This window comes from Octopus bimaculoides, chromosome 2, assembly GCF_046866305.1.
Source record: "Octopus bimaculoides isolate indiv1 chromosome 2, ASM4686630v1, whole genome shotgun sequence".
In the NCBI taxonomy this organism is placed as follows: domain Eukaryota; kingdom Metazoa; phylum Mollusca; class Cephalopoda; order Octopoda; family Octopodidae; genus Octopus; species Octopus bimaculoides.
The window spans coordinates 135731615-135974114 of NC_142929.1; the positions used below are offsets into that span (position 1 = coordinate 135731615).

Below are 242500 nucleotides of genomic sequence, written 5' to 3' on the forward strand. Positions count from 1 at the left end.
TATATATTATATATATATATATATATCAATATATATATATATACAATATATATATATATATATATATACATATTATATACATATATATATATATACTATAATATATATACTATATATATCTATATATATATATATACAATATATATATATATATATATACAATATATATATATATATATATATACAATATATATATATATATATACAATATATATATATATATATACAATATATATATATATATATATACAATATATATATTATATATATACAATATATATATATACAATATATATATATATATATATACAATATATATATATATATATACAATATATATATATATATACAATATATATATATATATATACAATATATATATATATATATACAATATATATATATATATATATACAATATATATATATATATATATACAATATATATATATATATATATATACAATATATATATATATATATATACAATATATATATATATATATATATATATATATATATATATATATATATATATATACACACACACACAAACAGAGTGAGTTGTAGAATATATGTATAATGCAAACATTATGATATAGACCACAAAACTGGGATCTATCTATCTATTTATCTACCTTATATATATAATATATATATATATATATATATATACATTATATATATATACATATATATATATTGTATGTATGTATGTATGTATACTGGTATCTGTTCGAGAAAAAATGGTAATTTTACGCAATGTTATTGTTAAAGTCATACCTGATGTCGAGCAGACATATGGTGAAAGGTATTCCAACCGTGACTCACCCAACTTTTTCATATCAAGGACTACATTGACCAAGTCGTCCTTCCTTTTCAGACAGTCGGAGTGTGAATGGTGAAAAATTTGACTGCTATTTCAAGTGCATCGAACAACCAGGCAGAGGCTATGGTTAATTAGTACCACATAAATGTGTATTTTAAAAAAAAAAACGGCGATTTAGAGATTTAAGAAAGTAACGACGTCCTATTCAGCTTTCTTCTCGATTGATCGTCACCATCACCACCTTTACAAGTTAATAAATATTAGAAGAACGGAGGGCAGAAATCAAGAAATATGATGAACATTTCAGATAACATAAAATTAACAGTTATTTAATTTGGTCGTAATTATTTCGATCGAAGATATAATTACGAGGATGAGTTATGTAAAGTTTTGCCGTGTTTAGATAACAAGTGGTTGGTGAGGTATGTCAAAGTGGCAAGACGGAAGTTTAATCATATCAGATCAAGTTGGAAATACAGGTTAAATAAAATGATTAAAACTAGTTAAATCTACTTCCTAAGAAGATGTTGCTAATTAGATGTACATATTGTTCATCATTTGTTTACCTGATAATATTTTCCCAACACGGAAATCACAATTTCACCTTTCCTTTTTTTTTTTATCGCCTGTCGCCCAGACGATAATTACAAGACAAAGTAAAAAATGTTACCGTACAATATTTCGTATTTGATCAAGACGTTTAATTGATTTTCAGTCAAATATAATATTATCAATAATAAATTACTAATAAAAAAGATAACTTTTATCGAAATTTTTATCACAACAATTTGATTTTTCCTAGTGTTTTTAGTCCATAGTGTTATAAACTTTACTGGGTCGACAACAGTTATTTTGGTCAGATTAAATAAAAATCAAAACTTATTAATAATAAAAGTATGATTTGATTATAAAGTATATTCTATGGATTTATGATATACTTTAAAATTCTAAGTGTTGGTTGATTAATAAGAAAAAAGTACGAAATAATAAAGAAGCAGACTTACCTGTGTTATGTATCCGTGATCAGCAACTTCGATACAACGGTTGGGTTAAGACGTGTACACACTGCAAATATGCGAATGGGTCACAATAAACAAATCGTCTTCTTACTCCCTTATGACCGGAAGAGACGTGGACACACCTTATGACTCACTTTAATTTGGCGAAGTTTTTATTTTCTTTAAGAACAATTAGATAATTGAACTTTCCGTGGAATTTAATTCATATACACGTTTATTTGTTGTGATTCTTTAAAATACTTTCCGTATTTATGTAATGGATTGGCTAGTTAGAAGATATAATTACTGTTTGAAATATCTGAATAGTATTTTTCTAATCTTGTAAAATTTCCGCTTAGCTACCAGGAAATGAATAGATAAAAAAATAATATTAGGTAGTGTTGAACTGATAATTTTTCAATAAGTAGGGTAAAGTTAACTCTTTCCCCAGAGGCGGGCTTTTAGCGCTAAAGTACGTCTGCCACTACGTATTTTCAGTGGGGAAATGACAAATGTCCAATAGTAAGTTAATCCGAATTTCCGACCCTTTAGATTTCAGTTTTTGGAATCGAATAATTAAAGCTTGTCCATTTACACCTTGTGGCTGACAAAATATTACAAACAGCGAGTTACACGACCATATATTCTAAAGCAGATTTTACTCTCAAAATGGAAAAGATAGAAATTCTTACGATTTTCGTTAAAATTACCGAAAAGATTAGAATATTAAAGACAAGAGAGATGACTCCAACTGGTTTATAAAGTTACTTCTGAACCATTACTATATCTGTTGGATATCTATAGCAGACAGAGCAGGCAAAAGCCCTTCATACTGTTCTGTTGCTAGTTGTACTCTGTTATCAACTTCAGTGTTTGTGTGAAATAATGACAGTTAAGTGTGTCGGTTACGAAAACAATTTAGCCCGTTAAGTAACTCTTATTCTTTTGATTAATAGTTCAACATTTATTTAAAGCCAAACAGCTCTGACCTTTAAAAACAAAAGATTTTGTTTAAAAATAAAGGAATGCACTCCTAGGTGTAAATGTGCGGTAAGAAGTTTGCTTCCCAAAAGCATGGTTCCAGGTTCAGTCCGACTGAACCCTGGGCCAATCGAAGTCTTGTGAGTGGATTTAGAAGACAGAAACTGAAAGACGCCGGGCATATATATATATATATATATATATATATATATATATATATATATATATATATATATATATATATATATATACATTATATTATTTTAGGATTGTAAATAAAACATGAAAATCCGACAAAGTTGGATTTTCTTTGAGTAATATATTCTATACACAACTATACACACCTGTGTGTATATATATATATCATCATCATCATCATCATCGTTTAACGTCCACTTTCCATGCTAGCATGGGTTGGACGATTTGACTGAGGACTGGCGAACCAGATGGCTGCACCAGGCTCCAGTCTGATCTGGCAGAGTTTCTACAGCTGGATGCCCTTCCTAACGCCAAACACTCTGAGAGTATAGTGGGTGCTTTTATGTGCCACCGGCGTAAGGGCCAGTCTGGTACTGGCAACAGCTATGCTCAAATGGTGTTTTTTACGTGCTACCTGCACAGGAGTCAGTCCAGTGACACTGGCAACGACCTTGCTCGAATGTTTTGTTCACATGCCACCAGCACAAGTGCCAGTAAGGCGACACTGGTAACGATCACGCTCAGATGGTGCTTTTTACGTGCCACCAGCATGGAAGCCAGACAGCTGCTCTGGCAGTGATCCCGCTTGGATGGTGCTGTTAGCACTCCACTGGCACGAGTGCCAGTCATCAAATTTGGTTCAGTTTCGATTTCACTTGCCCCAACAGGTCTTTGCAAGCAGAGTTTAGTGTCCAATGAAGGAAAGGTATGCATAAGTGGGCTGGCTACACTCCTGGTAAAGGCTACGGATTATGGTCTCACTTATCTTGCTGGTTCTTCTCACGTACAGCATATTTCCAAAGGTCTCGGTCACTAGTCATTTCCTCGATGAGGCCTAATGTTCGAAGTTCGTGCTTCACCACCTCGTCCCAGGTCTTCCTGGGTCTACCTCTTCCACAGGTACCCTCAACCGCTAGAGTGTGGCACTTTTTCACAGCTATCCTTATCCATTCTCGCCAAATGACCATACCAGTGCAATCGTCTTTCTTGCACACCACAACTGATGCTTCTTAGGTCCAACTTTTCTCTCAAGATACTAACACTCTGTTGAGTATGCACACATCAATCGGAGCATACTGGCGTCATTCCTTGTGAGCTTATGTATGTCCTCAGCAGTCACAACCCATGTTTCACTGCGATGTAACATGGCTGTTCGTACACATGCATCATACAGTCTGCCTTTTACTCTGAGCGAGAGGCCCTTTGTCACCAGCAGAGGTAAGAGCTCTCTGAACTTTGCCCAGGCTATTCTTATTCTAGCAGCTACTCTTTCAGTGCACCCTCCCCCACTACTGACTTGGTCACCTAGGTAACGTAAGCTATAATTGTTTATTACTGACAGCAAGTTGGTCATCTTCACTTACAGGTATTAGCAGATAACAGCTAACCTTTGGCTGCTATTTGGACCCCATTGTGTCTACTACTCTGATTGGTTGGTATTGGTGCAATTTGCCTCTCACTCTGTCGTGCCAATATGCAGCGTATAACCAATCGGAGCCCCTAAATAAGATCACGTGAGACAGCCATTTTTCAACCCCGTTTGAGCCACCTGTTCATTACAAAAACCCAGCTACTCTTCGTCTCGAAGTCTTTGGTTCCAGACCTTCTAAGGTCTAGCCACTGACCACACAAGACACAGCCAGCAACAATGCCAATACCAACTAATCAGAGTAGTAGACACAATGGGGTCCAAATAGCGGCCAAAGGTTAGTTGTTATCTGCTATGTTCAAATGTATGCATATATGATAAAGGGGAGAGGAATTTCACTAGAGTGTCCCGCTACAAAAGAAGCAAAATTTAAGTGCATGCATCCACCTCTCAGCTCTCTAATCACGCTTCTTTGGCAATGTCCTGCTACTTACATTATGATCTTTGAACTTCAAGGGTATGCCCTGGCATTTGCTACCATCTACATCTCTCTCTCTTCTTTTACTCGACCATCCCATGTTTATTCTGATCTCTGTCCCTTGTGAGTATGCCTGGCACTTTGCCACCATCATTATCCTGCTGTCTCCCACTCTCTCTCTCTTTCTCCTGCACTTCCCTCAGGTTGGCTAACCGTGTATCTCCTTTATGGCAGCACACCTGTTTCTGTCTTCATTCCTGATCTCTCCCCACTTCCTTGGCCGGGTAACCTTGTACCTTCTCTACAGCAAGACACCTGTTTCTGTTTCTGTCTCACTATAACCTTTCATCATCTGACACAAGATCACCTCCTCCAATGCCCCCTCCCTTCTCAAATGATCTTTGTCTTGCAAGTTACTTGGTAACCCTGTCAGTGCAGGTGCCAGTTAAAAAGCATCCAGTCCACACTGTAAAGGGGATGATGTTTGAAAGGGCATCCTGTTGTAAGAACCTTGTCAAAACTGACCTCACCTGTGCATGTGCTACATGAAAAGCACTCAGTTCACTCTGCCGGGTGGTTGGCATTTGGAAGGGCATCCAGCTGTAAAAATCCTACCAAAACAGACACAGAAGTCAGGTGCAGGCTTCTGTCTGGCTGACTCCTGTCAAACTGTCCCACCCATGCCAGCATGGAAGGTAGATGTTAAACAATGATGATGCATTTGTATTTCTAAAATAACCACCCCAAGTTACAACAATATCTATTTTACCATTTCATATGCAGAATCTGGCAAACAAATATCAAAATGGAAAACAAAACTTACATTCATTTTTTCTGTCAAAACATGTTCCTCACCTCACCAACTAAAACAGGGGACCAAAACTTAACAGAACTAAATTAGCTCTTTTGATAACAATCTACATTCAGATCACACCAGGTTTTCTCATACAAATTTCCTATTTTAAAATTATCTAAATTTCAATTAAAGTTTCATGTTAATTTGTGATCCAATCAACAGCTTTGATAATGACAGTTATTTTACTAAATTTTTCATTACTTACAAACTTAACAGAAACATGGGCAATGTCTTCCAACAGAGGTGTAGTAACAAATGAGTTAAAAGTGATCCTACTACATCACCATCTGGTAAAGAGGTCTAACCCTTTTCATACCATTCCACTTGAGACTGCCCTCTGGTTCTATGGCACAACCTCTCTGTTGCAAAGTGATCTAAGCTAAAAGTTTACCTCAAAATTCTGTGTTAATTTCATCATTATCATTATCATCATCATCATCATTTAACGTTCACTTTCCATGTTAGTATGGGTTGGATGATTTGACTGGGGACTGGCGAACCAGATGGCTGCACCAGGCTCCAATCTGATCTGGCAGAGTTTCTACAGCTGGATGCCCTTCCTAATGCCAACCACTCTGAGAGTGTAGTGGATACTTTTTACGTGCCACCGGCATGAGGGCCAGTCTGGGGGTACTGGTAACGGCCACACTCAAATGGTGTTTTTACGTGCCACCTGCACAGGAGTCAGTCCAATGTTTTGTTCACATGCCACCGGCACAAGTGCCAGTAAGGCGAAGCTGGAAACGATCACACTCAAATGGTGCTTTTTACGTGCCACAGGCACGGAAGCCAGACTGCTGCTCTGGCAGTGATCCCGCTCGGAGGGTGCTGTTAGCGCTCCACTGGCATGGGTGCCAGTCATCGAATTTGGTTCAGTTTCAATCTCACTTGCTCCAACAGGTCTTCGCAAACTGAGTTTAGTGTCCAATGAAGGAAGGTTGGCATGGGTGCCAGTCATCAAATTTGGTTCAATTTCGATTGTGAGTTCCAAAAACCAACTTAATAATGACAAAATTATTTGATTAAACCATTCATTATTTTCAAAATTAGTTGATACCAAAACAATGTACTTTAAACAAATATATAGTAACAAAAGGGGTTAAAGCTGATTTCATCAATCAAGGAACTAATAATAGAATTGGTTAGCATTTTCTTTTAATTGTTTCAGTCATTTGACTGCGGCCATGCTGGAGTGACACCTTTAATCAAACAAATCAACCCCAGGACTTATTCTTTGTAAGCCTAGTATTTATTCTACTTGTTTCTTTTGCCAAATCATTAAGTTACAGGGACATAAACACTTCAGCATCAGTTGTCAAGCGATGATGGGGGGACAAACTCAGACACACAAATACATACATATACATAAATATATATACGATGGACTTCTTTCAGCTTCATTTACTAAGTCCACTCACAAGGCTTTGGTTAGCCCGAGGCTATAGTAGAAGACATTTGCACAAGGTACCATGTTATGGGATTGAATACGGAACCATGTGATTGGGAAGCAAGCTTCTTACCACACAGCCACCCCTGTGCCCTTTAATATTCTGATAAGAAAATACTGTCTCAAATCCGAGAGCTCATAGGGCCAGTTATCTGGTTTTCATGGCATATAAGTGACTGAGAACACAATATCCCCGCTGAATGGGACACCAGTCTCTCACAGGATTACTCATAACTGTGAACAATGTGAAATGAAGCGTTTTGCTCAAGAACACAATGCACCACCCATTCTGGGAATCAAAACCTTGGTCTTGCAGTTGTGGGTGCAACATCCTAATCACAAGGCCATGCACCTTTTAAACTTTACTTCTTTCCATCACTAGATCGTGGCCATGCTTGAGCAGTGCCTTGAAGAACTTTTAGTTGAATGAATCAATGCCAGTACTTATTTTTTTAAGACTAGTACTCTATTGGTCTCTTTTGCCAAACTGCTAGGTTACAGGAACGTAAGCACACCAACACCAGTTGTCAAGTGGTGGTGGGGCACAAACACAGACACAGAAATGTGCACACACACATGTGCTCACCTGCATGCACATGCACATGCATAAACACTCTCACATGCACACACAAACACAAACACACATATACATACAACAGACTTCTTTCAGTTTCTTATTTCTTTATTGCCCACAAGGGGCTAAACATAGAGGGGACAAACAAGGACAGCCAAATGGATTAAGTCGATTACATCGACTCCAGTGCGTAACTGGTACTTAATTTATCAACTCTGAAAGGATGAAAGGCAAATTTGACCTCGGCGGAATTTGAACTCAGAACGTAGTGGCAGACGAAATATGGCTAAGCATTTCGCCCGGCATGCTAACGTTTCTGCCAGCTCACCGCCTTCAGTTTCTGTCTATCAAATCCATTCACAAGACTTTGATCAGTCCATGGCACTTGCCCAAGTTGCCATGCAGTGAGACTGAATCCAGGGCCATGTGATTGAGAAGCAAGCTTCTTACCACACACCAAGGTGGTGCCTGTGCCTGTTCCTTTATTGATATTCTGATGAAGAACCAAAATCAGAATGAGGCATTGATACAGGAATTAAAGTTATTTCATGTCCCTTCACACTGCACTTGAGGAAAACAAAATATAGTAATGTTCAACCCCAGATCAGTCCTGTAGAGCAGAGGCACAATGAAAAGCATACCAACCGTGGCTACTTTCACTTTAATTTTTCAAGCTTACCATATCTCAGATTAACTCGTGCAATATCTCTTTATATTTTAAGATGTTAAGATTGGGGCTTGAGTGAGATTTGGATACGTTTACTAACAGAACAGGTAGACATTCAACAAATTAAAAGATATTGAAGATTAAAAGATTTCATGCAAGATATATAGGTTGCTATCTGTTCTAGAGGGCTTCCGTTGTCCAGCAAATATCAGCATATTTGAAATTTTACAATATATTACATGCACAGACACACACTTACATGTGACCTTGCTTTTATGCCAGTTTGATTTAAATCATTTGACAATAATGCTTTGCATTTGAGTGTGTGTGTTTCCAGGATGTGCTCTGTAAATAAGCAACATAATATGCAGTCATCATCATCATCATCGTTTAACGTCCGCTTTCCATGCTAGCATGGGTTGGACGATTTGACTGAGGACTGGTGAAACCGGATGGCAACACCAGGCTCCAATCTGATTTGGCAGAGTTTCTACAGCTGGATGCCCTTCCTAACGCCAACCACTCAGAGAGTGTAGTGGGTGCTTTTACGTGTCACCCGCATGAAGGCCAGTCAGGCGGTACTGGCAACGGCCATGCTCAAAATGGTGTATTTTATGTGCCACCCGCACAAGAGCCAGTCCAGGGGCACTGGCAACGGCACAGTATAATTATATATTTATATAAATATCTATATCTATCTATCTTTCTCTCTCTCTCTCTCTCTATATATATATATATATATATATATATATATGAAGCAATTAAGAGTATGAAGACAGGGAAAGCCCCGGCCCATCAGGAATCACTTCAGAAATGCTCAAAATATCTGGCAGTGTTGGCTATAGCCTAGTCACCCGTATTACGAACCAGGTGATACACGAAGGAGTCATACCCAATGACTGGTGTAGCAGCACCATAGTCAACTGCTACAAAGGTAAAGGTGACGCTTTAGATACAAATAATTAGAGGCATCAAGCTGTTAGATCAGGTTATGAAAGTTACGGAGAGGGTCATAGCCCAACTAATTAGGGAGCGAATCAATTTAGATGAGATGCAGTTTGGGTTTGTGCCAGGAAAAAGCACCACTGATGCCATATTTCTAGTAAGACAGCTGCAGGAAAAATACCTAGCCAAGGATAAACCTCTGTACCTAGCTTTCGTTGACATGGAGAAAGCCTTTGACAGGGTACCCGATCCCTTATCTGGTGGTCAATGAGGAAACTTGGGATAGAAGAATGGTTAGTGAGAGCTGTGCGAGCCATGTACAAAGATGCTGTCAGTAAGGTGAGGGTTGGAAATGAGTACAGTAATGAATTCCGGGTAGAGGTAGGGGTCCACCAAGGTTCTGTCCTCAGCCCCCTCCTATTTATCATAGTTCTCCAGGCGATCACAGAGGAATTGAAAACAGGATGCCCCTGGGAGCTCCTCTATGCTGATGACCTTGCACTAATTGCGGAGTCACTATCAGAACTAGAGGAGAAGTTTCAGGTGTGGCAGCAAGGACTAGAATCGAAGGGCCTTAGAGTCAACCTAGCTAAAACCAAAATCCTAATAAGTAGGAAGGCAGATAAAACACAAACCCCTTCAGGTAGATGGCCCTGCTCAGTATGTAGAAAAGGAGTAGGTAGTAACTCTATAAGATGTACCCAGTGCAAGCTATGGACGCATAAGAGGTGCAGCAATATCAAAGGCAGGTTAACTAGGAAGTTAGTTTTTGTATGTGGCAGATGTTCAGGTGCAATAAACACTGTAAACAAACAGGAAACAACTTCTGTCTCATTCCAGGGAAAAAAACTAGAGGTAGTTGATTGCTTCCGCTATCTTGGTGACCAAGTTAGTTGTGGGGGTGGGTGCACTGAAAGTGTAGCTGCTAGAATAAGAATAGCTTGGGCAAAGTTCAGAGAGCTCTTACCTCTGCTGGCGACAAAGGGACTCTCACTCAGTGTAAAAGGCAGACTGTATGACGCATGTGTACGAACAGCCATGCTACATGGCAGTGAAACATGGGTTGTGACTGCTAAGGACATGCATAAGCTCGCAAAGAATGAAGCCAGTATGCTCCGCTGGATGTGTAATGTCAGTGTGAATACCCGACAGAGGGTAAGTATCTTGAGAGAAAAGCTGAACATAAGAAGCATCAGTTGTGGTGTGCAAGAGAGGCGATTGCGCTGGTATGGACATGTGGTGAGAATGGACGAGGATAGCTGCGTGAAAAAGTGCCACACCCTAACAGTTGAGGGAACCCGTGGAAGAGGTAGGCCCAGGAAGACCTGGGCTGAGGTGGTGAGGCAAGACCTTCGAACATTGGGCCTCACCGAGGCGATGACTTCTGACTGAGACCTTTGGAAATGTGCTGTGCGTGAGAAGACCTGGCAAGCCAAGTAAGACCTAAATCCAAGGCCTCTGCCAGGGGTGTAGCCAGCCCACTCATTCGTACCTTTCCTACATTGGACACTAAACTCTGCTTGCGAAGACTTGTTGAGGCAAGTGAAATCGAACTAAATTCGATGACTGGCACCCGTGCCAATGTCGTCTCCTTCATTGGACACGAAACTCAGCTTGTGAAGACTTGTTGGGGCAAGCGAATAGCAAAATCGGGATAGCACCTGTGCCCAGCATCGCCTTTCTGGCACTTGTGCCCGTGACATGTGTAAGGATTTTCAAGCGAGACCGTTGCCAGTGCCCCTGGACTGGCTCTTGTGTGGGTGGCACATAAAATACACCATTTTTAGCGTGGCCATTGCCAGTACCGCTTGACTGGCCTTCGTAGGATTTTCGAGCAAGATCGTTGCCAGTGCCCCTGGACTGGCTCTTGTGTGGGTGGCACATAAAATACACCATTTTGAGCGTGGCCGTTGCCAGTACCGCCTGACTGGTCTTCGTGCGGGTGACACGTAAAAGCACCCACTACACTCTCTGAGTGGTTGGCGTTAGGAAGGGCATCCAGCCGTAGAAACTCTGCCAAATCAGATTGTTGGCTGGTGTTGCCATCCGATTTCACCAGTCCTCAGTCAAATCGTCCAACCCATGCTAGCATGGAAAGCGGACATTAAACGATGATGATGATCAAAATAATGATCAAGAACAGCAGCAGCAGTAGCAACAAAAGAGAAAACATAGGTGAGAGGTGGGTCAACATACCAAGTACACTAAGAACAATGATGTTAATGGTAGCAACAGTATAAAGGACACAGATACAATAAGTGCTGTGGATAAGTCCGTATACACACACATAAGCACACATGTGAAATGCATAGACATGCATACACACAAGCATACACACGCACACACACAGAGATACAGATGCAAACACATGCACAGATAAGGAAACACACTATAGAAAGATAGAATGGACAAAGCAGAACAGATAAATACATGAGGATGGGAAGTGTTGCTGAAGAGGTCATAGATGTGTGACAAAAGATTTGTGTACAATGGGCATAAGATAAAATAAGAACAGTAATAAATGAGTGAAGAATGAATATATAGTGTGTGTTTATTTTGACATATATATATGTATATATATATATATATATATATATATATATATATATATATATATATATATATATATATATATATATATATATATACATATATACATATATTTATATACATTCTCTTTCTGCTTATTTTCTCTTATTCCTTTCTGTTGAAAAGTGTTGGCTCAAAACGTAAAAGAATTTTTCATTTTCCCGAGTGTCAAACTAATACACCTGCTTGTTGCCCATACACCTGCCTTCGTCTTTTGTTTTTAAATAAATTTCAACTATATATATATATATATATATATATTCTTTTATGCGTTTATTCATTTACTTGTTTCAGACATTTGACTTCAGCCATGCTGGAACACCGCCTTTAGCCAAAGAAATTGATTTCCATGACAGTAGATAAATTTTTTATTCCACAACCTGGAACCATGTGGTTGGGAAGCAAGCTTCTTACCACACACCCACACTGCCCCTATTTATATATACATGTATATCTACTACATTCTTATTCTTTGTAGGCCTAGTACTTTTATTCTATCAGTCTGCTTGGCTGAACTGCTAAGTGACAGGGATGTAGACACATCAGCATCGGTTGTCAGGCAATGATTGAGGGACAAGCACAGACATGCACACACACACACACACACACACACACACACACACACACACACACACACACACACACACACACACACATTTCTCTCTATAATCATATGCCTTCTGATCAGAATGTCCCCAGACATGTGTGACAACACAGCGAATCTCCTCAGCAGAATCAGTGAATGAAACCATGTCTATGATCTGAAGGGATGCGTAATAGGCAGTATGGATGCAGTATCCTTATACCCATCCATTGATGTTGATTTTTGCCACAGAGAAATGTGTGGAAATGATCAGTAAGAGTGACATGGAGTTTTGCAGTATTGACACAGGAGAACTGAGACTTACAAGGATTACTTAGATCAGAGGTTCTCAAACTTTTGGGGCTACCGCTCCACTCATGGCCACATAATACCCTCAGTGTCCCCACCCCTATTTTTATGCTTAAATAAATATTTCATATTTTACTAATTTATATATATTATGAATCATTTGATATTTAATATGATATTATATAATTTGTTAACAATACTATAATAATATTATAATAAATTCACAGCATCCCCCAATTCACTGCCTTCCACCCAACGCCTCCTTTTTCTCTACCGTCCCCACTCCGACACACACTGCTCCCTTAGGCACCAGTGCCCATCTCAACGCCCACCTGGGAGCAGTAGTGCCCACTTTGAGAACCTATGATTTAGATGTTAGTTGCTTAGACTTAGTTGTTTCTACCCCACTAGATTGATAAGAAGTGACCCCCTACTATAATCTCAATGGTGAAGACACCTAGAGAGGGATGGAATGGTTAGACCAGAGCTATACAAGCCTCTGAAAACTATGACCAGGTTCAAAAAATGGTCACACATGTTTTGGGTGTGAGTATCAGAGTCTCACTTAAGGACCACATATCCAGGTTTAATAGCAATACATATGCTCAAAAGGAAGGTGCAGCCATTGGTGTTAGTGTTGCTGGCAATGTGGCTAACCTATTTATGGAATGGTGCAATAGGAGACTCAAAGAGAGATTAGCAGAGAACTCCATAACCCTAAACATGTACCCTTACTATGTGGATGGTATCAACATAGTAACCAAAGCATCTACACAAGACACTATCAATGAACTAGAAACTAGCATAACAGAGAGCATCCAACAGAATTGGAAAGACACATACAACACTTCATCCACCACATGCAATTCCTTGGCTACAATCAAAGGGACAGGATTAGAGTGCACAAAGGAGCCAGGGCTAGTACAAGGCTATCATAGAGAGTGATGCAAATGGGATCTGCCTGTTATACGGAAATAAATTCTGGCTAAGGACGAGGAAAAAGACAGATAAGTCCAACTCATGGTATGACCAAAAAATACCAGAGTGTCATGTTCATTGATGCTACCCCTGGTGGTGAACTAGTATACCTTTTTAGAAAAGCTTTAGATAAGGTAAATCTACAGATTAAAGTAATAGAAAGGACAGGAACCTCCATAAAATATCTGATCTATAGAACTTACCCCTTCAATAGGTCCCCATGTACAGAGAATCCAGAGTTTAGTCTAAATTAACTCTTTTAAACAAATATCAATTTTTTAAGCAAGCAGACAATAAATAATTGCATATATGCATATGTGGTGGGGAGGACTCGGAATTTTTGTCAAGGTTTTGTTGCAGTTTCAAAGAAAGAAAATATTAAGACACAAATGAAATTTAAATGTTGCAGTGAAACTAACAGGTTTTATTTTGTGTGTGTATGTGTGTGTGTGTGTGTGTGTGTGTGTGTGTTCTTGAATGGCTTACAAACATATACACTGCAATTGTTTCTGCTAATACCATTATGCAGAAGACAGAATCGAAAAAATCTTGTGTGCAAATTTTTGTTTTCATCTTCGTTTATAGCATAGATAATTTTTCCTCTAAAATGCCATCTTCAGCCTCCAGGACACATTGGTTGGCCCAAGGCTATAATTGAAGGCACTTGCTGGCGAACAGGGGAGAGGGAGAACCAGGAAACTTCACACAATCAGATTTTTTCCTTCAAGAAAATGGATATTCTTCCCAACCACATGGTTTTGGGTTCAGTCCCACTGCATGGCACCTTGGGCAAGTGAACTTTCCATGTCCTCTCTCCTCACTTCGTTTGCCAGTGCACATTTTTTTTCATATTCATTTACTACATGCTGTTTTACACCTATTACACTATTTTTTTTTTCATTTTTGTGACCGAGTATTAACATTGAGTTTTCAGATCCTGTGAGTTTGAGTGTGTGAATTTTCCGAGTCCTCTCTCCACTCCACCCCCGTTTGCCAGCTCACATTTTTTTTTCATATTCGTTTACTACATGTTGTTTTACACCTATTGCACTTTTTCATTTTTTTTTGGTGGCCGGGTGTTGAAATTGGGTTACTGGATTGTATGAATTATTCGAGATCGCACCCCACCCACCCCTTCATAAAATTTTTTTTAAATGTAGTATACTAGGTATGAAATAATGTGTAGTAAATGAATATGAACAAAAAAATTGCACCAATAAATGGGAAAGAGGTGAGAGGACTCGGAACACTCCCGATGTGAATTTTCCGAGTCATCTTCCCCTCCCGCCTCCCATTCGCCAGCACACATTTTTTTTTTCATATTCATTTACTACACGTTGTTTTATACCTATTACACTATTTTTTTTTTCATTTTTGTGATCAGGTGTTAACGTTGAATTTCTGGATCCTGTGAATTTTCCGAGTCTTCTCTAACCGCCCACCCACCCACCTTTTGCCAGCACACATTATTTTATCATATTTGTTTACTACATGTCATTTTACATCTATTATACTGTATTTTTTTCATTTTTGCAACTGGGTGTTAACATTGAGTTTTTGGATCCTGTGAGTTTGATCGTGTGAATTTTCCGAGTCCTGTCCTCAACCACCCCCCACCCTGTTTACCAGCACGCATTTTTTTTTTCATAATCATTTAGTACACATTATTTTACAACTGTTGCACCTTTTCTCTTTTTTTTTTTTTTGGTGGCCAGGTGTCAAAGTCGGATTACTGGATCGTATGAATCATCTGAGTCCACGCCCCACCCACCCCATGTCACAAAAATTTTTTTTTAAAATAGTGTACTAGGTGTAAAATAATGTGTAGTAAATGAATATGAAAAAAAAATTGCGCCAACAAATGGGGAAGTGGTGAGAGGACTCGGAACACTCCTAATGTGAATTTTCTGAGTCATTTTCCCCACTCCTGTTCGTCAGTGCGCATTTGTTTTTCATATTCATTTGCTACAAGTTGTTTTACATCTATTACACTATTTTTTTCCTATTTTTTTGCTCGGATCAAACACTGGAAGTTAAACATAAATGTTTAATACCGTATACTTTGATTAGTATACACACTTTATTGACAAATATTTGAATGTGGATATTTTCTGGCTTATGGATTCTTAGTTGACTTAGGTTTTGTTAGTAAATGCTTAAAGGAAAATCTGGATAAACTGGGATTTTCAGAAAGAGAAACTGATTGGCTGATTTGTACATTACAAGTCCAATCTGTGAGTGGAACAGTAAAAATATACAAGACTTTTCTCAAGTTCCAAATGTGAATTTGTCTGTGTTAACTACATCCCAAAGACAGAGCCTTGTATCTTTGTTGGAAACCAGCTCACTCCTCAGTGGAAGATTTATAATTAAAAAATAGAAGAGATATACATACATACAATCATACATACATATATAATAATACTCAATTTTTCTGCTGTTTTAACAGCAATACTGCATTCAAAATATCAGTTTATTGTCTATGTAGCACAGTACCTATTCAATGCTTCTTAAAATCAAATGTAAGTTTGTTTATATACACAGGTGGTCGTCATACATATATATATGTATGGTAAAACCCAATTTTCGGATTGCAAATATCATTGAAGATCAGTAAACAATTCCTTGCAGTGTTGGATAGGTGCTTCCCTAAAACACATAAATACCATCATATCTTCAACAAGAACACAGTGAAAGTATTATATGCCCCACCCAACAACATGGAGTACTACATACACAAATACAACAATGAAAATATATACATGCAAGCAATGACCACAGACAAGGAACAAACAAACCAAAAGAACACAGGATATAAGAACAGTAACAGAAATAAACACAATAAGGATACATAGTGACCCTGACAGTTATAATAGGATTCAAACAAAATCTTTAAAAAAATCAACAAAACAGGCTATAACATCAAAAACACTTCAGACACTGCTAATCAACTGGAGCATTACAAAACAAAAACAAAAGGTCACCAGATAACTACAAAAATAACAATAGTACAATTAATTGCAGCTGTAATCGGAAATCTGCATGTCTGCTCAGGAACCAATGCATGCAAAAAACATCATATACAAATGTACAATCACCACACCACAATACAAGTATGCATACATAGGAGCTCCTAAAAACCAATTTAAGATACATTATCACAAACATATCCCCTCATTCCGAAAGGTAAGTTGGCGGCATGCAACATCACTAGCAAACCTAATATGGAGATTAAAGGAAGGTAAAATAAACTATGAAACAGAATGGTCAATAATAAAAAATGAACACCCATATAATACCGATAGATTAAATACTAGGCTTACAAAGAATAGGTCTTGGGGTTGATTTGCTCGACTAAAGGCGGTGCTCCAGCATGGCCACAGTCAAATGACTGAAACAAGTAAAAGAGTAAAAGAGAATATGCATATGCAGTACTCAAGCATTTTTCCCACATACATATATTAACTTCAAGCTCTGACACTGATATCGAGATTAATATTGTAAACCAAGTAATACTCATATGTTCAATAAACATATTTATAGCGCTGCTGGGAAAATAGATCCTTGGTTAAGCCACTAGGTTCTCTGCAAGGAGAAACAGTAGTAGTAATTGGTATGTGGATAATGTAAATGTAATCAGGCTGACCTCATTTAGATAATAATGAAAGGTTAGGCATAAGTATTAATTAACTAGTGGTCTGACACAGCATATATCAGATTAATATTATAATGTGGTTTAATTAGGGAGGTATTTATAGAATTTCATGTCACAAGTAATTATTTTTCCATAAGATCACTGAATGAAATACAATAATAGCATTAGAAAAGTTTCTTCAACCACATCACATTGGTGGAATATCATTAGCTCCAAACATAGAGTCTGCCTTGAGCCTACAGACTCATTAGGCCACAGTTTATTGGGATGTTCAAGACTAAGAGTACCAGACTCCCAACTGAATGAGACACCAGACTATCAAAGTTATCCCTAAGTACCCCTGGGATTAACTTATTTTACTACTATATTTGTTTCATGAGATGGGTGTAAAAGTAAAAGAATACCAGAAAAGGGTACAAAATTGAGGGGTAAAGATGTAAAAATTAAATTTTGGGACAAAAAATTTCTTTCACAAAAGGGAACAATCCCCCAATTCCTAGCCCTTTTCCTTTTCCATGAAGTAGTGATAGCTAATCCAAATGTTTGGTTATCTTTTATTGTTTACTTCTTTCAATCATTGGACTGTGGCCATACTGGGGCACTGCCTTGAAGAATTTTAGTCAAATGAATCGATACCAGGACTTATTTTTTAAAACCTGGTACTTATTCTACCAATCTTTTTTGCCGAGGGACTAAGTTATGGGGACATAAACACACCAACACTGGTTATCAAGTGATGGGGAGGACGAACAAATTCAAAGACGTACACACACACACAAAAATTTGTAAAACTTTCCTGAAGTTTATCATTTAAATGTATGTGACTATGTCTAGATATGCAAATATATGCATGAGAATACATACATAAAGCAAAGCATACAAATCTGCACATATACATACATAAATACATACATACATACATGCATACATACATACATGCATGCACACAGACAAAAATACCCTGGTGCTGATGTTAAAATTCCAATGACGGAGCCTTGAATCTAGGTTAGAAACCAGTCCTTTCTCTATTGGCAAGAAATCTTGAAATAAAACTGAACAATGACATACATACATACTTACATCATCATCATCGTTTAATGTCCACTTTCCATGCTAGCATGGGTTGGACGATTTGACTGAGGATTGGTGAAACCAGATGGCTACACCAGGCTCCAATCTGATCTGGCAGAGTTTCTACAGCTGGATGCCCTTCCTAACGCCAACCACTCCAAGAGTGTAGTGGGTGCTTTTACGTGCCACTGGCACGAAGGCCAGTCAGGTGGTACTGGCAACAGCCATGCTCAAAATGGTGTTTTTTACGTGCCTCCTACACAGGAGCCAGTCCAGCAGCACTGGCAACAACCTCGCTCAAATGTTTCTTCACGTGCCATTAGCACAAGTGCCAGTAAGGCGACGCTAGTAATGATCACGCTCGAATGGTACCATTTAGGTGTCACTGGCACGGAAGCCAGATAGCTGCTCTTAGCAATGGTCATGCTCAGACGGTGCTCTTAGCGCTCCACTGGCACAGGTGCCAGTCATCGAATTTGGTTCAATCACGATTTCAATTTCACTTGCCCCAATAGGTCTTCGCAAGCCGAGTTTAGTGTCCAATGAAGGAGAGGTTGGTACATACACATATAAATATGTGTGTGCATATGTGTATATATATGTATATGTGCATTAGAATACCAAATACTATAGTATTCACCTAAAGAGAAATTGAAAAAAAATGTGTGTATCAAGAGGTTAAGTCACTTGCCAAACATGCACAGCTCTGAAATATAAATGGCTGTGTGGTAAGAAGTTTGCTTCCCAACTAAATGGTTCTAGACAGTCTCACTGTGTGGCACCTTGGGCAAATGTCTTCTAATATAGCCTCAGGCTGATGAAAGTTTTGTGAGAAGATACATTGTCCCTACCACCACTTGACAACTGGTGTCTGTGTGTTTAAGTCTTCATAACTAAGTGGTCCTTCAAAAGAGACCAATAGAATAACTACCATGCTTAAAAAAAAGTACTGTGGTCAATTCATTCAACTAGAATTCCTCAACAGCACTCCAGCATGACTGCAGTCTAACAGCTGAAACAAGTAAATACATACACACAAACATACATGCATACATACATATATCTATACACATAAAAAGCCATCTAAGAATACATAAGTTAGAAAAAATAGGCACTCATATATTTATCAATAGAGGAAATATATCAATATTTAAACAATACAGTGTTATAGATCCATTTCAGCTGGTTTTACAAATTGTTTTTGTACACAAGGGTTTTAGGAAAACCATACTCTTTGTATCAGTAATTTTGATGACTGAGTGTAAAACCGGTTGGTATAATTAGCTGAACTGGATCTATTGTACTGCCTCATATAAATATTACTATACCCATTTCGTTGACAAATGTATGAGTGCATATTTTTTTCTGACATATAGATTCTTAGAAGACTTTACATATGTATGTATGTATGTTTGCATGCATGAAAGCAGCTATGTATTTATATTTCAGAGTTTTACTTGTTTGGCAAGTGACCTGATCTGGGATAATGTGTGTTGTAACCTTATAAGTGGAGCAATCGTATTATGAAAGACTTTGTCATTTTAAGATCACACGAAAATCTCTTACTTTTAGTTATATTCAGTTCTTAGCAGTATCACCTTATACATGTTCAGCTTGGTTGCTGATGTTTAATTTCATAATTCAACAACTGTATGAAAGTGTATCAATGATTAAGTTGCAGAAGCACAACAAAACATTTTGATACTTCACTAAAGATGTTATTATTAATAAATGAGGAGTCAGGAATCATCTAGTTTAATGGTCAGAACACTTAGTTAGTATCTGAGAGATACAGGGTTTGTAGCCACTTTTTGGCAACATTTGAAAAAAAAAAAAGGCGGTGAGCTGGCAGAATCGTTAGCACTCTGGGCAAAATGCTTAGTGGTTTTCTGTCTGTCTTTACGTTCTGAGTTCAAATTCTGCCAAGGTTGACTTTGCCTTTCATCCTTCCAGAGTCAACAAAATAAATATCAGTTACGCACGGGAGTCAATGTGATCGACTTCTTTCCTCCCCTCAAATTTCAGGTTTTGTACCTATAGTAGAGAGCATCATTAATAAATGAATAAAAGTGAATGTAAGTGTTTTCATGCATCTTTTTTGTTTATATTTAATGAACTAACAGAACTTTTTAATGGTGTAATTGTTTCATGCATCTCTGTCTATGTAAGTGTCTGTCACTGAGTTTGTTTGTTGGCTCCATGAGACTGTACATATATTATATTCACATACACAAATATCTGCATGCATACCTACACACCTATATAGCATAAAAGTATTTGTTCGAAGTGATAAAAGCAGTATTAGTAAAAATATCATGTTCTGTATATCTTACTTTGTGTGAATATATTTTAGAAAGACACAAAACTGCAGTATTTGTCTCAAGAAAGCATCTCATAAAGACATGAAGTGTTAAAAAGAAGTTTTGTGGCTTTCTACAGTGTATCTGCATTAAGTAAGATATACAGAATGCTGACCAAATCGGCAGTGGAGTAGGATGCTCTGAGAGCTACTAGAATAAGAATGGGCAGGACAAAGTTCAAAGAGCTACTACTTTTGTTAGTAACGAAAGGCCTCTCCCTCAGAGTGAAAGGCAGATTGTATGATGCCTGTGTGTAAGCAGCCATGCTACAATGGCAGTGAAACATGGGCTGTAACTGCAGAGGAGATGTGAAGGCTTGAAAGAAATGAAGCTTGTAATGGATATGCAATGTCAGTGTGCATGTACAACAGACTATAAGTGTCTTAAAAGAAAAATTGGGCATAAGAAGCATCAGATGTAGTGTGCAATAGAGAAGACAGCTCATGTGATGCATATGGATGAGGACAGTTGTATAAAGGAATACCAGTCTCTAACTGTGGGGGGAACCCGTGAAAAGGAAGACCCAGGAAGATATGGGATAAGGTGTTGAAATATGATCTTCAAATATTGAATCCCATGGAGGAGATGACAAGTGACTGAGACATTTGGTGACTTGATGTGCTTCTGGAGACATGTTCAGCTAAGTGCCATTGATATATAAAAGGCACCCACACTGGTGACAAGTAAAAGGCACCCGTGCCAGTGACACATTAAAGGCACCTGTGCCACTGACACATAAGAGGTACTCACTACACTCTGTGGAGTGGTTGGCATTAGGAAGGGCATCCGGCCATAGAAACCAAGTCAAAACAGACTGGAACCTGGTGCAGCTCTCTAGCTTACCAGTTCCAGTCAAGCTGTTCAACCCATGCCAGCATGGAAAACAGATGCTAAATGATGATGATGATAATGGCATGGATATACATATGCATGCACATATACAGGTTTAGCCAAAAGTCACCCAACAGTAAATCAAAATTCTATAAATACTATCTTTAATTCTGTATTGACTAGAATGGAAAAATGTGTTGCTTAAAAAGGACTTCAGTTTGAACAATTCCCATGATGTTTCATATTTAGATGCTTTTAGTAAATTCATTCAGTTGTTAAACATAAATAAATCTCGGAATTAAATGGTTTTGATTTACTGTCAGGTGACTTTTGGCCAACCCTGTACATATATACATGCATACATACATGCTGTCTTTTGACTTGTTAGTGAATATAATCACCTCTTCCCTAAAATTACAGATGTAGTTCCTCCATGATGACTCTAATTCTGTTAAAGATATTCAACAGTATAGCTAGACCAAGACTCTCCCAGACTCCAATGGCATTTCAATACATAAGTGTGTGTGTGCGTAGACACACACACACACACACACACACACACACAAGACTTTGTACATAATAAATCTGGTGATAAAGTGAAATTACACTCATCTGATTATGTTTTAAAATTGATACTTAAGTAGATAGATATTTATTAGTTTTTTCATGGCAAAATTAAACATGCACTCTACTGAGTAATCCTTCATTTTCAAGTTAAATTGTTTTTATATATAACTTGACTCAAAAGCAGACATTAATATAGATAGATAGACAGACAGATAGATAGATAGATAGATAGATAGATAGATAGATAGATAGATAGATAGATAGATAGATAGATAGATAGATAGATAGATATTAAACAGGCGATAAACATGCTTCAAATTTATCTCATGAGCCAAAGTACTGCCTCTAAATAAGTAATAAAAGTTGCCTAGAAACCAAACATTTTCAGCTGTTTTCCTCTCTCTTTCTGTAACTCATACTTTATCAGTACCTGTTCAACTCTTTCACACATTATATATTTGCATAAATTATAACAAATACAAATATATTTCATCATATTTTATGGGTATGCTTGTATACATACATACATACATACATACATGCATGCATGCATGCATACATGCCTACATACATACGTACATACATACATACAAATGCAGGCATGCACACATGTGCACGTGTATACACACACGCACACACACACACAAACTTATGTATGTTTTGCAAGATTCTTGATGTGAAATTGTGTGTTGAAACGGATATTGTTATATTTGGCGGGTGGTCATTTTGCCAATAAATACATCATCCATGCCCATACTAAAGGCATAAACATACACACGGATGCAAATGCAGATGTAAATACGGTAAATATTTCATAAAAGACCTGTTCATAACCTCGGTGTGAAATAGTTTTTTTCCATAGGTTTCTTTCAAGTGCATTCAACATATCTCACCTCCAAAGATTTAGCTGCTATTTCTAGCACACTCTGCTACCACATAACAGCTATTTGTAATAAAGGATCCGAAATACTTATTACATGGTAGCAAGAAATAATAGACAAATCTTTCCTTTTCTCAGGATAGAAGCCGTTTACGCGTGATTTTAATGTCACATTCGTTGAAAGCATGTGAAATAACCTGGAAACGAAAAAAACCCATGAAACAAAACTCCATTGCTGGGAAAGTCAGACTTTCCTGGTACGTTGAATTATTAGAGACCCAATGGATCACAGGTAGTCTAGTGTATGTATATATATATATATATATATATATATATATATATATATATATATATATATGCTTATGTATATGAATATTTATGTGTGTGTGTGTGTGTGTGTGTACTTATAAAACTTCTAGTTTTCACTAGATTCACTTTGAAGCTTCTGTATTCAAGGCTTTGCGTCCATATTTGGAAATCATTCTGACATCTTCAACAGATTCAACTATGAGAAATAGGTTATCAGTGCAAAGGAGTTCCCAAGGAGAACCGGTCTTAAACCACTTCTCTTATGACATGGACAACAATAAACAGGAGGGAGCATATTTGCACTCACATGCACACTCACACAAGCACACACACACACACACACGTGTGTGTGTGTGTATTTATAGATACACACACACACATACATACATACATACATACATACATACATACATACATATATACATACATACGTGGCGTAGCTGTGTGGTAAGTAGTTTGCTTCCCAACCACATGGTTCTAGATTCAGTCCCACTGCGTGACACCCTGGGCAAGTGTCTTCTACTATAGCTTCAGTCCAACCAAAGCCTAGTGAGTGGATTTGGTAGACGGAAACTGAAAGAAGCCCATCATATATATGTATATATGCGTATATCTGTGTGTGTGAATGTGTGTGTGTCTTTGTGTCTTGTTTGACCCCCACTACCACTTGACAACCGACATTGGTGTGTTTTGCCCCTATAACTTAGCAGTTCAGCAAAGGGACTAATGCAAAAAGTACTAGGTTTTAAAAAAAGAAAAAAGGTCCTGGGGTTGATTTGCTCAACTAACATCCTTCACAGCAGTGCTCCAGCATGGCTGCAATTGAGTGACTGAAACAAGTTAAAAGTAAAAAAAGTACATACATGGATGTTCTTTTCGACTCTTGGCTCAAGGCCCGAAATTTTGAGGGAGGGTGCCAGTCGATTAGATCGACCCTAGTATGCTTCTGGTACTTAATTTATCGACCCCAAAAGGATGAAAGGCAAAGTCGACGTTAGTGGAATTTGAACTCAGAACGTGAAGAATGACGAAATATCGCTAAGCATTTTGCCCGGCATGCTAACATTTCTGCCAGCTTGCTGCCTGTATGCTGTGTGTGTGCTATTTCTTTACTGCCCACAAGGGACTACACACAGAGGGGACAAACAAGGACAGGCAAACAGATTAACTCAATTATATCGACCCTAGTGCGTAACTAGTACTTATTTAATCGACCCTGAAAGGATGAAAGGCAGAGTCCACCTTGGCGGAATTTGAACTCAGAACATAGTGGCAGACGAAATACCGCTAAGCATTTCGCCCGGCGTGCTAACATTTCTGCCAGCTCGCCTTGTGTGTGTGTGTGTGTGTGTGTGTGTGTGTGTGTGTGTGTGTGTGTGTGTGTGTGTGTGTGTGTGTGTTGTGTGTCTGTGTGTGTGTAATGTATGTGTGTGTGTGAGAAAAGGTTGAATTCTATTTCATTCTTTACTTTATATTTCATTGGTAGCTTACTGGTGTAAGAATTTTGCAAATATGAAAATCCTATAAGTATAAGGTGTGTTATGAGAATTTATAGAACAAGTATCCTATAGAAACTCAACAAACAGTTAAAGATGAAGAAGAGAAGACGTTAAAAGTATGTTGAGTTTCTATAGGATACTTGTTCTATAAATTCTCATAACACACCTTTATATAGGGCTTTCCTATAAGTAGGTTATCTCCCTTGGTTAGGCGGCGCTCCATGTAGATAATTAAACTTCCGGAGGCTACCCACGCCATTGTTATTGTTTTACGTCTTATCATGGATATAAAGCAGCTTGATGATTCAGCTATCGAAGTACTTACTGTGCCTGAGTTAAAGAAATATTTAAGATTATATGGACAGTATGTTACTGGAAGAAAGGCGGACTTGACTGAAAGGTTGAAAGGAATAAAAATTCTGTCGATGAAGAATGTCAACAAAGTAAATTCATCGGACGATAAGTCTGAAGTATCGGACGATAAGTCTGAAGTATCGGACGATAAGTCTGAAGTATCGGACGATACTTCAGACAGGAATAAGCAGAAGCTTATATCTCCTCTCGGTGAAGTATTACCTGATCTAAAGATCTTTGTAAGTTGCCGAATTTCACAGATAATGACATAATTACCTCGTGCTACGGATGAAAGCAAAGCAACAGTTAAGGAGTGGCATATTTTATCACGACAGACACGTACACAGCATCGAATACCACAATGTGAGTGAAAGCTGCTCTCACTGTATTGTCCGGTGTCTGGTAATCCCTTTGATACCGACATCAAACCAAAAAAAAGAATCCTGACCACAGAGTGTGGGTAATTATGTCAAATGTCACTGGCAATGTGCATTCAGCTGATTGCAACTGTTAAAGCAAGTCACTGAGCATGCGTACATGTCATACGGGAGAGTTCCAATCAGGGGTGGATAACACCTTATAGGAAAGCCCTATATATATATATATATATATATATATATATATATATATATATATATATATATATATATACATATATATATACACTCTTTTACTCTTTTACTTATTTCAGTCATTTGAGTGTGGCCATGCTGGAGCACCGCCTTTAGTCGAGCAAATCAACTCCAGGACTTATTCTTTGTAAACCTAGTGCTTATTCTATCGGTCTCTTTTGCCGAACCACTAAGTTCCGGGGATGTAAACACACCAGCATCGGTTGTCAAGCGATGTTGGGAGGGGGGACAAACACAGACACACAAACATACACACACACACACACATATATGCATATATACAACGGGCTTCTTTCAGTTTTCATCTACCAAATCCACTCACAAAGCTTTGGTCGGCCCGAGGCTATAGTTGAAGACACTTGCCTAAGGTGTCACACAATGGGACTGAACCTGGAACCATGTGGTTGGTAAGCAAACTACTTACCACACAGCCATTCCTATGCCTATATATATTATTTACATTATTTACATTATTTACATTTGATGGATATTTGTCCTCATCTTGTTTGTTGTTAACACAATGTTTCAGCTGATATACTCTCCAGCCTTCATCAGGTGTCTTGGGGAAATTTCTTATTCCTAAGGTATTTTTTTATGATGTTGTTGTTATTATTATCATTATTATTATTATTATTATTATGGTCAGTGCCTGGAATTGAACTCGGAATCTTGGGTTTAGTAGCCCATGCTCTTAACCACTACGCCATATGCCCGTGGGCATATGTAAGTATATGAGGGGTTGCTGAAAAGTTCCTGGGCTTGAGTAAAAAAATCTGCAGGAGGATCATTTAATTATAATTTTATTCAACATATTCTCTTCTCAGATTCATACACGTATTGCAGCAGCCCGTCACTTTTTCTAAGACCTGTAAAAGAACTCACAAGGTAGGGCTTACAACCAAGCCTTTCATGATAACCTTAACCCTTCAGCATTTAAATTTCTTTGACAACTTTATTGCTTATTTATTCAGATCGTTTTGATATAAACAAGTATTATTATCTTGTAGCTTCAATATCACAATGATATGATTGTATAAATTTGTTTATGCATTTATTATATCAGATATAAAGCAACAAATACAGTCATCACTAAAGTGACAGAGGGTATTAGTGAGCAGCAGTAAGAGTCAAAACAACTCTTAGCCACATGAGAGCACTTTTCTAATGACTGACATGGGAGACATATAATATATCATCATCATCATCATCATTGTTTAACGTCCGCTTTCCATGCTAGCATGGGTTGGACGATTTGACTGAGGACTGGCGAACAAGATGGCTGCACCAGGCTCCAATCTGATCTTGCAGAGTTTTTACAGCCGGATGCCTTTCCTAACACCAACCACTCTGAGAGTGTAGTGGGTGCTTTTACGTGCCACCTGCACGAGGGCCAGTCAGGCGGTACTAGCAACGGCCACGCTCAAATGGTGTTTTTATGTGCCACCTACGCAAGAGTCAGTCCAGCGGCACTGGCAACGACCTCGTTTGAATGTTTTGTTCATGTGCCACCGGCACAAGTTCCAGTAAGGCGACGCTGGTAACAATCACATTCAAATGGTGCTTTTTACATGCCACCGACACAGAAGCCAGACCGCTGCTCTGGCAGTGATCCCGCTCGGATGGTGCTGTTAGTGCGCCACTGGCATGGGTGCCAGTCATCGAATTTGGTTCAGTTTCGATTTCACTTGCCCCAACAGGTCTTCACAAGCAGAATTTAGTATCCAATGAAGGAAGGTTGGCATGGGTGCCAGTCGTTGAATTTGGTTCGATTTCAATTTCACTTGCCTCAACAGACACACACACACATGTGAATTGGTATATGAGTATGTATGTTTGTGTGTGCATAATGTACTCTTCTGTTGATGGTGCAGAAGGAGCATCCAGTTTTCAACTCAAGGATCTATTTATTGAATTAACTTGTAATTCTACAGACTTGTGTTTCACATAGCCTTAATATTTCAGGATGAAATAATGTATGACAATGCAGAACCTATGAATTGGTAGACACAGGATTACAGACCTGTGTCTACCAGACAAGCTTCTCAAAGTTGCTGAAAGTGTGTATACATACATATATGATGGAAGTCAATTCATGGTCAACTAAGACCACTTCCTAAACTTAGTAAGTCCTTGTAAACATTTCTAAGGGTCCAAAAACTTCTTGTGCTTAAATTTGCTTTGAGCGGATAAAGCCTTGCACATCATTGAACCCACTTTTCAGTGAATCAGCTTTAAAACCAATGGCAACAACAGTTTGAGTTAATCAGAAACCAACTGCACTTTCAGTTTTTATACAAGTTTACCTACTTCTTGAAGGAAGTTCAAATGAGAACGAGAGGTCCTTCACTCCAAGTGGCTCATATGCTTCTGAGATGGTGGGTATAACTTAAAGGAACAGGAAAACAAAACCAAAGCAGGACAAGCTTATCAGATCATTTAAAATATATTAATTAATGTTTTAATTAATGTAGAAGTGAATCAAAGTAACAAAAAGTAAAAGTAAGCATAAATCAATTCACCTCTAATTAAAACATTAATTCCCCTCCGTAATTAATAAAAATATTTTAAATGGTCTGATAAGCTTGTCGGCCGTTGCCAGTACTGCCTGACTGGTCTTTGTAGGATTTTCGAGCGAGATTGTTGCCAGTGCCCCTGGACTGGCTCTTGTGCGGGTGGCACATAAAATACACCATTTTGAGCGTGGCCGTTGCCAGTACCGCCTGACTGGCCTTCGTGCAGGTGACACGTAAAAGCACCTACTACACTCTCTGAGTGGTTAGCGTTAGGAAGGGCATCCAGCTGTAGAAACTCTGCCAAATCAGATTGGAGCCTGGTGTTGCCATCCGGTTTCACCAGTCCTTAGTCAAATCGTCCAAACCATGCTAGCATGGAAAGCAGACGTTAAACGATGATGATGATGTTGATATATATATATATATATATATATATATATATATATATATATATATATATCATCAACATCATCATCAACATAATCGTTTAATGTCCACCTTCCACGATGGCATGGGTTGGATGGTTTGACAGGAGCTTGCTAAGCAGGACCCTACACCAGACTTCCATGTCTGCTTTGGCACAGTTTTTACAGTTGGATGCCTTTCCTGACTCCAACCACCCATAGACGTGGTTATTGGGTAAAAAGTTTACTTCCCAATTTCATAGTTTGAGTTCAATCCGCTATGTGTCATCTTGGGTAAGTGTCTTCAACAGTAGTTTTAGGTTGACCAAAGACACATAGAAGATGGAACTTTGAACTATTTAAAATTTAGTTTAAAATGAAGATTGTGTGTGTGTGTGTGTGTGTCTGTGTTACTGTCTCCTTGTCTTGACATTGTGTGATAGTTGTAAAAGAATGTCATTGCCATGCAAGTGATGTGTTTCATTTCCAATCTTCCATGAAAACATGTCTGGTCATGGGGATATATTACCTTACTCAGAAACAGGTGAGGGTTAATGACAGGAAAGGCATCTAGCCATAAAAAAAATCTATCTCCAACAAATTCTGTCTCAATCATGCTGACATGAAAAAGTTGACTTTAAAACAATGATAATGATATATATATATATACATACATACATACATACATATATATATATATATATATATATATATATATGTGTGTGTGTGTGTGCGTGTGCATGTGTGTGTTGTATGTGTGCATATGTATGTGTGCATGTGTGTGTTGTATGTGTGCATGTGTATGTGTGCGTGTGTGTGTGTGCATGTGTGTACAGAGATATATAAACAGTGTAGAAGTTTGACAGGCAGACTATGGACCATATTTATACTTCAAAGGTCTGGCTTTGTTACATTGTGTGATACTGATTCTATTTAAAACATCACTTTGGACACATGATACACGGTACACATGGCTGACAAATTCTCAGCCTCTCCACATAATAATTCAGTGAAGATCATTCACAATAGCTGAGTCCATCACACACATGCACATGTGCATACACACACATGCACATGTGCATACACACACACAAACACAGACATACACAAATATACATACATACAAACATACATACATACATACATATATGCATGCAATTATATATATATATATATATATATATTTTGATCATATCAAAGGAGTTTAAGACCAGTTCTTCCTGGGAACTCCTTTGCGCTGATGGCCTAGTTCTCATAGTTGAATCTCTTGATTTATAAATAATTTCAAAATAGGGAAGCAAAGGCAAGAGTACAGAGGTCTCAAAGTTAATACATGTACTTATTTTTAAGCCTTTGCTCCCTATGGAGCTGTTATTGCATCTAGGCTGTCTTTTCAGGATACTCCCTTAGTATGGGAAACACCATATGTTTCCCCAAGGGAAGGCCTTCCTCTCCCAGCTTTTGTTGATTTTAGATTGTCGTTGATGCTTTCTAGGTAGGGGTGTTAGCCTGACACAAACACATTTTTACCTCTGGGAAAAGGTGGTCAATATTAATCTGGCTTCTACTCTTTGGCCTGTCCAGTGTGGAAGGCCCTACCACATAAGATCATCATCATTATCATTGTTTAATGTCCAGCTGCTCTTCTCACATGGGTTGGATGTTTCGACAGAATCTGAGAGCCTGGAAGACTGTGCTTGGCTTGAATGTCTACTTTAGCAAGATTTTTATGACTGGATACCATTCTTAGAGTATGTGGAGGTGGATGGCTTAGTGGTTAGAGTGTTGGACTCATGATCATAAGGATGTGATTTCAATTCCTGGAGTTGCTCCATCCACTCAGATGGTAAAAAAACGAGTAATCCTGCAATGGACCAGCGTCCTGTCCAGGGAGGAATTTAGGATCTAGTGTGTTTTTTCATTTGCAAAATGTGCATTTTTTTTAAAAGGAAGTAAAAAATTTGAAAATCAGCAATAATAATGTAGTTTTCCAGTTTCATTGTTATAAAGGTATGATGTTGTGGAGAAAAAAAAATTGGAGGAAAGAGTTACAGAGGTTTAAAGATTGGAAAAACTCTGTGTTTTTAGCCAATAGTGAGACAGAATCTCATAGTGTGAAGAACCAAGTGTGAAAAATCAACATAGACAACAGCAGCACAGACAACAGTGAACCACAACACAGCGTGCCCACTACTGGGGCACTGCACACATCCTACGCAAAACACTTTTAATACAGTGACCATAAGAGCATCACAGCAAACCACAGCACATATCCAAGGCACACAGAGCTGCGCTCGGTAGTGAAGTGAAAGCACGTTATAAAAATAAAACTACTGAATAATAATAATAATAATAATGATAATAATAATAATAATAATAATAATAATAATAATAGACCAGACTGGGATATGCCAATACACACAGATAGAGAAATCAAGGCTTATAGACCAGATATAGTTGCCAAAGAACACCAAAAAAAAAAAACGCCTTCTAATCGATGTATCAATACAAACAGATGACAATGTATCTCTAAAAGAAATGGAGAAACTCTCAAAATACAAAGATCTGGAAATATGGGTAACCTGAATGTGGAGCCTAAAACCAGAAACAATCCCTATGATAATAGGTGCATTAGATATGATTAAAAAACACTCAGACAAATACATAGCCAAAACACCAGGACTTATGAATGTATATAACATACAGAAAATAGCACTACTAGGTACCATGCTCATCCTGTGTAAAGCTCTTTCAATACAGTGAAAATAAGAGCACCGCAACAAAACACAGCACATACCCAAGGCACTCAGAGCTTCACTCAGTAGTGCAGTGAAAGCACAAGATGAAAATAAGACAACTGAATAATAGTAATAATGGTTTCAAGTTTTGGCACAAAGCCAGCAATTTTGAGGGAGGAGATAAGTTGACTGCATTCAACTGGTACTTATTGACCTCTTAAAGATGAAAGGCAAAGTCAACCTAAACAGAATTTGAACTCAGATCACAACAATGGACGAAATGCCACTATGGATTTCGCCTGGCTTGCTAATGATTCACCTTTTTTGAAATTTTGTATGAGAGGGCAAGTCAGTTATATTGACCCCAGTACTTGACTGGTACTTTATTTCATCAACCCTGAAAGGATGAAAGGCAAAGTCAACCTCAGTGGAAAATGAACTCAAACAACTAATAAAGTAAGTTAGAAAACACTGACTTACAAAAGCTGGAGCTATAATTTATTTACAAATACCATAGAAAATGATCAATGCTTACAGAGGTAACAGGTATTATTATATGATTCAAAGGTGGCAAACTGGCAGAAATGTTAGCACACTGGGTGAAATGCTTAGCAGTATTTCATCTGTCTTTACGTTCTGAGTTCAACTTTGCCTTTCATCCTATCGGGGTTGATAAATTAAGTACCAGTTGCGTACCGGGGTCGATCTACACCAGGCTCCAATCTGATCTGGCAGAGTTTCTACAGCTGGATGCTCTTCCTAACGCCAATCCCTCCAAGAGTGTAGTGGGTGCTTTTACATGCTACCGGCACAAAGGCCAGTCAGGCGGTACTGGCAATGGCCACACTCATATATGTTAAGTAGCACATGTTTAGGGAAATAATTTTCTCTCTAAGATTCAAACAATACTGGGAATTCACACACAGGTTAACCCTTTAGCATTCAGATTACTTTATCAAATGAAATGCTTATTAATTCACAATATTTAGAATTAATCATACACAATTTCATAGCTTCAAGATGTCAATGATGTGATTATTTATTTTTAGAATGATATTGTAGGGTTGGTGTGAGATCCCAAATCTGGCTTGTTTGAACATAGATAGAGGAAATAGAAGATTTTGGCTGGATTAAATACTGAATGGTCAAATCAATATATGGTTTCTACTTAAGATTCTTATTGACAAAGATTTCTGGCAATTTTAAATAATCAGCATTTTCTTTTATGCTATTGTGAAATTCAAACTTTCTCATTGAGCTCAAAGGCGTGTGTTTTATCATAAAGATGACTAAGCATATGAATTTCAATTTTGAGATATGAGAAAGAAAGCTTATTTCCTGTTTAAAAGTTCATTATTTATACTTTTTGCATTTGCTTTATTTAGTTCTAAAAGCATAGCAGAATTAATCAGTGATGTGTTTATATTATTGCTATTATTACTGAGCTGGCAGAATCATTAGCATGTCAGGCGAAACGCTTAGCAATATTTCGTCTGCCACTACATTCTGACTTCAAATTCTGTCGAGGTCAACTTTGCCTTTCATCCTTTTGGGGTCAATAAATTAAGTACCAGTTGAATATGGAGGTCAATGTAGTCGACACATCCCCTCCCCCAAAATGGTTGCACTTGTGGTAAAATTTGAAGCCATTACTAAAATTTGAAGCCATGACTGTTCATGGCTTTGGTATGATTTGATAAGCTTTCTCCATACTGATGAGTTTTTGCTGGTGTTTGCCTTTTATTATGATCAATTCCTTTCCTTCATTTTCCTTTTAGCAGTATCTTTGAATCACAATTGTCCACAGTTCCTTTTCCCCTTTCATTATTTGGAGTAAAGGAGTTGTCTGCTGTTGTCTATCCTATGTTTGTGTCCCAACCAATGTAAACTTTTTAGTTGAATGTTGGTTATACATCTTTAGATGTATACCTGACTTTCCTACTATAAAATTATAGAAATATAACGGAACGCTGAACTCCAGACTATCAACTTAAACAACACTTTATTCAGGTGGTAAATATATACATCTTTAATTCTTGTTGTTACAGCTTCCGTGTGTATGTATGAGCATAGTTGTTGGGACGTTGTTCTGTAGTTGTAAGCGAGCTGTCGAGTGTAAGTCCGAAAGATGTAGAGAGACAGCTTAACACGTAAAGAGACTGTCTCCAGGTTGGAGTATTAGAGACACTCTTGACACGTCCGTGCTCATGGTCGGCCGACCACAAAAGAGAAAGATTAAAGCGGGAACGCTTGCTTGTTTAATTCCACGCATGCGTGAGACTACGCATGCGCACGGCGTTACTACAGAGCTCCCTTGCCAGTGCGAGAAACGCACGATAAATGAAATCTGTTAGAACGCCTGAGGCAGGATGGCCACTGAAAAACCACCCACAAGATGTGGTACAAACACACACAAAGAAAATTCAAAGAAATGAAATGTACACTTGTGAAATACATGCATGTAACGTATAAATGAAATGACAATGACAAAACAACCGTGATGACAACTGTCCAGGAAACTGGAATCACGCGATGTAAAAGTCTGAGTGTTTGTTTTCCCTGAAAGGAAAGAAAATGTATGAGTGCACAAGTGTGTGTGTGAGAAAAAAAACACAGAACAAGTGAAAGTGTCTGTAGTATAGACTGCGAAAAGTCCCAAAACACCGAGATAGAGTACATTGATGAACACGTCGGCGCAGGAACTGCTATAGCTGTGTTCTGTATGTGTGGTGGTAATGATCTGTTGAAACTGGGCGACGTCGGGGGGAATGCTTGTAGTTGGTAGTAGTAATTGTTGTCGTCACGGTGGTAATCTTGGTTGGCGCACGACGCTGGTGGCGAAAAGGCTGTTTGGTGATGAGTGTTTGAAGAGGTACGCTTTTACAGAACGATCGACAGACAAATCTCTGTATGACCATTAGCGAAAACCTCGAAGAAAAATTTTCTTACCCCAAGATGAAAAAACGACCGTGCGAACTCAAAAAGGAGAAATGGTGACGAATGGAATAACAGAGGACTCCTTTTATTTAAACGTGTCACACGGTCGAAACCAAAATATATATCAAAGATGATATACAAGTAATTACGTTATACTACGAACATTAGTGAATTCGTAAATACCAGTAATGAGACGATAGAAAAAAAAAAACAACCGTATGAAATGAATAACAAGAGTTATTGTGTGGCATAAAATATGTATGTATATGTGAGAGTGTGAATGCGACATATAAGAACATAATAAAAAGCAGGCCGTAATTCCTGTCTGTTTTTCGTGAGTGGAAAAATCCACTCTAACAGAGGCGAGAATAAAAACCACTCTTGTTGAGTCGTGTTGACTATGGTTGGAGATGTTGGTAATACGTAGTTCGGTCTCCATGGCTGTATTTGTTCTTTAGTCGGGTTCACCAGTTATAAGTTGGTAGTCCAGAATTCATGCTGCGTTTTTTCTTCGTCGGGGTCACCACTTTAGTAGAAAGTGGGTTATACATCTTTAGATGTATACCTGACTTTCCTACTATAAAATTATAGAAATATAACGGAACGCTGAACTCCAGACTATCAACTTAAACAACACTTTATTCAGGTGGTAAATATATACATCTTTAATTCTTGTTGTTACAGCTTCTGTGTGTATGTATGAGCATAGTTGTTGGGACGTTGTTCTGTAGTTGTAAGCGAGCTGTCGAGTGTAAGTCCGAAAGATGTAGAGAGACAGCTTAACACGTAAAGAGACTGTCTCCAGGTTGGAGTATTAGAGACACTCTTGACACGTCCGTGCTCATGGTCGGCCGACCACAAAAGAGAAAGATTAAAGCGGGAACGCTTGCTTGTTTAATTCCACGCATGCGTGAGACTACGCATGCGCACGGCGTTACTACAACTTCAATCAATGAGGATATCCATCATAGCAAGCAGACCAGCATGCTAGTGGATCTCTTCATTTCTAATTTTGTCAAACAGTGATGTTCATATTCTCTCAAGGCTGTCTCATTGTGTATGCATGTAACTTGTCGACTTGAGCTTTATAGACTGTTCAGCACTATGCAGCAGAGAAGAAAGCATTGTAGCACGGTGCATGGTATACTCTACATTTGATCTGTGTCATATATATATATAGAATAAAATCAAATAATTTTGAGGTCATGGACATGTAGCTTATATAACTATTAAACAAAAGGATCCTAGAATGTATTCTTTGAGAACATTAGTGTTGGGAAGTAGATGAGGGGATATTTTACAGTTATATACCAGAAATTGATACCAGTTAGGGATGTAAAAGTAGAAAATTTGATGAGTCTGATGTTTTTTTCTGTAATCAGGCAGATTAGTGCTAAAGTTAGCTTTATTTCTCCTTTGCCATACTACTAAGTTACTGGGATGTAAACAAACCAACACTGGTTGTCAAGGTGGAGGTGATAAAAGCAAACAAAAAGTCATGCACAACACACACACACACACACATATACATTCATCCGTCTGTATGTATATACATATATGCATATCAACATTTGTACATACATGCATACATCTATACATACATACATACATACATACATATGTACGTACGTACATACATACATACGTATGTACGTACGTACATACATACATACATACATATATACATACATGCATGCATGCAGTTACAAAGTGCACTTCTTAACCACATAACAATGCCTGCATCTAATGGTGATTATTTAATTTCATTTGAATTGTCACAGTTTTTATTTGTTCCGACTTATCAAATTTTAAAAAAACCAAAAAACATTGTGAAATAAATCATGTGACCAACAAAATATTTGAGTGAAATTCCTAAAATAAGCAATTTAATAGACTGGAAATTTTATAAGAAAATCAGTTAGTAACAATATTTTGAGAACACAAACTATTATTCATTAAATGTAACAGTAATCAGTCACAAATTCATTGTTCTCAATCTGAAGTTGATCGCTGTCAAAATCACCCGTGCATACAAGCTCACTACCTTCTCACTTTATATTTTCATTAAATAATTATGAAGCAATTCATGCATACCTTGTGGATCATATGGTGGACAACAAAAATTACTTTGAGCTACTGCTTTCTCTTTTCTCCTTTTCTTTTTTCAGAATGTTAGTTGTGATTTCACAAATGTATCATTCAGAATGAGAGCATTTAAGCTTCAGGTCCTCAACATTAAAACTGTTCTTAATATAGAAAATTAGGCTACCATGTTTGTTTTGGTTTCTAACAGCTTGACTGTGGGAAACAGCTATAGCTGTCTATTTTTAGATTATTATCCTCAAAATCTTCAGGTATGTAGCATTCCAGAGAGTACATTAAAATTTATTTTAAAACAAAAAATTGATGTGTGTGTGTGTGTGTGTGTGTGTGTGTGTGTGTGTGTGTGTGTGTGTGTGTGTGTGTGTGTGTGTGTGTGTGTGTGTGTGTGTGTGTGTGTGTGTGTGTGTGTGTGTGTGTGTGTGTGTGTGTGTGTGTGTGTGTGTGTGTGTGTGTGTGTGTGTGTGTGTGTGTGTGTGTGTGTTGCTCAATACCACACAGATGAGAAAGCAATGCTCAATACATTAAAATTGAAGCTGAGGGTTTGTCTCAGGACTTGAGTTTCATATTACTGCAACCCTCAGGTAAAACAATCCTCTGAGTTTTACCTGAAGATCACAGTGGCATGAAACTTAAGTTGCAAGACAAACTTTCTGCTTAATTACATATATGTATATATATTTCGCTTTTATATTATACTATGGAAGACAGCAGGGAATATGATTTTTGTATGACTTAATGGATTGGTCACTGTTTATTTATTGGTTGTAATTTACTTATTGAATTTATTTACTGATATGGTTGAACATAGGGTAAATGTGTTTAAAAGTTGTGGTTTCTTTGATACGTTTGTTCCCAAACAACACTTATTTTAGTGCTGTTGACACCACCAGATTGAATGGTATTGCCCAGGTGTCGAAACCATAATGATATCCATGGGGCAGCTGATGATGAAAGATTGTTGGATTGTTGGTTTGGCTAATTTTGTATATGTGGAACAGTATTAGAACACATCCTTTTGATTATCATCATCATCATCATCATCATCATCATCATCATCATCGTTTAACGTCCGCTTTCCATGCTAGCATGGGTTGGATGATTTGACTGAGGACTGGCAAGCCAGAAGGCTGCACCAGGTTCCAATCTGATCTGGCAGAGTTTTTACAGCTCAAAGCCCTTCCTAACATCAACCACTCCGAGAGTGTAGTGGGTGCTTTTACGTGCCACAAGCACGAGGGCCAGTCACATGGTACTGGCAATGGCCACACTCAAAAAGGTGTTTTTTACGTGCCACCTGCACGGAAGCCAGTCCAGCGGCACTGGCAACGACCTCGCTCAAATGATTTTCTAATGTGCCACCAGCACAAGTGCCAGAAGGCGACCCTGGTCACCCAGGGATCTAAGTGTAGGAAGTTTGTAAGCTTCAAGCAGTCCATGGTAAGTACAAGAAACAACGTTCAAGAACAATGATAATTTCTTAATGTCAAAGGTTGTAAGCTTTTCTCAAATCGAAGTTTGATAAGCTGAAAAAACTTTTTATACCACAAGGTTAGCAACTTGAGTTGCCATGATCACGAATAAAAATCCAAGTTGAAGGAGTGGAACAGGTAAAATCGAGGCTACATATGTTTCCTAGGTAGCAGATCCTCTGATGAAATAATTACTCATTGAGGGGTGTTAAGCTAGGTTCTAACCAGGTCAAAGATACTTAATTATATGAAGGTTACATTATCATGAAGGAATCCCAAGTTAACTCACTGAAGACATCTTCATATAATTAAAGTATCTTTGGCCTGCTGAGTGGATATCTGAGAACCCCTCATTGAGTATTACTTCAAAGGATTTGCTTGCTAGGAAACATATGTAGCCTGAATTTCACCTGCTCCACTCCCTCAATTTGGATTTATATATATATATATATATATATATATATATATATATATATATATATATATATAACCATTTAAGCATGGTTGATGTCAGTACCGCCTGACTGGCCTTCGTGCCAGTGGCACGTAAAATGCACCCACTGCACTCTCAGAGTGGTTGGCATTAGAAAGGGCATCCAGCTGTAGAAACTTTGCCTGATGCAGCCTCCTGGCTTGTCAGTCCTCAGTCAAATCGTCCAACCCATGCCAGCATGGAAAACAGACGTTAAACGATGATGATGATGATGATGATGATTTATACACATATATATATATATATATATATATATATATATATCCTCGTGATACCGCAATTTATTTTTAAAGGTGGTGCTCCAACATGGCCGCAGTCTAATGACTGAAACAAATAAAAAAATATATAAATATATATATACACTATGAGGATATTTAAACCTCTTATAGGGGATAGTTTTATCCAAGACACCCTGGTTTGATATGTTTTATTTTGAAGAGATATTTCTGTTGGGGTACTTCAATTGATCAAAATGTAAACTTTGTAATGTCCATTTTGCTCTGAATATCCTACACCCAGGGCTCTCAAAATGTAAACTTATATCATAATATATGTTTTGTAATTTAAATTGGGTGTGAAATGAAATAATTGTAGGCAATATTAAATAATAAATTAATTTATATCCATTGAATTTCTCCATTTTAAAACTTATTAACACTCTGTTTAACCCCAAATGTAAAACCAATTGGTAAGATCAGCCATGATGGATATATAATACTGTGCACCTGGATTAATATACTCACTCTACTGACAGATGTACAAATCCATATTTTCCTGACTCAAGGACTCTTAGATGGTTAACACACACACACACACATGCACACACACATGAGTATGTACATGTACTTATGTATGTATATATGTATGTATGTAGGTATGTATGTACATATGTATCTATGTACATATGTATCTATGTACATATGTATGTATGCACAAGGTATCCCAAGAAAAATGTATCTATTCTTTAACCCCTGATAGCTCATTTAATTTTCAAGTTTTCGTTTCTTATAGATGAAACTTATTAGAAATAATGAAGGGAGCCAAACTAAATTTGAATAAAGGAAATTTATCTCAAAGCTTTATTGGAAGTTTGAAAATGTAGTCAAAAGTGCAAGTACACTTCAGGGAGTTTTAAACAGATCCACCAACACCACTCACATCAGAGATAAGTTTAAAACAGATAGAACTGTTCAGAATGTCCACAAGAGACATTCCAGAACACCATGTTACATTGACAAACCTCACAAAGCAAGAAAGGGCACTAGAAATGTATTGCCAGTGTTCAAGAAAATGTGTGACAAGTAAGTCATAAGATAGGGATTTCAAAATTAAGCACCCATTGAATTTTGAAAAGCTGTTATTGGAAAAATTACACTCCAAGAACAAGCTGAGTTTTCAATGATGATGATCCAGACTGAAGAGTGTAATTTTGAGGGGTGTACTAGGCAAGATGTATTGAAGAGATGTGTAGAAGATGCATTATTTCCAACAAATACGGCTACATTTAAATTAAATGGCTAGATTAACTGTCACAATTGCACCTACCATAGACCTGACACTCTACATATATTGGAGGAGGAACATCATGTTAATTTACCAGGACTTAGAGTATGGTGTGACTTATAACCAAAAGGATTAATTGGACTGCTCTTTTTCAGCAGTTTTGTGACCGTTTCCATTTACATGAATTTGCTGAAACCACCTGACATGCCGAGGATTCCAGAAGAGTTTGTTGATGTGGAATCTTATATATTCCAGCAAGATGAGGCACCCTTGTAGCATCATAGTAATGTAAGGGCCTACCTTGACAAGTTCATTGGACCTCACAGCACAAAGCTTTTTTATTTGGGGGTACTTAAAAGATAAAATTTACTGTACAAAGTTGGCAACAGTTGACAAATTTTGGTTTGCCATTCAGTGAGGAAAGCTCACAAATACCAAACAAAATGTTTCTTGATGTTTACAATTCCCTTGCTTTGTGATATCAGCTGTACCTGGAGCAGAATGGACATCAATTTGAAACAGGCAATAATAATAGAAATTAAATTCTGTCTGTAGATTCAATTAAATTTTGAAAATGAAATGCATTTGATAAACATTGACTTTATGAATATACATTTTTGGGGGGAGATTCTGATTACATATTCATTTTTTGCCCAAAGGTTTTTTTTTTTAATCTCAATACCCTATGACTGGTGTAGCAGCATCATAGTCAACTGCTACAAAGGTAAAGGGGACGCTTTAGATACAAATAATTACAGAGGCATCAAGCTGTTAGATCAGGTTATGAAAGTTACAGAGAGGGTCATAGCCCAACTAATTAGGGAGCGAATCAATTTAGATGAGATGCAGTTTGGGTTCGTGCCAGGTAAAAGCACTACTGATGCCTTATTTCTAGTGAGACAGTTGCAAGAGAAATACCTAGCCAAGGATAAACCTCTGTACCTGGCTTTCGTTGACATGGAGAAAGCCTTTGACAGGGTCCCCCGATCCCTTATCTGGTGGTCAATGAGGAAACTTGGGATAGAAGAATGGCTAGTGAGAGCTGTGCGAGCCATGTACAGAGATGCGGCCAGTAAGGTGAGGGTTGGAAATGAGTACAGCAATGAATTCCGGGTAGAGGTAGGGGTCCACCAAGGTTCCGTCCTCAGCCCCCTATTATTTACCATAGTCCTCCAGGCAATCACAGAGGAGTTCAAGACAGGTTGCCCCTGGGAGCTCCTCTATGCTGATGACCTTGCCCTAATTGCGGAGTCACTATCAGAACTAGAGGAGAAGTTTCAGGTGTGGAAGCAAGGTCTAGAATTGAAGGGCCTTAGAGTCAACCTAGCTAAAACCAAAATCCTAATAAGTAGGAAGGTAGATAAAACACAAACCCCTTCAGGTAGATGGCCCTGCTCAGTATGTAGAAAAGGAGTAGGTAGTAACTCTATAAGATGTACCCGGTGCAAGCTATGGACACATAAGAGGTGCAGCAACATCAAAGGCAGGTTAACTAGCAAGTTAGTTTTTGTTTGTGGCAGATGTTCAGGTGCAATAAAGACTGCAAACAAACAGGAAACAACTTCTATCTCATTCCAGGGTGAAAAACTAGAGGTAGTCGATAGCTTCCGCTATCTGGGCGACCAAGTTAGTAGTGGGGGTGGGTGCGCTGAAAGTGTAGCTGCTAGAATAAGAATAGCCTGGGCAAAGTTTAGAGAGCTCTTACCCCTGCTGGCGACAAAGGGACTCTCACTCAGAGTAAAAGGCAGACTGTATGACGCATGCGTACGAACAACCATGCTACATGGCAGTGAAACATGGGCTGTAACTGCTGAGGACATACGTAAGCTCGCAAGGAATGAAGCCAGTATGCTCCGTTGGATGTGTAATGTCAATGTGAATACCCGTCAGAGTGTAAGTATCTTGAGAGAAAAGCTGAACATTAGAAGCATCAGTTGTGGCGTGCAAGAGAGACGATTGCGCTGGTATGGACATGTGGTGAGAATGGAGGAGGATAGCTGCGTGAAAAAGTGCCACACCCTAACAGTTGAGGGAACCCGTGGAAGAGGTAGGCCCAGGAAGACCTGGGCTGAGGTGGTGAGGCAAGACCTTCGTACATTGGGCCTCACCGAGGCGATGACTACGGACCGAGACCTTTGGAAATGGGCTGTGCGTGAGAAGACCCGGCAAGCCAAGTAAGATCGTTGCCAGTGCCCCTGGACTGGTTCTTGTGCGGGTGGCACATGAGATGCACCATTTTGAGCGTGGCCGTTGCCAGTACCGCCTGACTGGCTCCTGTAGGATTTTCGAGCGAGATCGTTGCCAGTGCCCCTGGACTGGCTTGTGCGGGTGGCACATAAAAGACACCATTTCGAGCGTGGCCGTTTTCGTGCGGGTGACACGTAAAAGCACCCACTACACTCTCTGAGTGGTTGGCGTTAGGAAGGGCATCCAGCTGTAGAAACTCTGCCAAATCAGACTGGAGCCTGGTGTTGCCATCCGGTTTCACCAGTCCTCAGTCAAATCGTCCAACCCATGCTAGCATGGAAAGCGGACGTTAAACGATGATGATGATGATGATGATTTACATGCTGTTATTTATAGCTTTATCTGCTATGAGCTCAACAATTAAAAACAAATTATTTCACATTCTCTCAAAGTTTCTAAATTCTTACACACACACACACACACACACACACACACACACACACACACACACACACACACACACACACACACACACACATGTATGCATGTCTGTATGTATGTATCTATGTATGTATGTACATTGGTGATGAAAATGGAGTCATAATTACTTTCTGACTTACAGCTTTTACAAATTAGTAAGGCTGAAGTTTAGACTGCTTTGTGATTTGAAGAGGAGCTTTCATTATTTTCATGTTGAGAATTAAGAATTTCTGTCAGAGAAGTTTTGCTAAGAACCCCCTAAATATATTTCAGAATTTCACCCTGATGTTTCAAGGACAGTGTGTTATAGTTGTTGTTTTTTAGTGACAGTACTGGAAGGTATGTAACAATTACTTGACTGTTGTTACTATAAACATGCATACATACACACACGGATTTTCTAAAATATTTATCATAGCTATGCCTTTTGTACAGAATATCTCCAGTTTCACCAGTCATGTAGCATATCTACATTCAAATTTAAACATCCTGTCATACAATATAATTTACAGCTGAAAATTTTAGGTGTGTCATGTCACCTAAAGACATTATTATCTAATACGAGTATGCTATATACTAAACTGTCTTTCCTGTCAAATTTAGTTCTACATTACAAGCAAAAATCACAAATAGCTGTGAGCCTGTTCTGCCTTATGACTAGAAGTGTTTAACTACATTGACTGGAAGATCCTTTATAAAACCAGAACTTAATATTAACTGATCAAAAAGATGCTCCATATCTCACTTGAAAATCTTTATCTTTTAAAAAGCCTAAGAACCTTCAGTGACTGTATAAATCCCAAGAGTGAAACTTTCTCATCATGTCCGCATTTTACAAAGTATATTTTAGAAGGAACTAAAGGTAAACCACCAGGTAGACTATAACCCAATCCTCTCATAATAGCTTGCCTATATTTGCTATATTTGTATGTGTTTAATAACGTACGTAATACAGAAACACACACAGTCAGAGAGACGTACACACTCATACACCTACAAACATACACTCAGAGACACATACACACTCATATATGTGATGTCCTCGTCGTTGTGGTATAAAACGTCCTTTACTATCTCATATGTATCGAACGCATGCACACACACACATAAAGTGAAACAATATTATAGTCTTATCACATTAGAATTGAAAGTGAAAGAATAAAAGTGAAACAATATTATATCACACAAGGAAATCAATTTGTAGACTGAAATTACAAACCCCATTTCAGTGCATAAAGCCATAGAAGAAAAGAGGCTATGTGAGCCACTTTAGGATATCTTTTTTCTAACGCATAAATGCTCAGTGGCATGTTTGAATTCTCATTGGTTAGTAATGAAGGCTTATTGGCTGTATCACAATAGTTTTTGATAGAGGAAGAAATTTAAATAGTGTACTTAAATAGATGGAGTGCAAAAAATTTTTAATAAATAAAGTAATGTTCTAGGGAGAACACACAAATAGCATGAAGTCAAAGATATTTATGCACGACTGAGAGAGAGTGAGAGAGAAAGAGAGAAAGAAATAGACAAAGACAATAATGAGAAAATGTTAAAAGCATTTTACAAGAAAGTATTTATGATAGTATTCAGAACGGGACTACAAAAAGTATTATGATTCAATAAAAATCATGTTTGTTTGGTAGTATATATATACACAGAAGGCAGGATCATTAGCACGCTGGGTGAAATGCTTAGCGATATTTCGTCTGCCATTACGCTCTGAGTTCAAATTCTGTCAAGGTTGACTTTGCCTTTCTTCCTTTCGGGGTCAATTAAATAAGTACCAGTTACACACAGTTGCCTTCTCCTGGTGATGATGTTTCTTGTGCCTTTCCTGTTAAAGGGTGTGAGTAAGTGTTTCAAGCACCCTCTCATGGTACCATAAAGACTATAGTTGTCATTCACAAGTGAGCATGACCTGATAGCATGTACTATGGCTTTGCAATAAAACTTCTTGCCTAAGACAAAACAATGCATCAACTGGTCCAGAAATCACATCCATAACATTATGATAGCAAGTCCAACATCTGCATTGAGAATATAATGCAAGGAGCTTTATTGGACTTTCAGATCTATCAGTGGAAGGCCACTCTGCAAGTTTTATTTGTAAATGAAATCAATCTGAAAGATTGTAATGAAGGAGAATTTCAAAGCTTAATCTCCGGACTAGACAAAAAAATGTTAATCATCTTCATAATGGAGGTTGAAAAAAGTAAGATCATATGAACAGTGTTAATAAATAGCATTGCGTTCAGTTACAGAAGGCTGGAAGTGGGGAATAGCATCAAATAATCTGGATCTATTCTACCCCTTGATGGGGCTTTAAACAAATTACTACAAACAAGACATTTTTTTTTTTTTTTACTTGAAGGGTCTGGAGGAAAAGGTAATGCCCATGGCCTTCACACATCCTCTGAGACTGGTGAGAGTCGCATCTTTAAACTGGTGCAAATCAACACTTGCAGGAAAAAATATGAGTAGGGAAGGAATTCCAGAAGGTCAATATTCAGGGTACAAATTTTTAGGTTTATTTATATTGTTGATCCATTACATTCTTTCAATACCAATACAAAAATAACCTGAATATAAACCAATGAATATCTTATCTCTAAATTCATCATCATCGACGTTATCATCATTATCATCATCATTAATGCTCACTTACCCTTATTTTCATGGATCAGACAGAATTTATTGGGGCAGATATTTTCTACAACCAGTTGCCCTTCCTGTCACCAGCCCTCACCTGTTTCCCAGCAAATTATTATTTCTTCATGGCCAGACATGTTTCCACAGGATATTGGAAATAAATGACACTACATGAATAACAGTGACACTTATTTGCAATTATCATGCAATTTCAAAGGTATCACACAGTGGGACTGAACTCAGAACCATGTGATTGGGAAACAAACTTCACAAGCAAATTACACAGCCACAATTCTTTCTGTTAGAATCATTAACTTTTTAGCTTTCAGATTTCTTTGTCAAATGTAATGCTTATTTATTCAAATTGTTTTAAATTAATCATGCATTGTCTTGTAGCTTCAATGATGTGTTTGTATACTTTTAGAATGACACAGCAGGGTAGGTGTGAGAGATTGGATCTGGTAAGTTTTAACAGAAAACAGGTAGAATATTTGTGCCAAATATGGCCTGATTAAATGCTAAAGGGTTAAGGATAATAGAGTGATATCTTTCCTAAGATGGTTGAAATAAACATCAGAGATACTTTACCCCCGACAAAAACTACAGAAGCTACTCACAGCTATTGCAAGCTCTTCTGGTGGTGACTAAAGACATTGTAAAGCTGGAAACTCTTCAGTATCATCAGCAGGAATTTCAGGGTTACAAGGATTTCAACTCCTACCTTGCACATTTCATCTGAGTGAGGCTATGAGGACTGAATTAGTCATCACCAGTGGAAGGGTTCTATATGTATTCTTATGCTACTCGTAGCAATTTTGAGCTGGTTTCAGGTACCGTGCTTGTTTCCTTGGTAGCTTTCTTTAAATTGAATAGGAGCACTGACCCAGTTGACTCCAAAGGTTTGTGATATGCTAGAAGCTTTGTATTTATAAGATATTATAAATACTCATACTGTTTTCATAACTGAGCTAAAATATCAAAGCTCACATTTGCTCCATTGTCACCAGTAGAATGTACTCTGAAAAATTTCTTTTGTTGCCACTGAAATATCTGTTTAAGTGAACCAGACCCCTCTTCCTGAGTGACACACTGCTAGGAAGATAAAATTTACTGAATTAAAGAGAAAGAGAGAGAGAGAGAGAGAGAGAGAGTGTGTGTGTATGTGTGGTAGACAGACGTATCTGGAGGCAGCCACCATTTAAAGTATTCAATACATTGAGTATAGATATACTTATCTATAATAATAACAATGTGTTTATTATATTCAGTGCTCAGGTGTACCACACTAATAAGTTGATAAATAACTTTGACAAGACGGCCAGTGTTTCTTCTGTAACCCATCAGAGTAAGAGACGAATACTTAATGAAAAAGAAAAAACAAAAAAAAAACAAAAAACAAAAGTACTCCAACGAGTCATTTATTGATTAAATAAATAAATACATGTTCTCTGTTTTGTGTATTGAGTACTTTACTGAAACTGGGTTTATCTGTTTCAACAACCACGTATATACACACACATCAGTGAGTATCAGAGAAAAGAATACGGTGGCACATATTTGACATTGAAAGAAGGAAAACTTAAGTAGCACACGAAAGCGGATATGAATGAATCAGATCATTCTGTGAAACTCTTTTTTTCTCCTGTTGTTGTTTTCCCTCTGAACATAAATCCTCTGAAGATCAATACTACTGTGAAAATAACACTGATCTGTCAATATTCTTTTATATATAGATTAATGCAAGAGCTATGGTATGTAAGCCTTTGGATAATAAAGTTGATAAATTAGGGTAAGCATATATCCCTAGTTTCCAGAATATGTCCCGGATTCAGGCGTCAAAATTTGAGTTTGGGAAGAACTTCTCCTAAAGTCCAGAATTTCAGCTTCCATCACTTAAATGTGTGTGTGTGTGTATGTGTGTGTGTGTGTGTGTGTGTGTGTGTGTGTCTGTGTGTGTGTGTACATGGATACACCTTTTGTCTTTTACTTGTTTCAGCCATTAGATTGAGGCCATGCTGGAGCACTGCTTTAAAGAATTTTTAGTTGAATGAATCTACTCCAGCACTTATTTTTGTGAAATCCGGTACTTACTCTATCAGTCTCTTTTGCTGGACCACTAGATTACAGGAACATGAGCATACCAGCACCCGTTGTCAAGCGGTGGTGGGGGACAAAACACTCACGACAGGCTTCTTTCAGCTTCCGTCAACAAGATCCACTCACAACGCTTGGGCTGGCCCGATTCTATTGCAGAAGATACTTGCCCAAGGTGCTAGGCACTTGCCTGGAACCATGTGCCTGGAACCACACAGCCACGCCTGCGCATACATATCGGTAACAAATCTTGAAATAAACTGAATAATCGCATACATACGTAGTATTGAAAGTTGCCATAGTCAGAATTGAAACAAGAGCTGAATATTATTATTAAGGTAATCTTCCAGTTTCGAGGGGTAAAAGAAATATTCAAGGGAAATAACTTCAGTCTTATATGTATAGAAATATATATCGTCCTATTAAGTTGCTGTATGTATGTAAATTTACGTGTGCAGTATATATATATGGTAATCTTCCAGTTTCGAGGAGTAAAAGAAACATACATACACAAGCATATATATATATATATATATATATATATATATATATATATATATATATATACACATATACACACAAATCCATACACAATATGAGAATTGTGTCCCATGTGGAGGGACAACGGTTTGGACACAAAGACGGGACATATAGTGTATATATATATATATATATATATATATATACTGCACACGTAGATTTACATACATACACCAACTTAATAGGACGATATATATTTCTATACATATAAGACTGAAGTTATTTCCCTTGAATATTTCTTTTACCCCTCGAAACTGGAAGATTACCTATTATTAATATAGTCTACCGACTAAGTTAGGGATTCCTAAGATTTCGAAGTCCGTATTTGTGGTTTGTGATTGTTCAGGTATGACAACTTAATGATAAATCAATAACTTTATGAGTCGGATAAATATAGTGTTTAAAGGGAAGCAATCCTAAAACTGTTTTCTAAAGTTATTTCCCTTTACCTTTGTTTTTAAATTACGGAGATGTACTTGCATAGCAAGTGACCTGATCTGAGATCGTGTGCTGGAACGAAAACAACTGCAGCGTGGAAGGTATTTATAAGCCATTTAAAATAACACACAAAATCCGTTAGATTGAATTCAACATTTAAATTTAATTTGTCAAAATATTTTCGTCGCTTTGAGACCACGACCTGTTCACTGACAAAATTCTCTGCTGGTTTGACGAATGTGTTCTAAGCATATATTTGTCGCTTTTCGCAGCTCCTACTGATCATTCTCCTCCGTGCTTTCAAAGTATGAGTAGTCATGTAGCTTTTCTACAAGAACCTGTTCTGCCTCCTCCTTTCTTTCATACTTAAACCCCTCACGCCTAGCATAAGGCTGTCATCCTTATTTCTCAGGTTTTATAGTCTTGCAAATTGCATGGCAACCTAGTAATGGTGCCATGAAAAAAGCACTTAGTACACACTGTAAAGTGGTCAGCGTTAGGAAGAGCATCCAGCCATAGAAACCGTGTTGAAGTAGACACTAGTGTGCGATGCAGTCTTCGAATTCTTGATACTACTTAAATACAGACGTCTCGACACATCTACGTAACCCTAAGCCTAACCCTAAACTTAACTAACCCTAACCCTAACGAGGGTGCACTGTAAAAACATATCGTTACGTAGATGCATCAGGACCTCTGTATTTAAGTTATGCCAGATTCTTTGGGTCCTGTCAAATCATACAACCCTTGCCAGTGTGTAACATAGACTTTAAATGATGATTATCATGATGATCATGATGATATACATCATCGTTTAACATCCGCTTTCCATGCTAGCATGGGTTGGACGATTTGACTGAGGACTGGTGAAACCAGTTGGCTACACCAGGCTCCAATCTGATTTGGCAGAGCTTCTACAGCTGGATGCCCTTCCTAACGCCAACCACTCAGAGAGTGTAGTGGGTGCTTTTACGTGTCACCCGCACGAAGGCCAGTCAGGTGGTACTGGCAACAGCCACGCTCAAAATGGTGTTCTTTATGTGCCACCCGCACAAGAGCCAGTCCAGGAACACTGGCAACGATCTCGCTCGAAAATCCTTACACATGTCATAGGCACAAGTGCCAGAAAGGCGACGCTGGGCAAAGGTGCCATCCCGATTTCGCTTTCGCTTGCCCCAATAAGTCTTCGCAAGCTGAGTTTTGTGTCCAATGAAGGAGACAACGTTGGCATGGGTGCCAGTCGTCGAATTTAGTTCGATTTCAATTTCACTTGCCTCAAAAAGTCTTCGCAAGCAGAGTTTAGTGTCCAATGAAGGAAAGGTATAGATATATACACACATGATGGCCATTTACCCTGTAATAATGGAGTAAAGCAGTTGATCCAACCCATATTATCCAGGTTATGATCCAATACCATTATTTCAATGCATTAGCAAATTACCTCTAAACTACTCACTTCTGAGGACTTCCTTAATTGCTTATTACTTTCTTCATTCTAAAGCGGCGAGCTGGCAGAAATGTTCGCATGCCGGGCGAAATGCTTAGCGGTATTTCGTCTGTCTTTATGTTCTGAGTTCTAATCTCGCGGAGGTCGACTTTGCCTTTCATCCTTTTGGGGTCGATAAATTAAGTACTAGTTACGCACTGAGGTTGATCTAATCGACTTAATCCCTTTCTCTGTCCATGTTTGTCCTCTCTATGTTTAGCCCTTTGTGGGCAATAAAGAAATAAGAAACGTTTGCACGCAGGGTGAAATGCTTAGCGGTATTTTGTCTGTCTGAGTTCTGAGTTCAAATTCTGTCGAGGTTGACTTTGCCTTTCAACCTTTCGGGGTAGATAAATTAAGTACCTTGTGCCTAGTGTAGAAAAGATTATTTTCCTTATTAAAACACAAAACTGATCTTTGAATAGAATAAATTGTTTGAATATATACCTTTATGTTTAATAAAATATTAAGGCCCAGGAACAAACATTTGACTCATATATTCACAAACAGTGTTTGATGTTTTACTGTGGCCATTTGACACCAAACGAAGTAGAGATCCTGCCTTTGATGTCAAAACCATGTTAACATCTGTTAGGCAGCTGACGAAGACATTTCCCCAGTTGTGTTATACTGGATTTCATTCGATAATTCTGTTTGTTGTTATTGTCTGCTAGTTTGCTTTCTTGTTGTTTACTTATATTTTGTCATGATGTACTTCAGTAGGATTATAGCAGTCCTTAGGGGGAAGAGAGAGAGAGAGAGAGAGAGAGAGAGAGAGAGAGAGAGAGAGAGAAAGAGAGAGTGAGTGTGAGCAGTGTTTCTACATTTAATTTTACTTTATCACATTTTCCTTATAATCCTAAAGAGTTGATTGATAGTGAATTATATGATAACAGTCTTTAATTCATAGTAGAATTAAATGGTAAACAGGAAATATATTTACTGGAACACTTGAAGAAATTATGTTAGCATACTGATTATAAAGTTTGGCAGCTTTCCAGAATTGAGTCACAAAATGTAATGTACCTTTATGTGGATTCAGTGCAAAATATATTAATAAACAACACTGATCATCAGTTAAATCTGAAATATTATCAAAATTTCACGATGATGATGATGATGATGATGATGATGAAGATGATGGCGACGACGACGACGATGATAATAATAATAATAATAATTACACAAGAAGGGTCTACACAATCAATTTCCATGTAGCCACAGCAGAAATTGCTGGAAAAAATAGGTGGGATCGGCTGATGAAAGGAACCCTAAAAAAAGAGACCAAGGGCACTATACTGGCAGTGCAGAACCAACCTTTTGTCACGAACTGGAGGGTCAACCTTAGGAATGAGCAAGTGCCTCCGCTGTGCCACATCTGCAATAGGGTGGATGAAACCATTGCCCATATCACAAACAAATGCCCTAGACTTGCCCCAAACCTCTACAAGTTGTGGTGACATGACCAGGTAGTGAGAGTGCTACATTGGAAACTGTGCGAAAAGTGGGAGCTAGAGAGAGGTAGGACATGGTATGAGCACAAACCACAGAGAGTGGCAGAGTTGGAGACTAGCAAAATCCTCTGAGATTTCCCAATCCAAACAGATCAGGTGCTAGAGCATAACAGACTGGACCTAGTGGTGGTGGACAAGGTGCACCACATGCTGGGGCACTGCCTTTAGTCAAGCAAACTGACCCTAGGACTTATTCATTGTAAGTCTAGTACTTATTCTGTCCATCTCTTTTGTCGAAGTTATGGGGATGTAAACACACCAGCATCGGTTGTCAAGCAATGTTGTAGGGACAAACACAGACTCACAAATATACACACACACACACACACACATATATATATATATATATATATATATATATATATATATATATACACACGACAGGCTTCTTTCAGTTTCCGTCTACCAAATCCACTCACAAGGCTTTGGATGGCCTGAGGGTATAGTAGAAGGCACTTGCCCAAGATGCCATGCAGTGGGACTGAACCCAGAACCATGTGGTTGGTAAGCAAGCTACTTACCACACAGCCACTCCTGCACCTAATGTCTAATTTTGTATATACTTCCACTTTATTTATATTTGAAAAGTTTTCTACTTGTTTTAAATTGCAAAGTCTTTCATCAGATCCTCGCTATGACACAACAAACACTTTGAAATTATATTTCCGATCATATAAACTGCTTTGAATATTACTTTAGCAAGTTTAAAGTAATTTCTTTTGTGCCATAAACCATTTACCATATCTGTAGTAACCCCCCCCCCCCCCCCACTGATGCCCTAAGCATGTACTTATTTTACTTATTGGTTAATCTAGCACTGGCACTTCTGCCACATACACTGACATCTTGGATTGCAATCAAGGACAGGTTACCCAGCTGACTGGCATCCAGTCACTAATGGACACATTCCAGCATCTAGCTGTCTCTTACCTTTGTCTTTTTTTATCTCTACCACAATGGTCTCTACTCTTTGAAGCTGGCTGGTCTTATACCTCCATCACTTAGTCACCCATGTCTCAATCATCTCTTCGCCTCTTAGCATCCTTGGTGCATCTAAATACTTTTTCGTTACACTAGCCATTATGCCCAGTCCTTCATCCCTGAAACATTTCCCACTGGAATCCACCCACTACACTCTTGGAGTGGTTGGCGTTAGGAAGGGCATCCAGCTGTAGAAACTCTGCCAGATCAGATTGGAGCCTGGTGCAGCCATCCAGTTCACCAATCCTCAGTCAAATCGTCCGACCCATGCTAGCATGGACGGCGGACGTTAAACGATGATGATGACGAATCTCTTCCCTGCTTACATCTTTCATGCAGGTGTTGGCTTGTAGCAGTTTAAACCAGACATTAATGGCATCACTCACATTAGTCTCAGAAGGCCTGCAAGGGTCACAGCATCTGTCCCTTTCCTCAAATTCAACAAGTAAACATATGAACACACAGACACACACACACACGCACACACTGTTCCCATAACATCTTTTGCTATATTTTTTTGCAATATACATTGAGCACCATACTTTAAATATTCAAAATAGAGTGAAAATAGTAGGATAGACAGGTAAAAATCATCATCATCATCGTTTAACGTCCGTATTCCATGCTAGCATGGGTTGGACAATTTGACCGGGGTCTGGGAAGCCAGGAGGCTGCACCAGGCTCCAATCTGATCTGGCAATGTTTCTACAGCTGGATGCCCTTCCTAATGCCAACCACTCCGTGAGTGTAGTAGGTGCTTTTTACATGCCACCGGCACAGGGGCCAGGTGAGGCTGGCAATGGCCACAATTGGATGGTGCTTTTTACGTGCTACCGGCATGGGTATCACAACTACAATTTCCTTTTGATGTTGATGTACTTGACTCAGTAGGTCTCCTCAAGCACAGCAGGTTGCCCTACGATCCAAGGTACTTTTGAATGGGCTGGGGCTGGTTATACAAAACTGGTGTAGGATACAGCTGTGAACTCACTTTATTTGCCGGGTCTTTGCAGTCACAACATATATCCAGAGGTTTCGGTCTTTTGTCATTGCCTCTCTGAGGCCCAACGTTCGAAGGTCATGCTTCACCGTGCTTATCCCAGTATCATTCCTCAGATATACAGACATATGCAAGTATACTCACATATACAAACATATATTCATCATATTTCTAACCAGCAGAAAGTCACAAAAATGACTCAATGGCCAAAACTTTTGTGCATACACCACTTGCTAAACTGAGTTTGTAAATAGAATGAATGAAACTCTTACCCTTCGAGTCACTATTGTAACTTTCTGTCACTCCAAAAGAATACAAGGCAGTGACAGGACCAAAAATGAACCAAGGTAAGTCAGTGGGCCTGCAGCACCATGCCATCCAACAACATTGTGGGATGCTGAATAGAGGAATGAGCTAAATTGCTTGGGGTCTGGTTTGGTCCAGATGTACAGTTAGAGACTTACTGGGATGAGGTGATGACCATGGTGACCAATCTCACCCAGAAATGGACTGAGAGAAAGCTGTTCCTGAAAAGTTGGACAGAGGTAGCGAATGCTTACATTGCATCCATCATATATTACCACCTGAACATCATATACCTTGCCCTAGTTTATGTCTGACCAAACTGTTCATTAGGCTTGCCTGAAAGTGATGAAACAGTTCTGTACACTCTTGTCTAGTGCCTGAACATTGCTGACTTGTGAGTTTATGTCGAACACCTACTGTCACATGTAGGATAGATTCAGCTATTGGCTGAGTTCATTGCGAAGATTGTTCCACTGCCTTCGATTTGGCTGGGAAGGGCAGATAGTGTTGCTTTGTCTGGTGGCTTTAGTGAAAGAGGTTGTGTAGTAAAGCAGCGAGCTGACAGAAACGTTAGCACGCCGGGCAAAATGCTTAGCGATATTTTGTCTGTCTTTACGTTTTGTGTTCAAATTCCGCTGAGGTTGACTTTGCCCTTCATCCTTTCGGGGTCGATAAATTAAGTACCAGTTATACACTGGAGTCGATGTAATTGACTTAATCCTTTTGTCTGTCCTTGTTTGTCCCCTCTATGTTTAGTCCCTTGTGGGCAGTAAAGAAATAAGAAACATTAGCACGCTGGGCAAAATGCTTAGCGGTATTTCGTCTGTCTTTACATTCTGAGTTCAAATTCCGCCGAGGTCGACTTTGCCTTTCATCCTTTCGGGGTCGATAAATTAAGTACCAATTGCATACTGGGGTTGATCTAGTTGACTGGCCCCCTAGAGTAGAAAAGAAAGAGGTTGTGTGGTGAACCAGATTGAAAGGGCTGAAGACAGATACTTTCCTCATTGGCTTAGCTCTCATCAACTTTTTCAAGTTTTACTTGAAAAGGAAAGTGAGGGCAGAGAGAGAGAAGTACTGACCCCACCCCCACCAGCAATTTTGTTGCAAGGTGGGTGAGTGTGGCAAGAATGGTATGAGTGAACAGGTCTACTCTAAACATGCGCCAGTAGACAATGTGTAGAGGTTACTTGTCCTAGTGGTCAAGGTTTTGGAGGGTTTCCATGAGCAGCCCTAGGTAGTCTCCTTCTTTTGAGGTATCATTCTTTGTTAAAATTTATATATTTGTAAATTTTACTTTTTTATACACCTTTCATGTAACCCCACATTGTATTGTCCTGTACTGGCCCCAACGTTTTTTATGAACCTCTAGTGATTAATAAAGAAAACATTATTAATTCCATTTATTCAATCATATATTGAGTTCTCTTTATCCTATTTGTTCCATCCATCCATCCATCCATCCATCCATCTAGATAGATAGATAGATACATTTCTTTTATTAGCCACACAGGGCTCAACAAAAATGGGACGAATACAATGTAGAGCTTTTCTTTTTGGGAGGGGGAATGAAAAAAAAAGTAGGGGTGGGTGTCGATCAAAAGGGATCGAGAAAAAGAAAAAAAAAAGGCGATCAATAGGGATCGTGTATCACAGTAATGTTCTCGTGTAAAAAGAGGGGAGGAAGATAGATAAATAGAGACAGAGAGAGAAAGAGATAAATAGATAGATAAAATAGTATTTTGCGCTATCTTTTTGGTATTCTAGTAGTCTTTTTCCTTTTTGTTTTGCATCTATGTTTGCTTTTGTTTGTATGTGTGTGTACAAGACACGCGTATTAATTAATATTGAAATTTAATGTATCTATTGTTTGATTGTTTTTTTTTTCCTTTCCTTATTTTCTTTTGCTTGTTTAAATGTATAAAAATTTTTTATCTGAGCGTCAAAAAACTTCTAAAAACAATAAGATAATAGACATGTTAAGTGATATATCTTAAAACTAATGACTTGCTGCATACTTGAATAAAAGTTGGTCGGTTCGTGTGCATAAACGATATGCAACAACAGCAACCAGCTGATTTAATTCTCAGTTCGTTGTCTTCCCGACAAGATCTCTATTTTTTTTCGGCCAGCCGCTCGTCCCTCTGGAGTGATTTCAATAAGAATCTTCTCCCCTACATAACGTGTGCGTATATTTTCGTCGTCAGCCACTGAGAGGAAACACGATTTACTTCTGCAGCTTACTTTTTTTCTTCTTCTTTTCTTTCTGTATTTAACTCTCAACTGCGTTAGCAAGTAGTTTTACCTCAACCTTTATTTCTTTATTCTCTTTCGTATCTGGCAGCAGTAAAATTTTTTTTTCATCCTCACTAAGTTATTTAGTTCCCTATAACAACCAACTAACTTTATCTGGCGTACTCGGCCTTTTATAATAATTCCAAGTTCAGAACAAAAACAAAGGAAAAAAAAAGAAGAAAACCATTGACCTTTTAGATAAGAAATTTAAAGCTACCGTACCGCAAAAAGCAAAAACAAAGGAAGAAAGAAAGAAACCAAAAAAGGAAAACGAAAATTAATGAAATATTTCAAAATCGCTACTCATAATATATATATAAAAAAAACAATAACCATGATAAAGTCATACAACTCATTGTGAGAGGAAATTTTGTTTTGGAGCCTCCAATGTGATAATTTACCGTACATTGTTCTGCTAGGATTACTGAAAAAAACCTTACATCTTTTTTGAAGGGGACGACTAACAGAAAACGAGGATTGAGCAGCAAAATTTTTATCAGTGAGGATACTTAGCTACCTGATGTAAAACTTATAATGTCTGATCTCTAGGGAAACCCTGGAAAACAAAATAAGGTAAATATGATATTTGTTTCGGAAGATTTATTTTTTTATTCTCCTTTACGTTTTATCATACTTCAGGCACCTCGCAAATTCGTCTGAGAAATTGTGTTCGCACTTGCATTTTATTTATTTTTTGCGCCTTTTAAGAACTTTGATAATTAATTTTTTTTTGTTATTTTCATATGAAGTTCTGTGATCAAAGTAAGGAAATTTTAAAGTTTATTCGACAAAGTTTAGGGAAGAAAAACGGGAGTGGGAGGGGAATACCTTTTTACGAGCTTCTTTCAATGTAAATAAGTTTTTAATGTTCAACAAGTATTTTTGTTGTCATTTCATTGCTTTGTTAGTTTTTTTTTTTTAGTGTTAAGGAATCCTTAAGTTTATTCTACGCAATTTAGTGAGGAAAAAGGGGATATTCCTCTTTTGCGAACCTGTTTGAATGTAGATAAGTTTTTAACTTAGCAAGAATTTAAAAAGTATTTTTTAAGAAATGTTTCAATCCTTAACATAATTTTCGCACAAGGAGTTTTAAATAATAATAATAATAATAAAAACTTTATGATGCAAAAAAGAGAATTAATCCTTTATTAATTCCCTACATATTTCTGGTTCTCCCATCTACACTGGCGAATTGACGAATTAATCTATTACAAACCAAAATTTAAAGATTATCTGCATTGCTTGGAAGTGAATGAGTTCCGGTTTCGATACCTGTGGGGGTAGTTATATCACTTTTAATGTCCTCGAGAAACTATGTAAAAAGAAAAACATTTTTAGTTTTTATCAAATTTCTTTGTCACCTTTTCGTTTTTCTTCTCTTACAGTAAATGCATGCGCTATTTAAGCTTTCTAATATTGACTCTCAAAATATGTAATTCGTAATAACGAAACAAAATAAACGGAGAAATATTTGTTTAAATGTCTTATCAAATCGATAGATAACAGATGTCTTACTCGGTATTAAGTGTGTGTGTGTGAGAGAGAGATAGATAGATAGAGAGAGAGAGAGAGAGAGAGCGTGTTTGTCTGTGAGAACGAGTTTGTGTGTGTGTGTGTGTGAGAGAGAGAGAGAGAGATACTTTCACAGACAGAACTCGTATTTTCCGCTTGATAAATCTTGTTAATTGCTGTATATACTTAAACATACACTGAGTCATTCTATCTCTGTTTTTCGGTGTCGTTTAGAAGATTTTGTTGTCGAGACAAAAGATTTCAACGAAATAAAAGTTTAAACAATACAACTCTACGAAAAAAAAGAAGACTCCGATATTTTTCAATCGTTGAAGTTAATTTTCCATACAATGATTCAATATTTGTTGCCGGCTAAAAACAGGGAACAGCTGTGATTCCTAAAACTAGACAAGTTATAATAAAGCAACTTATGGAAATTGATTTGAGAGAGAAAAAGATTTGTATGGAGGAAATGGTTTTCAAACACTTTAATATCTTCATTGTATATTTTTCCTACTCAAGTTATTAAAGTTGCTATTTGGGCGATAGCAGTGAACTAAATCGGAACAGCGGTAGACAAAATGCTTTAGGAGTATTTCGTTAGATCTCTTGACTTCTAGTTCAAACCCCACCGGGATTAACTTCGTTTTGTTTTTTCTTCTCTCTTATCTTTCCAGGACCGGCAAAATATATACCTGTTTATATATAATTAACTACTGCACTCGCCCAAAGTGGGTGGCTTTTACGCCAAGGAGTTTGGAATAGCTTCCTCACTATCTCTGTGGGAAAGAAAAGGGCACGGAATTGGGTGGGTGGGGTGGGGTGGGATGTATAAAAGACTGAATTTGAAAAAAAAATCACAATCGTTCTTCTCGTTGCATGAAACACAAGGAACACTTAGATGAGACAGAGAGAGTGGGAGTGAGGAAACGATCACCCAATTCCTTTTCTTTTCTTTGAGGTCGTGAAGGCTATTCCGAAAGTCCGCCGAAATCACTATTTTACTATTTTCTTCGATTCAACAGCGTAATCTAGAAAGCAAAGAAAATAAGTATTTATCATGCTTTGTTAAACGAGAACACGAATTTACATGTAGCAAAGGTGGTGGGGTTTGGAAATAAATGTCCCATACCTCAAGGGAAAGGAAATCTGTTTTTTTTTTTATCTTCCCTACCGTTTTCTCTCTCCCCCTCCCCGTATTTCGTACAACGGTTATTATGGTTCTGAAAAAGTTTCTTTCAAAAATTTCAGCTTGTTTCCATTTTGTCTTCCCCTCTATTTCCGTAACTTTTTCTTCCCCACGAAGGACATCCATTCCGAAACTCTGTCCGTCGTATAAAGTATATATTTCCAAATTTTAAAACAGAATATTTAACATTCTTTTATCACAAAGTTAGTTCCAAAGTAAATATAGACTTTGATAGATAAGGTAAAATTTCACGAAGGATTGAAACAAAATTTAAAATTCATCTGGAGATGAGGGCTCGATTCTAGAGGGAAGTCTGTTCTCGTTAGAATCTGTAGGTTATGGTTTAAATTATATCCAGTCTTCCCCACCCTCTGATCAGATTATTGCTGCATATTACAATTCAATTTTGAATGTTCGTGCGGGGGGGGGGGAGGGGGACACGATTTTCTGTCCTCCATAGAGACTGTATAGACTGATGGTGTGGGTTGGCCACATTGATAAGAGTAGCAGACGACAGTCGAAAGGTCGGCGGCTTGTATTCTGCCATTGGCTCTGCTTTGTGTTCGTGACCAAAACAATTGACATAGAGTCTAATGTTTCTCAAACTGATAAATACTAGCTTATTACCACTACTCCAAATAGGTCGAAAATTTTGCCATTTCTCCACTGCTCAGCATCGAGAAGACAAAGTAGTTTGCATCAATATCTGTTCTTCAGGCATTGGAGTTGCGTGGATTTTAGTCGCTCTGTACAGTAGTAATATTAACCCACCCCACCCCTTTTCCTTAAATATAACATACCTTCGACTACAGCAAGCACACGTTTATAAAGCATCTGCCCTGAGCACTCTGCACACCCAACGCTATGCCACTGGACACTGGGGAAGTTTGAAATCATTTGAATTTTATTAAATAGAGTAATTTGTGTTTTCAATCCGGTCAGCATTCCACTTGAGTGAAGTGCACTGGACTCGTTCGCCCGACTTCAAACAGAATATCGTATAATAGTCACAAATCACCACTCCGAAGCAGCACTGTGGAGTAAATAAACATGCAGTTCGCTGGTTTGACTCCATTTATGTTGGCGCAATTTGTTTTTCCCGGGCACTCATGAAAGTGAAAGTATTTACTTGATCAAAAGTAGATATTTTCCAGCGCAAAAAGTAGGAGTGTGTTCTTACAAAATGAAACTATTAAGGGATGAAAGTAAAATAGTGAATTGTTGAATGCTGGCTAAATACCATTAAGCATCCAGCGTGATTATCATTCACTGTTGATGTTGAATCCATCGTATGTATTAAATTCCTAATTAGTGTGTGCAAAGAATCGCTATTAATTAATGTATCAAATGATAATAGATTAGAGAACGACGAACAGCAAATACAAGAGGAACATTCCTGCAAAACTATGGCTTTCTCCATCACAGTTATTGTTGTGGTGATAGCGAAGCCATTTTAATAGTATTATAGGCCACAAGCAAGTCAATGCACTGAGCTCTATATTAGTTATTTACTGGTCTCAAATTTTGGCACAAGGCCAGCAAGTTCGGGGGAGGGGATAAGTCAATTACATTGGTCCCCAGGGCTCGACTTCCGAAAGCATGAAAGGTAAAGTCGACCTCAGCAGAAGACGGATGAAATGCCGCTACGCATTTTGTCCGGTGTGATAGTAATTTAGTCATTTATTAACAGCGAGCTTCAGTCTGATTAAGTCAAATAGGGCACCTGTATCTGTGCGCCCCTACCATCCCGGGGAAACGGCCCAGTGTGTTCATATCTTAAGACGTCATTGATAGTTGTACTGAAAGTGTCGTAAGAGTCATTGCGAATACATTTTCTTCGAGGAAATTTGTCTCTTATGCAAGTCATTGAGCTCTTGTATTGTTTGGAAGAGTGACATAGCTAGCATCAAAATAACTCTCTAAAGCAAATATTTTTATTTTCCCCTTAAATAACTGACTTTTTTTGACAAAGGTAAAAGGAAAAAAAAAAACATTCACGTCTTGATGTGGAAAACGTCTACTTTCGACGAGGTGAATGGTTTAAAATTCATGGAGCTCGAGAAACTAAGAATCGATGATTTTTTTTTTTTTTCTTTTCTATTTCCTTTTGTTGGTCTGTGTGCTCCACAACCAATTTGAGTCGAAGGACTCTTTTAGAATTATTAATGTTGATACAAGGACATATATTTGCAGAGCCTGAACATAGCAGTTTGAATCGAATAATACATGACTAAGGCGATCCTTGAGCTTAGCCCATGGACAGGGGTGGTGGTATCTAGTTTCATTTTATCAACCTCAGCCTTTCGGACCTTAGCGTACCCCTAATTCCTAATATCAATTTCCATTGCGCTTAAGGTATCACTTAGTTTTATCAATCAATAATGACAAAAACGATAGTCACTCTTAAGCTCAACGGTCATCAATGACCGATTCTTTTTATTTCATCAACTCCAGAAGAATGAAAGGTAAAACTAACATCGGCGAAATTTGAACCAGGAATTTCATTTAAAAATTACGATTTCTTAGATGCCTCAAGATCACTACTTTTGGAGGATCGTATAGTCGGTTATAACAGCTCTAGTTTAATTTATTTTATAGATAAAAGACGGAAATTAACCTCTAACGGGATTTGAAGTAAATACTGTCAGTTTTACTAGTACTCTACGGATTCTGCCATCCATTGCTATCATCGCCAGTGAACAACTTTTGGCTGATGTTAAAATGGTTTCTGAGTGTTCTTCTAATTTTCCAATTGACTGAGCTGATTTATTCTATTTCTCGTTCGAATATTTGCCATTACCACAGAGATCTGCACTCGTGATCGGCTTCACCCATGTTCTATGATACAAAGTTACTGTTTTAAAAGTGATCTAAATTAAAGCCTTCCATCAAAAATTTCATTTTAAATTATTCCAAGCATCAACTTAACTGTGACAGTCATTTTAATAAATTGTTTATTCTGAAAATTAATTGAATCAAAAGCGTCTTTCAAGAGAAATATGGTAAACAAGACGAAATATCTCAACAGCTCGATTCTCATCACCAACGCTGCGGTGTATCCATGGAAGGAAATATCTTAGTAATTCTGAATTGTCTCAACTTCCTAAGTGATAAACAAGTACAATAGAGACCAACAGTTCCGTACTGCAAACAGCGGATATAGTATCAGAGAGTGAGGGGAGAGGAGATGGAAAGAGTGTTCACTACAGCAAATAGCAAACATATTTTTTTTGTTTGTCATTTGACTGCGGCCATGCTGGAGCACCGCCTTTTAGTCGAACAAATCGACCCCAGGACTTATTCTTTGTAAGCCTAATACTTATTCTATCTGTCTCTTTTACCGAACCGTTAAGTTACGGGAACGTTGACACGCCAACATCGGTTATCAAATGATGGTGGGAGGACACACACACACACACACATATATACCAGAGTAAGCACATAAATGCGAAACAAGGTTGAAAAAATAGTACTCGAATACCAGAGGTAGAGTAATATACTTTATTGAAAAGTAGCAAAAATATATCACAAAAACTGTTTACTCAGTTTCACGTTCTCGTTCGTCGGGAAAATTAAACACTGTCCGACGAACGGTGACGTGAAACTCCGAGTAACAGATTTTGTGATATATTTCTGCTGCTTTTCAACAAAGTGTGTGTATATATATATATATTATATACGACGGGCTTCTTTCAGTTTCCGTCTACCAAATCCACTCGGTCCAAGGCTATAGTAGACACTTGACCAAGGTGCCATGCAGTGGGACTGAACCCGGAATCATGTGGTTAGTAAGCAAGCTGCTTACCACACAGCCACGAATATTTTAGTCTGCTGCATTGAGTTCGTTTTAGAAAAGAAACGCCTCCGAAAAATTGTCATTGACGGAATTTGGCAATCTGCAAAACTATTATTGCAGTCCGTTGCCTTATTCCTGTTAAAAATTCAAGAGACACCATGTTTATTATAGGCTCAGACGTGGCTGTGTGGTAAGAATCGTTAACTCGCCGGGCGAAATGCTTAGCGGTATTCCGTCTGTCGTTACGTTCTGAGTTCAAATTCCGCCGAGGTCGACTTTGCCTTTCCTCCTTCCGGGGTCGATAAATTAAGTACAAGTTACGCACTGGGGTCGATGTAATCGACTTAATCTTTTTGTCTGTCCCTGTTTGTCCCCTCCATGTTTAGCCCCTTGTGGGCAAAAAAAAAAAAAAAAAAAGTTTGCTTCCCAAACTTTCCGGGTTCAGTCCCACTGCGTGGCACCTCGAGCAAGTGTCTGTTACAATAGCCTCGAATCGACCAAAGCCTTGTGAGTAGATGTGGTTAGAAGTACTCCGTCGGTTACGACGACGAGGGTCGCAGCTGATATGATCAACGGAACAGTTTGCTCGTGAAATTAACGTGCAAGTGACTGAGCACTCCACAGACACGTGTACTATTAACGTATTTCTCAGGGAGATTCAACGTGACACAGAGGGTGATAAGACCGGCCCTTTGAAATACGGGTACTACTCATTTTTGCCAGCTGAGTGGACTGGAGCAACGTGAAATAGTGTCTTGCTCAAGCACACGACGCGTCGCCGAGAATTGAACTTACGATCGTGAGCCAAATGTCCTAACCACTAAGCCACGCGCCTTTACAGTGGATGTGGGCCATGGAAACTGAAAGAAGTTTGTCATATATATCTGTGTTTGTTCCTAACCACCACTTGACAAGTGTGAGTTTGTTTACACCCTCGTAACTGAGCGGCTCAATAAAAAGAAACCGATAGAATAAGTACCAGGCTTTAAAAAATGTATTGGATTCGATCTGTTCGACTAAACCCTTAAAGGCGATTCCCCAGCATGACCGCAGTCTGAAACGAGCAAAAGATCCTGTATATTCAGATTGTCTTAAAGAAAATTCTTTTGAGTGGTTTTGTTTCCAGGTTCATAGGAAGCTTTTGAACACAACACAGAAAACGTAGCAAAACACAGTGTTTGTGTTGCTTGCCTTCACTAGACAGTTTGTTAAAGATTAAAATCAGAATGTTTATCTGGGCTGGATTAAATCGTTTAAGAAGTTCAAAACTATTGCATGAGATGTTTAGTAGAATATATATTTTTTATTGATACTATTGGTAAAGAGATGGCTGTGTGTAGTTCTGGGTTTGATTCCACTGTACAACACCTTGATAATGTGTCTTCTGCCATAGCTTCGGATCAACCCCAAACCAATTGAGTGAAATGGGATAGATTGAAACTGCCACACCGGAAACAGACTTACCTAACGCTCATTTTAACAGCTAGTCCTTGGGTGTCTTTTAGCAGATTCCATTCTGCTAATTTCCTGTGCTTTTCTCATGAAGGTCTTGACACAGCACGGAAACATTTCAAAACGTTTTTGGATGGTTAACCTGCTTTCTCTGACTAAGCCACGTGAAAAAAGAAATATCCTTAATTCCAACCTTTATTTTAATGTAGTACGGAATAAAGTTTTTACTGACTTTCAAATCACCGAAATTTTGTTTTGTCGGCAATCTTTCGTAATGTGATCCACAAAGTGAAACGATTGAAGTCGACAAAGATCGGCACAATAAAAATGAAAGTTAAATAACGTTCGGCAATACTCGACTAAATTCGGCAATGCAATTAAAGCGGAAGAATGTATTTCTTTGAAACTGAATGCTAAGCTGACTGAAAGGAATTATGTCGTACAGGATATTTGTGTTAAACAATGAACATTGAAAGTACAAATAATTTTCTTGTATTGTTGGGATTAATTCATAATTCAGCTGTGTATTGTAATGAATCAATGCATTTGGTGACTCACCCCACATGTTCAGATAGAAAAGCTGTGAGGTGTTGTATGCATAGGCGTTTATCAAAGTATTAGGTATATTTTTATCTGGGCCTCGTATCTCTTTGTCTCACCTCGTAAAACTTATGGACAGCCATTAACTGTAAACTTTTATAGAGCAGGTCCATGTCGGTGGAGAGGCAATAGTTAATTGCTATAGATATTCAAGATATATACGTGTGCTATATGGTTTATCGACAAGCCTGTGTAGATTGGCAGAAACAGTTTACACAGTTTGTTAAATGTCTTCGACAGTATTATCCTGTCCAATTCTTATAGTTTAGTTTATTATTGAGCAAATCATAAAAGAAATCAAAAACATTTTGCAAAAAAATAAAAATCAGATTTTACAATTATCCTTTTGTTACATCAGGTTCATATCACTTATTTTCTTTCAAAGAGAACTATTCCTTCGCATTCCCTGCTGAGTTTCCGGTAAATAACGATCTCTGCGATTGCAATGGTTTCACGTTCTCGTTCTTAAAGCGAACCTTGTCGTTTTGACTCGTTTTCCAGCTTTTAAATTGTTTAGACTAAAGTAATAATAAAGTGAATATATCTGAAATACTTTAATCAAACATAGGTTTGGTCAATAACCAGCTGCTACTGGGTGGGTTCGATAATGATATACCAATGGTATATTAATGTTTGCAGAATTTGGGCACAAATCCAAGGAAAAGTTATGAATGTTGTTAAAAGAAATAGAAAAAAAACCCCAGCGAACCTGTTACGGTAAATGTAGAATTTGAAGATGACTCTCCGTTACCCCACCTATGTATGAAACATATATAGGATTGTCAAGGGAATTCTACCTCCCCAACTTCTTCCCAGCATCTGGGTGAACTCTATGTGGAGTTGGCATGCCCCAAACAAAACTAATATATTTAAGCTAACAGCAGCGCACTAACTGCTGAATCGGCAGGGTACGGCAGTCAGCCGTTCATATCCTATATCCAGTTGTGGTGAGATTGTAAATTTGTATTACAAAACGGGAACCCTTCTGTTGCTACATTCATATTGAAGTACACAGCCTTTGTATCGCCTGGCATGAGGAAGAATTTACTAAAATGATTGGTACTACTAAAGGAGAGTGGTCCCAACTCGCACCCGCGCAAGCTAGTCGTGAGTAGTCGATCCTACAACAATTGCTGGTCATATCCCTCATATATTGATGCCATTGAATAACAGTAGTATGTGATAGGCCGGTCATCTCAGATGATGTGTATACGGATGGGTTATGGGACCATAAATATGTAACAAGAATGCCAACAAATCCTAGTAAACTTTTTAGCACAAGGCTCTCTTGTAGGATCGACTACTCACGACTAACTAGTGCGGATGCGCGTTGGGGACCACTCTTCTTTAGTAGTACTAAAATGATTTTGTCACTATTTAGTTGATATTTGGGACATATCGAACATGAAATTTTGGAAGATTTTAATTTTGATCACTTTAAAGTTTATATTATAGAACCAGGAGTGGTCGCAAGCGGATTGGTATCAAAACAAACCACTTTCCGTTTATACTATTTCGTGGGTAAACTAACTTTTTAATGTATATGAATAAAAAGAAATAGTTTTCTTAAGAACCCGAGTTGAATCGCAACATGGTTTCGATTCCCGCTTCTCATGTTAGGAAGAGACCTGAATGACACGACTTGATTCGAGACGAATATAGAGATGAGCTCTTGACCGCCATAGAATGTAGCCATTATACTTATCCACCCTTTAGTTTTTAAAAGCTCAAAGTCGTCAAAACTTCAGATTATATTTTCTGTATTTGTTACGTACTATTTGTGTTAAAGTGACTATCATCCTTGTAAATCGAACTACTTTGACCCATAATGTGTCATTAAGAATCAAATATGTCTTTTGTAAGACTATTTGTTAATTTCGTTTTCGTTACTAATAAAATATGACGTATTTACTCAAATAGATTTTAATGATAAATTTCTTGTCTGCGGTAAAAAAAAAAAATATGGCGACGTATTTACGGTAAACTATTCAGTTTTCACGTGTACTCCTATTTACAACTGTACTTTTTATATTCACCTTTGCTGCTTTAATGCTGAGCCTCAGGACAGCACCATTGGAGTCGATCCAGGATTAAAGGCCTTCTAACCGTGACCATCCTGTCACTTTACGAACTCAAGTGATGAGGTGAGTTGGGTTATTAGACCAATAAAAGACAACAATGTGTACAAGATATTAAAATTCTAATTCCATTAATGCAGCCTACCACTGAATCCTATTTATATTGTTCTTGTAAAAGTTTAATCATAAGATAGTCATGTTAAGCGAATCGACTGACTGGTGGACCTTGCTTTGAAATTAGTGGCTTTTTCCCCCTCTCGTTCTCCCTCTTACCGTCCGTTTGTTCGCTAAAACAACATGATGCTGTCATAATACTTTTCTGAACATAACTACCATGTTAGTCACGTTAATTTATTTTAGTATGAATAAAAGACAAAAACTGCAAGCAAAAAACCCTCTGAACGTTAGCGATAATTTGACAAGTGTACATGTACGAGTCTACACAATATATGACGTTAGAAGACTTTTATTTCGTTTATTTTTTTGTAATTCTCTCTCCAACTATTTATATCTGTATGTCTGTTTTTCTTTCTTCCATTCATCTCAATTCTACATTTTATTGTCTGCTTTTTTTTAAACCACACTTTCTCACTCTTCTATTTATTTTTATACAACGTTTTGATGTTAACTCTCACAACTAGTCTAACCGTCTTAAGGCATAGGCACACAGTGTTGTTGCCCACGGGCGCAAGCACGAATCAAGTAGCCCAATGCTAATCTATAACTTCTCGATAAATACACTGGGGCCTAGATGTTCCCCAATCGTTTTGAAAGATAAATATTTTAATCAAATAGAAAATAATTTTGATCAGTGGTTTATCCATAGTTTCTGCGCGGTTCTGAGACAGCTGTCCTTTAGAGTCCTACACTTGATGAGAAAGAGACGGGTAGTTCTTACCCTTAATCCTTTTTTTTTTTTTTTTTTTTGTAGTATTCTTGTGCTTAATACATTGTTCTTTTGTATATTGTCTAAACTTTTACAGACTTCATTAAAAAAAAAAATCACTAGATGCCGATTGGAAACTTCTGCATATCGTTTTTGACCTAACTTTCTCTGGGTTCAAGGATGAGGATTTTTCACTTCCTTTACGGATGAAATTTTGTCTGCTTTTAAAATCGAAAATAATTGTTAGTGAAAAAGAAGCTTAAAGTTTTTAAACCAGCACAGTAATTTAGATTTGCTTAATTAATGAATGTATAAAATTTAGGATCCGTTTGTTTTCTCGACACTGATGCCCTCTCCACGGGTTCTTTTTCAATTTGCTTGTGGTTCCTAAAAGGAACCTCACTTTCGGTTTACACAAACTAAAGCTGGCCGCTTACAATGTCTTTTCCTTTTCTGTATTTTCCTTTTTCTTTATTTCCTTTATCACATAAGCTATATACGGTATATCTGCTTTTAAAAGGACCTTCCAAGATAAGAATTAAAATCTTAGAAGGAACATGATACAAAATTATTCAAAGCCTCCAGCCCTTAATGACGACTGCCAATAAAGATTTCTTACACAGGCGCAAATTTGAAGATTCATAACTGACGGAATTAGTTCTAAATCGTGCCTAGTTAGCGCCGATCGGAGAGGATATCATCGGGTGGTGGTGCTGAATTCATCCTATTGTTACCATATTTCTGTTGAAATACACGGCTTTTATTCCAATTTAGTTAGAACATGAAACATTTAGTACAATTTTCATCGTTAAAATGGAGTTTGAAAAATAAAACATGAAATTTTGATGAAAGGTTTTAGCTCTGATCACTTAAAAATTTCCGTATCAGGTAACATGGTCACAGCATTCGACGCTCAACACACATAGTGTGATACTACAGCTCAGCTCCTTGGCCACAACTTCCTGCGTATAAACATTCTATCTCTTTGTGTAACTCTTATACGAACTGGTTTTCCCTATTCTCAGTGTTTGAGACTTTTTACTGTCTATGTTACAGACACTCTTTCTATGTTCTGTGTTGCTCTCACTCACACACACTTGTACACTCACACATTGTACACACACTATTGCTTATTCGACTGTCCGTCACTTCACATTGTTGTATACCTTCTCTTGTACAAGAAGGCCTGATTTATCTACTGTGTTAATTTTATATGTCGCATGCACGCGCGCACAGACACAAACAGTTTCACTTTGTTAATAAATTTATTCTCATTATATATATAACGGTTGAGTTTGTCCTAAGTTCTTTTAGTGACACAATGGCTCGTATCTCTCACGACGAGCCTTCTATCTTATATATATCTTATTTTTGTGTTCGACCGTGCGACATGGTAAAAAGGAGCCTTTTCCCGTCTACGTCGCCATCTCTTTTGGTTCGCACGGTCGAAGTATTACAACTATATTTACTTGTTATTGTTACTATTGTTTAAAAAACCATAATCTTCATTTTGAAAATAGGAACCGAATTAAAATAAAATTTTTAAAAATGGTGGCCGCGAATAGTGCCATATTCCTATTTTCAATTTGAGGTCACCAATCTTAAGGATGTTGTGTTGTCTAGTACACATAGCAATGAGATAACAGATCTGCATTTAAGGAGTTTCGTGATATTTGATGAGACTAATATTTTTACGTATAGCCTAGTTGGCCGAAACTTCAAAGTCACTGTCAGTAATGTTCTTGTTTAAGAATAACAAACAAATATATAATATAATGTGTGTGTGTACACATGATGTGCTGTTGAACAGTTTTCCTTGTACCGAATGCCACTTAGAAGGCATTGATCTGCCCAGGGTTGACCCAGTGTAAAAGACACGGCCAAACCTGTCCTATGTTCCCTGGCTTTAAAGTTGTTGACTTTAAGTCAAAAACCTTTTGGATACATCACATCACTAACTGCACCAAGCACTTCTTTTCCTCTTCCTACTGCTCTTCGTCTCTCTGATTTTTTCCAATGCAGAGCAAACTCTGCGTTTGTGCATCTTTATGAACACCTGGGTTACTGTACATCATTCTGTGCACATATGTAAGTCTTTCGTGGAGTTTAACATTTTGTTCTTAAGTATATGTCTTTTATATTGTATTATATTACCTGGTTGGGTAGACAAAATGGCTATCCACGTCTGTGTTACCTGGTACATATCTCAGCAACTCGTGGGGTGTGGTGTGAGAGAAATGTAAATAAACCCTGCCGCATACAAAACTAAATATTGTAAATATTTTGTGTGGTGCTCTGATTCTGCTTTTCCTATCATACACTGTAAAGAATGATGGTTTCTTATTTTACCATGAAGAGAATGAAATATGTCGAGCAGGTGAAGGTGTGCTAAAACAATGTGACAATGTGATTCCAGGATGAGAGCCAAATAATTGTCGTTCATTCTTTTGAAAAAGTACCAAGCATATATTAGGGGAAGGCCAATCGATTTCTTCCTGTATATTTTTTTCTTATTCACCATTCTGTGATGCACTTGGGCACTTCATCAGTGATAATTCCTGGAGTTCGATGACTCCAGGTTTCGAGTCTTTCAACAATGACGCTCAGCGCTGGATTAACCATTAAGGAAAATAAGCACATGCTTAGAGCATCAAGGGATACTACAAATATGGTAAATGGTTTACGGCATTCTATATTCGGCCCCTGCTATAACAGCATCTGCTCTTATGAACTTCTTAGTTGCCTACCACTTCCGTCAAGGCTCACTTGACATAGTCTTTTCTTAACCTCCTAGTTTGTCCAATATTTCCACTGTAGAGCGTTAACCTATTGAAATTCCCTTCTCATCTGTTTTACCTACAGACATTGTTTGATTTATATACGTTCAAGGTGAACATACCAACTTTATAGGTCTCAACGATCTCAGAGGGCTTACAAAGGTCATGGGCACAGCTCCACCTTCAGACGAAGTTGAAAAAAAAACTTAAGTCTGTTAGTAATAAATGCATAAAGAGTGCATTGGAATGTCTGGCAGACTTACAGGAAACCAGAATCTAAGATACACTACATGCACTTGAGTAACAAGAGTACCAGACAGAATTCAGTGGTGTCGGCCGTGAACTGTCGACCATACACTGTTCAGATGGCTCATGGAAGTAGGATATCTTCTTACCTGTCTGACATGATGTGTTGGATGCCAAGTGATAAAACATAGTGACTAGGGTTAAGAAAAAAAAAAGTTTTAACGAATCTTATCTCTCTCCCTCTCGCCATACGTTCTTATATACCTCATTCTTTCTACATATTCTTTCTCTCTTCATCCTTCCTCCTTTTCTTTCTCTCTATCCTCTACTCTCTTTTTCTTTATATGTATTCTTCCTTACGGCAAGTTGATTCAGAAATCTCTCCAGCATCGAGAAAATAAATTTTTTTAATATTTTGTTACAATTTTGTTTTATATATTTTAGAAAAATGTTACAGTATGTCCGTAGTTTCCTGTCTCTGTTGTAAGATGTCCGTCACTTTTAGTCCTTGCTTGTCCACCACCTCCGTGATATTGCCTCCTATCACTTACACAACCAGAGGAGAAGTATCATGGATTTAAAGTCCTTGCGTTTTAAACGCACTGATATCTCGCTGAGTTTGGTCTCCATGGCTGATGAGAGGATTTCTGTCTTTGTCCTTTTCCGTATCTATACACCCACACTCGCTCGCTCACTCGCTCACTCGCTCGCTCGCTCGCTGTTACTTGGAATCGAAAATGACTTAGTAACATGTAGTAGGCTTTCGCTGATTGCTTTAGGTCTGTATGTAGTCACGTTCAGACATAGACATTGTCTTGGCCCAGTAGAACATCCAGGATGTGACAGCTTGCAGGACAGGGAGTTCCAACAGCATGATTGATGCTCGGTTTCAAGTGACTCGACTGGGGCGACGTGAAACAAAAGTGCTCGCTCAAGGGCGTAACGAGTCACTTGGTCCAGGGATTGCGCTCTATATTGTGTGTTTGTGTGTGTGTGTAACTGATTATTGCATTTAACTCTGACCGGCTATATGCAATAACTAGTAATATTGTTCTCCAATAATAATATTTTTCTAATTTTGTCATGGGTAATTTTGAGGGGAGGGCCAAGTCGATAACATTGACTTCAGTACTTGACTGGTACTTTATTTTATAAACCCTGAAAGGATTAAAAGCAAAGTCGGCAATTGTGATATATGAACTCGGAACGTAAAGTCGGAAGAAATGCAGCTAAGCATTTTGTCCGCGTTCATATTAATAATAATGATGATGATAATAATAATAATAATAATAATAATTATTATTATTATTTCTTTATAACCATGAGAATTGACAAAAAGATGAAGGACGATACATTGTGAAATTACGTAAAAGCATGTAACCATGGGAAATAAGACCAAAAACGAAATTCAAGAAGAAAAATCCCCTCAACAGAAGACCTCCGAGGGCTACTCGTGGTAGTGTCACAAAAAACTGTGACCCTGGCCTTCTCTCAGCCGTCCTCTCCTCTATCTTTCAATAAATTAAGAGGCAACACTTCCTTCTCCATTCTCATTTTTCTTTACAAGTGTAATTTGAAAAAGTTGAAGGCTTTTGACTAAATAGAGAGGTGTCTGTCTATAGTCCTCTCCGTCTCGTCCACTACACAACTTCTGCCTTTTCTTTTTTTTATATACCAAATATATAAAGCTGACAATGTATATACAGAAACACTCATTAGAAATGTTTTTTGAACCAATATATAAACCGTTTTTGTCTAGCAATAATCATTCTCGTACTTTGTTTTCTGCCTGACTTTCACTTCACTTCGTCTCGCTTTGTTTCTTTTGATGTTAATCTAGCAATCTCTTGACATACCAATTTTTTTTTTGTTTTTGTTTTCTTTCTACATGTTTATTTATATTTTTTGGCGCAGCCCGCCAACCGTCTTGTTTGCTCTGTTTTGTCTCTCTCTCTCTCCGTCTGTCTTATTTTCTGCATCTCTCTCTCCTTCTCTCTTATTCTCTTACTCTCTGTCTACCTCTGAAATCAAATCCCTCTTTTAGCAGCTGAAGGTCTCTGGCGAGGAGACAGGAATTAATATGATACCACTTGAAAGTTTCATCTACCAACTCGGTTGCAATTTAGAACTGGTTTGCTTGGAGAGAGAGACTTGGAAAATGAAAATAAAGATAATATTGTATTTACTAAGTTTGTGTATATATGTTTGTGTTAGGAGTGAGGTACAGCAACAAGGGATTTCTTTATATGTTGAAGGAAGGATTGGCTGATCCCACACAGTGGAAGTCGTTCCGCTGACGTCACGTTTTGGCAACCTTCTTTAGCAAAATGGTAAATAAAACCGAGACACAAAGACGGTTTTATTTTATTAAGAGCTGACGCTAACTTCCAAACGTTATGGAATACTGTGAAGACACGATATCGCTATTTTGAAGGTTAAATTTTTTCTTCCTAGATTAAATCCTTGCTGTTTTCATTAATGGTTAAACTAGAGTGATGATCTAAACGAAACCCTAAGAATTCGATCAGTCTAGTAATGGGAGTTTGTATTGACGAGAATCAGTTCGGATATATACAAAAGGGAGCAAATATCAGCTTCATATCCCACATGTAAAAAAGAAAAAAAAAATCAACTTTAACATACTTTTCAAAGATTTGATATTTTTCTGAGCCCCCACCCCGACCCCAATGTAGTTTGCTTTGTGATACATTTCATATCATGGAAATGAAAAAGAACGTTATTTCCAGAAAAAAATAGGAAGGAAATTTAAATTTGATAGTTCAAATGTATAGTCTGACTCAACTAAACATTAAATATTTCTTCAGAAAAAGAAAAATTATTTTTTTTCTCCAGTTGAAAGGCGTTAAGGCAGATCATTAATTCCTCCACCCACCCCACCCCTAAGAAACATCAACATATACTCTGTTTATATCCTGCATCTTTTTATCCCATGGAAATTTCAATGTTTAAGTCTCTTGCTTCAATATTATTTGAATAAGTCTAATGATTTATTCGTAAGCAACTCGGATAATATATTCTTTTAGCCCTATCTTATGGCTGTGTGATTAGAGGCAGAAACAATGTGAATTTGGTTTCAGTTCCAATGCTTGGCTCCTACTGTTACTTGTGTTTACATGACTATGCTGTGAGGCCATGTATTTTTTTATACAAATTTACATACTTGTACTCCTCAATATAGGGCCAGTGGACAGAAAAAATATGAAGGTACCTGAGCTTAACATTGTACATGAGTGTCTTCCCTATAGGAAAAGGTAGGGATCATCGTTTAACGTCCACCTTCCATGCTAGCATGGGTTGGACGATTTGACTGAGGACTGGCGAACCAGATGGCTGCACCAGGCTCCAATCTGATCTGGCAGAGTTTCTACAGCTGGATGCCCTTCCTAACGCCAACCACTCCGAGAGTGATCAAGAGAGTATGATCAATAAAAGCTTCCCTGTTGTGGGCTGTGAATTTGGTGTCAGTGAATCTACCATTTGTTCCATTTGCGAAATGCACAGAGACTATTCATTTATCAATGTTTTTTGGAACTAAACCCCTGTTACAAACGAGGATATATATATATATAATATATACACGCATACACACGAGAGGAAGTCAAAAATTATCATCTTTATTGTCACACTGCCTTCTGCACATGCATGCTTATAGTTGGTACTATTGTAGTCAAGTGATCAAAGTTTGAGCCTGATTGCACCATATTTCTTTTCTAGCTTTGCAGTGTAAGCATGGATGCTCCACTAGCAATGTGCACCAAAGAAGAACAAAGAGCAGTGATCTGAGAGATGGTAATGGTGAACTGCTTCACCATCACCATCTCTCAAGCTTGCTGAATCTTCTCGTCAGTGGTAGAGGTCGATAGATGTCCTGCTCTCTCTTCATGCATCATGCTTGTCCATCTACTTTTAAACTTCTTGATCCACTCGTACACACTTCTACACAGTAGTGTACTGTCCCCTGTATTGTACTAAAAGCCTCCAAAGAATTTCAGCACCTGACACACCGACCAGAGAAATCGGATCACATTTCTTTGTTCTTCTTTGGTGCACATTGCTAGTAGAGCAGCCATGCTTACACTGTAAAGCCAGAAAGAAAAATGGCGCAATCAGGCTCAAACTTTGATCACTTGACCACAATAGTAACAACTATAAGCCCGCATGCACAGAAGGCAGTGTGATAATAATAAAGATATGTTATGGTAAAAGTGCGAATAATTTTTGACTTTCTCTTGTGTGTGTGTGTGTCTCACAATATATGGATTCAGGTAATCCAGTAGTACTTACAAAAACAGTTCTTTAATCTATCATTCTACAAAACAAAGAATATATAACCAAATACAAAATGAACATTGTGAAAGTGGTTGTGCTTTATCAATGAACTACCAGATATAAACCATTCATCTTACTATCTAATAACATATATGTATGCATGCATGCATTGTAATGGTTCACTGGTGTTCAGAGAAACTGTCAATGGTGGAGTTTTTCTGCACGTAGTCTGCCATTTGCAATCCCTTAGAAATGCATTTCCTAATCTTTTTAATTCTTGAGGAATCCTTGAAATACATTCCATGCCTCAAGGACAGTATACTTTCATGAGGGAATGTGTTGTTTTTCAAAAGGTTCACTGCGTATTTTGAAAATAGAATTTGAGATTAGACAAGCTATGTTAATACTTGAGTCTTAAAAAAAACAGGTTTATTCATAATTTTGTTTTACACAAGTATACTTAAACCAAAGTGAACGACAGTAGTATATTTTTTTGTTCTAAATTTTTAATTTAAAAATTTTATTTTTTGTCTTTGTCATGAAATCTTCAAGATTTGTGAAGCACTACTTTGTGATCAAGCGACCTTCTAGAAATAGCAGCCCAATCTTCTTCATATCACATCCTACTGTTTTAAAAAAAGGGAATGATGCTTTAAATATGGTTGGCTCAGATACATTATCTAGAGAAAAATAAAAACTGATAATCTCTGTTTGAAGGTGGTTATTAGTTGGCAATGGTTAACCCAAAGTTAAACTACACATCACTACTGAAGGAAAACGAATTTATTCTCTATTCTAACATTGCATTTAGAGGAAATGCATTTCAATGATCTTATCTCATGCTTGGTTACAAAACTCTGAGAAAACACCTTAAACTTGTGATTTTAATGGAATAATTGACAAAGGCAAGAATTGATACATTCTTTCCTCTATTCTCATTTGTGTAATAATTTGTTTTGAGTTTTAGAATTTATTTCTTTATCATATTTGAAATTAGTGTTTCAAAACAAGTGCTTATCCTAAATTAAATTTCACTTTCAATTTAGACTTTTGGGTGTATTTATTTATGGCTAATAAACTTTAGTTTTCTTCTTGAGCAAACTCAAAAGGTCTGGTTGCTTCACAACAGTTTAAATATTTCCTTTTTGTCTTTTTACTTTTCATTATTTCCTGTTGCAGGGCTGGTGGATTGCCAGAATTGTTAGTGTTGGACAAAATATTTTATGCCTTGCAAAATACTTTATGCCTTCCTACTTTTTATGTTCTAAGATCAAATTTCACCATATTTAATTTTGCTTGTCCCGTTCTCGAGTTTGACAGAAGAAAGCAAACAATTAAGAGCTAAGGGTCAATACAATCTTTTAACCCCTCAGTCTTGAAAATTGCTAGCCTTGTGCCTATATTAGAAACAAACATTTTTTATTGTATTTTTTTTTTTTACTTGTTTCAGTCATTTGACTGTGGCCATGTTGAAGCAATGCCTTTTTAGTTGAACTAGTTGACCCCAAGACTTATTCTTTGTAAGCCTAGTACTTATTCTATCGGTCTCTTTTGCCAAACCACTAAGTTTCGGGGATGTAAACACACCAGCATCGGTTGTCAAGCGATGTTGGGGGGACAAACACACATATACACACACACACACATATATATGCATATATGACAGGCTTCTTTCAGTTTCTGTCTACCAAATCCACTCTCAAGGCTTTGGTCGGCCCGAGGCTATAGTAGAAGACACTTGCCCAAGGTTCCACGCAGTGGCACCTTGGGCAAGTGGGACTGAACCCGGAACCATGTGGATTGTAAGTATGCTACTTACCACACAGCCACTCCTACGCCTATATTTAATTTAAATTTCTAATAACTAAATTTTATGGGGCAGGTGGAGGGCAATATCTTCAGATGGAAAATCTCAAATATTTCTTCTACAAATAATTAAAAATCACTATAGTTGACATGACTAACAGTATTCCTTTGACTGGTAAGAGTTGATGTTGGAAGATACCTCTAGCAAGAGGTAACTTCAAAACATTAGAACTTATGATTTTTTTGGCAACAAGACTATATTGGATCTGACATTCATTGAAAGTTACTATGTTTAAGATGTGTTCATAACAGCTACAAGGAAAAATTCTTTGTGAAATTTACTCTATCCCTTTGTTTTGAGTTTAGATTCTACCAAGGTTGATATTTTTTTTTTCTTTCATACTTCCATAGCTGATAAAATAAATACCAACCAAGAATTGGGGGTTAATTTAATTACCTGTATCTTTTTTCTCTTAAAAAAAAATGTGTGGCATTGTACCTGTCAAATCTTTATTTTTTAAATAGTTTTAACATTTTTCAAAAATTTTTCTTGTAATTCTAGAGATAACAGGTTTGGCCACAGCAAATGATGTTCTTTACATGGATGTGAGGCGGGTTTGTATTTATAGTTTGGAGTTATTCACATTTTTTTCTTAAAATTCTGCTGGAAGCAAATCGAAATCCCAGTAGTATAACTTTGCACAGATGATACGCATTATAATCTTATTCACCGTACAAAAGCAGTGAAAGTGTTTATGTAGGTAGGTAGGTAGATAAATATGTAGGTAAGTAACAAACGTGAAAGCAAAACAAACGCAACATAATTTGTTTGGAGTGAAACTGAGTGGAAGACACTGGGAGTGGTAATGGCTATATATTGCAATTCGTTACAGGATAGTTTCAATAGGGATGGGATGAAACCTAGAAGTTATGACAAATAGAAGCTAGTTCTTTGTTTTATCTAAACAGTTGGACAACTTTTTGTTGTTGCTGCAGTGCTCATGATTTTATTTTATATTTGTTTTTCTGCATCAGCCTGTTGTTATTAATGAAAGCAGAACTGCTATTACTACATACCATATCATATCCCTTTCTCTACTGCCAGTCCTTACTCCCTCTCTCCTGAACCACTCTCTATTGACATCTATCTCTCACTCTTATCATTGGCTACTTCCCCACTCTTATTCACCTTCCATCTTTAATTCCTCTAACCACCTTTGGCCCTCTTTCTATCCATCACTTCCATCCTTTACCACACACACACACACATTCTTGTAACCATTACCCACCCTTCCTGATTCCTCTGTTACTGAGCTCTCTTTTATTCAGCTTCTTGTGTTTCTTGTCACTATTATCTTTATCTCTCTGGCTTTTCTCCTTCTGCCCCCACTCAACCATATACAATGCAGGAGTCAATGCTGCATCAAATAATAATAGTAAGCACAAGTTTGGCTGAAAGGGAACAGTTAATTATATTAATCCCAGTATTTAACTAGGATTTTCTATCAATTTTTTTTATCAATCCTGGGAAGATGGAAAGCAAAGTTGATTACAGCCAAATTTGAACTCAGAATGTAAAGAGCCAGAAAAAAAAAGAAAAAAAATCTGCAAAGCATTAACTTGGCTTGTGAAGACCTGTTGGGGCAAGCAAAAGTGAAATCATGATGGCACCTGTGCCCAGCATCGCCTTTCTGGCACTTGTGCCCGTGGCACGTGTAAAGACTTTCGAGCAAGGACGTTGCCAGTGCCGCTGGACTGGCTCTTGTGCAGGTGGCACATAAAATACACCATTTTGAGCATAGCCGTTGCTGCCTGACTGGCCTTCGTGCCGGTGGCACGTAAAAGCACCCACTACACTCTTGGAGTGGTTGACGTTAGGAAGGGCATCCAGCTGTAGAAACTCTGCCAAATCAGATTGGAGCCTGGTGTAGTCACCTGGTCTACCAGTCCTCAGTCAAATCATCCAACCCATGCTAGCATGGAAAGCGGACGTTAAACGATGATGATGATGATGATGATGTAGTGATTCTGTCAATAATAACAATAGCATCATAATAATAATTTATTTATGCAAATAACATACATAACATTCTAATTTATGCATGTGTGTGTGCATGGACACACACACACATATACATGTATGTGTTGTTTGATACTTGGAGAAATGTGCTGGAGGTGAAGTTTTTCCATCCAAAGTCAATCGTATCATAGTAGACTTCCAAAGGCATTCCATCCATATCCATCGTACTTTATTTTCAAACTATGCGTATACAAGTCTATATTATATAGACTTCTAATAAATGAAAAAATGCATTGTAAATAAACAATGACATAAAAAAATGTATATACATAAGACACAGAGGGTCCCCAATTCTTCATCAGTTATCAGCCAGAATGGTAACACTTAATTTTGCACTTTCATAAAACTGAGGGGATTCCCATCTGAGTATTACCATTCTGGTTTATAACTGAAGAATTGGGAACCCTCTGGGTGTTACATGTATGTTTTTTATTTGTCGTTTATTTACAAGGCATTTTTCATTTATTAGTAATGGTACACAGTACATACCAGGCATTTATTAAGTGTTTATATAATCTAGTGTCCCGTCCCATTCTGTCAAAAACAACAATTTCAGAGTGTGATTTAAATGAGATTTGGCTGCTATTTGCAGGGTGCTATTTCAGATCGAGCTATCACATACAGACCCCACCTTGATGAGGTGTGGTAAATTACAAAGATGTTAGTTGCTAATCACTGTAATTATAATGACTGAAGCATCAACAGGAAAGGAGTAAACCTGATTTTAGAAATAAGATATTATTGTCATGACATCATTTGCGGAATTGAACGGTGGTGGTGATGGTGATGCTGGTTAGCACCTGATTAAGCAGACCTATGGTTAGAGGCATTACAGTGATGCTCATCCCTGCCCTCATGGGCACAAACAGACCTATGTTTAAAGACATTCCAATGACGACCATCCTGTCTTCAAGGGAACGAGCAGACCAGTGATTAAAGATATTCTAGATTTCTAGGAATTACTAAGTTATCTTTTGGGGCATTGCATATCTAGGACTACTTTATTCAATGTATCCTGTATTTTTTTTTCTAGATGGCAAGATGTAATTATAAGGAAGATTTGGCTGCTATTTCTAGCACCTCAATTATATTGAGATTCCCTTGCTATCTTAGGAAGATTTGGCTGCTATTTCTAGCACCTCAATTATATTGAGATTCCCTTGCTATCTTAGGAAGATTTGGCTGCTATTTCTAGCACCTCAATTATATCGAGATTCCCTTGCTATCATAGGTAATTTTTTTTAATCCTCCAAATGTCTGATAGCAATGTTTCGATCAGTTAAACAAAGATAAGTAACCCAATAAAATGGTCTCAATAAAAAGGCTGCTTAACTTGGCAAAAATAGCAGCTAACTTACCCTCAGAGATCATACCCTACTATCTTTAAATTTTATTCCAAAAAACAAAAATAAGTAGTATGATAGGCCTGCATGATCAAATTGGCCTAGGGTTAAACAAAATAACTCTGGTAATGAGCATTGGCTGGCTGGGTTATTTAATAACTTAAATCATTTAAGGTTAATGGTGTATTGTAAAGTATTTAAAAATAGAATTTGATTATCTCTTTTTTCCAAACCACTAAGTTGTGGAGATGTAAACAGACTTGGAATATATATATATATATCTATCTATATATATATATATATATATATATATATATATATGTTGGAGACTATTTGATCAACTTGTCCTTTCAAGGAGTGCCCCAGCATGGCCACAGTCCAATGACTGAAACAGCTGAAAGCATGAAGTAGTATACTCATGCAGGTTTATATAATTAAATTGCACATTTACCATTTATGTGAAGACCATTTGTCTTTTAACAGGTGTCAACTGATAAAAGAAATATACACCAAGATGAATGTTTGTGAGAGAGAGAGAGAGAAAGAGAGAACTGAAATATCAGTCTCCCACTTCCATTTGTTTTTAATATGATTCCATATGTTATCTAGGCCACTGTAATCTTCATCGGGAATGCATCAAGTAGTTCTATGTTTTTGTAGAAATGAAAGTAAAAAGATAAAGAATACATATAATGTGATTGCATGTGTTTACATACACTGTGTATGTGTGTGTATGCATAGAATATGTGTATATTGTAGTTGAATGTTTATGCATCTCTCTTCACACACATGTGTATATATATATATATAGGGTTATAATATATACATATAAATAAATATTCATATAGATACACATATAATACACACAAGCACACTTACAGTTTTGCTATAATATTTTTGTTTTATATTATTTTTTTTGTTTCTATAGAGATGTGTCATCAGACATATGGGGAACCCACCTAAGCTACACCTATTAAGATGAATAGGTTTGATACTCCAAACTATTTTTATCTTGTGCTTGAAAACTCTGCCAGCATCTGAGTTCCTGCTCAGCTAGCATTTTGGTTGGTTCTCTTGAAATAGTTACTGAATTACAAAAGAAACAAAACAAAAGAGAAATTGGCAGATTTTTATGGCGAACTTCTGTTAATCTTATTACACATGCTGATTTGGTTTATTTATCCACCATATGTGAAAATAATTTCTACTCTTCATTGAGTAGATGCGAATAATAACTAGATGGTGTTCTGATATTCTTCATTCTCTCATCATTATTTTGTGATGCGAAGATTAGGATATATACTAATTCAAGATTTTATCATATATCAATGCTTTGTTATTGATAATGAAGTATTGAGGAAGCAGTTGGTATATTTATTAAATGAGTAATATTAAATATAATTGAGCTTAGAGAAATTAGTCAAACCAGTCAATAGGTACAAGATTTAAATAAATCATGTCAGTATTGATGCACCATTAACACATTTTTATAGGCGTCATTCAGTACATTATTTTGATTTATCCTTGATATCATTGAGTACATACGGATATATGTGCATACCTCTTTCTCTCTCTCTGTGTATACCTACTGATATCTATGGATAGGTGTAGAGATGTGTGTGCACATGCATTAGAAAGGGCATCCAGCCCTAGAAACCATGCCAAAGCTGACACTGAAGCTCGATGCAGCCTTACAGCTCACTGGACCTTCTCAAACTTTCCAACCCATGCCTGTATAGAAGTGGACATCAAATGATAAAGAAATGGAAAGACTAGTAGTTTTATCTCCTGAAAATTCTGTCTTATAATAAATGAAAAAGTTCTTAATATTATACCAGAGGCATTTAAAATGACTGCTGGCCATTAGATAATGGTAAGCATACACTAAGCATGTGGTATAGTGATTAACACTTTGAGCTAATGATCATGAACTTGTGAGTTTGATTCTCGGACATAGCAGCACATTGTGTCCTTCAGCAGTGCACTTCATTTTCTTTGTATAAGCCAACTCAGACTGGTACAGCATGAAAACTAGTGTTGGCCTAGTGCTGGTGCAGCCTTTTCTTCTTTCAGCTGTCAAATCCTTGATGTTCCACTGAGAGAGAGTAAAGATGATACTTGTGATTGCATAGCATCCTTAAACAATTAGCAAAACCATGGTACATGCTACCAAATGATAATCACTTGTTTGTTTTTTTTTATACGAATGGAGGCATGGCTATAAATACTAAGCACTTACAACAGTTTCTTTTGAATATAAAAAGTAAATATCCAAGCTGGTAACAGATTGCAAACCTGGACTGAAGTAGGCCAACAATGAGCTGTTGCTGCTTTCAGTGTTGTTGTCGTTATTGTTTAGTAACCTTCAACCTCTATATTCAGTTAACTGAGGTTGATGTGATCTGTGATGTGGAAGTACTTGATTGAACAATCGTTTAGTTTGTACCTTAACCATAGTCCTCTTAGAATTTTTATAGAAAATACAGTCTTAACATGCTGGACTCTGGATATGTGATCCTATTTCAAATAGGAAGTCTATGATGATGATTATCTTTTAATACATATATTTTTTAACTAATCTGAAAAACTGCATCTCAGTATGTCATACTTGATCCAGTTTCATCTCCTTTTAAAAAGCCTAACCCTCTTAGCTTTAGTTTATTCATTACTTCTGTGTCTACTTAGGTTTACTTTATTTCTACTGTGTAAACCATCCATTAACATTTTTTTTCTTATGCCGTCCATTTATATTGAATGTCCAAATCACTGTAGTTTCTTCTTTACCCCCTTTATTATGAATTTAATAAAAAAAAATATGGTCATTATTAAACTGGTGTATCAGTGATTAAGTGGAAACAACATAATTGTAAAGACACTTCAGCATTTTCAAAGATATGGCCACCTCTCTAATGTGGGTGCCTTGATAAAATACATCAAGTACACTCTGTGAAGTGATTGATTATAGGAATGGCATCAGTCCATATAAACTAAGCCAAAAATGAGTCGTACAAATGAGATATGGTTCCTCCAACCTGTGCAGACAGGCAGCAGCTTCAAATAATTGACTCTGCTACAAAGATCCATCCAATCCATATCGGACTGGAAAGCAGATGTAAAATAATGATATGAAGAGAGGGATTAAGAGGGTTGTAAAGATCTACCCATCCCAAGGAGGTCTATTTGTGGAAACACACAATCGATCATAATGATATAATATTGTGTGTCTTTATCATTGAGTAAAGCAGTTTTTGGATATCTAATTTAAAGAGTAAATGTTTTCTTCCGCTGTTTTATTGGAAAGGTAAAATTGAATTATTTTTGTCAGTTTCCGACAGTAATTAACAGTGTATTGTAAAGAAATCCAATTACTCTAATGACATCTTAAATGAATATGTATTCTGAGACAACTAGATTTAAGTGTCAGTCTGTTTAATTATTCACTGAGACATGAAGGTTAACAACTCTTGTAATTCCTATAATTATACAAGATTGACTTTGTGAATGGAATTAATTTCTGAAAGTTCCTTCTTAGTACAGTTTTGATTTTTTTAAATTTTTTTTTTTTAAATAGAATGAAGTTTTCTCAATTAATTCTCAATGTATCACTGTATTTGTTTCTATTGGCTAGTGAGTAATGAAAGGCAATGCTAATCTTTGTAGAAAATAATAAAACCCTAAGCTACATTATATAAAACAGGCCTGCACATCATATTAGCCCAAGAGCATGTATTGTTTCCCCATGTAGCATATTGGGAATTTAGACATAACCTATTTCTAAAAAAAATAACTGATGTGTTCGGATAAGTATTAAGCTGTTTATATGATTAGAGGATGAGACACATATCTTCCGATTAGTCACAATACATTGATCTCTTCAGTTTCAACATTGATTAGTTGATTTACATAACACTTAATATTTACTTCATATATATGAAAAACCAGTCATATAAAATACCATAAAGTGTATGAATGAATAAATTTTATGTAAGAATTTATATCTAGATTTACTAAAGAAACTAGACGCAGGAGTGACTGTGTGGTAAGTAGCTTGCTTACCAACCACATGGTTTCGGGTTCAGTCCCACTATGTGGCACCTTGGGCAAGTGTCTTCTACTATAGCCTCGGGCCGACCAAAGCCTTGTGAGTGGATTTGGTTGACGGAAACTGAAAGAAGCCCATCATGTATGTATGTATGTATATATATATATATATATATATATATATATATATATATATATATATATAGTTAGGCATAGGAGTGGCTGTGTGGTAAGTAGCTTGCTAACGAACCACATGGTTTCGGGTTCAGTCCCACTGCATGGCACCTTGGGCAAGTGTCTTCTACTATAGCCTTGGGCCGACCAAAGCCTTGTAAGTGGATTTGGTAGATGGAAACTGAAAGAAGCCTGTCGTATATATGTATATATATATATCATCATCATCATTTAACGTCCGCTTTCCATGCTAGCATGGGTTGGACGATTTGACTGAGGACTGGTGCAACCGGATGGCTACACCAGGCTCCAATCTAATTTGGCAGAGTTTCTACAGCTGGATGCCCTTCCTAACGCCAACCACTCAGAGTGTAGTGGGTGCTTTTACGTGTCACCCACACGAAAACGGCCACGCTCGAAATGGTGTCTTTTATGTGCCACCCGCACAAGAGCCAGTCCAGGGGCCCTGGCAACGATCTCACTTGGCTTGCCGGGTCTTCTCACGCACAGCACATTTCCAAAGGTCTCAGTCAGTAGTCATCGCCTCGGTGAGGCCCAATGTCCGAAGGTCTTGCCTCACCACCTCAGCCCAGGTCTTCCTGGGCCTACCTCTTCCACGGGTTCCCTCAACTGTTAGGGAGTGGCACTTTTTCACGCAGCTATCCTCATTCATTCTCACCACATGTCCAAACCAGCGCAATCGTCTCTCTTGCACACCACTACTGATGCTTCATATGTTCAGCTTTTCTCTCAAGATACTTACACTCTGACGGGTATGCACATTTACATTACACATCCAGCGGAGCATACTGGCTTCATTCCTTGCGAGCTTACGCATGTCCTCAGCAGTTACAGCCCATGTTTCACTGCCATGTAGCATGGCTGTTCGTACACATGCATCATACAGTCTGCCTTTTACTCTGAGTGAGAGTCCCTTTGTCGCCAGCAGGGGTAAGAGCTCTCTAAACTTGGCCCAGGCTATTCTTATTCTAGCAGTTACACTTTCAGTGCACCCACCCCCACTACTAACTTGGTCACCCAGATAGCGGAAGCTATCGACTACCTCTAGTTTTTCTCCCTGGAATGAGATAGAAGTTGTTTCCTGTTTGTTTACAGTGTTTATTGCACCTGAACATCTGCCACATACAAAGACTAACTTTGTAGTTAATCTGCCTTTGATATTGCTGCAACTCTTATGTGTCCATAGCTTGCACCGGGTGTGTGTGTATATGTTTGTGTGTCTGTATTTGTCCCCTAACATCTCTTGACAACTGCTGTTGGTGTGTTTACGCCCCCATAACTTAGTGGTTTGGCAAAGGAGGCCGATAGAATAAGTACTAGGCTTACAAAAAATAAGTCCTGAGGTTGATTTGTTCAACTAAAGGTGGTGCTCCAGCATGGCTGCATTCAAATGACTGAACCAAAAAAAAAAAGATACCATGTGAGTTGTGAGCCAGACTTCCTATGCATCCATGGGTATTTAAGCAATGTGCTTGTGGACAGTTGATGGGTTGGTTGTGATGCTGACGAAAGAGCAATAACTCTTGAAATTTGCATTTACACCCATTACTGATGTTTTCTATCTTCAATCACATTGTTTACATAGACGTAATTTGCAGTGCTGGCTCTGTGGGAAATCTATAGGTGTAGTTGTGGTTGTGTGGTAATAAGTTTGCTTCTCAACTGCTTGGGTCTGGGTTCAGTCCCACTGCGAGACAATTTGGAAAATATCTTCTACTATAGCCTTGGGCTAACCAAAGCCTTGTGAGTGGATTCGGTAGATGGAAACTGAAAGAAGCCCATTGTGTCCATTTGTCTCCTACCACCACTTGACAACAGATGTTGGTGTGTTTACATCCTTGAATTTAGCTGTTCAGCAAAAGAGACCAATAGAATAAGTACTAGGCTTGAAAGGAGAAATTCATCAAGGCCCCAGCATGGCCACAGTCTAACAATGGAAAAAAGTGAAACAAAAGATAAACTTAAAAATAAATTCACTGCTCTGCTAACACAAGATAAGACACAATATTGACTTGTAAACCTTTAATATACTTGGTAGTATTTTGTTGTAAAATGAAATACTGTGCCTTTATTAGTGCTATATAGAGTGCAGGCAGGGCCATGTGGTTAAGAAATTTGCTTTGCAACCAGATGGTTTTGAGTTTGGTTTTACAGCATGGCACCATGAATGTCTTCTGCTATGGCCCTAGGTTGACCTTGAAAAGCGTTTCTTTCAAAGTTTGTTTATGCAGGCCTGCTATGCAGCATCTAGCCAATCAATATTGTCTCTGCTATGGAAAGAAAGGAAAAAACAAAATGAGAAGAAAAAGCTAGCTAAATGTATTGAAATTTGTAAATGAATAAATTCATGAGAAGAATTCTAATATTGTGGTTGCTTTTGCTTTTTTTTTTTTTTTCTAGAGAAATGAGATTTGAGTTAAACTTCTAGAAGAGTTTACTTTCTACATTAGCTATGAAGTGTATAATGTTTGGTAATGTGTTTGTTTATTCTGTAATTGTGTTTACAATATTCTATAAACACCTGTTTATAAAATTACTTTGTAATGTCTGACCAGTTATGTAAGTTCAGGAAAGATAAATGGATTATGAATTAATTGAATTAATAATCTGTCAATTCATAATTTGATTCATGGGGTTATTTCCCTGTTGTAGATATCAGACTGCGGTGAAGCACCTTGTTTGTTATGTTGGACATTAGTAGAATATCCTATTCTGTTAGCACTAAATGGCTGATAAATTATCTTGTGGAAATAAAATAGCCAAAATAAAGACTTACAATATTTAATCTGGAAATAAGGAATGGCAAGTAATCTGTAATGTAATGAGTAATGTGGTTAGCCAACAAGCAATAGGTATGTGGTTTGATTACCATCAGTGGGTTTATTGCTCTACCCTGTCTCAAATTGCTGTCTATCATACATGAGAGATGAAAATCAAGTGAATAATTTTATCTCAGTTGAAATATGTTTTCTATTCATTATTTTCAATATTTTAGTATGGAATAGATTTTGTTGAAGCAATTAAATTTACATTAAATGTTTTACTGTTACTAATGACTAAACAACGAGAAAGGAGTGGAACCTGTCACTAAACTATGGAGGCGGCATTTCAGCATCTCAATCTCATAGTTATGTGTGAGTGTTTGTTTTCTTGTGCATATAAATGTCTTTGTGTGTTTGCTACTTGGGTTATTCAAATAAAATTGCTGGAAGAAAGTGTTTTTTTTCTTTTTTTTTCCTTTTGTTAATTTCAGACTTAGATTCCTTTGTTAATAACATTATATATGTTTTTTTTTTAATTCATCCTCCCACTACATGATTATTTACTGTCCCTTGGGCTTTAGATAAGGCTCCCTATAATTGTCCTTTATGGTGATGTCACATGAAACAGCTACTGCAAACAAGTGCAGTATATCAATATCTTCCACCTGCACAGCTTGAGACAAATCCTGGATATCAAATGAACTGAGTTGCCAACATTGAGGCTCTGGCTTGTGTCCAAATACACAGCCTTCTCATCTTACTTTAAACAATCAGTCTTCCACTGGCTGGGTCACTTACACTGCATGTCATAAAAGAATATCAAAAGATCTGCCGTATGGTGAACCAGCCTCTGACAAGTGAAGACAATTTCAAAGATGACATGAAGTCCTTTACATGAATGTTGAAAGGTGGGAGGATACAAAAGGGATCATTCCCACTGGAAGCTGGAACTGGGCAAGGGTATAAACGGACAAGAGAAGAGGCTGATGAAAAAAGGCAAAATCAATGGATAAACTTCACCAGGACAAGACTGACAAAATAGTGCCTTCAAATGCAGTGGATTATAAGAGGACCTGTCACTTACATGTAAGTTTCTACAATCAAAGCAAGACATTGCAGATTCATGGTTTCATGATACTAACAGGCATCTCCAATATCCTTATGTCTATATTACTTATGTCTTTATCATTTTTTTCTTAAATGACCAAAAAATTGCCATTAGGAAGGAAATCTAGCCATGAAACACTGCTTCAAAAACTGTCCAAAATGGTAAAGATGACTACTTAATTATTTGGCATTGGCAAGAGATGCATGCTATGAAACACTGATTTGGTTACAAAATTAGATACGTGCATCTCTTCAATTTATGCAAACAGTAAATAAATACATAAATAAATACATACATACAAAAATAAAGCCGAATAAAGACACTATAAACAACTGCTTAATCTAAAATTGGAATCCTATTTTGTACTTCGTTCTGGCATCATTTTATAAGTTTGGGCTAATTGCTGTTAAGAACCATCTTATCTTGTTTATTTGATCTCATTGCAATGTTGTTGTTGTTATTGTAGTTGCCACTCCTCCAAAAGAAGTTTAGTGTTGCAATTTGATTTGAAGTGGCATAATGGTTTCAACTGGAATTGACTTGAAAGATTTGAAACTTCTACAGAGAAACTTCTCCATGCGGACTGTTGCCTCCAGCAAATATAGCAGAACAATTTGCATTCCATTCAGAATACGGTTCTACATTGATATCAATGTTCTACTAGAACCATCTCATTGCAGACACTTGTTGCTTTTATATCTCTCTCTCAAAACTTTTGCACAACAGTGCAATATGTACTTGAGGAATAAGAGATGTTAATCTGGTTTTATTTATACATTCTGTTTGCTATTTGTAGGAGTGTGGGGGGAAGATTATATAACACCTGGAAATGGCAATGTTGTTTTGTGCTCTAAAAAAGAAACAATTACAAAACCAGTGATATAATATGAAGGTAATATTTTGCATCTCTAATTTATTTACATTTTTAGCCTAAATGTAATTTCTATTTTAGAGAACATCTGGCCCATTTGTCAGGCTTCCAGCCAACTGGTGATTAGATTAAGAGTGCTAAATATTTTGTTAGAAAAATTAAGAAATTTACCTACATACAATCCCCACTTTAGAGAACTATGTGTAGCCGGTTTATTAGGGTTCTAGCTGACAGTCCAATCACCATTTTCTTTGTCCTTTATCTTTTCACTTTTAGCTTTTCTTCCATTTCTCTTCCATTTTGCTTCTTATCTCTCTCCTTTCTGTTATCCTTTTTTTCACTCTTTTCTTTCTTCTTCCCTCTTCTATCAAACACATTGTATGTGTTTGTGTGTCACACAAACACTGGCACAGGCATGGCTGTGTGGTTAAGAAATTTGCTTCCCAGCCACATGGTTTCAGGTTCAGTTCCATTGTGCGACACCTTGGGCAAGTGTCTTCTTTATAGTCCTGGTCCAACCAAATTCTTGTGAATAGATGTGATGGGCAGAAAAGAAGCCCATCGTATGTGTGTATGTTTATGTCTCCTTGTTTAGACATTGCATGATAGCTGCAAGTGAATGTTACCATTATACATGCAGTGCCATTCATTTCCAATATTCTGTGTAAATATTTCTGGCCATGGGGAAATATTACGTTGCTTGGAAACAGATGATGGTTGGCAACAGACATCTGGCCATACTGTTGCCTCAATAAACTCTGTCCAATCCATACATGGGAAAGTGGACATTAAAATTATGATGTTGTGTGTGTGTGTGTGTGTGTGTGTGTGTGTGTGTGTGAGAAACAAGTAAAAGATAAAAAATATGCAGTCGTTTTATACCTATTTTATATATTGTCTGAGTCAGACAGGTCATGATGGTCTGGGTCATTTCTTATTCAAAGTGACTTCTTCCTGGATGTATCATTTATACATTCTATTTTTGATATGGCTTCTATGGCTAGATACCTTTAACACCAACAACTTTACAGAGTGTACTGAGTACATTTCATCCTGGTACTTGTACGAGAGAGGTTGTCATGTCTTTGCTAATCAATGACTCTTATATCTTTCTTATCCTCCTTCTCCAGATTGTCTTTAGGTCTGTCTAGCTTTTACTTTAAAGTCACTAATCATTGGCATATGTTGAATGGTACATTCTTCATCAGAGGAAGACTTAACTTTTCCTACTGTCTGTCTATCTTATTTCCTGGTGAATACAAAGTTTAGCTAGATCCCATGTTTGCTTGATTAGTTGGCTGGCTGGCTTCCTGAAGTTCATGTTGCAAATGATGAATTCAGTTACATAACAGGAACCTTGACTTGTTCTCTGTACCACATAACCATAGCCTTCATGTATGCCAGAGAAGCCGACATAGTAGTGTTTGTGTTCATTTAAATCACCAGCCTTGATAACGAGGTTGTTGCAGAAGGCTATTATAAAAGCAGTTCTTTTCATTTGCCAGCCCTGTTTGTGGTGCATCTGAGGAGGTAACTGTTATTATTGGTTTACCTGTGACTAATCTAAGCTTAATTAATCTATTACATATGTATGTAGGAACATACATATGTGAGCATGCATGTATGCGTATATTTGCATTGTATATACACATGTATACATTTGCACATGACCAATGTCTATACATATAGATATATACAGATAGGCACAGACATGGCTACATGGTAAGAAGTTTACTTCCCAACCGCATGCTTCTTGGTTCAGTCCTACTGTGTGGCTCCTTGAGGTAGTGTCTTCAGACCCAAGTTGACCAAAGCCTTGTGTGTGGATTTGGTGGATGGAAATGGAAAGAAACCAAGTGTGTGTGTGTATTACCTCAACTACTTTATCCATTTCTCTGCTAACAATATGCCAATGTCGTCACTCCTCCTATCTGAAAACTTCATCTTTGCTCTCTAGGCTGAAACTTCCCTCCAATTTTGTCCCTTGAACACAACACACTTTTTTTCCCCTGACTTTCATTGTTCCAATGTTAATTGTGGCAGCCCTAAAGTTTTAAACTTGACAGGAAGTGGTCTGTGCCCAGTGGTGAATGGGTAGATTTATATTGGTTTTCTACATCTGAAATAAAGCTTGTGCAGTCATTTCTCATAACCAGGTGGGGTGTCCCCCAATTCAATTCATCTTTTATTCCTTTACTTTCCACTGAATTTCTACAAATAATTATTAACACCAAGATGCAAAATATGGCTGTGTGGTGAAGAAGTTCACTTTTCAACTATGAGGTTTAGGGTTCAGTCCCACAGCCTGGTATTTTGGGTAATTATCTTCCAATATAGCTCAAGACTTAGTGAAGGAATTTTCTAGACACAAACTGACCAAATCACGTGTGTTTGTGTGTGAATGTTTACAAAACTATGAGCTACAAGTACGAGCACTGACGTCACTGTTTGTGACGCATCATTATTTGTGGTTGGGCTGCAACCAATGCAGTTTGTTGATGATTTCTTATCAACAAATTATCTGTAAATTTCTTGCTCTCCACTTCCTCTGAAATAAAAGAAATTCCTTATTTGAAAGACAAGTACAGGTTGCATCTGGCCATAAAAATCACATCTCAAATTTTCTCATCAAAACCATACTAGCGTGGAAACACATTAAATGAAATACAAAGATAGTTGGTGGCAGTCTTTATTGCTTTTTTTTTTTTTTTAAGTGGTAATGATTGAAACAATCTATGCTTCCTTGGCCTTATAAAAAGCAACGTTGTTGCTCATGACACCAGCAAACTTTTGACACCGTGAAATGCAGCAGGGCCTCTCAGATAATTGTACACCAAAATTTACTTTCATCTTTCATCAAAAGTTTTCCATCAGACAATTCCATCACTTAGAGAAGTAAAACATGCCCTCACATATCTACTGCCTCTGTAGCAAATGACAAAGAAATACAGGAGAGGTTCAATCATCTCAATACCTGTCCACTCACTCAGTCCAAACCTCTGCATCACCTCACTTATTCTCATCACCCACAATGTCCCCTAAAAGCATGACCCAACACATCTTTGCCATTATCTCTCTATCACTCTCTTTATCTTACTGTCTAACTCACTCTCCTTTCATTCTCAACTGGGTTATCCATGTATCTACTGTACAACAAGATACTTATCTCTGTCCCTTTATACCCTTAATCTCTCATTTAGCACAAAGCCACACCCCACTCAGTACTATTCCCCACTCTCTGTTGAGGTTCTTTTGTTTTACAAGATACTTGGTAACCCTGATGGTGCTGGTACCATGTAAAAAAACACACAGTACACTGTAAAGTGGTCAGCATTAAAAAGTGCATCCTGCTGTAGAAACCAGGCCAAAGTAGATGACTGGAATATGGTGTGACTCCTGACCTTGCTAGTTCTTGTCAAACCACCCAACCCATGCCAGCATGGAAAATGGATGTTAAATGATGATTTTTTTTTTTCTTTTTCTTTCTGCATTTTCAGTATGATAAAATAAGTCAACCTATTAACAGAGGCAGAATTATCTATCAGACTAATTACAGCAGACATTAAAAATGAAGCTCAGCATATTTAGGCTCTAAACTTCATTAGGCAGATATGTATTTAGCATAGGGCCATGGATTGGCTCCCATGCCGGTAACACTTGAAAAGCACCATTCGAGCTTACTTATTTCTGTCATCATTTTTACCCTTTTCCAATGAGTTGTAGTGCACCTGAGCATTGTATGCCAAAGCTCATTATCATAAAAACATCGATTTTCTCCAAGTTCTCCAGGCCCAGAAATCAGCTGTTGTAATTTAACCCTAGCTCAGCACTGATTAAATCCCTCAATAATCAAAATATAGTCCAGATATGGTCATTGTATTTTTCTTTCTTTCCATTTTTTCACTTTCAGATTCAGTAATATTTTCGACCACATTACCCCAAAGTGTTAACTTCTTATAAGAATTTTTGATTTGGCTGCTATTTCTAGCAGGCCGAATGACCAGGTAGAAGTTCTGGTCATGGATTTTATGTCCTAGATATTATCGACATCATTGTACCAACAACAGATGTTATGTTGTTATTGCTGCTGCTGTTCCTTCATGAATAACTATTTTAAACATTAGGTTTACAATCAATACTGGTTTGCAGATATGAAATCTTTATTTATCTGACAATATGTACTGCAGTTTGTGATTATGGTGATAACATAGTGCTTAAGGAATGAAATAAAAAGAAGTTTATAATAAAAATGAAAACTGCTAATTATAGGTTTTGTTTTTTTCTAAATTGAGAAAAATGAAGTGGTTAGTTTTGACATGAATCTTTTGCAGATGTTTTATTTTAAAGCTGCTTGTTAGAATATAGTTTTGCAGATAGTTTTTATTCTTCTTTGATGAATAGCTGTGAGACTTAGAAGTTAGCGCCATAACTGTAATTTCAAGTTCAGTTCCACAGTGTGACATGAACAAAATAATCAGTTAAAAATTACATAAAACCAATTATGAGCAACATTTTTATCAACAAAGTTCCTCGTGCAAATATCTTCTGCTATAGCCTTGGGCTGACTAATACCCTGTGACAGAGTCTGGCAATCAGAAACTCTCTGGAGCTTGTTTAATATGTGTGTGTGTGTGTGTGTGTGTGAGAGAGAGAGGGAGAGAGAGAACTTTAAGTTAGTTAAAATAGGTTTGACATATTTCAACTTTTAAAAGCCAAATTCATTGCAGTTACTGTCGAGAAAAACATATTCTAATAAACCTAAAATTCATTTATTCCCAATCGCTGCTTGATGCTGATGATGTTGTATATATATATATTTACACATTTTCTTTGCCATGCTTGCATGGGTCAGACGGAGTTAATTTGAGGCAGATTTTCTTTGGTTGGATGCTCTTCCTGATACCAACTCTCACGTTTCTAGGCAAGGTAATACTTTCCCATGCTCAGACATGTTTCTGCAGAGAAGTGGAAGTGTATGGCACTTTTTGCATGATAGTGACACATATAACTATCATGTGATGTCAAGACAAAGAGGCATGTGCGCACACACACACACACACACACACACACACACACACACACACACACACACACACACACACACACACACACACACACACACACACACACACACACACACACACACACACACACACACACACACACACACACACACACACACACACACACACACACACACACACACACACACACACACACACACACACACACACACACACACACACACACACACACACACACACACACACACACACACACACACACACACACACACACACACACACACACACACACACACACACACACACACACAACTAGCTTCTTTCAGTTTCTCTGCCAAATCTACTCACAGTTTTTTTTTGTTTTTGTTTAGAATGTTTGAGAGATTACTTATTGATATATTAACGTGTGTCTGTGTGTGCAACATGTTTACAGAATAAGACAGGCCGTCATGAGAACAAAGTGTATGTATGTATAGGCATGGATGTATGTGTGTGTGTGTGTTAAGTACATGTAAGAATAGCAATGAAGGAGAAAGTGAGTCTATAATGAGAAGTTAGACAAATGTTCATAGACACATGAATGAGAAATATCAGTTCATAGCCACAACTTCTTGATACAATCTTTCAATCACTGTGTACAATTGACTATGATGCAGAGCTGGTTGTGGTACATGTTGTATGAAGTTGTGGCTGTAATGCTGCTGCCTGGGTCACTTGTACAGGTGTTCTTGCAAGTTGCATATTCGCTGTTAACCATGGTGAAGTAATTCACAAACAGTGCTATGTTGGAGTCTGTGTAGTGTTGCTTGAGCTGTGTATGTAGAGCTGATGTTGACGATATTTAGAAGATGATGGTGGCAATGAAGATGGAGGTACACAATGCTGTTGGATGGGTTGTATGGCATTGCTGCTGGAACTGGCTGTGTCTTGGGTGGTCAGTGGCTAGACCTTAAAAGGTCTGGAACCAAAGACCCACTCACATGTCTTTGGCTGACCCAGAGCTATTGTAGAAAACACTTGGCCGAGATGCAGTGTATTGGGATTGAAGCTAGAATCATTTTGCTGGAAAGTGAACTTCAAAACTACACAGTTATGTCTGCCCCATTCCTAAATGAGAAAATATAATTTTGAAGCAGTTGCTCTGCAACAAATTGCTCATAATATTGTTCTGCAATCAATATGGATTTCAAAATCTTCTTTTTGGTGACATATTCTCATAGTTGTGGTCTATTAAATATTTTAACTGGATCTAGCATGCAATTATTTTGGATAAATATATTACATCATAGTCTATATATTTAGAAAATATTCTTAGTTTATAAATAACATAAAAAATATAAGTTAGACAGGAATTCTATAAAATGTGTCTAAATAAGCACCTCATATCTACACATCTTAAGGTAGCTTCATTACCGGTGTTTCATCATCAACATCTGCTTTCCATGCTGGCATGGGTTGGACAGTTTGACTGAGAATTGGCAAGCTGGGAGACTGCAACAGGCTCCAATCTGATCTGGCAATGTTTCTAGAGCTGGATGCCCTTCCTAATGCCAACCACTCCGAGAGTCTAGTGGGTGCTTTTTACATGCCACTGGCATAGGAGCCAGTCAGGAGGTACTGGCACTGGCCTCGCTCAAATGGTACTTTTTACATGCCACTGACATGGGAGCCAGTCAGGCGGCACTAGCATCAGCCATGCTCAAATGGTGCTTTTTACGTGCCACCAGCAAGGGTGCCATCAAGCAGCACTGGCATTGGCCATGCTTGAATCGTGCTTTTGCAATATGTAAGACAATCTTTTTAAACTTTTTGACATCAATCAGCCAGAGACTACTCCTGCTATGACACATGCTTCCTGTTTTAAAGAGATGTAAATTAAAACATTCCATCAAAACTTCATGTTATCTTCCAAATGCCTGCTTAATAATGAGTTATTTTACTGAATTGTTCATTAATTTCAAAATTAATTGAGATGAAGGTAGTTTATTTCAGCAGAAATAATAGTAAAAAAAGAGTTAAAACTTTCTTCTCACTTACATTAACTTGCATGTTCCTCAGGTTTCTGAAATTACTCTGATCATTTTCATTCATTCATTCTTAAAGCTTAACTCACTCCTACAGTAATAACACCATCTGCTACTTTTCTCTTCAGTTTTACTCAAAACACTAATTTACTTATTGTCATAGCATCACCAGGGTTGCCACACATGTTTTGCAGTAGAGTTGCAACAACATAATCAGTAGTATTTTGATTTTGGAGTTGCTAAATATAATTAGCTTGAAACAGAAATGCATTATTACTCTTCTATCTCTATGAATGTGTGTGTGTGTGTGTGTGTGTGTGTGTGTGTGTGTGCGCGTGTGCGTGTGTGTGTGTGTGTGTGTACATACATACATACATATATGTATATATATATATATACACACACACATACACACACACACAAACACATACATACAGGCACAGACATGGCTATGCAGTAAGAAGCTTGCTTCCCCACCACATGATTCTTGGTTCAATTCCACTGCATGGCACCTTGAGCAAGTGTCTTTTATGCCTCACACTAACCAAAGCCTTGTGAGTGGATTTGGTAGACAGAAACTGCGGCGAGCTGGCAGAAACGTTAACATGCCGGGCGAAATGCTTACCAGTATTTCATCTGTTGCTACATTCTGAGTTCAAATTCCGCTGAGATCAACTTTACCTTTACACGTACCACACACACATACACACATTCTCAAATTGTTTGTCTTCCATGTACTGAAAACTGCATCTTGAGCATTTCAAGACCCATTTAGCTTATTTTCAATTTTATCTCCAAGTAGTCACAACTAAGATGACATTTCACTATTCTATGTCAGGAATCTTGATCCTTACTTAGATTTGATAGATTCTGAGTTTCATATTGTGGCTTTGCCAATAGCATGAACCTAGATGAGTGGTCTTTTGCTCTCCATTAGAGTGCAGATATCTCTATAATATAACATCTAGTATGGCCTGTTATTCTACCCCCACATTGAACAACAACAGTAGAGGTGGGTGGATTGAATCTATAAATCTCCTCTTTGGTCTTATGCTCATTTGAGATGTTTTGACCCCTCATGAAAAGCCTTGTGAACTTACCAAGGTGATTTTGAAGCTCTTTCATAGTCCAGGTTCACAAATATAGCTTTATCTGAAATGGTATGTCTAGTCTGAGCTACAAATATCACACAGTTTGCAAGAAATAGCAGTCAAATTTCTCTTCCTATACTAGTCTTTGTAAAGACACTAGAGTATCCAAGTAGTCTTAGATATATTAGATAAATCAGAAAATAGATGGTCATGCTTGGATTGATTTTGATTATAAGTCTCTTTAGTCAAGGTTGACCTAGAGTTAAGCAACAGCCATATCTACATCCACCTTGTCATCGTCATTTCTGAACCATAGGTCTGTTCATAGCACTGGCACTTATTTGGTTTCTGTAATATCTAAAAATTAGACTAAGTTGCCCATCTGTTGCAAATTTGTTACTCAATCTCTGTTCTGCACCAACAGAATGTAAACTCAAAGCTGCAAGCCACCAAAAGCTGTTATTTTAAACATTTTTGAACATTCAGTCAGTTTGTCATACCATGTTCAAGCTACTTCTTATTTGGTGAAGAGACTGTGTATAGACTGGAACAGTGTGTGCTAAATGTAATAATCAAGTAAAACTAGACAATACTCTGATAAAGTAAATGCTCTATATTTAAATGACAGAATTATGTTTATAAATAGTACAATAGACAGATGCATGTATTATAAAATGTACTAACAGCTCATCTTGAATATAAATATCTGTTTTTATGATTGCTTCCTTACTGTTGCATAAGTAGATAGAAGCATCTCTATCACGACCCTAAAAAATCCTTTAACTTCAAAATCATTACATTAATTGTCTATAATTAATGAACATAAAGCAACTCTTTTTGATGTTACTTTTGCTTGAAATAATAATAATAATAATAATAATAATAATAATAATAATATCTTTGCACAGTTCTACTTGTTGGCTAACTGTCAGCTATGTTCATGCATTCTACTTTAACCAATTTAGTTTTACATGAGGTTAAATTACTGAAGAAATGGATCCTGTTAGTATTCATAAGATGAAATGGTATTTACATGAATATGGTATTTGTTAAAGTTAAAAAAAATTATGGCATTAATCTTAAACTAAGAATTGCAGTTAGTATTTTAGTTTTTCTCATCAAGGTGACGAATTGGCAGTCTTTGGAGCATTAGTTAGAATGCTTTATGGAATGTTTTGTGTTCAGTTCAAATCTTGCTGTGGTTAATTTTGCCTTTCATTCTTCCAGGGTTAGTAAAAAAGAAAAAGAAAAAAAAGGAACAATCTAAGGTGGCTTGCTGTATTTGTTCTGGCTTTTGATATTCTGAGTTCAAATCCTACCATGGCCTACTTGGATGGTAGATGTAATGTCACCTGATTTAAAACCAACACCCAACATTTTTGATTCTGTTTTTGTGGAATCTCCTTTGTTAGAAGTATTTAAGTCAGGCCTCCAGTTCAAGAATATCTTTCCCCTAAGCTTTAGAGAGCCTGTAATGAGACATGGGCACTGTCTCTTCCTCTGACTAAAATATAAAAAAAAGAATGGAGTGCTCCAGCAGAGCCGCAGTCAAATGCTGAAACAAGTAAAAGAATAATCTTTTCTACTCTAGGCTCAAAATTTTGGGGGAGGGGGCCAGTCGATTAGATCGACCCCAGTATGCAACTGGTACTTAATTTATCGACCCCAAAAGGATGAAAGGCAAAGTTGACCTTGGCGGAATTTGAACTCAGCGTATTTCGTCTGTCTTTATGTTCTAAGCGTTTTGCCTGGTGTGCTAACGTTTCTGCCAGCTCACCTCCTTAAAAGTAAAAGAATAATAGAGATATAAAGAAGGTAGTGGAAATATGGCTCTTTCAATCAGTACTGATCCTTCTATTCCTCTGGGGATTAGAGATAGCTGTGAAGATAAAGTATTGAAATGTTTAGTTTTGAATTGATTTCTGTTTCTGGTATTTTAATGTGTTTCTGGGAATGACATGCACAATTCTTCAGTTTTGGTTCAATCAGCTGTTTATGGATACCAGATGGTTATCTGAAATAGGGATATCTCTGATATCCATTTTGTCAACAAAAAGTGACATCAGTACCAGCCATAGACTGGTGTCCTATCCAAGATTGGAATTCAACTTTCTATGAACAAATATGACAATTTGCAGTTTATATTTGCAATATTCCAAAAATATTTACTGGTTAGGGTGAGGTAGATCTTTTGACAATAAATAAGTTAATTGATCAAACAAATCAAATTTTGGCTTCTTATAATTTATTTTGAAGAAATAATCATTGTGTTGTATATAACTCTACTTTTTGGTTCAATTTATTAAAAAAAAAAAAATCAGTTAATACAACTGGGTAAGAAATGTCTGCCAAAACATTAAATTTAACTTCTGTTTACTACTTAGCCTAAATAATTGCTTACTTGAAGGCAACTGGGAAACCAGACCAGTGTATCTTCTCGAATACAGAAACAAATATACAGATATATTATTTCAAGAAAACATCATCATTGCTGTTTTAACATCTACATTTCTATGCTTGCATAGATCTGACGGAATTCACCGAGGCAGGTTTTCTAAAGTTAGATACCTTCCATTGCCAACCCTTACTTGATTCCAAGTGAGGTAATATTTCCGCATGGCTAGACATGTTTCCATGAAAGACTCCATTTGACTAACTGATGCTCATTTATAACTATCCCATGTTGTCAAGGCACACACACACACACACACACACTTTTAATTTCTGTCCACCATATCCATTTACAAGGTTTTAGTCTGCCAAGGGCTGTAGTAGACACTTGATGAAGGTGTGATGCTGTGAGATTGTTTCCAAGCCATGTGGTCTTGGGTTCAAATTTTTTAACTACACAGTATTGCCTTGCATAAACCATTGCTTGCAACAATGTTTTTACAAAATATTTTTCTTTTTCTAATTATTACATTCTTTTCTGTAAGTTTATACATAACCTATAAGTTCTCTAAGTTTAAATATAGTCTATTATCATTCCAAGTCTTATCGTATCTAAGTTTGTCTGTGAAACCTGCAAAGTGCTGATCATTGGTGTTGTTATTTTAGAACAGAGAAAAGTAGTAAGTAGTATTTATTGTACATCATCATCCTCATTTAACATCCGTTTTCCATGCTGGCATGGGTTGGACATTTTGATAGGAGGCGGCAAGCCAGAGGGCTGCACCAGGTTCCAGTTGTCTGTTTTGACATGGTTTCTATGGCTGGATGCCCTTCCTAATGCTAACCACTTTATATTGTGTAGTGGGTGCTTTTTATGTGACGCCAGCACTGTAACACCCAGCAAAAATATTATTGTGTAGAAATTGAAGTCAAAACTCCCTCAAGTAACCCTTGTTTTAAAGGAAGGAAAGATGCATTGAGTAATACATCTTGGATGTATTTACTCAATAGATTGTTGTGACTAAAATTCCTTTGACTTTAGATCTGCTTGATCAGAATCGACTTGTGGATAAATGAAAACAGATGCAATTTTTAGTTATTCCACCTTGCTCTCCAAGTTGGGTTTGAATTTACCTTCATCACTCTTTGGTCCATAAAATATCTTTTTGTCATTTCTTTCAAATTTGTGTCCTTGTGAAAAATCATTGCAGACTTGTAGCCTTGGTCAGTTCTGCTCAGTAAATATAGCAAAAAGATTACTTACTGATCAAATGTGATTGTTAAATTCAATACCTTTTCTATACACAGAAATAAGACTTGCTTCATGTCAACTGGTTTTGACTCGGCTCACCAGGTTTTATATGAAGGTGCATGGCCTAGTGGTGAGGATGTTATACTCAAAATCATAAGATCATGGGTTCACTTTCTAGTCCAGGTGGTACATTGTGTTCTTGAGGAAAACACTTCATTTCATTCTTGCTCCAGTTCACTTACCTGCAAATGAGTTGCAGCAGTAACTGGGAAGTTAATTCTGTGAAGGACTGGTGTCACATTCAGATGTGTGTAGGGTGAATCTTGTAATCTCATTCACTTACATGACCTGGAAACCCAGTTAAGATTCAGTTTTAAGAGTTCTATGACTCATGATACACTTAAGCCTAAGTAAGTTTCCAAGTTTATATTGTGAGAAAATACTCGTCTTAAGATTTTGTCCTTAGATCCTGTGATCTTCAGTTTAAATTCACTTATAGTTTTAGTTACAATTTAATTACAAGGAGACAAAGAAAAAGAAAAGAAAGGAATAGGATTAAGCGACAGAAGATGGTGGCAAGGGAGCAAAAGGTGCACACTCCAGAATAAATGGCATGTTCAGTTGTACTCCATGGACGTGACTGCAATAGCGCTGTTAAGGAGAATGGTCAGTGACACTCAATGCAGCAGTCTCTGTACCTCACAGGGCTCATTTCTCATTTGTTTAGGGAAATTTGACTGCTGTATTCAGCAGATCAAGCTTCATTGTAGAAAACTTGATATTATAAGCCATTGTAAGTGCTCCAGTTTTCAGGGCAATGTTTGTGTGGACAGGAAAATGGAAACCCCAAACTTCTGATATTTATATATTTTTTCTGCCATAAAATTCACTGGCAGTAAACGTTTATATGTATACATGGCTAGACACCAAGAAATATCTTGAAATTATTTTTCCTGTCTTCTAAATTTTATTTTCCTTCTACGTTTTTGTCTGCAATATGAAATTTTTTTATTTTTATTTAAATGTTGTATCAGAAATTTATTTATATTTCATTATCTCAATTTACTCACAGTGTGCCAAGACACTTCAAATGATTCATCTTAATTAAATGACGGTACCTACATATGAGGTATCAAAAGTTGTACTATTTCTGAAGAAAATTAAGTAAATCTTTACTGAACATCAGTTACATCTTGTTTTAACATTTGTGTTTGAATTTTCTCAATTTTTTTTTTTATATTGTCATAATAAATTTTACACCTGTTTTATATGTTGGCATGAGTATTTGTAGAATTTGTTTTCTCTATAATGTATTTTGTTAATGTTTTGATAGCTTGATCTTCTAAACTGTCTAATTATCTTGAATAAATTATTTATACTATCCTGTAACCTGCTGTATTTATTTTTGGATGCTATCTTGAAGATTTTGTCTTCATGTAGAGATTCTAAGATGTAAAATGACTTAGTCAGGCCTATGGGAGGATTTTAGCTCAATATTACACGCCTAATGACTCAGTCATCAATTATACATGGCAGATTTCATCAGCTCATACTAGTGTATATGTTCCTGCATGCATGCACACAAATATGTACTCTCCATGTACATAAATCCAGGTATGCAAACATGCAACAAATTTATACATGTGTGTGTGTGTGTGTGTGTGTGTATATATATACATATAATGTACAAGTGTACATTATATATATATGCACATGAGCATACATTTATGTTATGTATGTACATATATGTATTCATGAACCCCTATGCACATGAATAATGTCTATACATATAGACACAAGCATGGCTGTGTGGTAGAAAGTTTACTTCCCAACCACATGGTTCTGAGTTTGATCCTACTGCATGGCATCTTAGTCAAGTGCCTTCCACTGTAGTCCTGAGCTAACCAAAGTCTGGTGAGTGGATTTGGTGGATGGAAATGGAAAGAAGTGTGTGTGTGTATGTGTGTATTTGTCCCTCAACACCATTTGACAACCAGTGTTTTTTATGTCCCTGTAACTTTGCAGTTCAGTGTAAGAGACTGATAGAATAATTACCAGGCTTAAGAATACTGAGTATTAGTGTTGATTCGTTTGATTAAACCCCTCGAAGGCAGTGCCATAGTATGGCTGCAGTTCAATGAGTGAAACAAATAAAAAGATTAGATACATGTCCATATGGCACATCATACATAAACATTTATGTTGCAAGTATGTACAAATATGTACCTTTGTTTATATGCATATATATATGCAGAAGCATAGATGTTCATGTGTATGAAAATGTGCATTGTCATATATATGTACAACTCATGTTCTCACATATGCTCATGAATGCACATTCACTAAGATGCATTTGTGTGCACTGCTTCATAAAAATAGCTCCACTATGCACATGTCTCTACTGCAATAATATTGTATCTAGAATTTCATTTGTGATTGCTATAAGGCTGTCACTAACCTACCTACATTATGTATAGAAATAATGCATTTATAAATCTCTCAGAAAGATTTATGCAGTAGAGATACGATGAAGTTAGTTGTATGCTGTCAACTTAATGTGACAGTCCCCTGAAGGGAATAATACTACTGTTGGTTAGACCTAGGAAGCTGCACTGCTTCCTGTCGGCCTTGACACATTTCTTGTGTCCTTATGTTTACAAGGGGGAGACAAGCACCTCCACCCAGCTAAGCCTGCATCCAGAGACATGTTTCAGAGATTCAGAAACATGTATGTTTATATATATTCAATCAACTTGCTAGAAACAAGAACCAAATCTCTTTCAAATTACACTCTGTTATTTTAAAGGATACACTAGATATTGTGGTTCCTGATATATGAAAAAACAAGATAGTCATGTTTGGATCATCTTTGAAGAGGAATTTACTTGATCAGAGTTGACTTAGGTTTGAATAATGCTGCCAAGTGGAATGTACTTTTGTTACATTTCTTAATGTTTATCTATGTCAAAATTAAGTTTTCTTTTACACCTGTAGAAAAGATTGCAGCCACTTAGTCCGGTTTTGTTTTTCTTTCCTTATTTTCTGTAATCAGTCCTAATCCATTCACCCCAGCTTAGTTAAATATAATGATGATGATTTGGCTAATAAGCCACAAAAGCTCCAAGACAGACAGACAGACAACATAAAAGGTCAAAATACAAACATAGTGGTGATGGTGGGGTTTGATGTGTAAAGAAAAAAAAAAAGGTAACAAAAGTAAGTAATAACAAATTTCCAACAAAAATATTGTCCAATAGGGGGTGGAGAAAGCTGCAAGACTAATTAACTCTATAAAAGCCCTCGATCACCCTGACCACCAAGGACAAGTACCCTCTCTCACCTGTAGGTGCCATTTTCTGGCACCTACAGGTGCCTACTCAGAGTAGATAATTTTCCAATTTTGGATAGTCTGTTAGATTTTCCTTGCATTTTACCAATGGTTCCTTTATTGATCCCTTGAAGATGAAAGGTAAAGTCCTCCCTAGTGGAGTAATTAATATTAAGGTATTTATAAAATAATTTCTTGCATTGAGAAACAAGATCATGAATTTAGAAGCATGTCATGTAATCATTTGATCAGTATATGACTGGTCCTTCTTTTTATCACATACCCTCCCTCCACTTGGTTTGATATGGCCTGAGAAAATAAAGAGATGTAATTAAATACCACAAGGTATTTAATACTTTTTGTTGCTGCTGCTCATACCACATCAACACCTTAGTATCAGGAATAGTAATAATCCTTTCTAATATAGGCACAAGGCCTGAAATTTTGTGGGGAAGGGGCTAGTTGATTGGATCCAGTACTCAACTGGTACTTAATAGGTTGACTCCAAAAGGATGAAAGGCAAAGTCAACTTTGGTGGAATTTGAACTCTGAACACAAAGACAGGTGAAAGCATTTTGTATGGCCTGCTAACAGTTCAGTGAGCTCACCACCTTAAATAATTCTTTCTACTATAGGCACAAAGCCTGAAAGTTTTGCAGGACGGGGCTTGTTGATTACATCAACCCCAATGCTTATCTGGTGCTCATCGATCACAGCAGCATTTGAACCCTGAACATAGCACAGTAATAATTCTGCCAGCTTGTCATTTTAATTATAATTATGGTTTCATATTTTGGCATCAAGGGCAGCAATGTTTGACAGTTGTATGCCTGTTACATGAACCTCTGTGTTCAATCAGTACCTATTTTATCAGCTTTGAAAGGATGAAAGACAAAGTTGATCTTGGCTGCATTTGAATTAAGAATGTAGAGTCAGAAGAAATACCACTAAGCATTTTGTCTGGCATGGAAGCAATTTTGTAAGCCTGGTTTATATACATCAGCACAAGCCCCCACTTCATGCACATACAGGAGGAGGAGCAAAGTTAGTTAATTTCCAGTATGTTACCAAGACTAATTCCTCCACTTCTGGAAGGATAAAGTCCTAAGTCATCCCAGACAAGATTTGAACACAAAAAGATATAGTCAAATATAGCAAAGCATTTTCTCTAACACTTGGCCAATACTGCTGCCTACTCTGCCTTAGGATTGTTTGTACGAGGATGATCATTATCATCAATAACAAAGTTTCTTTAAATTCTTACTTATCTCTTCTCTGTCAAATTTCTAGTACAAGGTAAGAAATTCTGTGAAGGAAAGAGAAGTTAATTTTTTGGACCCCACCTCCTGTCCAAGATTCTTTGAAAGTATGAAAGACAAAAGTTGACCTTGGAAGTATTTGAACTCACAACATAAAGAGCCAAAACAAAACACAAATCATTTTCTCTGATGTTTTAACAATTCTGCTATTGCTTTTAAAAGTCTTAATTATTATTTTAAGGTTATTTTAGAAGGAAATTGTTAGCTGAAGTAGATTTACTGTTATATATAGAACAGGAGCAAAAAGGAAATATTTACATGGTTGATTGACCTGCTTGACATAGTAGCCAAACTTCCTAAATCACACCCTAATGTGTTTCAAAAAGGAAAGGAGGCATTAGAAAATGTAACCCTAAATATATCTAAGACAGGATGGTCACAGCTGGAATCAGATTGTAGGCCTGCTTCATCAAGACAACTAGTACATATTTTATAGCCTATCAACTGATAGTAAATAAATGAAAGGTAGTTTATCTTTGGCAGGATTTGAACTTTGAATATAGCAAATTAGAACTGTACACCATTCTAAGACATTTAGATCAACACTATGATTTTACACTTAGTCACTTCCTTCTGAGATAATAATAGCAATAAAAATGATGGCGATGATAATTGTAATAGAAATAATGGGATTAATTGCTTACTCGTGATGTAATTGACCAGTTTTAATGCTCTCTTTATAGTTGCTAACTTGAGTCCTTATGGTAGTTTGACCTTGCTATATCAATCAAGCCTTTCTTCAATGTATAAAATTAGATGTGTATGTGTGTGTGTGTGTGTGTGTGTGTGTGTAGTCATTGTTTTAACATTTACTATTCTATGCTTTCATGGGTCAGACAGAATTTGTTGAGGTAGATGTGTAACCCTCACCTGTTTCCAAGCAATGTAAAAGTGTATAAACCTATCAAACAATAAATCAGCTTGGACTAGGTTTACAAACCCCTTGTTTACAAAAGTCATGCAACATGTTAGAAGGCCCATGCATGCTTTTGTGATTGATTGTAAGTATACAACACTGCCTGTGTTTGATAGAAAGGATGTGTGTGTGTGAAAGCGTATTGTTCTGCGGTTAGCATGTCAGGCTCACAATCAGGACATAGTGAGTTCTATTCCCAGACTAGGTTGTGTTGTATTCTTGAGCAAGACACTTTATTTCATGTTGCTTCAGTTCACCCAACTGTAGAAATGAGTTGTGACATCACTGCTGCCAAGTTGTATCAGCCTTTGCCTTTCCCTTGGATAACATCGGAGGCATGAAGATGGGTGGCTGGTATGCATAGGTGATTGCTGGTCTTCCATAAACAATTTTGTCTGGACTTGTGCTTCAGAGGATAATTTTCTAGGTGCAATCCCATGGTCATTCATGACCGAAGGGGTCTTTACCATATATATACATATATATATATATATATATATATATATGTGTGTGTATATATATATATATATATATATATATATATATATATATATGAAATAAATGGATCTCTTGCAGTTTTGATGATGAAGATTGTTGCTTGCACATCTTTACCCGACCACACTTCCTCAATTATATTACCTGGGCTCAAGTACAGATCTTAGGTTATTGCTTCCTCTCTCTACTTATGGCATACAAGGCACTCACCCCTCTGCTATGATGAAAAACCTGCCCTTCACACTTAGTGATTTGTAGGTGAGTTGATGTCCCTTAGTCCTGTCTCACTGAGAACTTGACAACCTCTTTATGCTGGTGCCACAAAAATACACCAAGGCTAGAAATTTGGGAGGAGGGAAACAGGGGATTATATCACCTGCCCTCCGCTCAGCTAAAAGGAAAGATGAAAGGCAAAATTAACCTCAGTGGAATTTGAACTCAAAATGTAATAGTTCAAATTATGCTGTGCTCAACTTTGCCTTTCAACAATGATGTAAGTGATGGTTAAAATTAATTAAAACAAATGAGTAGAGAAAGCATAGGGCTGTCAGGTCCCATTAGCCCCGTCTTTCTGAGGACTTATAAAGCTCTCTAGTGCCGGTACTATGAGATAATATGCCATTCACACTTTGTAAAGTGATTAGTGAGAAGAATGGCATCCGGCCTTAGAAACAACACCAATATAATATAGACTAGCACCAGTGTATGTAACTGCTCCTAATTGAAAGTTGAAATAAATTGATGGTAATGATGATAATAATGAGGTATGTATAAAATTAGGATGTGTTTGTTTATTGAAACAATAGACCATAGGCTGGATAAAAGAATCATAAACTAGTTGATAGTAAATTTAAATTCATTAAAATCTTTGTTGACAAATGAATTGTTTTGTTATGTAGAAAACTTTGAAAAAACATTAGTTTGAATACTGAAATGTGTTTATTTACAGAAATTAAGAACTATAAAGATGAATAATAGGCAAAAAAGGACAAAAAAGATGAAGTGAAATCTAATATAAATGTATTTTAGAAGAAACAAAATAACGACAGATATATTTGAAAACTGAATATGAGAAATAACTCAAGTGTGTTACATCTGTTAGCAACCCAAATATTAACACATGCACATGTATACACATGCACACATACACACGCACACAATCTGACTTCATGATGTATCTAGGACTATATTATTTTTTGTGTGGCTTTGATTGGTACTAAATGACAAATGAAATATCTCATTTACAGCATAATTAGAATGTAATATTCATATATTAATTTATCTCACCTTAAATTTGTTTTTTCTATTATAGCTCATCGGAAAGTAATTTCATAATAGAATGGAAACTTACTATGCTACAATTCTTCACCAGTTAAGATGTGAACAAATACTTGAAGCAACAGGGAATTACACAGTTAGTTTGCAAGCACTTTGCCCACTTAATGGTGAAATTGTTCATATTTATTAACACTTGGAAATAATATATACGATTCCAACTTTCTCTTTCTTTTTGCGGATAAAAACAATTATTACTTTATTTTGGTAAGTAAGTTATACAATATTCTATTTGGCTCTAATTGAAATTGTTTTGAAGTTGTACTTCTTTTGATTTGTAATTTTGACTAGTGGAGTAGAATATCTGTCACTAGGCAGTCGCAGATCTACACAGGACAGACTTTGCTGATAATATGGAATAGTATATCATTTTGAACAGAACTTGAAGTAGGTAAAGCTATAAATAATAGCATGTAGAATATTGGGTTTTTAAAAATAAAAAAACACAAAAAAAAACCATGAGTTGTAAAAGGTCAGTTGCCTAGAGTTTTGTTAAAAATGACTCTTCAAATCTCTAAGTTTCTAAATTCTTATATTGTAAAAAAACATATTTCAGAGATATATTTGTCTAGCAAGTGATTTGATCTAAGATTATGTGTTGAAACTAAAGCAATTTCAGTGTGATAGACTCATCAACGATTCAAAAAGTGTTAACTGAACTTGAATATTATTTGGTGTTAAAATTTTCATTGCACCATCAGCAACCTGGTCACTGACTCAGTTACACTAAGTTGCAGTAGAATTGTATCACTGACCAGGTCACAGTTCATGCAATGAAAATTTTGGAACCAAATAGTGTTTATATAAAGTTGTCTTTATGTACTTTTGAATGGCCATCATGTGTCTTACATGTTGTAATGTATATCATAATATTGTGAAAGTATAACAAAAATTAGTATAATGATAAATGTGTGTTTTAAATAATTATTATGATTATCATGATGCAAGATGTTATTTTTAATGAAAGAATTCACACAAAACACTGATTCTTTAGAATCTCTTCCTTACTCATGTCTTCATTGTAGATGTTGACTTGCACTTACATACTGGTACTTTTATTGACTTCATGGGGGAAACAATTATTATAGCAGTGTATTTGCAAAATTATTAGAACATCATATAAAATGCTTGTTGCATTTAGTTGTAGACCTTTATGTACTGGGTTCAAACTTCACCCAAAGTCAATTTGGCCTTTTGTAAATACAGGGATCAATAAAATAAGATATGTTAAAATACTGGGGTGAAAATAGCCATTTGTTTATCATACTTAATGCTTATTGACTGGCATAACTGCAGCCTGTGTCAGAGATTAAATCTCTTGTGGACATTCTGTTTAAAAACACAATGTGTATCAAATGAAGATAAAATTGTCCTGGTGATGCTGAAGAACACCAAATGCAATTCAGCCTTTTTAGGTTTCATTAGTGATGATGTTTCTCATATCACTGTTTCACTGTTTCTGATATCAGAGGTAACAAATCTCATTTAGGCATGTGGCTCTGAGTACATATTACTGAGAAAGCCCCAAAAAGACTGAAATGCATCTGGCATTTTTACTAGCCACTGCTAGAATGTTTTTTTTTTTTTTTGTTTTTTGTCTCCCTCTGGATACATATTGTGTTTTTAAATGCAGTATGTCCACAAGAGATTTTATCTCAGACAAACACTTGCCTGTCAACTTGCCTGTCAACTGGGTAGATGCAATTAGAATTATAATATCGACTAAAACTAACTTTGGTGAGATTTGAAACCAGCAATGTACCTGGAATGATGATTTAAAAAGTATTTATTTTGGCACTTTACCATTTCTACCAACTCACCGATTTGAATAATTACCTCTTTAGCTCGCAGCACTGAATTCAAATCATCCAATAGACTTGAAGATAATAGGGAAACCATTCCAATGTTTTTTTTGTTTTTTTGTTTTTTAATTCTTCCTTTGAATCCTTACATGAAGGCTGGTTTCCATAGTGGTAGTGGTGCCCTAATGACCTAATATATTCCTAAACATCATTCTCTCTCATCTACTATCTGTCTTTTTCTATGTCTATTTATCTATTTATCTTTTTCTATGTCTATTTATCTATCTTTTTCTATGTCTTTCTATCTTTTTCTGTCTGTCTATCTTTTTCTATGTCTGTCTAGTTATCTATCTTTTTCTGTCTGTCTATCTATTTTTTTCTATATCTGTCTCTGTTTCTATGTCTATCTATCTATCTATCTATCTATCTATCTATCCAGAGAGGAAAGTCTTTGTCTCTAGACCTTTCAGACGCGTCCACCATACACATTCTTTCGCCATAGCCACAAGTACGATGAAAATAGCTCTTCCTTCCCGTTTAAAGGAAGGAGGCGCGACAATATTCACGATAGACTCGGCTGATAGACCGACTCGTCCCACACGCGATAGCAGTTGTTCGACGCGAGCTGTGGGCTTACGTCGAACAACTGCTATCGCGTGTGGGACGAGTCGGTCTATCAGCCGAGTCTATCGTGAATATTGTCGCGCCTCCTTCCTTTAAACGGGAAGGAAGAGCTATTTTCATCGTACTTGTGGCTATGGCGAAAGAATGTGTATGGTGGACGCGTCTGAAAGGTCTAGAGACAAAGACTTTCCTCTCTGGGCAATCTCTCATCAACTTCTTCAAGTATCACCTGAAGAGGAAGTTGAGAGTAGAAAGGGAAGTCTTGTCTAGTGAATGCTTCAAAAAAAGATGGGTGAATGTAGCAAGGATGGCACGTGTGAACGACGGAGCCATCTTGAGCATAACCCTATGAACAAGAAAAAAAAAATAAAACAAAAAGGCATAAGAGAGTCACTTACTGTTATAGTTTCTTCAATGAGAATATTGACCAAGGTTACCGTGGTCTTTTCCGTGGGCTTTTCCTTCCACGGTTAAACCTAAACTGTCCTCCCCTCTTTTTACACGAGAACATTACTGTGTGATACACGATCCCTATTGATCGGCCTTTCCTTTTCTTTTTTTTTCGATCCCTTTTGATCGAACTGCCCCTTTTTCCCTTCCTACGATCCCTTTTGATCGACACCACCAATTTTTTTTTTTTTTTTTTTTTTTTTTTTTTTTTTTTTTTTTCCTTCCTTCCCCCTCCCAAAAAGAAAAGCTCTACATTGTATTTGTCCCATCTTCGTTGAGCCCTGTGTGGCTAATAAAAGAAATGTATCTATCTATCTATCTATCTATCTATCTATCTATCTATCTATCTATCTATCTATCTATCTATCTATCTATCTATCATCATGGACGGACGGTAGACACATCGGCTCCCATGTAAGTTGCATTTTTCACCTCTTAAAAGACCTATTTTGTTTTAAAATTTTGTATAAGTTGTGTATAACACAAAATACTTCGTGAACATATATTTTTCAAATCGGAAATAGCTCTATTTAGAGCCTTATTTCCAAAAATTCAAACATATCTTCCTCGTTCCTAGCCATATTCTTTAAAACGAATATGGCTAAGGTTTTCAACGAGGCCGACTTCCCGCTCCTAATGCCAGAGGCGAAAACACTTAATGCCGTTCCGCATGAACGCAGACAAGTGATGAAGAAGAGCAATGATTCTGAGTCAACTGCTGCTGCCTCAACCACCACCACTACCACCATCACGTGTACAAACTCTGCTGCTACAGCAGTCTTGCCTGCCACCGTCACCAGTGACAACAACAACAACAACGACAAAGACAACAACAACAACAGCAACAACAACGACAACGACACAAATGTCCTTGCTAACACGACCACTGTCCTCACCACTGCTACTACCAGTGACAATAACAACAGCAACAACAACAGGACACCGACCTTCAACACCAACACCACCACTACTTCGACAAACTCTGCCGCCACTACCACCACATTTGAACCTGGCAGTACCAACACCACTGTCAATACCACCATCAACAACTACAAGACGAACAAGATAAACAACACCACAAACGCCACAAACAACATATCTGCCAGCATCACAAAAACAAATTTTGCCGATGCAACGAAAGAAAAAAGAACAATATTAACATTCACCCAAAAACAAATCAATGACACAAAATCCCTTCTCACGAAAGAAGGTGACACTGTACAAATACACATACCAAAAGCAATTATTGAAAATACAAACAAGAAGCACATATCATACAGACTTATCAACAAGAAAACGAAGCGACCGGAGAGTTTCTCCACCCAAAAAATTGAGATTTGTCTCAAACCGATATGGCCCTTTCAAAGTCATGTTACTTGGGGACGAAAATTTGCCACGGTCCTAGTACGCTTTAAGAGCGAACAGTTAGCGAAGGAATTTTCAACACTCTCTCTCCACACAGATGACTTGGTGATGATACCGAGTTATCTTGGACAGAGAGTGACGAAGGTGACAGTAAAGAATGTCCCTTCACAAGTGGAAACCCAGTGGATAGTAGGTTCTATATGCCTCGAAATGGAGGAGGCAAATATATTAGAAATTGCTACTGCAGAGGAGAAAAACTGGGAAGGGGGAAAAAAAGTCGAAGTCCTCCTCCATATCACTGAAGAGGAGTGCCAAAAGATCCCCACACACATCCAACTGGCAAAGGACCACAAGTTATATGTAGTGGTGGAAGGAAGGCGGCCACGTTGTTATGTATGCGGCAGCGAGGCACACCTCAAGGACAGTTGCCCAACCGCCGCCAACCAAAAAAAGCAACAAGGGCAACCACCAAAACCCGGAAAAAAACCCCTACTACCAACACCACCATCAACAATCAAAACAAGAGAAACACAAGCAACACTGGCAACTGAGAAGACAACAGCATCTGCAAAAACAACAAGTGAGGAAGCAGGGGAAAAGAAAGAAAATTCCAAGACTGTTTCCCCCTCCCCCACATCACACACACCTCACACAAATAACAAGCCATCAGCACCAACAAAAACAGCAACACAACCACTCACACAAGCACACACAGACGCTCACAATTTGCCCCTACCCCCTTCCGATTCCTCAGAACCTTCGTCGGAAGATGAAAGTAATGAGGAATGGCAAATAGCCCAGAAAGGAAGGAGGAAGAGGAGCAAGAAAAGAAAAGCAAACACAAACAAAGCAGGGAGATACACAACTCCCGAAAACACTCCAGACACCAACACAAGCACACACAACTACAACACAAGCAACAAAACCCCAAAAGCAAGTACACACACAATGCTCACTGCCATCAACACAAAAAACTCAGAGTTGATGGAATACATCAACACAAAAACAAACATAACAAACGAAGACATAAAAACCAGCAACCACCCATACACAACACCGCCAGAACACATCAAAATACTACACATAACACCAACCCTGCACCACACACTAAAATCTATTTTTCCAAAGGCAGTTGGCAAATGCCAAAAATACCTGGCGAAAAAACTATATAGTGATCTCCTCGAAGAAAACCCGAAGGAGGAGACACAAAAACTCTCAAACGGTAAGTGACTCTCTTTATAAAACTTTAACACTCAAATCAAAATGATGCTCAAGATTGGTTGTGTAAATGCGCGTGGCTTGGGGTCCCCTTGGAAACAAGGGTACCTCCTAAATGACATAAAGTCACATAAACTAGAAATCATAGCCATAAGCGAGACCAGACTCCATGATACGCGGGCCCTATCGTCCATGTTTGGCAGACAGTTTAACATTTATTTTTCTCCCTGTCTGCCGAGAATGGGCGGTAGTGGCACGGCGGTACTCTTTCGCAAGAGTCTGGATCTCGAAGTAAAGACAGTATTCATAGACCCGGAGGGTAGATTGGTTGTTCTGGATGTCGATGGCAGCGATGGGTGTGCTTTTCGACTCATATCAGTATACGCACCACCTTTAACAGGTAGACCGGATTTCTTTCGACGTCTAGAAGTATTCCTAGGAACGTCTCGTCCTTTACTTTTAGTGGGGGATTGGAATGCTACCTTGGACACGCATCTAGACTATGTTGGCAGAGATAGGAATAGACGGGGATGCAAATGCCTCAAAGACCTGCTCAGACGCTTTCAACTGTCTGACAGGTACCGACTCGATTACCCGAATGCGCCAATGTGGACATGGACAAACCGCATCGGGTCGTCGAGATCGTATCTAGATAGAATACTGTGTAGGAGAGTAGATAGAGATAGCATAGGGTGTCCACAATTTCACATAGTCAGCTACACGGATCACAAACTTGTGACGTGTACGCTAGACTTAGATAAGACACATAGGCAGGGCTCCGGTTACTGGAAACTAAACGCGTCTTTCCCGTCGAGACCAGTTTTCAGAGACCGGATTAGCACGTTAGTAAAGAGGGCTTTGACAGGAGCCATCATCAATAACAAATGGTGGTTTGCCCTCAAGAGAGCAATAAAAGCAGAAGCGGTTAGGTATAGCAAAGCACTAGCCATAGACAGAAACAGAGTAGAGGGTGAACTAGTTAAGAAGCTAGAAGAGGCAATTAGAAGTGGCATCGCATCCGACGTTTTGGCGGCGAGGTTGGCCCTTGACCAACACTTCAACGCCAAACACGAAGGGTGCGTTGTCAGGGCTAGGATGCGTGCTCTAAGAAACGAAGGTGTTGGAGCCGCACGAGAGGCCCGGGTGGCGGAGGCGCAACAGGGCAACAAAGCCACCATTCGGTCTCTGGTGGACGAACAGGGGCGCGAACTGCTCGAGCCAAGCAAAATGTGTGAGGCCTTTCAGCGGCACTTTGCTCGACTGTTTGGGACGAATGGCGAGCGAGAACGCAGGGTGGACTTCAGTGCCTACCTGCACAGCCTGCCACGACTCTCGGCAAGAGAGGCGGAGTGCTGCGAAGGTGCCATCACGGCAGCGGAAGTGAGGGACGCGATGGCGGGATGCTCGAGGGACAAATCTCCGGGTTTGGATGGTCTGCCCTACGAGCTTTACAACTGTAAGCCAGACTTGTTTGGAGACGTCTTGGTGGCGGTGTACTGCAACTGGCAGCAAAACGGGAGCATTCCCGGTTTTGTGAGTCGAGGAGCCGTAACGCTGCTGAAGAAAGATCCAAACAAGGGGGACGTCATAGATAACTTTAGGCCCATCACTCTGCTCAATGCAGACTTGAAAATTTTGGCCAAGGTGTTAGCCAAGCGGTTGGCGCTTGTCATCGAGAAACTGATCGGCAAGGCGCAAACGTGCGCGGTGCCGGGCAGGAGCATCCATGACAACCTCCATCTGATGCGCTACATCATAGAGAGGGTAGTTAAGGAACCTGGCATGGGTGGGGCCCTGATCAATTTAGATCAATCGAAAGCCTTCGATAGGGTAGACCATCAATACTTGGAGGCTGTCCTCATAGCAGCCGGCTTCGGTCCCATTTTCCGCGGCTGGATGGCTGCCTTGTACAGAGGCATCCGTTCGGTAGTTCGCGTCAATGGGCATCTATCAAGACCCTTCGACATTGCACGTTCGGTCCGTCAGGGATGCCCCCTCTCGTCGCTTCTGTACGTGTTGACTCTCGAGCCACTACTGCGGAAGCTGGCGACGCTGAGGGGCATCCCGCGAGAGTTGGGATGCGGGACGAGCGTGTCGGCATACGCGGACGACGTCACCGTCATAGTGTCTAGCCAAAAGCACATCGAGCTTGTCGGCGAGACACTGAGAGACTACGAAGCGGTAACGGGAGCGAAAATCAACCGGGATAAGTCAGTGGGCTTGCGGCTCGGCACCTGGAGAAGCAACCCCATGCCGTCAAGTAGCGCCTCCGTCGTGGGACGTTGGACTGACGGTCCGGTTGAGATGCTCGGGGTCTGGTTTGGTCCAGACCTCCAAACGGAGAAGAACTGGGACGAGATAACGAGAAGGGTGGCCACTCTAGCCCGGCAATGGGCCGAGAGGAAGCTTTCCCTGAAAGGTCGGGCGGAGGTGGCGAACACGTACATCGCGTCCGTCATCTACTACCGCCTGACCGTCGTTCCTTGTCCCGACCCTACCATCACCAAACTGGAGCGCATCCTCTTCCGCTTCTTGTGGAAAGGAAGCGTTCCGATGGTTAGGCGATCCGTTTGCTGCCAACACCCGTTAAAAGGAGGACTGGGCATGCCGTGGTTGATGATGCGCAGACACGCGCTGAGACTGCGACATCTCCGGCTCTACGTAGACAGCGGTGAACAGGTGTGGTCACCGTTTGTGCGGCGCGCTTTCCCGCAGCTCGTCTCCATGACCGAACTGCAGTCATGGATCAAGAAGAGGCCGAGGAAGGGCGAATGGCACCGCGAGTGTCGCGCTGCTCTTCGGCAACTCCAACAACCCGGGTCAACCTTGAGCGACTGCATCACAACTAACGCATTCTATAGTGGATTAGTGGAGGGAAGGTACGACGACGATCTCGGGGCGAACCTGGGCGTCGACGAGGAATACCTGACCCGCCTGTTTAAGACGACCTTCGGGCCGGGACCTATGGACAACTTCCAGAGATCCCTGGCCTGGCAGTGCTATCGAGAAGCACTACCCGTTCGGGATAAGCTCTACAGGCATGGCTCGAGAAACACGGGGCCGACCTGTCCGAGATGCCGGCAGAGCGACGAAACCGTTCTGCACGCACTCGTACAGTGTCCCACCATTTCCGAGCTGTGGGCTTACGTCGAACAACTGCTATCGCGTGTGGGACGAGTCGGTCTATCAGCCGAGTCTATCGTGAATATTGTCGCGCCTCCTTCCTTTAAACGGGAAGGAAGAGCTATTTTCATCGTACTTGTGGCTATGGCGAAAGAATGTGTATGGTGGACGCGTCTGAAAGGTCTAGAGACAAAGACTTTCCTCTCTGGGCAATCTCTCATCAACTTCTTCAAGTATCACCTGAAGAGGAAGTTGAGAGTAGAAAGGGAAGTCTTGTCTAGTGAATGCTTCAAAAAAAGATGGGTGAATGTAGCAAGGATGGCACGTGTGAACGACGGAGCCATCTTGAGCATAACCCTATGAACAAGAAAAAAATAAAACAAAAAGGCAAAAGAGAGTCACTTACTGTTATAGTTTCTTCAATGAGAATATTGACCAAGGTTACCGTGGTCTTTTCCGTGGGCTTTTCCTTCCACGGCTAAACCTAAACTGTCCTCCCCTCTTTTTACACGAGAACATTACTGTGTGATACACGATCCCTATTGATCGGCCTTTCCTTTTCTTTTTTTTCGATCCCTTTTGATCGAACTGCCCCTTTTTCCCTTCCTACGATCCCTTTTGATCGACACCACCAATTTTTTTTTTTTTTTTTTTTTTTTTTCCTTCCTTCCCCCTCCCAAAAAGAAAAGCTCTACATTGTATTTGTCCCATCTTCGTTGAGCCCTGTGTGGCTAATAAAAGAAATGTATCTATCTATCTATCTATCTATCTATCTATCTATCTATCTATCTATCTATCTATCTATCTATCTATCTATCTATCTATCTATCTATCTATCTATCTATCTATCTATCTATCTATCTATCTTTGTCTATGTCTGTCTATCTATTTCTATGTCTATCTATCTTTGTCTATGTCTATCTATCTTTGTCTATGTCTATCTATCTTTGTCTATGTCTATCTATCTTTGTCTATGTCTATCCATCTATTTCTATATCTGTCTATCTATCTTTGTCTATGTCTATCCATCTATTTCTATATCTATCCATCTATTTCTATATCTATCTATCTATCTGTCTGTCTATCTATTTATTTCTATGTCTGTGTATTTTCTGTCTGTCTCTCTATCTCTATCTACCAAGCTGAAAATAGTGCTCCCTCTTCCTTCACATCTGAGTGGTTGCTACTTATATATGCATTCAACTGTAAAACACCTTTAACATTCCATTACAGATTTACAAATATTTCAGTACAACTTCTGCTACAGAAGAAAAAAAAAATGTCCAGCCCAACTATCTACCCACTTACCTGTCTGCTTGCCTCCTTGTCTGTTTACCTGTCTACTTGCCTACATATCTACCTGTCTTCCTTTCTACCTGCATGTCTGCCCATCTGTCTGTCTGATAATATCTCTAGATTTCTATCTCTCATATAATATATATATATATAAAAGCTGAACATTAGAAGCATCAGTTGTGGCGTGCAAGAGAGACGATTGCGCTGGTATGGACATGTGGTGAGAATGAATGAGGATAGCTGCGTGAAAAAGTGCCACACCCTAACAGTTGAGGGAACCCGTGGAAGAGGTAAGCCCAGGAAGACCTGGGCTGAGGTGGTGAAGCAAGACCTTCGTACATTGGGCCTCACCGAGGCGATGACTACTGACCGAGACCTTTGGAAATGTGCTGTGCGTGAGAAGACCCGGCAAGTCAAGTAAGATCGTTGCCAGTGCCCCCGGACTGGTTCTTGTGCGGGTGGCACATGAGATGCACCATTTTGAGCGTGGCCGTTGCCAGTACCGCCTGACTGGCTCCCGTAGGATTTTCGAGCGAGATCGTTGCCAGTGCCCCTGGACTGGCTTGTGCGGGTGGCACATAAAAGACACCATTTCGAGCGTGGCCGTTTTCGTGCGGGTGACACGTAAAAGCACCCACTACACTCTCTGAGTGGTTGGCGTTAGGAAGGGCATCCAGCTGTAGAAACTCTGCCAAATTAGACTGGAGCCTGGTGTTGCCATCCGGTTTCACCAGTCCTCAGTCAAATCGTCCAACCCATGCTAGCATGGAAAGCAGACGTTAAACGATGATGATGATGATGATGATGAGATATATATATATATATATATATATATTTATATAAGGGCAAAAAATCCAAATTTACAGGTTAAAACTCAAATTCAATTTATTAAAATTAAATTAAGTTTCACAGTATAAAATATAAATATACAGTTTTAGGGAAAAGAACCAAGGTTCATGAACTCATCGATGAAAATCCTGTCACATATAGAAAAATTAATAAGTAAAAGCACAATAAATAAGTATAATATAATACAAAGTAAATATTTATATGTGACAGTGGATTTACATCGATGAGTTTATGAACCTTGTTTCTTTTCTCTAAAACTATATATATATATATATATATATATATATATGTCTGTCTTTATGTGTCTGTCTAATCTCCCATTATTTTTGTCTATCTAATACTGTCTCTCTCTCTGTCACCTTGTCACTCTCACTCACACTCTCTCTCTCTTTCTCTCTCTCACACACAGTCTGTTTGTCACTCTGTCTCTGTCTGTTTGTCTACCAGTCTGTCTATCTGTCTGATTATTTGTTTCTTGTCAGCTTTGACCAAACATGTCATCGAAGGCAAACACCTTCTTGGTAGCTATTTAGGTGTACATTATTTAATGTGTCCATCTGTCTTTTAAGATGGTGAGGTATAATTTGAGGGAGATTTGGCTGCTGTACTTAGCAAGGTGAATGATTATATGGAGAACCCTTTGTTGGCTTGTTCCTCACAGTTATTGAAATTGCTGGAAATAGCAAAAGAATTTCCCTCATAATACACCTCTCTATCTTAAATAAAGACGGACATATTGGATAATGTAATCCTAGCTATGCTTTGTCTGAAAACAGTTGGGATGATTGTGGTTGGAACTCTTCAAGCAGAGCTAACCCAGAGCAGAACACCACCACCACCATCATTGCCACAACCACTATCAACACTATCATCATCCATAACACTACCACAAAATCTAAATTCTAGATCAGTATTAAGATTAAGTACACACATTCATATGTGCAGAGACAAGATAATTGTAGTTGGAAATCATACTTCTGTTCAAGCAGAACTAGCCCAGGGCAAAAGAAAAACCATTGTCTCCACCTCCAGCATCATCATCATCACCACCACTGCCCTGTGTCCACTCTCCATAATGGCTTAAGCTGAATGGGTTCTTATGATCTGTTGGTTCTTATTTGGAGTTCCTATCCCCCGAGATGTTTACAAATTGGTGATCACTAGGGAAATACAAACTCCATGTACCCATGTGTGTGTGTATATATGTGTGTGTGTGTGTGTGTGTGTGTGTGTGTGTATTTGTGAAATGTCAGCAGCAGGGTTCATTAGAATCTAGGTATTTCAACATGTAGGATGCCTAGATAGGCCAGGTACTGAGCTTACAATATGCTGGAGCAACTTAAAGTTCTTGGTTGTTGTATGCTGTAAGTATGCATATATATACTTACACATCTCTCTTTCTATATATATACATCATCATATATATATGTTTATATATATAAGTACACACACACACACACACACACATAGATGCATATATGTGTGTGTATATATATATATATATATATATATATATATATATATATATATATGCATGCATAGGTACCCAATCCAATATAAACTGTCAATTCAACTTGAGGATGGTTCCAAGTGAGACATGTATAAAAGAACAAAGGACATAAGTGGGGGTTCAAAATTTTGAACCCCACTTGTGTTCTTATATCTCAATTAATGAATGCCTAAAGAACAAGAGTCACTCTCATTAGCTTACAGCTATTTCTGTTATAAGAAGCAGTAGTTGGAGCTGGGTACTTGTGCAACATCCTATAGCTTCCTCAGAGCCATTAAAATGAAGTGTATAGGATGTTGCACAAGCACTTGACACTGTCACCAACTGTTATCACATTTCACTCACAAACACTGTATAATCTGCCTTCACTCAGAAAGCTAAATTCTTTATTACCACCAAAGATTGTATATCCCTAAGCTTTCTCAACTCCATTCTTAGTCTGGCTCCTATGCTATCAATATACCTACCTCTACTACTAATTAGCTCAACAAGGTAAATGACAGTTATCAACTACTTCTTGTGAGCCTTGTAAGTATTTGGTGTAATTTATTATGCTTGTACTGTTACTACTAACTGCTCCAGTACGTCTATCACTTAGAAAAATCTATGTTCACTGTCAGCCAAAATCTGGTCCCACTACACATCTTATACATACATGATCTACATTAGATATGCTGTATGGAATTTCTACCTGATACTTTCTCATATCAAGCACAGCATTCTTCTGATGATAGCAAGGTCCTGTCTTTCTTTCTTACTGAGATTTTAGTATTCTCCTAAGTTTAGTTTGATGCCTCTTGATTCTTTGTTTCTCTGTTTAAAAGATGTATACACACACACTCATTCACTGCTCCGTTCTTTATTAATCACTGAAATACTATAAAGTGTCATCATAGCATGGCTGTCATCATCATCATGAATGCCCTTCCTAATGCCAACCACTCCGAGAGTGTAGTGGGTGCTTTTACGTGCCACCGGCACAAGGGCCAGTCAGGTGGTACTGGCAACAGCCGCGTTCAAAATGATGTTTTTTACATGCCACCTGCACAAGAGCCAGTCCAGCAGCACTGGCAATGACCTCACTCGAATGTTTTCTAATGTGCCACCGGCATAAGTACCAGTAAGGTGACGCTGGTAACGATCACGCTCAAATGGTGCTGTGGTTAAGAAATTCCCTTCCCAATCACATAGTTTTTGATTCAGTCTCACTGTGTGGCACAGTGGGCAAGTGTCTTCTTCTGTAGCCCTGGACCAACCAAAACCTGAGTGTATTTGATTGCTGAAAACTGTAAGAAACTCATTGTGTGTTTGTGTATGTGCCTCTGTGCTTGTGTACATTTTCCACTTATTTTGCCTGGTGTTCTTCTTGACACTTCTGTTAATAAAGCTCTTTTTTGCTTCATGCATATGAAACCATGTGGAATAAGAAAACTTTTATTTGAAACCAGGGAAGGGTTAGCGTCAGGAAAAGCATTTGTAAAGCAAATACTTCAGTAAGATATTTGTCTAACCTGTAATAGCATGGCAAAATGAGTAGGTTTTATATGAAATGGAAAATTATATTTTGTGTAGGGTAACTTAAACTCCACACAGTTAAACAATTTACTCTGCAGTCTTGAAGGCCCATGATCAATCTTATAGTGTGGCACCTTGAATAAGTGTATTCTACTATAATCTTGGGTCAACTTAAGCTTTATGAGTGAAAACTGATGGACAGAAATTGTGCGGAAACCATTCAGGTAGCCGGTGGTTCTGTTTTAAAGGTAGCTCCAACCTTGTCTCGCATCATGTCAGGTGTTTGTCTGCCTGCCTGCCTGCTTGTTTGTCTGTCTTCCTATATGTCTGTCCCTGTCTTCTATTCATCCACACATATACACACTATTACAGTATCTGCTCTTTGTGTTTAGATGTTTGCTTTTGAAATCACACAGTTGTCATTTCATCTCTCCATTTTCCTGCATAAATTTAAGCAGGACTGGCTGTGTGGTAAGTAGCTTGTATACTAACCACATGGTTCTGGGTTCAGTCCCACTGCATGACACCTTGGGCAAGTGTCTTCTACTATAGCCTCGGGCCAACCAAAGCCTTGTGAGTGGATTTGGTAGATGGAAACTGAAAGAAGCTTGTCGTGTGTGTGTGTATATGTTTGTGTGTCTGTGTTCGCCCCTCACCCCATCACTTGACAACCAAATCTGGTGTGTTTACATCCCTGTAACTTAACAGTTCAGCAAAAGAGACCAATAGAATAAGTACTAGGCTTACAAAGAATAAGTCCTGAGGGCGATTTGCTCGACTAAAGGCGGTGCTCCAGCATGGCCGCAGTCAAATGACTGAAACAAATAAAAGAATGACTTAATATAATCAACAATGTGTTGCTCAAAGGCCCTCTTTAATGGGTTGGTTTAATCAATTTTCTGTGATTAGAAAAACAAAAGTAATTAAACCCCAAAATTAAATTAATTGAAAGGACTGGCTCATTTCTTTTACTCCTATGTTTAATTAGTGATTGTTTGCTATTTGGAAAATGTTTGATCATTTATTTATATATTTATTAATTCATTTGCAATTTGATGGAATTTTGTAACTGTCCAAACGTTCAGCAAATGGGAATGTTGACTGTTCGGATCAACAGATAAATATTTGTGAGATTCAATGAATTTAAACAATTAAGCTCTTCGTTTTTGTTTTTTTTTTTGTTTTTTTGTTTTTTTTCACTTAAAACAATTCAGATCAAAAATATTTCCTTTAACAATTTCTTGCTGCAATTTCCAAGCATGTGTGTGTATGTGTGTGCACTTGTGTGTCTTTGTGCACGTGTGTGTCTTTGTGTGTGTTGTTTGTCCTCAACTACAGCTTGACAACTAACTGGTATCGGTTTGTTTGTTCCCCTATCTTAGCACTTCTGCAAAAGAGACTAATAGAATACATACCAAACTTTAAAAAAATAAGTACCAGAATTGATTTGTGGGAAAAAAAAAAAAGAATCCAAGATAGTGCTCCAGTATGGCCAGTCTAGTGACTAAGACAAAAGGTAAAAGAGATAATTGAAATACTTCTAGAAGTATCTATGATGTTAAGGTTTTCCTTAACCTTTGTTTTATAACTCCTTCCTCTTCATTTTATTAGATCTACTTTTTGAATCTAGTTAAAACTGAAATGGGAGAAAGATGAGCTTCTCCCTGGTCTACCTAAATTAGCTGTAACCCCTCCACCAAATATGCTCTGACTCCAACTGTGACAATCCATGCAGCCTATACCAGCATCAAAATTAGATGTAAAATGATAATGATACATAAGCCATCAAAATGAGATATTGGGAAGTGAAATTCTTCTGAGATTCAAAATGGGGTGAGATGTTGTTCACTAAGAACTTCCAATTAATTTCATGAATACTTTAGACCAGTAGTACTCAACTGGGGACCATATCACCCTTAGGGGGTCCATATAAGATTTTTATGTTATTATGTAATTTATTGCGATAAATTTCTTATATTTCTACAATGCACAAAATATTAAAAAAAATTTTTTGATGCAATTCATATTATAAAAATATAACAGGATTTTTTAAACATTGAGTGGCTGTGAGGGTCCACCTGCGTAAAATAGGAATGAAAGGGGTTCATAGGTAAGAAATGGTTGAGAACCACTGCTTTAGACAGTGAATAATCTTTGAGTGTTCCCCTACTATCTCCACCTTCCCTCCTTGAGTGCCCAGTAGAATATGCTTTTTATTTCTGTTGGTACATTTTTCTACCTCATTAATTCTTTTTTTTTTTTCCTTTTCTTTTTTTAACTTTTTGGATAATATTCTACTTGAATTTTTCCTGTGTTCTTTTATTTTTTTTTTCCATTCTTGTTGATAGATTGATTTATTTCATTCACATGGCCATTCATGTGCAATCTGTTTCTGAAAAGTTATTAACTGACGAAAATGAATTCATCAAATGTGAAGAAAATTCCAAAAAATGGTCAATCAGTAATATGCTGATGATTCTGTAAACACTTCTCATGTGCAAGACTTCTAGAATAGCAAAATTACCCTGAAGTAATGTCCATGATTCAAGGCCACACAACAACAACAAAGATGAGTGTTAAATCTGTTATATAATGAGAGGTTTTGTTGTTCCTAGACACCAATTAAGGAGACTGTAGATAACTTTAAGCTAATTTAATTTTTGATATTCAACAAAGCAGCAATTTTGTTTACTTCGTTGATCCAAAGTGTTTAAATGTAGTAATTTATTCCAATTATACTCCATTTAATGTGACATTGACTGAATGATCATCTACCGTGAATATTTCGTTATTGTCAGCATTGATATTTAATGGTGGAAAAAATTAGCAACATTAGTTGCGAGTTTCCATTGAGACAATAATTGTTTCTCTGCATTTCTGATGGTGATGGTGGCAAGAGAGTGTCTGTGACTTGAACTTCAGTCAATGTGTACTAGTATCTTGCTGATGTAGGGTGAAAAATATGTGTTTATGTGTGTGCATGCGCATATATGTGTGTGTGTGTGTGTGTGTGTGTGTGTGTGTATGTCTGTGGACAGTATTGAATCACTTACGCCTTTTATCATCTTTGTTTCACTCCTTTCATATTACCATTATCACCACCACCACCATCATCTTCATTAGTTTGAGCTTGCTCACATTCTCATAACTCTGATCCTACACTCCTCTCTATTTTTCATAGTATGTCTCTTTATTCTCTCTTTTTACTCTTTTACTTGTTTCAGTCATTTGACTGCGGCCATGCTGGAGCACCGCTTTTAGTCAAACAAATCGACCCAGGATTTATTCTTTGTAAGCCTAGTACTTATTCTATCGGTCTCTTTTGCCAAACCGCTAAATTACGGGGACGTAAACACACCACCATTGGTTGTCAAGCGATGTTGGGGGGACAAACACAGACACACACATATATATACATATACATATATATGACAGGCTTCTTTTAGTTTCCGTCTACCAAATCCACTCACAAGGCTTTGTTCGGCTCGAGGCTATAGCAGAAGATACTTGCCCAAGGTGCCACGCAGTGGGACTGAACCTTGAACCATGTGGTTGGTGATATTTCCTCTTGATTAAAACCCAACATTTTCTCTTAACTGATCAATGTATGTCATTGCACAGCGGCCAATTTCGACTGTCATGTGATTTCGACTGTCATGTGATTTCGACTGTCATGTGATTTCGACTGTCATGTGATTTCGACTGTCATGCTGTCCAAAGTAAGGTGTCACTAACCAACTCCTTTTTACATTTTGAGCCATGCCCATCAAAGAAAATTCTTTCTCTAATGACGTCTGATACTTTATGAAGCTTCTTGTGTAATCTTTCTTTGGTAGTGTTTTTCCCAGGACATATCCAAAATGGCATGAAGTCTGGGCATTGTAGTTGCAATCTAGCATAGTTTCAAGACTTTGTTTGTGCCAGATGGAAGAGACAAAAAAAAACAACACAAATTCAACTTCCTGTAACAATACCCCCTAACAGTAAACACATGGCTCATTCATTTACTAAACAACTTATTAGTGATTTTGGTTAATTACTATCAATTGCAAATAAGCAGTTTCATCATCATTTAATACTCATTTTTTCAAACATGCATGAGTTTATTGAGGCAGACTTTCTATGACTGGATGCTCTTCCTGACATTAACCCATGCCTGTTTGCAAGCAAAATATTTCTCATGGCCAGACATGTTTTCCACAGAAGACTGAAAAACAAACAACCTTGCTTATAGGAGGATGCTCGTTCGCAACTATCACATGGGTCAAGACAAGGGTACAAATGCATACATACTCTTATTTCAGTCATTTGACTGCGGCCATGCTGGAGTACCACCTTTAGTCAAGCAAATCGACCCCAGGACTTATTCTTTGTAAGCCTAGTACTTATTCTATCGGTCTCTGTTGCCGAACTGCTAAGTTACAGGGACGTAAACACACCAGCATCGGTTGTCAGGCAATGTTGTGGGGACAAATATATGTATACATATATACGATGGGCTTTTTTTTCAGTTTCCGTCTACCAAATCCACTCACAAGGCTTTGGTTGGCCCGAGGTTATAGCAGAAGACACTTGCCATACAAAACATTTTTTCGTTTTTACATTGTTTTTAGTTTCAATTCCCTCACAATTCTTTGGTTGGCTTGGAGTCATAGATGCCATGCAGTGGGACTGAACTCAAGGCCACATGGTTGGGAAGCAGCCTGCTTAACCACACCTGCTAGAGACCATACCTGTGCCTATAGCAATGCCTGCGTGGTTTCAAAGTTCTAATTCACAATCCCATCCATCAAAGAATATACTGAAAGAATACCAATCCAATGGTGTTTTTAATTAATCTAGTCACATGTTTATACAGTTGACACTGTTAATCATGAATTTACAAGACCAATAATTGTTAAAACAGTCAATGGTAGCTTGAAACAACTCTTCTACTTTTTACTTGATGACTGTATAACAAGACCAACAGACACATTTAATTCATTCAGCCTTCTTTCTCACATTCTTTTTATGTTTCATGCAGAAGGCTTTTTACTAACCACTCTATTACATCTTTTCCTGAACTGTCATCCTCCTGTAACCCCTTACATTTTAATTACTAAATTGTATTTTGACATAAAACTGTACTAATATTCTATTTTCTCCACCCACCTAATACCCGTAGGGTCAACACACCTCATCACCACTATTCACCCGCTCTGGGCCCTTTTTTTTTTCATGCTTTAACCCCCATCTCTTGGGGTTCATAGTCTTGCAAGCTACATACTAACTTCATTAGGCGAGCTGGCAGAAACGTTAGAACACCAGGCGAAATACTTAGCGGTATTTCGTCTGCCGCTACGTTCTGAGTTAAAATTCCGCCGAGATTAACTTTGCCTTTCATCCTCTCAGGGTTGATTAAATAAGTACCAGTTATGCACTGGGGTCGATATAATCGACTGTCCCCTCTATGTTTAGCCCCTTGTGGACAATAAAGAAATAAGTAACTTCATTAGTACAGGTGGCATGAAAAGGTACCCACTACAAGCAGTAAATTGGTTGGTATTAGGAAGGGTATCCAGTTGTAGAAACCATGTCAAAGTAGACATTGAAACCTGATGTAGTTCTTGGGTCCCTTGGATGCTGTCAAATGGTCCAGCTCATGCCAACATAGAACATGATGATACCAAATTGCCAGAAATTATCCTTGGTTCTACAAAACAAATTCCCAATTTTAAAATTACCTTAAAATCTTCCATTGATATTCAACATTACTCTATGTTCCAAATATCAGCTTAATAAACTCTTTATTTCCAAAATTTATTGAAAGACTTTGTATTTTAGCAAAAATATAGTAATGAAAGGGTTAAAGGAGAACCTTGGCAGGCCTTATTGTCATTCTTCTTAATTCAGCAAATACAGTATTCCTTTTCATTAAATTATACAAAGCTTCCTTGCAAATCCTGATCATTACATTGTGTGAGCATGTGGTGTGTGCACGTGCATCTTTACTCAGCCCCCACTCCATGCTCACAAATATTTGTACAAACGTTTTGACAGGAATGTTCTATAAGACAGTTAGGATGAGGAACGTAACCTTTAGGTTGTCTGATTTCAAACTTTCCAGTATTTTCTGAACAGCTGTCAAGTTTTGCTTTTCAGAATTTGACTTCTTTCATAACCCAAATCATAACCTTTTGAATCCAAACCCCATTATTATTGTAATCTAATATTTTTTTGATAATAAAATAAAATATCTATCTATCTATCTATCTTATTCTCTTTTTATATCTATCCATCTATCTAGCTATCTATCTGTCTATCTATCTATGTATCTATCTCTCTATCCATCTCATTCTCTTTTTATATCTATCCATCTATCTAGCTATCTATCCACCTAACCACCCACAAAATGAGGAAAATATTAGCCAACACAATGTCTCTTTGTTATATTTTGAGTTACAACACATTCTGAAATAGGTTAGTTTGACTGGAAGCTAATTATTTTCAGATAAAATGATTAGATATAAAGAAAAAAAGAAAACCATTCAATTGTTTTCCAAGATTACATGTGACATATAACTACAAATTTTATGTCGGGAGTCCAACTTCCTTTGAACACTGTATGTACTGAATGCATATTATAAATTTATATGGTCTTAACGAGGAGTTTTGTTTTTTTTTGTTTTTTTCATTTTTGCTCCCAGCAACCAAATCTTCAGTTATTGTAAACATTTCACTTCTGACCCACATGCCCTGAGAAAAGAATGAAAACCAATTTCATTTCCCTTTTCCTATAAATATAAACTCTTGTTGTGACCTTTATAAGAATAGTCAAATGGTAAAAATTACAGATCATTTATTTGTTCATTTGTTTTTACTTTTTTTTTTCATGCTAGCATGGGTTAGACAAATGGATTAATAAGGTATTGTTTTACAGCCAGATACCCTTTCTGTCATTAACCCTTTCTTGTTTTTCATGTAAGAGATCTCTTATTTCACATGTCTTTAAAGGCACAAAGCCAGCAAATGATTTGTTAACAGGAAAAATAACTGTTACAACTTATAGCTTGTAATATTCAAAGAAGTGCAAATGTAAGCAAACATATGTACATGTATAAATACACATATATATGCATGTGTACACTTGTACAATTGCATGCACACATGTACATAAATACAATGGGTTCTTTCACTTTCCATCTATGGAATCCACTCACAAGGCTGATTGGCCTAGGGCTGCTTTCAAAGACACTTGCCCAAGGTGCCATATAGTTGGACTGAACCCCAAACCACAGGGCTGGAAAGCAAATTTCTTAACCATACATGCCTGTGCCAAAATGCAAAAGAGCTTTTAGTTTCACCTCTCCACATTCTGAGTTGAAATCCTGCAAGTGTTGATTTTACACTTTGTTTTTTTTTTAGGATTGATAGAAAAAAGTGCAGGCATGGCTGTGTAGTAAGAAGCTTGCTTTCCAACCGCATGGTTCCGGGTTCAGTCCCACTGCATGGCATCTTGGACAAGTGTCTTCTTCTACAATAGCTTTGGGCTGACCAAAGACTTGTGAGTGGATTTGGTAGATGAAAACTGAAAGATGCCCATCGTGTATGTATATATATATATATATATATATATACACATAGTGTTTTGCCTTACTGACACGTGCCAGTGGCATGTGAACAAAACATTGGACTGACTCCTGTGCAGGTGACACGTAAAAAACACCATTTGCGTGTGGCCGTTGCCAGTACCGCTGGACTGGCCCTTCTGCTGGTGGCACGTAAAAAGCACCCACTACACTCTCTGAGTGGTTGGCGTTAGGAAGGGCATCCAGCTGTAGAAACTTTGCCTTCTGGTTTGCGAGTCCACAGTCAAATCGTCCAACCCATGCTAGCATGGAAAACGGACGTTAAATGATGATGATGATGTGTGTGTGCCTGTTTGTTCCCCCCTCCATCACTTGACAACTGATGTTGGAGTGTTTACGTCCCTGTAACTTAGCAGTTCGGCAAAGGAGACCGACAGAATAAGTATTAGACTTACAAAGAATGTCCTGAGGTCGATTTGTTTGACTAAAGGTGGTGCTCCAGCATGGTCACAGTCAAGTGACTGAAACGAGTAAAAGAGTGAGTGTATAGTGGAGTATATATATATCCAGTAGTTATTGTAACACTCATTTTTAAACGAGTTACCAATGTGAGAAATTAATTATGAAACAGAATTAAGTAGTCATCTGTAAACAGGGAATCCAGCTGTAAAAATACTAAATCTAAAAGTATGCAAATATCTGAATTTACGTAACCCATTTTACACACAACTGTATGAAAATCACTTAACATGAAGGAAGGCTCCTTTATATGTTATTAAGAAGTCTCTTCATAGCTGCTTAATCTAGTAGAAACAGCAGCCAGATCCCCCTCATATCTCACTTCATCTAGCTTTTTTGCCCACTATTCCTGAGAGGGTTGTTAGAATAGTTTTCAGATGCCTCCTCCGTGAAGTCCTATCAGAAGTAACTGTCATTACACTTTCTTATTCCCAATCACTAATAGTTGTTCCCTCCTGGACCCATTTTGGAATTCTGGGTCATGTAACATTTATGCTCCCATGTCATGCCTCCACAACAAGTTGCAGGCATATTACTAGTTGTACTGCTATATATCTTTTGAACAGACACCCTCTACCTAAAATCTGAACAGGTTCCTTGTTAACCTGCACAACAAGCAGGCTGGTTATTTTTTTTTTTCTAACCCTTTTCGTATTGCAGCTTATGGTGGTCTTTTTCATGTCAGGCACCAAGCTTGTATTTGTATTGGAGCTGTGAAATATCACATTCTATCATCTTAAAAAGAAACAGAAGGTGGGTGGGTACTCTGGCTAGAGCATCTTTGAGCATAGATCTGCTAAATCAGGATTGATTTGGGAATAAAGCAGTAAAAAGATGAATGAAAAATGTGTTGATTACATCCAGTTTATTACCAGCAATAAAGGTAACTAATTAGCAATCAGAACATTTGATAAACTGCCTCATGAGTTTTGTTTTGACTCTGTACAAAACCTGCTGAGGTCACCTACCTTCGTCTTTTTGGTGGGGGTGATAAAAAAAAAAAGACTTCAGCAAAAAGAATATTATAATATAAAATAAAATGCTTAAATTTTTTAGGAATGGCTGTGTGGTAAGTAGCTTGCTTACCAACCACATGGTTCCGGGTTCAGTCCCACTGCGTGGCACCTTGCGCAAGTGTCTTCCACTATAGCCGCAGGCCAACCAAAGCTTTGTGAGTGGATTTGGTAGACGGAAACTGAAAGAAACCCGTCATATATATGTATATATATGTGTGTGAGTTTGTGTGTCTGTGTTTGTCCCCCCAACATTGCTTGACAACCGATGGTGGTGTGTTTATGTCCCCGTAACTTAGTGGCTCAGCAAAAGAGACCGATAGAATAAGTACCAGGCTTACAAAGAATAAGTCCTGGGGTCGATCTGCTCGACTAAAGGTGGTGCTCCAGCATGGTTGCAGTCAAATGTCTGAAACAGGTAAAATAGTAAATGTTAAAGTTATTGAAATCATAGCATCTTTATTTGATTTTTCATAGCTTAAGCTTTTTACTGTGGAAAACAGTACCACTCAAAATTTTCTTACCTTTAATTGCAGAAAGCTGTTTTATATACCAATCTATCTTTTGTTGTGGAATGTCATGTTTGAAAATATTTTCTGTTGAGATATGTCAAATTTATTGAAGTAATGTAATTTGCATAAAATACCAATTTTATTCTTTGGTTGACATTTAGCATCGTTACTGAAATAACTATGAACTTTAGCAGTAAACAGGTTAGTTTTCAAGTTATTCTACACTGTGTCTATGCACTTTACACAGCCACAGTAGTAGGGAAAAGAAATTTCTTTATTCTCCACATGACCAAGGTGCCATGCAGTGGGATTGAACTTGAAACCACAAGGTTGCAAAACACAAATCTTTTAACCACACAGCCACATGCCTAGAGACAACCCTAGATATTGAATGTATTTAATATGGTTGCTCTATTGTTCCTACCAACTCTCACAATATTTTAGATGATTATAATGACAATAATGATACATACTTGTTCAGTTAAATTATGCAATTTGTCAAATTAATTTACATTCTTCCTTTTCTCTTTCTAAACATGGTGCATTGACAGTTTAGGAGACAGCATAAATGTCATAAAGGAGAGGAAGAAGAACAAAGTTGAAATTATTGAAAATTAATGCTGCTGTAATAAGGACATTATTGTTATTGTAGACATCAGGCAGTTATTATTAGCAACTGCTTAAATCATTTCTAATATTAGAATCATTGAACATATTAAGCAAATGGTTTTAGATCAACTGTCTACTTAATATTTTGTTATGATAGTTACAATATTACTTGATTTTTTTTTTTTTAATTAAAATTCTATTATTTCTTTATTATATCAATTCAGAAACAATTATTTTTGTCTTTGGATCATAATTTTGTCCTGTATTTTAATGCATCAGTTTAACATCTGGTGTTTTACAACCAAATATCAAATTACCATTGTCAATTTTTTCAAAAGCTAAAAATGAAAAGTGTATTGTTATATTGAAAGCCCTGAATCAACTGATATTATTATCAATTAGGAGGCAAAACTCTCTTTAGGAATGTTTGAAATCTTAAGGGGGAGGGGCGAAGTATGGAAGATAACTGAAAGATTAGTTGATTGAAAGTTTTGGGCAACATAGAAAATCCAGATTGGAATGGATTCGATCTTTAAAACCAATTAGTGAAAACAATAGACATAATTCATTTTTATTAAATTTCCATAGCCAGAAACTCAGAATAGTACTGGAAGATACCCTGTTGCTTTTGCCATTAGCTTTGAATTTCAAATCCACTCAATTTACAATCCCAGTATTATCCAAATATTTTAACAGCTTAATCTTACAAATGTGATTTGCTGTTTTATATATTTAAAAAAATTTTTTTTAAGATTTTAGATTTTAAACACCCTTTGTGGGACTTGTTGTTTATTTAATTACCTGAATAATTTCTGTTAAAGTTTCCAATTTACTCCATTACATATGTGAAACTAACGCATTAGCACACCAGACAAAACGTTTAGCAACAATCCGTCTATCTTCATGATCTGAGTTCAAATTCTGCCATGGTCAACTTAGCTTTCCATCCCTTCAGGGTCAATAAAATAAGTACCAGTTGAGCACTGGAGGTTAATATAATCAAGTATCCCCTCCCCACAAAATTTCAGGCCTTGTACCTATAGTAGAAAGGATTTTTTAATCCTTTAGCATTTAAACTTACCATATCTGGCCCAAATATTTTGTTTTATGTTCAAACTTTTCACACCTACCCTACAATGTCATTCTAAAGATAAACAATCACATCATTGATGTCTGGAAGGTATGAGATAATGCAAAATGAAGCCATTTCTGCCTAAATAAAATTCTAAATACTGTGAAATTTTTGACAGCACAGTTAAAAAAAAATGTTTTTTTAACATTAGAAGATTTTACACTTAATGAGAAAAAAAATAGAAAATACCAGTGACTTGTCTTTCAGTAAAACAGATATGGATGTTTCTGAATTCTTGTCCATTGAAGAGGAGCATTTTGATAGCAAAAAATGATGGCCCTCAGGACACCATTTAAAATATTATAGTGACACAATTAAGCAATAAAATACTCATACATAATCCTGATTTTATTGAAAGAAATTGTAAATCATTGATTCTGATACACCGGCTGATAATCCTCCTAAGCATGATTAATTCAAAACAAGGTGAATAAATAAGCATTACATTTAACAGAGTAATCTAAATTCTAAAGAGTTAAAAACATGCTGTCATTTGTCTGTTGGTTTAATGTCTATTTCTGTTTTTTCTTTGTTGGCATTAGTTTGGACTGGGAGTTATATGAGGCAGAATTTTACAGCCAGATGCCCCTTAACTGTTTTCAAATGAGGGATAAGGTTTTGAAAACTGAGTTGCTGGTGGTGTGAACAAGGGACATCATCTTCATCATCACTCCACTCAGGCTGCAAATACACACACACACACACGTACATGCACACACACACACACACACACACACATGTACATGCACACACACACATGCGCATGCATGCATGTGTGTGTGGGAGGCTTCCTACAGTTTCCCCTCTCAAATCCCCTTAAAGGCATTCATTGCCTAGTCATTCTTGACATATGTATATACACCCACCCACAAAATCCATTAAATTCTCATTAATCTATTAATGATGCTTCTATTTCATGAAGAAAATTAAAGCTACTGGCCAAGAATATTTTTACATGCATACTTATGTGTGTGTATATGTAAAATGTGTTTAAATTCCACTTGCTAGTTATTATCGAATCCTTGTGTATGACTCAGAAAGTGATTATTTGTACATTTTCTGGAAGTGATCTGTACTTTACAGTTTTCTAATTTTCAGCTGTGTATTTTCAAGTATTAGTATCCGGTTACAGTTGCTAACATCTCAAATCCCTTTCTTTATAAGAACATTTTACTTTAAAATAGATAATTTTACATACGCTCACACACGACATTTATTCTAGTAAATCTGTGTGTGTGTGTGTGTGTGTGAAATATTTTCTTTGATCACCTGCTTAAAAAACTAAGCTTATTTCTCAAAAACATGAGCCTTATCCAAGATAATAAACAGCTGTATAGGATTTTGTTTTAGGGTTTTAGCTAAAATCCTTAGCAAATATAGTACATTTCAGAGCAGACTATTTAATTCTACATTTCCTTGGTCGTCTTAGTTGTGAAGAATAAATATCAGGGTTTTGTAGGAATGTTGTCTGTTACAGGCTAATGATCTTCCCTCAAAGGGCTTTGCTTCTCATTCCACTTTGTGATATGAAAACTGGAGTTGAACATTGGTCTTATGGATGCCTATGATTCACGAAAGGGAATTAGTGGTATGCAAGCCCCACTCCTACTATACACTAATTAAAAAAAGTGATGTTTTATGCTTGATGTTTTATTGTTGGTGGCAGATCAAAAAGGTCATATTGCCTCAGTTGTTGTTACAGTTCTGTTGAAGAATTTGCTTAGATAAATCATCTTGCTAATAGCTGGATGCTAGAATTAAGTGGGAAGTAGGTTTTAGGTGTATGATTGTAGCGGACATATTACTAATTTTTCTTTTATTACCCATAACAATTTATCTCAACATGTGCTACACAGATAAATTGAAGCTCTAATAACCTAATGAGTTTTAGAAATGCCTTATTATTACTTGTATTTCATTCTGTCGTTTTCATGTCTTTACCCTATGCTGTCATGTGTTAGGTGGATTTGAAATCTGACACATGGCTCCTTTTCCTGATTCTATATTTTGTCTGTGAAACCTGATGACCTGATATTTGATGTTATTTCTTATTTCCATGTCTGTCTTGATCTTCCTTTGCTATGGATACATTCCACTAGGAACACGTGTCACTTTTTCATCTACCAGTTGTTGGCAATTCGTATCGTACATCCATAGCAAAGCAGCTAATTACCTTTCTATATACGTGAAGTAATGTCATTAATGCCTTGCTACATTCAACCTGGAAAGATATTTTGTTATTAAACATTCAGATGGTGCAGAAATTCTGCACTGTGAAATCCTGTGTCCACTACTTTAACATTTTAATATAGAATTATTTCTGTATTATATGGCATTCAATAGGTTAAGTCTTGTTAGAGAATTTGTCTTCTGATATTTGTTTCAGGTCTCTGTTCTTTGAATTCAAATCATGTAGATGTGAATCAATAAAGAAGTACCAGCTAAGAGCTGGTGCAGCCTTCTCTCTCCCTCCAGCTGTGACATCTTTGATATTTTGCTGAGTCAATAGTTGGAGGGGGTCAGTGTTTGCTTGTGACTACATGAGCATCTAAAACACCCGTAGATGCTGGAAAGAAACCAGTTGCATATGAAGTTTGGATGTGTGATGTTAAATTACTTGAAATGCAGAGCAGAAGAGGGTTTAGGAGATCAATAGGTTGTATATAAGAGAGATGTTTAGAATGTTGATAGAGATGTTGACTGCTGGTTTAGAATGTTCTGGAGTGAGAGTGTGATGTGTCCATGGCAAAAGAGGCTTGAGAAAAGTGGTCATCTCATCATCTTTGCCCACTTATTCGTGCGAGGAACATGGAAGCTCAGTCTCTAAGCACACCTGTAAGAAGCAGCTGTCTCCAATTGATTCAGCTGGATCCCCAAGCAAGATCAACACTTGTTCTTTACAGTTGATTTTTAACAAATAATGTCTCACCTGAAAACAGAAGGAATCCTGTTAGAAAAGAACCTACAAACATGGCCTGTAGTCTAAAAAATGTCTATGCCAGTATATCTTCAAGGAGACCTCTATACAGTTGCTTGATTTGTTGGAAATAGCAGCCAAATTTCCTTCAGATCTTATCATTACTGTTGTAGATAATGTATGTTATTTGAAAATGCTCTGGGAAAATGTTTTTATTAGTTTTTTTTATCAAAACTGACTTGGGATTTAAACATTAAAATACTATTGCACTGTTGTAAAGTAACTGGGTGTTATTAATGAGTCTGACTCTGTAAATTGCCAGACTAGTTACTTTAAGATGTCTTACTTGATGCCTCGTAATATATACTAGGGAAGCATACCGAATTGCTATAATAACTTCCTGTTTAACTGCTTGCCAACCAGCTATATGCTTTAAGATGAAAAGAAACTCTGGTCAATGTTATCTGAAGTCTTAATGTAATCATTAATGCTAGTTAATTAGTGAAGATATTTGAAATGAATCTTCAAATAACTGAATCGTTAAATGAATATATATTCCTCATATCAAACAACTTGGTAAGTAGTTTGTATTTATAGATTTTATTATAGTAATGCAAATCATTATACTAAGTATCAAATCTATTGGATATCTAAATACTATCATTTATAATTCTTAGTCTCCTATTTCCCATCCTAATTATCATTTGTTAGTTTCAAGCAAGTTTACAACCAATAGATATCATTTGTTGTTATAACAAGTTCATATTGGTTCAATCGTCTGTCTTTTCAACAGTGAATTTGTTGACACTTGATCTGTTTGAAAGTTCACATTGGAAGCAGATCTCAGTTGTTCAGTGGTGAGGATTCAGTTGTTTGATTGGTTGAGTTACCTTCTCCTGAATTAACATGTAAGTGGCCGTTCGTCCCACAGCCATGTGTGCTCTTAATGTAATTGTCTGGTAGAATCTGCATGACACAATGCCACAATTCTATATCTTATGAATTACAAGTAAACTGGCACTTGTCGGTTATGACCAGGAGTCCAGTTGATCCAATCAATGGAACAACCTGCTTGTGAAGTTAACAAGCAAGTAGCTGATTAATCCACATACACACATACCCTTAATGTAGTTCTCAGGGAGAATTAACGTGACACAAGATGTGACAAACCTGATCCTTTAAAATACAGGTACTACTCATTTTTGCCCGCTGAGTGGACTAGAGCAATGTGAAATAAAGTAACTTGCTCAAGGACATAATGTACCACCAGGAATTGAACTCATTACCTTAGGATCATGAACCAAATACTCTAACCACTAAGTCACATACCTTCGCTAAATTACCAGTAAAATCCACGTTTCCATCTACCCAGTTTCACTCTCAAGGTGTAGGTTAGCCCAAGGCTGTAAAAAAAAATAGGAAAATGCATTTGTCCAAGATGCCATGTTGTAGGCTTGAACCTGGGACCTTATGTTCAAGAAGCAAACATCTTAATCATTCAGCCATACAACATCTACAAAAGCTCACATTACACATCAAATCATATTCTTTGTCTAAATTTAACTTGACCACATTTTTCAGTTTCAGAAAAACTATTTTATTTTTGTTTTGCTCTGACTACCAGGTCACTTCTAGCTTTAAATATACACATACCTTTCTAGTCCACTTCATTCCCATTCTTTTCTTTGTTTCAATTATGCAAAAATATTTCAACTAAATTTTAAATAAATCAAGTATTTTTATACCCTGATTATTGCTAATTCCACCAGTGGTGAGTGATGTGTTATCAAGTAGGTAGTAAGGTCCTTTTAAGCTGAACCTCTGATCCAATTTCAATTTCCAGCAATAGCTTGCTTCTCTGATTTATTACAAAAGTAATCAAGAAGTGTCTACTTGATTGTTCAATCTGCTAGAAATAGCTGCAAAATCTCCTTAAAAAATCACACCATCTTAAAAAGGATGGAAATGTTGAATAATGAAACCTTAGTTCCTTTATATTGTCTTAACCCTTTTAATACCAACCTACCATAGACTGCTCTTAGGCCTATGATATAAACTTCATGTTTTAAAGTGAAATAAATGAAATCCTTTCATCAAAATTTCTGGTTTAAATTAAATTCCAAATACTAGGTTAATAATGAGTCACTTTATTAAATTACTCTTTTACTCTTTTCATGTCATTTGACTGTGGCCATACTGGAGCACCACCTTTAGTCAAATGAACTGACCTCACGACATATTCTTTGTAAGCCTAGTACTTATTCTATCGGTTTTTTTCTGCTGAACCACTAAGTTATGGGGACCTAAACATACCATCAGTTGTCCAGCGATGGTGGGGGAACAAACACAGACACAAACATATACATATATATATATATATATATATATATATATATATATATATATATATATATATATATATACATACACACACACACAACAGGCTTTTTCCGTCTACCAAATCCACTCACAAGGCTTTGGTCAGCCCGAGGCTATAGTAGAAGACACTTGCTCAAGATGCCATGCTGTGGGACTGAACCCGGAACCATGTGGTTGGGAAGCAAGCTTCTTATCACACAGCCACTCCTGTTCATTATTTTAAAAATTAATTGAAAGTTAATGTATTTCAGCAGAAATATGGTAACAAAAAGGTTAAATACCTTTGGTTGGATTATAGATTTTCTCAATCAAGGCTAAGCTGGCACTAAACCACTTATTCTAGAAAAACAGACCACTTCATTTATACTCATAATGTCCTTGTGTAACTGCATACTCATCACAACCTCACTCTTCTCTACTAAAATCTATAGGGTCAGTCACCCTTTCAAGTAATTTGAATCTCATACTATTGTGGTGGTGGGGCAAACAAGAAAAGGCTGCAGATGGAATGTGTTCCATGACATTTAGAAAACTCTGCTTTGTTTGTGTACTTTTGTAATGTAGAGTATAGTATAAATCAGATATTTTATACGTATTTCTTCTGTTGACACAAGATATATTAGCAAAACATTCTTCAGTTTTCTTCAAGGTTATTGAATGTTCTGTAGTTAAATATAAGTTAAACTTTACAAAAATAAATAAATAAAAATGCAGTAATTTGATAGAAATTAATACAAAGTAAGTTAGCAGTCTTCAAAGAAAGCTGTAATGAATAAATTTTGGTATTTGGGAATATATTTAGTGTTACTGTCAAAGAATTTTCTAAGTTAAAAGCCTTGTAATGAGCAACTAGAGAATTACAAATTTGATTTACCTTGCTGCCAACATCAACTTTTGATTTATTAAAGTCACTTTTTGGCTAATAGATTCTCCTTTCACTTCACTCTCACTCTCTTTCTCTTCTCTGTCTTACCCTCTCTTTCTCTTCTCTCTTTCTAGTCTCTCTTACCCTTTCTCTCTTTCTCTCTTTTCCCTCCTCTCCTATCTTTAACTCTCACACCCTCCTTTGTTTTTCTCCTTTTTTCTTTCATTCCTCTTTCTCTCTCTCTAATTCAGATTTCTTCACAGCAATTGTAAACATTTCCTACACTGAACATCTTTCTGATTGCATACATATGCATGCATGGGTGTGCATGTGTAAAATTGCATTATTTTACGAATCTTTTATCTTTAAAAAAAAGTAAAAGAAGCCATTTTATTTATTTCTTACAATATATTTGTGCTTTAAAGTCATACTGAAATAGAATCAAGTACGTTGCATAAGATTCATGTTGGCCATTTGAAACAATCAGCAGCAACATAGTGTTAACATCTAGTTCTTCATACTGGCATGGATCTGATGAAATTTGTTGAGGCAGATTTTCTCTTGTTGCCAACCCTCACTTGTTTCCGAGTGAGTAATATTTCACCAAATTCTTCACAGACAACAATGATTAGACACGATTGTGTAAAGGAGTGCAAACAAATTGGCCCAGGAGTGGCTGTGTGATAAGAAGCTTGCTTCCCAACCACATGGTTCTGGGTTCAATCTCATTGCATGGCACTTCAAGCAAGTGTCTTCTACTATATCCTCGGGCCAACCAAAGCCTTGTGAGTGGATTTAGTAGACGGAAACTGAAAGAAGCCCATTGTGGTTGGCGTTAGGAAGGGCATCCAGCTGTAGAAACTCTGCCAAATTAGATTGGAGCCTGGTGTAGCCATCCGGTTTCACCAGTCCTCAGTCAAATCATCCAACCCATGCTAGCATGGAAAGCGGACGTTAAATGACGATGATATATATATATATGTGTGTGTGTATGTGTCTTGTGTCTGTGTTTGTCCCCATCACCGTTGCCTGACAACCGATGATGGTGTGCTTATGTCCCTGTAACTTAGCGGTTCTGCAACAAGACTGATAGAATAAGTACCAAGCTTACAAAGAGTGTCCTGGGGTCGATTTCTTTGACTAAAAGGCAGTGCTCCAGCATGGCCACAGTCAAATGAATGAAATATGTAAAACAGTAAGTGATAATGCTTGTATGATGGTGACATTTGTTTGCAATTAGTGCTTAATGTCAAAACAAGGAGATATGAATGCATGCACACGTGTGTACACACGTGCAAAAATGCAATAGGCTTCTATCAGTTTTCAGCTGCCAAAGTCACTCACAAGACGCTAGTCAGCCCAAGGTTATGGTCAGACATATGCCTAAAATACAGTGTAGTGGGGACTAAACCATGTGAATGTGAAGCAAACTTTTTAGCCATGCAGCTTTGCCCACATCTATAAACACTTATATTCACTTGTTTTCTTTTTTGTTATAGCAGACTAACAACCACGTGGTACATATAAGGAAATGCTTTAGTAATTAATATATAACGTTAGTAATTAATATATAATGTTAGTAAGGCAAGCTAGCAGAATCGTTAGCTTGCTGGGCATGTTCTCTGTCATTGTTCTGAGTTCAAATTCTGCTTAGGTCAACTTTGCCTTTCATCCTTTTGAGGTCAATAAAATAAGTACTAGATGAACTCTGGGGTTGATGTAATCAACTTACACCTGCCCCTGAAATTGCTGGCCTTGTGCCAGAATTTGAAATTGATATGTAATGCTAGTAAAAACTAAGGGGTTTTTACAATGACCATAATGTAATTGCTTTTGTAGTATTTTTTTTTGTTTTGTTTTTTGTTCTAAGAAGAAGAAAGATATTGAATTGAAATCAACTTTGTTGCTTCCAACACTAAGTTCTTCTGTATAGATATTTCATTGACACATTTTTACCCATATTGCTGAATTGTCAAATATACACCCTCCCCATAGTTTTCATGCAGAGTATGATGTTGATTTTTTGAAATTCAGGGTGAGCAAGTACTTCGCCTAATATCCCCCCCCCCCTTCATTCTAATATTTTCCATTCCATTAACACCTCGTTTTATTTTATTAGCTCCTTTGTTATCTCATTCTCTCTATATTATTGCAGTCAATATTTTTATTACCTTTTCATCATATTTCTTTTGAATATTATATTTTATGTCCCTTTTATATTCATTTTAAATAGCCGTGTGTATATATATATATATATATATATATATATATATATATATATATATATATATACATACATACATATGAGATAGAGAGATTTTGTGACATTAAAGCTTCTCCCACATTTATTAATAGTTATTGCCAGGCTAACATGGCAGTCCAGGAAAATAGGACGAATGCTGCCATTGATTAGCTCCAAGAGGCTATGTGACACACAAACCTGTGTCTGAGAGATTTAGAAATATTGATATTTCTATTTTTGAAAACCAGTGGATGTATTCCACTGAATTTAGGTAAATAATCCTTCGAACAGACGGTCAGCAGCGATGCCTGCTGGGTTTGGCTACACCATGTTGATAAGGGGCAACTACCCTGAAACTAGTCTGTGGATACCGAACCAGCAAGGGGAAGCTGCTGACCTCCCTTGTTTGAAGGTTATAATGGACACAGGTTTACATGTCGCATAGCTAGCTAGAGGCAAAGGCCTCTTGGAGCTAATCAACAGCAGCATTCGTCCTATTTTCCTGGACTACCATGGAAATATAATAGGTATCAAAATTATATTGGCAATAACTATTAATATCCAGTACAGCGGCCATAGTCTCCTTTAGAGAGATTGAGAAATATATATATATATATATATATATATATACATGAATGACAGGTATCCCTACAGTTTCTTTCTACCAAATTCACAAACAAAACATTAGTTGCCCCAGGGCTATAATCTGATACTTACCCAAAGTGCTATGCAATGAAAATGAACTAGAAAGCAGAGGGTTGCAGATTAACATCTTAACTGTATAGTCATGCTTGTGCCTACACTTAATGATTTTATAAAATAATCATTAGACTAAAGTATTGGGCTTGTTGTTACCAAGTAAAACCCTTGGAGGCATGTTCCAGTATAGTTGCAGCCAAGTGACTGGAACCAGTAAAAGTAGTGACACAGTTTTTCAATGTAATATCTTTCACAAACTTTCTATTGTTTTTAAAATATTCTATTGTTTTTCTTTTTAAATATGAGAACTACATGAACAAATGAAGACAAAAAGGATAATTATTCTAGAATATTTACCAAAATTGCTAACAAGAAACCCTCTACATGGTTTCTCAGTCTGCTAGAAATAACTGTGAAATTTCTCTTGAATTACAATCAACCATTTTAAAAGATGACATGCTTTCAGATACATTGTCTGAATAAAAAGTTGAGGTGATCATGGCTAGAATACATTTCTAGCCATGATCATCAGGGTGGTCCTTGGTCCAAACAACATTAATCATAAAAAAAAAATCAAAGTTTTTTGTATAGCTACAGCAATGACGATGGACAGTGTGACTCTGCAACTCTGTAAATCTATGTCAAGAAAGGAGGTCAAGAAAGGAGGTCAAGAAGCTTGCTGATATTCTGCTAGAAAATGCTTACCAATTCTGTTTTTGCTGTTGGTAAATGTAATATAGTGATGACATCTATGTTTTATTTTAGCATAGTGGCTCTCAACTATTTTTTGCCTGTAGGCCCCTTTGATTCTTATTATATTCTGCAGGACCCTAATAAACATTCAGTGTTTAAAACATTTCCATTATATCTTTGTAATTAAATATTATTAGGAATTGTATAAAAAAAAATGAAAATATTCTGTGTTGTAGAAGTATAACTAATTTATTACACATAAATATTAACAGCAAAATCTTATGTTGACTCCTAAGGGCCATGTGGACCCCAGTTGAGAACCACTGACTTGGCAGGATAATGACCCAGCCATGTGTGTAGGACACTATTAATATGCTGATAACAAGAATCAGTGTGTTTGCAGTAAAGAAACAATGTTGATTTACTCAAATTAGAATTTAAATATATCAATGTGATCTGTTTGACTTTGCATTTTCTTTTTATCGAATATGAACATAAATTATTTTGTTACATATTTATTTGTATATATTTGGTATAATTGAAGAAAGAGAAAGTTGAATATGAAAAATGGTCTTAATTTACTTCAACAAAATCCAACAAATATGAAAGGATACTGGAATCAACATAATTTGGCTCATGCTGGATTAAACTTATGCATAGGAGAAATATTTTTACCGAAATACCTGTATAAATTAGTGTAAGATGACTATGCTGCAGTGAATAAAAATTAGTTTTGTGATCAAATGGTTTTGTTGAAATCTTCAATGAAAAAAATAAAATTCCTGAAAATCACATCTTAATTAAAAATCCTATCAGAATTTTCTAGTTAGTGTAGTCTTTAATAATTGCTTTTTTTTTTAGTAAACGTTACATATTCCAAACTAACAAATAAACAGCTTTCTTTACTATAGATGTCTGTTTGTTGCAGTGTGGTATTGATCCTTAAGTGTAGTTATTGTCATTATACTTACGTCACTGTTTTCATACTTTGTGAAAGTCATGAATCACACCACAGCTGTCTTGACTATATCACAGCCCTCCTCTCTCCAGGGGGAAAAGCAATGAATTGTGGCCTCTATAAACGTAATCACATTACACATGGATTAAAAGTGGGCTAAACCTGTGCACCATCCAAGCTTTAAATTATCTAAATTTGATTTTTTTATAAGTACATGCATGGTTATGTAGATAAGAAGTGAGCTTTGCAAGCCTGCTGTTTGAGTTTCAATCTCACTGTGCAGCACCTTGAGAAAGTGTCTTCTATTATAACCCCAGGCTAAATAATACATTGTGAGTAAATTAGGTAGATGGAAACTATGCAGAAACCTGTTGTGTGTGTGTATGTGTGCACATGCATGCATGTGTTTCTCTTTTTGGCTGGCAACTGGTATTTATTTACATTCCCCATAATTTAGCATCACACAATATCTCCCTCTCTCCCCTGACTGTCTGTCTCATTTTTTCATATATATGTGTGTGTGTGTGTGTGTGTGTGTGTGTGTGTGTGTGTGTGTGTGTGTGTGTGTGTTTCTTGTGAGACAAACCTGTTTTATATTAAACATATTCATAGAGGTGTGTGTCATTTTGTGTCTACATAGGAAATCAATAATATATGCAGCAGACAATGTCAGATTTATCACATTCTTGATGTATGATGTCAAGAAAACTGTTATAACAACAACACATATAAAAAAAAAAAGGTGGTAATGGTTGAAAGTTGTTTGCCTGGATCTTCTAGATAGCAGAAGCTGCTTTTAGCACTTGAATTGTTTTTGTTGTTTTTCAGCACTCTTAGTGAAACCAAGATATATTTTTTAGTAATATGAAGCCATGGCTATGGTACTACGAATTTGGTAATGGCAGTAATAAATCAACAATAATCTGGTGAAGGATAGTTTATACCAGTCTAGAGGATCTGTGACTGAAAGATGGTTTACAGAACTTTTTCATTCATACTGTGATAAACATTTTGTTATTAAATATCAATAGTGTTTCACACATATGTTGTATTTATGAACTATTGGGTGTTAAAAAGATCTAAGTCACTACAAGTTTGCCAAATACAAGAGTGAAAATGATAGATATATAGGAGTGAGGGGGGATGTCTCAATAGCCAATCAAATCTTGTGTAGATGTTTTAGTTCACTGGGAGCTTATCACTGTGGTGTTTGCCATTATTGTGTAAACATTATTAATCACACATATATACTATTTTGATTTTATGCACACACATAGTTTTATTCTTTTACTTGTTTCGGTCTTTGGATTGTAACCATGCTGGGGTACCACTTTCAAGGGTGTAGTCATTCAAATTGACTCTGGTTATTATTCCCTTTTTGTATTTTATTTAAGCTTGTTTCTTATATTTGTTTTGCTAAACTGTTGCTTTAGTGGGAATATGAATTAATCACCACTGGTTGTTAAGCATTGAAACAAATACCAACATTCATGCACAAACATGTGTATGTGTCTGTATACATATGTATATGTGTGTGCATGTATGTATGTGGGCATGTGTGTGTACACAAAAACACACACATAGCTGGCTTCCATTATGTCATGTCTGCCAACAATTCACAAAGCATTGCTTGTCCTTAGGCTAGAGAAGACATTTGCCTAAGGTGGTGCACAGTGAGACTGCACCTGGCACCTGCAAAGTGAACTTCTTAACCATGCTTGTGCTGATTATAAAAAAAAAAAAAAATCATGAATTTTGAATATAAAGGTAGCTGTGTGGTAAGAAGATTGCTTCCCAACCACATGATTCCAGATTCAGTCCCACTGCCGTGGCACCTTGGGCAAGTGTCTTCTACTATAGCCTCAGGCTGACCAAAGCCTTGTGAGTGGATTTGGTAGACGAAAACTGAAAGAAGCCTGTTGTATGTATGTATGTGTGTGTGTGTGTGTGTATATATATATATATATATATATATATATAATTTGTGTGTCTGTGTGTCCCCCACCGTCATGTGACAACTGATGTTGATGTGTTTTTGTCCCTGTAGCTTAGCAGGTCAGCAAATGAGGCCGATAGAATAAGTGCTAGGCTTACAAAGAATAATTCCTGGGGTTGATTTGTTCAACTAAAGGTGGTGTCCCAGCATGGCCACAGTCAAATGACTGAAACAAGTAAAAAAAGAATTAAAAAATAATGTTCATCATTCAACACCCATTCTCCATGCTGGCATGGGTTGGACAGTTTGACCAGAGCTAGCAAGCTGGAGAGCTGCACCAGTCTCCAGTCCGATTTGGCTTGGTTTCTATGGCTGGATACCCTTCCTAATGCCAACCAGTATACAGAGCAATTTCAAGGGAAGGTGGAAGCCAATTACTTGAACTCCCATACTGAACTGCTATTTAACTTATCCAACTTGAAAGGCTGAAAAGCAAAGTTGATTTCAGCATTTGAACTCAGAATGTAAAGAGCTGAAAGATATACTGCTAAGCATTTTGTCCAGTAAGTTAACAATTCTGTCAGCTCGTCACCTCAGTTGCAGTTTATCATATTAACTGCTATCACAAAAACTTCTTGATTTCCCCACCTAACAATAGACTGTTTAGTGAGTCATCAACTTGGGCGGAATAATAGCTCTTAGTATTACAATTTTTAAGTATTGTATTATTCATGGTGTTGGATTGGCAAAACTGTCAGTGTCATAGACAAAATGTCTTTTGGTATTTTAGTTCTGTTCAAGTTAGTTCAAATCCTGCTGGAGTTAACTTTGCCTTTTAATCACTCTGGCAGGTCAATAAATTGAGTACCAGTCAAGTACAAGTCAAGTGCTGGCAGAAGATATAATTAACTATACCCATCTCTCAAAAATTTGTGGCAGTGTGCCTGTATATGAAGCTGTATTTTTTTACTGCTGAATCATAACTACTGTTTCATGTCATTCTCTTTGTTATCTTTTATATTTATCTTATAGGAAACTGACTTGTTACAGTTTTGTAGTGATTTAATAGATATTCTTGCTATAAAACCATGCTAGTTACTGATTAAGTATTATAAGGTCTAGCATTTCTTTTAGTCTACTCACTTCAAAGCTAATAATACTGACACACTTTATAATATATGATATATATATCATCATCATCATCGTTTAACGTCCGCTTTCCATGCTAGCATGGGTTGGACGATTTGACTAAGGACTGAAGAAAACCAGATGGCTACACCAGGCTCCAATCTGATTTGGCAGAGTTTCTACAGCTGGATGCCCTTTCTAATGCCAACCACTCAGAATATATATATATATATATATATATATATATATATATATATATATATATATATATATATATATATATAAATAAAATATAAGACATGGTAGAAAATGCTAAAATAATTTTATTATGAAGTACATTTTACTACTGGTTTCCGTCTTTTAGACTTTTCAACTAAGAGTAAAATAAGAAAGACGATTAAGTTAGAGGAAAAAGATTAAGTGAAATGTTTTGTAAATATTTCCATTGTCTTCAAATAGTCTGTCTGTTACTCTTTGTGAATGCTTGGTAGGTAGGTAGTAGTAAATCTGAGGGAATAGTTTTATGAGTACAGAGAATTGATGGTTTAAGCAGGCATAGCTGTGATGAGAAGTTTGCTTCCCAACCACATGGTTTTGTGTTCAGTCCCACTGGGTGGCTCTTTAGACAAATGTCTATTACTATAGCCATAGACCAACCAAAGCCTTGAAAGTGGATTTGGTAAATGGAAATTGAAAGAAACCTGTTGTGTGTGTGTTACTGTTCACTTGCCTGTATATTGCATGGTAGTTGTAAACGAGTATCACTGCCATACAAGGGGTTTCTTTTGCTTTCATTCTTCTATGAGAACATGGCTGAGCCTGGGAAATGTTACCTTGCTTGGAAATGGGTAAGAGTTGGTGATAGAAAGGGTAGCTGGCTGTAGAAAATCTTCCCCTCAACAAATTCCATCTGACTCCACCAAGCATGGAAAAGTGAATGTTTAGACAATGAGATATGTATGTATGTATGTATGTATAATCTTTTTACTGGTTCCAACAAGCAAGCTATAATGATGCTGGGGCACTAATATCAATCTTTCTGCTGCTTTTGTTTTAGTTGGTATTTGAGGGGTATGAATACCACTACTGCAACATGTTAAAGTACAATTTAGGTTCATTCAGTACCTTATATAATGCACATTTCTAATGCAAAAATATCTACACTATGATTGATTTAACCTGTTTGAGGATCATGGAAGCGATGAGAATTGACCAAAATCTTTGGTGATATGCTGTACTTGAGAAGACTCGGCAAACCAAGTGAAATCATAGTTGTGGCTGGTGCCAGTGTCACATGACTGGTACCTGGGCCAGTTGCATGTGAAAGGCATCCATTACAGTCCTGGAGTGGTTGGCATTAGGAAGGCATCTAGCCATAGAAACCATGTTGAATCAGACTGGAACTCGGTGCTACTCTCTGGATTGCCAATTCCAGCTAAACTGTCTAACTCAGGGGTTTTCAAACTGTGGTCCACGGACCACAGGGGTTTTGCAAGGACAAGACAGCAAATACTTTTTATGGGCAATTTGATTTTATATATGTTTTTTAATCAAAATCTTTTAATTGACAATAAACCTATTTGTTAAATACTGTTAAATAAATAAATGTAAAAATATATGTTATTTTAAGCAAATATTTATGTATAAATTTCATAAGCGTTTATAAAGGGGTCATTAAGGTAAAGCCTGAAATATAAAGGGGTCCGCAAGTCAAAAAGTTTGAAAACCCCTGGTCTAACCCATGCCAACATGGAAAGCAGATGCTAAATGATGATGATAATGAAGTGCAGTTTCCAGTTATAATCTAGGAGGAAACCAGAAGTTATATCTGTTGGCAGGAGAAAAGGAAAGAGATGTTGAGTAAGAATTCAGTAGATAAGACTGTGTGGGTGGGTTGTAATTGGCTATAAAGTTACATAAATGACTTGAGGGGCAATTGTTTTGTGCACGGAATATACCAAACTGATAAGTGCCATGCTCTTGAAACTCTTGGCTCTTGATTCACTTAAGTAATTATTGGGTTCAGTCCCACTGTGTGGAACTTTGGGCAAGTACCTTCAATGTTAGCTCCGGGCTAATCAAACCCTTATGAGTGTGTATGTGTGTCCCTTGCCACCACTTGACAACTGATGCTTGTTTTGTTCATGTCCCTGTTACTTTGCAATTCAATAAAAGATTAGTAGAATAAGCATCAGGCTTAAAAGCAAAGTAAGTACCGGGATTGATTTGTTTGACTAAACCCTTCAAGTCAATGCCCCAGTATGGCCACAGTCCAATGATAGAAACAAGTAAAACAGAAGATACATATAACACACACACACACACACACACACAGCATTGTAGAATGTATTTGTATGTGTGTGCTGAAAAGTTCCTGGCTTTGGGTTAAAGGAAATACAAGAGGATCTGTTAATTATGATTTTATTGAATATATTCCCCTCTCAGATTCACACACTTCAGTTTTTCTAAGCCCTGTAAAAGAACTTTGAAGGTTGGGCCTCCAACCAGGCCTTTCACAACACCCTTAAAGCCAGGAACTTTTCAACTCCCCCTTGTGTGTGTGTGTGTGTGTGTGTGTGTGTGTGTGTGTGTGTGTGTGTGTGTGTGTGTATCATCATTCAACTATTTTTATCTTAACTTTTGTTAACACAGTATCTTGAATAAAAATACTCTTTCACAATGAGTGAATGAGGACAGGAGAATATGTCTGAATTTAAACCTGAATGTGGTGGTAATATCATATGTGGACAAATTGAGATCAAATATGATATTGTATGAGAACAAGAAACACTGGGGAATGGGTAGATTATAACCACATGCTGTTGAAGTGTATAGAAAATAAGATCAAATGCTGCATTGTTTGGGTGTTGGATATCTTCTCCATGTTCTTACTCTTTAAGACGAGGTGTTTTATCATAAAATAATCTGATCATTAAATCTTGAAGGTGAGAATTTAATATTTGCTTACATTTAATATTTTCCCAACAACATTGCTGCAGCTTTCTACATTACAGTTTTATATAAATATTTGTCTATTTTAACATGTATTCACTTATATTTAAACATACTTGTTTACAAGTTGAATCCTATATATATATATATATATATATATAATTAAAAATTTATTTATACATAAATATATTTATTTAAACATTTTTATATCTAAGCATACATGTATTTTATTTAAACATACATATTTCTGCCTCCCCCATCACTATCTCTCTACACACACACCACACACGCATACATAGTCTTTGGTCTTGCACACTTAAGCCAATTCCTCTTACATTTAGTTATTTTTCTCTGTTCACTTGTATTCCATCATTCGTGCATACTAACATTACATGTACATTAGATCATGCTTGCCTCATTTCTTTCTAGTCTTTGCAAATCCTCTGCATTCATGGCCCATGTCTTGCTACTGTGCTGTATAGCTCTTTCTATACAACCATCATACTATCTACAGTCACTCAAAGGAGAAACCTTCAGTAGAAGGAAGAGCTTCTTGAATTTTCCCCACCCTATTCACTTTGGTTTCCTGTGTCCCCCACCTCTGCTGATAATTAGATCACTGTAGTATGAAGAATAAAAGTTCTCTCACCGTATCTTCTGAGAACGACTTTGAACAGGACTATGATTTCATTTGTTTCAGCTTTTAAAGAAAGCTCATGGGACATTCTTGCATGGAATTTACTTTAGAAAGGAAGCGTTTGTGCCAGGCTGGGGACTTCCAATTTGGAGTTCAATGTTTTGAGGCTTCAAAACTTATCGTTTAGTTGTTCCAGTCATCAGAGTGTGGGCATGCTAGGGCACTGCCTTGAATAGATGAAATTGCTGCCATGTTGAGTGCTATTTACAGTCAGCTTTGTAATACTTGCTTCTTCCTGCAGGAATATTACTAACTTGATCTCAACCTTATCAGAAACTGGAATGGGCAGAGACTACAATTGCATGTCTGTTTTAACAAACCTCCTCAGTCTCAAAAGAGACCTCTCAAATTTCCCACTTCTTTTCCTGATAGTCAGGTCTCTCAGTTGCTCCCTTCTATCCTTGGAGCACAACCCACTCTGTCACAATCATCTGGGTAATGAAAGCTGTTAACCACTATGGAGTCTGCTGAGCATTTGAAGAAAAATTATGTATTATTTACTTTTAACTATTCTTGTATATTTGTTTCATATGAAGTCTACCTCCTTTTTTAGCCTACCTGGGATCCCATTACACTCCTTTGTACATTCATAGTTTAGGGAGGATACACCATATGGAATTTCTACATACCCTTTGTCTGCATATCAAGCATAGCAGTTTCCCTGATTGTGGTAGTCTTCTTTTTGGTGCTTACTAACACTTCCGTTTTTGCTAAGTTTACTTTGAAGCCTCTCAATTCTAGACTTTACTCCTAGGGCTAGAATTTCTTCTCTAAATCTTCTCTAGATTCAGCTTCAAGAACTAGGTCATCATCATACTGTTATGGTTTAATTTATTATGCTTATTATAAGCAAAAGTGGACTGAGGATTGGGCCTTGATGGGCCTCTGCTATATGTTAAATTCCTAACAGAATTCACTGCTAACTCTCAACTGGCTGACTGTACCTCTGTACAAGGCTTGTATAACCCTCACAAATCATTCATCTGTCTCTATTTCCCTTAGCAATCACTGGATTACAGAATATGGAACTCTATCAATGCTTACTCCAAGTTACTTTTAGCTAAGTACTTCCCCTGCAATTATTTCATTTGGAAAATGACGTCAGTAGTACATCTTTCTTAGATGCACTTTTGTAGATTTTTCTATATTGTATGCTCTGAAAACAAGTATCAAAAGTAATATGAAATCTGATTATGTAATCTTTTAAAGATGAAGAAACAAATATTGTTTATTTATCTTTATCACATTCCTGCTTCGAAGAATTTTGGTAAATGTTATTTCAATTTATTTCCTTTTTTCTCCCCCCCCCCCCCCATCTAACTCGAGATATTGCTAATTGCTAGATTTACTGTAACATCTACGTTGCTGTTTCAAATTCTGTTTGTTCAGCTGAGATGTACTTTGAAAGCAAACAAAACTTGTTTGAAATCTCTTCTCCATTTAAATATAATTGATCACTGAAAATATGAATTATCACATTTGATAATATATCATATACTCATGCATGAAGAAGTCACTTTGGTAATATATATAATTTAAACAAAAATGAGCTAAGAGAAATAGGTCAGAGTAGTCAAAGCATGTATTTGAACAACATAGACAAATACAGGTATATGAAATACCATACAACATAAAATAATTTATTAAATTTATCTCTGTCTCCTCAGCTTAATTTTGCTTAAATTATGCATATTAAGTAGGCTATAAATGTGTTCTACTCCTTTTTGTATAAATCTGAATCCCTTGGCTATTGAAGATACTGTCAGACCATTGTTGTACTGATAATGGTTATTAAACATATGACTGTCATCTAATTTCCAATTCTTTTTCTTAATGACATCTCAACTTTGGAGAATTCTAGATTCTATCTACTCATCTCAAGTAGAGCAGAGCTTAATTTCCATTCAATAATTATAACACATCCTCTACAGGCACAGATAATTTTAATAAATCAAGAATCTTTTGTATGGTATTTAATTTACCTGTATTTATTTGTTTTGGTTGTGTGTGTGTGATCATCATCTGGCATGCCGGGCAAAATGCTTAGTGGTATTTCGTCTGCCACTCTGTTCTGAGTTCAAATTCCGCCAAGGTCAACTATGCCTTTCATCCTTTCAGGGTCAAATAAGTACCAGTTACGCACTGGGGTCGATGTAATCAACTTAATCCCTTTGTCTGTCCTTGTTTGTCCACTCTGTGTTTAGCCCCATGTGGGCAATAAATAAATATCATCTAACATCCATTTTCTATGCTGGCATGGGTTGGATGGTTTGACAGTAGCAGGCCAACTAGAGATTTGCACCAGGCTCCAAATATGTTTTGGCATGGTTTCTGCTGGTGGATGCTATTCCAGTGTCATGGGTGCTTTATACATGGCACTGACACAGGTGCTCTTTATGCAGAATGTCATTTCTAGCATGTAGTATGACTATTCAGAGGTTTTCTCATTTTCTCATATCTCTAACATTGAAAAGATATTGTATTCTTTTAAGCCCTTCGCATTTTGGACAATGGCTTTATTTATATGTAAACTACAGGGTGTCCACAAAGTCTGGGTACATAAGGATTAACACATACTTTAAGAAATTATTATTTCTTATATTTAATTGTTTATGCTATGATTTTATTTACTCCATGTACCCACATGGGGATTAACACATACTTTAAGAAATTATTATTTCTTATATTTAATTGTTTATGTTATGATTTTATTTACTCCATGTAGCCAGACTTTGTGGACACCCTGTATACAGTAGACCTATAAACAGTGCTGATTTAGTGATTTCTCCATGGATTGCAAACATGATGAACAGCTTTAATCAATTTTTGAACCTTAATGGATTCTCATCAAAGGTGTCTACATTTTTTTATGCTGTATGTACTTCTGTTATGTTAGTTTTTATTTTTATTTTATTTCTGTTACTCTTGAGCTTCTGTAACTATATAGTACATTGAAATATCTAAATAAATAAATGAATAAAATGAAATATAAATAATTTTTTTAAAAATAAAAAAAAAAACATGTCATAAAAGAGGATAAGTATGACTAAGAAACTAGTAGCTGGAGTTATATTTAATTTTAGTCTGCTTTCAGGTAATCCAGTTGCTGTTGAGTCTGAAAATAGTTTTGCACTCTTGTATTATTTCCATGCTTTTCCTTATTCCCCATTTCTACTTTTAAAAAATTGCTTTGGTTACAGCATACATAAAACTCAGACACACACACAAAAAAAAAAAGGATCAGTAATTTTCTTTATTTTTTTGCGTGACTTTTTCCCTTCAACATTTTTGTTTTTAATTATAATTCATGTTTGAGATATCAGTTGTCAGAGAAGGGAGCAAGCAGATATATATATTATCTTGTTATAGACACAAGCATAGCTTTGTGGTTAAGGTTTTTCCTTCACAACTGCATGCTTTCAAGTTCAGTCCCACAGTGTGGCATCCTGGGCAAGTGTCTTCTACCTTTTGTGTAAAATTAGGTCATTAAAAATTAATCCCCACCATGGACACAACACATCTCAGGTGACCTTTTAGTATATTACTGACCTTGGCATACGTTAGGCTAATGTAAAACTAGGGATATTTTCCCCAGTGACAATAGATTACTAGTGGCTACAGTCTGTAATATTTTGATAGGGTGTTGATTAATGTGTAAAGCCTCTTTACTCATCTCTTATCTTGTTTCAGTCATTAGACTGTGGTCATGCTGGGGCACTGCCTTGATGAGTTTTTAGTTGAATCAACCCCAGTGCTTTTTTTTTAAACCTGGTACTTATTCTATTAGTATCATTTGCAGTACTGCTATGAAGGCGTAAACACATCAACATTGGTTTTGGGGACAGACAGACACATTGACTGATCCTAGAACCATGTAGTTGAGAAGCAGGCTTCTTTCCACACAGCCATGCCTACACACACTGACACACACACACTCTCACTTGTAGATTACCGTAGAAAGTTTGATTTCATATGCAAACTAAACCTTTGTGAAAGACAATCATTATTTTGATGCTAAACACCAGTTATTGTAGCATTTCTTTTACTTCTGAACACTCCATCAGCTTAGGTACTCAGTGAAGCTAAATATACCAACAATCTAATTGGATTACCAGTCTTGAGTTCAAATCTGCAGATAGCATATTGTTGTATTTGGGCAACTCACTTAATTTTTTATGGCTCAGTCAAGTTAGCTGTTGATAATAGATGCTAGGTTGCCTAAGAATGGATGCTTGGCTGCCCAGGAATGGATGCTTGGCTGCCCAGGAATGGATGCTTGGCTGCCCAGGAATGGATGTTTGGCTGCCCAGGAATGGATGCTAGGCTGCCCAGGAATGGATGCTAGGCTGCCTAGAAATAGAAGCTAGGCTGCCTAGGAATGGATGCTAGGCTACCCAGAAATAGATGCTAGACTGCCCAGGAATGGATGCTAGGATGCCCAGGAATGGATGCTAGGCTGCCTAGAAATGGATGCTAGGCTGCCCAGGAATGGACGCTAGGCTGCCCAGGAATGGATGCCAGGCTGCCCAGGCATGGATGCTAGAAATGTTAGCTTGATGCTACTGTGTTGTTGTTTGTTCCTTCTTGAATCATGCCTGGCTCATAAGGGCTGGTTTCATTGGCGTATAGGTTCCCCACGAGGATGGGATGCTGGTCTGTCACAGGTTAGCTGATAGATGCAGGAGGAAAGAGTGAGAGAAAGTTGTGGCGAAAGAGTCAGAAGTTCACCATTACCTTCTGTCGGAGCCGCATGGAGCTTAGGTGTTTCGTTCATAAACACACACATCGCTAGGTCTGAGATTCAAACCCGCAATCCCTCGACTGCAAGTCCACCGCTCTAACCACTTGGCCATGTGCTACTAGAGGTAGTTATTTGTTTTTTTAACCTCTTACAGGTACCCGGTGAGATATTGTGTTGGGTTTAGTGACAATGTAGTGCATCTGATAACTGGTGAAGGAGGTCAATGGTTGGTATCCTGATGCTGCATTGTGTTCACAACCAAAGCCCTTTAATTTCCACTATCAGTTCGGCTATAAATAATCTGTACAAGTACTGCTCTCGTCTGTAACAAGTGGAATCACTGTATAATTGTTTCGTCAGCTTGTGTTGCTGAGTTTATAATCGTCAAAGTGTATCTTGGCCAGGATAGCATCGTTCATGTCATGACTCATTTTCAACCAATTCTAACACCATTGGTGAAAGGAATGATGAAGATGAGTGTGGAAGGAAGTAGAGGTTGGGGAGGAATGAGTGAGAGGGGTGTTGAGGATAAAGGGAAATGGAGAATGTCACGAGCAATGTTCTCTTCACTTTTAGCAGGGAAATTGGCTTTAAAAGAAACATTTAAGTTGACTGAAACGAAAAGGGAAAAACCTCTCGGCTGAGTGGAAATGTATTTGTGGGGAGGTGGCTGTTATAGAGATTCAAGCACAGGTATCTTGATTTTAAGGAAAAATATGCCTACTCTACATTATATAAGGCATGGGAGTACCTAGGAAGAATATAAAGTTGGTTGTAACTTGGTACCAGAGTGAACTCTGAAGGTTCAAGGAGGTGAATATAAGAGAGAATATAGACAGTAGAGGGGGATGGAGGTGCAGAGAGGGTGGATAATTTCATAAGAGTGTGAGGAGTTGAATTTATTGTTTAGAAAAAGGAAGTTGAAATAGAATGAAATTTATATATTTTTGTCAGTTAATTACTGTTGAGAACTGACAAAATAAATTACTCTTCAGACTTTTAACTTTGTTTACTGTTTCATAAAAACGCTACATTTCAAATGGTTTGATTTAATTTCGTCATCAGGAATTTTATTTACCATGTAGCCTGAGCCTTTGTTTAATGGCTCGATGGCTTAGTAAAGAAGAACACTGTAACCATTGTCAGTGTATTCATTCTAGTCCCTGTGATGACGCTGGTCCCAATCCATATCAGTTGTTGGCTTTCACTTGGAAATTATCAGTGGTGTAGAGAGGAGAAAGCTTGAATGAATGGATAGCTGATAGAATCCTTTTATTAAAAATTCTTTCCTTGACCTGCATCTTGTTGAGAAACTCCCCAGAAACAGAAAACCCATGGTGAATCATGACGGAAGGAGTCCCTAGGTAACATGCCATGAGAAGGTATTGATTTGGATTCAGAATGATATTTCTTTTAGCTGGACTTGTGAATTGATTTTAACACAACAGCTGGGAGCTAGGCAGTAGATGTTGAATCACACGTGTATACACACACACACACGTACACACTTACGTACACACACACGTACGTACACACACACACGTACGTACACACACACACGTACGTACACACACACACGTACACACACACACACACACACACGTACGTACACATACACGTACGTACACACACACACACAAGCACGTACACACACAGACAAGCACATACACACAGCACACAAACACACATGCACACACAAATGCACATGCACACTGAGTAAATGGTGAGCTGGATTATTTCTCATGAGATAATAAATGGTGGCAGATGTAGATACCAGGTTTATTATATTGTGTATACAGATGGCAGTTTGATTGCTATAAACATTTGTTCAGTTTGAGGTAATTGCTTATACCGCAAAACTAGAATATCAATAAAATACAACAGAATTAGATGGTATATTTGTGTGTGTACATGTGCATGCACGTGTCTACACATGCACACACATAATTTTAATTGGATTTATTAGTTGTTGAAGGGAAGGAAGTTGAAAGAAAATGAAGTTTGTATATATTTGTCAGTGAATTACTGTTGAGAACTGACTAAATAAATTACTCTTCAGGCTGTTAACTTTGTTTTCTGTTTCATAAAAATTCTACTTTTCAAATGGTTTGATTTAATTTCATTATCAAGAACTTTATTTGCCATGTCTAGTTATGTATTCGGGCTAGGATTGAACTAAAAAAACCCTTTATTTAATGATGTGATGCTGGTGAGTCCAGTCCAACCCTGAGTACAAATTCATAAGCATATCAGATATGGTAATTGAAAGTGAACAGAGTTGCTATCTGGGACTATAGCCGTGTGAATAAAGCTGTTGGGATCCTGTATGAAATAAAAAGCTCATGAATTCAATTCTAGATAAAATTACATTGTATATAAACATGATAATTATGGTAACTGACAACAAATTGTGATTGTGGTGTTTTTCAAAGCAGAAAAGGAGATTTGAGAGGTGTTATTAGCAAAGTAATGGAGTAACTTGTTCAGACAACCATTGGAGTGGTTTAGGTTATGGAAATATTAAGTCCAACATTCATGCTACTATCTATTTTATTGTCTCTGCCGCGTAACTAATGTGATCAGCGAGTATGTTACATTTGTATAGCAATAGTCACATTTAATATAACACAAAAGTTGTTGCATTTACTTTCTAAAAATATTCAGCATTGCATAGATTACCAAACATCAAAGTCTTTTGTCATGCATTTATGTCCTGATCACTGATTCTCTATTCCAACCATAAATTGTAGATCTATGTGGAAAGACTTTGATATTTGATAATCAATATGTTGTGTCATAAATGAAACAAAATGCATGTAATTATCTTTGTGTGTTTTTAAATAGTTACTTTCACTCCGACACAATGCAATTGTTTTAGCTCCAACACATTTCGGATGAAATGGTTTGCTAAGCTGATTAGGCAGGCAGAACAAAGGAATTATATATCCATTTTGTTAAGATTTATAGCAATTTTAGTACGGTATAGATAATATATATGCATTTATGTATGTTTTAAAATATATCTTCCACGTACCACAATTGCTTGACAGCTTTAGAACACTGCTCTTCCACATGATAGTGTACTTATCAACACTACAAAGCTAGCATTTTGTATAAGATCTCTTATTTAGTTATTTAATATCCTTGTCCTTTGTGCTGCATGCATGAATGTAATGTATGCAGGTACAAAATGTATGCAATGTAGTGTTGTATTATGTCATGTCTGGTATAGACTTTATTTTTCTTCTAAAAAAAAATATCTGAGGTTTTGCTGAGTACCTCTCATGGCCTTTTCAGCACCCATCCTGGGGCCTACAAAGATAGATACAGCTGAGACATCTTTAATCATTAGCCCTTAGTTAAGCATGGTTGACTAAGTAAAAACAACATGTAGTAATATCGTGCATGATTGCATCATCACAATCAAGTTCAGCAGATGAGAGTTTTAAATTCTTCTTTTCCTTGTTTCAGTCAATGGACTGTGGCCATACTGGGGCACCACCTTGAAGGGTTTAGCCATAGAAATCGATAATTGATAAGGTCGATGTTTGTCTTGACTAACATGATGGAATAACATGAACAGGGAAGGATAGCATTTCAGATAAATGACATTCTGGAGAAGAAGGATTAAACATAGTGGTTAATTCAGGGTCAAGGAATAGGTGGGTGAGTGGGGGTGTACAATATTGGTCGAAAGGAGGAGGGGGTGATGAGTTGGATGATTATAAATGATAGTGAGACAAGATCAGATAACTAGATAAGGAGATGGGGTGGCAGGATTGGCTGGTGTGGGGTCAACTGGACTAAATACTTTAGAGTACTTAGTTCCATTCTATATTCTGAGTTTAAATCCTCTTCAAGGCTGTCTTCATAATCTCTTTAGAATTGATTAAATCAAATACCTGACAGACAATTCAACTGACTTTATCCATCCACTTTGAGGCCATGTAGCAATGTAAACAAATCAATATTGTTTATTAAGACTGAATGAAAGACAGGATAGTTATCACAGTTGAAATGTTGTGATTATTAGTTTACTTGATCAGAGCTGAATTGGAACTAAGCTATAACATGGATGTTGTTTGTGTAAATGTCAAGTACCATAGAACAAGTGATCATTTCATAGTGAACCAATATCACTGAGGGATTTTGATTTAAAAAAAAATTTTTTGTTTGAAGAAATATAGCTTCACTGTTAGTTAATACTCCTTGAGAAAGACTTTAACTTTGCAATTTGCTATTTTCTCTTCCCTTAAAATACAGACCATTTTTGTTTTCATCGACAGAAAAATACAAGAAACTTTGTTCTTAGATATTTGGATAAACAAAATATGAAGTATGTATTGCTTTCAGTGGAAAAATTCAGCAAATATTGATGATTTTGATACCATTTTAATGTCCACTTTTCTCTGCTTGCATGAGTCAGATGGAGTTTATTGAGACTCAGTGCCCTTCCTGTCACCAACCCTAACCTGCTTCCAAGGATGGTAATAGTTCCTCATAGTCAGACATGATTTTGGCGAATATTTGAAATTACACTTATTTGCAACATCAAGGCAAACAGAAAGAGAGACAAACACACACATGGGTTTCTTTCAGTACCAAATCCACTCACAAGGCTTTGCTAAATCTGGGGATATAGTGGAAGAACATGCCCAAGGTGCCATACAGTGGAACTGAATCCTAAACCATGTAGTTGTGAAGTAAATTACTTAACCACACCATCCATACCTGCATCTCCATAACTAACATGTTACCGATTTTCACTTACATTTTTCCTTATATATCACACAATTTTAATTTCCTACTATTTTAAACTCTTCAAACTTGTGTTGTTCTAGTTTCATCAGTTCACTACTCATGAGTGGATGTTGTGAATAAGTCAGTGACCTGGTCACATAAGTGCACTGAAACATTTTATTATTTTATGATACATTGTACTATTAAGAAATAAGTTGAAAATGAAGAAAACAAGTTTTATGTGTTTCTAATTAAACTGGTTCCTCCATTATGTAATTATTGTTTTGTTTTTAAGATAACTTCATTAGTTTGAGACGATGAGTGATGGCTAGAGAAATATTGAGCTTTGTTTTTAATAATCAGTTGATCTAGCAAGCGGGGCCTCATATCAGTGAGGGGGCACCGTGCACATTGATACCGCCGAGAGGTAGGCCTCGAAACTTGTGGCAATTTTTTTCTTATTCCCTCCCAAAAGAAAAACTGGCCTTTAATTCTTTGAAATATTGTCCTTTTTTTTAAAAATTTTCTCTAAAGTATTACTTCTTTAGATTCTGTCAAGATCGAAATTGTTGAAGCATAAAATAAACTACATACATTGATTGTTAGCTGTTGGATCACTTTGTCTTTCAAAAGTTCCATGTTTCCTGAAGTTCACAAACACCATTCCTCATGAGCCTGTGTACCTTTTCCTCTTTATGGCTCTTTTACTGTTCACTTTTCTGTCTTTTTGTGCTTTGCCCTGTGTACTATGCAATGAACTTTTGCTTATCATTGTTGTCTTCCTTTACTTGAATTTTTAACCTCTGACACTCTTTTTTATCCTTTTCCAGTTAATTGTAGTGTACCTCCTCACTGTATGCAATAAGCTCATTATCATTAGATTTGTGAAGGTCGTGAGCTGGCAGATTCGTTAGCATGTCTAACAAAATGTTTAGTGCCATTTTGTCCCTCTTACATTCTGAGTTCAAATTCTGCTGAAATTAACTTTGCCTTTTGTCCTTTTGGGGGTTGGTGAAATAAGTACCAATCAAGTACTAGTGCTGATGTAATCAATTAGTTCCTTCCCACCAAATTTCAGGCCTTGTTACTATAACAAAGGATTATTATTAGATTTGTTATTCTTCATATTCTTTGCTCAATGAATTTTTTTGGAATTTTTTAAAATCAAAGCTAAACAAGGAAGACAAAAACTATAGTTGGAATTTTTTTGTGAATCTTTCCTACAAACTTGAGTCAGGTTCCTTTTTATGAAAGAATAAACATTTTGGTAAGAAGAGCTGATATCTATCAGCATCAGCTGTTTTTTTTTTTTTTGTTTTTTTTCTCACATATGTTGCTGGATAGATCTGCTTCAGGGAAGAGAGAAATACCCACAGGTATTGTTGAACAGAGACACAACAGACATGCTAGTTTATTAACATGACATACCTCTGATTATCATCATCATCATCACCACTTTAGCACTCGCTTTTCACTGACATATTTGGAATAGTCTTACAAGGCATATACCACACTGTGCATCTTATTTCTGTATCATGTTATCTATCAGGCCTAACAATTTCTACAACTGCTTAGGAAATGTACTTTTTTTTTTTTAATACTACTGTTTTATATTTTAATAACGCTAGTTATTATTCTTGTTACTCTGAATTCAAAATAGAATTCCATTCCAAACTGTTCTTTTGTAAACACCTGCAAACATTGTTTTATTTTATAATACTTGACAGAATGAATATGAGATAATGAAAAAGCATTGCTTGATGTAGGCAAAAATTTCATACAAGCATGAACTTTTCTAATATCACCAATCATTCATCACTGAAGGAATGTTATCTTGGGTGGTCTATTGTTGTTATCAGTTTGGTAATAGATAAAGCAGTAGATTAACCCTTCAGATATTAATCCACCTGAAACTACCCTTGGTTCTATAATACAAATACCATGTTTAACCCTTTTGTTACTATTTATTTTGAGATGCTCTGTGTTTCTTTCAATTACTTTAAATATAACAAAGAATTTAGTAAAATAATTTTGTTATTACTCAGCTAATGTTAAGAACATAAATTGTGACTAAGGTTTGGTGGAAGATTTTAATTCAAAGTTTATGAAAACAAGACATTTATACTCGCTTTCAGCCGGGTTGGTAATGAAAGGGTTAAAGTGATTAAAATTAAAACTTTCCATCAAAGTTTTATGTTAATTTACATTCCAAACACCAGCTTAATAATGACAGTTATTTTAATAAAGAATACACTATTTTTTTTAAAATTCATGGCAACAAAGGGAGTATATTTCAGTGTAAATCATCATCATCATGAAATGTCTGCCTTTCATGCTGGCATGGGTTATATGATAGCAAAACGGTTAAACATAAAAAAATAGAGCTCTACAATAGCCTAAACATTGAAATATATACAATATAAAGGTGAAATAACAATGGATGATATACTGGACTGCCATCTCATGTGTTTTATGCTCAAATCTACATAGACCTCCCAGACTGCATACAAAAAGAATCACTTGATTGGTTGCCTTAAAGCTGCTCACAGACATACTCCAGCCCCCGGCCTGCAACTCTTTGCTTCAATGAATTCTTTCTGACCCATGCATGTATGAAAAAGTATATTAAAATGAAAGCAATGATATTAAGAGTGGAGAACTGGTCAAAATTATATTTGGTAAACTGTGACAGTATTAAACAGCTACATAGCTATTATTTGATATTATTGTAATTTCTGCTTTTTAAATATTTTGTTAATTGTCTTTCTTAATGAAAGTTCAGACACAGAATGTTATATTGAATGTTTTATTATCCAGTTTGTAATCTGTAAATGTAGAGCCCTGTTCCTGTTAGTGGTAATAAAGTATAACCAATCATTTTCTGAGAGACAAGTCAATCATTTCTACACATGCCCCACAAATTTGTGATCCTGTGCCAAGTTAGAAATTACTGTTGCTTTACAAAACAGAAAGATTAAAGTAAAAATTACATTAACATAAGCACAGGTTTTTTTTCCCCCTCTCTCCCAACTGAATATCACTACCCAGGTTGTAAAAAATATGGCAAACAATTATCTTGCTTTTACAATAAGTTCCTTGACTGCATCTTGAATTAACATTTTAACAAGAGGGCAGAAAGATAAGCAGACTACTTTCTTTTCTTTTTTGTCTTTTTTGATCCTTTAACTTGTAATAAAATAACCTTCAGACAAAAGATATACTGAAGTGGCCAACTGTTTAACCCATTCAACACCTACCCACCTGAAACTGCCCCAAGTTAAGTAGTGAAATTTAAATCCAAATCTTGGACTGATAAAATGAAAAAGATAATATATAACTTCAATATCTAAAAAGTTGTCTAAAGTCCATTAACTTTTTCATTCACACTTTTACAAGTCTTGATTATTTTGAAAATTAAAACACACCCAGAATGTGTTTGTATTAAAAATATGGTCAAAAAATGTTTAATTATGATGAAAGGTAACTTTCTCCCTTAGTGCTTTGACTTTAAATGTTGGCAATATTGTCACATCAAGATTATAATTCGTTACCACCCTAATATGCAAAATTTGGATGGAGAATGACGAAATTGGTTTCATTCTTGAAGTTAATAAAATAGGTTGATCTAAACGACTATTGTCTTTATGAAAGTGTGCTGCATTGTAACAAAGTTAGAAATAATAATAATAATCCCTTCTACTGTAGGCACAAGGCCTGAAATTTGGGGGAAGGGATTAAGTCAATCACATCAATCCCAGTTCGTAACTGGTACTTATTTATCAACCCTGAAAGGATGAAAGGCAAAGTTGACCTCAGCGGAACTTGAACTCAGAATGTAGCGATGGGAGAAATACCACTAAGCATTTAGTCCAGTGTGCTAATGATTATGCCAGCTCACCACCTCCAGAAATAATAATAATAATAATAATAATAATAATAATAATAATAATAATAATAATGGTTTCAAATTTTGGGGCAAGGCCAGTAACTTCAGGGAAGCGGTTAAGTTTATTATATCGAACCTGGTGTCCTTCTGGAACTTGTTTTATTAACCTCGAAAGGATGAAAGGCAAAGTTGACTTCAGCAGGATTTGAATTCAGTCTGTCATGACAGACAAATTGCTGCTAATTATTTTGCCCAAAGGGCTAATGATTCTGCCATAATGGTGAGCCTGGAAGAATTATTAGTGCACCAGAGAAAATGCTTGGTGGCATTTCTTTTGGTTCTTCACTTTCTGAGCTCAATTCCCACCAAGGTCAACTTTGCCTTTCATTCTTTTTGGGGTTCATAAAATAAAGTACCAGTCAAGTATTAGAATTAATGTAATTACTTGCCCCCTCCCCTCAAAATTTTTAGCGTTGTCAAAATCAAAAAGAATTATTATGCATTACCTTTGCAGCTTTAATACTTCAGCTATGTACTTGAACATGTAAATATTTAAAACGACGTCCACAATAGAGATGATATATGTTCTAGGCTGTGTGGTAAGTAGCTTGCTTACCAACCACATGGTTCCAGTTTCAGTCCCACTGCGTGGCACTTTGGGCAAGTGTCTTCTACTATAGCTTCAGGCTGAACAAACCCTTGTGAGTGAATTTGGTAGACGGAAACTGAAAGAAGCCTGTTGTGTGTATGTACAGTGGGGGGAAATAAATATTCGTACATGTCAAAATTCTTTATTTAATTTCTAATGAAAATAAATGGGATATACCAATACTATATTTGGATACACATACATAAACTAAGAATATGCAAAGGAAACTAATAAATTATAGTAACTAATGAATTGTGTGTGTCTGTGTTTGTCCCCCAACATCGCTTGACAACTGATGCTGGTGTGTTTATGTCCCCCGTAACTTAGCAGCTTGGCAAAAGAGACCAATAGAATAAGTACTAGGCTTACAAAGAATAAGTCTTGGGGTCAATTTATTTGACTAAAGGCAGTGCTCCAGCATGGCCACAGTCAAAATGACAGACAAATAAAAGGAAAAAGGATAAGTGTGCTTATATAAACCATTAATCAATTTCATCATCATCATCATCATCATCATCGTTTAACGTCCGCTTTCCATGCTAGCATGGGTTGGACGATTTGACTGAGGACTGGTGAAACCGGATGGCAACACCAGGCTCCAGTCTGATTTGGCAGAGTTTCTACAGCTGGATGCCCTTCCTAACGCCAACCACTCAGAGAGTGTAGTGGGTGCTTTTACGTGTCACCCGCACGAAAACGGCCACGCTCGAAATGGTGTCTTTTATGTGCCACCCGCACAAGCCAGTCCAGGGGCACTGGCAACGATCTCGCTCGAAAATCCTACAGGAGCCAGTCAGGCGGTACTGGCAACGGCCACGCTCAAAATGGTGCATCTCATGTGCCACCCGCACAAGAACCAGTCCAGGGGCACTGGCAACGATCTTACTTGGCTTGCCGGGTCTTCTCACGCACAGCCCATTTCCAAAGGTCTCGGTCCGTAGTCATCGCCTCGGTGAGGCCCAATGTACGAAGGTCTTGCCTCACCACCTCAGCCCAGGTCTTCCTGGGCCTACCTCTTCCACGGGTTCCCTCAACTGTTAGGGTGTGGCACTTTTTCACGCATGTGGCACTTTTTCACGCAATTTGATCTCAGAAAATTCTTTCTTCCATATTGGTTGTTCCAGCAACATCTTTGTTTTTTTCTTTTGTTCTATGTTTAAATACCTTTATGAGGGTGAGTATCTCTTGGGTCAGATAAATGTCAAGCATTGGTGAATTTACAGTGGAAAAATATGGCAAGTAAAGAATTTTCACACAGCCTCATACCTTGGAATGGAAGGACCATTAATTACTCTCAGGAATGCAATTTTATTTTTTATTCTTAGTTTTACATTCCATAGCAGCATGAGTGGGATGGCTTTCATAAATTTAGACAAACACTGTTGGAACCAGTTTCGTTTCTAATGTTAAACATCCAGTCATGTTAGCTGGAGTAGAGTTAACTTATGGTTATCTTGTAGGTGAAGGCGCATGGCTCAGTGGTTAGAGCGTCGAGCTTACGATCATGAGGTTGTGAGTTCGATTCCTGGACCGGGCTGCGTGTTGCGTTCTTAAGCAAGACACTTTATTTTACGTTGCTCCAGTTCACTCAACTGTAGAAATGAGTTGCAACATCACAGGTGCCAAGCTGTATCGGCCTTTGCCTTTCCCTTGGTGTGGAGAGGGGAGGCTGGTATGCATGGGCAACTGTTGGCCTTCCGTAAATAACTTTGCCCGGACTTGTGCCTTGGAGGGTAACTTTCTAGGTGCAATCCCATGGTCAGTCATGACCGAAGTGGGGTCTTCTCATCTTGTAGTGAGGTACCGTAGAATGTCTGATAAAAGTTTGAAGCTATAAGTGTGTAGTGAATCATTATGGTATCTTTTTATCTTTTACTTGTTTCAGTCATTAGACTGTGGCCATGTTGGGGTACCACCTTGAATTTCAACCAAATGAATCGACCTCAGCACTTATGTTTTTAAGCCTGATACTTATTCTATTGGTCTGTTTTGCCAAATTGCTACTGTATGAGGACATAAACACACCAACACCAGTTGTCAAGTGGTGGTGGGGGACACACAGATACAAAGACACATCAATATATACACGTGCACATGCACACACACACTTCTTTCAGTTTCCATCTACCAAATCCACTCACAAGGCTTTGGTTGGCTCAAGCCTATAGTTGAAGGCACTTGCCCAAGGTACCATGCAGCAGGACTGAACCCAAGACTATGTGGTTGGGAAGCAAACACGCACCCACACACGACGCATGCACATGCAAATACACACACACAAGCACCAATCTGTGGGAGCAGCAGCTCCCAATAAGAAATGATTTGCACTGTGATGACCCATACAACCCATGCCAGCATGCAAAGTGGAAAATGATAATGATAACTGACAGGTGCATACACACAGATCCCTTTTATTGTCTCCTCCTCATCATTTTGATATCTATTTTTCCCTATTTAAATTAAGTCTAAGATGCAGCATATCAGTGCTAATCTAGCATTTTTTCTTCCTTTACCAAAGACATCTTCCATTGTCAGCACACAATACTTTATCAACAACACTCATCCTCCATTATATCCATATAAAATGGTTGTCTCCTCTGCAGGAACTGGCTAATCAATGGCCATGCAACCCCACTTTTCATAAATCTATTGTTATTATCATTCAATAGTCTTATTTTTATTACATGCTTTCACTGCAATACCAAGCGCATCTCTGTGTGCCTTGGGTATGTGTTGTGGTTTGTTGGGATGTTCTTATTTTCACTGTATTGAAAGTGTTTTATGTGGGATGTGTTCAGTGCCCAGTAGTGTTATTCTCTGTATGCTATATATTATTACCATTATAATAAGGTGGTGAGCTGGCAGAATTGTTAGTACGCTGGGTAAAATGCTTAGCGGTATTTTGTCTGCCACTACATTCTTAGTTCAAATTCTGTCAAGGTTGACTTTGCCTTTCATCCTTTTGGGGTTGATGAAATAAGTACCAGTTACACACTGGGATCAATATAATCAATTAGTCCCTCAAGTAGAAATAATTATTATTACCATTATTATTATTATTACCTCTGCCTTAGCGAAGGTGGAGGTATTGTTTTCAGTCATGTTTGTTTGTCCATGGACAAGATATCTCAAGAACTGCTGGATAGATTTGGATGAAACTTTCAGGGAAGTTTGGCCTCGTGACTGGTACAAACTGATTAGATTTTGGGATCCATCTGGTACCAGACAAGGATTCTGGATTATTTTTCCGTTTTTTTTTTTGTTTTTTTTACTTAATTTTTGAGAGCGGTCAGGTTCATTCTTAGTATTCTCGTTTGTGAGAGCAGTCGAGTTTATTTCAGATATTCTCATTTTAAAAATCATCTCCAGCTAATCATTGAGAGGACGTTAGTGTTACCTTGGCAGAGGTTTGCACTCTCTGAGTGCTCTTGTTAATATTATTACTGTTATTGAGGTTAAAGAATCATGAGAGCATCAAAAAAAAAATATCTTACTTTATTTCTTCTGAAGCTCTAATAGTTCAAATCCTGCCAAGATCAATTTCACCTTTCATCCTTTCAAGGCTGATAAAATAAAGTATCAGTGAAGTACTGGGGTTGATTTAATAAACTAACCTACTTTCCCTGAAAAAAACTGTTGGCCTTGTGCCTAATTTAGAAACCATTATTATTATCAAGGTGGCATATTAGTTTGATATAGTTAATGTTTGTAAACACATTGCTTGCCATACAGGAAATTGATATGAACGTTTTGATTGTAAAAGGCTTTGAGTACTGCACAGAATGTTATAAAGAAACAGCCTTTTCTCTCTAAACATTCCAAGCAATTCTGTAGAAAGTGTACCTACAGTTAGAAATCTGACTACTACTTATGATTTTTTTTTAGCTTTTTTTGGCTTTTTTTATTATCTTCCTTCAGGCTGGTAAATTAAGAACCATTCTGTTTTTATTCTGCGAGTTTGTTGGTAAAGAAAACACGATTGATCAAAATATTTATGTAACTCTGATTAGTGACTTGAAAATCCTTGGTTTATCGTAGGAAATATGTTGAGATAAGTCAACGGCTATTGTGTAACTTTAGTGCAGATGGAAAGCATTATTATTGCAAAGTAGGGCCAGAAAGTACTGGTTTGGTTTGACTTCAAAAAAAATTGTTTTAGATAAAGCTGTGAAGTTGGTAGACAACAACAAACCACTTGAATTGTTTGGTTGTTTGCCAGATTTCTTTTAGGTACTGGCAACTTGGTTTTGTTACACAAGCCATTTCCTCTCTTGTAGACATCAGATGGTTATCAGAGATGGATCTGTGTGTGCAGTCACTGGCAGAGGAAACGGTTTACTTTAAGCTAGATGGATTACATAAGCTGCTTGTTGGATGAGGTTTCTGCACTAATTCATCATATTTATTACTGACCTGAAGTTCTGAAAAAATTAGGGAGGAAAAAGAAATTTATGTATTTTAACTCTAATAAAACTCACACTGAGAATCTACAGTTTATATTCTGATAATATTTAGTGGATCTGCCCCTCCCCCCAATGAATATTACAGTATCAGATATATTATTGCAACACCTGGATTGTATGAAAACACTGGTTTGGAATTGATACACTACTCCCTCATCACACACACACACACACACACACACACACACACACACACACACACACACACACACACACACACACACACACACACACACACACACACACAGAGTTTCACCTCAAGCATACATTACTCTTATGTTTTTGTCTGGAGCATATACACACAAACAGATCGTTTGCCAATGTAAAGATGTGGAAAAATATCCAACAAAAAACAAAAACAGGAATTTTTCTTATATTCTTTCATGGCCTCTAATGAAGCTTTGTCTGGGTAAGTAGAGAGAAGGAAGGAAGGATGGAGGGAGGGAGGGAGGGAGCACAGCAGATTGACCAAAAACCAGTATGTTGTAGTTGTAGGTGGTGGTAGTGGTTAGTTACACAAAATTATTAGGGTACTATTGAATATCCCATTATCAAAAAGTGATTCAAAAGAGGACTACATGGATGTAGTTTCTGCATTATCTTTCACAGCCTCTCTGGAGCATTCTGTTTTCCATGGTTTGGTCTTGAAGAAAGGGCTGTGCTTATGACCTTTACCAAGCCTCCAAGACTAAGACAAGTGAGAGTGATGCCATTTATGTTTACCTAAACTATTGCACATCAACAACTGCAGCTAAAGAACATGCTCTGAGAATTCTAGAATGCTGACATTGTAAGAAGGAAGACTGAATATAGTAATATACATGGCTTGGTGGGGGTGGGCATAATATGGGTGATGGGTGGAGGAGAAATGAATGATTTGGAAGTTCCTGAGGGGAGATAGCATTAGGCCAGCCAACATTAAGAAGCAGAGGCCAGTGCAGTAGCATCAGGGGGGAAAAATGCAGAGAGAGAGAGGATACAGCATGTCTGGGTCAGAGGCTGGAATGAGTTTTTGAGCAACTTAGTGTCAATTAGTCAAATGATTCCTTTCTTTAGATGCAATCTAAGATGTCAGTCTGTAGTAGCAGAAGCATTCCAGATACAGGAGCAATAGTCTATTTGGAGTCTCACCGGAGTTTGTAGATGAGGAGTTGGTGGTGGTGGTGGTGGTGGATTGGAATTATTTTCAGTCTCTTAAAAAGTCTAATTTTTTAAAGGTAGTCTTATCTGTGTTAAGGATGCATGTTTGCTAAACAAGATCACTTAGACTGTCTTGTCATACGAATCTCTTGTCAGGACTACCAAGATCCTAGATTTTCATTTCATGAAACAGTGGTGTTTTCCTGTCAGGTCACACTGTCATGTGATAAACTGTGTTTTTTTAGCCGTATCATCACTAATTTGTGACAAATTACACCACACTGCATTTGGACTAGACTATTTGAAAATTGTCTTGGGCAATGAAGTACACTGTGCACATTGACAGAATATCACACAATTAGTAACCTTCTGACTGTTTGTCTTGTCCCTCAAGAACCCATTATTTTACTTTTACTGTTACTTATTGTTTTAAACTCTGAGGAATATTAAGCATAATCTTGCTTGGAAACAGGTAAAGGTTGGCAACAAGATGGGCTTCCAACCATAGTAAATCTGCTGCATTAAATTCCATCTGACCCATGCAAACAGGAAAACTGGGCATTAAAATGATGACTAATATAATATGACCTCAGAACACTAAAACAGTAAATTGTACACCTGGTGATATCTAAAGCATCCAAGAAATATGTAGATTGCTACTAAAGGTTGAGATATTTTTGCAGAATTATCTCTTAGCTTGCTCCTTGGCAAGTCATATAGATTCATAGGAACAGTTTTCTGGTTTCTGTAGCATATATATTTCCCAATTGGATGGGACACTGATCCATCACAGAAATACTCATTTTTGCTAGCTAAGGGAATTGGAGCAACATGAAATGAAGTGTTTTGCTCAAGAACAAAACACATTACCCAGTCCAGTAATTGAAACTATAATCTTACAATGAGTCTAGTACCCTAACCACTAAGCTACAAGCCTCCACTCTCATGGCTGACCCTTCAATAATTCCTGTTTTTTGTTTCACTTCTCTCACAATTGAGATGTTGATATTTGGTTACCATTCTAGACATATTTACAAAATATCAAAGCTCCCTTTTATATCAATCATGTTTTCTTTTCCAACAAACTTGCAGAATAAAAACAGAATGGTTCTTAGCTTACCAGTCTGAAGGAAGAGAAAAAGAAAGAAAAAAAAACCAACAAGGAAATAAGTAGTCATATTTCTGTACCATTATTTGTGATTGAATTTGATTCGCCTTTTCTTGTATTCTATCTTTTATAAACTATAGCAAAATATAACATTACAGGGGATTGTACGTAAACAACTCTAATATCATATTATTCAACTGTATTGTAGTTAACCCTTTTGATTCCAATATGTCTGAGACTGCAAGGCAGTGAGCTGGCAGAAACATTAGCACACTGGGTGAAATGCTTAGTGGTATTTCACTTGTCTTTACATTCTGAGTTCAAATTCCACCAAAATCAACTTTGCCTTTCATTCTTTCAGAGTTGATTAATTAAGTACTAGTTGCCTACTGGAGTCAATCTAATTGACTGGCCCCTTCCCCCAAAATTTCAGGCTTTGTGCCTAGAGTGGAAAAGAATATGTCTGAGACTGCCTTTGGTTCTATGTTACAAACTTCATGCTTTAAAGTGACCTAAATTAAAATCTTCCATGGAAATTTTACATTAATTTGTTCCAAATACCAGTTTAATAATGGCAAAGTTACTTGACTAAATTTTTCATTCTTTTCGAAATTGAATTAAAGATGGAATATTTCAACAGAAATATGGTTACAGAAGGATTACGTTCCTGTAGGAAAGTGACATATCTTAAGTTGGTTAATGTTTTAGTGTTCAAGTCAAAGCAACTACAGTTGGTGGGTCTGTGGTAAGGGACAGTGTCATGACCTTTAAAGACATTCCATAATTGATGAGTTAAATGTTTCACTTGAATTGTTGGAATTCAACACCTGCAGGAAAAACATGAGGGCAAGCTGGTGAATCCAGAGGTTCAACATTCTGGGGAGAGTAAACTGGAAGGTTAGACTCAACATGGGTAATGGGAGGAAGAGTGGGAGAAGTAGGAAGAGGAGATGAGTCTGGAATGCTTTGAGTTGAGATGACATGAGACCAGCCAGCTCCTTATTTCTCTTAGCTATGATGTTATACAACAAAGTTTGTTAAAACTGGTGATTGCTTCCTTTCCTCTTAAATGGCTGTTTTCTTCCATTTCTTTTTATGTCCTATCTATCCAAGGACTATGTTTACATTTAATGCATAGAAATGTAGTCATTGAAAAACATTTTGACTCCATTCCTTTTATTTATTTTTTCTTACATTTTTGCTGCTAATGATTTTCACTCATGAATCCAGATCTTATTGTCCTGTTATGTAGGTCGTGATATGCCAGTAACAGTACTCAAAGTAAATAGTACTTTAACAAATTGATGCCAAATGTTTTTATATGTATGTATGCACACACACGTGTGTGTGTATGTATGTGTGTGTGTATAAAATACCTAGCTCTACCCTAACAATTTGACACTGAGCTTCCTTCGCACCCACCAGTATTTGCTTTTGTCATTTTAGGAGGCAATTACTAGCATTATTTTACCCATTACTAATTCAAGTTAATGTGTTTATTATGATAATTACTAATATGGATGGACATATTTATGAATTCTTGTCGCAGCTACATAAAAGATACACTTTGACTAAAAAACAAATATTTTGTTAAGCTTTGTTTGAGATACAGTGTTTAACAAAGGGAAATAAAATACCAACCAGCAAAGATTGTGATAATATTATCTTTTTAAGTCCACAATGTTTTATCAGTATTTGTAGTCAGATTGAACCTTTATAAATTCCTTTCTTTTATATACTTGTCTGACAAGTGTATAAGTCATTTGATCCAAGATGAATATCAATTTGCCACTATAATACTGTGAATCAACTGTTTTGGTTTCAACACAATCTAAGTTGTTATATTATTCACTTTTGGTTCATTATTTTTTCAGCTGTATATGTTGTGTGTATCAGTCATTCATCATACATTTACAATCTGCTCAGTTATACTTTATAATGAAGTAAATAATAGTTTCTTTTCATTATGTGAAAGGTTATATACACAAGATGAGGAGGAAAATGCATAGTTTTGATGTTTATCCTGATCGCAGATATATCAGTGGTGTTTGTGAAAAACAAAAATGATTTCAATCAAAAATTGAAAGCATTTTCTTCTGTGTATCAGTTTTAATTGATAGACATAGACAAGGCTGTATAGTTATGGCATTTACTTCTAAACCATGTAGTTTTGGATTCTGTCTCACTGTGATGTAGCTTAGGCCAGTGTCTTCTACTATAACCCTGAGCTGACCAAAGCCTTGTGATAAATGGAAACTGAAAGAAGCCCATCCATTGTGTGTACCTTTGTCTTGACATTATATGATAGTTGTAAGCAAGTATTAACATCATATGAGTGTTGTTCATTTCCAGACATTAAAAAAAAACATGTCTGGCCATGGGGAAGTATTTTCTTGCTCAGAAATAGATGATCGTTGGCAACAGGAAAAGAATCCAGCCATAGAAAACCTGCCTCAACAAATTCCATCTGACCCATGCAAGTATGGAAGAGTGGATGTTAAATGATGATGATCCTGAAAAGATAAAAAGCAAAGATCACATTTGTCATTGATGGAACTTGAAACCAAAATATTCTAACTAAATATTGTGTGCAATTTTGTATTAAGAGGTCACTTTTTATCTTGTTTTGCTGAGGACTGGAGAACCTCTCTAATGCTGGTGCTATGATAACAGTCCTGAAAAAAGCTGAACATTATTAAAAGATAGTTTTAAAAATTAAAATAGACAATTGCTAGTAACTGAGGTTTATTATGTCTGTAGAATATAAGGTTCTACCATTTGGGAGGAATCTCTGCCTCTAAAGTCTACTTGATATGACTAAAATTGTAAACTTTCATCTTTTAACTGCCTGTTGCATGTATTGACACAAAATGGAATTGCATATTTGACACTCATTCAAAACTTTGAATATTCATTGACTTCAAGTTAGGAATTTCTGTTGAAGTAATACACATGTATTACTCTACTTGGAGCTGCTCTTTCGTAGATTGCAAATTTATTAGTTGAAATTAAAATGCTGACTGAAGGAATAATTTTTGTATTTTATAACATAGATGTACCTCAATTTCAGCAGCTTGTATTCAGTGGTGGTGGTGGTGGCGGGGTGGGGAGGACGTTAGTGCATTAAAGCTTATAAGTAGCCCAATTTCATATATAAGACTTTTGAGACTTGTGTGCCATTAATTATAGTATATATTCAAAATCCTAATGGTGCCCTAAACATCTTTACTCAACAAAAATGGTGATAAAACCCCCATTTATTGGTTGACTACACTTTTACAAGCTACAACAACAGATGTATTTCTTATTCTGCTCATTAGCAATGTTTTAAACCAAATTCAGGCACATCATTTCAGTACTGTTGACCTTTGTTTGGCACATTATCAAGTGCTCTTGCTTATACAGAAGCAACATTTTAAGCAAAAGCAGAATTATTCCAATTTGCAAAATTGCTGTTTGAAACTGCAAATGGAGAACTGATATTTTTGCAGAGTAACAAGAGCAAATGGTAAAGTTGCATACTGAGGTTGATCAAATCAACTGGCTCTCTCTCCATAAATTTTGGGCCTTGTGCCTAGAGTAGAAAAGTATATTTCAGCCATTTCCCTCGTCCCAGTTTCTATGCTACAATGTATATAGACAGCAATATTTATATACAAACCTCTTTGAAGTTCCACTAATGAAGGCACCACATGACTATAAACCTCTATAAGCATCTCACACACACACACACACACACACACACACACACACACACACACACACACACATATATATTTCAAATCTATTCATGTTGTAGCTAATGGCAGTTGTTGCTTGTTGCTTCTCAAGCCATGCCTGGCTCATAAGGGCCAGTTTTCTTAGATTCCCCACTTGGATGGGATGCCGGTCCATCACAGGTGAGCTGCTAGATGCAGGAGGAAAGAGTGAGAGGAAGTTGTGGCGAAAGAGTCAGCAGTAGTTTGCCCTTACCTTCTGCAGGGGCCGCATGGAGCTTAGGTGTTTCACTCATAAACACACACATTGCCCGGTCTGAGATTCGAACCAGCAATCCTTTGACTGTGAGTCCGCTGCTCTAACTACTAGGCCATGTGCCTCCACAAGTTTGGCAGTATATGATGTGAATTGATTCACAAGGCACCACATTAGATTTTGTAGTGCCAATGCCATCTTCACCAGACCAGTGTCTATATACATAAAAATAAACAATATTGACAACTGTTTTGCTCATCTTCGTTATGTTAATTAAAACATTTCTGTTAAGATGTTTAAAGCCATAATTTCCTCAGAAAACAACTCATGCCTGTTGTGTTCTTGTTTCCATATTCCTATTTCCTTCCTGCTTCATCCAAACTATAGCATCTGGTTTGATTTTGGCTTTGGAATTTTGACGACCTTGTTTATTTTAGTAACAACGTTATGACGGAAATAGTATGATTAGTATTCAGTGTTTTAGTTTTTGCTAAAAGTTAGGAAACTAGGTGAGTTTAAAGGATCACTTAGAAAATTGTGTGCAGTAATGTTTCTATTTCATGAAAAGTCTATCTAGGGACTTTCTCTACTTCTTTGACTGTCTGATTGTGCATGCACACACACACACACACACACACACACACACACACACACTCTCGCTCTCTTACTCACTCTCTTTCTCTCTCACTCTCACTCTCTCTCTCACTCTCTCTCTCTTTCTCTCTCTCTCTTTCTCTCTCACTCTCTCTTTCTCTCACTCTCTCTTTCTCTTTCTCTTTTTCTCTCCAACTCTCACAGTCTCTTTCTCTCACTCTCTCTTTCTCTTTCTCTCCAACTCTCTTTCTCTCTCTCTCTTTTACTTTCTCTCTTTCTCTCCAACTCTCTCACACTCTCTTTCTCTCTCACTCTCTTTTATGGCAAAGAATCCAAACTAAATCGAAAACATCTATATATACAATGGCTTTCTTTCAGTTTCTGTCTACCAAATCCACTCACAAGGCTTGGGTCAGCCTGAAGCTATAGTAGAAGAAACTTACCCAAGGTGCCATGCAGTGGCACTGAATTTGGAACCATGTAGTTGGTAAGCAAGCTACTTACCACACAGCCACTCCCGAAAAAGTAAGGGTTAATGACAAGAAGGACATCAGGCTGTAAAACAATGCCACAGTATATTTATGTAACTCATGCTAGCATGGGAAATAGATGAACAATGAATGAACCGATAGATAGATGTCTTTGAAATGACACTGCTTGGGCATTAGCGACATTTATGCTCTACAGCATAGGTTCTCAAAGTGGGCGCTGGTGTCTAAGGGGGTAGTACAGGGGGTGACGGGCAGTAGAGAAAAAGGAAGCATTGGGAGGAAGGCAGTGGATTGAAGGACGCTATGAATTTATATTATTATAGTATTGTATACAAATTATATAATGTTAAATATCAAATGATTCAAAGTACATATAAATTAGTAAAATATAAAATATTTATTTAGACATAAAAATAGGGGTGGGGGTGCTGAGGGTATTATGTGGCCATAAGGTGGGCGGTGGCCCAAAAAGTTTGAGAACCTCTGTTCTACAGCTTAACGTGCAAAGACCAGTAGGTTAATGAGCTTTACTTCAAAACCAGGTAAGCTTTGGCATCAGGAAAGGAATCCATCCACAAAATACTGTCTCAAATATCTCTTCCAACCCATGTCATCATAGATGAAGAATATATAGAACCAATGATGATGGTGAATCTACCTACCCACCTTCTCTTAACTTCACAGTAACCACTGCCACTCTATAACAAATGTAATATTGAGTGATGCTAGTCTTCTTTATGACATGTTGATAAAACGGTTGTTTTTGTTTTGTTGCGTTTTGCTGGTTTGTCTTCTGTCTGCTTCCTACCAAACCAGCAAAGCAATGTAAACAATGATGCCACCATTCAATAGAAACAAACCTAATTCAAAAACTGGCAAACATTTCTTTCTTCAGAAAAGTAACATGGAATCTGGCAATGATTGCATTGTGAACGAGAGAGAGGTTGAGAGGTAAGTGTTGGTGTTGGTGAGATTAGTGTGTACGTGTTGCTGTAACTGTACATCAATGTCGTATATAAATAGTAACAAACAAACAAAACTGTGCAGCAACTAGTTAGATTCTTTCAATGTCATTCTCACCAATATTTCTGCGATTTAGAATTGTTTTTATACAAAGTCGCTACCTCACCTCTCCTCTCCCATTAAATTCTTGCTCCCCATACTCACTTTTTGCAAACACCTACCTGTAGACCTAATTCCTCTGTCCCCACTCACTTCTACTATCCTTCTAACTTGAGTGTCCACCTGGGCACTCATCACCAATATCATATCACTTTGAATCTCCTGCTGATCGTTCTCAATCTCTTTTCTAAACATGAGTAGCTGTGTTGCTCTTCTACAAGAATCTACTCTGCCTTCCCCCCACTCTACTTGAACCACTCATTTCCTAGAATAATGTTGACCTTGCTAATGCCAGTGACACGAAAAATACAGCCAGTACACACCGTAAAGTGATTGGTGTTAGGAAAGACATCCAGCTGTAGAAACCATGCCAAAGTAGACACTGGAGTATGCTGTAGTCCTTGGATCCATCTGATGTTCTTGAACCATTCAATCTATGCCACTGTGGAACATGGACATTAAATGATGTGCAAGCATGGCTGTGTGCACCATGTGATTTGGGGATCAATCAATGAGTCTGAATAATTGTGGGATTGTACACATCATGCTATATAAGCTTGTCTGACTATTATATCATCAGTAGCATGAAACTTATAGCAGCTTGCATTTAAATTCTGTGTATATTAAATATCTATTTCTAGCTGGATCAATAACAGAACACATTTTCTCACACACACAATATAAAAGCACAGGCATGGCTCTGCAGTTGAGAAGTTTGCTTCTCAACCACGTGGTTTCAAACTCAGTGCCTTTGTGTGACACCTTGGGCAAGTGTCATTTTACTACAGGCTTGGCTCACCCAAACCCTTGCGTGGATTTAATAGATGGGACCTACTATTTTGTGTGTGTGTATATGTGTTTCATGTTTTCTTGTTTTGACCTCACGTGATGATTGTAAACAAGTCTCACTGTCAGACGAGCAGTGTCATTCATTTCCAATCTTCTCACCAGAAATATTTTTCATTTCTGGTGATATGGACATATTACCTTGCTTGAAAACAGGTAGGTGAGTTTGTGAAAGGAAGGGCATCCGACTGTAGACAATCTGACTCAAATTCTCTCCTGCCCATGCAAACATAAGAGTGGACATCAAAATGTTGTTACACATCAAAAAAGACTATATATATATATATATATATATATCATCATCATCATCATCGTTTAACGTCCGCTTTCCATGCTAGCATGGGTTGGACGATTTGACTGAGGACTGGTGAAACCGGATGGCAACACCAGGCTCCAATCTAATTTGGCAGAGTTTCTACAGCTGGATGCCCTTCCTAACGCCAATATATATATAATGTAAATGTTTACCAACAATGGTTTGTTACCAACAGGTCTGGTGATGACAGATAAATTTCCTACAAAGCGATTTCTATTTAATAATACTCTATTTTGATACTGACATGGACTTAGGTATTCATAATCAAATGTATTGCTCCAACACGTCATTGATGTACTAGCAATGGACTTGAACCCAAAATTATGAGCTAACAGTTCACTAATATGTTTGTGTTCCCATTTATTTCAGTTCTACAGTGCATCATATAATGATGCTTGGTAATTAATGAACATAGTAAGGCCACTTGATATCATTTAGTTAATTTGCTTTATAATTTCAGATCTAAGAGAGAAAGATGTTAAATCACGGATGTAATCTGTGCTTTTCATTTTTTTAAAATGTATTTTATTTGTTATTGGTTTAATTTGAAGGAAATATCATAAATACTTACATAGCTCTAATGATTCCTAACTTTGGCAGAAAGCCATAAATTTGATTGAATCAACCTTCGTAATATCTGGTATTCGTTTCATTCATTGTGAATCTACAGAAGGCAAGACATGAACTTGCCATCCCAGCAAGTTTAGGTTTTGAAAGAGTTATTTAGTACAGAAGTTTGAAAATAAAGTTAAATAATTGTGATTGGAAAGTGAAGGAGAAAAGCAAAATCAAGTTCAGAAAAGCAACAAATATTTGTTTTTGTTTTTAGCATCTTTGATACAATAACCCCTGGGTATATTTACAAGTCGGATGTCACACTTCATTCATTGACCACCTCATATGAGTTAATTAATGCTGGGCATGTCTTCTATTATCTCTTTGGGCCAATCAAAGACTTATGATTGGTTCGGGTAAACAGAAACTGAAACATACGTATGTGTGTGTGTGTGTGTGTGTGTGTGTTAGTTTCTTGTTTTGACATTATGTGATAGTTGTAAACAAATGTTATCATCATACAAAACAGTGTCATTCATTTTTAATCATTTGTAAAAACACATTTGGCCATGAGGAAATATTACCTTGCTTGGAAACAAGTAAAGGTTTGCAGCAGGAAGGGTATCCAACTGTAGAAAAATCTCTCTCAACAAACTCTGTCTGACCCACGCATTCATGGAAAAGGGGTCATTAAATGCAACAAACTTTTGTTTTTTGCTTGTACAAATTTCAGACTTCATCTGAAGGATGAAGGTTTAAAGCACACCTAAATAGGATTAGAACCACAAGACATACTTCTTCTAATTCATTGCTGCCTTGTAGGAACTCAGGATTGTTTGTTTGCCTTTTTTTAATGTCAACTTTGCCTTTCGCCCTTTTCAAATAAAAAAAAATTTTTAAATACCAGTCTGAGGTGGTGAACTGTTTGAACTGTAAGAACATCGAATCAGATGCCTTGCTGTATTTGTTCGTCTGAGTTCCAATCCCACCATGGCCTACCTAGGTGGTAGACTGTATCAATTGGTTTAACGCCACCACCTCCAGGAATTCTGGGTACCTTTAGTAAAATTCACTCTGTTACAGGCATTTAAACCTGATCTCTGGTCTGACTGTACCCTCCCACCCCCTATCCCCCAATCTAGGAAGAGCTGTAAAGGATCATGTTCACTGCCTTCACTCCAGAGCAAAATATAAAAATATATCCCATTATGTTTCTGGGACTTGTAATATTATCCATGGATGACTTAGATGTAGGTCTGTCATGAGCCTTAGGGCTTGTAAAGTCAGAGTTTAATCTGGTTTCCTTGGCATATAAAAGACTGCAATGAATTGGTATCCCTTTCAGAGATGGGATGTTGTAATTCTTGAAGTTAACTTCCCAGGTCATTGCAGCGACTTATTTTCAGCTGAGTGGACTGCAGCAGCATAAAATGAAGTGTTTTGCTCAAGAACTCAATGCACCACCCAACCTGAAAATCAAAACCATGATCTTATTTATGATCAGGAATGTTACACTCTGACCCAGTTGTTCTTATCTAGGGTCCACATGACCCTTGTAGAGTCCATATAAGATTTTGTGGTTAAAAATTTTATGCAATAAATTGGTTTTATTTCTACAATACACAAAATATTTTAACATTTTAATACAATTCCTCATGATATTTAACTATAAAGATATAGTTTTTAAAAATCAAATGGCTATGAGGATCCACTCAAGTGAAATAGGAATCAAAATGGCCTATAAGCAAAATCCCTAAATATACATACGTGTTTACCATAAACAATTTAGTCTAGTTCTTTACCATCAGGCACCAAACTTGTTTGTCATGTGTTGTTATCTGTACAGAATTAAACACCTCAGTATTTTCTTGTAAATTCTGACTCATTCTGTAACTTGAGTAACATTACTTGAAGTAAAGAAATATGTAGAATAACTTTAACTAGGCAGGAATTATTTTCTTAAGAGAACCAAATATAAACCACTTTGCTGGTGTTACATTTCAGATGGATAGCTCTGATTCAGTTCTTTCCCAATGTGTTGGTTTATGTGTTGTGAGTGACTGTTATGTGTTGTGCGTTCTATATGTGTTACATGTTATTTACTGATGTATGTGTGTTGTTTATTTTTAACACAACTGCTTCACCAAAAACTGGGTCTTTGCATTTGTTTGTGCTACATTCCTGACAGCAGTTTCTATTAATTCTCCTTCATTTAACTCTAATTAGGCTACACTGACAAAATCTGGGGTTTTTTCCCATCCCCTCTAATGCTAGTAAATGAACCAATTGCAAGAAACAGGAGATACTCATACACATGCTTTCTTCTTTGTTCTATTTATTGTATTCTTTGATTCCTGTTATTGGGTTGTGACCATACTGGAGCATCACCTTCAAGGATTTTAGTCATATTGAACCCAATAATCACTTTAGTCTGGTACTTGTTTTATTGCTTCCCATTTGTTAAACTGTTAAGTTACAGAACACATGCACACACCTCAGTGCCATTTCCTCCATGAATGCAAGACCTATAACGCATGGCTAAGATATATAAAGGAATACAGGTAACAAATTAGAATGTTTCATTATTATGACACTGCTGGAGGGTACATATGTGCTATGGTGTACATATGAGCGTAGATGCAACATGTATGCAACTTCAATTGATTTTGCATGTTCTGGCTTAAGTACCAGGAGTTGCCCCTAGGTTTGCTCTCTTTCTCTCTCTGCACACACACACACACACATATATATATATATATATATATATATATATACACATATATATATATATATATATATATATATATATATATCTTACTAAACTCTGCTTGCGAAAATGTGTTGGGGCAAGTGAAATTGAAATCGTAGTTGAACTAAATTTGATGACTGGCATCTGTGCCAGTGGAGTGCTAAGAGCACCGTCCGACCATGATCACTGCCAGAGCAGCTGTCTGGCTTCCATGCCAGTGGCACGTGAAAAAAACATTCGAGCGAGGTCATTGCCAGTGCCGCTGGACTGACTCCTGAGCAGGTGGCACATAAAAAGACCCCACCATTTTGAGCATGGCTGTTGCCAGTACCACCTGACTGGCTCTTGTGCTGGTGACACATAAAAGCACCCACTACACTCTCGGAGTGGTTGGCGTTAGGAAGGGCATCCAGCTGTAGAAACTCTGCCATCTAGTTCGCCAGTCCTCAGTCAAATCGTCCAACCCATGCTAGCATGGAAAGCGGACGTTAAATGATGATGATGATGATCTCTTTTCTACTTTGGTGTGGGATAGGTTGGGAGACCATATCTCACTTGTATGTCTTTGGTACCTGTTCTATTGCCAACCAGTTTACAGGGTGTAGTGGGTGCATTTATTGTGGCATCAACTTCTGTGATATTGTTTTGATAAAATTAGGTGGTTCTCCTTACTCTTTGATGCATTCATGCACTCAGGGTGACATGGCTGAGAAGGCTATATATATATGTGTGTGTGTGTGTGTGTGTGTGTGTGTGTGTGTAGGGAGGCAAGCTGGCAGAATCGTTAGCATGCTGAGTGAAATGCTTAGCGGTATTTTGTGTGCCATTACATTCTGAGTTCAAATTCCACCTAGGTCGACTTTGCATTTCATCCTTTCGGAGTCGATTAAATAACTACCAGCTACGCACTGGGTCAATGTGATCAACTTAATCCCTTTATCTGTCCTTGTTTGTCCCCTCTATGTTTAGCCTCCTGTGGGCAATAAATAAATAAATGTATATTTGTGTGTGTGTGTGTCTGAAAGGCTTCTACACACCTTATCTACCAAATTTCTCCCACATATTAGTCACCCTGAGGTTATGGGTAACTTCTGTAAGGAGCTGTGTCATGGAATTGAATTTTAAGCCTAGTAGTTGCAAAGCAAGCATCTTAACGAAACAGCGATGCTTCTTAGATATGTTTTGGAAGACTCGAGATTTATATTAAGAAGTATAAACTGTTAATTTAATTATAGACTTTATATTGTTTACTAAAATAAGATCTTTTACAGATAAAACTTTCAGAAGTTTGGCCTTTCTATTTATATTTAGCATTTCATTCTTGAACTAACATGTATTAATCCATTTAATCCCAAATATATTAATTTGGAAGTATAATATCAGTTTGGCAAAGAAATTAATCTGCCATAGCTTAAATATTTTATCTAACAAGGAGACTGGATTCTTGTCTGTTTAATACCGTGAAAATAAGTAGATACCAGTTCTGTGACTTAGAAAAAAGATTTAACTTAGTGTTGTTGTTATTTAGTGTAGTGTAGCCCAGTTATCTCTACTTGAAGTAACTTAAATCATCATTGTTTTAGTGTATAATATACAATGCTAGCATAGTTCAGACACAACTTATTGCAGCAGATTTCCTATGGTTGGATGCTCTTCCTATCACCAACCTTCATCTGTTCCAAATAAGGTAATGTTTCCTGTAATCCATTAAAGCAGGATTGCTTCAATATCAAAGCATTTTAAGGTATTGGTCAGATGAAGGTCATAACAGAAGACACCTGTCCAAGTACTGCACTGTGGAAGTAAACCTTAATCCATGTAGTTATGAAGCAAACTTCTTAACCACAGCTATATCTATGCGTCATATTGGGTTCTCAACAGAAGTTTCTACTACATCAAATTTGACCAATCCTAAAGAAACAAGCAGCCAATCTGTTCAACAAATCCAGTAGCTTCAGAGAACTGGTGCTACTTATTTGCATACCATGTTTAACCCTTTATTTAATATCGGGGGCTTGTCAATGGGGATCTCAGCTTAACATAAAACATCCCATTCAGACAAAGAAAAATGTGATATCATTATTGTTACCTCTGATTTCACTATGGAATGAGCTGGATGAGTCATGAAGATCAGAATGCATTTTCATTTGGTGTTGCTGCCCTTGTAAATGGAATGAAGAACTACATCTTGCTCAAAACACTTCATTTTTGGAATGGTTTCTATGGTTACATATCCTTCCTAAAACTAACTTCTTTTCAGAGTGAACTAGCTACATCTTATCATGGCACCAGTACTAGAAGCAATCATGCCTTTGGGTATACTAAAGGGTTTTCTCAGCCCCTCTGCTTATTTACTAATCACTTTACAGCACTTGGGCAATTTTTTGAAAACAACGTTTTGCTAAGCTTGCTCAATTGGACAGTTTAAATGACTGTATAGAAGGTTTCCAATTGGTCAGACTCAGTCAATGTTTTTCCTTTTTTTGTTTTTGTCAGTGACATACTAAAGATAATTCCCTAAAATGTTGAGAGATTTTCAGAATTAATTTCTAAGAGATTTAAAACAATTGAAGCAAAATTGAATTTATGATTTTGGAAGAAAACTAACAGGAAATGTCATACAACAAACTGTTATGGGAAAATGTTAAATACAATATTAAACTGTTTCTTTAAAATTTTAAGGTTTTGTATATTGGAGCCCCTGGCATTTATATGAGTGGTGTAACTTCTGTTTCACTTGTAAAATGGTGATAAATCCCATAACCTGTGTTTTAGGGATACATATAAGTTCACTTCTACCCATGGTTGTTCTCATGGGTAGACATGAACATATCGCTGCAGATTAATGAAATACTTATAAATTGTGCAATATTGCTATCCTCTATGGTACTGCTTTACTGTTAGGTGATCTCAGCTAGTTAGAGGTGATTTCTTTGGCTATGAATACAACCCAGAACCAGTGATACAACCCAGAACAAGTTGTACATTTTTAAGTCAGTAATTCTTTTCATCTATGTATGGGCTGATATAATAGATATCAGTAATATACAAGGGTTGATTCAGACAACTATAAGCCCTTATCAATCTATGATAAATCGGTGTTGTTCTCAAGTATCATAACTTACAGAGTAGTGAGAGGATGAAGGACAAAGCACCATACTTGTATCACTTGCAGACGCACTCCAGCCTGTGGCCCACAGCTGTGCTGTCTCCTCTCTCTGCTTTTTCTACTGTTACTCTGATAGCTTTTGTTCCTTGGCACTGGCTGAGCTTGTACCTTGTTTACTCAAGTCACTCCCAATGCACTAAGCTCTCTTCATATGTTCTTGCAGATCACACACTAACCAACACATCCAGTCCTTCTCATGAACATTACCCTCTGGAATCTCCTCCCTGCTCATACCTTTCCTGCAAGTTTAAACAGGACATTAGCAGTATCAAACTCACTGGTCTTGAAAGTCCTCCAAAGGCCATGAGCATTACTCCAGCCTCCAGACTTGACATATAAAAAGGAAAAAAAGCAGAAATGTTGAGGGATTTAGTTTTCTCCTTTCGGTGGATAACTAACATGGTTGAAAGCAACAATGGAGAACTTGTCTGAGAACAGCCTAAATGATAAAATAATAAATAGGCTACTTTAAACCTGGATAGACATACCATATCCAACAGCAAGCTTGCTGTGTGAAACTAATAAAATTAGATACTAGAATTATGTTCTTAGATTTTTCACTGTGGTTTTGGGTTTAGTCCCATTGTATGACATCTTGAGAAAGTGTCTTCTACTATAGCCCCAGGCTGACCAATGACTTGTGAGTGAATTTGGTTGACAGAAACCATGTGGAAGTGTGTGTCTGTCTGTCTGTCCCACCCTGCCACTTGACAACTTGATGTTGGTTTGTTTACAACCCATAACTTCGTAGTTTGGCAAAAGAAACTGACAGAACAAGTACCAGACTTAAAAAGATAACTACTTGGGTCCTTTTTTGTTTAACTAAAACCCTTCAAGGCACTACCCCAGATTGGCTGCAGTCCAGTGATTAAAGCAAGTAAAAGATAAAGGAGACCAATTTATCCTAAGATTATCACTTTTATCCATAGTTTTCATTGTCTTAAATTGTTTTCATTAAAATGAAGAGAAAATTTATTCATATTTTTTCTTTTTTCTTTTTTTTTTTTCAGCAGAAAGTGCTTCACAAGACTCTTCCAGATTGAACTTATTGGATATTTTATTTTTTGAATTTTACCTCCAAGATCTACAGAAACAATCATGTCGGCATTACCAAGAGTTATTGATCCCCTTTTTCATTTCGAAACCCACTTTCCTGAGCGTATTTCCAAGCTTCACTTGAACCCAGAGTACCCAGCAGCACATCGGCGCACGAAGAAGCCAAAGTGTCGCGCTGGTGCTCGCTATAAAACTCAGCCCATTACTTTTGATGAAATTAAAGAGGTCGATGAAGAGAACATCGAACCTCCCGAAACACAAAATAAGGACAACCTCCGCGGACAGTTCCAAGCATTTTCTCGATCTATGGATGGCTTGGTCCCTAAAAATTCTCAGACTCAAGGAAATAACAACAACAATAACAACAACAACAATAATACTGCTACGACTCCCCTCAAACCTTGCTTGAAAAAGCCACAGCAGAATATATCTCCACTTGCCCGTGAGTCACATCCTCGATCCCGACGGGAGCGTTCAGCATCAACCACAGAGGCAAGTACACAGACATTCTTTGCCAGCTTAGACAAAGCTAACAACAGCAATGGTGTGGATAACACTTCTGATCAACTAGCAGACAGTGCAGGCAGCCATCTGACCTAAGGTTTGTCGAACCCAGCACTCTGTTCCTCTGGAATTCCTTATTTTTCCTTTATTTTTTAAAATATTTTTTTCAAGCATGGTTACATGAACAGATGTTTTCTTGGAGGGGCATATTAGTCCCAAATGATTAAATCAAGAAAAAGAAAAAATGTTTATTTGCTATAGGGAAATATAGACTGTTTTCCCTAAAATTTCATTGATGGACAGATGATCCAATATTTATTGAACAACAGGAAAAGTCAGTTCAGGGGTAACTGTTAGCTTTCATCAGATAAAAATTTGAAATATTCACCTTTAAGATGCCTTAAATGTTTTTTTTTTTTCTTTACTTAAAAAAAACAAAAAAAATTTTTCGACATTTATCCCTGAAAATGACTTTCTTCCTTTCGAAATTTTTCAAATACTATTTCTTTCTTTCTTTATTTTATTCAATTATTTGTTCAATGAATTGAATTTTTAAAAATATATATATATTGACATTACTTTGCCAGAACTCTGCACAAAGGTACGGAATGAACATGTGTAGTTGATTCAGTTATTTCTATAAAAAATTCAATACTGAAACTACTTTATTATTTATGTCTACAGACATATACGAACAATTTGTCAAAATTTTGTAGAAGCTGAGTTTTTTCTCTTAAAAGACAAAAAGAAAAGAAAAAATACAGGGCAAAGAAAATTCAATCTTCAATTATTACAAAAAAACTTTAATTTTTGTCCGTATTTATTTATATGTTCTATATTTTTCATTAGGAGAAATATATATTTATATATCACTTCTACACTGCTTTATTATTATTATTATTATTATTTTCATTATTATTATTAATTTTAATTTTTTTCTTGGTGGTATTATGTAGCCTGAAGGAAGTTTAAGCAAATAAAATATTCTATTGATATCTGTTGAAACATGAGAAAAGATATGAAGTTTTTTGTTTTAATATTATTGGTTTCAAATTTTGGTAACAAGGCCAGCAAGTTTTGGAGATGGGGTAAGTGGATTACATCAATCCCAGAGTTCAAACCCTGAAAAGATGAGAGCCGAAGTTGACCTTGGCAAAATTTGAATTCAGAACATAAAGATAGATGGAATTCTGCTAAGCATTTTGCCCAGCATGCTAACTTCTGCCAGCTCACCACCTTGTTTTATGTGTTACTATTATTGGCTAATAAAAGAAATCATTATCATTATTTAGAAATAATACATTTCTAAATCTCTCAGAGAGATTTAAGCAGTAGTAATACGATGAAGTAGTTGTATGCTGTCAACTTAATGTGACAGTCCCCTGAAGGGAATAATACTACTGCTGGTTAAACCTAGGAAGCTGCACTGCTTCCTGTCGGCCTTGACACATTTCCTGTGTCCTTATGTTTACAAGGGGGAGACAAGCACCTCCACCCAGCTAAGCCTGCATCCAGAGACATGTTTCTGAGTCTTTGTTCGTCATCAGTCTGGAGTACCATGACCCGCTAGTCGAAGATGCCTGTCATTATTATTATTATCATCATTAAGATGGTAAGTTGGCAGAATCAATAACACATCAGAAAAAATGCTCAACAGCATTTCTCCCAGTTCTTTACATTTTGAGTTTAAATCCCCTTGGGGTTGACTTTCATCCTTTCAGGATCAATAAAATAAATACCAGTTGAATCTTGGGGGATCAATGTAATTGACTTATGCCACCCCTCAAAATTGCTGGTTTTGGACCAAACATTAAAAAGAATTATTATTTTAGTAATGTAACAGCATTTTTTTTTATAAGCTTTTAATCACTATTGTTTTTTTTTTCAAAAGCTAGAAGTTACTAAACAAAGTAGTTTGTTTTCCCAATCAAATTGTTCTAGCTTTTCTAAGTGGCTTTTATCAAAAATCTAAGTTGAAGTACTTGTTTTTTATTGACACTAGGATATTTTATAAGGATTCTTTGTATCAATTTCTTAGAAGCCACAGTTTACAGACTGACTTTGAAGTCTTTTTATTTTGCAGATTCTTGAGTCCTGATTAAAACTGATGTTTTTATGGGGGAGAGAGAGAAAGAGCTGGTTATAATTCTTCATTTTTCTCTTTTTTTTTTTTTCCAGCTGGAATTAAGATATAATTTAACTGTTAGCATGTTCAGTCCAATTTTAGGGCTTCATGTTTTATTTCATTTCATTTCATTTGTTTTAATGACTCCTATAATCATTGCTTCTCACATAGCCCCCCACCCCCACTCCACCCACCTACATACACACACACACACACACACTCATCTTTATCCTGTGCACACATTCTCCTGCTCTCTCTCTCTCACCATCTCTCTCTCTTTCTCTCTCACACCATATCTCCCTCTTTCTTTCTCTCAAGATAATTTCTTTTCTACTTCTCAACATATAATAGTTAATTAGTTCGGCTGCTTAAACTCTGGGTCTGTAAGTGTTGAGTTCTGATTTTGAACAAGAATTATCTTTCTCAATTTACAAAGCTGAGAGTACTTGCTTCACCTTTCCATGGTGATTAAATGCTTTAATGTACAAAAATTGGCAAGAAATAAAACCACTGATTTCATGAACATCTGTAGATAGGTTAGAGAGAGACAGGAGTAAGAGAGATCTACACTGCCACTTTATCTACTCAATATAGCAGAAGAATTTCCCTCCCAGACAATGTTAACTCAGCTGTGTATAAACTCAGTCAGCTGTGGTTCCATCCTTTTGTCCTCAGGGACAGTAATTCTTAAACTAATGAACACATCCCTGCCAATATTAGTGAATTTTTAGTTCCTCACTCACTTCTTTATTATTATAACAAGATAAAATACAGCTTGCATCCATATAATTCTTTCTTCTCTACCATAGTGTTGGACAAGTTCAAAGTTTAAAATCCTCTTTATTTCATTAACTCATTTGTTTCCAACCCACCTGAAACTATCCCTGGTTCTATGATACAAACATCTCCATTCTAAAGTGATCCAAGTTTTAAAATTTCCATCAAACATTTGTGCTAATTTATGTTCCAAACAATAGCTAACAAGTTTCAACTTTTAGCATAAGGACAGCAATTTTAGGGGTGGAAGATCATTGATTCCAGTGCTCAACTGATACTTATGACCTCAGAAAAGTTTGAGCTTAAAACAAAACTGGAAGAAATTATGCAAATCATTTTGTCAAGCAAGCTCACAATTCTTTGAACTTGCTACATTGATAATGAGTTACTTCACTAAATTCTTCATTTTGAACTTAATTGAAACCGAGATGGTGTATTTCAGTAGAAATATGGTGACAAAATCAGTAAACATGTTAATTTGTCTTCCTTTCTTGTCAGTCCTCATAGGTTCTTCTTTACAGAAACACTGCTCTGTAGTATTAGTATTTGATTGTAAATGTTGTTTCAAAGCTGTCAGTGAATTGTCATTAATAGTAATATTTAAAATATGATTGCTTCTGCCAAATTTCATGTCACCATATTTAAAATTTGAAAATTGTCTTTGATGTATGTTGGTTGTCAAAACAATTTTCCCAAATAGTTTACATAAATGAACTTGTAACAATTGCAAAGAATTCTCAATTTGAAATTCATAAAGAATACAATATTGAAAAATGTCTTTTATCTACTGTCACTTTTTTCTGTAGATGTCATAAACAAAGAGATAAGCTTGTGGTTGACAAGCAAACTTCTTAGCACATAACCATGCCTGCACCTTTTGTGTATAATAAATATTTCTTGATCATGAATCTTGAGTTCAAATCTGCTGCAGATTATCTTTTAAGTATTTGGGGAAAACTTCTAATTTTATATATCTCAGTTCACCTGTCTGTTAGGAATAGATCTGCAAATAACATTACCTACCATAGATTAGCATTCTATCAAGGGAAAAGATTTTATCTTTGCTTTTATTTGGCCATGCTGGGGTACTACTGTTATAAGTTGTAATATCACCTGCAAGATTCGATTGCTACATCTGCTGTAAACCGTAATAATTGTGCTAACCATTACACCAAAGTGATGTCTTTATTCAATTTAATTCTGTAAAACCATAACTAAGTACTGACCCCTTATGAGGCTATCAGATCTTTAGAAATATTCTTAAATATGTTCAGTGCCAGTGGCACGTAAATAGCACCATTTGAGCGTGATCGTTACCAGCGTCGCCTTACTGGCACTTGTGCTGGTGGCACATGAAAAAACATTCAAGTGAGGTCGTTGCCAGTGCCGCTCGACTGACTCCTATACAGGTAGCATGTAAAATACACCATTTTGAGTGTGGCTGTTGCCAGTACCGCTTGACTGACCCTCGTGCCGGTGGCACATAAAAGCACCCACTACACTCTCGGAGTGGTTGGCATTAGGAAGGGCATCCAGCTGTAGAAACACTGCCAAATCAGATTGGAGCCTGGTGTGGCCTTCTGGTCCACCAGTCCTCAGTCAAATCGTCCAACCCATGCTAGCATGGAAGGTGGACGTTAAACGATGATGATGATGTTCATACCCAATATACAGCAATTGATTAATATTGTTTTCTTTTCCTTGCTAAATCCATGTAAGATATATCAAGTGAAGTTAATTTGTAGTGTAGTGTTGGAATGACAGGGTTGCAAACTGTTGTACTGTAACACAGGGAATGCAGGAGGCTTCTATTTATAGAAATAAACATTACATGCATCTGGTTCTTTCGTTAGCTTGAAACACCTTTAAATTGATTTCAAGACTAATCATGTTTTAATAACAATATTTTATCAGTACTGAGAAGAAACAAGCTTACTGCTCCTCCTCCTCTCTCTCTCTCTCCTCCTACCACCTCAGTTATTTAGATGTCTGAGTCAAACAACTGTATCTAGCAAGTACATTAACATTTGCTTCGCATTTATTTCAGCTTAACAAGGATTTGAAGAACTGAAATTGTGGGGGAGATAGTATTGCTGCTGTTGGGGAATATTTTGCAGTGGTTAGATGACTTGCTGACTAACAGTGATGCTTCACCATAAGTTTAGGATGCATTGCTGCCAACCCACTATCACACACAACTTGAAATCAGAATAAAGACTTAACCCTTTTGTTATCATACTACTGTGAATGTATCCTACTTTTATTTCAGTTTATTTAGGAAATAATGAAGGGTTTAGTAGAATAGCTTTGTCATTATTGAGTTGGTGTTTGGAACAATTTAGCATGAAACTTTGATAGATTTTCATTTAGATCACTTTAAAAGAGGAAATTTGTGTCAGAAAACTGGGAGCAATCTCAGATTGATATTAAAATGGTTAAACCCAGGACTGGCCAACCTGAGGCCCGTGGGCTGCATGTGGCCCGCAGACTTTTATTTTGCAGCCTGCTTCATACCTCCTTGAAATGGGTTTATTTCAACAAACATTTTTTTAATTTTATAAAAAATTAAAGATGCTACTGTTTTTGCAATACTCTTTTACTTGTTTCAGTCATTTGACTGTGGCCATGCTGGAGCACTGCCTTTAGTCAAGCAAATCGACCCCAGGACTTATTCTTTGGAAGCCTAGTACTTATTCTATCGGTCTCTTTTGCTGATCCGCTAAGTTACAGGGACGTAAATACTCCACCATCGGTTGTTAAGCGATGTTGGGTGGGGACAAACACAAACATATACACACATACATATATATATACATACATATATATGATGGGCTTCTTTCAGGTTCCGTCTACCAAATCCACTCACAAGGCTTTGGTTGGCCCGAGGCTATAGTAGAAGACACTTGCCCAAGGTGCCACGCAGTGAGACTGAACCTGGAACCATGTGGTTCATAAGCAAGCTACTTACCACACAGCCTGAATCAACAATCATTCATTCATTATTGTAATAATTGCATGAGAAAGCAATGCTGACACGAGGTTGAATATTTCAGTGGTGTTCTGTAGTCTTTTTTTAAATGTCTTCTCTAGACTTTGTTTTGTCTTGAATTCAGCACTACAAGCCAAGAAACACTTCAATAGCTGCCAAATTTATGAACGTCTACCATGAACTAACAGTGTATTGCTAATAAAATGATATCAACTGTCAAATCTAGCAGTTGTAACCAAGCTACAACTTTGGATATATAAAATATTAATTTCTTTCTGAAACGACAAAGAAGCTTCATTTTAAGCAAGAGGTTGGTGGTGGCGGTGGTGGTAGTAGCAGCAGCAATGGGATAACATTACATTCATGTTGTTTTTAAATGTTAACAGCATGAGAAAAACTAAACTTCAAGCAGTGATTGAAAGCACGTCACTGTCTCATTACCTACCAGCAGCTTACCTCTTGTTCTACAGCTCTCAATACATGTTTGTGTGTCTGTGTGTGATTTGTTGTCATATGTTTATCTTGAAATGCATTTTAAATGTAATGGAACATTTCAAGGTTGAAATAAAACTACTTTTAAAAAAATTATAAATTCATTTGATCATGCAAATCAGTTATTCCTAATACTCTTGACTTTCTGATATTACTGGCACACTTTGCATGAAAAGGTTTTTAAAATGTTTTAAAGTCACAAATCTAGAAGGAAAAATATAGGAAACTATTGCACACCTAATCTTATTAGTATTTGTGTGTAGTAAAATAGTGAATAATGTTTTTCAAGATGCTCAACTATTAGTATAGATTTTCTAAAACTTAATTTTTTTAAAATCCAGTGCAGCTATGTTCTGTGGCCTACCATTTGAGAATTACTGCCGTAAATATATGGCATCTGGAGAATGTTATAAAATAATATTCAGGTAGCTCCAATGTCTCCTTTTTTGACAAGGTTTCTATTGTTGAATGCCCTTTCTAATACCAACCATGTTACAATATGTACAGAGTTCATTTTTGTCATCACCCAACACTGTAGGGGTTTACTTGCTGTCAGCAAGATGGAAGAGCCCTCTCAAGCTCTGTATTGTCACTGCTTGAATGAATTTGCCAATCATTGCAATGGATGTTTTCTTTGTAGCACTGCAATTTTGCGATTGCCTTGCAAAGTGAAAGAGGGCAGACCATGATGAATAAAACAAATTTGTGAGAGGACGATAATAATGCAAGTCTTCCCATCCATTGAATCCAGTTGAACCTTTTCACTTATGTCAGTATGGGAAACAGATGATGATGGTGTTGTCAATATGATAATTTTTCAGACTATTAACTTCCTATTCAGAGAGGTAAATGATTTTTTTAGTGTAAAAATCTACCTTGTTTAGGCATCCATCAGTATCATACTTAGCATATGTACAGTACTATACTTAAACTGTCATAGCGTTTGACCTGAGATAATGTCTCTTATGAATGTGCTGTTTTAAAAACAAATATTGTAGGGAGAGGTAAAAAAAAATCACCTCAGTGGGGGCCCAACAAAAACATCAGATGCATTTCGGCCTCTTTTGGGCCTTTTCAATGCAATTTGTTGTCTCCAATATGGGAAACAGTGAATAAGACATGCTGATGTGAACAAGCACTCAGTTGAATAAAATATTTGATATACAACCCTTGTTTTCATGTGTTTGCTGATTGTAAAGAATGACTTCACTATATGTAGTGTCATTTATATGCAGTCCACCATGTAACAAGACTCGTTTGTTTTTAGTTTTCCATGTAACAATATCAGGGCTGTTTGTTGTTCAATAGATTGATGAATTATTACCTTGCTTGGAATAGGTGACTGTTGGTGTCAGGAAGAGCATTCAACCATAGAAATCTCTGTCCCAGTGTGTTCTCATCTGACTCATGAAAGCCTGGAAAAGTAGGTATTAAAATGGTGATGAAATATGTAAAACTAAATATTGAAAGAAATTTAGCCCAACACTCCATTATTCCAACTTCTTGATTGTAAAATAATGGCATGTAAGAGGAGCATGTTTAAAATTGTCACTCAACAGCATAAATGATGTCCAAGACAAATGATGACTTCAAAACAGACGTTCCCTTCAGGATCAAATCTGAGAGATGTCGGAAGTATTATTCTTTGTTTGTTTGCCTATTTTTTAGGCATTGTGAAATTATTGAAGACTGAATCTTTGGATTAATTCATGTATGCAACATTATTAACAATAATTTCTGCTAATTCTTTCCAGGTATTTTCCCCCTTTTGATATATTACCCAAGACTACAAAAACATTAGGATTTCAAACCTAGTTTGGCAGGACTGGTATGGTCAATTATATCAATCTCAGTACTTTATTTTATCAACCCCTTGGAAAAATGAAAGTAAAATCAGTGCCAACAGGATTTGAACACAGACTGTAAAGTCATAAACATTTGCAAGTAAGTTATGAATCAACCTAGTCTTAAATATATAACAATAATAACTGTGAAGATGTTACTTTGATAGTAGTAGTAGTATTTTATTGATATTTATTTTAACAATCCCTGGAAGGAATAAAAGAAAACTCAACTCCGACAGGATTTGAACACAAAGTAAATAGTCATAATACTCTGAATATTATCAAAGTATTTGCAAGTCAGTTATGAACCAACCTAGTCCTGAGTATCAAGCTGTAAAAATTGCAAAGAAGAATAGAGGAATGGTAAAGATGCTAGTTTGATAGCTGGCTTTGATAGTAGTAGAATGATAACTATGTTTGGTAAGTAGAAATCGTAATATGTGAAAAAAAAAAAAGTTAGTTGTCTTAGCTATGCAATTAGTGACTATATAGTAGCATTCCTGGGATGTTAGTGGTGGTGCACCCACACATTAATGTGTTTAAAGTATGCCAGTGATGGGTGCAATAGTGAATTAGTTTTTATATTGTAGGATAATGTTCTATATATTTATAAAACTGGTGAAATGGGAGAAACAGCAGCAAACTAAATACTGTGTAGTAATTTAGTTCCAGCCTCTTAAACTTATGTTAAAGAGTTCATATCCTGCTACACTGATTTTTTTTAAACATTCATTTCTCTTGGAACAATGAAATAAATGTAAATCTGTTGATGAGTTGATGCATTCATCTACAAATCCATGGATTTGTGGTATTTTTTTATGTTTCAAACATTAGATTGGTGCCATAATGAGGCACCATCTTGAAGGGTTTTCATCAAACAGATCCAGCTCAGTATCTTTTTTAATGTTTTTATATATTTCATCACTTAATGTCCACTTTTCCATACTTGCATGGGTCAGACAGATTTGTTGAGTCAGGTTTTCTGTGGCTGGAAGCCCTCGTTATCAACCTTCACTTATTTCTGAGCAAAGTAATATTTCCCCATTGCTAGACATTTCTTTTTTTTATGAAAGACTAGAAATGAGCAACACCTCTTGCATGATGGGGATGCTCATTTACAATCATGTTGAGACAAGGGAACATATGTATGTGTGTATGTGTTTGTACAGGAGAGCAACTAGAGGGAGCCCATCATACATGCACATATATAAAATGGGTTCCCTTCAATTTCTGTCTACCAAATCCACTCACAAGTCACTGGTCCTCTTGGAGATATAGCAGAAGACAGCTGCCCAAGGTGCCACACAGTGGGACTGAACCTGAGGCCACACAGTTATGCCTGTGCCTATATTTGGTTTTCTATATATATCACCATTAGCTCTAAACTTTCTGGTTGATACAGTACCACTTAGTACTGCATCCATCAACCAGTCCTGAAATGCACAATATACACAAGAATCATAGTAACTTTGCTTACATTCATTTTGAAGCAAGTAAGGAACTCTTTGTCTTAAGGAAGTAAACTTTAATCCCTTCTATCAGTCATTTCTGTTCTTTAATAGAATTGTTATTGGACTATGTTTTTGACTTGGAAAATTTTCAACAAGATATTAGGAGTTAATGTACTGTACAATAGTTAGACTGATACTGGATTAGTAACAATTAGTTTATGTATAGTTCTGTCTTGAGCCCAAGGGTTCATCAGGCTAGTTACTTGGTTTCCATGGCAAATAAATGACTGAGATCATGATATTGCTCCTGAATGGGACGCCAGTTCATTGCAGGGTTATTTAGTTACGGTTGAGTGAACTGAAGCAATGTGAAATGAAGTGTTTGCTCAAGAATACAACACACTACCCAGCCCAGGAATTGAAACTATGTTTTGATGATTGTGAGTGAAATACCTTCACCACTAAACCACGTGCTTTTCGTAAATGATAGTACAAACAAAAAAATTATTTCATAGATAGGTGCAAAGCCAGATATTTAGAAGAGGTGAGAGGGATGTAGATGTACTCTAGCACTTGTTTTTTCAATCTCTGTTGCTGTTTTGGGGTGTGTGCTAAAAAATGAATTTGTTCTCTGCATGATTGGAATTCTAGAGGAATTTAATTACTGAAAAGTATTTAGTCTTTCACTCCATCCTATTAGCTAATCTGTTGCTTTTGCAACCAAAACAATGATGTATTTACTTAAGTACAAATATCTAGAGTAGGTTTACAGTTAATTAAACTGACTCTTGTACACATCCTTGTGCTTATTTATTGATTTCTGATATTCGGGGTATTAAAAAGTACAGTTGATCTGATGGGTGGGTTTTGGGGTGGATTAACTAAAGGTAATAAACCAAAGTTGAAAGGTTAAAACTTTATTTTTAGTTTAGCACTTTTTAGTTAACATTCCCCATGAGGTTGAACTAATGAGTCAACATCATAAGAACCATCAAGAAGAACATGTATTGATGGATTGGCCACATAGCATGACTGAAGGACAACAAATGGACAATTAGGGTGACAGAATGGACACCAAGACAATGGACAAGGTGACAGAATGGACACCAAGACAATGGACAAGATCAAAAGGCCAACCAAAGACAAGATCTCACTTGCTACCTAGGGCCTACATGACCAGAGACAATGGTTGAATGAGTCCAGAGAGGGGTTCCTTCTTCAATAGTTATGAAGCCCTGGATATTAGGGTAGGACTAAACTAAATGCTGTAAAGCAGAGGCAGGAAACCAGTGTAACCTTCTGAGAAAAAAAAAATGTTTGAGAGGAAAATCATTATACTGGAATATATTTTTGATGTTTTAATTCTGTTTATATAAATCCTTTTAAGGGTCAGGTGGTGATGATAGTGATGGTGGTATTAAACCAGGTAACAGACTGAGTTTACATCCTAAGTAGGCCCTGGTAGGATTTGAATCGAGATTGCAAAGAAACTGAACAAATACTTCTCCCACTCTAAGCATTTCTAGCCAGTCCACTGCCTCAGGTTTTATGTTATTTATCAACTCAAGAAGGATAAAAATGAAGATGGGCTTCTTTCAGTTTCCATCTGCCAACTCCACTCACAAGGTTTTGGCTGATGCAAGGCTACAGAAGACAGTTGCCCAACAAAGTAGTAGGACTGAACCTGCAGCCACATGGTTAGGATGCAAACTTCATACCCACACAGCCATGCTCGTGTGTGGCTGTGTGATTAAGAAAAGCTATGATACTGCTGTGTCTAGCATTAAAGGAAATTTACTGTAGAAGCGTGGTGGTGGTGGTGGTGGTGATGGTAGTGGCAGTGGTATAAGAATTAATGGTAATACTGATGATGATAATGGTGGTGGTGATGATTAGGATGGTGTTTATGATGATAAATACCAAATGGTATGTTAATTAAATCCACATTTTCTATATTGACCTGAATAATTCCTTCATTGGAATAAATGTCCAATTTGCCTTAGTTTTCGGGAAGAAAAAAGGAAGGGAGTAAAAAAGAATTGAAATAATAAAAAAAAAAAACAACAAATTGGCTGTGTAGTATAATTTTGATGAAGCTAAGCTGTTTAGGCTTTGATGTTAGATAGGTCAAATGTGTCTGACAAAGTTATGAATACCAAAAAACATGTGCTTTGTGTGTTAAGATAACTCTGCCAGCAATCAGGCAAATGTCCAACTTTCTTCTATTTCTTCTTAACTGCCACTTTTCTCTCAGTAATATTATTTTCGGTACAGTTTCCATTGCAATAATAATAATAATAATATTAATAGTTTTCTAAGTTAGGCACAAAGCCAGAAGTTTTGAGGGGTGGGTACTTGACTGGTGCTTTTATTTTATCAAAGGCAGAGTTGGAAGGATCAAAGGTAAAATTGGGCTGAGCAGGATTTGAATTGAGAATGTAAAAGAGCTGAGACAAAAACTGCATTTTTTTTTTCTGATGCTTGAATGATTCTGCCATTCACCACCATAATAATAATAATGGTTTCAAATTTTGGCACAATGCCAGCAATTCCAGGATAGAAGATAAGTCAGTTACATCAACCTCAGTGATTAACTGGTACTTATTTTATTGAACCCGAAAGGATAAAAGGCAAAGTTGCCCCCAGCAGCATTTGAACTCAGAATATAAAAGTGAACGAAATGCCACTAAGCATTTTGCCAAGCGTGCTAACGATTCTGCCAGTTGTCCACATTTCACTACCATCCTTTCTACTGGAAGCACAAGGCCTCAGATTTGGGGGATTAAGTCGATTATATCGACTCCAGAGTTCAACTGGTATTTATTCTATCAACCCTGAAAGGATGGAAGGCAAAGCTGACCTCAGCAGAATTTGAACTCAGAATGTAGTGACAGGGAAAATACTGCTAAGCATTTCGCCCAGCACACTAACAATTCTGGCAGCTTGCTGCCTTAATAGTAATAATCCTTTTTACTATAGGCACAAGGCCTGAAATTTGGGGGGAGGGGCCAGTCAATTAGATTGACCCCACAACGTGACTGGTACTTAATTCATCGACCCTGAAAGGATGAAAGGTAAAGTCAACCTCGGCTGAATTTGAACTCAAAACCTAGCGACAGGTGAAATACAATAATAATGATGATGATGATATTAATGATTTCTGATTGAGGCACAAGGCCTACAATTTTGAGGGGAGAGGATTTGTCAATACTATCAACTCTTGTACATGATTGATACTTTCTTTTATTGATTCTGGAAAGAACTTAAACTCAGAATGCAAAATGACAAATCAAAAATTGCAAGGCATTTTTTTCTGATGCACTAAAAAAACCTACCAATCCATGGCCCTATCGACAACAACAATAATAATCTTTCTATTATAAACAAAAGGCCTGAAATTTTAATGATGGGGGCTAGTTGATTACATCAACCACAACACTTGACTAGCACTTATTTCATCAATCCCAAAGGGATGAAAAGCAGAGTCAACCTCACCGAGATTTGAACTGAGAACATTAAGATTGAAGAATGCTTCTAAGTATTTTGTCTGGCATCCTAACAGTTCTGCTAAGTTGCTGCCTTAACCCTTTCGTTACTGCATTTATTTTGAGATGTTCTGTGTTTCTTTCAATTACTTTAAATACAACAAAGAATTTAGTAAAATAACTCGGTTATCATTCAGCTAGTGTTAGGAACATAAATTATGACTAAGGTTTGGTGGAAGATTTTAATTCAAAACTTATGAATGAAAACAAGACATTTGTACTACAGAGCCAGAGCTGGTTTCAGCTGGGTTGGTAACGAAAGGGTTAATGTCCACTCTTTAACCTTTCTGTTACTGTATTTATTTTGAGAAGCTCTGTGTTTCTTTCAATTACTTTAAATATAACAAAGAATTTAGTAAAATAACTTAGTTATCATTCAGCTAGTGTTAGGAACATAAATTGTGACTAAGGTTTGGTAGAAGATTTTTATTCAAAACTTATGAAAACAAGACATTTGTATTCAGAGCCGGTTTCAGCCGGGTTGGTAACAAAATGGTTAAAAGATCCTTCCCAAGCCACATAAGGTCAGATTCCTGGATTCTGTGGCATATATATTCCCTCCACCCCCACCACCTCCTGGATGGGACACTTGTCCATTGCAGGGTTACTTATTTTTGCCATATGACTGAACTGGAACAACATGAAATGAAGTGTTTTGCTTAAGAACACAATGCATTGCCTGGTCCAGTAATCAAGACCACAGCCTCACAATCATGGGTACAACACCCTAACCACTAAGCCATGCACCTCTACATAATAATACTTTTAAATTTTGGCACAAAGCCAGAAATTTGGGAACTAGGGGATTAGTTGACCACACTGACCCCCAGCACTCGGCTGGTACTTATTTTATTGTTCACAAAAGAATGAAAGACAAAGTTAACCTCAGCAAAATACATATTAAGCTTTTTGTCTATTATAAAAAGGATTATTGTTGTTGTTGTTATTATTGTTAGGGCCATGGATTGGTAGTGTTTTTTAGAGCGTTAGAATAAATGCCTTGCAATTCTTGATTTGTCATTTTGCATTCTGAGTTTAACCCTTTTGATACCAACCCGACTGAAACCACCTCTGGCTCTGTAGTACAAATGTCTTGTTATAAGTTTTGAATTAAAATCTTTCACCAAACCATAGTCACAATTTATGTTCCTAACACTAGCTTAATGGTAACTAAGTTATTTTACTAAATTCTTTGTTATATTTAAAATTAATTGAAAGAAACACAGAGCATCTCAAAATAAATACAGTAATGAAAGGGTTAAATCCTGCTGAGGTTAATTTTGGCTTTCATCTCTCCAGAATCAGCAAAACTTGAACTCAGAAAGCAAAGAACAATCAGAAAGGCTACTAAACACATTGTCTGATGTGCTAACAATTCTTATTTCACCCAAAAAAGAATTTAATATCCAGTCACTGTAACCTTAAAGTATATAGTTTCTATTTGAATATAAATGAGAAGGAAAAATATCATTTTATCATAATTAATAGTTTGTTTCAATTAATAATCACTGAACAAGGTGAATTTTTCTAAATGGAAGGAAGTTAAGTCCAATGATTTCTGAGCAGTGAGTATGTAGATTAATCTCTTGTGGTATTATTTTACCATGTTTCTGAACAAGATAAAACTGTCAGAAAATGTAAAGCAAAACAAATTTGAACTCTATCATAACATAATTGGATGTTGTTTTTTTTATGTTAAGATTTTTGTCAATTTTTTTTCTACAGTATGTTTAGAATATAATGGCATGTGGTTGATTAAAGTGTTTAGCTCATGATCACCAGATCATGGGTTCAATTCCTGGAGTGGGTGGTGGATTGTGTCATTGGACAAAGAACTTCATTTCCCATTGCTTCAGTCCAGCCTGCTGGAAATGAATACAAGCAACAGTGGGAAAGTAACCTTGTAATGAACTGCTGACTCATTCAGGGGTCTTGTTCTCTTGGTCAGTTATATAGTCACAGAAACTAGGATAAAATCCAGTTTAATGAATCTGTAGACTTGAAACAAACTTAATAGGTTCTAAACAAAATACTGATATACATTATTTACATTTGATGGGTATTTATCCTCATCTTGTTTGTTGTTAATACAACATTTCGGCTGATATACCCTCAAGCCTTCATCAGGTGTTTTGGAGAAATTTCGAACCTGGGGTCTCATTCCTAACGTATTTTTCGATGTTGTTGTTGTTATTATTATTCAGGTCACTGCCTGGAATTGAACTCGGAATCTTGGGGTTAGTAGCCCGTGCTCTTAACCACTATGCCAACAACCTTAATTTTACCAGCACCCTCTCACAGCCAATATAGATAGAACTAACACTACATTGTCTACTTATAAAGACTCAACCTCAACTATATCAATTTCACCAGTGGAGGAGACCCTACAAAGACCATCACTACTGTTCCCTTTCTTCTACTCAACAAAGAAAATAAAAAAGATAAAAAACATTTTATTGCTAGGTTATAGTTTAGAAATCCTTTCATAACATTTTAATGTTTACAATCAACTTATTGAACTAAAGATGGCTTAAGTCATTTAAGAACCAGAGTGTGTTGCTGTGTTTTTATTTTATCATTTTAGGTTTTGATTTCAAGTTTTCCATTTCTTCCTTCCGGAGTAAGTAAGTGCCAATACTTATTTACTGAAGTTGATTCAATTGTTTGTACACTTCTCTTAGAAAATTTGGCTCTGTGCCAAAATCAGAAAAGTCTACTTATAATCCCAGCAGACCTCATTATAACTCTGCATACTTCATTAAACAGGTTGTGTAGCAAACTTGGTCTTATTACAAGATCTTTTGCATTTTCCTCGCAAAGATTCTCAATTTTTTTTTTTTTTTGTATTTATAACATCTTCATGGATATCTACTGTTACTAGCACCAATAATAATAATAATAATAATAGTAATAATAGTTTTTGTTTTAGACACAAAGCCAGCAATTTTGCAGGGAAGGAGATTAGTTCAATGCTATCAGTTGCAGTGCTTGAGTAGTACTTTAATTTATCAACCCCGGAGCGATGAAAGGAAAAGATTATGCCCAGCAGGATTTGAACTCAGAATGTGAAGTGCTAGAATGAATAATCCAAAGCATTTTTCCACTGCTCTAATGATTCTACCAACTCGTTAGCCTTTTTTATATTTAGCTTGCTGCTGATGCCAGAGGAGGGATGTGAATGGAACTGTGTGAGAACAGTAAGTGAGAAGAGATGCTGCTAGGGTGTGAGGCAGAGGGCAGTAGCAATGGTGTCAATGTGTGGGCTGATGAGGGGGTTGTGGCTATATTCAAGAACTCGCCAGCTGCGTAGAGTCTTCAGGTACGTAACCACGTTAATAAACACAAAATAACAGAGCACAGTGAGAACAGACCTTCCATTGCAACCTTGTTTGATTGGCAATAATAATGGTTTCTGATTTAGGCACAAGGCCAGCAATTTTGACAGAAGAAGGTAAGTCAATACCATCAACCCCAGTACTTGACTGGTACTTTACTTTATCGACCCCTTAAAAGATAAATAATAATAATAATCTAACAGGCCCAAAGCCTGAAATGGCTGAAGTTACAGATCAGGGGCCAAGTGTTCTGTGCATTGGCATTTATCAAACTGGTTTCAAATGAAGGGGGCATACATTTATATATCAGTAGTAATGGAATTTCTCTGGATGGTTCTGCAACAAATTATAAGAACGATTACATTATGTGGCTAATGAATATTTTTCAAATGGTTTTCTTGTTTTTTATGAGCCCTCCAAAAACAACAACCTTAATTTTACCAGCACCCTCTCACACACGGCCAATATAGATAGAACTATCACTACATTGTCTACTTATAGGTGCATAGACATGTGTATCTGTGTATGTATGTTTGTGTGTGCATACTTGCATGTTTATATATAAATAAATGATTTCCTTGAAAACTGCAAATGGACTTGGTTTTAATATGAGTTACAGCACAGCCTAACCAAAATATTGATAGCCCATCTAACAGTTCTAAAAACCCAACCTCAACTGTATCAATTTCACCAGTAACAGAGACTCTACACACATGCATGTGTATATGAATACAAGCATATATGGGGATATGTGAGCATCCACATCTAATTATTATTTGTTAGAACATACTAGACATTCATTGTATTTTTTTATTTATTTTATCCTTGTTCATCTAATGCTTATACTGATATCTATGCATGCGTACATAAGAGTGTGTGTGTGTACACATGTATGAGTGTGCATGTGTCTAAATATCCACATGTATCCATATATATATGTATGTGTGTATGTATATACACACACTGCGTGTGTATGCATAGGAGTGTATGCATGTTTATGTATATATTTATATATTATATATATATATATATATATATATATATACAGGGTGAGCCAAAAGTAGGTGGACAGTAAAAAAACACAAAAAACATAGTTGCAACATAGTTATAATAAAGAATTGCATTAATATAACTGATACATAAACCTATTCCAAATACTGTCCACCTACTTTTGGCTCACCCTGTATATATATATATATTATATCTATATTATCTATCTATATATATATATATATATATAGATATATATATCAAAATAAGCAACAAGGATATCCAGAGGTAATGCAGTACGATCGTTTCATGCAACTCCATTTAATTGAACAATGCAATCATTATATCAATTTAAAATACAGAGCAATCCTCAGCTGCACAAAGACATAGAATTTAATTAAATTAGAAGAGATGGACTCATTAATAGAATTATACCTAAAATCTCCAATATGTATATATGTGTGTGTGTGTGTTTATATGTGTATATTTATGTACCTATGTATGCTCTTGTTTTAATGTTTTATAATTGTATGTAAGTCTGCATACACGTGTGTGTGTGAATCCATGAATGTGAATATGTGTATGTTATGTATTCATGTACATACTGTATTTACATTTATTGGAAGCCACATTGATGTGTGCATATGATTTTCTCACACCGAGGACGGGTAACTACCCAGAAACCTAGCTCTATATCATGTAAGTTTAGAGAGTGCAGCAATGACATCTCTTGCATATACTATATGGGCACAAACTGTGTGCTGGTAGCCAACTGGAAAAGATGTTTTCCTGGGGCTAAATAACAGTAAAATCGTCTTTGTATAGGACTGCCACATTGCTGTTGTTGTTGGCACTCCGTCGGTTACGACGTCGAGGGTTCCAGTTGATCTGATCAACAGAACAGCCTGCTCGTGAAATTAACGTGCAAGTGGCTGAGCACTCCACAGACACGTGTACCCTTAATGTAGTTCTCGGGGATATTCAGCTTGACACAGTGTGACAAGGCTGACCCTTTGAATTACAGACACAACAGAAACAGGAAGTAAGAGTGAGAGAAAGTTGTGGTGAAAGAGTACAGCAGGGTTTGCCACCATCCCCTGCCGGAGCCTCATGGAGCTTTAGGTGTTTTCGCTCAATAAACACTCACAACGCCCGGTCTGGGAATCGAAACCACGATCCTATGACCGCGAGTCCGCTGACCAAACCACTGGGCCATTGCGCCTCCACTACTGCCACATTATGTTGGTAAATAGACGTTACTATGTAAGCATACATATCCTAAAATTTTTCCTATTTATTGAACGGCATACCACTTAAAAAATATGCATTATCCTTGTGACATTGTAATTGTTTATCCAGTCTATTCCAGAACAATTCCTTGAGCAAGTGCTTTCTACTTTATATTGATCAATGCTGTCAGTAGAATTAGTGAATGGAACGACATCTGGTTGTAAAGTCCAGCCTCAAATAAGACCCCATGCTAGGATAGAAAAACAGCCCTTAAACAAACACTAAATGTATATTAGAGCATAGGTAAAAATGATTTACATTCATTCTAGCACTTTATATTTCGAGTTCAAATCCTGCTGGGGGTCATCTTTTCCTTTCATCACTCAAGGGTCGATAAATTAAAGTACTTCTCAAGCACTGGAATTGATGGTATTGAACTAATCTCCTTCACCATAAAATTGCTGGCTTCATGTCTAAACCATTATATTATTATTATTATTATTATTATTAGTTTTATCATTGGTACTAGTAATGGTAGATATTCATGAAGATGTTAGGAATACAAAAAAAAAAGAGAAAAAATTGAGAACCATCACAAGGAAAATGCAAAAGATCTTGTGATAAGACCAAGTTTGCTACACAACCTGATTAATGTAGTATAGATCCTTCTTGAGTTGTATACATTCATAGGGCCAGTTTCCATGGCACATATATTTCCCCCTGGAAAGGATGCCTGTCCATTGCAGGATTACTTATTTTTGCCAGCTGAGTGGACTGGAACATCATTAAATAAAGGGTTTTGCTCAAGAACATAATGTGTCATCTGGTCCAAGAATTAAAACCACAATCTTAGGATCATGAGTCCAACACCTTAACCACTAAGCCATGCACCTCCTCCTTTAATAAAGTATGCAGAGTTATAATGTGGTCTGCTGGGAATATACATTTACCATGGGTCCTCAATTTCTTAATGGAGGCATCAGTGAGACATACAGCATGTCTTGAGTATTTTTGGTAGAACCTATTCTAATCCAGGTCCAACCATAGCCAATTTGTTCCAGAAGAAAGAAAGTCAGAGACACAGAGAAGGAGAAAGAGAAGAAATTGCCTCAGTACTAGACTGGTACTTTATTTATCAACTCCAAAATAATAAAAAGCAAAGTTGACCTTGGTAGGGTTTGAACTCAGAATGATCTCTACAAAGCAATCTATTCAGCACTCTAACGACTCTGCCATCTGGCTACCTATGTATGTGTTTATTGTTCCATGTAATACAAACATACAAATTAAGATATATCAACTTATTTTTCTTTTATTGTTTTTAAGATTTGCCAAAAGCAGCTTTTACCCAAATATTTCCAAATCTTGGTATGTTAATATAACTCTGTGTCTGTGAATTGCTACTGATTTAACATAACTCTAAATATAGATGGTAGAATGCCAAAATGAAAAATAAACAAACATAATTTGCATTCCTACAGTTCCAAAAACCATGCTAATGTTTATGGCAATGTTGTAAGTAAAAAGAAGAGCAGGTATTTAAAACTATGGCATGGTACATGGCTATGAATATGCAGAGAATTGTATGCTAATTCTTCTTATAAACTGTTTCCTTATAAACTTTACTGCAAAGAGATACAAAGCGTTGGTATAAAGATGTTTTAAATTTTGGCACAAAGCCTTAGAATTTTCAGGGGAGGATGTTGGTTGATTATATTAACCATGGTACTTGGTTGGTACTTATTTTATTGACCCCAAAATGATGAAAGGCAAAGTTGACTTTGATGGTATTTGAACTCAGAATATAAAGAGCCAGAAAAAATTCCATTTAATATTTTGTCTGACATGCTAACAATTTTACCTGCTAACCACAACTATGATGATGATGATGATACCAGGCACTGGCTCTCATTACTTCTGATCCTAACTGATTGGAAGTGTTATCATGTATATGTTTTGTCTTGGTATAAAAGATGGGCTACAGCAAATATTCTGCTCAATATCACAGATTTGCTTGTCAGTTGTTTGACCTTAACCAGTTGAGCATGTCCCTTAGTGGCTGACAATATGTGCATCTCTCATCATGAGCAGAAGTAGTGGGGGAGCATCATAGCCATGTGTGGAGAGGAATTCTTTGGGATTTGAATAATTCACCTCTGAAAACATGGGTGTTTCATTCAACATCCTTAAACAGCCCTCATTCAGGGACCTTTTGAGTAGGATGGGCTACTCAACCCTAAGGAAATTCTAACTGGTCCCCACCTGTAAGGTCATGTGCTGTTTGTCTTGATATGAGATCACCATGTTGCACACATGGTTGTAATGTATGTGCCTGGTGTATCCCCTTATCAGATGGGTAATCATGATGGGTATATTGGGCTTCGTATATTTGTACCCCAGTGTCACTTTGATGGCATATGGTGCTCTCTCACTCAATAATAATAATAATGATTATGATAATATTTGTTTCTAATATAAGCCCAAGGCCAGCATAGTTGGGGGAAGTGGTTGATTGACACCATCAACCTGAGTACCTGACTTTATTTTCTTGACCATAGAGGGATGAAAGGCAAAGTCCACATCAGTGGGATTTGAACTCAGAATATAAAGAACCAGGACAAATATTGCAAGGCATTTGGCCTAACCCTAATGGCTCTACCCATGCCCCACCCTGAATAATTTGTAATTTAGGAGAAAGCATTGGGTTTAATGGTGAAGGTGCATGGTTTAGTGGCTAGGGTACTGGACTCATGATTGTAAGATTGTGGTTTCGATTCCTGGAACAGGCAATGTAATGTGTTCTTGAGCAAAACACTTTATTTCATATTGCTCCAGCTGGTAAAAATGAGTGTTCCTTTGACAGACCAGCATCCCATCCAGGAAGGAATATATATGAGAAACTGGGAAACTGGCCTTATCCTGTTTATGGAGTAATATGGACTACCCATTGGCTTTAATGGTTAGTGTAGGGTCATGGAGTTGGGCATCTAAAAAGCTATTTGATGGTATAAAAGGTACACAGAATCATTAGCATGCCAGCTAAAATACTTAGTGGTATTTTGCCTATCTTTGCACCCTGAGTTCAAATTCCATCAAGGTCAGCTCTGCTTTCAGGGTCAATAATCAGCCATCACCCCTCCTTCAAAATTTCTGGCCTTGTGCCTATAGAAAAAAAGATTATTTTCAAATTTAACTGAAACAGAAATACGGTAATGAAAGAGTTTGGGTTGGATTGGTTTGGATTGCCTATGTCCAGTCCATTATAGGATGAAGGCTTTGCATGTTCTCTCGACCAACCACAGACTGGTATGGAGGCCATGAATTTGAGCTTGAGATCACACTGGTCTGATGAGCCTACTCTGCCACACTAGCTCAGCATGGCTTGGCAGAAGGGTGCAGTTTTTTTTTTTCATACTCTTACCCAGGAGTAGTAAAGTCAATTACATTGACTCCAGAGATCAACTGATACTTATTTTATCAACCCTGAAAGGATGAAAGGCAAAGCTGACCTCAATAAAATTTGAACTCAGAACACAAGGACAGACAAAATACTGCTAAGCATTTCGTCCAGGCTTGCTAACAATTCTACCAATCTGTCACCTAATGAAAGTATTAAAGCATGTTATATAGACCTAACTTTGCATATAAGACCTGGAACAATTCTTTGAAGTGGTGGGGGAAAAAAGTATGTTTTGTGTACCTTCAAATATGGTATAAAAGGGAGTGCTGAAAAGTCCCTGACTTTGGCTAAAAGAAAACACAGGAGGAACAATTATTTATAATTTTATTCAATGTATTCCCCTTTCAGATTCACACACTTATTGCAGCAGTCCTTCAGTTTTACTAAGTCTTGTAAAAGAACTTGGAAGGTTGGGCCTCCAACCAGGCCTTTTGTGAGACTCTTGAAGCCAGGAACTTTTCAGCAACCCCTCATGTGCCTCCCAGCTGCTAATCTAAGGGATGTGTTAATACTACAACTTTGGTTTCACTGTCATCTATTTATTGACTTCTTCTTCTATGTACTGAATAAGCCAAAAGGCCAATTTATTTAACCACCAGTGCTAAATGCTCTTGCTGGCATGCATTAATTACCACTACGTCAATCTGACATGAAAGTAGGTGGAGGTAAAAACTCAGTGTGTCTTCCTGTTCACTTATAACTGGTTGACATTGATGGCATTTAGTTTTTGAACAGCTGAAAATATTTTATCACGTGATTTCTTCCAGCAAAGAAGAGAGAGAAAAAAAAAAAGTAGAGAAATATGATGCTAGTTTTTGAAGCTGGAAGTTGGTTGCATTTGCAAAGTCTACAAACAGCAGTGTTGCTGCATCAAAGAAGAGTTAAATAAATGAAAAACTGGTGCGTGATTGGAAGAAAAGTGATGCCTCTCCAAAGATGATGCGTAAGAATAAATATGTTGAGTTGAATTGGGAAATTATGTTGAAAATAAGGTCAAAGAAGACTGTCAAACAGCTATAAAGTTACATCATCATCATCATCATCTCTTAACATCCATATTCCATGCTGGCATGGGTTGGTTGGACTGTTTTACAGGATCTGACCTGTCAGGGGACTTTATCAGGCACCAATGCCTGCTTCAGCATGGTTTCTACAACTGGTTGTCCTTTCTAAAACCAATCACTTTACAGAGTGTACTGGGTGCTTTTTTGTGTCACTAGCAGAAGAGATGTTACAATAGTTTACAAGACAAGACTCTTAGATTGCGGGGGTAGAGTATTGAGGGAGGTGGCTTTATACCAGGTGATGAGAAGCAATAAAGTGAATGAAGGATAGGAACAGGCTTTTTGCTGTAGAGGAGATACATGGCCACCAAAGGGGGAAAAGGAGATGGCGGTGATGAGGTGTCAGAACATACCCTCAAAGTAGAAGAGGGTGAATGAATGTAAGGGGGATAGGGACACGAAGGTGAATGTGAGGAAGGGAGGGGCAGAAGATCATGTAAGTTCAGAAGAATGTGAAGTGAACAACAGATGGGAAGAGGTAGAGAAGCAAAAATATTTAAGTACTTGAGTGAGTGAAAACATACACCCAGATGAAAGTAAAGGTGTTTAAAGCAATTGGAAACATATTTTCAACTAACACCCTCTCCTCAGAGCTGTTGGTTTTGTGCCTAAATCAAAAATTATTTAGGCCAATGGATTAGCAAAATTATTACAGCATCAAAACAATTACTTTCAAGTATTTACTTCAGCTTTTTACATACTGAGTTCAAACCATACTGGGATCTACTTTGCCTTTCATACTTCTAGGGTTGATTTCAATCCCATTAAGGGTGGAATTTGTTCTTTATTTGTCAAAAATGGACAAAATAATTACTATTAACCCTATTCTTTTTCTCTCTTGTAAGAGAGACGAATGCACTGGTACAGTCATGTGTTGTGTATGGATGAGGACAGGTATGTGAAGAAGTGTCACACCCTAACAGTGAAGGGAACCTGTGGAAGAGGTAGTCCTAGGAAGACCTGGGATGAGGTGGTGAAGCATGACCTTTGACTGTTTGGCCTCATAGAGGCAATGACAAGCAACCGAAACCTTTGGAGATATGCTGTGTTTGAGAAGACCCGGCAAGCCAAGTGAGATTATAGCGGTGGCCGATGCCAGTGTCGCATAACTGACCCATTTGGAAGTACCCTTCAATTGTCTGGCAATATGCTGTGCTTGAGAAGACCTGTTGAATCAAGTGAGTGGCTGATGCCAGTGCCACCTGACTGGCACCCATGCCAGTGACACATAAAAAGCACCATTTGAGCATGGTCAATGCCAGTGGTTGGCATCCAGCTGTAGAAACCTTGCCAGGTCAGACTGAAGCCTGGTGCAGCCTTCTGGCTTGCCAGTCCACAGTCAAACTATCTAACCCATGCCAGCATGGAAAGTGGACGTTAAACGATGACGATGATGATGAAGTTACTTAGCAACTTAACTGTTGCTAGAAGCTTGAAAAAAAAACACCCAGGACACTATATAGTCTCTTTTCATTGCCAGCCAGGCTGCAGAAGAATGAGGCTAGTATGCTCCACTGGATGTGAAATGTAAATGTACATGCTTGACAAATTGCTAGTGTATTAAGAGAGAAGTTAGGTATGAGAGGAATTAGATGTGTGTGTGTGAGAGAGAAGACTGCACTGGTCTGGTCATGTGATGTGGACATGCCAACAACTCCATAAAGAAGTGCCAATCTCTCAAAGTAGATGGAACATGTGGAAGTGGGAAACATGGGACAAGATGCTGAAGGATGACCTCAGCACATTGGACTTTTGGGATGAGATGACAAAGGAGCGAAATACCTGGTGCCTTGCTGTACTCAAAAGGACCCATCCTCTACAGCAGAAGTGTTAAGGCCACTTCCTCTGGTCAAGAGCATTAACTTACAAGAGTCCTGTGTTGATGCCATGTAAAAGTGCTCATGCTGGTGCCACATTAAAAGACCCAGCACACACTGTAAAGTGGTTGGCATTAGGAAGGGCATCCAACTGAAGAAACCAAACCAAATCACACTGGAACCTAATGCAGCTCACCAGCTCTGGTCAAACCGTCCAACCCATGCCAGCATGGAAAATGGATGTTAAAGGAAGATGATTATTTTAGTGTGTACTGAGGCACTTTATTATGTCTCCAGCACTAGTGCAGTTTCTTTGTATCCTACAGGATTAATGAATCGTCAACACTCTCCATCATCACCATTCATTCAGGGCAAATAAGTGAATAAAAGAGATAGAAATGACAGATGAAGTAGGGATGAGAAGGAGAAATTTAATGAGAGTAAGATTGAAGAAACAGTGAGTGGGTTGATAGGATGGCAGAGCAGGGAGAAATGAAAGAGACAGTAGTTAGGGGAGGAGTAATGGAAGAGAGACTATAATAGCAGAGAGTAATGGGAGAGAGATGGTGATGGCAGTTGCATGGTATCTGATAAGAGAGCAAGAGAGGGTAAAGAATAGTGGTAAAAATAGTATATGAGAAAGAGTGATTGATGCCAATAATGAATGGCCAAAAGGGGAGGGAGAGAGAATGGTGGATGGGAGTCCGGAAGGGTTATGTGAGCTGAAAATAGAGAGAGAGAGCAATAGATTGTCTTGGAGATGAGTGATTACATGAGATAGTGTCAGAGAATGATGGATGTCAGTAAGGAGTAACCTGGACACACCTCATGATGGGAAAGGAAGAGACAGAGTGATATAGATGATACCTATGATACCCAAGTCCTCATGTTATGAAAAACAAAAAAAAAACAAAAAAAAAGAAAGAAAACCAGCCAGAAAATTATTATCCATAGTTGTTTATTATTTTTTTTTTCTTTTTATAGAGCCCTATCCCATTTATGTCCCATTTTAGACATTTCATCCAGCATATTGTCAGGACATGGTTTATACCCAATGGTTTGTACAAGTGTTTGGTAGCAAAATACATTCAACTATCATTCAATGACATAGGCTACCTGGCAGTAAATAGACTCAATGATAACAAACAATATCAAATGTAGCACAGGTGAATATATGCATGTATAAATGCATGCGTACATACATACAAACATGTATGTATGTATATATGTATATATAAATGCTGTGGAGGAGCAATGGCCCAGTGGTTAGGGCAGCGGACTCGTGGTCATAGGATCGCGGTTTCTGTTGTGCCTGTAATTTAAAGGGTCAGCTTTGTCACACTGTGTCAAGCTGAATATCCCCGAGAACTACGTTAAGGGTACACGTGTCTGTGGAGTGCTCAGCCACTTGCACATTAATTTCACGAGCAGGCTGTTCCATTGTTCAGATCAACTGGAACCCTCGACGCTGCAAGTGACGGAGTGCCAACAACAACAACAACATATATAAATGCATGTAACTATATATACGTACATATATATGTACACAAACATGTGTATATATGCATGCATAAATGCATGTGTATATACATACAAACATGTATGTATGTATGGCTGTGGGTAAACGTACTGCTGCAAAATCAAGCTTTTACCTCCAGTTTAAAAATATTACTGGGACCCCATCAGTGTGGACATTAACCGCATGTGGAACAAAAGGGCAAAAGCTCAATTTCAGTTTTAGGTATTTACAGACAACAGTAGGAGCACTGTATAATTTACAAGTGTTATTTTTTTTATAAGCTTATAATGATGAGCATCTTCAAATACTTCCATGAGCAAAACAACCTGATGCATCATTAATAAGTAAAGTACTGTAATGATGGAAAGAATGCTGAAGACTCTACTATCAACACCGCCCTTACCTCCAGAAGATATGCTGATTTGAAAAATAATCAACCCAACAAAAATATTTGATAATATTTTATGATAAAATTAAAATTTTAATGATGAAAATATTTTTTTGCTTCTTTTTCTTCATCAATGAAATTATTAAATTGTAATTTCTTTTTGATTATGTTTTTTTTTATTCATTTTTTTTTTCATTTTTTTTCTAATATTTTTGTCTGTATTTTAGATTAATTGGAACTTCGTTTTGAAATGTCTGTGAAAACATGTCTGTTTATTTTCCATTTGTTTAAAGTGGTGTTAAAAAGTTGACTCTAAGCCAAAATTCTTATTTATTCTTATCTCAAATATCTTGCTTTGATGGGTTGCTTCAACATGAAACAGCACAGTTTATACTGTAAGAAAAAAAAACCTAAATGTTACTCAATATTGGTAGACAAGTTCTAATTTGGGGTTAGTTTATTTTAAAAAAACCTTATTCTTATATTGTGTATAAGTCACACCTCTAGTTTAGAGTTAAACCTTGGTGCTCTACCCCTTCATGCTTTTAGCATTGTCCCATGTATAAGTCACACCATAGTTTTTTTCAATTAAGATCAAGTATCAAATAGTGTGATTTATATACTGTAAGTACCATAATTTCAACAGTTAAACCCATTCTGATATTGAGTCCTAGACTTTAAGTGACAGATGTTATACAGTAGTACCTCAGTATTTGAACAACTCTGATTGCAAATAAATCGTGCTATGTATATATATATATATATATATATATATATACACACACTAACCGAATCTGACAACTGGCATCCATGCCAACCTCTCCTTCATTGGACACTAAACTCTGCTTGTGAAGACCTGTTGGGGCAAGTGAAATCAGAATCGAAATCGAAATTGAACCATATTCGATGACTGGCACCTGCGCCAGTGGAGCACTAACAGCACTGTCCAAGCGTGTTCATTGCCAGAGCAGCTGTCTAGCTTCCGTGCTAGTGGCCTGTAAATAGCACCATTTGAGCGTAAACGTTACCAGCGTCGCCTTCTAGCACTTGTGCTGGTGGCACATTAGAAAATCATTCGAGCGAGGTTGTTGCCAGTGTCGCTGGACTGGCTCCCGTGCAGGTGGCATGTAAGAAACACGTTTTGAGTGAGGCCATTGCCAGTACCGTGTGACTGGCCCTTGTGCCTGTGGCACGTAAAAGCACTCACTTCACTCTCGGAGTGGTTGGCTTAAGGAAGGGCATCCAGCTGTAGAAACTCTGCCAGATCAGATTGGAGCCTGGTGCAGTCTTCTGACTTGCCAGTCCTCAGTCAAATCATCCAACCCATGCTAGCATGGAAAGCAGACGTTAAACGATGATGATGATGATGATACAATTGGTCATGTTAAATACATAAATACTTTAATAGTATTAATACTTTGATACAATAGAGCACCCAATATAAATTCAGTATATAATATTCTCATTGAATATATTTAACTAAAGAGTTATATATATGTATGTATAAATAGATAGATAGATAGATATAAATATATATATAAAACATGATTTATTCGTAATCAGAGGCATTCGTAAACCAAGGTACTACTGTATTAAATGAATATGAGAAAGACAGGAGATAAAGCACGATTTATTCATGATCAAGGTTGTTCGAAAACTGAGGTTCTACTGTAATTGTTAAAATCAACAATAAAGTCTGAGGAAACAAGTAAGGGTCTGCAGTGACCTCCCACTACCTTTTGCTTCAGTATTTCCTCTCTCTCTCTCTCTCTCTCTCTCTCTCTCTCTCTCTCTCTGTTTGGCACCACTAGGAAACAACAGTCTCTATTGAAAGATACTGAGAGAATCAAATTAATGCAAGAACTCTAGGGTGCCTAGGGATCTTTAGAGACTACATAAAAAGCTATTTCATTCGTAAATGTTGAATCAGAGTATAATTACACTAAATTATCTAATTAGAAAAAAGTTAATATTTTGTGTGTGTATGTGTGTGTGTGTGTGTGTGTTTATGTACAGACTTCGTTTTGTGGTAGTATGTTTATCCACAAATATATACATACATATATATATATGCATATATAAATGCATGTAACTATATATATGTACACATACACACACACGTGTATATATGCATGTATAAATGCATGTGTATATACATACAAACGTATAGATGTATAGATGTATATACGTATCAATAGTCGTATGTATGGCTGTGGGTTAATGTACTACTGCAAAAACAAACTTTTACCCCAGTTTTAAAATATTACTGGGAGCCCTTACAGTTTCTGCAGACTAGGGATTTATGAATTCTAAATCTGGCATTGGGTACTTGAATAATTAGATATTTCCTTTTCCTTGTGGTAAACCAAACTATTGCACTTTTGAACTGTTTTAAACTGTTGAACTAAAGAAGAGATAAGGGAAAAAAACTGATGAGTCAGGGGAAAAGAAGATATAGAAGTGAAAGAAGAAGATGATAATGATAATAATGAAGAAGAAGAAGAGTATGAGATGCAGCCTGGCTATAATTAAGATCATATGCAGTTACTATCTAATTTCAATCTGAGGGAACATATAGACAAGTACTTATAATTTTTTTTCTGTGAGATTAATATACTAACCTAGTGGTAAGTGTGTTGGTCTCTCAATCAGAGGGTCATAGCCAATGTTCCCTCTTGTTTTTTGCTGTGGACATATGCAGCAATTTCATTGTGTGTAAATTTTGTCTTTCTTTGCATCTGTGTGGGTGTCCATCACCAAAGGTTCTTTGTGCCGGTGGCACATGAAAAGCACCATTCAAGCGTGGTCAATGCCAGTGCTGACTGACTGGCCCTGTGCCAGTGGTATGTAAAAAGCACCATTCAAGCATGGTCGATGCCAGTACCGCCTGACTGGCCTTCGTGCTGGTAACACATAAAAAGCACCCGCTACACTCTCAGATTGGTTGGCATTAGGAAGGGCATCCAACTGTAGAAATTTTGCCAGATTGGATTGGAGCCTAGTGCAGCCTTCTGGCTTGCCAAACCCTCAGTCAAACTGTCCAACCCATGCCAGCATGGAAAGCAGATGTTAAACGACGATGGCGATGACGATGATGATGATGATCCTGAAGACAGTGAGTTGGCGGAATCGTTAGCACATCAGACAAAATGCTTAGCAGCATTTCTTCTGACTCTTTATGTTCTGAGTTCAAATCTCATTGAGGTCAACTTTGCCTTTCATTCTTTCAGGATTGGTAAAATAAAGTACCAACCAAGTATGGGGTTGATGTAATCACCTTGTTCCCTCACCTCAGAAATGGTTGGCCTTGAACCCTGCAATGAACTGGCATCCTGTTCAGGGGTAATGTTGTGATCTTGGTCACTGAAATGCCATGGAAACAAGGTGACTGGTTTTTTATTCAACAAAAACAATAACAACCATGTAACAAAAACATCTTTAAATGATTATTCTGGAGCATATTCACCATCTATTTCAATTACTGCTTCCCATTTGCTTGTCAGACAGTCAGACCATCATTTAAAAATGTTTTTGTTAAATATTGTTATTGTTTTTGTTGAATAAAATTTGTTGTAAAAAAGCCACAATAATTATGCACCAACCCAATATGTATGCATGTGTGTATATATGTTTGTGTGTCTGTGTTTTTCCCCGCAACATCACTTGACAATCGATGCTGGTGTGTTTACATCCCCATAATTTAGCAGTTCAGCAAAAGATATCGATAGAATAAGTACTAGGTTTACAAAGAATAAGTCCTGGGGTTGATTTGTTCGACTAAAAGGCGGTGCTCTAACATGGCCACAGTCAAATGAAACAAATAAAAGAGTAAAAGGTAGAAGAGTATACGAGGGATTAATGAAAAGTTTTGAGCCCCGAAGGCCTTTGAGCTTTCAAGTCTTGTACCTTCATCAGAAGTCTTGTACCATGTTTTGTTTTTTTTTTGAGGTTTGAGACTTTTCATACACCCCTTGTATATCGTTTGTAGAAAACATAAATCCAGAGGAGAAGCACACTCTAAGATATAGAGCAGTCTATATTTTTTTCTGGGGATGGCCAGTTTATGGGATTACCTTGGGTTTCCTGTCTATAAAGGGTTTAGTTTTATGGTGTATTGTCAGACCCCAAAATTGTTGACCTAAGACCTCTTCGAAATATAACTATATAATACACACACACATGCATACATGCACACATACACACGTGCACTCACACACATACACACAGACACAACTATATTTTGAAAAGGTCTTAGGCCAACAGGTTTTGGTGTTTGATGATACATCATAAAGTTAAACCCTTTATGGACAGGAAACCCAGGGTAATCCCATAAACTGGCCTTCCCCAGAAAAATATGTATACACACACACATATATAGGTACAGAGATATATATAGGCACAGATATGGCTGTGTGGTAAGGAACTTGCCTCTCAACCACATGGTTCTAGGTTTTTGCCCTGCTGTGTGGCACCTTTGGCAAGTGTCTTCAACTATAACCTCAGGCTGTGTGTGTGTGTGTGTATGTGTGTTTGTTTGTAGCACCACCACTGCTTCACAATGAGTGTTGGTGTGATTATATCGCTGTAACTTAGTGGTTTAGCAAAAGAGATTGATAGAATAAACACCGGGATTTTAAGAAAAGTATTGGGGTTGATTCATTTGACTAAAATTCTTCAAGGTGGTGCTCCAGCATGGCTGTAATCTAATGACTGAAACATTTAAAAGATATAGATTTATATATATATGACAAGCAGAACATTAAGGGTGTGAAAATAAGAGGGAGGGAAAGCTGCCCCAACATTAGCCTAGAACTCATTTATAGACTGGAGCAACATGAAATGAAGTGCCTTGCCCAAGGACACAACACACTGCTTGCTCTTGGAATTGAACCCTCAACAGTATGATTGATCATGAGCCCAACAGCCTAACCACTCAGCTAGATGCCTTCACAGTTCTGTGTAATGTGTTTTCTATTTTCGTTTTATACTGACATATTTAATTTCCCTCTTAAACTTGATTTTCTTTAAAATAAAAATAAAATAACATTTGAAAGCTCCTTTGCATCTAATTCACACCAATAGAGTAGTTCTACAGTGTTTCCATAGACTACGGTAATGAACTGTGACATGCCTTGAAAACTTGAGAGAATTAAGCCAATTAAGGTGTCAGATTGAAGAAGAAAGAAAAAAAAAAAAGGAAAAGAATGTTCTTAAAATATCCCTGCTTTAGAAATATTACAAAAATGAATAGTGGGTACCTGAAAGCAATGGACTGCACTGGTAGATGAAATAATAAATAGTTTTCGACAAAAAGTATTTACCATGTTAGCAATGTTCATTGTTGATTAAGTGGTCAGAAGCAGAAAAGAATGTTAATGAGAATTGCAGGTAGACTGACCTTAAAACCAAATGAGATGAAGCATTGGATATTTAAAAGTACATTGAGGTAAGTAGAGTAAGAGGAATATTAATACACTGGGCTAACCCTTTTGTTACCATGTTCCTGTGGAAATATATTGTATTCGTTTCAGCTAATTATGTTCTTGTTTCACTTAATTTGTTTCAATTAATTGAAATAATTATGAAAATAATGAAGAAAGTAATTTTCCATTATTAAGCTGATATTTGGGACATAAATTAACATGAAATTTCAATGGAAGATTTTAAATTATATCACTTTAATTCTTTTGTTACCATAATTCTGATGAAATATACCTATACTGTTTTCATTTTAGTTAAATAATGAAGAATACAGAGAAAGTAACTTTGCCATTTCTTTTACTTGTGTCAGTCATTTGACCACGGCCATGCTGGAGCACTGCCTTTAGTCAAACAAATCGACCCCATGACTTATTCTTTGTGAGTCTAGTACTTATTCTATCGATCTCTTTTGCCGAACTTCTAAGCTATGGAGACGTAAACATACCAACATCAGTTGTCAAGTGGTGGTGGGGGGCAAACACCGACACACAAACATATAAATATATATATATATATATATATATATATGTATATATATGTATATATATACAATGGGCTTGTTTTAGTTTCCATCTACCAAATCCACTCACAAGGCTTTGGTCAGCCTGAGGCTATAGTAGAAGATGCTTACTTGTCCAAGGTGCCACACTGTTGGACTGAACCTGGAACCATGTAGTTGAGAAGCAAGCTTCTTACCAAACAGCCATGCCTGTACATATATTATTAACCCATTAATGTTCAGATTACTCTGTCAAATGTAATACTTACTTATTCATGTTGTTTTCAATTAGCTTTAAGATTTTGATGATGTAATTCTTTATTTTTAGAATGACATTGCAAGATAGGAATATGAGGCCAAATCTGGCCAGTTTGAACATTAAACAGGTAGAATATTTGGGTTGGATATAATTAGTTTAAATGCTAAAGAGTTAAGCTGATGTTTGGGACATAGATTAATCTGAAATTTTGATGAATGGGTTTAATTTGGATCACTTAAATCTTTTGTTACTAATTTCTATTGAACTATATCTCTCTTTTACTCTCTTTTACTTGTTTCAGTCATTTGACTGTGGCCATGCTGGAGCATCGCCTTTAGTCGAGCAAATCGACCCCAGGACTTATTCTTTGTAAGCCTAGTACTTATTCTATCGGTCCTTTTTGCCAAACCGCTAAGTTACGGGGACGTAAACACACCAGCATCAGTTGTCAAGCGATGTTGGGGGGACAAACACAGACACACAAACATACACACACACACACATATATATACATATATACGATGGGCTTCTTTCAGTTTCCGTCTACCAAATCCACTCACAAGGCTTTGGTCGGCCCAAGGCTATAGTAGAAGACACTTGCCCAAAGTGCCATGCAGTGGGACTGAACCCGGAACCATGTGGTTCATAAGCAAATTACTTACCACATAGCCACTGCTTTTGTTTCAGTTAATTTTTGAAAATAATGAAGAGTTTAGTAATGTAACTGTATCATTCATAAACTGGTGTTCGAGAAGAAATTAACATAAGATTTTGATGGAAGATAATATTTTAGATCACTTTAAAACATAACCTTTTGTCATAGAACCAGAGGCAGTCTCAAGTGGGATGGTAGAAATAAGGATAAACCTCTTTATGTGATGGTGATGCAGTAGGAACTCCTGTAACTCTTTTGTAACCATATTTCTGGCATTAGGAAGGGCCTCCAACCATAGAAACCATGCTAGAACAAACAAAAGAGCCTGGTGAAGCCCCTGGCTGGCCTTACTAGCTCCTGTCAAACCACTCAACCATTGCCTGCATGGAACAGGCAAAATAGCCTGGTGAAGCCCCTGGCCTTACTAGCTCCTGTCAAACCACCCAACCAATGCCTGCATGGAAAATGGACATTAAATGATGATGATGATTTCTGTTGGAAGACACTGCTCCTTGTTTCAACCAATTCTTTAAAATAATGAAGAATTTGGTAAACCATCTTTCTCATTAATAATGCTGGTGTTTGGAACATAAATTAACTTGGGGTTTTCACAGACAGGTTGATATAAAAAGGGTCAGACATCGCAAAAAGAATGTTATCATGTGTGTTCTGTTGCTAGAACCAGGTTAGTAACAGATAAAACAATAGATTAACCCACCTGAAACCATCCTTGGTTCTATGATACAAATTATGTGCTTTAAACTGATCTAGATTAAAACCTTCAATCAAAATTTTATGTTAATTCATGTTCCATACACCAGCTGAATAATGAAAAAGTTATTTTACTAAATTCTTCATTATTTTCAAAATTAATTAAAAATTTTGTTTTGTCTCCTTTCTCAGTTCTGAGTTCAAATCTAACTGGAATCTATTTTGCGTTCATCTCTCTGACAACAGTAATATAAGTATATTTTACCCCCAGTTTTTCTCATTGGCACAAAGCCAAAATTTTAATTCAAGTACCCATCTCTGGTACTTATATTAAATTTTGGGCCTAGTGCCAATGTGAAAAATTTGAAGTAAAATAAAGTGAATCTGTTCTTTAGACAAAAATGTTGCTTATGATACAACATGTGCTGAACCATGTATTGCCTTGATGTTTTGTCTTGTGAAGAATGGATGAAAACAATATGTTTTCTATTGAATAGCTGCTGCTTATTGGACATTCTGAAATCATTATCATTTGTTGAGCATATGTGTTGCCATCTACAACTTCTAAAGCACTTTGTGTGTGTGTATCTGTGTATATATGTATGTGTGTATATATGTATGTATGTATGTATGTATGTATATATATGTATGTATATATGTGTGTGTGTGTGTATATATATATATATATATATATATATATATATATATATATATATATATATATATATATACACATATAGCTATATTAAATCTCTGAGCAAGAGGTAAACAGTAACAGTATGGAATCGTAAAATATACTTGCCAACTAAATGTGGTGGTCCCATAGAGGATGATGTTACTGTTGTTTTTAGTCCCAGGAAGACATCTCCTCCAGCTTGCTAACAACACACTGTTTGTGTCCGATTAGTATTTGTGAGGGGAGGTCATTGCTCGCATCTCTAACCTTATGTGATACTCATAGACACGTAAGACTAGAGATGGGAGCAATGACCTCCCCTCACAAACACTAATGAAACACAGACAGTGTGTCGTTAGCCAGCAGGAGATGTCTTCCTGGAACTAAAAACAACAGTAACGTCATCCTCTCTGGGATTGCCACATTTAGTCGACATCCTAAATGCACTGAGTGAGGGCTCTAATGAGGATGTCATATACCTTGATTTCAGCAAGGCTTTTGACAGAGTCGACCACAATATACTGTTAAGGAAACTATCCAACGCTGGAGTCGGTGGAAAGCTACTTCAATGGATTAGGTATTTCCTAACAAACAGGACCCAGCATGTTGTGATTGATGGCATCCACTCAAGACCAGCAAAAGACATCAGTGGAGTCCCACAGGGTACTGTGCTGGGTCCACTTCTTTTTATTGTCTATATCAATGACATTGCAGATTCCGTTGAACATAGCACCCTAAACATATTTGCAGATGACACTAAGCTCCAGAAAGTCATTAAGGGAGCATATGATCGAACAATGCTTCAATCGGACCTATGCGCAGTAACTCAGTGGGCACAAAAAACAATATGAAGTTGAACAAAGAAAATTTGAGCTCATCCACTTTGGAAGAGAGGGCACACTCAAACAACCATATATACTACCATTGGGAGACCTACTTGAACCATTGGATAATATCAGAGACTTAGGTCTAACTGTTGACAGCAACCTTAGCTGCAGTGTGCACATCAACAAAAAAGTCGATGTTGCTCACAGATTGTGCTCATGGATCCTCAGAACTTTTCCATCTAGGGATCATGAAACCATCATCCTTCTCTTCTCCACTTTCGCTAGGCCCCACCTCAAATACTGCTGCCCATTGTGGTCCCCCTACAAAAAACAAGACATAATGAGGATCGAAACGCCACAAAGATCAATCACAAAAAATAATAAATGGCATGATGAGACTTGATTATTGGACTCAACTTAAACAGCTGAAGCTCTATTCTCTGCAATGCTGCCATGAGTGATACATTATTTGCACTATGTGGAAAATATTCCACCAATATTATCCAAATGATGTCTGTTATTATGTTTACAATTCACCCAAGACTAGGCCCCCATGCAATGCGTCCCCTACAAAGGTCGAGATCACATCACATAAGAACATTGTGACACAATTTCTCCACTGCAAATAGTCCTGCTCTTTTCAATGTTATCCCAAAAGAAATTTAAGTAGAAAAAAACTCTAAAACTTTCAAATGGTACCTGGACAAATTCCTCCAGGAAATACCGGATAAACCACATACACCTGAATACGTCTCAACCAACAACAACTCTCTGCTTGAGTGGTCCATGGTGTCCCGAAATAATTAACTAAAAGACTTTTCCAGGTGGTGCTATTGAGTTAGTCATGGCCTGGGCTGATAATGGCCAAAACCAATCAAAGTTATTTAAGTTATCTAGATTATATATATCGTCTGTAAAAAACATAAATCTGAAAGAAGAAGCACACTCTAAGATGTAGAGCAGTATATTGGCCTTCCCCATTTGTAATATATATATATATATATATATATATATATACATGTATGCATTCACACTCATATGCATGCATTCATACATATGTATGTATATGAATGTGTGTGTGTATATGAATATATTTATATGCAGTACATAAATTTTTAGAGTATGTTTCTTTTCAGATTTATGTATTACTGACTGATTATATATATAAATATATGAATGTCTACACAAGTACGTACATATGTGTGTGTGTGTCTATCATCATCATCTTTTAACGTCTGCTTTCCATGCTGGCATGGGTTGGACGGTTTGACTGAGGGCCGGCAAGCCAGAAGGCTGCACCAGTTTCCAATCTGATCTGGCAAAGTTTCTACAGCTGGATGTCCTTCCTAACGCCAACCACATATACACACATGCATGCATACATGCACACATCTATTTATAGGGATGATATTACCTAGCTCAGAAATAAGTGAGGGTTAGCAACAAGAAGAACATCCAGACATAGAAAATATTTATCAATGAATCTCATCTAACCCATATGAGCATGAGAAAATAGACATGAATTCAATAATGAAGATGACGAAAATGATGCTGCGTTTATCAACCATTCCATTTACTTTTTCATGTTTGACCTTACTGACATGAAATGACCCAGCCAGAAGATAAACAATTCTTGTACCAACACTGCCACCCACAGGTTCTTTGAAACATGCCATATATTATTATGTCCATTTCAATATGGCAGCAGAAATACAAGTGAGAATTTGTAGATGTTGCTCGTTGATGTTATTGTTGTGTTGAGAGCAAATGATGCAGTGCCAAGTTGTTAATAATCTCAGGCTGTAAACCAAATTTCGAATACATTTGGAAATTAGTTTCACATTTCCAGTCATTAATTCTTTACTTCTGTTAGTTGTTGACATATTTATTTTACTTTCCCACATCTAATTTCATCCTATCTTCCTCTCTCTCTCATTGCATTTTAGTTTGTGTATGTAATTGTATACAATTATGCTTTATACATACCATATATACATTTACTGTGCATATATTAAGTGCGTATGTATGTATTATGTATTAAGTATGTAGTATTATGTATATGTGTGTGTATATATGTAGATATAGGATATACTTTTCGTAATGAGATAAAAAAAAAACCAAGGCTGTGTATAATATTGTTGGCACTCCGTTGCTTACGACGTTGAGGGTTCCAGTTGATCCAATCAACGGAACAGCCTGCTCGTGAAATTAACGTGGCTGAGCACTCCATAGACACGTGTACCCTTAACATAGTTCTCGGGGATATGCAGCGTGACACAGTGTGACAAGGCTGACCCTTTGAATTACAGGCACATCAGAAACAGGAAGTAAGAGTGAGAGAAAGTTGTGGTGGAAGAGTACAGCAGGGTTCGCCACCATCCCCTGCCGGAACCACGTGAAGCTTTAGGTGTTTTTGCTCAATAAACACTCACAACACCCGGTCTGGGAATCGAAACCGCGATCCCATGACCGCGAGTCTGCTGCCCTAACCACTGGGCCATTGCGCCTCCACTGTGTATAATATAGAACATTTATAAATCGAATGTCTTACAGCTGTTTCCAGGATATTTATTATATCCCTTCATCAGAGATGGTGCGAGAGGATGATTAAGCAATAGTTAGTTTAGTTAAGATAGGAATAGAGAGTGAATGTAGGGATATTACCATCATCATCTCTTAACGTCCGCTTTACATGCTGACATGGGTTGGATGGTTTGATTGAGGACAGGCAAGCCAGGAGGCTGCACGTGGGTCCAATCTGTTCTGGTAAGGATCTACAGCTGAATGCCCTTCCTAACGCCAACCACTCAGAGTGTAGTGGGTGCTTTTTACATGCCTCTAGCACGGGGGCTAGTCAGGCAGCACTGGCATCCATCACGCTTGGATGGTGCTTTTTACATGCCACCAGCACAGGAGCCAGTCAGGTGGCACTGGCATTGACCACGCTCAAATGGTGCTTTTACATGCCACCAGCATGGGAGCCAGTCAGGCGGTACTGGCATTGGCCACACTTAAATGGTGCAACAGGTCTTCTCAAGCGCATCATATTGCCCAATGATTTAAGGGTACTTTTAAATGGGCCAGTTAGAAACTGGTTGGAGGCACAACCTTCCGAGTTCTTTTACAGGGCTTAGGACCGTTGCAATAGTGTGTGAATCTAAGAGGGGTATGTTGTGAATAAAATCATAATTAATTGATCCTCCTGTATTTTCTTTTACCCAAAGCCAAGAACTTTTCAGCACTATCTTGTACATTTTATTATATTAAAAAAATATCCACCGATTAAAGTAGAATGAGCGAGCAACACCACACCTGAAATAATAGTAGAATATTCCTGATATACGCAAAAGAAAAAGAGCAATCTACTCCGCATGGATTTAATAATGGGTCTGGTTTTAAGTTCTAATATGTGAGGTACCTTGAGTGCCGGTGCAGCTCTTTCTCTCTCCTCACCTACTACACACTGGATGTATCACTGTGCCAAAGGATGGGAGAGTCAAGAGGATATTTATGCCTACTTATTACTACATAATTACCTAAAACAATTAGCAAAAGCACATTCATTTGTGCTTGATGGCTGGGTCTTTTATAAAAGGGTAAAGACCCACTTTGCTTATGAATGACCATGGGATTGCACCTGAAAGTTACCCTCCAAGGCACAAGTCCAGGCAAGGTTATTTATGAAAGCCCAGCAGTCGCCCATGCATACCAGCCTCACTTCTCCACACCACCGATGTTATCCAAGGGTAAGGCAAAGGCCAATACAGCTTAGCACCATTGACACCACAACTCATTTCTACAGCTGAGTGAACTGGAGCAATGGGAAATTTAGTGTCTTGCTCAAGAACACAACACACAGCCTGGTCCAGGAACTGAACTCACTACCTAATGATTGTAAGCCCAACACTCTAACCACTAAGCCATGCACCTTCATGGGTCTTTTATAAATGTATATACACATATACATACATATGTGTGTGTGTGTGTGTGATGATGATATATACATATATACATATATGTATATATGTATGTATGTATGTATGTATGTATGTATGTATATATATATATATATATATACATATATACATACATACATACATACATACATACATACATACATACATATATACATATATACATATATGTATATATGTATATATGCATACATACATACATACATACATACATACATACACACATATATATATATATATATATATATATATGTGGGAAGAAGAAGTGTGGTTCCACATAGGAAAAAATATAGAAATTGTTTTCAGGGCTTGAAAATGCACCTGAATTTGAAAATGTGTAGTTGTTTTTAAATAAATTTATTCACATACATACCAAACTAGTTTCAACAATTTTTTGTTTATCAATGGTACAAATGTATATAAAACAAGGGGAACAAACATGTTTAAACAATCAAATGTTCACATAAAATTTAATGAGTTTCGCAGTGATAGATAATATCAAAGTAAATGTTTGCTGAAGAATATCACAAATGTACATTACTAAAAGTTTGGTTATATTGTGTTTTTATAGAATACATGAACAAAAGGGAGTTAAAAAAAGTTTTTTTTTTACAGTTTCTTTCATCATGTGTGTAGTTCTTTTTTCTGTCACGTACTAGGTTCTTTGCTTTTAATGGTGTGTTTTGGGGTTTGCCTTTTTATATACCTTTGTACCATTGATAAACAAAAAGTTGTTGAAACTAGTTTGGTATGTTTGTGAATAAATCTATTTAAAAACATTTACGTGTTTTTCAAATTCAGGTGCATTTTCAACCCCCAAGAACAAATTCTCCTACACACATACACACACACATCCCATGCCAGCAGAGAAAACAGATGTTAAATGGTGATGATGATATATATTTTTCAGACATACATACATACATACATACATATATATGGTGCATATTATTTTTTAATCTTTGAAGAATTAAGGATTCGGAGATTCTATACATTTTTTTCTACATGTATTTATTCCTTTGTAATTTCTACCCTGTAACGAAACATGTGTAACATGGAATTTAAAGTATAGCACATTTCCAGTTTTCTTTGAATTGTGTGTGTGTGGGGGGTGTGTATAAAGAGCCACTTCTATCTTTCTTTCTCACCTTTCCCACCTCCACACTGATATTTCCCACCAACCTTACCACCTCCCTTGTTCACTCACTACATTCACCTCTACCCTCACCTCTAACCATTTGTTTCTCTCTTTTCACACTCTTATGAAATTAGCCTCTACCCTGTCCCTCTTCTATTCAGACTACACATTCTCTCATTTAAACACACTTTCTTGTACCTTAAGAGTTCACTCTGACACCTTGTCATCTTCTTTCCAACTACTCCTACCCTTAAACAGTCTGAGGCGGCCATGTATTTCTTCTACAGCAAGACATCTGCACCTGTCCTGATGTCATACTATAACTCCTCAACACCTGGCATAAAGCCACCTCCCCCTCTCTCAAATACACTCCTTCATGCACTCAGTAGAGGGTTCTTTTTCATTTTCTATTTTTGTCTGGGAGGTTACAGGGTAACTTCACTGACGTCAGGGGCACGTAAAAAAGCACCCTGCATACACTCAGTAAAATGGTTGGCATTAAGAAGAGCATCCAGCTTTAGAAACATTGCTAAAGCTGACATTGTAGCTCAATGCAGTCCTGCAGTTCGTCAGTTCCTGTTGAACCAACCAGCCAATTCATGCCAGCATAGAAAACAGACAATAAATATTGATGATGATAACTATGACACAGGTGTGTGTGTGTGTGTGTGTGTGTGTGTGTGTGTGTGTGTGTGTGTGTGTGTGTGTGTGTTGTATCTACATTGATTTATGCTTTCAAAGTTTTTGCTTGCCATATTTTGATTATTTGTTGTTGTATTTTGTAACACTGAAAGAGAATCCCAAGAAAAATTTGTGTGGTAAAAATAGATTGCAAAGGAATAAGGTTTATTAAACAATGCATTATACTACTGGAGATGAATTAATTTATTTTATATTTTCTGTCTGAGATTTATAATATGAGAAATATTTTTAATGCAAGTCCAGATATAAAATCTTAAAATCAATAGGTGCAGAAGTGGCTGTGTGGTAAGTAGCTTGCTTACCAACCACATGGTTCCGGGTTCAGTCCCACTGCATGGCATCTTGGGCAAGTGTCTTCTACTATAGCCTCAAGCCAACCAAAGCCTTGTGAATGAATTTGGTAGACAGAAACTGAAAGAATCCCATCATATATATGTGTATATATATATGTATGTGTGTATATATGTTTGTGTGTCTGTGTTTGTCCCCCACCCAACATCGCTTGACAACCGGTTCAGCAAAAGGGACCGATAGAATAAGTACTAGGCTTACAAAGTGTAAGTCCTGGCGTCGATTTGCTTGACTAAAAGCAGTGCTCCAGCATGGCCACAGTCAAATGACTGAAACAAGTAAAAGAATAAAAAAATAAAAGAATGAAGGAATTATCATCATCTTCATCATCATTGGTTAATGTCTGCCTTCCATGCTAGCATGAGTGGGATGGTTTCACAAAAGCCAGCTCGGCCGAAGCCTGAACCAGACTTCTGTGACTGTTCTGGCAGGATTTTTACAGCTAGATGCCCTCCCTAACACCAATAACTCAACTGAGTGGACTTAGTGCTTTTTACATGGCACAAGCACAGGTGAGGTTAGTTTTGGCAAGGTTTTTACAGCTGGATGCCCTTCCGAATACCAACCACTTCACCGTTTAGACTGGGTGCTTTTTCAGTGGCACCTGCACTGATAGGGTCACCAAGTACTTGCAAGACAAAAAAAAAACACTTTCAAGAGGAGAGGAAGCATGGGAGGAGGTGATCTTGTGTTGGATGATGAAAAGGTTATAGTGAGACAGTTACAGGCATCTAGCCGTAGAGGAAATACAAGGTTACCTGGCCGGAGAGAGAAAGATCAGGAATGAAGACAAAAAGAGGTGTGCTACTGCAAAGGAAATACACAGTTAGCCAACCCGAGGGAAGTGCAGGAGAAGGAGAGAGAGAGTGGGAGACAGCAGGATAGAGATGGTGGCAAAATGCCAGGCATACTCACAAGGAACAAGGATCAGAATATAAATGGGATGATTGAGTAAAAGAAGGGAGAAGTATAGATGGTGGTAAGTGCCAGGGCATACCCTTGAGGTTTGAAGGTCATAATATAAGTGGCAAGATATTGCGAGGGAGTGTGATTAAATAGTGTGAGTAAGAGGCAAAAGGCCTGGGTATGTATGGAGTTGGGGGGGGCTACTGGATAGCAATGATACAGAGGAACAGGGGTGTGAGGACAGGATTGGGGAGTGAGAGCTAGGCATAGTGTACGAAGGAGTTATGTGCGGGTGGAATACACAGATCGGGGGGGCTAGCAGATAGATGGCAGAGTGGGAACACACAGGTCAGGGGCAAGTGGAGAGCAATGTTACAGTGGTGCAGGGCCAAGAGGGCAGGATTGGGGAGTGGGAGGTAATCAGAGTACATGAAGCAGAAATGTGAGGAAGAAAAGGGATATAGAGACATAGTTTGGTTTGTTGTGGTAGAGTGTGTGAGAAGTTTTCTTAAGTGTGGGTGGGACACACAACACTTCTAGAACTCAGTTTCACTGATGTGAGCAGGTCTTCTCAAGAACTTCATATAGCCAGACATCTCAGTCCATTTTCATTTCCTCTCTGAAACCTAACTTCCTCAGATGTCTTCCTGGGTCTCCCTCTTCTATGGGTACCATCCATTTTCAGTGATCGGCACTTCTTTATACAACTGTCTTCATTCATATGCATCACATATCCAAGCCAAAGCAGTCTTCTCTCTTGCACGCCACATTTGATTCCTCTTATGCCCAACTTTTCTCTCAATACATCTGCACTTTTGCTGTTCATGTGCACTGATGTACCAGATCCAACGGAGCATACTACCTTTGCTTCTCTCCAGTCTATGCATGTCTTCTGCATTCAAAGCCCATATCTCACTACCATGGCATATAGCTGTTTATACACAAACATCATATAGTTTACCTTTCACTCTGAGAGTCCTTTTGTTGCCAACAGAGGTAATAGCTCTCTGAACTTCCTCCACCCAATTCATATATATCTTCTATTGTGTTATTCAAGTCCTATTTTTGTCACATATATATATATATATATATATATATATATATATATATAGACACATGCATACATACATATGTATGTATATAGAGATATAGACAGACAGATACATATAGATACACACAAACACACATATGTAGATAGACAGATAGATATGTGTATATATGAGTGAGTGAATAAGTGAAATAAGGTAGCACTCAACATATTTTGGTTGGAGTTAAATGTTTTTATTAATCGTTTAATTCAGTTCCACATTATAGTTCCGAGGACAGGGATCACATCTACCTCATCAAAGACAGAGTGAAAAGAATTTGAGGGAAATTTAAAATGGCTTCTTCATATTTATGTTTCCATTGGTCAGTTCATATCACATGGTTGTGCTTTTTACTATCACAGCAGCATCAGTTATTTTTTATTTTTGTTAGATCAACATGGTGCTGACAGAGTGTTGACATACTTTGTTGACATTCAGTGACACCAGCTTTTTACAATGGATATCACACATGGTAAGGAAGACAAGATGTCATTTAAGTCATTGCTCTGTAGGGTGTGGTACTTTAGTAAAGACAGTTATTGTGATGGATGTGGAAATAATTGATTCAATGGTGACATTATAAACCAGTTCAGTGCCCGACATTAGTTTCTCTCAAGACAACTACTGCTGTGAAATTGCTTCTAATAGAACATCCATGTTTGAGTGGGGATAAATATGACATTAGCAGGTTATCTTTATGGGCAGCAGTATACTCTGCCAGTGTATGTGTGGATCAGCTAAGCCTGGAGTGGTATATCTGGGATGTCAGTAGCCAAAACCTTGAAGTTCATTAATAGGGTATACCTATGGTGGAAACAAAAAGATCTACTATTTTCTCTATTGATGGATACTGCAGGTTAATAGTGTATATGCAGTTTCTCATAGAGGAAGAATTGGAAATTGCAAGTAAAGAATAGCCTTGTTAAGAATGTTTCATGCTTTGTTAAAATCTGGTGCAACTCTTATTTCATTATTACCCACAAGGAGCTAAACATAGAGGGGACAAACAAGGACAGACAAAGGGATTAAGTCGATTACATCGACCCCAGTGTGTAACTGGTACTTAATTTATCGACCCCGGAAGGATGAAAGGCAAAGTCAACCTCGGCGGAATTTGAACTCAGAACGTAATGGCAGGCAAAATACCACTAAGCATTTCGCCCAGCATGCTAACGTTTCTGCCAGCTTGCTGCCTTGAAAATCTGGTGCAATTCTGTCGAAGGTTTTTCTGTCCATTGATAGATTTGAGATTCTTCTGTTAATGTCAATAATTAGATTTCTAATTACAATAATTAGGTTTCTAAACACAGCTGGGGTAGGGGTGGAGTGTTTATAAATATAAACAATTTCCTTGTTGGGCTTTCTAAAAGGATAGTACTTGCCTATCCTAATGTCTTGGGTTACATCCAGGAAGTTGCTCTTTGTTTAACCCTTTAGCATTCAAATTATTCTGCCAAATGTAATGCTTATTTAATTACATTGTTTTGAATTAATCATGCATTATCTCATAGCTATGAAATTTTAATGATTTGATTGTATGTTTTTAGTATGATGAGGCCAAATCTAGCCAGTTTGAAAGGAAAACTGGTAAAACATTTGGGCTGGGTATGGCTGGTTCAAATGCTAAAGGGTTAATTAATAGTAACAGTCATAGATAAGCTGAATTCTTTGAAGATGTGTATAAGATTTTTCCTGACCATTCAAATGACATGAGGTTGTAAGACTGTCAGACTTATACAGAGCCAAACATTATGTGTATGCATATCTTTTTTGGGGAACTAGGAAAAATAACACAAGGTCATTGACCTCAGCCTCCCCATTGTACACCTTGTGGATATGTGTTGCTGTTGCTATTATTTAACCCCTGGACAATCCTGATTGAGAAAACATATTCTCAAAGACATTCCAACCAAGGACATTTTAACATTTTTTTCAGACATTGTGTGCCTAAAAATATTTTATCCCATGTGTCCTTACTTTTTCCTTTTTCTCGTTTTTTTGAAGATGATAATAGGGTATCATTTGAAGAATATTTGACTGCTTTTTCCTGCACATAGAAGTTCACTCTGTGTTGTGACAGTAAGCGAAATGCTGTTTATAAGACATATAGTGATATGTAGTTTTAGTAAGTAGAAAAGCAGACAAATCACAAATCCCTTAAGGTAGATTACCCTGCTCGGTCAGTAGAAACTCCATACGATGTACCTGGTGCAAGCTATGGACACATAAGGGGTGGAGCAATACCAGAGAAAGATTAACTGAGAAAATAGTTTCTGTGTGAAAAAGGTGCACAGGTACAATAAACACTAAAAATGTACAGAAAATAGATTCCATCAACTGCCAGGTGGGTAAGCTAGAGGTAGTTGATAGCTTCTGTTATCTAGGTGACCAAGTCAGTAGTGGAGGTGGATGCTCTGAGAGCATAGCTGTGAGAATAAGAATAGACTGGGCAAGGATCAGAGAGCTCCTACCTCTGCTGGCAACAAAGGGCCTCTCCCTCAAAGTGAAAAGCAGACTGCATGATGCCTGTGTGTGAACTGCTACACTACATGGCAGTGAAACATGGGTTGTGACTACCAAGGACGTGTAGGCTTGAAAGAAATGAAGCTAGCATGCTGCGGTGGATGTGCAATGTCAGTGTGCATGTACAACAGAGCGTAAGCATCTTGAGAGAAAAGTTGAGCATAAGAAGCATCAGATCTGGTGTGCAAGAGAGATGACTGCACTGGTATGGTTATGTGATGCGTAGTGATCGAGATCTTTAGTGAAATGCTGTACTTGAGAAGACCCGTCAAGGCAAGTGAAATCACACTCATGGCCAATGCTGGTGTCATGTAACTGGCACCTGTGTCGGTGGCACATAAAAAGCACCTTTCAAGTGTTGGGCCTTACGGTGGCAATTTGGCCAATGCCAGTGTCTCATAACTAGCACCTGTGCTGGTGGCACGTAAAAAGCTCCTTTCAAGCATTGGGCCTTGCGGAGGCAATGACAAATGGTTGCGACCTTTAGCATTATGCCATGCTTGAGAAGAAGACCCTTCAAACCAAGTGAAACCATAGTCATGGCAGATACTGGTATCATGCAACTGGTACCTGTGCCATGTAAAAGCACCCATTACACTCTTGGTGTGGTTGGCATTAGGAAGGGCATCCAGCTCTAGAAGCCATACCAAATCAGACTAGTCTGGTGTAGCCCCTCAGCTTGCCAGCTCTGGTCAAACCATCCAACCCATGCCAGCATGGACAATGGACATTAAAAGATGATGATGATGATGGATTAAAATGTTTGTACATATAGTAGCTCCTTTGCATTTAGCAGCTTCTACTGTGGGGTGTGGCAACTCCCATGCCCCAGATATATGTGCAGTTCTCTAAAGTGGGACCTGATGCCTTTCTTCTTCCAGATATGTGAGCAGTACTCTAATGGAGGTTAGCAGTTTTCTTGTCCTAGATATTTCAACAGTACTCTAATGGCATGGTAACTCTCTTGGCCCAAATACACAAGTAGTTCTCTTATACATGTGTGTCATGGCTCTTTTGTCCCAGATATACAAGTAGTACTCTAATAGGATTGGCAGTTTCCTGGTCTCAGCAATAGTTTTGCTATATATTTTTAGAATTTCAAACTTTAAAACAGGATTTTGCTTTTAAGCTTTCTTTGCAAAGTGGATCAGTTATTTTTTTTACATGATTTCTATCTTTTATTTTTTTTTTATCTTTTACTTGTTTCAAGTCATTAGACTGTGGTCATGCTGGGGCACCACTTTGAAGAGTTTTTTGTCGAATGAATTGACCCCAGTATTCATTTCATTTTTTTTTTAAAGCCTGGTATTTAATCTATCAGTCTCTTTTGCTGAACCGATAAGTTATGGGACATAAATGTACCAACACTGGTTGCCAAGTGACAGTGAGGAACAAACACAAAGACACACACACATACACATATATAGGACAAGCATCTTTCAGTTTCCATCTACCAAGGCTATAGTAGAAGACATTTGCCTAAGGTGCCATGCCGTGGGACTGAACCTGGAACTATGTGGTCAAGAAGCAAGCTTCTTACGACATAGCCACATCACCAGCTTCAACATATTTTTTTAGAATGTTACACTTCAAAACAGAATTTTTTTATAAACTTCCAAGCAAAGAATACCAATGATTTTTTTTTTCACCTGATCTCCATAATCAACATCACCTTTCCTCCTTTCATGGTTGATTAAAAACATAAAATTCCAGGGAGATGAATTGGTTAAACTGCAAAAATGTCAGACCAGATACCTTGTGGTGTTTACTCTGGCTCTTTGTGTTTCGAGTTCAAATCTTTCCATGGCTTACCAACTTGAGTGGGAGACTTAATTCATTGCCCAGTTTAGCACCGTCACCTGGATCCTCGGATGCCTTTCACAGAGCACAGAGCATTTGGAACCAGGGTTCCAGTTTGAACATACCTTTCTTCTTCCCTTCCCAGCACCAATCTTAGAAACTCTGTGAATGGTTGTAAGCTTCACTAAAAGATAACTTATATATAAAAAAAAAAAAATAATTTAGTGTGTCATAAAGTTAAAAGGATTGAGAACCACTAGTCTGATCTAGAGGGCCATGGAGGAAGAGAAGGAAGAGGAGGAGGAGGAAGAGAAGAAAATGATAGTGATGATGATGATGTCATTGGGAAAGTGATGTTGATGACAACAATAATCTCGAGCAGCAGCAGCAGTAGTATTTGTAATAAAAATACTTTTAAAAGTGGAGCTTGTTTTTTTTACTCAGCCTCTTTTAATCACTTCACACACACGCACATTCTAATATATAAACGCACGCGCACACACACACACACACACTTCTTTACTCAATCCTTTTCTCATACCCAAGTGCAGATAGATACTCACACACATGTGCACACACACACACACACACAGAGTCATTGAGATAACACACGCACACACGATCATGCACTCATTTCTTTGCTTAGTCCCTTGTTCTCTTCCATGCGCATGCGTGCAGAAACACACACACACAACACGTACAATCACCCTCTCTCCTTCTCTCACCCTCTCACACACACATGCACTAAAATTTTTCTATATTTACATGTATATTTTTTATTAACTTTGTTATTTCTTTTCATACAGTGAATTTATATATTTTATCATATTTATCTATTTTGTTTCAGCTTTGGCAAAGTTTCAAATTCTACCTTCTGCTGTTGATGCTTTTAGGCAATGTTAGCTGATGTTACATAAGTTTTGCATGGGGAAACAAATTAATTTGCTGTTATTTACTCATCGACACTCATCTCATACTCACTCTAGTCACCTTTTTTTTTCTTTTCATCTTACATCCCTCTCACACCTATTTCATCTCTCTTTCTCACTCTCTATCTATCTGTTTGTTTTTCAGTCTATATCTATCTACCTACCTACCTATATATCTATCTATTTATCTATCTATCTATCTATCTACTTATCTCTCTCTCAATCTACCTACCTACCTATCTCTCTCTCTATATCTCTCTACCTATCTACCAACCTTTCTCTCACTATCTATCTACCTACTTTTCTCTACTTACCTGTCTATCTATCTATCTATCTATTGTATAATGCCTGTCTGCGTACAGGTATGCTTCATGTCAGTGAAACATGGGCTTTGACTACAGAGGACTTGTGGAGGCTTGAAAGAAATGAAGCCAGTGTGCTCTGCTGGATGGATAATGTCATTGTGCATATATGACAGAGTATAAGTGAATATATGGTATATGAGGCATCAGATGTAGTGTGCAAGAGAGAAGACTGTGCTGGTATAGCCATGTGATGTGTATGAATTAAGACACTTGCATCTATCTATCTATCTATCTATCTCTCTACCTGTCTATCTGTCTGTTGTTTCTGTTAGCTGTTTTATTTTGTCTTTGGTTTTGCTATTCTTTAAAAGCCTTGTGATGAAGAATATTTATGTGAGAGTATATTTATACACAAGCATTCACACTGGTGCTGCTGTCACGAAAACGCACTTGGGATCATATCACGAAAAAGCACTTGTGATCATGTCACATAAAAAAGCAGTGAGGCCAGTGTCAGGTAAAGAGCATTGCTGATGGTGCCACATAAACAGCACAAGTACTGCTGCCAAGTAGAAAGCACTGGTGCTGCTGACATGCAAAAAGCAACCAGTACACTCTGTAAAGTGGTTAGTTTTATGAAGGGCGTCCAGCTGCAGAAACCATGCTACAATAGACAATGAAGCCTGGTGTAACTCCCACCCAGCCTTACCAGTTCCAGTCAAACCAACCAACTCATACCAGTATGGAAAACGAACTTTAAATGATGATGGTGATGATGATGATAATATATAAAAGTGCAAGTGTGGGTGTGTAGTTAAGAAGTTTGTTTTTCAACCACATCGTTTCTAGTTCTATCCCACTGCATTGCACCTTGGGCAAATATCTCTTTACTATATAACCCTGAGCCCACCAAAGCGGATTTAGGAGAGAAGAACTGAAAGAAGCCTGTTGTATATATGTATGCATGTATCCATGTGTATACACGTGTGTGTGTGTGTGTGTGTGTGTGTGTGTGTGTGTGTGTGTGTGTGTGTGTTTTGTCCCCTTTGTCTTAGTATCATGCAGTGGTGTCCTTAATGAGTATCCCCATCATACAGTCAAAGTCATTTGCTTCCAGTCTTCTTTGAGAAACGTGTTTAGCCATTGGAAAATATTACCTTGTTTGGAAACGGGTGAGGATTGTTGACAGGAAGGGTGTTTGGCCATAGGAAATCCATTTCATGAATTCTATGTAACCTATACAAACAAAGAAATCTGGACATTAAAATGATGATGATATGATATCATCATCATCATCATCGTTTAACATCCGCTTTCCATGCTAGCATGGGTTGGACGATTTGATTGAGGACTGGTGAAACCGGATGGCAACACCAGGCTCCAATCTAATTTGGCAGAGTTTCTACAGCTGGATGCCCTTCCTAACGCCAACCACTCACACTTACATACATACAATGTAGGCAGGGTTATAATCGTAGCTGTGTCCTCTTGAATCACTTATTCCAATCCTCCAAAGTTGTATGTAGATGTTATATTTGTGTGAGATATGCATAAAAGTGGAAAAATACTGGAAAATATTTTTTGCAGATTAATTACATATCAAAACAGGAAATTGGAAAACATTTTTGGTATTTGCAGCTTTTCATATCAGAATATTGCTCTCTTTAAGATGGTCCCAAGTGCACCGATTACAAGGGTTATCCCACTCACTTTTGAGGCTCTATAGATGTGTTTCACTTCCAGTGCCCAGTCTTGGTATTTCAACTTTCTCTTTCCCTGTCTTCACACTAGCTACGTCGGTGAAGATCCATTCTTTGGACTTATTATTATTATTATTATTATTATTATTGTTATTATTATTAAGGTGGCGAGCTGGCAGAATCATTAGCACACCAGGCAAAATGCCTAGCAGTATTTCGCCTGTCACTATGTTCTGAGTTCAAATTCCGCCGAGGTCGACTTTACCTTTCATCTCTTTGGGGATCGATGAATTAAGTACTAGTGAAACACTGGGTTCAATGTAATTAACTTGTTCCCTCCCCACAGATTTGAGACCTTGTGCCTGAAGTTGAAAGGATTCTTCTTCTTCTTATTATTATTACTATTATTAAGGCAGTGCTGCCTGACTAGCTCCTGTGCCAGTGGCACATAAAAAAGCACCATTCAAGCGTGGTCAATGCCAGTGCTGCCTGACTGGCTCCCATGCCAGTGGCACGTAAAACGCACCATTCAAGCATGGTCGTTGCCAGTACTGCCTGACTGGCCCTTATGCCAGTGACATGTAAAAAGCACCCACTATACTCTGAGTGGTTGGCGTTAGGAAGGGCATCCAGCTGTAGGAACTTTGCCAGATCAGATTGGAGCCTGGTGCAGCTTCCTGGCTTGCCACACCTCAGTCAAACTGTCCAACCCATGCCAGCATGGAAAGCAGATGTTCAACGATGACAATGATGATGATGATGATTGTGATGAATGAGCTGGTAGAATTGTAAGCCCACCAGGCAAAATGCTTAGTGGCATTTCATCTAATTTACATTCCGAGTTCAAATTCTGCCAAGGTCGACTTTGCCTTTCATCCTTTTGGAGTTAGTAAAATAAGTACCAGCTAAGCACTGGAGGTCAATGCAATCAACTTACTCCCTTCCTCAAAATTGCTGGTCTTGTACCAAAATTGGAAATCATTATTATTACTATTACTATTATTATTACGATTACTATTATTATTACTGTTATTATTATTATTATGATTATAATTATTACTGTTATTATTATTACTATTATTAGTATCATTATTGTTATTGTTATTATTATTATTGAGTTACTACTTTTGTTGTTAAGATTATCATCATCATCGTTTAACGTCCGCTTTCCATGCTAGCATGGGTTGGACGATTTGACTGAGGACTGGTGAAACCGGATGGCAACACCAGGCTCCAGTCTGATTTGGCAGAGTTTCTACAGCTGGATGCCCTTCCTAACACCAACCACTCAGAGAGTGTAGTGGGTGCTTTTACGTGTCACCCGCACGAAAACGGCCATGCTCGAAATGGTGTCTTTTATGTGCCACCCGCACAAGCCAGTCCAGGGGCACTGGCAACGATCTCGCTCGAAAATCCTACGGGAGCCAGTCAGGCGGTACTGGCAACGGCCACGCTCAAAATGGTGCATCTCATGTGCCACCCGCACAAGAACCAGTCCAGGGGCACTGGTTCTTGTGCGGGTGGCAACGATCTTACTTGGCTTGCCGGGTCTTCTCACGCACAGCACATTTACAAAGGTCTCGGTCAGTAGTCATCGCCTCGGTGAGGCCCAATGTACGAAGGTCTTGCCTCACCACCTCAGCCCAGGTCTTCCTGGGCCTACCTCTTCCACGGGTTCCCTCAACTGTTAGGGTGTGGCACTTTTTCACGCAGCTATCCTCATCCATTCTCACCACATGTCCATACCAGCGCAATCGTCTCTCTTGCACGCCACAACTGATGCTTCTAATGTTCAGCTTTTCTCTCAAGATACTTACACTCTGACGGGTATTCACATTGACATTACACATCCAACGGAGCATACTGGCTTCATTCCTTGCGAGCTTACGTATGTCCTCAGCAGTTACAGCCCATGTTTCACTGCCATGTAGCATGGTTGTTCGTACGCATGCGTCATACAGTCTGCCTTTTACTCTGAGTGAGAGTCCCTTTGTCGCCAGCAGGGGTAAGAGCTCTCTAAACTTTGCCCAGGCTATTCTTATTCTAGCAGCTACACTTTCAGCGCACCCACCCCCACTACTAACTTGGTCGCCCAGATAGCGGAAGCTATCGACTACCTCTAGTTTTTCACCCTGGAATGAGATAGAAGTTGTTTCCTGTTTGTTTGCAGTCTTTATTGCACCTGAACATCTGCCACAAACAAAAACTAACTTGCTAGTTAACCTGCCTTTGATGTTGCTGCACCTCTTATGTGTCCATAGCTTGCACCGGGTACATCTTATAGAGTTACTACCTACTCCTTTTCTACATACTGAGCAGGGCCATCTACCTGAAGGGGTTTGTGTTTTATCTACCTTCCTACTTATTAGGATTTTGGTTTTAGCTAGGTTGACTCTAAGGCCCTTCAATTCTAGACCTTGCTTCCACACCTGAAACTTCTCCTCTAGTTCTGATAGTGACTCCGCAATTAGGGCAAGGTCATCAGCATAGAGGAGCTCCCAGGGGCAACCTGTCTTGAACTCCTCTGTGATTGCCTGGAGGACTATGATAAATAAGAGGGGGCTGAGGACGGAACCTTGGTGGACCCCTACCTCTACCCGGAATTCATTGCTGTACTCATTTCCAACCCTCACCTTACTGGCAGCCTCTCTGTACATGGCTCGCACAGCTCTCACTAACCATTCTTCTATCCCAAGTTTCCTCATTGACCACCAGATAAGGGATCAGGGGACCCTGTCAAAGGCTTTCTCCATGTCAACGAAAGCCAGGTACAGAGGTTTATCCTTAGCTAGGTATTTCTCCTGCAACTGTCTCACTAGAAATAAGGCATCAGTAGTGCTTTTACCTGGCACGAACCCAAACTGCATCTCATCTAAATTGATTCGCTCCCTAATTAGTTGGGCTATGACCCTCTCTGTAACTTTCATAACCTGATCTAACAGCTTGATGCCTCTGTAATTATTTGTATCTAAAGCGTCACCTTTACCTTTGTAGCAGTTGACTATGATGCTGCTACACCAGTCATTGGGTAATAATAATAATAATAATAATGAGTCCAAAGAATGGACCTTCACTAACGTAGCTATTGTGAAGACAGGGAAAGAGAAAGTTGAAAAACCAAGACCGGGTACTGGTATTGAAACACATCTATAGAGCCTCAAAAGTGAGTATGATAACCCTTGTGATGATGAAAGGCAGATTGTATGATGCCTGTCTACGTACAGCTATGCTCCATGTCAGTGAAACATGGGCTTTGACTACAGAGAACTTGTGGAGGCTTGAAAGAAATGAAGCCAGTGTGCTCTGCTGGATGGATAATGTCATTGTGCATATATGACAGAGTGTAAGTGATTTGAGAGAAAAACTGGGTATACGAGGCATCAAATGTAGTGTGTAAGAGAGAAGACTGTACTAATATAGTCTTGTGATGTGTATGAATGAAGACAGTTGTGTCAAGAGGTGCTGATATCTAATTGTGGAGGGAACATGTGGAAGACATAGTGAGAAAGGATCTTCAGACACTGGGCCTCATAGAGGGGATGACAGGGGATCAAGACTCTTGGTGGTTTGCTATTCTTGAGAAAACATGTCAAGCTAAGTAAAAACGTGGTTGTCCTTGCATACAGGTATGTCCCCTGCATCCCTCTTCGGCTGAGTGTTCCTCATCTTGTGGTTGTGTGGGTGCTGGTGCCGCATAAAAAGCACCCATACTGGTTTCATGTAAACGCACCCATGTCCGCGCTGTGCAAAAGCACCCAGGACGCTCTGTAAAGTGGTTGGTGTTAGGATGGGCATCCAGCCATAGAAACCATGTCAAAACAGACATGGAGCCCGAGCAGCTCTTCAGCTGGTCAGCTTCTGTCAAACCATTCAGCCCATGTAAGTAATGATGATGAGGATGATGATGATTCTGAGTTCAAATTCTGCTGTGGTCAACTTTGCCTTTCATCCTTTTGGAGTTGAAATAAGTACCTTGTGCCTAA

General features: G+C 37.3%; 2 protein-coding genes and 1 long non-coding RNA gene across 15 annotated transcripts in view; 1 reads left to right on the forward strand and 2 right to left on the reverse strand.

Annotated features, from left to right (window-relative positions):
- Window positions 1-2935, reverse strand: part of LOC106877276 (tyrosine-protein phosphatase 10D) — a 135582-nt gene extending 132647 nt beyond the window's left edge. For 8 of the 12 annotated variants that reach the window (XR_016240753.1, XR_016240752.1, XR_016240754.1 and 5 more), the window contains exon 1: window positions 1833-2935. The gene's annotated coding sequence lies outside the window, so the exon portion shown is untranslated. Of the gene's footprint in view, window positions 1-1394; window positions 1487-1832 lie in introns of those variants that run through there. The other 4 variants (XM_089347752.1, XM_089347750.1, XM_089347748.1 and 1 more) reach the window with 2 other exon arrangements.
- A 52587-nt stretch (window positions 2936-55522) lies between these two features.
- Window positions 55523-187986, forward strand: LOC106873486 (uncharacterized). 2 transcript variants are annotated; one of them, XM_052965619.2, is made up of 3 exons: window positions 55523-56661; window positions 108273-108502; window positions 186418-187986. In XM_052965619.2, exon 3 carries the CDS (start codon window positions 186506-186508, stop codon window positions 187061-187063), a length of 558 nt encoding a protein of 185 aa, XP_052821579.1. In that variant the 5' UTR covers window positions 55523-56661; window positions 108273-108502; window positions 186418-186505; the 3' UTR covers window positions 187064-187986. The 2 variants fall into 2 exon arrangements, with proteins under 2 accessions (XP_052821579.1, XP_052821580.1); XM_052965620.2 differs by having other exon boundaries at window positions 55809-56661; window positions 186421-187986.
- Window positions 187987-213076: 25090 nt separating this feature from the next.
- Window positions 213077-242500, reverse strand: part of LOC106873487 (uncharacterized) — a 39961-nt gene continuing 10537 nt past the window's right edge. The window contains exon 3 of the long non-coding RNA XR_001409887.3: window positions 213077-214386. This is a non-coding gene — a long non-coding RNA (uncharacterized LOC106873487). The remainder of the gene's footprint in view (window positions 214387-242500) is intronic.

Bases quoted from the DNA above. Each gene is read 5' to 3' on its own strand.
- LOC106873486 (XM_052965619.2), top strand. From the start codon at position 186,506: ATGTCGGCATTACCAAGAGTTATTGATCCCCTTTTTCATTTCGAAACC.